The sequence below is a fragment of the Rattus norvegicus genome, chromosome 17, assembly GCF_021556685.1.
Source record: "Rattus norvegicus strain SHRSP/BbbUtx chromosome 17, alternate assembly SHRSP_T2T, whole genome shotgun sequence".
In the NCBI taxonomy this organism is placed as follows: Eukaryota; Metazoa; Chordata; class Mammalia; order Rodentia; family Muridae; genus Rattus; species Rattus norvegicus.
This window is the reverse complement of record NC_141550.1, coordinates 13,374,484-13,662,841: the sequence shown is the minus strand read 5'-3', so window position 1 is coordinate 13,662,841 and position 288,358 is coordinate 13,374,484. Positions and strand designations below refer to the sequence as shown.

The window sequence follows — 288,358 nt, the reverse complement described above, 5'->3', positions numbered from 1 at the left end:
GTTATTCTCATCTAGCTTTCTCTTATCCTATGTAGCTCAGGACCCCTATCTAAGGAATAGTGCTGTTCCCCATCCCTTATGAGATGGGTCTTCCTACATCAATTAACAATCAAGACAATCCCCAACAGACATTCTCCTGGGTGAGTGTGATCTAAATTACTCCTCAGTTGAAAACCAGGTATTCTAGATTGTGGCCAGTAGACATTTAGAAATAACCAGCAGATACCTGGACCAGTGGATCACTGTGTCTACAATATATATATTGTATATGGTTACAATGTTGCTCTCTTTAAACACACCAGAAGGTGTTGGATTCCATTACAGATGGTTGTGAGCCACCATGTGGTTGCTGGGAATTGAACTCAGGACCTCTGGAAGAGCAGTCAGTGCTCTTAACTGCTGAGCCATCTCTCCAGTCCCATGTCATCAATTCTTATATCCCCTTAGTTAATGATGTTAACATTCTTAAGTGTCTGTCTATTTTGGTGAAATATCTCCCATGCCTTTGTCTAGCTCCTGATTGGACTTTTATCCCTTTACCACTCTTTTCTGCTTATTTCTTATTATTTGTTATTTAACAGTTTATGAGTTTAAAACATTAACATTAGACGTCTTTTCACTCATGTAAAGGTCCCTGTAGAACAGTCTGTAAACTGATGCGATCCGATTTATCACTTTTTTCTTCTATAGACTTTACATTGGTATCAAGTTGAAGGACTCTTTGCCTGAACCTGAATCTCAAATATTTCCTCTCTTCTTTCAGTTTTATGATTCACATTTCTACCCAAGTCTATAGTTTTTTGAGTTAATTTCTGTGTGGGCAGGAAGTTCAGTTCAAAGCTTATGCTTTTAGTGTTTTTAGTTATAGATGTCCAGTTGCCGCTAGGACACTTATTGAAGATGTTCTTCTTCATCATTTGAATTGCTTTGATATCCTTATCAAAATCAACTGAGCTTTTTTCAGTACCTGATCACTCTGCATTTCTAGTCCCTGCCTTATCACAAATATAGCTTTAATTTTTCAGTTTTTAAATTATTTTGTATGTGTATGTGTGTGCATGCACATGTGTACCTATGAGCATACACAAGCTCCAAATTATATGTGTAGCTGTCAGAGAAAATTATCATATGGAGTCCAGGGATTGAACTCAGGTCATCAGGCTTGGTGGCAAGCACCTTTACCTGCTAAGCCATCTTGCCTGCCCTCTAGGTTTAGAATAGATCATAATATCACGTCCCATGTTGGGTGCCACTCATAAGTTTAGATTCTTTGAACCTATTTTTAATAAGGGTTCTCAAACTCTTTGATTCCCCTTTTAGCTCATCATCCAAAGGTGAGGGGGTGGTAAATAACTCAAGGGAATGTGAACCTATTTAGAAGTAGTTCCTTAAGCCAATTTCAATCTCAGTTGTCATGATACCAGCAGTCTAGTTCAGTAGTTCAGGATACCAAACATGAATCAGCAGCAGTAGCATGATCCAGCAGAAACCACCAGGCCTCCACCATATCCACACAAGTCATTGGGAGTGACCAGGACCAGTCAGGAAACCAGGAGAAGTCCTCAGCTGTGGCTCTCTCAACAAAGCAAAGATCAGTGAGAACAAAGGCTTGAGACCAACAAACCATTGCAAAGCTAACTATGTAAGCATGCCATTACTGTCCTATTTGTATTCTTTTCAAACATCACATGTCCTTCCACAGGTCTTGCAAAACACCATGTGAGTCGGCTTCACCACATGAGTCTGTGTCTCATGACGTATCCAGAACTTTCCACTTAAATATTATTCCTCCCACTTGATTCTTCATTTTAAGATGTCTTGGGTATTCTTGCATCTGTGGCTTCCAGATATATTTTGTAATATATGGGCAGTGTCTACACAAGTCCTTATAGGAGTTTTGATGTGGACTGCATTAAAACTACTGCCTAATTAAAAAAAAACCTTGAAAAACTTACTGTAATGAATCTTTTTTATGATTTATTTATTTATGTATATGAGTACACTGTTTTTGTCTTCAGACACACCAGAAGAGGGCATCAGATCCCATTACAGATGGTTGTGAGCCACCATGTGGTTGCTGGGAATTGAACTCAGGACCTCTGGAAGAGCGGTCAGTGTTCTTAACCACTGAGCCATCTCTCCAGCCCTGTAATGAATCTTAGACTTGCAACATGATATGTTTCTTCACTGATCTATCTTTTTATTTAGCTCATCAAATTTTAAAAATATTTATTTTCAATTATGTTGGGGGGTTGGTGTTTGAGGGTGCACACATGCAGGTACCCACTGAAGCCCAAAGAGAATACTGGATCCCTTGGAACTGCAGTTACAGGGTGATTGTGAGCCACCTAATGTCTGTTTAAGAATTGAACTCAGGTCTGTCTCTCCATCCCCTAGACTGTGTCTCAGCCTTACATATTTGTGTCTTCCTTCATTTACTCCATTAGCGTTAAAAATTCTCAACATGTATTACTCACATTTCAGTGGATTCAAGTCTAACTATTTCCTTTTCCTGGTGGATAGCAAGTGGTATGTGATCATTTCAATTTGCATGTGTCAGTTTTGGTCTTCAGAAGTTAGATCTGCTTTTGTGTACATATGGCTTGCCCCATAACCTTTCTGAACTAACTTATTTATTCTACAGAGTCTCTAGAATATTCTACTGATATACATATATATATGTATATATATATATATATATATATATATATATATATATATATATATATATATAATTGTTCAACCTCCATTCCTTTCTTTTTCTTGCTTTATCACAGTGGCTAAGACCTCCAGTGCTGTACTGAGTAAAAATGGTGAGAGCAGATACCAAGCCTTGTTTTCAACCTTGAGAGGAAAACATCCAATCTTCTCTCTTAAAGTCTGGTGTGAACTGCATACTCCTTGTGAATCTTATCAAATCAAAGATGCTCTCCCCAATGATCAGTTTGCTAAGTGCTCTTATAACTAATGGGTGTTACAATTAGAGAGTACCTTTTCTGTGTTCAATAGCATGATCTTATGATGTCGTCTTTTTCTTGTTGAGATGGCTGATTATATGGATTGATTTTCAAATCTTGAACAAGCCTTCAGTGCCTGGGATCAATCCCACCTGGCTGTGTTATAGAATTCTTTTCAAATGCCATAGACTTCAGTTGCCTATATTTTGTTGAAATTTTGGTATTCAACCCCACGACGTGGTTTTCTGTAGCTTTCCCTTTTATCTCTGTGTAATTGGTGCTTTTCTTCTCTTGTTTTATTCTCAGGGCACTCCTATTTCCATAAAAGAAGCCTACTGTAGATAGCACCATTTCTAGGCCAAACGGCCAAACGTCCTGAACTGCAAAGGGGAAGAGGTTTTGAACATTTTTGCTGTGTTTTCTATCTGCCAAACATAGATGAGCTGCTGAGCTCTAACTACAGTTGTGGGCATGGACAGCCGGGGTTTATAGGACACCTGCTGCACTATGCCCTGCTCCTCCTGTTCTACCTTACCTTGTGAAACCCTTTCAAATCAACTACCGGGATCCTAGTTAACTTTGTTAAACCCTTGCCCTAGGATTTATTTTACCATTACAGTGGGCTGGTTGCTTTGTTTGCTGGGTGGTGTCATTCCTCATTATGATGGCCCCTGCCCTTCTGTGTTACAGAAGGGAATGGTGGAAATTCACATTAGTGGAGTGGCTCCTATTAGGCAGTGAGGACTGAGGAAAGAATGCTGGAAATGAATTTATAGTGAGCTTTTTTTTTTTTTGTAAAGGAAAGTGTGACTTGAACCAAGGGTACTAGTTCATGCCCGTAATTCCACAGCACAGGAGGCTAAGGTAAGAGGATCTCAAGTCCCAGGCCAGTCTGAGCTATCTAGCAAGACCATTCTTAAAATAGGTGGGGAAGGGGAATCAATCACATTGGACATGAGGAGAGGCAATATGCTCAACACACATGTACAATTAATATACTGCTGTCTATTAATTTCCTCAGAGTTGAAGCATTCCATCCTGGGGAAAGTCTTGTTAAAACTCAAAAGTTGTAAAGGGAGGCTCATTAAGACTCAGGAAGCAAACAATTCAAAAGTCTCAGGAACTCACTGAAACCTATCATATTCACAAGGCCCATCCCTCCCCAAGGTTATAAAGCATTAAGGGCTGCTGAAGAAGGCGGAGACTCTACAGCATGTTCGGTTGCTGCATATCACATAAAGAACTCTAGGGTTCCAGATCTTATCAGTGTCTGCTCTCAGACTTTATCAGTATCAACCATGCTAGGAGTGGGCTTTCAATGACGCAGCTACCTTTAAGTCTTCCATGTTCCCAATAAACCTGATCACTGTCATGGTTTATATATGCTTGGCCCAGGGAGTGGCACTATTAGGAGGTGTGGCCTTGTTGGAGTAGGTGTGTCACTGTGGGCATGGGCTGAAGACCCTCCTCCTAGCTGCCTGGAAGTGATTATTCTCTTAGCAGCCTTCAGATGAAGATGGAGAACTCTCAGCTCTGCCTGCACCAGGCCTGCCTGGACACTGCCATGCTCCCACCTTGATGATAATGGACTGAACCTTTGAACCTGTAAGCCAGTCCCCAACTAAATGTTGTCCTTATAAGACTTGCCTTGGTCATGGTGTCTGTTCACAGCAGTAAAGCCCTAACTAAGACATTCACCAAGGCAGACTTTCGTGTTATCACTACTTTAGTCTGTCACTGGCTCCTTGTCTAAGCCAAGTAGACATTTGTTCATATCTTCCTAGGAATAATGTCACACAACATATACAAAATGAATTTTTTTAATCTGACTTTGAAAATTATATATAATTGCCCCTATAGATCATAACAGATCATGAAGAACCATTCTTGGAAAGAGAGCAGTGGTGTTTTAGAAAAGCTGAAGGCTTCCAGTCAATCAGGTTCAAGAACTAAAACCCAAAGTTATTCTTAAGTCAGGAAAAGTCTCTGGGCTAAAGATAGGTGCTGTGTTCAGTTTTCTCCAGAGAGGCTTCCTCTGGAAATGGAGAGGGAGTGTATCTGGGGGAAAGGGAAGAAAGTAGTGAAAAGGAGTGGAGAAAGGAAAAACTGTGGTTGGAAAGTATTGTATGAGAGAACAATCTAGTTTCAATTTAAATGTGTGTGTATTTAAATGTAAAAATAAAAGACAGATAAAGCCTCTCAAAGTATAATGTGTAGCAACACTGGCCAGAACTGCAACTCCACTGCAGCCTTCACTCTGGGCAAGTTTTAATTTATAGACCAGGACGCAAACAGATGAGAGAATCTCAGATAAGTGGGGACCCCGCCTGTGGACGGAGTGGTAGCTTCGAGAAGGCTAAGGGATAGCATGCCCTCTGCTTTCTGGGAGACTGTCACCGGTGAAGGAGCTCAGTTCTGCAGGCTCCAGAGGGTCAGCTGGGTAGCTGCATTTCCCGTGGGAAATGCAGGGCACAATAGACGGCAATGCACTGCCTCATCACTCAGTCAGGTTGCTTAGGGCCGTGGAAGGAGATCTAACAGAGCCATGCCACCCCCAGATCTCTTAGGCGAATCTCAAGTCTTCTCCGAGATCGCAAGGGAGAGCCAGCATTCAGATGACTGTAGTCACTCTGAAGTAGGAAGTCTTTCCATCCTGAAGGATCTCACCCTGCTTCTTCTGTCCCACAAACCCTCCATCTTACCACCTACTCAGAATTGTGTGTGTGTGTGTGTGTGTGTGTGTGTGCGCGCACACACACACACACACACACACACACTGGTGGCTCTGTTTTGGAAGGCTGTGGAGCCTTCAGAAGTGGAGCTTCTCTGGAGGAAGTACATCACGACGGGTGGACCTTGAGATTTTATAACCTGGCTCCTACCTCCCCTTCCTTCCTAACTACAGACCCGTTGTGACCAGCAAGCCAGCCTCCTGCCTGTTACTGCTAACATATCTTCCCTGTCTCCCCTGCCCCTCATCCTCAAACTGTGAGCCAAAATCAGCCTTCTCCCTTGAAGCTACTTTTTGTGAGGTATTTGGTCACAGCAAAGAGAAATGTGACTACCATGAGACCTTTCCTGATAACCCAGCTCACCGTAGACCTCTTACCGATAATTCACACCTGCTACAGCACGTCTTTTTCTTGCTAAAACTGGTGTGCTTGCCTTGTTCGACTGGATCGGAAGTATATGAAATACACTGATATGGTCCGCTTTGAGCATGGCGTTTAGAGCTCATCAACAAATCATGGATGAGTAAGCAGGTCGCATGAGGCCCCTGTCTTCCCTAGGGAGCAACTGGCAACTGCTTACCTGGGCATTTTTGTTGTTGTTGTTGTTGTTGTTGTTGTTGTTGTTGTTGTTGTTGTTGTATCTTAGAATTTAAAAGTTATAGGCCGTCTGCTACGTGACCGAAACCAAATACCAGTTACAGCCGGAGGAAGATGAAGAGCTTGGGTGAAGACCCCGTCAGACGTTTGAGCAGATAGTACCTCCCCGAAGAACTCAGCCAATGAGAAATTGTGGAGGCGGGGCAAGGAACTGAAGAACTGAGCCAATGAGGAATTGAAGGGGCGGAACAAGAAAATTAGGACTATAAAAACCACGGTCCTGAACCAGATTGGGCCTGCCAGCTTTGCCGTTTGTCTAGGCTACTGCCTAGCTTTGCAAGTTTGCAAAGTAAATTGCCTCACTTGCACTGTTCTGACTCTCTAGGACTCTTAATATAAAGTAGGGATAATTGTTTCCCACAATAAGCGCCATAGAAAATCACCCCGTGCTATTGTTACCACCTACCACATTCTCCATAGGACCAGGGGCATAATTGAGCTATCAAAAAAAAAAAAAAAAAAAAAAAAAAACCTGTTGATCCATTCACTCCGTTCCCCTTTTCTTGTCCGTGAATCCATGTGTTTTAATTAGAGGTGGAAGCACAGGGACGCGTTAGAGGGTTTAGCTTTCTGTTTGGGAAACACTCTGTCTGTGCAGCATTTTAACTTAATAATGGTCTCATGAGGCGCTCATTAAAGCCTGGTCACTTACTGAAACCCTCCTGTGGCGAGCTGCAAGGAAGAAGGGGAAGGGAATTCATGGGTCTGCTAATTATGCTTCCCAATGGAGCACCCCTACGAAGACATGGGGCAGGCGGTGGCACACAGCCTGACAGCTCAGAGAAGGAACCCTGATGAAGGAAGATCAAATAGAGTTCAAAGTGTGCTCTTTGGAGTTATCGTCATTTTTTAATAGTGTGTGTGTGTGTGTGTGTGTGTGTGTGTGTGTGTGCGCGCGTGTGCGCGTGTGTGTGCATGTGTGTGCATGTGTGTATGTATATATGTATGTGTGCATGTGTGTGTGTACACCTGCCATGTATGTGAGTGTAGTCTGTGTGTGTGCTATATACGCAAGTATGCGTGCAGATGACGGTATCTGTGTGATCCTGAAGGCCAGGATCTCACTTACCCTACTCTATGCGCATTTCCCTTAATTGCTTTGAGACAGGGTCCATCACAGAGCCTATGGTTAGGTCAGCAGTCAGCAAACCCAACAGCCCCCTATCTCCATGTCCAACAGCCGTGAAGTTACAAGTGCCCATGGCCATGCCCAGCCTTTTATATGAATTCTGGGTTTCAGACGTGGGCCCTCGTGTTCACACAGCAACCATCATAGGCAGCTGAGCCAATGTCCTGGCCCTTTGAGTTACTTCTTTTTTAAAGAAGTACTTGTTTGTTTGTTTAAGATTTTAGTTAGTTGTAGCCTGGGGATGGTCTCTGTCTGTGTGCCTCTGCATGTGTGTACATGCATGTAAAATAAGAATATTCATAACAACCTGTAAATACAGAGTGGAATATTAACGTCAGCCTCCCTATTCTCTCCGTGGCTTCTCTCCTCCTTCCAGCCCGCCCACCCCCATTCTAGTCTCCTCTTCCCTCAAACTTTTCTCTCGCCCATTCTTCCTTCTCGTCCAATGACAGGCCTCGTTCTGTCTTATACCTGCCTCGAGTGTATGACATCAACCTACATGTGGACGCCCATGGAGGCCAAGGAACATTATATCCCTTGGTGTTGAGGTTACAGAGTTGTGAGCCGCCCATTGTTGAGTTGTTTGTTGGGAATGAACTCAAGTGCTGTCTAAGAGCAGTATGCACTGAGTCAGAGCCATCTCTCCAGCCCCTGGAGTTCACTTCCTAATGCCCAAAAAAGCCCCTTCAGCAACCTCCCAACCAATCATCTTCCACTCCCACGGGCTACTGCAACCTGTCCTCCTGTCCTTCCGTATTACCCTTTGCCCAGGAGAGTCTCGGAAAGTGACAGATGTCACACGAAGTATGGATGGTCCCCTCCGAAACTCAGACTGGATGTCGTTTGATGATCACCCGATTAGGAGGTGTGGCAGGACATAAGGCAGAGCGCTCAGGAGTGGGCCAGAACCGAGTGCAATGACGAGAATATCCTCACCTTCACAGGACTGGCTAGATGGCAAGAGATTACAATACTCTGGAGGACGTCGGCATTGCCTGTGGCCTCTTTTGAACATGCACGCTTTGGCCGCTGCTTCCTACCACCCCAGCGTGGCCTCTCAAGTCTCCAGACTGTGAGCAAAGGTGAACTTTTATTTATAGATTACCCAGTCTCAGGAATTCAAAATAGAGACTACGGCAACTGGTTGACCCCCTTCCCTCTAATCCATGGCTTCCTGCGTCTCTTAACCAGAGCAGGCGTCTAGAACAAAATACTCCCCAGACTAGAGACCACTGTCTTAAGCAGCCAATGTGTGTTCCCCATCGCTACGTACGCCAGAAGCCCATGGTGAAGGTGTCAGTGGAGCCAATATCTGGTGTGGAAATAGCTGTGATATATGGTATAAAGAGATCCAACGAGCTTGCTGGGGTCCTTTCAGGAAGGCACCAGTGTCATTTACACAGTCATGACCTAATTTCCTCTGAAAGCCTCCGCCCCCTTATGCCTTTGCCCTAAGGGCTAAGATTTTCCACATAGGAAGTTTAGAGAACACAAACGCATAACCGTAGCTCACAGCCTCATGTCATGCATGCAAGAGTCCTCTCTAGATTACCATGTCCTGATATACGGGGGTTATTTGATTCATCATGGGTTTTCAAGGACCCTGGGCTAAGCACCCAGTACAATCTTCATATGGGCTGAAATAGCCATGGAAAATACGAGAATAAATAATGTTGTAGAGACCCAGACAAGGAGCTGCCACCTGCTGGCATGAGAGGCCAGAGAATGGAGGTTGTTTATTTGAGCTGAGTCTGGAAAGCTTAGAGGGTATCACTCACATTGGAACAAGATGAGGTGAAAGTTCTCCAAGGGAAGGAGCCTGAGTCAGCACAGAAGGATAATGGGAAAAGAGGTCGTTCTGTGCAGGTGGAGTTCTGGGAGGCGGAGGATAGGAGGTAAGGCTCCGGTTAAACTGAGCCAAACTGAGACGTTGTTCTCATATAAGGAATTCTAATTGAATTCTGTAACCAAGGGGAAAATAAAGAGCTTTTGTTTTAATTAGGGCGATGAGAAGGTAGGCAGGAATTTCAGAAAGATGAATGATGGTGTCGCATCAGCTGGAAGCGATTTTTTAAAACAGGCGTTTCACCTTATTAGACGCGGGGAGAAACATGGATGAAATTTAAGAGCCACTTCAGATCTGGTTCTTCAACTGGAAGCTAGGGAAATTCCCCTAACTGCTGAAAGTTTAGAGACTACTAAGTGGCCTCTTGCACAGGAATGCAGCCAGACTCATGGTGTAGGTTGGGACAAAACTGTGACCTTCATCTGATCACCGCAGACACAGCCCAGCAGCAGAAGTGAGAACGGGAAAGAATTTACTGCTGGTCGCTTAAATGTGCCAAGCACACGGGCAAATGCTTCCAAGAAAAGTAGAAATGTGGCTCCCACAGACCTTCTCTAAGACCATATTGCAATTAGAGCCATTAGGGCCCAACGTGGCTCAGTGGGTAAAGCGAGGATCTGAGTTTTCCAGCACACAAATAAACGACGCTGTGTGCCTGTAACACCGGCACTGGGGAAGCCGAGGCAGGAAGAGTATAGAGTTTGCTGGACATCCAGCCTAGCGGAAACAGTGAGTTACGGGTTAGAGGACCTTCTGAAGGTAAACACCAATAGAAGAAGATACCGGAAATCAACCTCTCTGGCCTCCACATTTACACCCCCCTCCTCCCCGTACGGGAACGAACAGAGAGAGAGACAGAGACAGAGACAGAGAGTGTCAGGCAGGACAGTGAGAGGAAACTTGCACTTTTTGCTTCAAGGATCTGGTTGCTGTGTACACTGAGAAACAATCACACTGTCCTCTATTAAGAAGAATGTCTCCCAAAGCAATTGCTCCCAAGTGCCAAAGCAATTGCTAGCCACGCCCTAAGCAATTGCTAGCCACGCCCCAAAGCAATTACTAGCCACTCCCAGGAGTGTTCTTGGTAACCAAGGCATGAATGAGGACAAAAGCCACGCAGAGAAAGAACATCTGAAGCTTCGTTAGGCAGAAATAACAGTCTTGCGCCCGAGCAGATGTCATGAGCTTCGAGAGGGAAGTGTCTGGGAATGACTCGGAAGTCTCTGATTTGGGAGTGATCTAGTAGTCCTGAGCTGGCACTGAAACTCTGGAACATTCATGGCGAGCTGCTGGTCTTCATTCCATGCTGGGAGATTAAGGACGCTGGGCTCTGATGTCAGTGAAGGGAGGTGGCAGCTGCAGCCACAGCCAGATAGATGAACTTGCAAACAGTGTAGGTGAACTGGCCAGTAGAAGCCTCCTTCTTCTACCCCTGCTATCTGACTGCTACCAAAAGGTGTCACCCCCATTTAGGGAAGAGGTCCCCATTTCAAATAACCTGATCAAGAACATTTCTCCCAAGAGTGCCCAACAGTTTATCTCTTAGTTGAGTCTAGATCCAGTCAAGTGGACTTTCAGACCCTCCTCCTAGCCATGTGGGAGCCATTTTCTCCTGTTTGCCTTCAGAACAAGATGTAGAACTCTCAGCTCCTCCTGTGCTATGCCTGCTTGGATGCTGCCATGTTTCCCACCTTGATGATAATGGGCTGATCCTCAGAACCTGTAAGCCAGCCTCAATTAAATGTTGTCCTTATAAGAGTTGCCTTGGTCACGGTATCTCTTCACAGCAATGCAAACCCTAACTAAGACACTGCCCCTTCCAATGCTAATGCTATGTATATAGACATCCAATCCTGGTTCTTGATGTGGGCTCTGGGGATTTGAACTCAGGTCTTTATGCCTGCACAGCAAGAACTCTTACCTATTGATCTACCTCCCCAGTCCCCTCACTCCATCGATTCTCTTATTCACATTCACATGCAACGGTTGGATTCTCTTCTGTTTCATTTTTGGATTGATTTTGAGTTGTCATCCCTTCCTACCCATCACTGTATTGCTCTGTCAATGTATAAATTAGTTTTCCAGTTCGATGGATACTTAAAAAGCTTTCATTCTAGGGGAGGCTGTGCTGGAGTTGGGGATAAGCTGGCAAATTAGAGCTGCTCCCTGCTTTTTCAGTGCCAAGCTGGGGAGGAGAGGGAATGCCAGGAACATACACTGGCCCCAGAAATGTGGAGTTCAAGAATGGTTCTCCTGGGGGATAGTGTGGAACAACCTGGAAGGTGGATGGGACATGTGTGCATAGGAGCTAGTGCATGGGAAGAGGTTAATAAAGGAGGAGGGGGAGGAAAAGAGGGTAGAAGAGAGAGTGTGTGGTATATCACATGGAAGGAGACAGAATCAGAACACGGGCTCATGGCTGTAGCATGTAGCACAGGGGTGGGCAAGGAGATAGAATTAGAACATTGGCTTCAGGGTTGTAGCATGTCAGAGCATGGCTCATGGCTGTAACATGTCAGAGCATGGGCTCATGGCTGTAACATGTCAGAGCGTGGTCTCATGACTGTAACATGTCAGAGCGTGGTCTCATGGCTGTGGCATGTCAGAGCATGTTCTCATGGCTGTAACATGTCAGAGTATGGTCTCATGGCTGCAACATGTCAGAACATGGTCTCATGGCTGTGGCATGTCATAACATGTTCTCATGGCTGTAACATGTCAGAGCATGGTCTCATGGCTGTGGCATGTCAGAGCATAGTCTCATGGCTATAACATGTCAGAACATGGCTCATGGCTATAACATGTCAGAACATGTTCTCATGGCTGTGGCATGTCATAATATGTTCTCATGGCTGTAACATGTCAGAACATGGTCTCATGACTATGGCATGTCAGAGCATGGTCTCATGGCTCTAACATGTCAGAACATGTTCTCATGGCTATGGCATGTCAGAGCATGTTCTCATGCTCTAACATGTCAGAGCATGGTCTCATGGCTATGGGATATAAAGCAGGAGTGGGTTAATGGGGTTTCAGATCTTTTAACAAAAGGAAAAACACTGGAGCCTTTCCAAAAGACAAGTAAGGCCTAGTACTGTAAAGTCTGATTGGGATGGCCTACCTTAAACCTGGGTCACAGCCTATATAATGACATGGAAAAAGGGAGTACTTGCTCTTTACCTGCTCACCCTCCCTCTCACTGGCAAGTCCATCCCTCCACTGGCATTGGAGCATGCTCCCTCAGGATTCCTGTGCATGCTGAAGACCAACTAAGACATCCAGCCTCGTGGATTGAGCAACTACTGAATTCTTAGAATTTCTGTGGGGAGACAGTCACTGCTGGAATAGTCAGACCACAGCCTGTAAGCCACTTTAATAAATCCATTCATGTGTGTGTCTGTCTGTCTTTCTGTAGCCATATATATATGTATATATCATATATTTCTATATATGTATGTACATATGGATTTTTTGATCTATCAGTTCAATTTTTCTAAATATCTCTTAACTACTAATACACTGGACAAAAGCCCATGCATGACTCAGGAGCTCATAGGCCCTAGCAGGGAACCCACTACTATTGTTCTGCTAAATGGCCACACTGTCAAACTCCCTTGTAAATATTTGTTTACACCCATAGAGTAGCATTGCTCCTGCCCTGGCCAGAGAAACTTCTCTTTATACTGCCCAGCAGTTGTAAACTGACAACACCCATAACTAGTTAAAGTTTTGAGAATAGGTGACTGTCAAGTTCTTGGCCCTATGTGGGACATCTGTATTGCTCCATCCAAGGCCCAGGTAATGTGGGAAGAAATCTTATTAAAGCCAGAAGATGGGGAGCAGTGTTTCCAAGGCTGTCCTCTGGATGTAACGTGGTCACTGAGCACATGACCTCACAGCAGCCATGGGGCTGTTCGCTAGACGGGGTCATCAGCACTCCATCCTGATTACAGAAGGGCTCAGGAAGCCCCAACCCTCCCAGGGGATGCAGGACGACTAACCGTTAATCTTGCTGGAAGAGTCATTTTCTTCACGGGTGTAGCCACTCTTACACTGCCTTTGCTCAAGTGACCCCCATCCATAAGCAAAAACAATTCCACTAGGTGGCCATATTGGAATTCCTTTTTTCCCCTCCTACCTGAGTTAATAGGTCACTGTGCTCGTTACAGGAAGTGTGACTTCATCGAGAAGAACCACAGCTCCACTCTTCGGACAGAGCTGCCAGCTGCTTCTCATACAGAGAAACCCTTAATCGAAACAGTCCTTCCACCTCAGACACCAGCTGGGACCCCCATCGCCGGCCTTAGGCGTCGGGCAGAGTAGCCACCGGTTGCTTCTCTCCTACAGGTGGGCATGGACAGTTGGACGGTAACAGACGTCTCAGAATTCGGGCTCCGTGCCCACATCCAACTCGTTCCACTTTATGATTGTGCTTGCTTTCATTGGGTCAAAAAACACCTGTCAAAAAACTTTATTGAACATTTCATAAGAAGCGCTGTGTGTGTGTGTGTGTGTGTGTGTGTGTGTGTGTGTGTGTGTGTGTGTGTGTTAGTAAATGTGCTTGTGTGTTTGCAGGAGCACAGGACGATGTATGTGTGGAGACCAGAGCTCAACCTTGGGTGTCCTTTTTCAGGCACCATCTAGTCTCCTTTCTCCTTTCTGTTGTTTGTTGTTTGTTTTCATTTGCTGCCCTGGAAATCACCAAGAAGGCTAAACTGTCTGGCCAGCAAGCCTCAGGGATCCAGTGCTTCCCTAACCCTGGAGAGGACAAGCACATGCCACCATGCCTGGCTTTTTTAGAGGGTTCCGGGTCACACTACGGTCTTCGTATTTGCAACAAGAGCTATGTTGCTAACGGAGCCATCTCCACAAGAGCAAATCTTAAAACAAGCAAACTGCATCTATAAAGTATTGGTGTTTATGAATATTTGCAAATTAGAAGGGAAAGACCATGGGGTTTCCATCTTATGTCACACACCCTGACATAGAAGCATGCCTCTCTCCTGGGTGCCTGGGGTGACCTGTCCCACTAACACGTGTGATGCCATGCGTTCTGCTGCTACACTTGATGCCACTCACGTGGCGATGCCAGGCAGGCATGCAGGCTGCTCCCAGTGTCAATAGCCATCAGAGCCTCGAAACTTTCAGGAACCAAGGACTCAGACCTGGGAACAGTGGGCTGGGAAGACAGCACTGTTGGCAAAGGCCTGGGCATGTAAACGTGAGGAGCAGAGATCAATGCCCCAGCATCTGCGTAGAACGAGGGTACGACAGTATGCACCTGCAATTCTACCATTGTGGAGGTGGAGTCAGCAGAATTCCTGGGGCTTCCTGCAGAGTGGCAGAATTGGCAAGCCCCAAGTTCACCGAGAAATCCTGTCTTAAAAATTAAGGGGGAATGCAATTGAGGAAACTCCCTGACATTAACTTCTAGCAGACACTCACGCACTCGGGCGCGCACACCCCTCTAGTCACAGTTCTATGCATGTTAGTCAGATTTCCCTTACTGTGATAAAATACCCAAGAGGTCTTTTAAAGACTTTAAAGGTCTGCTCGACGGTCTCAGAGGCCTCCATAAGTGGTCACTCAGGCCCATCGGTGTGAATGTATGGTGAGGCAATGCATTACAGTTAGTTTGATTTTTAATATTTTTTTTTCTTTAACGGGCATTTTGTGTTTGGGCTGTTGGCAGTGGAAATCGTTAATATTTGCGAAGTACAAAGCAGTAATATTAAAGTTGTTTTCTGCAGGTGCCTCTAGACTGACTGTCAAACAATCACAGGATGAGAGCAGATGGAGTTTCTCAGAATGACCCCAGCAGAGAGCATGGCAGACCTGAGGCCAGGTGAAGGCCAAGTTCCAGGGACTTTGAAAAGCTGAGGCAAAATAAACTTCACACTTGGGACAAGGGCTGGGATGATGCCCAGATAGTGAAATGCTTGTTCACAAACATCTGAGTTTGACCCAGCTCATACCTTAAAATAAAAACTAGGTAAGGTGGCATAGACCCGTAATCTCTGAGGCTAGGGAGACAGAGTCAGGCAGATCCTGAGGCTACTGGCTGGCCACTCTAGCTGCATCAGTGATCTCTAGAGTCAGTTAAAGCCCCTATCTCAAAAAATAAAGTGGAGAGAAACTGAGGGAAACACCTCACATGGATGTGGACACACACACTCACACACAAACACACACAAATACACATATACGCTTACTCATATATAAACACATATATTCACACACACACATACACTCACACATACATACACAAATACACATATACACTCATATTTGCACACGTATGCACATACACACACAAATACACATATACGTTCACTCATATATACACACATATACTCACACATACACCTACATACACTCACATACACAAATATACATATGCACTCATATTTGCACATGTATACTCACACATACACACACACACACACACACACACACACACACACAAGCTTTGGACTGGATACTTTGCTTCTCTACCTCCTCAAAAGACAGAAGGGAATGAAGGCTCTGTGGTACAGGTTTCCTCTTTGGAACAAGAACACATTTCATCAGATGCCCTAGTGTGGCTTCACATCTGAAGTTCTCAGCACTAGAACAAAGAGTTATTTAAACTTTTTTTCTCAGAACACCTTGACTTTGAGGGGTTTCCGATGTGTTAACATGGCTACTGGGTGATCAGGAACCCAGCTCTTGTGGGTACTACAAGGCCCTTTCCCAAACTGTCTCCTTAAAATGCCTTTTCTGCAGACTCGAGGTTTATGGCCAGTTTCTCATACGACCTGAAAATCACAGCTACAAATCCAGATCTCACTGTCTGGCGAACCCTGGAATAGCACAGTGCATCCCTAAAACCGGAATCCTAGGATCCATGTATCCATGGACCTGACAAGCTGCTGCTATCAACTCAGCCATTTTGAACCTGATCTCCGGAAGACGCACCAGCCGCAAGTCGGGAAGGTATGAGCTCCCAGAGAATAGCAGCAGCCATCTCCTGTGGTGACAGGAGGGTCAAGAGGCACCCAACATACCTTCGCTGACTCCCCTAACGGGGTATGAAGACACACTGTGGCCCCAACTATGGGAAGTCAGATTTCCATTCTTCACACACTGCTAGAGGTCAAGTGATCCACAGGAGATGTCCCCTCAACTCCAGCTAGGTTAACACTGTTCATAATTGTTTGAAAACTCAGAAGTGAACATGCAGGAAAGGCTCTCATGAGATAAGGTAGGCACAGGTGAACGTGCTTCACAGGGCTTCTTGTCAATGCTGTTGCTTTAGGGGTGGGGATGGTGAAGGGAAATCAAAGTAGCACAAAATTACTTGGCTTTGCCACTACAGGAAAGCAATGATTACCACAAGCACACTGGAAGGCACGTACAATTCACACATACACAAATGTCAACCATCCTTGCATGCATGCAATTAACCATACTCCATGGTTATTGTCTATCCTAGAGTAAAGTCATCACACACACACACACACACACACACACACACACACACACACACGGTCCATATATATGCTAGAGTATAGTCACACATACAAACATGCATACATACATACATACATGATCAGTATACATGCTAAGAGTACAGTCACACATACATACATATAAGATCAATCAATATACATACATGCTAGAGTATAGTCACACATACATACATACATACATACATATATACATACATGATCAGTATACATGCTAAGAGTACAGTCACACATATCCATGGTGAGCATCCATTCTAGTGCATACACTGTGGTCAGCATCCTCCCACGCAATAGCCGATTCCTGTTCAGAGTCTCCTACCTGAATGATACTCTCTATCCAGCAAGTACCAGAGGTTGTATGTGGTAACATGTTTTGTGTGCACACCTGGCCATTTCTTTCAGCCTTATATATTCACACCTCTCAGTCGTATATTCATAATGATCCCATTATGAATTAAATGATTCCACACTTTCCTCATCCATTTTCATGAGTGTACTAGCCCCTCCTGTTCCTGCTCATCTCTACCGTGCTTTTCCACCCAGCTGGCACTGGCGGCAACCTTGGCACAGCACTCTTCTACCCAGGCGAGTGCACTTCTGAAGGTGCAGTGCCTGTCACAGGCCCATCTTTCCAATTAGGTTAAGTAGAAGCCTCCCAATCGTGACTCCAGCATTTCTATCAGTCCAGCCTCCTGGTTACAGCTTCCAAAGCAGGACAGTGTGGTCAGGAGAAATGAACTGACCATTCGAGCGCAGAGTGAGCTTCCCTGCCTCTTACCAGCCAGCCCAGACTCTGATACATGATAACCCATGCTGAGGCTACAATTCAACACACCTCGTGAGATGGTGACTGCTCTGTCACCAGGGCGCTGCTTAAAGGTTGCTTATCATTCAGCCTTTCAAACACAGGCGTCTGTGGAAAGGTAAACCCGGATGCACAGGCAGGTCTGTTTCATGCAGGACAAAGTGATAGCTTATCATTCAGGGTGACTTGTTTCTTAAGCATGAATGTAAGCAAGACATGCTAGATAATTGGGTATTTCTAGAAATGCGGCTTTTGAATGAGAATGAAGACTTTCCCAATCCAAAATATCATTGGTTTTTCACCGATTGGTTGCAGGGATGGAAGGGAGCATATGTGTGAGTATGCGATACGTGATGTGTTGCACAGGTGAAAACTCTGTGTGTGTGTCTGTGTGTGTGTGTGTCTGTGTGTGTGTGAGTATGTGTGTGTGTGTGAGAGAGAGAGAGAGAGAGAGAGAGAGAGGGAATATATGTATATCTATGTAGTGTGAGGGTTGTATGTTTGTGACATGTGCTATATCTGTATATTTATAATGTGTGGCATTTGTGTATATCTATGCAGTGTGGTGTATGTGGTATGCGCTATCTATGTATTATACAGTGTGTAACATACATATATATGCAATGAAAGGCACATATATATGAGATGTAAACTTTGCATCTGTGTATAGTATATGACATGTGTGTATATCTATAAGTATGATAGTGTGTATGTATATGATATGTAGTATATATATATGTATGTGTATGATATGTGCATATCTTTATACAATGTGTGTATAAAAGTACATATGTAACACAGTGTGTGGTGTGTAAGTGTGGTATGTGGCATTTGTGTATATCTATGATTGTGTGTACAATGTACAGATGTTTACATATATGAAGCATGGTATGTTTGTGTGGTGATCAGTTATAACAACATGTATGTTTGTAAGTATGTAGGGTATGGAGTTGTACTCTCATGTGTGGTGTAGTATGTGTGAGTGTGGTTTGAGTATATCTCTAGACAGTTTGTGTGTGTGTGTGTGTGTGTGTGTGTGTGTGTGTGTGTGTGTAGGATGTAAGGTATATATGTATGGAAAATGTGTGGTGTATGCATATGTATGTACCTTTGCAGTGGGGTATGAGGCATAGGTATGTGGCGAGTGTATTCATTTAATAAATCAACACTTACGTCACACAAGAGAGGACACGTTTTTCCAGACCAAATTAAGAACTTAACATGTCATGAGAATTTCTAAAGCTATCGTTCAAATGTTTTAGGCACTATTTGCATGCAAGCTACATATTACAGGGTAGTCAAACAACTTTCAGAGAAAACATCAACCTTTAAAGTTCAACTCATCTAGAACCAAAACAAAAGCCCAATTAATTTCACTATCTAAGGCATCATGGATGTACTTACAAGGACTTGGCAATGACTATTTTGGATAAACTTTACTCATGGTTACTAAAAAATAAAGCTGGAAGAAAAAGATGTCGTTATAGATGAGTCAAATCAAAATTTAAGAATAAATTTTGGAATAAATCTAGTTTTTAAAAGCCACCCATAAAGATAAATAGAAGATTAATGAATAAAACAGATGACTCACAAACTCCAGATGCCACTAGATTCATAAATCAGAGAAAAATTATTTTAAAAGCATTATTTAAATTTAAAAAAAAAAGACTTTGCTCTGGAAGAAAACCAGTCCCAACACACCAGGAAATAACTCCCTCCTTTTCCTCTTCTAGCCTGGGGAAGTCAGTGGTAGAATTCTAACTGAGCATGTGTGTGGCTCTGGGGTCAATTCCCAATAATAAAATCTCCATGGGTAGCCTGTCATTTTCACCCCAGGAAAGGGTGATGCCACAAACTGATCAGAGGGGTCGGCAACATCCATGAGCTTCCCAGTCTGCCAGCTCCCTGGGTGGCAACCACAGGGTGCACAGCTCTGTGCAAGGACTTCAAGCCTTTCTCCTCAGTTCAATCTTCTTATTTGGGGCCTGCCCTAAATGTGGTCACTTCTCAGCACATCAACCCCTCTCAGCCTTTTAAAATGTGATTCTAAAGAGCCCTTCTTGTGGGGAGCAGGTTGGAGCCAAAGGCTATCCTGATGCAGACCACGGTCTCACAGCCCACAATCATAGTCTCAGCCTCCACCATTCAGTTCCCAAACCAGATTTTAGACCTGCTTATCCACAACTGTTCTTCCTTGCTGGGCTCAGACCAGCTTTCCCTCCTAAAGTTTCCCTGACTGGAACTAAGAAAGAGAAGGAGGAGCTGCCCGAAAGATCCACATGACAGCCACACTTGCGATACAGATGGGCAGCCTCAGAACCACACTCCTTTATCTCCAGTTATCTCCAGGTGACCCTTATATCCACATAGAAAGCAAGCTTTAGATTGATATGTAAGGACACAGTTCATGGCTCTTAATTGTTAGGGTTTCTGTTCTGTTTACCCAGGGCATGGCTTATTGTTCATTCTCTTAATTAAGCAAGTGTCTGGAATACTTAGAGGGGTAAAGTAGTGTTGCCACCAAGACCTAGCTGACACAGTCTAAAGCTGAGCCCTCCAGGGTGCATAAGCCCCACCCTCACGGAACAGCAGGCTCAGGTTGCCGCTAAGTTGGCAGAGTGCTTATCCAGGATGTTGGAAGTCCCAGGTATGATCCCCAGCACCAGGAGATCTCCATGGGCCAGACAGGGCTGTGCACACCTGCGATCTCCATGCAGAGGTGGAGACAGGCGTATCCAAAGTTCAAGGTTGTCATTGGCTGTACAGTAAGTTCAAAGCCAGCCTGGGATACTAAGACCCTGTCTGAGCATGTTGGGGGAGGGGTGTGCTTTTTTTTTTTTTTTTTAATGGAAAGAAAGGGGTAAACCAACAGCAGGCTCAGAGGTGGCAGAAAATATGGCTTAGATGTGCAGTGTGAGCTTGGAATCCTGCTGGTCGGGAACTTTTTTTAGTTTTCAGTTTTTCATCCGTCTTCAGTGTCCGCAGCTGCCCCAGAAATGGTTCGTTTTGTAAACAATCAAAACCACAAAATCCACAATCCCTCCCAAGTAGATGAATTTGAAGTATCTGAGTTATCACTCCCGGATTCGACATCCAGTTGCCACCTATCAGTAAGTATTTCTCATAGATCGTGTGTGATGATGCAGTGTAGGAGTTTTCCAGAAAACTAGAAAATATCCGGGGTTTTCTTTAACTTAGAAAAAGAAGTGTATAGAAAAGAATTGAGCCCTTTCACAAAGGCTAAACCTTCAGGTTTTAGAACCGAGCTCCAGGTTTAAGATGCAGGCTTTTGAAGGTTCCAGAAGGATCCTTCATTCATCAGTGACACCATCAGAGAAACACTAAAGTAAGAGCGTTTTAGTTTTGTGGGTTTTTTTTTTTTTCAATAAAGCAAGTCGGTTTTGAACTCGACATGTCCATGTGGGAAATCTGCTCACGTGTACCAACAGAGGACCACGTGATTAGTTGAAGGAGACATGCACACAAGGACTGCAATTGTCCTTCGGTGTCTAGCTTCCTTTCTGTGTGATCTCGAGCTTCTCTGGAGATGTGGGGACCACCTGTGGGTTTATGTTCATGGGAGCATAAACATTCACAGCTTCTGACAAACAGCCAGGCCAACAGCGACTGGGTCACTATAGTGGGTGTCACTAGCGACTGGTACCTGCCCCTCTGTGTGTAAGTGCCTCTGAGGGACTGCTGTACCCTCTTCCTGGGGACCCAAATACCCTCTGGGTAGACCCAGTCAGCTTTCTGGCCCTGCATATATGGCCACTGACATTGGGATAGCTCAAAACTGTCCCCACAGAGAGATCCCAGGTTAAGAAGGCTGTCTATCTTCCTATGTTGGCCGTGTGGCCTCATCTCACCAGGGCAAAGCCTTCATTAAAGTGATTTTTCTCCCTAAAATTCAAATTTGTCTGGCTGAATCTTCAAACTCCAGATTCACTGACCTACTGTTTGACCACAGGTACAGCTGACACCAAGCCAAATGGTTCTTTTAAAGTATGAGTTTGAGAAATGTCCCTCATTTTGAAAGCAACCCTCTGTTTTCTACCGAATACATACCAGCATCTTGACCCAGCTCTATTTACCTATTTTTAAACGCTTAGCGAAAGCAAGCAGAAGATGCGATTACGAGAGTACCAGAGGTAAAGACTGTATTCCAGTCAAGGTTTAACCCTGAGGTTGTCGGGGGTTAGGTTTTGTTTGCTCACTTGCTTGGCTTTGCTCTTTGGGCCTGGGACATATAATTTAAATGAGCAGTATCCATCCATTCCTGAGACAAACTCAACAGAATGTGTGTGTTTTGCGCTGATTTCTGTACCCCTTGTGAGAGTACAGCAAGAGTAGATGGGATTTGCGCACGGTAGCTGAGAGGACCAACTAAAGGCAGACTGGAGAAGGGGAGCTCCTTGGCCACGTCCCTTACATGTGTTTTATACAGTCAAGGATGATGGACGTTCCTTAGGGAATTTAGTTCCAAGCTACCAAGATACTGAATTTTTGTCTGAAGACATGTCCTATGGAAGTTTTAAATTGGATCTGAAACTACTGCTTACAGACCAGACAATTGTCCCACGGGTTTGTTAACACGGGTGCCTGAGGGAGCTTCTGTTACAACAGAAAAGCAGTGTCCTGAGTGAGTGGGAGCACGATGAAACGAATCCCTGGACACTCTCCTGGCCCTCATCTGGGCCAAGCATGGCTGCGGCTGTGGCTGCTGCAGCTGGTCTGGCTGAGGGAAATGGGCGCTTGGCAGACAGGCTGAGCTGTGCTGAGTACCTCACAGGCCATGGCATACTTGAGAACCGCAGTGATTCTGTCAATTACGTTGGGGATATTATTATTATTATTATTACTATTACTATTATTATTATTATTGTTGTGTTTCGAGAAAAACTCCTTTCCATCAGGTGGGTCCAAGAGCCACAACCTCATTCCCTCTTAGTCCTTTAGCAGATAAGGCTTATGTCACCCTGGAAATGGTCTCAGATGCTCCTCCACTGTTGTAAACCATAACAGTTCAGAACCAAAGAAAATATTTCTGGGTAAGATGCTAGAACCCATCTTAACAAGGAAGCAAGGCAGTGTCTGCCCTGCCCTCTAGAAGCTGGGCGTTCTTGCTCTGGAGGGGAGCTACGGCCCACCCTGCCACCAGGGGAGGACACAGAAGTTGTGACACTAGGACACACATTGCTCATCCTTCACTGGGGAGAAGCCTGCCTGCCAGGTCTGACAAGTGTACCTCTAGTAGGGCCAGGCCACGATCTCAGGGATAGATCCCTAGGGAGGGAGGAACAGTAGCCGGACATCCGAAGAAGCCAGGTGGCCAAAGCGTGCTTCACCAACGGTGCCCTGGGGAAAGCAGGCTCCATGCAAGATGACCAAACAGTTCAACCTTTCCCCCACACTGAGCATTTGTAATTCACTCCTTGCCCTGTCAAGAAAGAGGATGGCTAAGGAGGGCGCATTTCCTCCCATTCAACTGTCGTCTGTGGTCCCTGCACCCTGGGGTTTCAGAGAAGGACATCTGTCCCCAGTCGCCCCGACTGCCCCCTCCCCACCGCACCCCGTCCCCAAGACCTCCGCCTAGCTGTGTGCTCGGGTTACCCACCTTGACCACATAGGTGACTCCCGACCCCAGCACCTGGTCGCTGGCGTGCGGCGCGCCCCGCGGGGGCCTGGGCAACGGCTCGTCGCTGGCCCGGCTCTTCCTGGTGGCGCTCATGCTGGCGGCCGGGGCACGGGACCCGGGGGTCGCGCTGCCACCGTCCGGGGCCGCCAGGCTGGGCGCGCTGCAGCTGCCCGAGAGCCGCGCTCCTGCCCGCTCCCGGGCGGCCGACGACAGGCCACGCAGGCCGGAGCTGGAGAGTTTCAAGTGGGACACCTTGTGGAGCAGGTGGCCCAGGCTGCCGGGCCCATCGTCCGGCGCCTTGCGCAGCGCCTCGCCCGACACCAGGTAGGGGCTCGCCGCGGGCTCCGCCGAGACCTTGCCGCCGCTGCCGCTCACCGACAGGCTGTGGAGAAGGTCATCGACCGATGTCACCGAGTCATTCCTGAAGCGGTTGTACTTGGTGCGTGGAAGCATGCCCCTCCGTGGGCTCGCCGCATCCACCCGGGCGCTGCTGCTGCCGGCCCCGGCGCGGACTGCCGCGCATAGCACACGAGCCGCGGTGCCCCGAGCGGGACTAGGAGCCCGGGTCCCAGGACAGCCTTTTCGGAGAGGGACAGCCGAGGCCGACGATCGAGCCCTTTCACCGTTACAAGGCAGCAGAGCAGCAGCCACGCAGCGCGGGCCCTGGAGACCGCGGGTTGGGGTGGAACCCTTGCCTTGCAAAAGTCATAGTTGCCGCTGATGGAGCGAGCGCCCAGCTGCACGGGGCTGCTCCCAGAAAAAGCGTGACTCACTCTGAGGAGACCCTTCTCAACAAAGGCTCGGTGAGCTCCGCAAATCACTTCCTGTAGCAAAAAGAGAGAGAAGAAAACGACATCCACCCGCTGACAGCAACTAGAGCCAATCAGTTCTCAAATTTCCTTTTTCTACCTTCGCAGATATTTCCTTCCAATCTTTGCCTTTTCACCTACCCCCTCCCCAGCTCGCATTTGTGCCAAAGGTAAAGCCAGTTCCTTCAAATGATCTCTTGAACTTTCTGGAACCCATCAGTCCATGCCAAAGGCTTGTTCTTTCCTTGCTCAGCTCATGTGGATGAAGCCCAGAAGTGTCTGACAGGGATGCGTTAAAATGTGACGAAGGCTTTTAAGAAGTCTTCAGGCGAATCCTGATGAATCCTGATTTGGAAAGTAGCAAGAATTTTTAAGTAGGAAGAAAAAAGAGGGGACCCTTCACCAGCAGATGAATATTTAAGGAAAAAAAAATACTGTCAGTTTCCTGTGGTTTGCTTTTCTTGTTCAGATCAACAGAGCAGCCATGACGAGAATCGGTGGTGGTGCAATTCCTGACTAATTCACGGGGGAAAAAAAACCAAATTTGCACAGGAATTTCTTCTCAGTAGAGCTCAGGGGGTCTTCCCTAATAATTTACAGCAGTCAGCAGCCTTACTCAGCTAGGGTTCGGTTGAAAAATCTACTTCAAAAAAATAAATAAATAAAACAGTGCTTCTCTGCTGAGCGGCAACAGGCTCCAGAAATCCATGCCAAAAAAAAAAAAAAAAAAAAAGAGAGGGCTGCGTTTCGAGCTTTATTCCAACTGAATGTTTTTAAGTCCTGGAAGCATGCCTTAGTAGCACTACCAATCTATTTCAATGTCCCTACAGTTGCTGCTTGCAGCCCTGCAGTCAGGCAGGGGGGAAAAAATGCGGCTGCTCTAACTGCCCATCAAATCCACAGCAAGAATGGCCTCTTCCTTGGGAGTGAGGCCCAGGCTTGCAGTGGCACGCATAGGCCTTCTTCCTGGCGCTTAGGAGAATAGGACACCGACAGCCTCCCCGAGGGTCTATCCAAGATTCTGAGACCCACTGACCCCTTCCTCGGTGGCCTCTGCCAGGTGGCCTCATGCGTTAAGATAGATAACCTTCACCACAGAGAAGTCAATCGCTGTCAAAGTTTCCTGGTAACTTCTGTGCAAGCGAATGCATTTGCCTTCTAGCACACTAGCAGGTCACCCTGAGTCTTCTCACGCCCAGGGCTGATCTCGGGTGGCAGTAAGGTTCCCAGGCTTTCTGGGAGCCCCAGGAACGGAGTTTAGGGAGAGCCAACCATGGCGGTCGTGCAGGTAAGGCCGGTTCCAGAGGACGAAAAAGCGCAGAGCTGCCAGGCCCGCCCAGGCGCAGCAAACGCGTCCCCACCGCTCTCCAACCGCGCGGCAGCCCTAGCCCAGCAGCCACCCCGCACTCTCTTTTCTCCCTTTCCCTAGCTTGCATAGCAACAGCAGATGCGCACCCCACGGACGATTTCGATGGTGATTGGAGTCCCCCTCCAAGCTGAAGCAAGTCAGCCCCACCATTCCCAAACCGTGGTCTTCATTAGAAGCAGACAAAAAAACGACAGAATGTGAATGAGATGCTGTTTGTGTGAATGAAAGGGCCGGCGAGCGAGCCAGCGTTTCTGTGAATGGAGCGGGTCCTTGCAGCCGGTGCCAGGCAATCCCCTGGGCTCAGGCGGCCTCAACCAATGAGAGGCTGCGCCGATGACTCATTCAACAAAGGCTCGCTCAATAGTGGAAGATTCCATTTCAATCAAGGGCGGGATCTTTTATCCAACAGCAGTGTGGGAAAAAAAGAGAGAAAGAAAAAAAAAATAACACCACCCAGATTGATTACAGAAATGCTGGGAGGAAGAGACATGCCGGTATAGAAAGAGGGGGAGAATTAGCTTTATAAGGTGTTGGAGACTGTCGGGTCAGGTCCGGGTGAAGCAGGACCACTCTCTTGGAGGTGAGCTGTACCCAAACTTTCATTCACTGGTTCTTCTACCTCATGGAGCAGCCATGAATGTACCAGCTTTTATTATGAATGCACGCAGAAGACAGAGTCAAAGGCTAGCCTCTTCCCCCTGAAGTCCTTCCTAATTAAGGAATAAAAAAGACCTATGCAAGCTAAGTCTCCAGAGCGGCGGAGAGGATCCCAGAGCAACATCATTTAACCCTTTAGCCATCAGAAGACTTTGGATTCTATTATGAGGCCAACGGAGGGAGCCGAATGAGAAAATATGAATGGCGGTGTAAATTTACATACAATTAGACTCGTTGGTGTTAGATTTTAATATACCAAGAATATAATATACAACAGCTAAAACTGCTGTTAGCTGGAAAATGATATGAATATTTTGGTATACAGGAAAGAGAGAAAAAAATTAAATAGCCCAAGTGCGTCAGATGGAGTTCCACAGCCCCTGCAGGGGAGCTCTGCTCACGTGCTGGTCCCAGGAGAGCCCTTTGTTCGCCCTAGGGAGTCTGGCTGTCGCTTATTTTAGGCACCATTCTCCACAGCCCAAGCATCTGGGGTTGTCAACCCGCAACAAACCGGCACTGGTGAGAAAGGGGATTGATAATTCTAGAAGCCATATCCAAAGTCTGCGCTATGCTGTGGAGATCACATGTTCACTGGACGCTCACGTTGTAGTGTAATCCCGGCCACCTTTCTTTCAGAAGGTGAAAACTTAGTCTGTGTCATTTAGGGGAGGGGCTTCTGGGACACTTGGGACATCAGAGTGGAGAAGCCTCAGTAGTTGGGGGCAACAGACCCATCAGTAAAATGCTTTATCTTGCAAGCAACAGGACCTGAATTTAACAGTCAAAAAACTCACATTAAAAGCAAAAAAAAAATACAAACCAACAAACAAATGGGTTGGCAATCCAGTGTTACATAGGCAGAGACAGGCAGAATCCTGGGGTTCCACAGCCGGCCAACCCAAGCACTCAGCAAATTCTAAGCCAAGAAGAAACCCTACCTCAAAAAAAAAAAAAAAAAAAAAAAAAGGGACCAGCAAGATTGCTGCAGACCTTGATGATCAATCCCCAGGAGCCACACAGTGGATCGAGACACTCATGAAGTTGTCCTCTGACCCCTATACACATGCTCGAACATACATCTAATGAAAAACTATTTTTAAAGAAAATATGGTTGTCATCGGAGGAATGAGAGTGGAGGTTGTTCTCCGTCCTTCATGTGCAGGCATGGCACACTTCCACACAAGTGCACCAGCACAAACACACAACTGCACACACGCCCACACAAAAGGAGAAAGACAGAGAGAGAGAGAGAGAGAGAGAGAGAGAGAGAGAGAGAGATGTTTCCAGTCTCTCACTGTCTTAAGCCCTGAGCCACTTCAGATTCTGTTAACAAGAATCCCATCGCCCATTTCCGTCTCTCAGCTGTACCAGACCAGGGAGCTGAGGTAAATTATCTTTATTCATAGCTCACTTAGTTTATTGGACTGTGTTATTAACCAGGGATGTGGATGGAAACCCTATAACAATGCAAAGAAAGTACCCTGCCGACAGTGAGAATTGCTTACCCTTACCACCTGCAGTTAGGGTCTCCACTGAGAGGAATGCAGGGCAAAGGCCATATTTCACTTTAATCACGTCCTTTCATGGGGTGGAGAGTCTAACCAGGTGAGGTGGGGAGGGAAGGTACTAACTACATGCGAGTGATCCACTTAAGGTTCGGAGCCGTCCATGTAGAGACATCAAGTACAGAGGTTGAAACCTGGATATTCCAAATCCTTTAGATGAGATATATAAAAAGGGTGGGTCAGATATCGGGGAGGAGGTACATGCAGATGATTCCAGCATTTGGATGGTTGAGGCAGGACAATTGAGGGCTCTAGTGGGATGGTCTGCCAGAAATTGTAGGATAAGTATGAAACCCCAGCCCTCTGAGGAACTGTCCTCATGAACAAGCAATGCACACCCACGGCGAGCCCAGCTTACATCCCGTCTTGCATAAAGGTCATTGGGGTTACACAGTGTGTGCCAGGACGACATCTTCTATGTTCATGGCCGCACACAGCCCTGCCCCAGAGAGGTGTGGTGTGTGGTGTCCGGTGAGCCTTCTCCCTGCGGGCAGTGGTCATTCATCATTAGACACCACAGGACGATGCCGCCGGTGGAATGAGAGAGAGAGAAAAAAAAATGGAAAGTTCAGACTTTCCAGAAGATAGAATGGAATTTTTAAAAGATAAGCTATATTACAAAGAGGGGCTACAGAGATGGTCCCTCAAATAGCAAGCCTCTGGATCTTCCTGAGTCTAGTTCATACGCTTCCCTCCCTCCAGGAGGGAGTATTTAAATTAGGAGGACATGACCACACAGTGAGACCCTCTAGGAATTGCAGGCTTCACCACTTTGGGTTGATTTTCCTGGTAGATGTTTATCAGACCATCAAAAATAAACAAATGAAAGTAAGTGGGTTGAGAAGTCAGGGTGGATTTGGGGGCGGGGGTTGAAGGATGCTGTCCTTAGATTCACCTAGTGTCAGGAGAACATTGATACTAAGTCTGTGACACCGTATGACAGTACAGTAATAGCTGAGGGGTTGACAGACAGTAGTCTGTAGTGTACATAACCACTTCCCCGCCGGGAGCCTACAGCCTCCATTGTGTACTTAGTTGTGATTCTAGGCTAGCTTTGCCCTGTTTCCCTCCCTGCAACAGACACTTGCTCTTGGGTGGTGGCTCTGGAAGAAAGAACCATTACGGGTGCAATGTCACCTAATATCCACACCACTTATAGCACACCAGGTTAGTAGACAGAAGCATTTATTCTGTAGATGTGAGTGTGGTATTTCAGGACAGATTAGTTTATATTGTGACATCTGTGTGGCTCACTGACTGCTACATGCACACACACACACACACACACACACACACACACACACACACACACGCCAGATGGGGCTTGCTGCCTTGTTTGCTCAGGGACATGGCAGGGAGAACAGCCTCCAGCTGAGACACTAGTACTCAGGCAAGAAGACCCTGGCACTGCTTTTACAGCGCAGCAAGGCTCTGCCAGGAAACGACAGGAATGAGGCACCTTTGCAGAAGGTTGTTGGGCCCCTCTTGAGATGCTGGTGGCAGATTTTTCTGTCTGCACTGAGCTGCTGTCGGGCCATCTCTGGGCTTGTGGACAGTGTGGTGGGTGTGTTGCTAGGAAACAGCCAATTGAGTGGAGTCCGTGGGAGGCTTTCTACAGAATCATGTGATCCGGGGATGGCCGCACATCCTGTGGTCAGCGGGGCTCTGCCAGGATGATGTGAGAAGTAAGTGGCCAGCTGCTGTGATCATGGTGACTTTGCGGCACCGAACGAGATGGAACTGCACTGGGCATTTTATCAGGGCAGACCTCGGCCCTTCCCGGGTTGTTCAGTGCACCACCCCCTTGAGGCTTTGACCATATTCTGCTCCCTTAAAGTCGCTCTCCGGCCCACCCCTGCTGTTTTAGGAAGTGCTCTGGCATTCACATTTGCAGTTAACCTGAGCCCAGGATGCTCAGGATGTAGCTTCTTGGTGACAGTCTACATACCAGCAAGTGTTGCTTCTGGAAAACTAAGTAGCTATCTTGGGAAATCTCCCTAACTGCATCTAGAGTTAAACTTGAGGAGCCAATCATTTTCTCGGAGTCTGGATGCGTCTATGTGAGCACGGGAATGCAAATCCAGAGATATGGCCCTGGTCTTTGCACTCGAGGGCACTGTGCTCCAGACTCAGACTGGGCCACACACAACAGAACGAGATTCAAAACATGTTTCTGGAAAGCGGGTACTAGGGAAGAAGAATTGTTGTTGAACTATTACATAAGCTCTACACATCTCAACCTTCCTAATACAGCGATCCTTTGATACAGTTTCTAAGGTTGTGGTGATCCCCCCACAAAATTAATTTTTTTTTGCTACTGTTGCGAATTGGGATGTAAATATTTTTCGAGATAGAAGTTTGTCAAAGAGGTCCTGACCCACAGGTTGAGAACGACTGTTCTACATCCCTAGGAAGCTTCAAGAACATTTATATCAGGATAAAACTAAATAACCCAATAAGTTAGATTCTGTGTTGCTTATCAACTCTCTATTAGGAAAACCTTCAGACACACAAAACCGCAGGAACCCCATGTTCCTATAATTAAGCCTTCCACTGGAACTATTTTTGCCAAACCAGCTTCTTGTATCCACCCCCTCCCCCTCCAAAGACTGCTTGTACCTTCAGAAAAGAAAGACAGGCAGCCCAATCTTACAGTCTTAGCTTCCAAAAGTCTGAACCAAATAAACTCATTTTCTTTACAAAGTCCCTAGAATGTCATTATAGCAACAAAAATTGGACTTAACAGTTTGTATTTGAATTTCTTCAGGGAGCTCAGAATTATCCTTTCCCACTTTCCTGTGGAAATGAGGCATCAGAACTGGGTGGGGAGACGGATGGAAAAGTCTTCCAGTCTGACTGAGTCAGTGGTATAAATTTGAATAGATTCACTGTTTTTTTTTTTCCCCAGCAAGATGCTGGGAACTTTCTTCTTTACTTATTTATTTATTTATTTATTTATTTATTTATTTATTTATTGGTTAACATACAAAGGAATGAGTTTCACTGTAACCTGTTCAGACATACACATACACACACACATACACACACACACACACACACACACACACACACACACACACACACACATATACTTTGTCCCGGTTCCCCCAACACATAGCTCCTCTCCTACTCCTGCCAATGTGTCCCCTCTTCCTAAACAGACCCCCTTTGTGTCCCTGTAATATATCCTGCTTCCCTCTCTGGTCCCTTTCCCGCCTTCACCATCCACATCTGTGTAAATACACATCTAAATCTAAGTTATGTGTGCAAGAGGATACAATGCAGTATTAGCCTTTCTGGGTCTGGATTACTATGCCTAGCATAATGACCTCAGCTCCACCCACTGTCCAGTAAATGTCACAGTGTCGTTCTTCGTCACAGATGAGTAACGTTCCGTGCGTGACGTACTTTATCCTTTCGTGGGTTGATGGACATCTAGGTGGCTCCCATGTCTTGACTACTACGAATAGCACAAGTAAACATAGATGTGCAAATAACTGGACCATATAGTAGTGTCTTATTTTTTTTGAAGTTCCTGTACTGACTTCCATAGTGGCTGTAGCAGTTTGCCACCAGCAATGTCTAAGAGATTTTCCTCTCCCGCATCCTTGCCAGTATTTGTTGGCATTTGGCTGGAAAGAGATGGGATTTCAAAGTAATTTCAATTTGCATTTATCTGATGACTAAGGATTTTGAGCACTTTTTCAAATGCTTATTGGCCTTTTTGATCCCTTCCTTCAAGAACATTCTATACATTAGCCCATAATTGATTGGATTTGTGGAGTTTGGAGTATTTAATTTTTTAGAGTTCCTAATATATTTCAGATATCAAACCCCTGCTGAATGAATAGTTAGCCAGGTTTCTCCTCCCATCCTGTGTGCTGCCTGTTCACTCTGCTAATTGTTTCATTTATTGGGGGGTTTCTAATGCAACCCCACTGGTCAATGCTTGGAGTTATTTCCTGTGTTACTGGAGTCCTTTTCAGAACTCCTTTGCCTGTGTCCATGTCTCAGCCTAGCAGTTCAAGAGTGTGGGATCTTACACGAAGAGATTTGATCTGTTTAGAGAGGGGTGAGAGGTATGGATCTAGTTTCATTCTGTCACATGTAGATACCCTGCTTTGTCTTGGTTTGGTTTTCCAACACCATTCGTTAAAGAAGCTGACCTTTGTCCAATGTATATTTTGGACATCTTTGCCAAACACCAGGTGGCTGTATCTGTGTGCATTTATTTCTGGTTCCTTTCTTCTGTTCCACTGATCTGTGTCTATTTTTGTACCACTGCCATGCTGTTTTGTTCCTGTAGCTCTGGGACATAGTTTGGCATAAGGAATTGCAATACCACTGCTTTGCTGTCTCCTTGTTTCATTACAGATTTTGAAAGAAATGCTTTCAGGTTTTCTCCATTTAGAATTTGGGTACAAGTTGGCACTCTTCATTGTGTTGAGGTACATTCCTTCTCTTCCCAGTTTTACCAGGACTTTTATCATTAAAAGATATCAAATTAGGTTATACTATATCAATTCTATTATTGTGATGGTTTGAATATGCCTGGACCCAGGAGTGAAAATTTTAGGAGGTGCGACCTTGTTGGAGTGGGTGTGGCCTTGTTAGAGGAAGTTTGCCACTGTGAAAGTGAGCTTTAAGACCCTCCTCCTCGTAGCTACATTGAGAACCAGTTTTCTCTTGTTTAACCTTCAAAACAGGATGTAGAACTCTCAACTCCTCCAGTGCCGTTCCTGTCTGGATGGTGCCATGTTTCCTACCATGATGATAATGGGCTGAACCTCAGAACCTGTAAGCCAGCCTGTAAATGTTGTTCATTATAAGAGTTGCCTTGGTCATAATGTCTCCTCACAGCAATGAAACCCTAACAAAGACAACTGCCAAGAGCCTTTGTATCTAGTGAGCAATGATATAATCCTCTGTCCTGAAGTCTATGTGCCGTACTATGTTGATTGATTTGCATATATTGAACTATCTTGTATCCCTAAAATGAAACCAACTTAGTCATAGTGTATGACCTTTTCAATGTGTTCTTTCAAAGAAACTCTCTCTCTCTCTCTCTCTCTCTCTCTCTCTCTCTGTGTGTGTGTGTGTGTGTGTGTGTGTGTGTGTGTGTGTGTGTGTGTGTGTGAGAGGGGGGGAGAGAGAGATTTATGTGTTGTTTGTGTGTGAGAGAGAGGTTTGTGTGGTGTGTGTGTGTGTGTGTGTGTGTCTGTGTGTCTGTATCTGTGTCTGTGTCTGTGTCGTCTGTGTCTGTTACATGTGCAGCAGTACCCAAAGGCCAGAAGAGGATATCAGATCCCCTGGAGTTTCAGGTGGTTGTGAGCCACCCAATATGGGTGCTGGGAACTGAGCTAGGGTCCTCTGCAAGAGCAGTAAGTGCTTATAACCACTGACCCATCTCTTCAGATCCTTCATGTGCTCTGGAATTTAGTTCCCAATTATTTTATTGAGAATTCTTCTGTTTACGTTTATTAGAGAAATCGACATGTAGTTTTCCCTTCTGTTTGTTTGTATTTACTCCTGTTTGTGTACACGCATGCATTTGAGCATGCACATTCATATGCATGCCATAGAAACACACACGTGAAGGCCAAGAACAACTTAAGGAAGTCAGCCCCTCACTTTCTAGGGATAGAATCCAAGTGCCCAGGCTTGGTGGCAAGTGCCTTTCCTGCTGGGCCACATTGCTGGCTCCCGTAGTATTCTGTCTTGTTGTGTCCTTACCCAGCTGTGGTATCATGGCACCGCTGGCTGCATGAAGTGAGCTTGGTTGTACGCTTCTTTTTCTATTTAATGGAATATCGCTTCTAGTCCCTCTTTAAAGGCTCAGTAGAATTCGTCAAACCCACGTGAGCCTGGGCGTTTTCATTGGGAGACTCTAGATTACTGCTTCAGTTTTGTGGCTTGCTCTAGATCAGTTTAAGTTGTCTATATCCTAATTTAACATTGGTAGGCCTCAAGTGGGAATGGTCCATTTCTTCTAGGTCTCTTCCATTTCCAGAATCTAAGTCTTCCAAGTGTTTCACTGATGATCTCCTGTTTCCATTGGAATCTACTGGAACATTCCCCCGTCTCACCTATAAACTATTAGCCCAGTTCTTCTCTTTCTTTTGGTTATGATAATTTGGGCTTCATCCATCTCATCTATTTTTTTTCTTCTTTTCTTTTTTTCGGAGCTGGGGACCGAACCCAGGGCCTTGCGCTTGCTAAGCAAGCGCTCTACCACTGAGCTAAATCCCCAACCCTATCTCATCTATTTTTCTAAAGACTCAACTCCCCGACTGATTCTATGTGTTGTTCATCTAGTCTCCATTTCATTAAATCCTACCCTGGTCTTTTTATTTCTTAACTATCCAACAGCTTGGGGCCTCACTGAAACCCAGGCTTCACTATCACATCCTTACAAAATGGCCTCTTATGGTCCCACAGTGCCTGGCCTTAGCAGCTCTCTAAAACCACAGTGGAAGGATCTAAGACCCCCATTGACATTTGCATCCTTCAAGCCAGGCACATTCACCAGCTTGGGATGGATGCTGGCCACCTTGAATCACATTAGCAGCAGAGCTTTAATTCCTTTGCTTTCTGGGAGCAGAAAGAGCCTTGACCTCTCCTCCACAAGTTGGGAGCTCAGCTGAAAACCTTCCCTTCACTCCAGTGCAGAGCCAGCCTCTCCTTAAGGACTCAAATCTCCGTAACAGTCACATCTTCTCGGCTTGTTCTTGGCTGTGACATTAAGTTTCCTAGTGCCTTCTTTCTTCACACTCTCCAGTGTGTATTTCTTTCTTCCCCCACTTGCTCCTTTGACTGTAGCTCCGCATAAGTGATGTCAGTAAGAACCATTCCCCTCAGACTCAACATCATGCAGTCTTGAAATTTCCTCTGCCAGAGAAATTTTCCCATTACTGTTTCATTTACCCTCAGGTAAGTCCTTAGGATATGGGCAGAAGGCAGCCATTTTTTTTTTACCAAACTCACTGCCCATATTAAAACTGTTGTTTCCCTCCCTCTTGATCTGGGTCCCCTGAAGTCCCTATTTGTGGGATGATGTCATACAGGTGAGGCAGGTACAAGATAGAATGAAGCCTGTTATTGGACAAGAAGGAAAGATGGGAGGGTGGAAAGTTTGAGGAAAGAGGACACTGGAACTGAAAGGACAGGAGACTGGAGGAGAAGCCACCGAGAAAACATGGAAGCTGATGTTAAGATTCCACACTATACCTTTACACGTTGTTATAAATGTTCTTAAGGGCTGGATGTGTAAAAGGCTTTGTATGTTTAGGTGGGCAATTATATCTTATCAATGGAATCAGAGGTTATTGGGTTGTGTGTTCTTTCTTGTGGCGATTTGACTTTGGGAGAGTGTGTGGCAGCAGAGACACTGGGCCACCACTGAGTTGGGATGTGTGTTTCTGGCAAAATGTCTACCAGATATCTTGGGGGCACTGTGGTGCCAGATCTAATGGGAAGAAAAGAAAACTCCTTAATATAATTTTACAAAACCTAATACTCCCAGCACTACAGGCTTCTAGGTTCCCACTTAACTGGTCCTAAAAGTTCTGCTTACAGCTGTCAGTCACTTTCCTATCCAAAGTTCCAAAGTCTGCCACATTCTCCAAAACACTGAAACAAGACTACAGTTCTCTTTTTTTCTCCAAGCAAAATGTCAGACCAAAGCTCAGGGATGATTTAAAGCACAGAAAAAGTAATGCCCTTCTCCAACCTTTTGGGGTCTTGGCAAACAAGAACCAAGTGCCTATCGGGGTCACTAAGGTGTGCTGGGGACTGCAGGCTAGAGCAGGAGGCAGGCCTGGGTTCAGACTGGGATGTGGAATTCACACCATCCTTTCTGGGAGGTCTCTTCTACTCCCACCTCCCTCCATAATGGCCTTCCCACCGTGTGTTCGCGAATGGATGTCAGGGTACTCATACTGGGTGACTTCCCCCAGAATTGAGTGTAATAGTTAGCTTTAACTGACAATTAGATCCAACCTAAAATTATCTGGAAAAAGAGATTCAACCAAGAATTGGCTATATTGGGTTAACCTGTGGGCAGGTCTGGGGGAGCAGGGGAGGATTGCCTTAAGTTCATTGGTATGGGGAGACCCAGACTACTTGGGTGGCACCATTTCCTGCAAGGAGGATCCTGAACTGTGTGACTACAGAGAGCCAGCCCAGCATATGCTAGCGGACCAGCGTGTGTATATCCAGTGTCCTCTGTTCTTGACCGTGGGCATGATAGAACAGGCTGTTGGAAGCTCCCCTGCCTTGACCTCCCCACAACGATGGACTATATAACCTGGACTTAGGAGCTCCAACAAATCCTTTTTCATCTAAGTTGCCCTTCGTCAGAGTATTTTTAACACGGGGACAGAAATGAAACTAGAACAGGGTGGGGGATATCTCTTGAGAGTGCCAAGTGGACAATGGTTCGTGTAGCAAGAGGGTAGGCTCAGGAAGGAGGACAAGTACTCAAGTTACAGTACCAATAGGATCTACTTCACGACAATAAATGAAGTTCATTTGTTTGCTTCCTTTAATCATTGTTATACACAGTATTTGAACCAAAGCACAAAATTCTATCAAATTATTTAGAGTTGTATACAGGACATGTGCGCTCTCTCTCTCTCTCTCTCTCTCTCTCTCTCTCTCTCTCTCTCTCTCTGCCTGTCTCTCTCTGTCTCTCTCTGTCTCTGTCTCTCTCTCCTATGCATGGAAAACACTGCAGGATTTTCTTAACTAGACAAATGTTTAAATTCACATGACTCCCTCCATACTAGGAAAAAAAATGCTAATTGGCCACCAAGTACTTGCAAATGTGCTTTAAAAAAAAAAACAACAACATAATACAGGTTTAAAATAGCAAGTTTTTGTGACAAGCCTTCGGGTGCAGGGCTGTCACAAACATGCATTGAAAAAGGAATTTGGAAAACCAGTCATGGTGCATTCATCTCTGGAGCACACGGGAGTGCGACTGTAATTATTTCAATGCTGAGAGAAATTCCTGCAGACTCCTCCTGCCTGCTTCCTCTCAGCAAGTCACAATGTGTTTCCATGGCAACTCTGTTGCTAAGGGGGGGGGGGACCCCATAAGTACATCCATGTGGTGTCTGCAGCCTGGAGAGGGTGTTAGCCTGAGAGGCCTTGTTGGCAGGCAGATTTACATTTCATTGAGGCCTCTTCCTCCATGTATCGCCTTCACTGGAGAGGTCTCTCTCCCTGGGCTAGAGGGAAGGAGTCCCTAGCGTCCACTGCGTGTTGTCCCCTTACCTCAGCGTTAGCTTTACCCGAGAGGCCCTTCATCGGTCTCTTGTGTCTTCAGCACAAGAACCCCAGGACAAACCAGTAACCGCAGTTGCAAACATCACCAGAATGACACACGAGACCCATTTTCGTTGAACATTTATGGATGGCAAGGAGACACCAAACATACGCCGCCGTTGAAACAAATGGCATTTCGAATCATTAATCTGAAAGATTTTAAATAGTAAATGTTTAGAAAGCCCAAAAATGAAGCAAATCAAAATATTTTTGAAGTCTCCCTTTCAATGTCTTTGAAATCATATCCTGGCAAGCAGCTTGTAACATTCCATCAGAAATCCTGATTGTGGTCCAGAACCTTCCACCAAAGCCAACTTTCACTGGCTGTTTTATTTGTTGTTGGTAATTCCTTTAAGTGGCCTGTGTCCAGATTCCTGTGTCTTCCTCTCTGGGATGACACGTTTAGAGAAAGGACCACACTGACACAGTCCCAAGGCAGGTGATCTTGGTGAGGGATAGGGGTGGGGAGTGGGAGGCTACTGCAGGGGAGGAGAGGGAGAATGGAGTGGAGAGCAGAGAATTCTCCGTGAGCAAAATACTTGCTATACAACAACAAAAGTATCTGAGTTTAGCATCCATTTAAAAATCTGGTATGGCAGTCAAGGGACCCGTAACCTTAGCATGGGGAGAAAAACAAACAGACCCCTAAAACTCATCCTACACAGACTCATCACAGCCAAAACAGGGGAGGGTGCTGCCTATCTTGAAAGCATATTACCCTGAACATCATGTTGGCCCTGCCTTCAAATGTCAGACCACTCCCTCATTGACGGGAGGTAACTACAGCATCCAGTTCTGAGCCCACATCCCTATAAAGCCAGTTTCATGTCCCATGGTGCAACTTGAGAAGGCATGTATGACCAGAAGGAATAACTAAACACAGGCGAGCCCAGGCCCCACAGGGGGATGTCAAAGTAAGTGCCAGCATTGGCCTTCATTGGGCCCAGAGTGAACACTGGTTCCTAGGGACTCACTCCTCCCTTCTCTGTTGCTTGGAGACCTGCTATTTCACCCCATGCCCACCAGGACTCTGGAAAGTGCAAAACGGAGCAGACACCTAACATGGCAGGACCTTCTTTCTTGGAGACACCAAGCACCCCAGTTACTCTTCAAACTCCTCACTACAGAATTCCAGAATTCTGAAAGCTCCTTCGATCTTCACAATGGACAGTGAATCTGTATTTGGTAGGGTTGATGATTTCATGGGCCCCCCGCCCTTCTTTTTGGCTAAGTCTTAGCTATTCCTACGTCCTTCCTCAGTGTCAGTCAGACCTCATACAGTCACAAACTGAGGAACAAAGAGGGCAGAAAGAACTACCCAAAGGTTCTCTTTTCATCACCTTGCTCTTCCTTGTTTGCAGAGGAAGAACACTGTCCGTGTGCCACTGTAGAAACCCTGTCCTGTATAACTGCCCCTGCATCGTGTACTATATGTCGTACCTCAGTGCTTAGCACTGGATGCCAGCCCTCAAGCTCAGGCCAACACTGCTAACCTTGAGGGAGGACAGGGACACCTTCCCAGGGAACTATCAAAAGAATGACGCTTCCCCAGGACAGGGTTGCATCTGGCTATGCCCTAACAGAGTGTGAATCCTGGATGAGTAGAGAGGGACCATGTGTCAAACCTGTGTGGGTTTAGGAACCCACTTCCTTCATGACTATGACTTGTCACCAACCCTAGATAAAACTAGGAATAGTGACCACAATTGGAAACCTAAGGGTTCTTTGGAAAGTCAGTTGTGTCAGATGGTGTTTTGCTGGGACAAACACATGTTTTCCTGAAGGAGACACAAGTGAAAGGCTGTCTTGTTAAGGCAGACTCGTGAAGGAACGTTTTGATGAAGCAGATACAGGTGAAAGGATGTTTTGCTAAAGCAAGCATATGAAAGGACATAGGATGAAGGATTCTTCACTATTGACACTCATGCATTGGTCCACCTTATATTGTGTAGTCGAGCTGCCTTTGTGGGGCTCCATAGAGAAAAACGCACAAAAAAAAAAAAACCTTCTGATGGTGTGCTGCAATTTGTTACCATGTCCAAGACCCATGCTGAGGCAAGACCCGTGGAGGACACTTGATGTTTGGTGGGTATAAATAGGACTCCACTGATAGTGACAGAGCCTTGGGGCTTGCTGTTAGAGCTAGCTGTACAAGGCTTGTTGGTCTTAAGTCTTCGCTGATCTTCACTTTGCTGAAAGAGGCAAGAACTTCTCCTGGTGTTCCTGTTGGCCCTGGTCCTACTGCTGACTTGGACCAATACAGTTGAAGCCTGGCTGTTCCTGCTATGCCATGCCATCACTGCTACTATCCTGACACTACTGAATTAGACTGCTGGTGTATCCATGAAGTGTTTGCAAGTGGACCGAGCTGCGGCTCCTGACCTGTGAACTGAACTGCTGATTTCCTGACAATGCAGATGGGAGTTGCTCCAAAGAACCATTTCTAAACAGGTCCATTCCCCTGTATCCTTTCTTTTCCACTACCTCTGGTGTCTGGTGGGCTAGAAGGGAGGTTAAAGCATTTAAGAATCATCATTAAAAGTAGGCTTTGAAAAATTAAACTTATAGTGACCCCTTGCCAGGAACTGGCTATACAGCAAGCGATTTGTGGAGCCCTCTCACACCTGCCTCACAGGATTCCCACAAGCCAGAAAACTGAGGGTGCTCGTCTGACCCTGGCTCACTGAGCTAGGAAGCGACCTAGACGCAAGTCACCTGTTGAGGAGGGGCTGAGAGGTTGGTTCAGGTCCTTGTGGCCCTGATTCTGACTCTGAAATCCAAGGGATTATCATTCCCCCAACTACCTTAAAAGATAAAGGCTTATTATATAGCTCCCTACGTGTTGTATCCCAGGCTGGCCTTGGATATATATCTTCTACCTTAACCTCCTAAGTGCTGGGATTGCAAGCATATGCCACCATACCCAGTGCCTACCATTGTTTTAGCTCCTCATCAGAATAAGATTGGCTCCTAGTCTATGGCCCACACTACAGAGATGCAGTGCTGAGGATGTCAGGGCACCTGGCCCATGCAGGAGACATGCAGATGACACGAGAGCTCAGATAGCTGTTCCACAAATCACTAAGAAGAATCTGTCCAGAGCCACGGCCACCTCCTATGTGCAGAGAGAGTGCATGGTGACCATCATGCTCATACAACACACACACACTTCCATTCCTATGTACCCCCCCACACACATATACAGCATGCACAGTGTAGCATACACACAGACACCTTCTACATACATACGTACTGCACACACACCACATACTCCCACACACACCACACATATACATACATACATACATACATACATACATCACACACACAACTCATATACACCCCTATGCACAAACAGCACAAGCACATATACCACACACACAGCCTGTGTCACACCCTTATACCCCACATATGCTTAAACAAACCACATACATATCACATATACACTGAACACATATATACATACCACACATACACCTACCTAAACTACATAAAGATCATGTGCATATAGAACATGTATACATCACATACATAGCACACACATACCACACATAACAACACATATCCCACACATACTTATAGACCTATGTATACTACATACATACCATGTATCATGTATTCAACACACACATGAATAGACCCCACACATATATACATAAATACATAGCACACATACCACATATGCCCATACACACCCTACACATATCTATACACAACATACATATTACATATACTCTACACATAAAACACACACACTGAGCACATATCATGTACCACACATACCATGTATGCATCACGCGTACACACTGCTGGGTCATTTCTGAGGATCTTCTCTCTGAAAATATGCAGAGTAGGGGAAGCAACAAGACTGTGGAGGAAGTCTCACCCCCAAACACATTTTCAGCGTTTACAGATGGAGTATACCCATTTCCGGTGGGCCGGACTCTAGGAAGGAAATCAGTAGAGAATTAAAGAGTCTACAGAGTTTGTGCATGGTCAAGCCATCATGGGTTTTCTGAAACTACCTGGACCCTTCAGCATGCAGTTCAGGTGTCTGCTCTGGGCAGCCCCAGGATTCTGGTTCCGATCATGTGTGTGCTCATTCTCCATTCTCAGGTGGGGACTACGCTTCCCTCTACAGCAAGCCTGTGGCTCACCAGGCATCTTCCACTTCGGCAGATAGTCCCTTCCTTGTTTATGTAGAAGCTCCCCCAGCACAGGGCTTCTTGCTTTCCCACCTCATGGAAGCTGAGGCACAGCCCTCTCATGAGCCGTCTCATGAAAATTTAAAAAGAAACAAAAACAAAGCTCAAAAAAAAAAAAAAAACCAAAAAAACCAAAGCTCAAAATAAAGGAAAACATTCAAAACCCCAGTGGGGAACCACGTTCGTCACTGCTGCCTCCATTAGGGTCAGAATTGAGAGGACCACACCGTGGAGAGACTTTCGGGAGCTCCAGCCAGCAGAGCCATACCAGGGTGTCAGGGGTCAGCTCGGAGAGCCATTCTGAGAAACCTGCTGGTTTTTAAAGGCTCTTTTGCCTGGGAGAACCCAATACAATGGCCACACATTACTGGGTAATAACTCATGTTTTAAAATGTCCACTGCTAAAATATCATCCTGAGTGAGGTAACCCAATCACAGAAAAACACACATGGTATGCCCTCATTGATAAGTGGCTATTAGCCCAAATGTTTGAGTTACCCTAGATGCACAGAACACATGAAACTCAAGACGGATGACCAAAATGCGAATGCTTCACTCCTTCTTTAAAAGGGGAACAAGAATACCCTTGGGAGGGAATAGGGAGGCAAAAGTTAGAACAGAGACTGAAGGAACACCCATTCAGAGCCTGCCCCACATGTGGCCCATACATATACAGCCACCCAATTAGATAAGACGGATGAAGCAAAGAAGTGCAGGCCGACAGGAGCCAGATGTAGATCGCTCCTGAGAGACACAGCCAGAATACAGCAAATACAGAGGCGAATGCCAGCAGCAAACTACTGAACTGAGAACGGGATCCCCGTTGAAGGAATCAGAGAAAGAACTGAAAGAGCTTGAAGGGGCTCGAGACCCCATATGTACAACGATGCCAACCAACCAGAGCTTCCAGGGACTAAGCCACTACCCAAAGACTATACATGGACTGACCCTGGACTCCAACCTCATAGGTAGCAATGAATAGCCTAGTAAGAGCACCAGTGGAAGGGGAAGCCCTTGTTCCTGCCAAGACTGAACCCCCAGTGAACGTGATTGTTGGGGGGAGAGCGGTAATGGGGGGAGGATGGGGAGGGGAACACCCATATAGAAGGGGAGGGGGAGGGGCTAGGGGGATGTTGGACCGGAAACTGGGAAAGGGAATAACAATCGAAATGTAGATAAGAAATACTCAAGTCAAAAAAAAAAAAAGATTCCAAAACATAAATGCTCCAAAACATAAAATTTGTTGTTCAGTTATATTGTAAAATAGGGAGTAGAACAACAGAAAATGTAGAAAAAAGTCAATGACTTAAAAGTTATCCATTGTGTAGCAGAAAGCATTGCGGGCAATTTTTGTGTATATATTACATAAGTATACTCAAAAGTATAAGTGATACTGGAGATTACATTATTGTATTTCAGAACTAATCTTATTAGTATTATTAATTTTCTCAAATAGTTATTAATATGTATTTATCCTGTAAAAATCAAAGATTACCTTGTCCTAGTAATTTCTATGTTGGACATGCAATATGACATGGAAAAATTATAATAATTCATATGAATATAAACTTTTGATTGATGCTGTATCAAATTGTCATAAAACTGATGGTTTCAAACAAAAAAAAACAAAATGTCCACTGCTGTTGGGGAATTGTTCTAATGCTTTGAATTAATCTGGCCCCCAAAATCTGGAATCTGGGTGTCCAGACACCAAAGGTCCTTGTCCCCAATTTGTTTTTGATCAATCAATAAAGAGCCAACGGCCAATAGCTGGACAGATAGACTGAGGTGGGTCCTTATTTACGCAGGCTAGGAACTGGGAGAGAGAAAGGAGATATTGCCATGATGGGGAAGAAGAAAGGCCAGACCTAAAGGCCTGCTGACATGTGAGAATCAGGGTAAGTGGCCACAGGCCACTTCCCCAGTTGGTCCTGGGGTAGCAGAGAGGAAATCTAGATTTTAAAAGATGTTAACTCGGAGCCTGGAGAGATGGCTCAGCAGTTAAGAGCCCTGGTTGGTTTTCTAGAGGTCCTGAGTTCAATTCCCAGCAACCACTTGGTGACTTACAACCATCTCTAATGGGATCCGATGCCCTTTTCTGGTGTGTCTGAAAACAGCTACAGTGTACTCATATAAATAAAATAAATCTTTAAAATAGAATGATGTTAACTCAGGAGTACCGGGCAAGGGTGTTTTTTAGTGGCAGGAAGAATTAGAAGTGCCCCGACATTAAACTAGTCAAGGCATATTACAATTAACAATTAACGTGTGTGTGTGTGTGTGTGTGTGTGTGTGTGTGTGTGTGTGTGTGTGTGTGTGTTTCATTGATAGCTCTTGGGTGTGGGCACACGAGCGACCTGTCAGGAGCTCAGAGCAATAAACCAATTACCCATACAGACTGCAGCTTCGCTTTCAAAAGAAGATATTTTACACTCACGTTCCCTCACAACCCCTCTCCCCTAAAAACAGCTCAGACCCTAGAAATAAGTTCATGGACAGCCAGAAAAGATTCTAAAAGTGTGTGTTGGGGGGGGTGGTAGATTAAAGCTAACTTACAATCCATTAAAAATGTTTTTAAAAATATCTGACTGTAGAGTTCGGGGATTCAGGGATGGCGTGGCGGGGAGGCCTCTGGGTTTTATTTTTAGCTCTTGCATAGGTCAGCTGCATGCTGAAGAAGTCTGAAGCCAAGAACCAAAGACAGAAGGGAAGGAGGGGAAAGGGGAGGGAAGAAGGGAGGGAGGGAGGGAGGGAGGGAGGGAGGGAGGGAGGGAGGGAGGGAGGGAGGGAATCAGGCAGCTGGATCTAGGATATGAGAAGGAGGAACACACACAACCCAGTTTGAAATTTTGCTATGGTGTTCTGCCCCCCTCAGCAATAAGCAGTAAGTCTCCATTTCTTTGTGGGTTTTTCCTTCCCCAGAAGTGAGTTTCTATTTCTCTGAAATGTAGCCCATGTCTCACACGCAGTGGGTCTCTCTGTACTTGTTATACCACAGATGGCTGAGAAGGCTGAGATGCCCACTTGCACCCCAGCCAATCATGAATGCCACAGACAGATGCAATCCCCACCATAGAAGGGGCCCACAGACAGCTTTAAACCAGTAGAAAAGGGTGGGAAGGGGATCACCAGTAGATGCCTCAAAGCCAAGTATAAATCTGAACTCCTTAATGCAGCTGTTGTCCCTGACTCTAGGGGTCCTTCTCTGCTCAAGAAATCGATAATGGTGTCAATAATCCTTATTTCCACAGTGTAATAAGCTGTTTTCCTATCTTTTAATTTTTTTAATTGGGCAGGGGACGCATCTGCTAGCTGATACTGAAAAGGAGGAAGGGAGGTACAGAGGGAGGGAGGAAAATTTTAGATTGACTAAACATATCACAAGAACAAAATGGACCAAACATTTTTACTCCTCCTCTCTCCATACCAAAGGATGAGGAAATGGAGGTGCCCAGGAACCTTGTGGGGACACATGTGGGGCTCCTGTAACACTGAGTGGCTGAGATCAGTACACACAGGCAGCTTGAGAGCCCCAGTGAGCTCAGACCAGCTCTACAGCCTGGTCACAAGCCATAGGGACAATACCCCATCGGTCAGAACTGACTGACTCTTCCACCAAAGTTAGAATTAACACATGCACAGGGACATCCACTCTAACCCAGAATCCCCAGGCTCCCACAGAGGAGGCGTCTTCTCCTATAGGTGACAGGAGTAGAGGTCACTGTGGAAGCCCAATGGCACAAGCAAACCAGACCAGCACTTCAAGCTTCTGAAAACTGCCCTAGGAACTGAAGCCCATGAAAACTGATCAGACTTAAATACCATGGCTGTTCACTGAAAAGGAGGGCTTGACTAGGCTCAGGAGCAAGGTAAGACCCAAAATGTCTCCACAAAATACAAAAAGAGAAAGAGAAAGAGAAAGAAAGAGAGAGGGAGAGGGAGGGAGGGAGGAAGAGAGAGAGAGAGAGAGAGAGAGAGAGAGAGAGAGAGAGTCAGTCATTGGACAAACCAAGAGCCAATATCAACCACTGTAAATTATCCTGAAACAAAATTTTACAATAGAAAATTTTTGAGTAAGAAATATTAAGTTATAAAAAGAGTCAAAGGTAATTAAATGAAGAATAGGACCCCTTGAAACAATGTTAACTCACCAGTAGGACTCTGTAATAGGTAGAAGAGCGATAACAAGGTAAAAAATCAATGAACATGAAGACAAAGTAACAAAATGTGGTTAGCCCGACTGGCAGAGATAAAACAGACTGGGAAATGAACGCAGAGCTTCAGGCATCTGTTAGGCAGCAACAAAAAGCCTGGCATTACTGTTACCGGAGTCACACTGGAGTAGTATTGAAAAGATGTTCAAAGAACTAATATCCCACAGGCTTCTGAACTTAGCATAAGAGGCTAAAACCCAAATGTGATAACTTTTTTATTAAGATCTAGGAGCTGGGAATATGGTTCAGCAGATATCAACCCTTGTTGATCTTGCAGATGACCCAGGTTCAGTTCCCAGCACCCATATTTGACAGCTGACAAAGGATCTGGTGTCCTTTTCTAGTCTTTGGGCATCTGCACACACAGGCACATACCCACATACAGCCTCTGGTCCAGCTAGTCCAACAATGCCTGCCTACCAATGGAAGGTTCAAGAATCCAGTAGTCGTTCAGTCCATAAGACTGGACGTCTCCGCTGGTCTGCAGTGTCTGTCAGAATCCTGAAGAACTAGGCTCGAATGGCAGCAGAAGAAAGGACTTACTCATGAGACTGGTACCAAGCAAGCAGCAAAAAGAAAGCAAGCTTCCTTCTTCCGTGTTCTTTATATTGACTGCCAGAAGAAGGTATGGTCCAGACTCAAGGTTTATCGTCTCACCTCAAAGATCCAGGTTAGATGTGAATGTCCCAGCTTCAAATGATTTAACTAAGAAAAGCATCCCTCACAGATGTGCCCAATCATTCGGGTTTTAGTTAGCTCCAGATGTAGTCAAGTTGACAACTGAGAATAGCCATGACAAATAGCAAAAGAAATTCAGGCTGTGGAGGTCTCAGAGAGGAATAAGGACTTCATCAAGAACTGGACTTTTGGGTTAGGGATTTAGCTCAGCAGTAGAGTGCTTGCCTGGCAAGTGCAAGGCCCTGGGTTCAGTCCCCAGCTCCAAAAAAAAAAAAACAAAAACAAAAACAAAAACAAAAACAAAAACAAACACAAAGAACTGGGCTTTTAGTGATTAAGGTTTCTACTCCGGTAGAAACCTATTTTGGGCAGCTCCAGCTGCCAATAACTTCATTTTCAGGGAATCCACGCTCTCTTCTTGTCTCCACAACCTATGGCTACTGGCTACCATACAAGTGTGGCATAGCACGCATGCACACACACACACACACACACACACACACACACACACAAAATATGAATAAACAGATAAATAAGTTATTTGATTTTTGAGCAAGGTTAATCTAAAGAAACATAATTTGTTTGGCAGAAGCCTTTTTAAGACAGCATAACAGCCAGACTGTGGCACGGTTGCTGCTTACTGCTCTTAGTTAGATTTACAGTGACAGAAGGCAGGAAATGGAGCAGAAATATGTGGAAAGCGTACAGTTTGTCAAGGAAATGAGCTTAAATCTAGCTACAGACAAAGCTGGTGAGGACAAGACATTTGTAATTATTAAAGAGATTGCTGCAGTTATTAAAGATATCGGCACCATTAGTGAGAATCCACTGCCTTGTCCTGAGATAACAAGATAGATCCTTTGAGGCAAGAAACACCCCCTCACCACTGAGTGCCCCCAAAATCTCTAATTTAAAAGAGAATGACTGAACAAAGAGAACCTTGAGGTACCCTGCTCAAACAGGGACAGCTAGGTAAGTATTTTTCCCAGGATCAGCCTGCAAGGCACACAGAAGCTGTTGTGCAATGGGACCGGGCTATATATTGCACCGGCCGCAGAATCTGCAAAATTTTTAACGTGTAACTAACAACACCAACAAAAATTCTTAGCACTAAATGATTACATTAGAAAATAAGGTCTTGGGCTGGAGAGATGGCTCAGCGGTTAAGAGCACCCTACTGCTCTTCCAGAGGTCATGAGTTCAATTCCCAGCAACCACATGGTGGCTCACAACCATCTGTAAGGAGATCCGATGCCCTCTTCTGGTGTATCTGAAGACAGCTACAGTGTACTTATATATATAATAAATAAAATAAATCTTTAAAAAAACAAAAGAAAAGAAAAGAAGGTCTTACCTACCTCGATTTCCCTCTCAAGAATGACAGAGTTAAAAAGGAAGACCCAAATTATCAACACGGAATGCAGCAGAGGCTCTCTCAACAGATTCCCCCACCCATTAAGAGACAAATATGACCGTACTATAAACAACTTTCAATTCATATGCGCAGTAGATAAAATACGCCCATTCCTCAAACCCACCAACAATGTGAATAGAGGTAACAGGGCAAACATAACTGATGAATCTACAGCCATTGGAATTTGAATTGGTAGTTAAGAAGCTTGCAGAAAAGAACTCGACAAAGTATGTTTTCACTGAAGCAATCACTCACTAAATTAACTTTCATGCTTCACATATTCATCCAGGAAACTGAAGAGGGTGAAATGGTTTCTAATTCTAATGTCCTGAGACCAAAACTAAACAAAAACAGTACAGAAAACTGCACCCAACTTCTCTCACCTTATAAATAGCCCCTTAATAAAATATTCTGTTGGATCCTGTCAAAAGAATATCTTGTGAATATATTGTATGGGTGCATCGCCTGTCAGTTAAAACGCCTATGGCTTATGGTTTAGGCGAGAGGTAGAAGTGGGACATCGGGAAGGAGAAAGGCTTCTGGGAGAAAGTCAGGTGGGGATTTACCAGGAAAATGGACACACAGTACCTGAACACAAGTAACCAGCCATGTGGCAAAATGTAGGTTAAAATAAGCAAGTTATCTTAAGTTATGATTCTAGTCGGAGAAGAGACTAGCTATACGGGTATTTGTAAATATATTTTTGAGTCTGAGTCTTATTCTCAGAGCACGGGGCTAGGAGGAAGAACCAGGACTTAACTTCAGCAGGCTCCAGCAATGTGTGAAAAGAACTGTATAACAGGATCTAGTAGAATTTAACAGGAATGCAAGGCTGTGTCAGTATCTGAAAAGCAACTTAACCTACCGTATCAACAGGCTAAAGAAGAGAAACACATGGGTTAAACCTCACATTCATTATTAACATCTTTTATTCATTCTTTATTCAATTTTATACATGTATAAAATTGTATAACATATGTATACATATTTATATTTATAAGACACATATAAATAATGTGTCTTGATCTTATCTACCTACCTCCTACTCCCTCAGGCACCCCAAATCTTTCATGGTGTGTGTGTGTGTGTGTATGTGTGTGTGTGTCTGTGTCTGTGTATCTGTGTGTGCATGTGTGTGTGCATGTGTGTGTATATGTGTATGTATGTGCATATATGTGTGTGTGCATGTGTGTATGTATGTGTATGTAGGTATGTGTGCATGTGTATACGTATGTGTATGTAGGTATGTGTGTATGTGTATGTGAGTATGTGTACATGTATGTGTGTATGTGTATATGTGTGTGCATGTGTGTATATGTGTCCATGTGTGTATATGTGTGTATGTGTATGTGTTTATGTGTGTGTATGTGTATGTGTGTGCATATGTGTATTTATATGTGTGTGTGTGTGTCCCACTGACATGTCCAATCAGTGCAACCTACTGGGATGTTGACTAACCCAGAAACTCCCACAGCTGCTGGGAGTTCATGAGTTGAAACAGCCCTGTGACTTGCATAATTTGGAGTTGTATAGCTTTCATCTTTATCCTTCAGGTCTTATACTCTTCCCAACCCCTCTTCCCAGTTTTCCCCTGAGCCTGTCCTAGAGGGTGGTACAGATGTCCCACTTACGGCTGATGGCTCACCAGTTCTTGTTCTAGCTGCAGGCCTCTCGGCATTAAGTGCTGAGTGCTAAGGAGAGGAATTTCCTTGGCCGTGGCTGAGAATAGTACCAATGTATGGACACTTTGACATCATGTTTGTTCCTCCCTAGAACCTGTAACCTCCTGAGCTTCTGACCAGGTCCACATGACAAATTCAAGCCTGGATTCCCCCCCTGTGGCACAGGCACCAAATCCAGGCAGACAGTGGTTGATTACCTCTGTAACCTTTAGAGCCACTATTCTACCGTGGGCACAGCTTTCCTGGTAGGCTGATATTGTAACACGCAGATAAACCTAATTCCTTAATATATTGTCTGGTTTTTAACACTGTAATTTCATGTTCAATTTTAAGAAATATTTGTGTTTTATTTTATTTCTTCTTATCCAGGCAAACGGACTAACCTCGGGATTACAATGAGAAAAAATTTTTGAGTATAAATAATTCAAAAGCTATTTATAGCACTAAATTCTAACACTGTTTACATTAGGCAGACATTTTAAAATACATTCTGAACACCACTCTATTTTTAAATTGTTGAAAGGGGTTTCACCAGCCACCTCATTAAATGAGAAATAATAAACTTGAGAATGTAAAACAGTTTAAATTGTTGCAAGCCATTTGGACTCTTCTCTCCTGCTAATAGCACCGCTGTGGCTTCCGTAAAGGATAAACTCAACGATTGTTCAGTCTCATCGCTACACTGAGCTTCCTCATTGTTCAGTCTCATCGCTACACTGAGCTTCCTCATTGTTCAGTCTCATCGCTACACTGAGCTTCCTCAGTTCAGGCCTCGGCCTGTGTGGGTCTGTCTGCTTCTCCACCCCACTTGCCTTAAAATCCCAGCACTGTGAGGCTCTAGACACCACAGGGGCCAACTCTGAATTGCCCCAGCCCCACCCTCCAAGCCCTCTTCAGCAGGAGCCTAAAATTCTTTTGTAATTCAGTAAGATAAGAGCCTGGGCAACGACTTTGATCCCACTGGCTCCAAGTCCTGAGACCCTCTCTCTTTACCACCAACACTCCCTCCTCCCGGTGGTTTAACTGGTTATTTTTGAAAATGGAGCTAAACCCCCGCCTAACTCAGGAGTTAGGACTGTGGCATCCTCCCTTGTGCACTTGGCGGGCACCGCAGAGGCGAGGGTGGGAGCGTGTAGGTGGGTGCTGGAGGCACGCGTGGGTGCTGCCAGTGCGTGGGTGATATAGGGATAAGTGGGTGCTGCAGGCGCACGTGGGTGTTGCTGGCCCGTGGCTGTTGTAGGGGTGTGAGTGTTGCTGGCTCTCATGGCTGCTGCTGGAAAGAGGCTGCTATAGAGGCGTGGGTGCAGACGCGGCAGATCAAGAGTCCCAACCCAAGAGACGGAGGCAGTGTGCTTCCTGTCCCAACGCATAAAACCCCTGGAGCCCTTGGAAACGCTCCTAGTACTGCCTGTGAGGTTCACGGTTCCAAACAGGAAAGGAAATGTTACTGAAGCCACAGAGCAAGGGTGGGGCTGGGGGGAGGGGCAAGGGGAGGACTGAGATCGGGATGTAAAGTGAATAAATAAATTAATGGGAAAAGAAAAAAATAGGCTTTAAAAAAAACAAAAACTATGGCACAGGGAAACTCCCAGAGCCGCTCCACAGAACTCCCAGGCCAACCCAGCAAATCCCCTATCCAGCCATTAAAGCACCCAGCAGTTCCTGTCCCCCATCGCCCTCACCCAAGAAAGAAGACAAATGGACTTCTTAGAGGTGAAAAGATGAGACCAGGCCACACAGCCCTGACGCATCCATGGCTGAGGTGGGACCCGCCCACGCCCCTTTCAACAGCCCACATTATGCCTGGTTCGTTTACTCAATTAGGATTAAGCAAACTGCAATTACTGAGTAAAACACACCCAGCACAGCAGCTCACTGCCTAGAGGATGCCTATCCCCAGCGGAAAGACAGAGGTCATCGTGACCCGTGAGCTTCAAGAACCCGTGCGGTCTCCATCACCTAATGCTCTCCTCTGGATCCCACACATGCCCGAGCACCGAATACACCGAATCCTCTGCTCCTTCGAAGTCACTTCTACTTAAGTTCCTGTTCCGTGAGCCCCTGAGACAGTGACATTGCAACATTGTCCCAGGAAGCTCTATAACCAAGAGTTTCTTTTGCTGCTCTCGTTTTGTTTAGGTTGGCTGCTGCTGCTGTTGTCGTTGTCGTTGTTGTCATCGTCGTTGTTGTTGTTGTTGTTTTCAAGAGGATGGGGTAGTGGTGTGGTAAGGCAGGGTCTCAGCCCAGGTTAGCCTCCTATTTCCTGAGTAACCGAGGCTGGCCTGAACTTCTGATCTTCCAGCCTCTACCTCCCAAAGTCTGGGATTACGGAGAATGGACCACACCTATCATTTTTATCCACATTAGGTACCTGATACACTTACACAGACAAGAGCGCAGCCTTTCCAGCAGTATTGTGGTACACGATTGTGTGGAGACCGAGAAAAAAGAAAGGCCTTCTTGGGAGCTGGAGAGATGGCTAAGCGGCTAAATGACTGTTCTTCCAGAGGTCCTGAGTTCAATTCCCAGCAACCACACGGTGGCTCACAACCATCTGTAATGGGATCTGATGCCCTCTTCCGGTGTGTGTCTGAAGACAGCTACAGTGTACTCATATACATAAAACAAATAGATAAATTTTTTTAAAAGCTTTCTATTTTTTCTTTTAATATTCTGAACATCCCAAAGTTAAAAATTAGATCCTAGGGGAATAGGGACAAGCCAGAAGGGGGAGGGGGAGCATCTCCCCTAAAGTCAATCCCTGCCCCACTCCCCTGTATTTCATCCACACCATTGCAACCTGATACCTCATCCCACGCACACAACTTGATCCCTCATCCTCCCTGTATTAGTTACTTGCCTGCCTGTGGCCAAGCACCTTGACAAAGCAACTTGAAGGAGGAAAGGTTCTGGCTTAAGGTTTCTGTGATAAAATACAATGGCCAAAAGCAACTTGGGAGGAAAGAGTTTATTTCAGCTTACAACTCTCGGGGCACACTCTGCCACTGAGGGAAGTCAGGGCAGTACACTTCCGGGAGGCTGCAAGTCTAAGAGCACAGCACTGGCTCTGGCAAAGGACGCAGCTTCATGGTAGCATAGCATATCGCATCGTGGTACAGTGAAATCACGTGATCAGATGCGATCAAGGAAGGGCCAGTCTTGCTCTTTCATAACTCTCTCTAGAGAACTAGCCAGGGTCCCACAAAAATCACAGCAGTTCTTTGACAGCGACGGCAGAATCATTTCCTGCTAGACTCCACCTCTTCCACGTTCCGGCCCCTTCAGCCAACACACTAAGGACCAAGCTTCCAGCACAGGAACCCCTGCGGCGGGAACCAAAACAGCGCGTGCGTGAAGTCATTTGTCAAGTGACTATTGGAGGAGTAAGTGGGGGGGAGCTGAAGGGACCGCATCAAAGGAGTACAGAGGGAAGGGAGGCTGGGCTCCGTACTGTAACTTCAAACATCAATGGCGAAGGTGAGAATCTGTTGCCCAGAGCAGATATGGTGGTGGAGCCCTGGGTGGGGGTGGGGGATTCTGTGAATAGAAAGTGTCTAAGAGGAAATAGCAGGGGAACCTAGTTCTGGCTAAAGCCACTAACGGGATTCTTGCTGGAGGCAGACGCTGGTGACTGGACATTACCAAGGGGTGGAATATGGGGGATGAGGCAGTCTCTCTCTTGATGCTGAAGCTACATGTGTGTTTCAGAGAAACCAAGAGGTCAAAGGTTTGCCGGCGAAGAGGCCTCCCAAGAGCATGGCCAGTGTGGCCGGTGAGGGGCTCTGACGAAGGATAGGTCTTGGGAAAGGATATTTTCTCTTTAATTTCCTGATTTTCCCGTTGCTGTATTAATGGGTCACCTCATTGGTCTCTTTCTCTCAGGACTGGCTGACCCCTTCCTTGGGACTAGCGGGAAGCGTTATCAAAGTCTCCCTGGTGATGAGTCAGACGACAGCGAAAACAACTCAACCACAGATTTGCAGCCCCAGTTCTCACCCTGTAGGTCGGCTTGGGGTCAATTCCTCAAAGTTGTCCACAGGTCTTACCTCTCCCAATCCAGTACTCCTTTGATGCCCAGGGTTGACGGAGCGCTAATTAGTTTCTTTCCAGGAGATACCTGAACCCCAGAATGCATGTGCGCGCGCACACACACACACACACACACACACACACACACACACACGTGTACACACACACACACAGCGAAGTGCTGGCATTCTAACACACCCAACTTCTCTCAGATTATAGCTCGAAATAGCTGGAATCATCTCTCTGTGACGCAGCAAAGAAGAGCTTCAAAACCAACCTGGTTTTGACAGATTCCATCAGGGAAAAAGAAAGCCCTCGTCAGTCTTCACTTCGTGTGAGCAGTTACCTCTGCTTTAAATGCTCCTCCTCGTTGGGAAGCTGCTTCATCCCATTCCTGCCATCAAATTCTGGCTCTCATTCTCCCAGATTAGACCTATTCTGAATCTGCTTCCTGTTTTCAGAATAAAGGGGGGTGGGGAAAGGAGTCTGTAAGGCAATGAGGCTGCCAACAGGGAGTCTAAATCCCACCAGAGATGCCTTTAGAGAAGCACAGCGGGTAGGGTTGGGAGGTGCAGGCCAAACAACCGGAGTTCAGGCCCCAGAACGCATACTGAGTGAGGCGGGTGTGACGTCATCTCCTTGCGATCCCAGTAGGGCAGCAGACACAGTTAGACACCCAGGGCTCGCCAGCCAGTCTGCCTAGCTCGATTGCTGAGGACCAGGTCCCACTGGAAGATCCTGTCTCAAAAGCACAAGGGGATGGCTCCTGGGGAATGACACTGTAGGAGGAGGAATCAATAGCCCCTATTGGTAATAAGCAGGAAGAAGTTTACTAGGCCACTGTTGCGGAACCACAGAGGCTGAGGGATTCCACACTGGGCAGGCTAGAAAGCTAGAGAGGCCCATAGCAGCTCAGTCCAAGAAGCTGGGAGCTTTTAGACACACCTCCGAGACACAAGCAGGCGCTTGATGCTGCCTTGGGAGCTTGGGGTTTGATAAGCAGCAGAACCTGGAAATCTGGTGCCCAAGGATATCAGCTAAGAAAAATGCACCATGCCAAGAGGTAGAGGGAAGGCAGGCTGACATCAAAACTAGTGACCATATACCCTTCTCTGAAAGCTTAATGGTGGGGCCATACCTCATAAGAAGGGGACTGGGCCCTGGGTTCGGTCCCCAGCTCCGAAAAAAAGAACCAAAAAAAAAAAAAAAAAGAAGAAGAAGGGGACTGGGTAGACTCCCTGAGGAGATGTTGGAACTGAAATCTGTAAGCTGTGAGGATGGGAAAAAGAGCTAGTGTTTCTGGGGGATAGAGCAGGACGTACAGAGGCCCTGGGAAGAACTGAAACATCCCGCTGTGGCTGAGGAGAAAGAAGACAGCAGCATGGTCACGTGCCTATGAGAGACCAGAGATAGACCAAAGCGGGTGCAAGGTGCCCGTCAGGAGACAGGTGCCCAGATTAATATTAGTGCTGTGTAGCCCAGGCTATGAACCCAGAAGTGAGAGAAGGGATGGATTCCCGGGGGGGGTCACGGTTTAAGAAGGGGAACTTGTGGTTGAGACAGGTCAAGGGTGACACACCGGTGTCTCATTTGTCTCACTGGGCAAGTTGCTATGCTTTATGTTAGCTGGAGGACCCAGGGGACCCTCAGAGAAGAGTGGGTGCTTTGGATTCTGGATGCAGAAAGGTAAAGACTCTGTTAAGTAACAGGAGAAGGGGGTCAGAGGACTCCATCACTGTGAGAGACTCCTTCCTAAGAGGGAAGCTAATTGCTTCTGACCCGTTCTTCCCATCCGAGAGAGTGTCTTAAGACGGCCAGAGAACAGCATGCATGTTAATACGCTGCAAAGGTCGGGCTTGGGTAAGCCATCGTGAATTATAACAAACATGACTGCCAGAAGGTAGCCCTGGTCTAGTCTCTCCACCCCACTACCCCGTTTCCCACATCCTATCGACAAAGCAATCAGAATAGTAAACACAACTTTTTACTGCACACTACACCCTGCCCGGTACTCTAAGTGCTAACTTTAAGTAATCCAGCTTGGATTAAAGTCACCTTTGAATCTCCTTCCCTGAGACCCAGAGCACAGGAGTCCACCCGGCTTGCTTCTGTCAGTAAGACCCCAGTAAGTTACGCTTCACAGTCCTGAATGCCTAGGTCTGCTTGCCTCCCGTGAGTCTCAGTGCACTTTGAGATGGATCTTATATGGTGGGTCTGGGTTTCCCCAGAACACCAGGCACCAGGTACGTGAAATATGAGTCTCAGTACTGACACTTGTTTTTATTTAAGATTTATTATACATACATACATACACATATATATAATATATTATATATAATATATTATATATATACTGTAGCTGTCTTCAAACACACAAGAAGAGGGCATTATATCCCATTACAGATGGTTGTGAGCCACCATATGGTTGCTGGGATTTGAACTCAGGACCTCTGGAAGAGTATCACTGCTCTTAACCATTGAGCCATCTCTCTAGCCCACTACTGACACTTGTAACTGTGATAGTAACCGTGTTCTTCTATGACACCCTGTGTGTGTGTACATGTGTGTTTGCATGCATGGTGTGTGTGTGTATGTCTGGGCACGCGTGTGCACGCGTGTGTGTGCATGGGTGGTGTGTGTGTATGCATGGGCAGTTTGTATGTGTGTATGGTCGGTGTGTATGTGCACAGGTGGAGTGTGTGCATGCATGAATGTGTGTATGTGTGAATGGGTGGGGTGTGTGTGTAGGCATGTATGTGTGTATTTGTGAATGGGTGGGATGTGTATGCATGGCTATTGTATGTATATATGTATGTGTGAATGAGTGAGGTGTGTGTGCATGACTGATCTGTATATATATATATATATGTGTATGTGTGAATGGGTAGGGTTTGTTTCTGTGTGTGTGTGTGTGTGTGTGTGTGTGTGTATGACTGGTGTGTGTGTGCATGGGCTGTGTGCATCTGTGTGTACATGAGTGGTGTGTGTGTGTGAGTGCTTGTGAATGTGTACATGTGTGCATGGGCACACACATAGCCCAGAGGTCAATCTCCGGTATGGTTCCTCCAGATCCGTCTATCTTGTTTGATTAAAAACAGGGTCTCTCACGGTCCTGGACATTTTCAATTAGGTAAAGGTGGCCGGTCAGCAAGTCCCAGCAATCTACCTGTTCCACCACATGCTGGTCTTACAAGTCTGCACCACTACATCTGCCCTTTAACATAGGTTCTGAGGATCAAAGCCAGGTCCCCATGCATTAAGACAAGGTATTACCAACGAAGTCACCCCAACCATTCCCCAGTCCTGCAGCACACCAGTTAGAGTTAGGATCCCCCTGCAAATGGCAAGCAAACTTCAAGAAGTTTCCACTCACTCTGGATAGAAGTGAATTTTTCTCACCAAGCCCAGAAGCTTGAGCAGCACCCATGTCCCAGAAACCAAACAGGAGACATAAACAAGAAGGTAGCCAGAGTGCAGGCTATTGGAGCGTAGGGAAGGTCCCAAGAAAGGGAAAGAGGTAGAGATGACAGTGCATGACTGTAGTTCCAGCCCTCAGGGAAGCTGAGACAGGAAGACCACAAGGACGAGGCCAGCCTGGGGTATAGTGACATCCTGTCTCAAAACAACAAAACATTGGTTAGGGAGATGGCACATGACCTCCAGGTTATGTGTGTGTACACATGCGTATGTACACACAAACCATTGGTTAGTGCTTGTTGCTTAAGTTTGAGGACCTGACTTTGAGTCCCAGGAGCCACATTAAAAAAAGAAAAGAAGAGAAGAGAAGAGAAAAGAAAAGAAAAAACTGCTGGATGGGCATGGTGGTATCCAGGAAGATTGAGACAGAGGATCCCACGGACTTGATGCTCAGCCAATCTAGTCCAATCAGGAAGCTCTAGGTTCAGTGAGAGACTCTACCTCAAAAGAAAAGGCCAGGAATGGTGACATGCTCCTTTAATCCCAGCACTTGGGAGGCAGAGGACAGTGGATCTCTGTGAGTTTGAGGCCAGCCTCGTCTCCATAGAGAGTTAGTTCCAGGACAGCCAGGGCTATAAAATAGAAAGACCCTGTGATAAAAAGCAATAAATTAATTGTTTAAGGTGGAGAGCGAAAGAAGACACCAGATGTTGACTACTGACCTTCATGCACATGCACGGACACCACATACATGTGCACAAACAGAAATACATATACGAGTATATAGTATACAACACAGAGAGAGGAAGAGGGGGGAGAGAGAGGGAGAGAGAGGGGGAGGGGAAGAAAGAGAGAGAGAGAGAGAGAGAGAGAGAGAGAGAGAGAGAGAGAGGTAAAATACCCTGGTGTGCACTGTGACTTCAGCCACATGAGTACACACAGCTGCAAACACAGGGAAACACAGTTCTCCGTCTGCATGGCCACTAAACACGAATTGCACACAGCAAACAGTGTGGGTGATAATGGATTATTGACCTTCCCTCTCCCCTCATAACTTCTGAATATTCCAAGTTCTCCACCGAAAGTAGCAATTCAGATCCTAGCGGTGACTTAATCTCCTTCAACTGACTTCAACATTTCGAGGTTCCCATGGTTCATCAGCACTCCCAGCGAATTCTAAATCAATCCCTCCGCTCCGTCTATGCCTCTCCAACATTCCCTAAGTTTAAAAATATTACTGACTAAAATAAAGCATATTGTACACTAAACGTTGGTACTGAATTTGCTAATTTTTATGAGATATATATCAATTAAGAATGTTTAACACAATAATTAACACACCGCCATACTGTTGGCAGTGAGTCGGTGTAATTCTTCATGGCAGGACTTCTTGAAATGCATCTATTTTAGCTCGAGCTCTGCTCCCTGTTTCTACACCAATGAGGCGCTCTCCCCTCAGTCACTCCATCTGCTCACTGGAATTTTGTTTTCAGAAACCATGGCAACACGTGTTTTGCCATAACACTGAGTGAACAGATTCGTTCCAGTTTCTCTGGGCAGCCTGAAGCCTTCTGCAAAACACAAAAGCAATATATATATATATATATATATATATATATATATATATATATATATATATATATATATATATATATATATGGGAAAAAGTAACCGTAAGGAAATCACAGACGTTCTGTGATCGACCCGTTTCTTCAAACAGCACCTAGCAGGTCTCTATCAAGTATGCGCTTGGAGCCTTTGGTGGTGTGAGTTCATTCTGCTGTGTGCACTCTCAGTATCGGAACATAATTATAGTCTGTCTGTGAGGAGGGAGGTCCTGTCTCCTGCTGCTATACCCTTCAGAGCCACCTGCCTCTCTATCCCCTCCTCCCTCATCTACCTCAAGTCTCTTCACAAGGGGTGTGGCAGGCTTAGAAGTACCTGCTCTGAAGGGCTGGTGTGTGTATGTGTGTGTGTGTGTGTGTGTGTGTGTGTGTGTGTGTGTGTTGGTGTGTTTGTTTATGAGTGTGTGTCTGTGTGTGTGTCTGTGTGTGTGTGATCATTGACACATTGACGTAAACAGTTCTCTTGTTTCTTCTTTGAGTGTTTGTTTCTGGTACTGCCCATGTATTTCAGAACATGCATCATCCCATCCCATTCATTCTCTCTCTCTCTCTCTCTCTCTCTCTCTCTCTCTCTCTCTCTCTCTCTCTGTGTGTGTGTGTGTGTGTGTGTCCCCGCACGCGCACATATGTGTATACAGGTGTGTGTAAAGGCTAGAGGTTAATGCCAAGGCACTGTCCTTTTGTGTGTACATGAGGTGCACATGGTGTGTCCACACTCAGGTGGCACAAGTGTTTTCGAGTGTGCATGCACGTGTATGTGCCAGGGTGAGGAAACCAGAGACTGACATCTAATATCATCCTCCATCCCTCTTCACCTTCTGCACTGAGACGTGGCTTTCATTTAAACCCAAATCACCAATTTGGCTAATTTAGCTGTCCAGCTTGTCCCAGGGATGCCCTGTCTCTGCCCTGTGAGTGCCAAGGTTACAGATGGACCACCGTGTTGATGTGTGTTACTCAGCATCCAATCTCCAGGCTTCACGCTTATGCAACAAGTGGCTTGCCGCTGAACATGGCCCAACTCCTACAGTATCCCATCCTAATTATTCATCCTCGCCAATATCAGTACACTGGCCATCTCGACTCCCTACCACATCCCAACACCACAATGGCACTGTGCATGTCCCTTCCTCCGTCTGTGCGGGTCTCAGAGAAAAAAGTCGCCAGCAGCTTTCTCTACAGTCATCCGCATCGGTCAGAGTCCTAGCAGAAAGAGGATGACATCTTCCTCCATAGTAACTCGAAGAGTTTAATACAGAGGTTCTGCAAGAGTGGCTCTGTTAACCCTAGAGGCTGGCACAGTTCTCTGGGGCTGATGGCATGGCAGCTGTGACAGCCCTGGACCCTCATTCAAGGGGAGGGGTCTTAGAAAGAATCACTCTGCAGCAGCTGGATCCCCTCCCCCCTGCCTCCCACTCCCATAGGGAGAATCTAAGCGAAGGAGACCACTGGCAGAATAAGGAGGTGGGGACCTCAGAATGGTGTTGGTACTGCCATGTTCTGTGTCTCAGGGGTCATTCAGCTCCCCTCAAATCTCAACACACACACAGTCAAGAGGGCTTCTAGGTGGTTATGGCCACCATGAAGAAGAATACCGAGAGGGAGAGTTTTAGAATAATAATATGTCCAAAGCAGAGTTGGTTAAAAGAAATAATCAGACTGTGTTAGTGTTCGGAAGTTCCAGGCAGCTGTCATTGTAAAAGGTGCCACAGACTGAGATTTAACATCCGAAGGCATTGCCAAGTGCAATCACAGTCTGTGAATGAGTCAACCTCACAATCTCATCTGTGTAAAGTCTGTGTGTTGTAGTGCTCGTGCAGGAGTCTGCGGGTGTGTGAGTGTGAGTATGTGGGTCAGGCTGTGTAGGTGTGGGTGTGCACGCGTGTGTGGGAGGTGTGTGTGTGTGTGACCCAAGCGATGAGTGAGCTTGGGAGACGTGTGTGTGCTGTGTGGTTGAGAGTGTGAGCGGGGCAAACATGGGGTGTGTGAGTGTTGAATGTGGGGTATGAATGTGTGCAGTGTGAGAGTGTTAGGGTTCGTGTGGAAAGGGCAGACTGTGAGGGATTCTGGGAGCATGGGGAGTTTTAAGTTCTCCAGTCTAGTGCCTTGGTCAGAGAGCCAAGAGAAGAGCTGAGAAATTTCGCGCTTGACACATTGTCAGGTGGATCCTAGAGTTAAATAGGCTCCAAGCCCAGGCCCTTTCCATTGGTTATCTACAATGGCCCTGCTGTGCCGCTGCTGTTTATGAATTCTTCAGTGCGGAAGTGATGCAAGATGGAAGCCAGGCCCCTCAGAAACAGCATCCGCTAGAAGGAAGAGAACACTGAACCAAGAGGAAGAGTTTTTAAAAAAGAAAAAAGAAAGTCACGGGTGAGATGGGACTCACACTGGTACCTGACCCGTGACAATAACAGTGAGTACGAGTGGAAGGCAAGCCTCAAATACCTATGTGGCAGACGTCAAGAAAGGTGTCAGCTCAAGCGGAAAGCAGAGGGAGGGATGAGGCCAAAGGATGCACCAGAAGGGATGGACGTGTCCAGAAAATCCAAGCGACTAGGTATAGGCAATGTGCTAAGGCTGAAAGGATAAAAGATGAGGGGAGCGTGGCTGGAAATCAGAGACAAACTTCCCCTGGCTTGAGTCCTTGCTCTCGGAGCCCATGGTTCACAAAAATCCAAGTGGCTCCATGGAGACCCCGTACCAGCTCCGGGAGAGCCAGCGGCACAGCCAATGAGGTGAACCCAATTTGCATCCTGTCCAGTCAGCATCACAGGAGACAGGAAACAGAGACGATTGAGCTCTGCCCAGTGCCATACTTGGTTTCCGTTTTTGAAGTAAAAGGAGAAATTACTCCTACAAGTTTAAGATGTCTCTATGTGTGGCAAGCTCCAGGCCATGTAGCAAGACCCGGTCTCAGAAGACCATAAAGGAAAAAAACGTTGAGCTGCATGTGGTGTTGCCCACCTATAATTCCAGTACTCAGGAGGCTGAGGCAGAAGGATTACTAATTTGAGGCCAGATGAGATACAAAGCAAGACTGTCACAAAAGAATAGTAACTAATAATAATAACAACAGAATTGTTATAATCATGATTTTTAATAAGGAGTCCCAATAGTTCAGTGGCCTCAACCCTTGGCTGAGTCTACAAAACAGCCTACTAAAACAGCAGTACTCAGGCTAAGGTAAGGCTATGTTAGAGCATCTACCTGCCACACACCAGACCCAAACCCAGGCCTGCAGAAAAAAAAAAAGTCTTTTTCAGAGTGGATGGCTCAGAGAGCAAGCGTGAAGATGGGAGTTCAGATCCCCAGAACCCACATAAAAACTAGGAATGTATGACCCACTCACATACAAACGGCACACATGACATACACACACTAATAATTAATAATAATAATTAATAATCGTAGGGACTGGGAAAATGGCTCAGACGTTAAGATCACTTGTCTTGTGGAGAACAGGAGCTAGGCTCCCAGCACCTATTATGAGAGCTCACAACCATCTGTGACTCCAGCTCCAGAGGATTTGGTGCCCTCTTGTGGCCTCCTTGTGTAATGCACATACAAGCTGCAAAGACGTACATGAAAGCGTACGTACACGCTTCATGTACACACGAAATAGAAACTAATCTAACGATAATAACATCAATAATAAATCTATTGTGAAAGAAAAGGGGATGGGGCCACAACACTGAATTTGGTGATGATTCCCTAAGTATGAAAGAAAACTGCTACATGCAAAAGAAAAGCCGATTCTTACCGAACGGTTCCATGAACCGAGTGACAATGTATCTCAAAATGGGCTAGAGCGTTTGTTTCCTTTGTATCTGAGAAGGGATACATTGAAAACTCCTGCAAAGCGCTCCCACAGCTCAACCTCAGCCGCGCAATTAAAATAGGGAAGGTCTTCTCAGACGCCTCTACAAAAGCGATCGATCCGCACATGGAATACAGTTAGCATCACTAACAATCAGGGATGCACCGGCCAAAACCGCTTAAGGTAATACCTCCTACCCACAAGAATGGTCAAGATCGGCACAAAAGCAAAAGGCTAAGTGTTAGCGGGGATGCAGAGAAAGGTGAGCCACTGTGAAAAACGGCATGGCAGCTCCTCGAAATGTCTTTCATCCCAGCACTCAGAAGGCAGAGGCAGCAGATTTCTGAGTTTGAGGTTACCCTAATCTACAGATCAAATTCCAGAAAAATCAGGGCTATACACACTGGGTTGTTTTTTTTTCCCTTCTATCTTGAAAAACAAAAATAACAATAACAAAACACACACATACATTACTTTTTGCAAATAATTAATTTCTGTTTACTTTGTTTTGTTTGAGACAAGGTCTCTCTGTATAGCCTTGGTTCTCTGGAATCCACTATGTAAACCAGGCTGGCCTCAAACTCATGGAGATCCACCTGCCTCTACCTCCTGAGTGCTGAGATTAAGGGCGTATGCCACCGCCACCCAGCCGTTGTGACTAATTTAATCTCACTTCTGGCTATAAACCCAGAACTGCTGAAATCAGGACTTCCAAGATAGTCCCACACCATATACACAGCCAATCAGGACTTACAAGATAGTCCCACACCATATACACAGCCAATCAGGACTTACAAGATAGTCCCACACCCGTATACACTGCCACACTGCTTGCCACCGCCTGCTGGCGGAAGGACCCCAGTGCCCATTGGTAAAGGAATGAGCCAACAAAATGAGGAACCTCCAGGAAACGGGACGTTATTCAGCCTTTAAGAGTAGGCTGGAGGCTGGAGTTGGTTAGCGTACTGGCCGAACATGCAGGCCCTGGGTTCAATACCCAGCACTGCATGAAGCCAGGAAGGGTGCATACTCCTGTAATCCCAACACTTGGGAGGGAGAGGCAGGAAGAGCAGAGGTTCAAGCCCATATCTTGGGAATTTGAGGCTAGCTTGGGATACAGAAGACTCTGTATTAACAAAAAAATTAATAATAATAATAATAATAATAAATTAAATAAAATGGCTGCCGGGAAATTGGAGAGTTATTAGGTCAGCAGAAGAAGGCAATATTCTGGAGGTGGATGTGGACGGAAGCTATGAAAGACAAGAGTGTATTTAGTGCACTGAGCTTCTACAAATGCTCAAAGGTTGGTTGTCAGCTATGTTTATTCTACACATTAAATAGATAAATAAATAAATAGAGACGATAACATTTGCGAGCCTTCCAGTGCCTGGTTCTGGCTGCATCTCTGCGCTGACTTCCCGGTCCATGAAGTAGCCACGTCTCTAGTTGGTTTCTCCTGCTTTCTGCTCGGGTAATTCTAAGACTCATAGAGATTGCAGGCTCTGGACAACGGGGTGCCATCTCACCTCTGAAATGAGGTGATTCCTGATGAAAAACAAGTTAGGACACAGAGAGAAGGGTAGCAGCTTCAAAGTTCTCCCCGGTATTGGGTGTCTGTTCTGTTCCCTAGTAGATAAAACAACAGGTTTATTTACAGTGGGTTGATTGAATTAAGGATGTAAAACGGAATATAAGCTGGGATTTTAGAAAAAAATGTTTTCCCTGAAAACTATAGACTATAATGTTATAGTAACTGAGAGACTAAGCCGGGAAAACATTTTAGCACATCTGCAAGTTGGCACCACCTGAACCCTTCTTGGTAACCATGGTAACCCCTGGTATGTGGGTAAAAATGAAACAAAGGCATTAACTTTTAATGCTTTTGTAGCTAGTTTAATCAGTCTCTGCCTGAGCCTCAGACATTTCTGCCAAAAGAAAAAAAAAATTAAAAAAGTGATTCAGAGCATTTAACTGAGGACCCTATAAATTAAAAAAAAAATAACAACAAACAACAAAAACATGGAAGCTATGAATAATCAAAACTAATATGTTTCAACCAATTGTATGGAGTCTGAAGTTTCTTAGGGAGGCCTGGCTCCTTGTAGGACACACATGAGGAGTCTATAAACAAGAGCCCATGGGGTGTTGTGTAATGAATTAAAGCTGTGCCTCTACCTTGAAATTGTTGAAATCTAACCAATACTGTGGGCTATTGGCTTTTTAAGAGAGAAAGAGACTTCTTTCTTTTTGTTTTTTTAATGTGTGAGGGTGTTTTGTCTGCCTGCTCGTCTGTGCACACATGCATGCAGTTCCTGGGGAGGCCAAAGAGGACATGAGGTCCCCCTGGGAATGGAGTTACAGGTGGTTGTGAGCCACTGTGTGGATATCAGATATCATGCAAGACTGGCCAGTGTTCTCAACTGCTGAGCCCTCTCGCTCAAAAGAAAAAAAAAATTGTTATTAAAACAAGACAAAAAAAACCTCACTTCCCAATGGCTTCTATCCCTAAAAGCCATTGCTTTGAGATGTACTAGACAGCTCTACCACTGAACACCGTCCTAGTTCCCAAACTGGGCACAAAGAGCACGCATCAGTGCTATTCTTCCCCTTTGATTAATTGTATATCTGCATTAAATACCTTTCACGGCTGAGATTTATTCCAGATGAAACTTTAGTTTAGAAGGACAACTAGTTCCCTGTTCCAACAACGGGGGTTGAGCTGATGGAGCAGGAGAGAATACGTTCTTGTTCTTAGGGCTGATTCTCAGACCGACCCTGCCCCCATGAAGGCTTGCTAAAACACCTACTGCCGGGAGTCGCCATGGACTTCCTGATCCAGGAGATCTGGGCATCCCTAGAGCCTCGTGACTTCGCCGATGATGATACTGGCGCTGCTCCAGGGAACATGATTCTGGAGCCTGTGCCCCGAGCCGTTCCCTTCCACTGCCTTCTGCTTTGCGGTCTTTGCCCGCCCTACTGTTTCCTCACGTTGGGTCACACTGATTAGATGCTCCACTGGGCTAGCTTCTATTTTCCAAGAAAAGTGTGCCTTCGAGGTTTATTTTGAGGTTGTATATATTTAACCTGCGCCACGCCATATGTCGATGGGTGTATGATATACATTCTGAAACAATTGCCTGTCGTCACATGCATTGCTTCATGTGGTGGCTGTTTCTTTGTCTGTGGTAAGAACATCTAAGATGGCCTCCCTCGGCCAAGTTCAAATGCACAGCCCAGCGGAGCCAGCTACACACAGACAACTGGACATTAGGTATCCAGGAGGCACTCATCTTGCATAGCTGAAACTATGACCACCTTCAGTCTAGCCTCAACCCTCCTCCACCAAGCTCCCACTCCACTCTCTGCCTTCTTGACCCCAAATACATTTTTGACTGCTGTATAACCAAGGACATGTGTCTTTATCTGTGTCTGGCTCATTTCACTTAGCACAGTGCTCTCCACGCTTAGCCATGGCTTCAGACATGGACTAGTTCTCCATTTTCAAGGCTGAGTAATATTCCAGGGGCTATTTTCTCAGGCAGTCATCGACTGGCACACACAAGTCTATACACCAGCTACACGAATAACACTGTGAGTGAACACAGGTCGCAGGGATCAGATCCCCAAATTTATTTTCTTGGGACTTTCTGGGTGGCATAGCAATTCCTTTTTTCACTTTGTAAGGGCTCTTCATACTCTTTTCTATAATGGTACAATGGTGCGGAAAGTTGTTTCCTCACCAACATTTGGTACCTGCCATGGTTTGACCCCACCAGGCCTTAGATCCTCTGCTGCCTGCAGAAGAAAGAAATCTCAGTAGACACCTTTCCTAAGGTATTAGGATAACCACCAGTGTTATTTACTCTGTGTGCTTCCTGATTGGTGTGTGTCGAGACACCTTTGTCCTCCAGAGACGTGGTCCTTTCTTTCAGCCATGGCGATGGTCCTTCTAAGATGCTGTTGAACCATTGGTTGGCATTTTGTTGTGGATTTTTGCATGCGTGTTCTTTGGCTTTCTTTTACTGTAGCATCTTTGTCTAACTTTAGTATCTGGATAATGCTGGCCTTACAAAATTTGGAAACGTTTCTGTCCTTCAGCTTTCAAAGAGTCTAAGAACTGAAACGGCCTCTTCCGATGTTCGTTGGACTGACCAGGGCAGTCTCTTGCCCCGGGCTGCTCTCCGTTAAGGAGGATCTGGATGAGTAACTCAATCTCGTTACTCATTTCGGTCTATTAATAATTTTTTATTGTTTTAGCATTCAGTTTGATAGGTTGTATTTCTGGGAATTTATATACCTTGTGTTTATTATCTAATTTGTTGGTTCATAACTGTAGAAGTGCTTTATGATGGTCGGTGGCGTTTTATTTTTTGTTTTAATGGTTGTTTATAATCTTATCCATGTGTGTCCTTCCTCTCCCACGCCTTCAATCTCAACCTCTTTTTTAAATGTTTGTCAATTTTATCTATTCAAAAAATTAACTTGGGGCTGAAGAGATGGATCAGCCATTCAGAATGTCACTGCTCTTACAGAGGACAGGAATGTGGTCCCCAGCACTCTCACCAGGCAACGCACACCCATCTGTAACTCCATTTCTAGGGGATCTGACAGCCTTTTCTGGCCTCCACAAGCAGCCCTACACATGTGCACAAATGCATACACGCAAATGTAACAAACATACACACACACATTCGCATGCACATGCAAACATAAACATGCATAAATACACATTTTTTTAAATGAACTCAAGTCTGGCACTAAGACTCCTCCTGCCTTTGATTCCAGCACTTGGGAGGCTGGAGAACTGTCATGAGTTCAAGGCCAACCAGGGCTATATAGTAAGTTCCAGGCTAACATAAGCTACAGATAAGATTGTCTCTAAAAACAACTCAGTCATGTTTTTCTTTCCTATTACCTTTTTAGTCTCTAATTCCTTTATTTTTGTTCTGGTCTTTCTTTCTGTGTGATAGCCTAAGGTTTACTTCATTTTGATTTTCTGGTTATGTCATATGTAAAGCCAGGTTATTTATTCCAGAAGTTTCCTTTTTTTCTTAGTATAGGCAGATGTCACTGGTAATTCCCCCTCTCTGAAGTTGCAGTCTTTACACTGTGGTTTCATTTTTGCTCACCTAATACTATTTTTTATTTCCTTCCCGAGTTCTATGCTTAGGATGCTCAGGAATCTGTTGCCCACCCTTGAGGGTCTCCCTCCTGATGGTGATCTCAAGTTTCTATTTTGAGCAGAAAAGTCATGATATGTATTCAATCTTCCATTGTTCTTATGTTTGTTGAAACAGTGTCTCACTCTGTAGCCCAGGATGACCTAGAATGCATTGCATAGCCCAGGCTGACTTGTAACAACCCTTCTGCACTGTCCCCCTCCCAAGTGTTGGGACTGCCAGTTACCAGCATTCAATCTTCTTGAATTTGTTACCAAAAACAATTGTTTTAGCTTATAATCTGTCCTATGGCTTGCATCTGAGCTGTGCATCTGAGAAGGATACACATTTTGCTCCTGTTGAGCAAAATCTCTGTGTGTCTGGTCGGGTGGTCTGAGTGTTACAGTGTTGTTCAAGTTCTTACTGATTTTTTTTCCTCAATGATGTATCCATTTTGAAAGTGAGGTGTTAAAGACTACTAATGGACGCAGTGTTATGTGTGCTCCTTCCATTCTGCTGATCCTTTGTACATGCTTTGTACATTTCTACATTTCTACATTTGTACATTTCTGTGCGGTCATGGTGAGTGCATATGCCTGTACTCTTGTCTCCTCCCCAAGTTGGCCATGGTGAAATGGCCGCTGTGTCCTGTGGTGGTTTTTGACTTAAAGTCTACTTTGCATAATCCCCTTTCTGCCTCTGCACCTCCATTCATGATTAATAATCTTCCTCTCCTCTTCCTCCTCCTCTCCCTTCTCCTCCTCCTCCTCCTCCTCCTTTTTCTTCCTCCCTTTCTTCTGTGTGTGTGCTGGTATGGTTTGATGTCCTTCTCTTTCTCTTTTGTGTATCCATGATGGTTTTCTTTTGTTTACCATGAGGTTTAAACACAGCATCGCCAAACTAACAATGCTGTTTAGCCTGATAATTCAATTTCAATTACATATAAAAATTCTACATTTTGGGCTGGAGGGACGGCTCAGTGGTTAAGAGCACTGACTACTCTTCCAGAGGTCCTGAGTTCAGATCCCAACAACCACACGATGGCTCACAACCATCTGTAATGAGATCCGATGCCCTCTTCTGGTGTGTCTGAAGACAGCTACAGTGTACTTATATATAATGAATAAAAAAATCTTTTTAAAAGATTCTACATTTTACTTTTCTTGCTACAGTTTATTGATGTGACAATTTAAATTTTTTTATGTAATGTGTCTAGGTTTTTGTTTTATCCTAATTTTTTTATTGAGACAAGATTATGATATACGATCCACGTTGGTCTCAGACTCAGTGTGTCCTTGCCTCAGCTTCCAGACATCAGCCCTGAGTGGTCATTATCTTTACCTCCCTGTAGCTGTTTGCCTATGTTATTATTAAAGTCCTCATGGTGTTAGGATAGTCGGAATTTGTCTATGTGGTCACCTTTATGGGGCGTTTTATACGTCCATATTTTTTCATATTTACGTATTGCATGCTACAGATTATCATCCTTCATGTCAGCTTGAAGAGCTCCCTTTTGCGCTCTGGGTGACTGTGCTTGTGACTCAGTTCCATCATCGACTCAGGCAAGCGCTTATCTCTCCTTCACTTCAGCTACAGTGTGCGTGTCCATCCAGGAGCAGGGGGTGCTGGAGGCCTTGGTTTGGATTTGGGGATCTGTTTGCACGTTTGTTTTTAAATTTTCCTGTATTAATTATGTGTATATGTGTCTCTCTGTGTGTGTACACATGACTGTAAGTGCATATGTGTATTGTGTGTATGTATTATTATGTGTTATGTTATTATGTAATACATGTCTGTATGGGGAATATGCACGTGATCATAAATGTATACATGTTGTGTGCATTATATATTGTTATTATGTGTATATACTTGTTTGGGTGTGTGTACATTACTATAAATGTATATGTGCTGTGTGCATTATGTATTGTTATTATGTGTATATGTGTCTGTTTGAATGTGTGTACGTGACTATAAATGCATATGTGTGTGTTATGTATTATTATGTATCATGTTATTATGTGTATATGTGTCTGTGTGTGGGTGTATGCATGTGAGTATAAGTGTTAAAGATGACAGACAGATCCACTGGACCTGTAGTCACAAACCACTGTGAACTGCACAAAAATGGTTGCTGGGAAGTGAACTCAGGTCCTCTGCAAGAGCAGCCTGTGTTCTTAATAACTGAGTTACCGGAATTGGGAATTTAGCTCAGTGGTAGAGCGCTTGCCTAGCAAGCGCAAGGCCCTGGGTTCAGTCCCCAGCTCTGAAAAAAAGAAAAAAAAAAAAACTGAGTTACCTGCCCTGGCCCTGGTGTATTTGTTTGTTTGTTTGTTTGTTTGTTTCGTTTGTTTGCTTTTTCTCATTGATTACAGTATTCCACTCTTTCCTTGTATAGGATTTCTGCTCAGAAATCTGCTGATAGCCTTGTGAAGGTTCTGACGAGTGTGGGGAGAATCTTTTCTCCTGGTAATTTCTAAATTCTGTCTGACTTTTAATAATTTGATAATTATATATCTTAATGTAGTCTGATTTTTAAAAGCTTTGAATTCACAAGCTTCTCAATAGTTGGGGACTTATCATTTTGAAGCTGTTATTTCTTCAAGCAAGTTTTCTTCAGATCTCTCTTTCTCTTTTCCTTGTGGAACTCCCAGAATGTCCATGCTGGCCCACACTGGGAAGTCTCAGAAATCCTATCATCTCCCTTTACTGGTTTTTTTTTTTATATTTATTTTATTTATATAAGTACACTGTCGCTGTCCTCAGACACACCAGAAGAGGGCATCAGATCCCATTACAGATGGTTGCGAGCCACCATGTGGTTGCTGGGAATTGAACTCGGGACCTCTGGAAGAGCAGTCAGTGCTCGTAACCACTGAGCCATCTCTCCAGCACCCTCCCCCACCCCCTTTACTCTTTTTTTTTTTTTTCCGGAGCTGGGGACCGAACCCAGGGCCTTGCGCTTGCTAGGCAAGCGCTCTACCACTGAGCTAAATCCCCAACCCCGCCTTTACTCTTTTTCATTCTGGCTTTTTTTTTTTTTCACTGACTAAAGGGATAACTTCAAGTGGCCTTTTTCAAGATTACAGAATCATTTTCCTGCTTAATCAAACCTGCTGTTGGAACTCTTACCACACTTCTAAACTTCTGACATTCCTCAGCCCCAACAGTTCTAATTCTTTTTACCTCTTTGTTGAACTTCACATTTTGTCCATGGTGTGGTTTCACCATGTCCTCCGTGTGTTCCCTTACAACTCACTGACGTTTCTGACTTTCCATGTTCTTGAAGCCTTGTGTGGCTTGCTACCTTAACATCTGGAAAAGCAGACATGTCCAGTTATTACTGAACGGCTTTGAGAGAGACAGATTTCCACTAGCCATCTGAGCTAGGGATTCTGGGAGTCCCCCTGGTCTTTTCTGTGGCTTTATCTCTTTGGTTTACAGTTGGGAAATGTTTTGGAAATGTAGGCCTCATCTGAGTCTCATAAAGCTAAGCCAAGGTCTGAGTTGTTCTCTGAGACAGTGCCCGGAGTGCCCAAGTTTAACAGCCTGCTCCCAGCTCTGCAGGGTTCAGCTGGTTGCCTGAGTAGGCCTGGGGCAATATACAGAAGCTTATGCACACTGTGTTGAATACTTCGCTCCTCTCAGTGATGCAATGTCTGACAGAGCAATGGGAGGGAGAGTTTATTCTGCTCACAGGTTGATCCATCCTGCTGTGGAGATATGAGAGGCAGGGGTGCGAGGCAGCTGGTCGCACGGCAGCCACAGTCGGGAAGCAGAGAGGAAAATTATTTTCTCACTTTCTCTTCTTTTAAGTCTAAAAATCCTAGCCCACAAGATGATGCCACACTCACTTGGGGTGGGTCTTACCTCATCTAGAAAAGACGCACCCAGCGGCTAGCCTAACCGAGTCCCTCATGAGCACGCCCAGAAGGTAATCTTCTATGTGATACTAGATCCCTTCAGGTTGAATATCGGCATTAGTTTATGGGAGAACACTAGATATTTCGGTGCGTGCAGAGTTCCCGGGGGCACAGCTAGACTTCGAGCAGGAGCATCTGCAATGGTACAGTCGAGGAGGTGTGTGCCTGAGCCTCTCGACAGAGCTTCCAGGGTATCTGTCTGGAAGGCCAATCACCCTTTGTTGGGTTCCATGACCCAGTCACTATGAGCCCCACCCCTTTTTCCTGTTCCTAGCCAGCCCCAGTCCCACCCCACCCCCAGCCCACCCCCAGCCCAGCTTTTGGCAAAAACAAGAGCCAGGTCTGTTGGGCTCCCACGTGACTAGGAAACCAGGCATTCATTATGTTCCTGTTTTCCCTCGTGAGAGAAGTCATGGCTGGAGGAGGCTCCTGTCACTGAGTTCCGCAGATGGGGACAGGCCTACGATACAGTGCACCTGCTTGTTCTACTCTCCCTGATAGGCTTGTTCTTCTTCCTTACTCTAATGAGGTATTGGAGGCTCTCTGCTGAGCTCCCGGCCTCCCACAAAGGCACCCATATGCATGGGCGGTTGCCAAACTCAGTGTGTCTGTGGGATGGGAAGGGCTACGGTCTCCTGCTGTGCCCATGTTGGCAGCGTCTCCGTGTGTTGGTTTCTGAGTCACGAGATGAATGGCTACTTTTTACTTGTGCCTTAATATTCTTTAATGCTTATTGTTTTCGTTTTAAATCCCATGCATACATACATAATTTACAGGATCCAATTGTTAAAACGTCAGACAGGGAGGTTTTTCTTAGTGGGGAGTGGAGGTACGTGCCTAGGAACCCAGCACTTTAACCACTAAGGCAGGAGGATCATAAGTTCAAGACCAACCTGAGACACACTGACAATCCCGGCTAGTTTGGGTTAGAATGAGACTGAATCTCAAACACAAGAAAGCAAAACACAATTCCCTTTCTTTTTACCCAGGAAACTAAAGACTTTATACTTATCCTGAAATATCACACACACACACACACACACACACACACACATCTAAGTGAACAGACATTCTGATAGCTGAAGCTCCTTGGATTAGCATCTTACCAAGCCACTGGAATTCTGGAATGCATCTAATTATAATGTACCAACAAGCCAAAGTTTTTGTAAACTGTTAGATGTTGATATGAAACGTGCATAATTCAGTGTTTTAATAGTACTTATTCCTAGGAAGGACACACAATTTCCTGGTATCTTGAATGATACAATGTGACAAAGGTACCTTCTTTTTTTTTTTTTTTTCAAAGATTTATTCATTTATTATATGTAAGTACACTGTAGCTGTCTTCAGATACCAGAAGAGGGCATCAGATCTCTTTACAGATGGTTGTGAGCCACCATGTGGTTGCTGGGAATTGAACTCAGGACCTCTGGAAGAGCAGTCGGGTGCTCTCAAGCGCTGAGCCATCTCTCCAGCCCACAAAGGTACCTTCTTATTTTTCTATTTTTCTGCCTGTTTTATGTTTGCAGGGGTTTGTTTGTTTTGGGTCTTTGGGCTTTCTGGTTTTGGGGGTCTCCTGGTGTTGTTTTGTTTTATTTTGCTGCTTTAAAAGCTGTCAGACAAGCCAACATGCAGGCTAACCTGTCGTGATTCTCCCCTTCCTGTCCGGCAGATTCTGGTTATTTTCTGCCACCCCAGCGTCCTTCAGTGATACTGGGGCTGGCTCCACCCTGCACGAATCTTGTGAGCCTACGGCTACGCACTTGGTAGGCTGGAATCTGACGCAGAGAGGGAATACTACCACTGGGGGTTAGTCCATGCTTCAGAGGAAGGAGGGAGGGGAGAGGGGAAAGGAAGGGAGGGAGAGGGAGGAGGAGGAGGGAAAGCTGGGTCATCCTAGTTTGCAAAGTGGGCAGCTGATCAACATCAGGAGCAGTGCACCCTCTTGTGGCTACATTCGGGACTGCAGAAGATGGGTGGCTACAGATCAATATTTCATCCCGAATACTTACTTCTTTTTATATATAAGGCTTTAGGGTAGTGTTGGTGTTTCTACTGTTAAATGTCACCTGACTGACTAGGTTTTACTCAAAGGATCCAAGGAACATGGTTTAAATAGCATTACTGAGGACTCTTACAAAAACGGTATTTATTTTTAAGACTGGATTATCTGTAGTATGCTGTGGCCACATCAAAGGAAACAGCATGACCCAGGGTCATCTGTGTCCTTCATGGGCCCAGTGGGGCCACAGAGGAACAAAAGCCGCTTGGCTCTGCATATTAAGTCAAATGGCACGAAGTCTCCATTCTGTTTTACACAGTCGATAGCTTCTTATTGTCTCAGAACCCAAGCCCTTCGCCAAGCACCCAGTCCTGACAACCCGGCTTACATTCTTCCTTCCCTGATGCCCCTTGCTGGTACCCAGGTGACAATTCAAAGGCCACACTGCAGCAGAACCTCTGTTTCCTGTGGAGGTTAATCTTGTCAAGACGACAGGATCTAAAATCACTAAGGAAACAAGCCCCGAGCAGATCTGTAGGGAGGTTTCCAGACTGGGTTAACTGAGGTGGGAAGGCTCAGTATGAACATGGGCAGCGCCACCTGATAGGCTGAGCTAGCGCTCTCTCTCCCTCCCTCCCCCCCCTCCCCCTCCCTTCCTCCTTCCCTGTCCCTTTCTCCCTCCCTCCTTCCCTCCCTTCCTCCATCCTCCCTATCCCCTCTCTCCTTCCTGACTGTGGACACAATGTGACCAGCCATGGCTCCTACCATGGCAACTTCTCTTGTGAACCAAAATAAATTCTTCCTTCCTTAAGCTGCCTGGGTCAGGCATTTTGTTACAAGGGTAAAGTGAGATCACTAACACACCAGGCAGCTGCTCTAAACCAGCATCCCACGCCCACCTGCCCATTGAGTTCACGCAGAGAGGAGCGAGAGAAGATGAGAGGGAAGCCAGACTCACTCTGTAACATCACACCCTGCAGGAGAGTTATCCATGCCCAGCAGAGCAAGAGCTCACACAGAAAGGAACCCAGTGGACTGGAGGTGGCTCAGCAGTTAAGAACACCAACTCCTCTGGATGAGCGTCTGAGTTCAGTTCCCAGCACCCACCTTAGGTCACTGACCACCACTATAACTCCCACCTCCAGGGACTCTGACACCCTCTTTTGGCCTCTACAGGGACCTTCACTGGTATGCACACCCCACACACACACACACACACAAACACACAAACACCCCCCACACACACACACATAATTAAAAATACTTTTTTAAAGAAGGAGGAAGAAGAAGAAAAGAAAGACATGCATCAACCTGTTCACCCAGTGATGGGTAATCGTCTTTGTCCACTGGACTTAATTTAGAATCACCCAGGAGACTGAAGCACGCCTGTGGATGGGCCCATGAGGGTGTTTCAGAGAGGATCAAGTGTGGGGAAAGGTTCACATTACCCGACTCAAAGGCTGGGGCCATGGATGGAATAAAAGAGAAAAAAGAAGAAAGTGAACTGAGTACAGAATGTGTGTGTGTGCTCCCTGAACCATCCAGATGTGAAGATGAAGTTTTCACTTCCATCAAACGGAACTCTCCTGCTGTCCCCTCCCCACAACTAAGGCACCCAAATACCATGACCCCCTCCCCAAAGGAACCTTTTCTTCCTCCCTTAAGCTGCTTCTTGCCAGGTGTTTGGCCACCCATAAGAAAAGAAACTAGTTCGACTCCCCACAACTCAAATTTCTCCTACTAACCCTCACCTTCAACAGGATTCCAATCAAGGCAGTAGGTTGAATCATCATTAACGTTTACGTATTGTCTGGAATTATCTTCTGGGATGATTTTGAAGAAGAGACTTAAAGTTGTAGATCATTCTTGTCTGTCTGGGAGGATAAATACAAAACCAGAACTCACAGAATAGACCTGTCTTGGCACATACATTTGTATTTGCAACACAGTGTTTTAAAGGATTATGCCTTTAATCCTAGCACTCTGGAGAGACAGGTAGACCTCTGTAAGTTCAAGTCTAGCCAGGACTACAGAGAGATCTCACCTAAGCACATTGGTTTTTGTTTTTGTTTTGTTTTTTGTTTGTTTCTATATTTTTAAGAAAGAACGCGATTGCAGTGCTTCACAGGTAATGTTTTCGATTCCAAATGTCATTGCAGACATAATGACACATACCCACACACATGATTAATCGCTGGTAGGGCTAGAGACTTCCTTCATAAGTCACTTGAATTTCTAAAAATAAGTTTGTGTCCTTTTTAGCTTCCTGATTTTTTTTTTAAAAAATGAACTTTTCTTGCTCTATTTTCAAAAGACAATTTTTGTGTTTGTTTTTTGTTTGGTTTGGTTCGGTTTGGGTTTTGTTTACTGTTTACTTGTTTTGTTTTTTAGCATTTCTGTTTCCCGTTGAAACTGGAGGGAAACCATCCTCAAGAGAAGCCACTCTGCATAGCAGTGACTGCTGCTTGTGCACATTATGCTGGCTTCTCATATATTGTTTTAGCCACTGGGCCATCTCTCCAGCCCCTCCACAGGTTTGTGTGTGTGTGTGTGTGTGTGTGTGTGTGTGTGTGTGTGTGTGTGTGTGTGTGTATGGTTTTATTTGGTTACAGTATGGTGGGGCTTGGTTTGGGGGAGGGGGTATTTTGTTCTTTTGAGTTGGGGGGATGTTGTTATATTGGGGTTTTGTTTATTTTTTTTTTTTGAGGAAAAAAACATAAAGTTGGGTAGGTAGAGAGTAGGAGAGGATCTGAAAATGTTGTGCCAGGAAGTGTTTGTGATCCCCAAAACACCACCAAGGAGCCATTTCAGATGTAATAGCATTAGGGTCTGTTTATTACAAGCTCAGGTTTGGGCTGTCCTCCAACCCAACCCTGACACCGCAGGACGGGAAGGCAGAGCAGCCTCGAACCCTCAGCAGGACAAGATTTTATAGGAAAATAGGAGCGTGTGAGGGGGTGAGGGAGAGCGTGTCTAGTCTGGCAAGCAAGTAATAGAATGACTCTAAGCCAGCAGGTGGGCGAGCAAGACAATTGCAAACGATCTGAAAGTTCATCTGAAACAACCAGACTAATCATTGATTAACTGTTGCCAGGAAGTAGCTAGGGGGCGACTCTGGCCAAGGACAAGCCCTGGGGTCCTTCCTGGTACATGGGTACAGCTTAGGTTCTGCTGCAGGTCAAGTTCTCAGCCTTTTTTTTTTCTTTTGTTTAAAATGGAGGCAGATCTCAAGATGGAATAGGTTTGGCCTCTCAGAAGAACTTAGAGGAGGGGAAATATGATCAAAATACTTTTAATTTAAAATGTTTTAAATTTAAAAATTAAAAATAAAGATAGATAGGCTTTAGATAATTGCAAACCTTATATATAATAAAACTTTGAAAATAGTATACATATATTTAACAATAACTTCAATGAACTAAAAAGAGAGGGGAGGGAGGCAGGGAAGGAGAGAAGGAGAAAGAGAGACTAGCTCTGGGAGTGGGGTTATGCCTCTCCCATTCAGACCCAAGCATATTTCATACAAAGTGTCCCCCAAGGACTCCCCCCCAACTCTGTGACAGAGAACAGCAAAACAGCCTGAAAATTCAAAGTGCACCCTTGAGAAAGCTGGAAGGTGAACCGCTTCCAACAGAAGTGGCCATCGTTTATCCCACGATGTAAAAGAGCCTACGGTGGAAAACAACACAGCCAAGGAGTGAAAGCTCCATTGGGAACTCTAAGAGTCTGCCTCAGCTCCCCCACTCAGTGCCTGCTGGGTGTTGTGAGCACCCGGCTTGATGATGTCATCCTTATTTGCAACTTGATGATGTCATCCTTATTTGCAACTTGATGATGTCATCCTTATTTGTTCTTTTACTTGGGAGTCCCACCCTAGAAATCACTCAACCATGGGGACTCTGGGACTATGTTGGGAACTCCAGCTGGCTACCTTTAGAGTCCCAAGGTGACTTCTGTGGGCTGTGAATGCCTGATTTGATGATGTGTTGCTATCTGTCTGTCTGTCTGTCTATCTATTTACCTATTCAGCCATCCATCAGTCATCTACCATTTGCCTTTTTTTTTTTTATTTTACTTTGGCTTGCTATATACTTTAAAAAAAAAAATCTGTGATTCACAACCAGACATTTGGCTGTTGTAGATCATTCTCCAGACTAAAAGCTTGTAAACTAGAAGGTAAAGTAGTCATTAGCCTGCTTCTATCGGAATGCAAGGGATTCAACATTTTGAAAGACATACTCTAAGTCTCTACTTAGTGAAATTAAATGCAACCACAAGGTCTTGGCCGTCATCCTCCATGAGGAGGGCGTGTGTTCTGTAAGTGTTGCTGAAGTGTTGGAGAGCAGCCAACCCTTCTGCCATGCCTGACACCGCTGTCACAGACACGGAAGCCAAGGACAGTGATGGCAATGAATTTTGTCACCTTGCTTCCTCCCTTGATTCGTTTTTTCTTTTCGTTTTGTGGAACGAGCCTAGGTCTGAAACTCTGGCCGTCATGGTTTTTGGTCTGAGAAATTCCATTCAAACTGACCTTACTTGGAAGATAGTTTCCCCTTCTATATTGTCCATCAGAGCCACCTCCATTTCTCTTTTTAAAGTGTCAGTTGATCATGGGGCTCTCCTCCTGGAGCCCTCTTCTGAGAAGGGCCCGGACAACATCTGCCCCACTGATTCTTTTTTTTTTTTTCCCTCCGGAGCTGGGGACCGAACCCAGGGCCTTGCGCTTGCTAGGCAAGCGCTCTACCACTGAGCTAAATCCCCAACCCCAGCCCCACTGATTCGAACATGTCTTACTCCCCTCCTTTTGCCCCCAGGGTTTGTTGCGCTCCTGACTTCCTAATTTGCCATAGCAGTGGCCAGGCTCATGTCGGGGCTACAAGTAGTGAACTCTAGAGGTAGCCTTGTTGAATGTGGATGGCTACCCATCTGCCAGTACACAGATGGGCAGAGCTATGGCCATGGAGCACACAGGTTTAAAAAAGATGTTTTCCTCAGAACAAAGTGCTAGGGTTATAGGGGAATTCACTGTTAAGACTGACAGTGGGCCACAAGACTGAAAGCTCTTAAGGGGCCTAGTTCAGGGATTCCTTTTACGGGGTTCAATAGAAGGAGAATGTCTCAGGGTTTCTGTTGCTGGGATGAAACACCACAACGAAACACTACTTTGGTAGAAAAGGGTTTATTTGGCTACCTCTGCCACATCACAGTCTGTTTCAAAGAAATCAGAGCAGAAACTCAAACAGGGCAGGAACCTGAAGGCAAGAGCTGCTGCAGAGGCCAGAGAGAAGTGCTGCTTACTGGCTCTCTCCTTATGGCTCTTCAGCTTGCTTTCTTATGGAATCCACGATGGGGTGGAACCTCCCACACCAATCACTAATTAAGAAAATGTCCTACAGGCTTGTCTACAGCATCATTTTTATGGAAACCTTTTCTTGGTTGAGATTCCCTCCTCTAAACTCTAGTTTGTGTCAGGTTGACAAAAAACTAGACAGCACAGAGGGCTGGTTACTAAGAGGAGGAGTCAAGACGGAGGGCTGGTTACTAAGGGGAGAAGCCAGCACAGAAAGCCGGTTACTAAGGGGAGGAGTCAGGACAGAGGGCTGGTTACTAAGCGGAGGAGCCAGCACAGAGGGTGGTTACTAAGGGGAGGAGCCAGCACAGGGGTTGGTTACTAAGGGAGGAGCCAGCACAGAATGCCAGGCTACTAAATCAGGTAATTTAAGTGGTTCTGTGGTTTGTTTGGTTTTTTTTTGGAGCTGGGGACCGAACCCAGGGCCTTGTGCTTGCTAGGCAAGCGCTCTACCACTGAGCTAAATCCCCAACCCCAGTTCTGTGTTTTGAATGATAGATTGGGTCACATATTTCAATTGTTTCTTATTGTTCATGTCGCTACCCATAATGCACCTGAGTTTAATCATATGCATACCCAATTATGCATAGGCATAAGACAGCAAATATAGGTTTCTCCTTAAAACGTTACTAAAGGACAGTTTTTGCATTACAGTGCATGCACCCCAAACAGTTCCAGTCAGATTGGCCCATCTTTTCTTCATGTCTCTCTATATTAAGGGATTTATTGTGAATACCTACAGTCTGTAGTCCAACAACGGCCAACTGTGGATTGGAAATCTAAGAATCTAGTAGTTGTTCAGGTTCATGAGGCTACTTGTTTCAACTGGTCTTCTGTAAAAGTAGATTCCAGCACATGTGCTGGCAGGTAAGTGCAAGCAGTTAAAGAGTGAATCTTCCTTTTTCCAATGTCCTTATAAGGCCTCCAGCAGAAGGTGTGGCCCAGATTAAAGGTGTGTGCCACCACACCTGGATCTGTGACTTGTTTTGATCCAGGCTGACCTTGAGCTCAGAGATTCCCTGAGTCTCTGGGATTAAAGGTGTGTACTATCTTCCCTTGGCCTAAATTTTTCATGGCCACTATGCCTCAGGATCTCCAAGTCAATATCCAGGTCAGAACTTGTGTCTTCCAGCCTCGAGATCTGGATCACAGGTGAGCCCTCCAATTCTGGATTGTAGTTCGTTCCAGATATAGTCAAGTTGACAACCAGGAATAGCCACCACAATCCACCCCTTGTGAACTTGATACAAATCATATCTCATGTCCAAATGAAACAATAACCAGGTCATAAATATGCCTGACCTAATATAACTTACAATAGCAAACACATTGTAAATTTAAAATAGGTCAATGTCCCTATCTATACAAATGTGTTCTTGATAAAATAAAACAGAAGCATTCATATTACTTTATAATCCTCATTTCTGCAATGGGTCACGTGGCCTTAGATGGTATTTATAACTACCTTCCTCTACTACCCATTCTGTATTTCCTCCACCCTTTTCGAACACCTCAGCAGGTCTTGGTTCTTTTCCTGGACTCCCATAACTTCATTCCTGATTGCCATCCTAATTGGATTGAACAGTTGTAGTTTCCCATTGACTTTAATCACAGGACATGGTCATACTAAGACACGCCCTAAGGGATCTCCTGCACTCCAGACATAATCCTTCTTACCTCCATTGTGGAGAGGCAATCCAATTGTCCCATGGTAATCTGGATCTATCACCCTTCCTAACACTGTTATTGCTTTCCTGGACTGTTGGTTTAAGGGCATTAGAAGCCCAAAATAACCAAGGAGAAGTCGGAACTTCCAGTTCAAAGGAATATGTGTTGTGGCTCCTGGTAGGAGCACACCGTCTCTGTAACCAAAATTTCTAGCCCAGCAGAACTTAGGGTTGTGGGGACAGAAAGCAAAAATTTTTCTAGAGGGTCACTAGAAGTGATAGTGAGTGGAACTATTCCCCTTTCCACCCCTTGATTCCTGGACCCATGGATCCTGGCTATGGGAGAAACTGTACCATATATCAGATACTGATTCAAACCATATACTGCCTTCTGAAGAACGCTGCCCCAGCCCTCCATGCCACTGCCACCTAACTGATGCTGTAACTGTGTCTTCAAAAGGCCATTCAATCTTTCTGTCAGGCCAGCTGCTTCTGGATGGTGAGGAAATGGCAAGACCAGTGGATTCCATGATCATGGGTCCACTGCTACACTTCTCTGTGAAGTGAGTTCCTTGGTCAAAAACAATACTGTAGAATAACATGATGGTGGATAAGGCATTCTGTAAGTCCATGGAACTGGTAGAACCATTACATGCAGGAAAGGCAAATCTATAACCAGAATAAGTATCTACTCCAATAAGAACAAAACATTGTCCTTTCCATGAAGGAAGTGGGCCAATGTTGTAAACCTGCCACCAGGTTGCTGGCTGGTCACCTCAAGGAATGGTGCCATATCTGGGGCTCAGTGTTGGGTCTCTGTTATTGGCAGATCTGGCATTGATCAGCAGCTATAGCCAGGTCAGCCTTGGTGAGTAGAAGTCCATGTTGTTGAGCCTAAGCATAACCTCCATCTCGGCCACCATGACTGGTTTGTTCGTGTGCCCATTGAGCAATGACAGGGTTGGCTGGGGAAATAGGCTGACTGTCCACAGAACGGGTCATCTTATCCACTTGATTATTGAACTCCTCCTCAGCTGAAGTCACATTTTGGTGAGCATTTACATGGGTCACAAATATCTTCGAATTCTTTGCCTATTTGGAGAGATTTATCCACATACTTCTTCCCCAGATGTCTTTCTCATCAATTTTCCAATCCTGATCTTTCCAAGTCCCTGACCATCCAGCCAATCCATTTGATACATCCAGGTCAGTGAACAATTGTACATCTGGCCATTTCTTCTTCAAAACAAACTGCAATACAATGTGTACTGCCTGAAGCTCTGCCCACTGCAAAGATTTCCCTTCACCAGTATCTTTCAGGATTGTCCCAAAAAGGGGTTGTAATGCTGCAGCTGTCAACCTCTGGGTAGTGCTTTCATAATGTGCAGAACAGTCAGTAAAACATGTCTTCGTTTTCTCTTCAGTCAGCCAATTGTCAGAAACCTTTATTGGACAAGCTAATAACTAGCAGGTGATCTTCTTGAGATGGACTGCCTCAGATTATAATGATCCGTGACAGATTTGCTTCTATAGACAAGACCCAGAAAAATCATTAGGGAAAATTCCTACTAGCAATACGCTTTTTCTGTTATTATTAAACATATACAATTACTAGGTATTAACTCACCCTTTTGAGCAGATCTCTGCAGACCAACAAAGATGTACTACTGCCTTGTAGAGCTGGTATATAGACAAATAGACGATTTCTTGATTCTTAATTGTGATCCTATAAGAGTTTCTAAAGTTACATCAGTATTTATTTAGCTCTTTTATAGTGGGACTGCTATCAGGTCTGTTCTGATAGTCAAAACTGCAATGAGAACTTTGCCAGTCTCCCAGGTGTCACCAGTTAATTGCTTCTCGATAGTAACCAGACTTTCTACTCCTCAGAGCACCTTCCAAGAGGTTGTAAAACTATTATTAACCAGAGGTCATAAAAAGGGAACTAATGATATATTCTAAGTGCTAGGACAGAAGATAAAATATTAACTGGATTTATCTATACAAAACTTTACTAATAACAGTTATGGTTTTAACTCTCTTTTTTTTTTAAGATTCATTTATTTTATGTATGTCACTGTCTTCAGTAACCCCAGAAGAGAGCATCAGATGCCCATTATAGATGGTTGTGAGCCACTATGTGGTCACTGGAAATTGAACTGAGGACCTCTTCAAGAGTAGTCAGTACTCTTAACTGATGAGTCATCTCTCCAGCCCAGTTTTTAGCTGTGGCAGGTGATGAATGTTTACCCAGATAATTACTCCTAATGGTGTGCATGTAAACATTCTCTGTTGTAAGCTTCTATTCAATTTATTATTTGAATTTATGTGTAAACTTGTGATAAACTTTTTACCATGTGATCATGTATTCTGAAAGTTGCATAAGTGCTGAGGACAAAGAACCAGACTGAGCTGAGGAGAACTCTTTAGACAGAACTGAAATTTTTTTTAAGTCAGGACACAAGAGAACTTTTTAGACAGAACTGAACTCAAGAAGAACTCAAAAGTAAAGGCTCAGCATTGGGAGGAAAGACATTGAGAGTAAGGGCATTATTGTGACATCAGAGCAGGAAGAGAGAGCAAGATTAGAAGGAGAACGCAGAGTGAAATAACTTAGACTATAGGTAACATGGAATACTAAGAGAGCGATGTGCAGAATGCAGGGGGAAAGAGGAAAAAAGAAGCTGTAGAGAGAGCAGAAGGAGCAGGCAGCCTTCTCCTTACCATGGGACAGAACAGGTCCTTTCTTAATAACAAGGCAGGCTTAGTGTTATTAAAAAGAACAAAGCTTTTATTTTACAATCTTGGGTTTAGTTAATAAAAAGGTAGAAGCTTTTTCTTTCTCTATGTGATAAAGATTGGAGCTCACTTTTCATCCAGAATGAGTTAGTTCTTTCTGCACTGGTGCTTGGTCTTTTGCTCCAAATGCATTTAGCTGTATTCATAAGTATGGATGTGCACGTGTGTGTGTGTGTGTGTGTGTGTGTGTGTGTGTGTGTGTGTGTGTGTAAGTATGTAATTGTGAGAATGTATACAAGCAGAACCCAACTGGTTTAAATGGAAATTTATATATATGCAGGCATGAATCTGTATATGAATTTATGTGTTTATGCCTATTTGGCTTACGTGAAAATTTTTCCTTCTACAAGCATTACTCTCTTCTCCTGGTTCAATAGAAGTTTATTGTTCCAAACTTACCCGTGGCCTGACAAGCAAAAGACATCTGGACAAAAGGAAAAGGGATGTAGCAATTAATCCTTTACTTAATCTCCTGCTGTTTTAGAATGAGGTGCTAGAAGCCAGAGACTGCAGTTTCTGGCCTCAGAGGAACAAAGAAGGTGAGTGAGTTACAGCAGCCAGGTAACTTAGACATAAGTACATCAGCTACGGTAACATAGTAACTTAGACTTAGATTAGTGAACTTTTAATTATCATACAGCAACCCTAAATATCTCCTAAAACAAAAGTCTTTCCGTCCGCTGATACTCTTCACCTTTTGCTGCCTCAAAGGAGAACTGACAAGAAATAAGACCCTGCCAGACAGGGCTGCCCCCCGCACCCCGCCACCCCACTCCCGCCCGCCACAGCCAATCATAGGGAACGGGAACACCCCAAAAGGCATACTAAATTGTCTCCTATGTTTTCCTGCTTCACAAATCTTAGCTGGGGGATAAGTTAGCCCACGAGGGTTGGAATTCAAGCCAGTGTTTCTAACCCTCATACAAGCTATACTCAGATTCACCCAGGATGTTACCCGGGGAGCACGACAGGAGTGGGGAATACCCTAACCCACCCGATTATTTCTTAAAGACTGGTGAGCAGCTGAGAGGGATGCCTCCTTCACTCCAGAGACACTTCATTTCTTATTTGCCCCCATAGGAAAGTTAGCTGGACTCCCTGCTATGGTATACCCTCAAGGATTGGAGTAAGTCCCATCCTAAAAAAAGATGAGAGGCAGACTGATGGAGGCCTTGAGAAAATTAAGGTTGTCTCAACTGGTTCCTAGCTCCTGTTCCTATCTGTCTCCCTGTCTCTCTGTCTCTGCTTCTTTTGCTTTTCTTCCACTTGAGACTTTATATAGCCCTGACTGGCCAGAAACTTGTAGACAGGGCAGGCCTCAAACTCAACAGAATTTACCCACCTCCCAATATTGGGATTAAAAGCATGCACCACAATGCCTAACTTTCTATATGACTTTAAAAGGGGTCTATGCTAGTAATTCTAAAAGGCCAATAGCTAACATTTTACATCTTTATCATAATTTTTAACTCGCAATTGTGTCATTATGAGAACTGTCTCCGCTGCCTTTGTTCTCCTCCCCCTCCCCCCAAGTAAAAGAAAAAAAAATCAAAACAGGTTTTTCAAGTTTCTTATCTTGTTCTATTTAAACCTGAAAGGAGGGAGTGGAGGATTATTTTAGAACAAGTTGTTTCCTGCTTAGCCTGCTTTGAATCTTATCAGGTTAAGGTTTGTCTTAGTGAGACCTAGAGTTGCTACTTTGTTTTTATAGCTCAGCGGTAGAGCACTTGCCTAGCAAGCGCAAGGCCCTGGGTTCGGTCCCCAGCTCCGGAAAAAAAAGAAAAAAGAAAAAAAAAGAAAAAGAAAAAAAGAATCAAGTTTTGGGAAGTGTTTTGGATGAGGGATTGTATCACGTTGTCGGGGAGGAAACCAGCAGATCAACAGTTCAATTTAAACCCAAAAGACAGATGTCATTAATTAGGACCCCAGATACCCCCTAATGAAATGGTTAGTGCTGGGGTTGGGGATTTAGCTCAGTGGTAGAGCGCTTGCCTAGGAAGCACAAGGCCCTGGGTTCGGTCCCCAGCTCCGGAAAAAAAAAAAAATGGTTAGTGCTGGACTGGAGAGATGGCTCAGCAGTTAAGAGCACTGACTGCTCTTCCAGAGGTCCTGAGTTCAATTCCCAGCAACCACATGGTGGCTCACAACCACCTGTAATGGGATCTGATGCCCTCTTCTGGTGTGTCTGAAGACAGCTACAGTGGACTTATAATAAATAAATAAATAAATAAATCTTAAAAAAAAAAAAAAAGAAATGGTTAGTGCTGAAAGCCTTAAAGAACAGCTGTTCTCAACCTTTGGGTCATGACCCTTTTGGGGTGCAACAACCATTTTACAGGACCCATACCAGATCTCCTGCATAGCAGATATTTATAATTCGATTCATAAGGGCAGCAAAATCACACTGATGAGGTAGCTACAAAAATAATTGTATGTCTCGGAGTCACCACAGCATGAGGAACTGTATTACAGGTTTGCAGCACTGGGAAGGTTGAGAACCACTGGCTTAGAAGACCCGTTCTAGTGGAAGTAAGTTAGGTTATAGGATGTGTCAGATTGGACGCCAAGTTCCCACCAATGGGGTAAATCTCAGTCACCTCCAACATCAGGTTTAAAGAAGACAGGAGTCATGTCCCCACCCCACCCCACCCCCGTTCCATGTGCTTGCTACCCTTGTTTAGGTTCTGCCGAATCTTTACAAAAAAAAAAAAAAAAAAAGATTTGCCTTGCTAAGCTACTTCTGCTTCCCTTGTGTGTTCCTTTGTAGGGCACAGATGACTCATCGTTCATTTCTAAGACTTCAGTCTGTGTAAGTAATAGTCAAAAACCTTTACGATCCTTTTGAGTCTAAAGTTAAAATGAAATAGGGCATTGGGTTGTTCATGGTATCAAAAGAGAAAGCTGGAGTTGGGTATGGTGGTGCACACCTTTAATCCAAGCACTCCGGAAAGCAGAGGACTGGAGATCTCTACACATTCAAGGCCAGCATAGTCTGGTCTACATCGTGTGTTTTAGGCCGGTCAAAGCTACCTGTCTTTAAAGTAGACAATAGCAACAACAAAAGGCTAGACTTCAGCAGAAACAAGGCGGCATAAGGATCTTGTGGAAGGAAACCCTGTGGTTTTCATTCTTTGGAACGTGTCTTTGCATGGCTTTGGCTTGGCTTTCTTTCCTTCAGCCCTTTGTCACTGACTTGTTCTTGGGTCAAGGTGAGCTCGCCAAGGAAGGATACTGGCCATGCACAAAAACAAAGGCAGCCATGGCGGAACCAACACTGGGTGAAAAGAAAAGGCAATCGGAAACTCGAGAGAGAATATGCAAATGTCATAGGGAAGGGAGGAGTTGGGTCGGCTAGCTTCTTTCCTGTCCATGTGACACATACTACGGAGGGAAAGGGGGAACCTCATCTGAAAAAACATTCTCCTTCAGACCTGACTGTAAAACATTAGTCGTGGATGTGGGTTCCATAAGAAAGCAAACTGAGCAAGCCGTGAGGAGCAAGCCAATAAGCAGCGCCCCTCTATAGCCTCTGCATCAGTGCCTGCCACTAGGCTCCTGCCCTGTTTGAGTTCCTGTCCTGACTTCCTTCAATGGTGAACAGCAATGTGGAAGTGTAAGCCAAATAAACCCTCTCCTCCCCAACTTGCGTTTGGTCATGGTGTTTTATCGAAGTAATAGGAACCATAAGACAGTGGTCCTTAGTGAAACTCTGAGAAGACCTCGGACAAACACTTCATATAACGCGCACTTAAGATAGTGCTTTGGGGGTTGGGAATTTAGCTCAGTGGTAGAGCGCTTGTCTAGCAAGCGCAAGGCCCTGAGTTCGGTCCCCAGCTCTGAAAAAAAGAAAAAAGAAAAAAAAAAAAAGATAATGCTTTGGCTGGAAAGCGCTGGGCCCTTACTGGAGCCCACAGGTAACCAAAAGCAAACTGAAAGCCTGGCACCAGTCCTTACTCTGCGCCTGTCTTCTCTCCCTTGCTTCACCTGCTGCAGGGAGGTAAATTCCGCAGTGTCTTTCTAGAAACTAGTGATAGCTATGACGGTTAACCCTGATTGTCAACTTGGTAGGACCTAAGTTCACTATGGAGACAAAACTCTGAGCGTGTCCATGAAATATTATCTAGATTAATAATCTAGGCTAGTTGAGGTGGGCAGGCCCATCCTAACGATGGTGTGAATAAAACAAGATGCAGCCACGCTCCAGCATTCATTCCTCTCCCCATCCCCCTTGCCCTTCTCTCCCTGCTTCCCGACTGTGGCTGCACTGTGTCCTGCTGCCTTCAGCTCCTGCTGCCCTGCCTTCCCCACTATGGGAGATGGTACCCTGGAGCCGTCAGTTCAAACCCTTCCCTCGGTAATAATAAAATAACTAGGTATGGTGATGCGTGTCTATAATCCCAGCACTTGAGAGTCTGCAAAAAGCTCCCATGTTTCAGGCCACCTAAAAGTGGTAAGCTTCAGTACAGAAAATCCTGCCTCTGTAAGGAAGACCATGAGATTGCAATCAGAAAGCATTCCATGTCAAGAACCCCTGTCTGGGTTTCTTTTTTAATTACTTTTTTATGTGCATCAGTGTTTTGACTGCATCTATGTTTGTGTGAGGGTTCAGATCCCCTGGAACAGGAGTTACATTTTGTGAGTCACCAAGTGGTTGCTGGGAATTGAACCCAGGTCCTCTGGAAGAGTAGTCAGTGCTCTTAACTGCTGAGCCATCTCTCTGGCACCATAAACAAAAGTTTGGAAGCGCAGTTGACACTCCCTGTCAGTCAGAGTCATAGTATTCTTCCAACATTCCCTTGGGCTCTTGCTGAAGGGTTGTATGTGTGAGGCTTCCAGTGTGGGGCCCAGGAAGTCTCAATGTAAGGAGTGGGAGAAGGGAGGCTAAGAGTCACTTTATTTCTTAATTCGTACCTGATGTCACTTAAAATTGTATTGAGTTTATTTATTTTATGAGTATTTTACTTGAATGTAGATGTGTGCACCAGTGTGTGCTTGCTGCCTGGGGAGAGAGCGTTGGATTCTCTGACATTGGAGCTCTGGAAGGTTTGTCATGAACCACCATGTGAATACTAGAAACCAAGCCTGGGTCCTGTGCAAGAGACCTTAAACACTGAGCTGTCTCTCCAGCCCCAAATCACTTTTTACATTTTTAATTTATGTGGGATTTATCAGAAAGGCTTAGAGGCTGGATAGTACAACAACAGATGTATTATCTCCTGGTGGAAAGGCTGGTAGTTGTGCTGTACGTAAAACTGGGCATCTTTTGGGGGGGCTGGTGGGGGCAGCTTCGAGACAACTTTCCTATGTGTATCCCTGAGTGCCCTGGAGCTGCTCTGAAGATCAGGCTGGCCTCGTACTCAGAGATCCGCTGCCTCTGCTAGGATTAAAAGCATGGGCAACCATTACCCAGCTGGGAATGAATATTTCAGCAGTGCTAATCTGGTGCTGGAGTCCTGAGGAGTTCATAGAGAGCTGCTGACCTTTGATCTGTGTTGGAATCCTGAAAAAGTAAGTTCTAATTACCAGGGAAGGACTGCCTCAGCAGCAGGGTAGAGGGACCAGGCAGTGAGAGTGAGGGCAAACAGGCAGATAGCAACATTACTTCTTTTTTTTTCCAAGGCTGCCATCAGAAGGTGTGGTACCCTCGAGTTGTGATTTGATGATGCTTTCTGCTTTGCACACACCGCTTCTGGCATCCGATCTCCAAGACGACCAGAATGGTGACAGAACATTGCTAGTTCTGTCATTTGCCCCTGGCTCCTTCGGCAGCTGCAGAACAAAGTGACAGTTATGAGGACAAACCTTTCTAGATACGACTGCTTACGTCAATGAGATGAGTTCCCGGAAAAGCCTAGGAAACCACGGGTGGTCAGGGGTGTACAAACTACTTCCCCTGAACACCTACCAGAATCAGAACTGGCTCAAACTAGCTCGAACCAGACCCTGGGGTCAATCTCAAGTCCCTCCCCACACCCACCACACACACTCAAACCTTCAGACAGAAAAAAAAAATGACGCTGATGTTGAAGAGTCTACAAGTTTAACTGGGCTGATGGCTGGCTAGAATTTGGTGAATTGTGCAGAGTTGTAAGATTGCCGATCCAGGGCTAAATTATCCTGGAGTAACTTTAGTCCCTTTAATAGCTATTCATTACCTATCTCCTTCCGTCTTCAGCTTCTGGGGTGCTGGTACCTCTATAACTCTTTGGGAAGTACTTTTTCAGAGAAGTATTTAATTCAGCATACAAAATCATGGGTTTCATTTTGGTATCCTCAGTGTGCAGAGTGAACTTTGCTCCTTACTTCCCCATTACTGTTTTATACACCTAAGTCCTCCTCCTCATCATCATCTTCTTCCTCCTTCCCCACTCCTCTTCCTCCTTCTCCCTCCTCCTCCTCTTTTGCCTCCTCCAACTCCTTCTCCTCCTTCTCCTTCCCCCTCCTCCTCCTTCCCTTCCTCTTCTTCTTCCTCCTCTTCCTCCTTTCCCCCTCCTCCTTCAACTCCTCCTTCCCCCTCCTCCTCATTCCCTTCCTCTTCTTCCTCCTTCCCCTTCTCTTCCTCCTCCTTCAACTCCTCCTCCTTCCCCCCTCTTCCTCCTTCCCTTCCTCCTCCCTCAAATAGTTTCCTGTTTACCTTCATATCATACACGTGTGTGCATACCTTGTAGAGACATCTAGAGTCCACCTAAGAGAATCTATGGCTATGTATCTTACAAGACTGCCTCACTTTAATGTGCTGGTCTCTAGTTCCAAATGACATACATTCATTACTTATAAATAAAATTTCCCTCCATCTCTCTAGTATATGACAGACACGTAGTCTAATTCCATTTCTTGGCTGTTGTGAATGGCGCCACTGGAATGTGTGGGTTTCTCTGCCATACGCTAAATTAGTCCTTCAGGTGTATAGCAGCAGGATTCGGCTGGATCATAAAACAGCTCTATGTTTAGATTTTTAGGAACTACCATATTGATTTTCCTAGAGGCTACACTATATTACTAGTGTCTGTGTGCATTACCCTGGCAAACCATGCCCCCATTTGGCTAGCATCCATTACTTCAACTTTTTCTCATAGGAATGAAATAAGGCTCAAGGTAGTTTTGATTTGCCCACATTCATAGCAGGCCTTGCCCAGTTAATCCTCTAGAAAAACACCTCACAGGCACACCCAATGTTCTTCCATATGCCCAGGGTTTCTAACCTAGTCAAGTTGACCCCTGGAATTAACCACTGCGTTTCGCCACAAAGATCTCGCTGTTGGGTTATCAACGGCAGCAGTGTTGAAATCTTTTTCCCCATCACAGCGCACAAGATGTGATCATATTTGCACAAGACAATAACAGGTATCTCAGTACTCTTCCAGCTTTAAAGTGGACATGTGGAAGACGGTCTGTGTGTTGGCCATGGGTCATCTGAAGCGTCTGTAAAGCTGGCTAGAGGAAGGGAAGAGCATGATGAGGGGGAAAGTCTGGTTAAAGTCCGAGCTCTTGGGAGGTAGTTGGTTAGGTGGCAATAAAAAATAACTTTAGCTTCCCCACTTTATGCTTCATTTAGAAGAAGCCTTTGGACAGGTAACCAGGTGGATTCAGAGATGTAATGAGATCCTTAGCACGTCCCAAACTCGGGAGCTTTTAGAGGGATTAGGCCAGATCACTTAAATGGCTGAGCTAATTAATCACAACGCTGGGGAGGCAGAGACAGGTGAGTCTAATCTGAGAGAGCTTCAGGATAAGCCATGGCCCCGTCTCAACAAAACTAAAAACAAAAATTACTTCTGAGCTATATACTGACATAACGCCAACATCAATTATACCTTTAAGCAAGTTGGTCTGAATACTAAAAAAGGAGGGCATACATGACAGTTCGTTTTATGAGGCCCACACACCAGAGAAGAGGAAAGCACAAAAGCAAACAAGTCAGTCTGATGTGGCATGAATTTATCTAAGTAGAACCCAATGCTCATTTTAAAATTTCATCTTGTCAAGTGTCTCAAGATTGTAGAACAGTCCTGCTTTTAGTTTTAATTATTTTTAGTGAATATAAGCAAGTAACAAGTTTAAAACACAGGTAAAAAAATATGATGGCCCATCATTTTGTACAACTAATATTCCATATACCAAAAGCAACAGCAGTGAATTTAATGACAAGGAGCTAATCTAACACACACTAATAAACAGAAGGTACAAAAACTACTGCTTACAGCTCACACAGAAAGAGCTTTAATTCTCTTTATTTGTATTTATCTATTGGGAGGGGGTGTGTGCTATGGCGTGAGGGAAGGGCAGAGGCTAACTTCGTGGGGGTAATTATCTCCTTTCACCGTTTATGTCCTCTGGGCTGGGCTCGGGTTGTCATTGTAGTAGCAAACTCCCTAACCTACTGAGTGTGGTGTGTGTGTGTGTGTGTGTGTGTGTGTGTGTGTGTGTGGTGTGTATGTATGCTACTGGTGTTATATAGCAGCCAAAGGAGAATGCTGAGTGTCTTGCTCTATTTTTCTTGGCCTTATTCTCTTGAGACAGGGTCTCTCTACGAATCTGGTACTAGACTGTAGGCAAACAAGTACAAGCAATCCTCCTGTCTCCACTCCTCCCTCCCTCTACAGTGCTGGGGTTACAATCCTGCGTGGCTGGACCAGCTCTTTACTTGAGCGATGGGTATTTGAACTCACGGGGATGGGCTGTTGCTTCATTTCTCTCAGTCTGTACTGTGTTCGAGGCAACTGGCACTAATCAGAAGAAACTAGTCTTCCCTCCGCTGGTATGCTCCCTAGGGCTAGCCTCAGACATCAGATATCCCTGAGACTATCCTACTGGGTAAAGGCAGTAATACCTACATGTAGCTCTTCAAGGGCATGTTTTTGCTACCTAGCCTGTACACTTGGAACTTCTCTTTTAGGGATCTGTTGCTGTGGTGGATATCAAGGACACAGGGACACAGGAAGAGGCTCCTGAGAGGGACTGAGGATATACTCTCTACAATGGCAGGTTGAATTTCCTGCTGTTGACAAGCTAATAGAAAAAGTTTGACTACTTCTAATATTTCTTTGTAAGAATTATGTTAGTATCTTTCTTTATGGATATACTTTCCCCCTTCTAACTTCTGAGTAGTATTTTTTTGATTGATTGATTTATTATATATAAGTACACGGTAGCTGTCTTCAGACACACCAGAAGAGGGCATCAGATCCCATTACAGATGGTTGTGAGTCACCATGTGGTTGCTGGGATTTGAACTTGGGGACCTCAGGAGGAGTAGTCAGTGCTCTTAATCACTGAGCCATCTCTCCAGCCCAACTTCTGGGTAGTATTAATCAATGCTTGGTAGGTAGACTTACTGAGTTTGAATTATATGTATGTGAATCTTATTATTTTTCTGCATCTATTAGAATGCTTTCTGCTTTACAGTACTTATGTGGTAAATTACACAGTTAAATTGTTAAATATAAGTTTTCAGTCCCTGATATTTAGCATACAATTTGGCATATGGTTTTAGCATATAATTCAAGATCTCTTAAGTGATAATGGGGTATTTGTGGGGGAGGGTGTATAAATATGAGTTCAAGGCCAAACTGGACTTCATAGTGAAATTCTGATCAAAAAGGAAATAAGGAAAAAAAGGTATGAGGGGGCTATAAGGGAGGGAATGGATGAAACATGATTAGCAAAACATTATTTACTAAATGTGCGTAATTGGTACAGAGGAATGGATCGCACTGCTCTATATATGAAAAATACCTCATTTGTTTCTTGAGATCACAATCTCACTATGTAACTTTAGGGGACTGGTACCATGTGAGATCTAAAGGATTCTAGCAATAGAGACTTGGGAAAGAAGGGTACTTTCTCTAGATCCGCTATTCTCAATCTGCTAGACTCCCATAGGAGCTGCATATCAGATATTTACAATTCTTAACAGTAGCAAAATTAAATTATAGTTATGAAGCAGGAACAAAGTAACTAGCATGAGGAACTGCATCAAAGAGCTGCAGCATTAAGGTTGAGAACCAGTGCTTAGATAGTAATTAAAGATCTTTCAGAACCAAACACTCATCTCAGAATATTTGTGTTATAAAATGTATGCTTACATCCTCCTATTTACGTGTTGAAATTTTAATCCCACATCTGATCTCACGGGATAATGTTGGTAGGCAATTAGCACCTTTTTATTTTAGTGCTAAAAATAACCTTTAAGTTGCGCAAGAAGTCAGAAGATGTGTTCTTTTTAACTGAGGGTCAACCTGTCGTTAAATGACAGCAGGCACCTGGTTATCCAACTCCATAAAAAGTAAAATTGCAGTAATATGGCTACCTATCTTACTGACTTTCGTGTTTATTATTTTAGCCAGGGTCACACTTTGTAACCCTACCACCTGTTAAAAGCTGAACAGTAGTGGTGCATCCCCGTTTAATCCCAGCACTTGGGAGGCAGAGGCAGGAGTTCGAGTCCAGCCTGGTCTACACAGAGAAAGTAGGTCTTGAAAAACCAAAAGGAGAGAAGGGGAAGGGGTGTTGACCTGGCCATGGAGTGCGGGGACTAAAAGCGTGGCCCAGCTACCATGGGTTAGTTTGTTATCCCAACAGCTACACCAGAGCAATTCACTGAGAGGTCGCCCCGCTCTTTAAGCTCCGCATTGCGCTGCAACAAATCGCCTAAAACTGAACAGAAAAATGACACATGCTGGTTGTAGAAGATGATTGTTATTTGTAACCTGCTTCACCAAACCACTACTTAAAACACCCTGGCAACTTTCTTTCACATGAGCACATTTTTACGCTGGAACTAGACCGCACCCAAACGTAATTAGCGTTGTTACAAGTAGCGGCGTAGGGAACCTTACGCTCCGGAACTCTCCGCAGCTGGGCTTTCCCTGCCCGGGTCATGGGACTAGGTAAGCGGCCGTGTCTGCGGAGGAGGCTCGAAGCGGCTCACATAGTCCGGCGCGCCAGGCAGGGAAAGAAAAGGTGACTTTCCCCAGTACGCCCGCTAACCACAAAACCGCAGCCGCCTTGTTCCGCGCCAGTGGTGCTCCGCCCCCCAAAACCCGGGATTCCTCACCTCGTGTCCTGCCACCACCCAACGGCTCTGCCCCCAGGTCCGTTCTAAACCACTGCGCACGCGCTGTGAGGCACACAACGACTTGGCTCCGCCCTTTCGATATAGCTAGGGATCGCCGGGCGCTCCTCGCTGTAGGGCTAGCCAATCCTTACTCCCGCCCTCGCAATCCTGCAACAGGCTCCTGATTGGTTACCTGTCCTCGAGGTCTGAGCGGAGCGTGATTGGTCAGTGGTTTCGTCCAATCGGCGGCCGGCTGTCGGATTCAAATCCAGAGCGTTGGGCCTGCGGTCGTTGGCCTCATTCGAGTCGTTGCCCCGGCCTTAGGCGGACGTGGAGCTCCTTGTGCCCCGTTTCCTTGTCCCGGTTTTTTCCTTCGCACGCCAGCAGGATGGCCCACAAGCAGATCTACTACTCAGACAAGTACTTCGACGAGCACTACGAGTACCGGTGAGCAGCGCCCGCGGAGACGGGCCACGAAGGGAGGGCAGACCCGCTCGCTGGTCGGGGCAGACCCGGTGGTCGGGGCTCGACATCCCTCTGAGTCCTCAGACCGTCCGGGCAGCCGCGCTTCGGGTCGGGTTGCGGGGCTCTCAGGAGCTGGGGAGTCATTAGGTGATTGTGCAGCGTCTGGGCTGAGAGCTCACGACGGCACACCGCACTGGCCGGGACTGGCCTGGAGGGGAAGTCCCTGGAAAAGCACCCGGGGATTACCCTGAGTCTGCCGGGTAACTGCTACAGACGCAGTAACTCGGGATGCAATAACTAAAGGGCTTTAAGACCAAATTTGGAAACTGGAGATTGCCCTGGGAAGGATTGGGGGATGAGGGAGTTACCCTACCTTCAATTGCTAGTGAATATTGGCCATGTTTGGGGCTTTTGAGGAAGTTTTGAGTTTTAAACCTTGAGATGGGCTGGAAGGTAGTACCTTCGTTAACATAATTAGCAAATGGGACTGTGGGAAGGGAGGATTACAGCTAACTTGTATCCTTGCTGACTTGGGGTGTGGTTTCAAAGGCCTTACCGCCCCTGGGTGGTTCTGGGTTGGGATTAGAGCGTTGCATTCTGGGACACGGTCTAGGAATCTAGGTGGGTAAAACCTGTTCCTCCCTTGGGCAAATAGTGACCTTGTTTTCTGTTTGCTGCCCTTTTAGGTTAGTGTCCAGCATGCTGTTTGAGGAATAAGACACTTTTTTAAGAGAGTGGATTCACCGCCCCACCCCCATTCTCTCAAGCCGCTAGTATAGAAGTCTTCACAGCCAGAAAACTTTCTCCGGGCTGTTTTACGATGCATTAATGCTATGAACTTGAATGTTTTTAAGTAGAAAATCTTGTGGGTTTTTTTATTTAAAAATTTAGATATATAATCTTTACTAATAATTACAAACTTCACAATGGAAACCATGTGATAAATTGACATGATATTTGGTGGTTATAGTAACTCAGAGCCCAGTTTGGGAATATCCAGTAATTACCGAAAGTAAATTTCCCTTCTAAATTAGGCAAATAATTACTTGGGTGGAAATGTTTAGCATATGGGGTTATATACATTTCTTTAGGGCGTTGCCAGACTGAGATGGTTTTTAAACTTGGGGTGTATAAGTTTGGGTGTTGTGTGTGGAAGCAATTGCTGGTCTGTCCTAAGTAATTTATTCCGATATAAATTAGGAGCTAGTCTACCCACTGCTATATTTGTAATGGAATCCAGAGCTCACGAGATTTTATTTTGTAACATTAAGTGTTTTTAAAGCTTGCTATTCTGCCACAGTTGCTGAAATGATGGGTGTGTCACCACACCTGCCTTGAGCTTAATTGACCAACCTTTACAAAAGATGAGGAATTAGAGAGGTACTCTTGAGAGGGACTGTGTACTGGTGATACGACACAGGTATAAGTCTAGGATGGTTTATATTGTAGACCTACAGTGTGTTGGATATATTTCAAAACAGTGGTTTTTGTCAAGGGGTGGTTACTAGGAACAGTAGATATTACCCCTTCTCTAATATCATGGGAGTACTTTTTTATTGGCATTTTTGAGGGGGTCTCTATAGCCCTGGGTTTTATGGAACTCCACGTTCGAAGAGATCCAGCTTTGTCTGCTTTTGTAGTCCTGGGAGGTACCTGTGTGGCATCATGCCCAGCTTGGGAGCCTGTCTTTACAGAAAAAATGGGGGTTTGAGTGCTTTTATAAAGTAGTCATATATAGATAGCACTTTTTGTATTCCAACCAAAACTTTGGTCTTGGGAATAGTGTTCTTTGTACATGATCAGTAATAGACACGTAAAATCATAAACATTATAATTGACCCCTGGTAAAGTGCAGCCTTTTACATGATTTATGTAGAAGATACTTGAGGTGCCTTGTATCTAAATGCCTTGTAGGGACAGTGCTGTTATCAGTGGAAATATAAGGTCATGGGGTATAAAGTTGGAAGTTGATGAAGCACTGAAGGGTCTCTGAGTTCAGAGAAAATCCCAAAAATAGGTAACCCAAGGTGTCCTGAAACTTGACAATCCTTCCTGCCTCCACTATGATCTATAGCCAGCAACAAAGCAGTAGCAATAACAAGAACACTGAGCAGTATTTCAAGACTGAGTGGTGTGGGTGGGCAAGAATATTTATATAGGCGCCTAGAAATAGCGGTGCTGGGGTGTAGTAACCTTGTGTGGTAAAGTTAATTTAAGGATTATTTGTACTCAAATTATAAGCCACGGCTTAAAATCTATGTTCTGGACAGTTTAGTGCTTATGGTGGTTTCTGGGTGGCACTGTAGCAATTCCAAATATTCAGAGCTGAATTTGCATCTCCATCGTCTCACAGACTTTACTTCACCAGAAATTGGTAATTGCTAATTGGAAATTTATAACCAGAAAGGGTAAAATAAGGCTGGCATTTAGAAATACTTTGTGGTGACAATGCTTTATGTAGGCAAGGTTACAAATCTGCCTATACATATATGTATGGAAATTGTGTGTTTTGGCCCTGAATCAAGGCCAGCAGTTTACTGAAGCTGTTGGTTTCAAGCGGGAGCCTACAGAACTGTCTTTCTATGGTCTGTTGGCCATTTGAGAAATTTGTAAATCTAATGGTCAATTCATTAGAAAGAAACATCTATCTGGATGTTGTACCCAGTTTGTATAATTGTAGCCCTTGGGAGCCTAAGGCAAAAAGATAGTTTGAGGGCAGCTTGCATGGCAGCATAATAGGGGTGAGGGGAGTCACAAAGAAACAACTGAGTCACTAGTGATAGAGGTGGATAGAAATGCCTGGTATTTTTAGATGCTCAATTTCTTCACAAGCTCAGCAGCTAAGAACACTGACTGTTCTTCTAGAGGTCCTGAGTTCAATTCCCAGCAACCACATGGTGGCTCACAACCATCTATAATGGGATCTGATGCCCTCTTCTGGTGTTTCTGAAGATAGCAACAGTGTACTCACAATAAGAGGCATCAGGTCTCATTACAGATGATTATGAGCCACCATGTGGTTGGTGGGAATTGAACTCAGGACCTCTGGAAGAGCAGTCAGTGCTCTTAACAGCTGAGCCATATCCCCAGCCCCTCATAAGTCTTAATGAGAGTCCAAGGTTTCTGTATAATACTTATACAGCTTAATTTAGCTTTTGTTGGGTCTGTTACTAAGAAGAAAAGATTAGTGTGGGTTTTCCACAGAAAAGGAAAAATTGTTCATAATGCCTTGATACTAAATACTTATAGTGCTTCCCTAAAGTTCTGGAAATGCACTAGTCACTTACTGGGAAACTAAAAGTCTGCATAAAGTTCCAAAGGCATAGTTTTGCTTTTAATTTTGAAGCATGAAGGAAAACTGGAATATATATACAAGAAAACTCGGGCATAATCTTGCTTTTTGAGTATACTTTCAGTGCTTAAATATTCTACCTATGTCCTGTAGACCAAGAGTTGCTTCATGACCAACGGCAACTATAGGAGAGGTTAAGATATATAATAATGTGCCCAACTTAGATTTAAGATTCTATTCCTGGAAGATTACTCAATAGCAAATACTCTGCTAGAAATTTACCCCTTCAGAATAAAATGCGTTTCATTTTTGTGCAGCTTACTATTGGCCTAATACTTATTGGCCAAAGTATAGGCTATAAGGAGTACCCAAGATTGATGCAGATATTATTGGAATCTATAGTTGCTTTAGAGAATTGAGTTTGTTGAGGACAAAACCCTTCAAATTTTAAGTTATCACAAAGGTACCTGTATAAGTGGTGATGGTAAGAAAGATGGCACTAATCTTCCGCTGACTATCCTAACAGGCATGTCATGTTACCCAGAGAACTTTCTAAACAAGTACCCAAAACTCATCTGATGTCCGAAGAGGAGTGGAGGAGACTTGGTGTTCAACAGAGTCTAGGATGGGTTCATTACATGATCCATGAGCCAGGTAAGTTTTGCTATAAAGGGAAGTAATGTTTTTCTACCTGTAAAAGTGACTTTTTTTTCCATCATAAAACAAGTGATTAAATCTTATACATATATAGCAATTGACTCTACCATTTTATAGTTGTAAAACAGCATTGTTAAACTGAAGCATGAATTATAACTTTCTTGGGATTATGGCACATACATTTAAGAGTTCAAAAATTGAAGAGTGGAGGAAATATAGATGGCTGGCCATCCTCTCACTGAATAGGGAAGTATTAGGTGGACTTTGAAAGTCTTTACAGTCCAGGTTTGACTGAAAACAACCCTTTCTTAGCTAACTGCAGGGATTACGGGCACACACCACCACACCTTGCTTTCTGGTGGGCTTGTTTTGTGTGCTCAGATTGAACCTTTGTGTTTGCTAGGCAAATATATATAAAATGTGTATGGTACCAACTTTGTGGGTTTTGTTGTGAATTAGCCTGAGATCCAGTAGCTGACTTGAATTAGCTATCCTTTTTCCAAAGAGATTACTTTTCACTGGAAATGACTTTGCAAGTAGAAACTAATTTCCGAAGTAGATCAAAGATTAAAATAGTGGAGCAATGCTACTATAAGAGTTTGTCTGCATTTAGTGTTTATTATATTGACAGTTCATTTTAAACACTCCAAATAGTGACAGGTTGTTTTGACATGAAACTTAATAATAAATATTTCCTTTCCACAGAACCGCATATTCTTCTCTTTAGACGGCCTCTTCCAAAAGAACAACAAAAATGAAGTACAGCTGGGATCATCTAATAATCTTTTTCAAATTTAATGTATATGTGTATATAAGGTAGTATTCAGTGAATACTTGAAAAATGTACAAATCTTTCATCCATACCTGTGCATGAGCTGTATTCTTCACAGCAACAGAGCTCGGTTAAATGCAACTGCAAGTAGGGTTATTTTAAGTTGTTAAAGATAAATTTTCTTGTAGTTTTTTTCTTAATATAAATGCCTGTTTTACTTTACCTGTTTTGTTAAATAAAGTTTGTATATTGCATTTATCACTGTTGTTGAAAATTAATTCGACTTGATATCTTCCATTATTTTTACCCCTGGAGAAAATAAAACATAGTTGAAAATGAAATATTAAGCTCCAAATGATGGGTTACTGGCGAGAGGAAATCTAGAGGCAAAGTAGAGTTTACAGCTTTATTGCCAGTTGATTTCCCACATAACTTTGGATTCTGCAAGTGAACAGAAAAACCCAACTCCTTGATGGTGTCTACAAAAACTAGTGGTTTCTGTGAAAAGTATTCTAGAAGTTCAGAAGCATTGAAAAGCCACTTGTATGCATCTTAATTTTGTTTGTGTGGGTACAAAGAAATTAAGTACACGTTAGTGGATAGCCATGAAAAAATGAGTGGCCATTAACAGGACTGTAGTTAGACATTAACAGGAGTGATTTCTCATTGAACACAGTGAACCCTACTGAGCCACAGCCTTCCGTGTGTGGGATACACTAAATCTATAGGGCATAACTAAACAAGAACTGGCACTGCCTGGGTGTCTTGCTTGAAATAAGGAGCTAGTGTTCAATCACAAACCTACAGTGACTCAAAGGCGTGTTTGCAAATGCCCCACGTTGCAGGCGACCTTTTTCTGTCCTTAGATATGTCTCCACAGTTCTGGATTCTTAGTTTCTTTCTGGAATTGTGTTTTGCGGGCGCTTCCTGTTCTCCATACTCTAGCATAAGTCTCAACTAAACACATTCGACAACTCTTATGGTTTCTCATTCACCTGATATGACATACTACCTTCCACACTGCCGGATGTTCCTTGAAGTTCGCCACTGACTAGGTCTGCAGGCCCCATTCTATCTAGAAGTCTCCCTCTCATAGCATCAGGGAGCCTACCTTAGGGCGCTCAGAGAGCCTGGCCACTCCTAGTGTCACATCACGAGGCTCGGCCCACGTAAGCAGAGCTTAGCCGCACCCTTACCGGCCTGCCAGAAGCCACCTGCAAAAGCTGTAGTTGTACTAGACTATCACGTGCGGCCCCGTAGGCCTGCAACGCCGAGCACTTCCGGCAGAGGCCTCCGTCGCCTTTCGGTGACGTACGTCCTGGCGCCGCCGCGCAGGAAGGCGGAAACGCCGAGTCGTTGGTTAGGCGCGCCGCAGGTTTTACGGCGCGGGCTCTTCCGTGGCCGCCATGGCGTCGGAGCGGCCGCGGGAGCCCGAAGGCGAGGTAAGGGGCGGGCTGCGGGTCTAGGCACACGCGCGGGACCTCCAGGCCTGAGGTTCGGGGGTGGGGCGGCTTGACCCTCCCACGGTTCGGCCAGCGAAGTGATGCCACAGAGGCCACCTACCGCCTCCGGCTCCTCAGACCCGCTTCCGCGCCTTGCGTGACCACTAGATGGCGCGCCGGCCGTCACAGAAATCAACTTTAAATTGGCCAAACACGATGATAAAGTTGTCAGAAAAAATCATACTCCGTATTGCAATACAAACCTTTATTTTGAGTTCCAAGACACCATGGCTGTGCGGTGAATTTTCTCATAAAGATTCTGTGTGGCTTACTAAGTACAATATTTGGTGCTTCTTGTTGAGCAATTAGCTGTAAATGTCAGCAATGTGGTTTAGACAACATCTTTGAGGATTCTCTGGGTATATTTTGGTTATACTAGGTTCCTTAATTATCTCATCTATAAAGATGAGAGAGGTAAAAACTGTCTCCAAGTTTAAATCCTCAGAAACATTCCGAGCTGTGGTTGTTACATAACAAGATTGGATTTTCCTTAGACTTTAATTCATTATCCTTTTTCACTTGTAAGGTTCAGGAACCTCTTTTTTTTTCTCTCTTAATAATAAAAAAGCATCAGGGAGATATTGTTGCTAAACAAATTTTGTCTTTGTACTTTTTTATTTATTTATTTATTTATTTATTTATTTATTTTGGTTCTTTTTTTCGGAGCTGGGGACCGAACCCAGGGCCTTGCGCTTCCTAGGTAAGCGCTCTACCACTGAGCTAAATCCCCAGCCCCTTTGTACTTTTTTAATCAGCATCAGGCCTATTAGAATGGAGCACCTTTCTTTTGGGTTTGGTTTGTCTGCATTTGTTTGTCTGAATCTCAAGAGTGATAAAGCCCACCCCTACCCCTTCTTCCTCAGGATAGCATCAAGTTGTCAGCTGATGTCAAACCATTTGTCCCTAAGTTTGCTGGGCTCAATGTGGCGTGGTCAGAGTCCTCAGAAGCTTGTGTCTTCCCAGGCTGTGCAGCCACTTACTATCCATTCGTACAGGAGTCACCAGCGGCTGAGTATGTATTTTCTAAATGCCTTGCCTTGTGTAAAGGGTTTATTTCCTGGAGATTGTGGTAATTAGACCCTCACATACCCTGAAACATATATGACATCTTGCAGAACGTCTTCCAGGTGAGGAAAGGAGGCTCTTCAGCCAGCAAAGATCTGGGCCTGTAGCCTAACTGTATTCTATGCTAGGAATTCATCCAAGAAAGGGCAGAGGCTACAGTACTTAGTACAGTTGCAGGGTTCATTTGTTTACACTTGATTCCGTGTCATACATGTAAGGACTGAGGATACCCCTGAGCAGCAGCGGAGTGCTTCTTTGTCACTTGTCAGGCCCTGGGCTTGATCTCCAGAGCCACCAAAGCAAAACTGAACCAAACAAACTCATATTTGTGTTGGAAAAAGCAATGACAAGAAGGAAGGATAAAGGGGCAGGGAACAGAGGAAGATCAGATAGGTAACATGCCAGGCTGGGCAGCTGAGCAAGACCCCATCTCGATCGAGCTTACAGAGCTCGATGGTAAAGCTATTTCTGTCATACACAAAGCCTCAGGGTCAATCCCTAGCCTACTGAGTAATTTATTAAAGTGCCCATCTTTTATGGCTCCTGACCTCTGCAGTGTGCAGTATCCTCTTTGTACTTTCCAGCACACTGCGGGATATGGTAGAGGGTGGGACCCTGAGGTCCTGGAGGAAGGCGGTGTGTGCAGGCTGTAGTGTAGTTCCCTAGCCTTGCGGAATGGCCTTTCGGCTACTGTGTGTGAGTTGCTGAGACACTGTCAGGTAGACCAGTGGTACAAACTGCTGGGATGTGCACTTGCTGTGCTGCCACTGCATACAAGCTTACTTTTTATGGGTACACTGTCCCTGTCTTCAGACACACCAGAAGATGGCATCAGATCCCATTACAGATGGTTGTGAGCCACCATGTGGTTGCTGGGAATTAAACTCAGGACCTCTGGAAGAGCTCTTAACCCCTGAGTCATCTCGCCAGTCCCCAGTGCTTTTAACCCCTGAGTCGTCTCGCCAGTCCCCGGCCTTGTGCATTTTATAAAAGCTGTCTACCAACGAGCTCTGTTATCCAGCCCTAGTTCATTAGTTTTAAGCAAAAGGTCGGCAGCATTCTTTGCAGGGAGAGGAGGAGGTTCTATTTGGCCGTATGTATGTATGTATGTATGTATGTATGTATGTATGTATGTGCGTGTGTGCATGTGTGCATGCATGCACATGTGTGTGGTTCGTGTGGTAAATGCACACGTGCACATGATGAATGTGCACATATATGTACTTGCGTGCAGACGCCTGAGGCTGATATCGAGCCGTTCCTCTATTCTTGTTTATTCTTTGGGTCTCACTGCACCTCAGGTTCCTCAGTCAGCTAGAATGGAGGCCTGTGAGCTTCAAGGACCTGCACTCCCCCTCTCGGGGCTGGCTTCCCAGGAGCACACTGCCATGCACTGCTTTTCACAGGCTCTGGAGCCCAAACTCAGCCTTGTGCTTGTGGGGCAGACACTTTACTAACTGAGCTAGCTCTCCATCCCTCATTTCATTGTCGATAGGAGAGTTCCCAATGTGAAGTAAATGACTCTTTAAACAATACTAAAAAGTTTAAATTAGCATCATAAAAATAATCAATGTCCTTGATTTGTGTTATGAAATCTGCAACTGAAATTTATGCTTTTTAGACAAAAAATGTATCCTGAAGACATGGCTTTTGGAGCCCCTGCCTTTCCAGCACAGTACGTGTCTTCTGAGATAGCACTGCATCCTTTTGCCTATCCCACTTACGCCCTCGAGTCCACACAGAGTGTTTGCTCAGTGCCAACCCTGCAGTACGATTACAGCCAAGCACAGTGTCACCCAGGCTTTCGGCCAGCAAAGCCCCGAAATGAGCACGCATGCCCTCCTCAGGAAGCAAAGTGTGTATTTAAGGTGAGAAAATGCTGTGGGTTTGCGGGTCCTCATGTTACTCATGTGACTGTTCACAGTGTCAGAAGTTAGTGTGTTCTGTGATATCTGAGTATTGCTTACCTTTTTGTGAGAGCCCTTTTACAAATGGTTTGCTCTATTCTTAAATGTTTGAGTTTGGAATAATTATTGGTTTGCTGTGTTAAAGTTTCATTATCCATGTGGTAGTAGTTTTCTTATTTCATAGTTTTTTGGTTTTTTTTTTTTTTTTTTAAATCTCTCCTGCAGAAAAAATCCTCTGATGAGAGAAGAGCATGGGAAGAGCAAAAGTCAAGCAACAGAAGGGCTGATGGTGCAGTGCCCTGTGAGGCGAGACCAGCCAGAGGGTCATGCCACCTGAAATCTGGTAAAGCCGACAGACTCTGGTATAATGCCGTTCTATCCCACTCTCCCCAAACACTAACATTCCTGTGGGCTCGCTCCTCATGATTGCTCCTAGAAGTGTACTGGGAGCCTGGCCTAGCTGAGGCCATCAGACTTGCTGTGGTTTCCACACACCGTATTGTTTCTCTCAGGCAATAGTGGGGGTGGGGATGGGTTGTTAAAGTGTAGTGTGTGTTGTCTTGTATATGCAGAGGCTCCTTAGCCTGTTAGGACCTCAAGCTTTAACCATAGTCTTTATACTGAGTGTGTCCATGCTCATTCCTGAACTTGCTTCTCTTCGTTCTGAGGGGACACTTTAAGTAGCAGAAAGATTTAAGTAAAGTTAAAATCTCATGCTAAATGGCACCAGACCTGGGCACTCTGGTTACTGGAAACTACACATACCATCTCCCAGCTTAAAAGTTTCTGTTCCCGGGCTGGAGAGATGGCTCAGCGGTTAAGAGCAACGACTGCTCTTCCACACGTCCTGAGTTCAATTCCCAGCAACCACATGGTGGCTCACAACCACCTGTAAAGATATCCAATGCTCTCTTCTGGTGTGTCTGAAGACAGCTACAGTGTACTCATATATAATAATAAATAAAAAAAATCTAAAAAAAAAAAAAAAAAGTTTCTGTTCCCACTTGGCTGAAAGCCAGGGGCTATCTGGTTGGTACCTATGTTGGTTTTAGTTTCGAGACCAGGTCTTACTATAAAGAGCAGACTGGCCTTGAATTTTCAGGCCTCCTCCCTCAGCCTCCTATGTTCTAGGATCATTGATGTATGTAGCGGTATGCTTAGGAAAAGATATTTCTAAGATCTCTTATGCCCTGGAGTCTTTACACAGTGTTTGCTGAGCTGTGTTCCCAGTGGAATCTGTTGTTCTGTAAATTATTTACTAATACTGTTTGAACTCAGATACAACTATTTCTTTCCTTTTTGAGTGATTTGTTTTTATTTTATGTGCGCTGATATTTTTCCTGATTGCGTATCTGGGTGAAGGTGTCAGATATCCTGGAGTTAGAGGCAGCCATGAGCTCCCATGTGGGTGCTGGGAATTGAGCCGGGTCCTCTGTGAGAGCAGCCAGGCCAGCTCCCATCTCTCCAGCCCCACGGCTATTTCTTTAATGATCTACAGCGTTTGCTCTGTTTTGTTGTTGCTCTTGTTAGTTTTGTTTTGAGAAAGGTTCTTACTGTGTTGCTCTTGTTGTCCTGGAACTTACTTTGTAGACCCGGTCAGCCTTGAACTCACAGATATTTTTTGCTCCCGACTCCTAAATGGACAAAAGGTGTGCGCTAGAACACCCAGCTTACAGCGTTGTGTGTGTGTTTAACTGGGGCTATGGACTCACATGTGTAACTCTGTCATACGGTTTGAGAAATTTTTGTATTCTCATGCGCTCTACTCGTGACCCCCTTGGCACATGAAAGTGAAGATTTTAGTGATAGACGTACTAACTTTGGCCTTAGAACTATATGAGGCTCCATGGAACTGCAGTCACTTCACTGCCATGGCCTAAAGTATGGGAAAGACTGAAAGCTGCGTACAGCAGCCTCCATCCGCTCTGCTCTTATAGATGGAAAGGGGAAGTTGATTACTCAAAGGAAATCTGTGAGGCTCCCCTGAAGTTTGCCCAGCTGAGATGTGTGTGATTAAGATGGCCAGCTTTGCATTCAGGCTTGGCTATTTTCACCAGCTTCAGGTTATTCCAGAAATGTCCGTTCTGGTGGCTGCCTGTCATCATCTGTATCTAGTGCTGCTATAAACACAGTGAGCAGTAGGAGCGAGCTGTCAAGAGCAGCCAGCTGCAACACTCATTTCTCTCAAGTTCACGTTTGAGTGCTAATGAGCAAGGCATATCCTGACTTCTGCCCCACCTTTGATTCTCTAATTACAGATGGTTATCACAAGCGGCCTGATCGGAAGTCCAGGATCCTTACAAAAAGTGCATCTACCTCTAAACCCGAATTTGAATTTAGCAGGTTGGACTTTCCTGAACTGCAGAGTCCAAAGAACAGTAATCTGCCAGAGACACAGAAGCAGCCCAGGTGGGGGCCTCTTGGCCCTGCTGCCAGTAACATGTCTCTCCTGGGAGAAGCGGGCAAGCCAGTTGCAGATATGGTAGAGGTGAGTAGAAGGTTATCTGTGTTTTCGCTGTCTGCACATGCTTTTGTGTTGTATCACTTTAAACCTGTTAAAAACTACTGTGGGCTATGAAGACCAACTACACTGCTAGGGAAAAGGTCCTGGGCAGAGGCCTTGGCTTTGCACCTAGCCAGCCTGATGATAAGACAGTGGTACCATCCAGTGCTGCTGTCTTGAAGAGAACTGTCTGATGTGCTTCTTTTTTTTTTTTTTTTTTTTTGTTCTTTTTTTTTCCGGAGCTGGGGACCGAACCCAGGGCCTTGCGCTTCCTAGGTAAGCGCTCTACCACTGAGCTGCCACGCACCCATTCCCTCTCCCCTTTATCAGGGAGGGATTTCCCCTTCCTGCTTTCGGCATTCTTTTGGGCACCTTTTGCAAACGTCTGAAGGCTCTCCGCTGACTGGTACATGAGAAAATAGGCCATTCTGGCATTTCCTATGTATTCTCAGTGTTCTGTCAGGTGTGCACAGTAAGGGAGATCACTGACTGTGTCGAGTCATAGTTCACCTAGTAGATGTGTGCCTGCCTCCAGGGCTTCTACTGAATTCCCAAGTGGCTGTTCCATGCTTCTGTAAGCACCCCAAAGTAGTGCGGGCGGGGTCCTATGCCAGCTGGGACAGAGTAATGGGAAGGGACTAACCTCTATGTCAAGATGACCTGTACATAGAGTGTTACATATCTTAAGCATGTAATGAAGTTCTTCTCTTAATGAAAGAAGATTTACACAGATTGCTCTACTATCTTGAGTTAAAATGAGGGCCTTTTAATCTTCAAAATCCTCTTTTTTTTTTTTTATATCACTAATATTTGTAAATGTCAGGAAAAACTTTTTTTAAAATAATTGTCTGAAATACCATGAAGCACTGTGCTGGCACTTACGTTTTTAAGGATTTATTTCAAATTGTGTATATGTGTTTGTGTGTATGCATGTGGATGAACAGAACGGTGCATACACGAGTGCAGATGCATCAGATCCCCAGGAGTTGGAGTTACGTGTAGTTGTGAGTTTCCTGTGTGGGTGCTGGGAACTCAGGATTTCTGATTTATGCTATACATAATTTAACTGCTGAGCCGTCTCCTCAGCTGTGCACTTAATTGGTTTTAAAATAGACTGCACAGTGTGGGAGCTGTGGAGCTGGCTCAGTGGGCAGAGGCTTACCGTGCCAGAGTGAGGACTTTAGCATGATTGCCCAGATCAGTGAACAGGCCAGACACAGCCCATGTCTACAACCCTAGGGCTCTCGTCGGGAGATGGGGTGCAGAGACAGTCACCTAAAGCTTGGGCCAGCCAGCCGGGGGCAGGTTCCCAATGATGATCGAGCAAGGAACCCTATATATCTCAAAGCCTGAGGTTGTCCTCTGACCTCCACACATGCACAATGCCGTAGCCTCACCAACACACTAACAAGATTTTCTAGAATCTTCTAAATAATGATAATACACAGTAGAAGTAGAAGAGAGTTCCCTCAGTCAGGAAGTATGCATTTATGTTCTTAGTGTTTTACACCCTTCGGGATTTTCTTCCATTTAAGTACTTTTGGACAACAATTTTGGCATTTGGATCTGTCCTATTGCTGTTGGTCTTTGTGAGCTTGGCAGTGCGCCATAGGCAAAGCACAGGCGTTTACTGTGGTGTGTGGCTCGGGATAAGGCTGAGCTGTAGCCCAGTCCTAGGCTGCACTTTAAAAATTGTAACATAGGTTCCTGAAATAATAAAATGGCAAGCAGATAAATTTGTAAAGTCTGTGAAACTAAAAATCATTTAAACTTAAAAATAAAGGCTAGAGCAATGGCTCAGTGGTTTAGAGCACTGGCTGCCTTTTTAAGAGGACGTGGGTTCAATTCCCATCACCCACATGGCATCTCACAACCATCTGTAACTCCAGTTCTAGGAAATGCAGAGCTCTCTCTTGACTTCTGTAGGCACTAGGTGTGCAGATGGTTCACAGACATACATGCAGACAAATTACTCATACACATAAATTCTCTTAATCATTTAAAATCTATTATCTGCTTAACACGTACAAATTAAGCATTTCCATTTGCTTACGCCGGTGTTGCAGTCACTCAGGTGTTTGGATGTCCTTGCATTCTGCACCACACACCGTTACATGCCCCAGTCAGTAGATGATGAGCCCACTTCATGGGAGGGACGTGCATTGCTTGACTTTGTGGATGTTGCATTTTGATTTGATGGATTCTTGTGTATTTTGGTATGTGAACATTTATTAGGACCATTGAGTTTTAGGGTTTTTTGCTGTTTGTCTGTTTGTTTTGTTAGACAAGGTCTACTGTGTAGTTTGGCTGTCCTGGAACTCGCTGTGTAGACCTGGCAAACTTGCAAATCCACCTGCCTCTGCTCCTGAGTGCTGGGAGGAAAGCCCTTTGCCACCACATCTGCCTGGACTGTTGAATTTTTTGAATTGTAGAAGTGTAGGGATACTTGTAGCTGTCCTTGGCTACTGTGTGGGATCTTCTTTCTTCCGTCCTTCTCCATCACTTTTCTTCTACCCTTTCAACCCCCTAACACTAGATAGGAGAGAAGGGGGTAGAGGGCAAAGGAAAGAGTTCCCTGAATAAGTGAGGGATTGGAAAGGGGGAGACATTATCATTAGACTGCTGATTAGGGCATCAAGTTCCTCAGTGGTAGTTTGATATTGTTTCTGCTTTGCATATGACGACTACTTAACTACCCATGACCAACAACGACCAACCAAAAACCCAAGAACAACCTATCACACGTCTCAGGGCCCTAGCATTTATACACCCTCTTCAGAAGTCCAGACATCACACAATCACAGGAACCATATGCAGCTTGCAAACTCTATCCACCAAAGCACGAGGCAAATCCTAGTCAGCTGCTATGCAGCTGAAGCAGCCTCATCCTCACACCTGTGGTGCACACTGAAGCAGCCTCATCCCCACACCTGGGGTGAAAACAAAACACATTCCCATATTTCTGTTAAAGAAACCAAACTTATCACTATAGATACTGCCCTGAAAAGTTGTATATGGGGTATGGGGGGTGTATAATTTGTTTATTTGGTTTTTCACATTTGTGTATGTGTGAGAGTAAGTGTGGGCAAACACCACCAAATGCCACACTTAGACACTGAGCCATTACCGCCTCTGCTGTTGATGGCATAGACAAGCTGCATGTTAAAGTAGTATGATCCTATTATTGGGACCTATATGAAATTAATGCACAGTGCTTACATTACAGGCAGAGAAGTTGAAAGGTGCTTCCTAAGCTGTAGACAATAGGAGGAAAGTTGGCTAAAAAAAAAAAAAAAAAAAAAAAGCTCACTTTTTCTGCTGTGAACTTAGATATTTGGAATTGTTTCTTTGGTTTTTTTGAGACAGGGTTCCTCTGTGTAGCTTTGCCTCTCTTAGAACTCCCTCTGTAGTCCAGGTTGGCCTCCGACTCAGATTTCCTCCTGAGTGCTGGGCTTAGAGACTTGTACCACCACACCTGCCTGAGAGTCGGAATTTTTTTTTTTTTTTTTTAAGATTTATTTATTTATTATATATAAGTACACTGTAGCTGTCTTCAGATACACCAGAAGAGGGTGTCAGATCTCTTTACAGATGGTTGTGAGCCACCATGTGGTTGCTGGGAATTGAACTCATGACCTCTGGAAGAGCAGTCGGGTGCTCTTAACCGCTGAGCCATCTCTCCAGCCCCGAGAGTCGGAATTTTTAATTAGGATGTTTTTATAGATTTTAAGAATTCAGGGAAAGCTGGCTTTTGTTTTTTGGGTTTTTTTGTTTTTTTTGTTTTTTGTTTTTTGTTTTTTGTTTTTTGTTTTTTTGTTTTGTTTTTAATTTAATGACTTCTTTCTGTTTGAAGTAGGGAGCAGATAGCAGTTGCCCTGCCCGCTCCTAGCTTCCATGCCAGCCCACCTGGCTGTGTTACATTGGCATGACTCTTACCCCTGGCATTCCTACCTGCCACCTGTGTCACTCCGGTGGGCAGACAGAGAATGATGTCTCCATCATTATGTCATGGAAAGGAGAGTCACTGCCATGAAGATCTGTGTTCCACCTGTGTTCTGTCCCCTGCACCTGCAGCCTCTGATCATCTGTCTTCTGGAACATTGTAGAGCTGGACTCGCATGTTCTGAAGCTGCTTTCACTTGATCACATGCACTGCTCTGTTTTCATGTTTGTCAGCTCAGCTGTAGGCCGTCACCTTTTCTTCACAGTGGTCTCATGTGAGCCTCCTCAGCACTGCGTGAGCGTCCTGATGCTCTGCACCCCACACCAGATTGTCACTTTTGTGTAATTTGACCATTCTGAAATGTGTATGATCTGTATTGTTTTAAATGGCTTTTCCCTCATGATATCGGTTGGGTTCCTTTTAGGGTAAAATGGTGAAGACGGATCACACTGATGGAGCTGTGACTAACAATGCCGCTACCAGTTCCCCCTCGTGTACACGAGGTAAGAGTGACCACCAAATACTGTTTGCTAAGCATAGTCAACACCAGTGTGCTGAAATACCGTTTGTTTTGGAGCTGCCTTAAAGTGGCTAATGAGTTTTGAGAAAGTAGCATCAGTGTTATATAAGACTTAGGAGCCCATCACTGTCCTTGGCTGTGTAAAATGACGGTCAGAGCCCTAGAACGTCTATATATCTAAGTGATAACTTGAATTTTGCATTATTCAAAGTTAGACCGAGTTCTAAAACAAATACTACTTTATGGCCAGGCCTATGATCCCAGCATTTGGGAGTCTAAGGCAAAAGTTGCCCCAAGTTTAAGGACAGCCTGGTCTTCATATAGTTCTGGGATAACCTAGTCTTCACAGTGAGATTCTGTCTCATAAAACAACAGGTTCTCAACTTAAGAATTAATAAGTAGGGGCTGGGGATTTAGCTCAGTGGTAGAGCGCTTACCTAGGAAGTGCAAGGCCCTGGGTTCGGTCCCCAGCTCCGAAAAAAAGAACCAAAAAAAAAAAAAAAAAAAAAAGAATTAATAAGTACATTGCATTTTAAACACAATTTATTTTTATAAAAAAAAAAAAAAAAACCCAACCTCTTCCATAGTTAAAAGACTATTTCTAGAGTAACCTTGGCTTACAAGTATTTTGTAGCATGTAGCTATGTGGGGTGCTTTGTCATTTAGCTCTCCCACTGTTACTGCTTTGCAGTCTTCAGATCACCCTGGAGTATGCTCCTTAGCGTGAGGAATAAGGGCGACTACTGGCCTGCTCTCCTCCTGCCAGGAAAATGGCTGTAATTTGGTGGGCTTTCAGGAGCCCCAGGAAGCCAGGTATTCAGAAGGTGTTGAGGGGATTCTAGTTCCAAGATGGTCACAGAAGCTTATCCTAGCAGATAGTGCAAACCAGTCCTCGGTATGTGGGCTCTGTGTTCTTGTGTTTAGTATGGTGCACCCAGGACAGTTCTTCACTGCCAGGCTGTCTCAGAAGCTCTGCAGTGTGGGGCAGGCAGCTGACAGGATTTGTCACCTCTGACTTGATGGATGGCCTTTCGTGTGGTTTACTGTAGAACTTCATGAGCATCTGAGGAGTAGCTTTGTGCTTACACTGTGTTGTAAGGAAGTAAGTTGCCAGTCACTGTGACAGCAAAGGTCTACAGATCCTTGACTTCCATTAAAAACACAGGGCAGAGTTAGACTCAAAGTGGATCTTCACTCTTTAATCTTGTGTTTGCCACATGGATATTGTGTGGGTTGTTGTTTGACGGAAACTTATTTGCCTGTCCATCTTTGTCCTCCAAATTAAGAAACTTAGGCAAATAATTGACATAAGAATTGAAGGGGAAGTGACTGAGCATGCATTCTTCTAAAAGAAAAATGAGTAGAGTCGATACTGTAGTTCTGGGGTAGTGTTAGACAGTGGATACTGTAGTTCTGAGGTGTGTTAGACAGTGGATACTGTAGTTCTGAGGTGTGTTAGACAGTGGATACTTTAGTGTTAGACAGTCAATGGATACTGTAGTTCTGGGATAATGTTAATCAGTTGGATACTGTAGTTCTGGGATAGAGTTAGGCACTCAGTCAGTGGATACTGTAGTGTTAGATAGTCTGTGGATAATGTAGTTCTAGGGATGTTTTAGACAGCTGGTTGGTAGATACTGTAGTCTCCCAAGGTGGTATTCTAGATACTGTCTTTGTGTTTGGTTTGGTTCAGTTTGGTTTCTCAAGACAAGGATACTTTGTATACCCTTGGCTTTTCTGGAACTAATTGTAGACCAGACTGGCCTGAAACTCACAGAGATCTACCTGCCTCCATCTCCCAAGTGCTGGGATTAAAGGCTTATGCCACCACCACCACCATCACCACCTGTTGTGGTAAATAATTAATCTCAATGGTGGGGGGGTTCTATCCTGCCTTTAGTTATTCAATTGCCATATAAAAGATGCACAACTTTTATATTTATAATAAGCCTAAATCAACACTAAAGCTGGCCAGATATCTACCCTCTAAACTATTATGTCTATTTCTTTATCAATAACCCCAAGTTAGAACTTGCTCCATCTGCGTTGCTCTTAATTACAGTTGGCCAACCCTTGTAGCCATGGTTTTATGATGCACTTACCTACCCCATGGCATCTCTCCTCTCTCCACTTTCTCTCTTCCTCCTCATGGTTCACCTCTGACCCCAAGCCCAGGAACCAAAAAACCCCACCTATCTTCTGCCCAGATATTATAGACTACAGTTTTATTGTCTTCATGCAGATTCTTGAATTCCTGGGAACAATATTGCGATCAAAGGCATAAATACAACTTGAGGGCCAGTATTTAACATTACAATATATAGGAAAAGACCAAACTCAACAATTTCTTTTTTAGTCCAATAAAAGGTTCTTTTTTTTAATCAGATATAATTTAATACAATTATTTATTAAAACAGTTTTTCTCTGTAGCTTAGACTGACCTGGATTTGTTTTGTAGAATGAGACTGGCCTCGAACCTACCTACCTCTGCCTTTGTCTCCCAAGTATTGAGAATCAAAGGCATGAATTTATTTAGGATCTATGTATCCCTGCTTTTAAAAAAAAATTAATAGCCTTCTCTATATTCAGCTTAATTCAGTTCCTTTCCATATACTGTGTAAGCATATTCCCAATCTGTTGGGACCTTTCATGGTTTGGGTGTGTGACATATACAAGGTTGAGGCGTAGCCAGTTCTACCATGGCAGCTCATGCTCTAGAGACTGGTGGCTCATGCCAACCTGACGCTTATTTTCAAGTTAGCGCTCATGAGTTCTTCCCTGGGAGTGCCACATTCCAAGGAGACAGGCTGTCTGCTCAGTGTAGCTTGAAATTCTACCCCAGGTTAGCTCTCATGATGTCATTTTTATTATGCTGTGAATGATAAAATATTATCACAGGGTACATGTTTGAGTAATCAGAGAACTCTGGCTTACTGTTGAGATTGTTCAGTAATTATGGTTATTTTTAAGCAGAGTTGTCTTGGACACCAATGGGTTATATTGTTCGGCAGACAGTGTCTTCAGACTCAGCAGCAGCGACTGAAACTGTTAATTCCATCATAAACCTAAAGAAGACTACGTCATCAGCTGATGCTAAAAACGTTAGCGTGACATCTGAGGCGTTATCTTCAGATCCTTCCTTCAGCAGGGAAAAGCGTGTTCATCCTGGTCCAAAGGTATGCATCACTAGGTCAAGGGCAAGTCTGAGTGTAGTGGCACAAACTAATTCAGCACTTGGCAGGCTGAGACAGGAGGATTGTAAATTCAAGGTTAGCCTGGGCCACACAGTGAATCCTTAAAAATAATTAAGATGGTTACATGTCATGGGCTGGGAAAGAATGGGCAGTTAGTGCTTAATGGTGACAGACTTAGAAAGCTCTGGAGTTACCTGGTAACGTTAATGTGATGTGTGCACAGATGTAATGCCACTGACCTGTGCACTTCAGCATGTTGGATGGTGGTTTATGTTCCATGTGGTGTACCACGGTAGGAAAAGGGTCAGCGAGGCTTGCCTTGATGACTGAATACACAGATCTGCTGGAGCCCCAGCTGGCAAGGACTCAGGAAGTCCTGCAGTCACCTGAGACCAACCAGCCTGAGCGTTTGGTACTTGAGCCTTGACAAAGGGACAGGATGTCAGTCAGGAAATGAGAGAGCTCGTCTGTGTGACAGTAGGTGTCTTATAAGACTGCAGCTGGGCTGCGGGTTTAGATTTTTATTTCCTGAGACAGAGACAGAGAGCGTCCTCATCCCTGTGCATGCTAGTGCTCTGCCACAGAAGGACTCAAAGCTCGGTGAAGGAGCGATGCTCCTCTGACCTTCTGCCCCGATACCTGTTAGATGCATCTTTTTCCCTCAGACCTTTCGGATGCACTTAAATAACTGTGCAGTGCTAAAGTAATGGCAGTAAATAATTGAATGTCAGACTTTGATCACATGATACTAATTTTAGTTTACCTGTCACAAGATAGGATTTCAGAGTAGATTTTTCCTTCCTTAAATTTATGCAGTTTTTTAAGGAGTCGTTTTGTTTTGTTTTGAGGTAAGAGTCACACATGGCAGTTCAGGGTGGCCTAGAACTCACATCAGTCTATTTTATGTATAGGAGTACACTGTCACTGTCTTCAGACACACCAAAGGAGGGCATCAGATCTCATTTCAGACGGTTGTGAGCCACCATGTGGTTGCTGAGAATTGAACTCAGGACCAGTGGAAGAGCACTGAGCCATCTCTCCAGCCCATCAGTCTTTTTTCTTTTCTTTTTTTTTTCTCTTCTTTTGGCCTTCACCTGAGTATAGGAGGCAGAGGAGCCTTCTGTCTGGTGACTGCTTGTAGCTTCCGGTTGCCATCCAAGCCAGTTTCCTAATACATGGTGAGGGATCTGTCCTGTAAATTAACAGATTTCTATCTATCTATTATCTATTTATTTATGGAAGGGTTTGCTTTGTCTCAGAATTTGGGTACATCTGATGGCAGGACAGATAGGTGGCTAGTCATGTATCCTCAGTGAGGAAACACACAAGAGTGAACTGTTCGAGAATATTCAAAATAATCGTTGTGCACACCGATCGTCCCCACACTTAGGAGGCAGAGGCAGTCAGATGATCTTGAGGATAGCCAGAGTTACAGTGAGACCTTGCCTCAAAAGAAAGAAAGGAACCAAACAAAAAGTATTTTAGAAAAATCGTAATATAAGTTAGACACCATGCTTGACAAACACGACAGCTGATACAACCTCTTGAGAGGCAGAACCAGTGGGCTAAATACCTGGTCCAGGTCTGCATGGCCAGAGGCCTAGTTGGGGTGCTTCGCATCCAACAGCTAGGACAGCTGTGCTTTGAATGATGCACTTTCTTCTCTGTTGTCAGCCAGTCTTCCTGTGCAAATGGCAAGTGTTACTGTGAGAGTCTGGTCATCTCAATGTCATTCCATACATTTTTGAATTCTTTTAGATTTCACTTATTTTTTCAGTTTGGTCTTGGGATTGAACCTGGGCCCAGGCCCTTGTGTGTAGTTCGTCATTTCCACCCCTCGGAGAAGCTAGCAATAAATTATTGTATACCATACTGCAGGCTCCAAAAACATAAATAAGTTAAGAAGAGGTTTTGTTGTTTTTCAGAGTGTATTGACTGGTTTTGTGTCAGTTTGACAAAAGCTGGAGTTATCACAGAGAAAGGAGCCTCCCTTGAGGAAAGGCCTCCGTGAGATCCAGCTGTAAGGCATTTTCTCAATTACTGATCAAGGGGGGAGGACCCAGCCCATTGTGGGTGGTGCCGTCCCTGGGCTGGTGGTCCTGGGTTCTATAAGAAAGCAAACTGAGCAAGCCAGGGGAAGCAAGCCAGTAAGCAACATCCCTCCATGGCCTCTGCATCAGCTCCTGCCTCCAAGTTCCTGCCCTGTGTGAGTTCCTGTCCTGATGTCCTTTGGTGATGAACAGCAATGTGGAGGTGTAGGCTGAATAAACCCTTTCCTCCCCAACTTGCTTCTGGGTCATGATGTTTGTGTAGGAATAGAAACCCTGACTAAGACAAACCAGTGTAGTGGGGTATATTCCTGTGACAACCTGATCATGTTGGGGGAGGACTGTGGAAGGACTTTGGAACTTTGGGCTAGAAAAGCTATTGGGATGTTAAGAGCTCCTGTAGGAGCTTGGAAGATAATGTTGAGAACAGTGCAAACAATGGAGGCCTGGCTTGTGAAATTTCAGAGGGAAGATTAAAAGACTCTTATCAGGGCGGTTGCTGTTTTGATTGTGAAGATTCGGTGGTTTTGGTTAGCTGGGGCTGAAGAATCAGCTGTGATTAACAAGATAACAGAACTACTAAAGCAAAACCTTTGCGTTACTGGAACTCTTGATGCTTGTTAGCTGGAACTAAGAAATTAGTGGTGATTAAGAAGAGACCAGCATCGGGGTTGGGGATTTAGCTCAGTGGTAGAGCGCTTGCCTAGGAAGCGCAAGGCCCTGGGTTCGGTCCCCAGCTCCGAAAAAAAGAACAAAAAAAAAAAAAAAAAGAAGAGACCAGCATCACTGAGGTAAAATCTTCTGGAAAGCATTTTCTGAGAGCACAAAGAGGAGGCTGTGTTCCAGAGAAAGCCAAGGTTGTACCTTGTGCTGTGGCTGGACTTGGTAATGTGTAAGAGTCACCCAGATGGTACTGGTTTTGAAGGCAGGAAGGGGTCATGAAGAGCAGCTGAGGCTGGGCACTGTGAGAGGCCATGGAAGGCCATTGGTGAAGGTGCAGCCTCAGTTGCAGTTGATGGCCCAGGACTGAAGGGGTCATGCAAAGGAGTTGAAGCCTGGCACCATGAAGAGAGCCTAGGAGTGGCTATTGGCGAAGCCCAGTTGCAGCAGAAGACAGCAGAGTTTTGGAGATGCCAGTGCCATGGGATGACCATCAAGAACAGCAGCAGCAGTGGAGTACAGGCAGCTGGAGCCAAAAGACAAGGTGTGTGCTACCAAGGGCAGAGCTGGAGAAGGATCCAAGCCCTTGGAGGAGCCTAGAAGATCATGAATGGATTCCAGACATAGGACAGTTAAGAGTTTGAGTGTGATTTTGATTGTGGCTGTACCCGGATATTTTTCCTCTTGAAGGAAAAAAGTATTTTACTAGAGCCCGTGGTTGAGATACTTTGAATTGTAAAAAGACTTTGAGTTTTAAAAGAGATTGGATATTTTAAAGGGATTGAAATTTTAATATATAAGATTTGTAAAGACTGTGGGGCTTTTAAAGTTATTTATATTTTGAGGATGAATAAGAAAGTAAGGGTTGAAGCTTAATAGCTATGTGTTTGTGTGTCAAGTTGACAAGGGGTCAATTGTACTGGCTGGTTTTGTGTCAACTTGACACAAGCTGGAATTATCACAGAGAAAGGAGCCTTAGTTGAGGAAATGCCTCCAGGAAATCCAGCTGTAAGACATTTTCTCAACTGGTGATCAAGGGAGGACGACCCAGCCATTGTGGGTGGTGCCGTCCCTGGGCTGGTAGTCCTGGGTTCTATAAGAAAGCAGGCTGAGCAAGCCAGGGAAGAAAGCCAGTAAGTAACATAACATGCGTGGTGGTGTTCAGGAATAGAAACCCTTAGTAAGACACTGGGTTTCAGTTTACATTTGTGTCCTCCCTCCTTTGTGACCAGGGAGTCAGCCCAGGGCTTGCTTGGCACACACACTGTCCCCAAGTTACAGCCCAGACCTTTATGTAACTGAACAAGCAAACCACAATTGGCATTTTTAAAGTCCTTTAAAATCTGGACTTTTTAACTTAAATGTACCAGGCAGGCCTTTCAAGTTAGGAAGGTTGCTCATTCTTTCTATTGGCTCTCAAACATTTTACTCCTGACAGAACTCTGTTGGGATAGAGCAGTTCCAAAACCATAAAGCATCCCAGTGCTGATAGACTCAGTCCTATGGGAAAGGATGAAAGGACGAATGTGTGCAGATACAGGACACAGCGTAGTTGTCAGTGCTCCCAGAGAAAGCCCAGAAAGTCATCCAATAGATGGAGGGGTAGCCTAGAAATGAGTTGGGTCAGACAGAAGGACCAGTCCATGCATAAGTCATAAGTAAGTAAGTAAAGCCTACAGCCAGGGCGTATCAGCCTCAGGTGAGAACCACAGGTTTAGGAGCCTGTGAAGTAAGTGGTGGTCAGCCAGCAGGTCAGGGTGGGGTTTGTTCAGAGGCTCCTTGGAGGCCCATGCAAATGAGGAGAACCTGCCTGTTGCTGGCAGGAACAGCACACATGGATGTGAGCAGCTCTGTGACAGACAGTGTGACCTTCTGAAGGTGCTCAACTCAGTCATGTCCAAGTCCAGAGGCTCCAGAAAACACTTGGCGGTTTTAATTTTGTTCTGACACAGGTCAAAGAGTCTATTAAATACTGTAATATCTCACAGTCTTTTTTTTTTAGGATTTCTTTTTTGTGTATATGAGTTTTTTTTATCTGTATGTATACCTGCATGCCAGAAGGAGGGATCAGATCCCATTAAAGATGGTTGTGAGCCATCATCCAGTTGCTGAGAATTGAACTCAGGACCTCTGGAAAGAGCAGCTTATGTTGAACCATATCTCCAGCCCTTTTTTTGTGTTTTTATCTAGGCCAAAGCATCACAAGGAAGTGAACTTGAACAAAACGAAAGCTCCAAAAAGAATAAGAAAAAGAAAGAAAAGTCTAAATCAAGTTATGAAGTCCTGCCGGTTCAGGAGCCACCGAGGATTGAAGTATGTGTGTTTACTCATGAGCTTTGTGTGGCAAAAGTGTGGGGCTTTCCAGACATGGAAGATCTGTGATGCTCTCTGTAGCAAACCTTCTCATGCTGCTAAGGAATGTAACATCCCCAGCATGTTAGTGCACGCCTGTGCTCTCGGCAGTGGGGAGGCAGGGGCAAGAGGATTGGGGCTTGGAAGTCATCCTTCGCTCATCAGAGTTTGAAGGTAGAGGATAGTCAGGGCTACTTGAGAACTGTCAACAACAGAACACACACACTGTCCTCCCCTTTCCTTCTGTCCCCAGGCTACCTTGTATGGGCTCTGGGTAAACTTCCGAGCAGGCGGACGCTGGAGAGAACTGGCTAGAGTTTAACATAACAGCCGCTCTTCCGTGCTGCTCATTCCCCCATTCTGCTCTGCAGTGTGTTCTCACTTTTCAGTGCCAGCTTTCACAGGGCTGCCTTTTCTTGTCAAGTATCTTGTGAAAATCTTGACTATTAAAGAGAAATGTAGAACTCTAGGTTTCTTGTAGACCCCAGGGAGAAGAATTCCATGTAATAACTTCGAGAACTATTCATTGTTGTCCTAAGATTCCTGTAGTCATGTTCACATGCGCTAAAAAACCAGCCTGGGTTTTGACTCTTCTTCACACTGACCTGTTTATCTTTCTCACACTTCCATACCAGACTTGGGAGTCTTGCTGTTTGTATAGGCATAAGTCTCCCAGAGGAACTGCCCAGGACACTCCCATAGAAGTAGAAAGGTCATTCCCAGGAGTCTTGGAACATTCCAGAATAGTAGTTAGGTGTAGGGCAAAGTGTCATGGTTAGGCCAGTGAACTGGTCTTGCTTCTGCCTTTCAAGTCCCATGTGACTTTGCTGCAAGGTACCCAAAATGCTGACAAAAATTCCAACAAAATGATATAAGATAATTTTAAATGATTTAAAACTGTTTTAGCAGGCTTATTGCCTTTGTCTGTTTATCACTCTGTTTGGCATAAATCCCAGAATATTTACCTCTGCTGATTGTGGCTTTCTAGGTTTCTCTGTTGAATAACATGAGTGTTTTAAAGAACAAGATTTTTTTTTCTTTTCTTTTTTTTTTCGGAGCTGGGGACCGAACCCAGGGCCTTGCGCTTGCTAGGCAAGCGCTCTACCACTGAGCTAAATCCCCAGCCCCCAAGAACAAGATTTTTGATAAACTCCTAATAAGGGAGGTGGGTTCTGGGGACTCCTGCAGGACCTAGGTCCTAGGCAGCAATTCCTCTCAATCTGGACAGGATTGTTAGAACTGTGATCTTAAAATGTGTTCCAAGAGTTACTAGTTAAAGCTAAAACTTCCATGGTAGCATTTTGAAGATGTTGTGTCATATCACCTTTGAGAATGTTTGTAGATCTTACTAGAAAAAGGTTTGAGTCAGGGAAAGCCTGTGTGCAGCTGCTCATCACCCATGTAGGAAGTTGACCATCTGCTTTCTCTCCTCAGGATGCTGAGGAATTCCCCAACCTGTCAGTTGCATCTGAAAGAAGACACAGAGGGGAATCACCAAAACTTCAGAGTAAACAGCAGGCGCAGGTCAGTTTAAGATTCCGACCTCTGGTACTTTTGGTGTAACTGTCCTGGTGCACAAGCTAGAGAGGCTGCTCTCCATGTGTCTTTGCGTAGGGATTTCTTTTGCTATATTTTTCCAGGGAGAACTACTAAGTCACTATTAAACTGAAGCAATTTGTCCCTTTTGTCATTAGACCTGGTAACTTGTCAGGAGGGGGACAGACTGCCTAGAACTAAAGAGTGGAGAGCACTCTTCCATCCAGCCCTGGCAGCACTGAGCCAAGGGAAGCCATAGCTCTAACCAGAAAAACATGTAGTTCAGGGTTTTTATTTGTGTGTGGGTGAAAGGGTTGGGGAAAGGGGTGTTTGTTTGTTTGAGACAAGCTCACACTCAAGCTCTAGCTGGCCTTGAAATTGAAACTGTCCTTGTGCCTCAACCTCTCATGGTTGGGGCTACAGGACAGTGCCTCCATTCCTGTCTTCAAAGACCCCTATAGGCAAAGACTTCATGGAAAATCACAGTGGAGAAACAGATAGAAATGGAAAGGAATAACCAACCACATTAATGAGGGCAGATAATGTGAATTTTTAATTGCTTGACTTAATAAAAAAACCAAAGAAATTTTTGTAGTTTTTTGATCTGTTCATTTTATTTTCTTTTTTTTTTTTAATTATTTATTTATTTATATGAGTACACTGTAGCTGTCTTCAGACACACCAGAAGAGGGCATCAGATCCCATTACAGATGGTTGTGAGCCACCATGTGGTTGCTGGGAATTGAACTCAGGACCTCTGGAAGAGCAGTCGGTGCTCTTAACCACTGAGCCAACTCTCCAGCCCTCATTTTATTTTCTTATTTTTGCAAAATGTATATCTTGGTGTATAAAATACAGTATTAGGAGTGAACTTGTAAATTGTACTTTGTAGAATGACTTTAAAACGGGTGGAAAGAAGAGCCAGGTTCCGGTGCAGCTGGACCTGGGGGGCATGTTGGCAGCACTGGAGAAGCAGCAGCACGCCCCGCACGCCAAGCCATCCTCCAGACCCGTCGTGTTCTCAGGTGGGCACCTCAGCAAGGGCTCAGAACTGCTCCCCAGAGACTGTTCTCTAAATATTTCCTTCCTCGTGAACATTACTTATCACCACCTCAGAGGGTGCTGGAATTAACATGGACATGGACAATGAAGGAGAGTAGAAAACTCCAGAAATTAATCTGAACATTTGTGTCAGGTGATTATTGATTATCAGGAGTACCAAGTCCATTAGAAAACAGAACAGTCTCTTCAGAAAGATGCTGGGCTAATGCGGTGCAGGAGAGCAGAGTCTACTCACCCATAGATGGAAACAAACTCAGATGAATCAGTAGGGTCTATATAGGGAGTTCTAAGCCAGCCAGGGCAGCATGTTGAGAGTCCTGTCTCAAAAAATCTAAAATATATTTAAATATGATCTATAAGACCTTAATAATTGGATTCCAGAATGGCCAGGGCTATACAGAGAAACCCTCTTGAAATACCAAAACAAAAAGAATCAAGAACTATCTTATTTAAGGTTAAGAGGTGTCCCCACTTCTCCTACTGTGGGTTCTAGGGCTGGAACTCATTTTGTCAGGCTTGCAGGGCAAGTGCTCCTACTGGCTGACCATTTGCTGGCCTAGCTACCTCTTAGAGGAGGTTGAAATTCTGTGACAGAAAATCTCCTTGTAAGGTGCTATTTTCTTAGGGCCTTTGCTGTATTTCGCATGGGTGCATCTCCCTTTTTTTTTTTTTTTTTTTTTTTTTTTTTGAGCTGGGGACCGAACCCAGGGCTTTGCACTTCCTAGGTAAGCGCTCTACCACTGAGCTAAATCCCCAGCCCCGTGCATCTCCCTTTTATGGGTGGATGGAGTAATGTCTATGTTCTATTGCTGGTAAGAGACACTGACCAAGTCAAGTCATAACAGTATTTAATTGGGGCCCCCTTACAGTTTTAGAGGGTTAATATGGGCTAATCCTCTAAATGATCATGGGGAAGCAGACATAGCACGGTGCTGGAGCAGTGGCTGATAGCTTGACATCCTGTTCCACAGGCAGCAGGCAGAAAGAGACATGGATCTGTCATGGGCTTTTGAAACCTCAGGCCCGCCCCAGTGACATGTTCTTCAGAAAGGCCACACTTCCTAATCCTTCCTAAACAGTTTTCATTAGCTGGGGGCAAACATTCAAATATATAAATCTGTGGGAGCCATTCTCATTCAAACTACCACAGACACCACTCTGGATAGGGTATAGTCAGTACAAATGGAGCTCTCCTGTGCCAGGTCTGCAGATGTGCAAGTATATCATGTGCATGCATGGAGGCCAGAAGAGGGTATTGGGTAGTCTCCATCACTCTGTCCTGTCCATTCCTTTTGCTTCTCCTAGAACCTGGGGGCTCTTCCCTTCTCAGCTAGGCTGGAAACTATCAAGCCTCAGTAATCTCTCTGATCCTCTTAGATATGTGATTATGGGTGTGCACAGGACATCTGTTTTGGTACATGGGTGCTGGGATCCTTATGACTACAGAGCAAGCATTCAGATGAGGAACTAACCCTCCAGCCCCTTTGGTTTGTTGATGTGAAGTTTATATAAGTTTAACTTTTTTCAGCTGTACAATTTAGAGGTCCAGATGAGGGGCTGGATTCTGTGGGGCCATTAGGTGCCAGGCAAGCAGGCAGGTGTAAATAGGAGCCGTCTAGCCATGTCTGTCCCCAACAGCATATGAGAATAAGGCTCTGTAGATGCAAGCTGCTGTGCTGTAGACTGAGGAGCAGCCTAGAAGTACTGTCGATTGTCTGGACAAGTTGTGTGAGCGACTCAGGATTACATAAGTGAGATCAGGTGGACGAAACACTTGTTACTTTAACATGGCACTCCATAAGGGAGTGGCCAAGACATGCTTAGACAAATTCTGAGAGTTCTTGGAACAAGGTAGTAGGGGTTTGTTGGTTATCATTCCTTTTTCTTTGGTATTTTAGAAATCATAAAATCATCTATGGGAATCAAGGGAACTGACAGGAGCAGGGATGGGCAAGAAAAAGGAATGGTGAGGAAAAAGACACTCAGCATATGAGAGAGCCATGTTCAAAGGCTTTAAACATGAAGGGGTAGAGTGCAGTGTTGCCTTGAAACAGCACTGTGGTAGGAAGTGGGGTAGAGGGAAGAAGTTAAACTCCAGTGTTCAGTAGTCATTATAGTTACTGATTGGAGGAATTGTTCCCAGCTGCCATGGTGGGATTCAAAGCATGGTTTTGTCCAGCAAAACTCAAGAATCAACTAGAAGCATGATTTACATTTTATAAGAGCCATGTAATATAACTAGACAAATGTTACTAAGGAAGCAGTAAGCAACTTGTACAGAGGTAGTACCAACTGAGTTTCCCAGGAACCAATGGCAGTAAACACAAGACCAACCTCAAAACAACCCAAATCAAGCAGTGTGGTCCTTGAAGTTTTAGACTCTACCAAACTCTGACTAGAGGATAGACCTTCCCAAAGTGATTGTATGCAAAGAGTAAATATCATTTGGAATCCATGCCTATGACAAAGGTCAGTAAGGTCATGGATCAGAGAGTGCATGGGAAACTCCTACAGATCCTCGGCCTTCTCTGAGCTGGCCAGGGCCTCTGGGCAGGGACCATGTGGCATCCCACTGTGTTTCAGTTGGAGCAGTGCCAGTCCTTTCCAAGGATGCCTCCTCAGGTGAGAGGGGTCGCCGCTCTAGTCAGGTGAAGACCCCACACAACCCCCTGGACTCCAGTGCCCCCCTAATGAAGAAGGGGAAGCAGAGGGAGATACCTAAGGCCAAGAAGCCCACCTCACTGAAGAAGGTATGTGGACTGTTTCCATGGAAGCAAGACACTAGATGGACTTTGTAGATTTGCCTGCTACTCTCAGCCCCTTTGTCTTTTCAGTTGTTCTGAGAAATGAAACCAGGGCATTGCTTATGTGGGCAAGCATTCTACCATTGAGCTATAGCCCAAGCCCACACCTTAAATGTGTCCATTTAAGGATTATATTACAAGCCAATGTTGCAGCAAATTGGGTCAGTTTTTTCTGGCCAATAATCTTTTACCCTCATAACAAGAAGTAGGTGTGAGGGAAAGATAACGTTCTTCTTGTTCCTGTGTGGCAGTATAGACACCAGACATAGGGGAGTTGCATTTTCCTTCTTCACATATGATGCTTCTCCCTGGTGCTCTGCCAGTGACTCTGAAGGTTTCTCTGCACACTTTCTGTTCACCAGTTGGCCCTACCATGTATGCTCTGTGTCCATTTAAATGTCCGGTGGGTGACTCTTTTTTTTTTTTTTTTTCGGAGCTGGGGACCGAACCCAGGGCCTTGTGCTTGCTAGGCAAGCGCTCTACCACTGAGCTAAATTCCCAGCCCCCCGGTGGGTGACTCTTGTTACACACAACTGGCCTCTGAGTCTTGTGTTTCCAGAGAGAGCTGTGTTGCTCATGTCAGATGTGGCATGGAGGGGCAAGTCATCCAGAGGCATGACATGTGCACTGGGCAAACTGACTGGGGCCTTTCTTGACAGAGCTTATCTATTAGGTGCAAGTATGTAGGGTGTTTTCATTGTTTTCGTTTTGTTCTGTTCTGGTTTGGTTTTTTGTTTTTGTTTTTGTTTGTTTTTGTTTTTAGATAATTTTGAAAGAACGGCAAGAGAGAATGCAGCAGCGACTCCAAGAAAGTGCTGTGAGCCCGACTGTGGCCAGTGATGACTCACAGGATGTGGAGAGTGGTGTTACTAACCAAATCCCCAGCCCGGACAACCCCACAGGTATGCCTCTCTTGAGTGTGTGTGCGTGCATTGCCTGCAATCTTTCAGGTGGGAGCTACTGTGAGAATGGTGAGCTGTGGTAGAAACTGGGACTCTGCCAGCCCCACATGGACCTTGTGGTAAAATGCAAGTCAACATGGCGCCTGGAGGATATGGTTTCCACAATGTAGCATTACAGAGGAGCCCCTTCCCGAGGTTTGGTTTTGGGGTGATGCTGGAACTTCCAACCACATGGCTATTTACCAAGTGTGTCATAAAAATTAATGTATGTGGATTTTTCAGAAGCCTTTCTATGGAGTTGTGAGTGCAGAGAGAGTACACAGTGCAGATGTGTGAGGCTGAAGGACCTCGGCTTGAGCGAACGCCCAGTGACCCTCTCCAGGGGAGGCCTCTGTGCCGTGTGCCACTCTGACTCCACCTCCTTTTCTGGCCTGTGGAGCAGTACGTGTTTTCAGTACTGTGTGGTATTGGGTGTAAGCGTGCCCGGTGTGGAAGGACAGCAGGGGAGTTAGCAGACAGGAGTCTGCCCTTCCGTGTGGTTGGCGTCTCTAGGAAACCATAAGTTCTTCTGGAGAGGCGGGCTGCTGCAGCCCCTGCCACACATCCCAGGTGCTCTGCCATGCTCAGCTGTGCGTGCGGATAAGCCTTGTCGGTATTCCCACCCTCGTCCCAGGGTGATGTCTCTGTGCTCTTGTGATGTTACCGTGCTTTCACTCTGATGCTCTGTGGAAGTAACTGGTGGAGACGCCGAGCTCTGACTGACTCCCTCTGGTCACGTGGCTCCACATGGCTGCAGTCCAGCACGCACATATGTTTGTGTTGGTTGTTTTGGTTTTGGTTTTTGTTGAGATTTTGGTTTTTTTCTGAGGTTGCTAGCTTTAAACTGACTGTAGCCTAGGCCATGGCAGTCCTCCTGCCTCAGCCTCCTGTGCTGCTAACCCAGGGTTTTTTGTTGTTTGAAGCAGGGTCTCGCTTGTAGCCCTGCTAGCTTGGAGTTCAGTATATAGACAGGATATAGTCAGCCCTGAACAGAGACCACCGCCTCAGCTTCTGAGTGCTGGGATTAAAAGCGTGCTCCACTGTGCTTAGCAACTAACCTTGCTTTTTAAATTTTCCTAATATGATATTCTTTAGAGTCCAAATGTAAAAGGTAGATTTTGGCACTGAACTACAGATTTAATGGTAACTTTTCTGTATTTTACAATGAAAATGAGACATGGGAAGGGGAGGGAGCATTAGGAAAGACGAAAAAACTACCCCAGCAGTCCCTGACGGCCTTTCTGCCTCCTCCAAAGCTGCAGTGCGTCTCCTCCCCGGGCTGTGCAAGTTGGATTGCTGGTGTGTCACTGGCACCGAGACTGTCCGCTCTGCAGGCCCTTCTCTGCATATAAAGCCCTGCAGAGATGCACAGTGATTTTCCCCCTTTCTGAAGGTCCAGAGAAGACAGAAGAACCCGTGTCTTCTACACCTGTGGTTGAGGGTGAGTCAGAAGAGCCAGCTGGCACAGAGTTCCAGAGGGACCCAGAGGCTTGCCAGCCTGCCCCTGACAGTGCCACCTTCCCCAAGATCCACAGCCGGAGGTTCCGGGAGTGAGTGAGCACTGGCTGCTAGGGCTGGGCGGGGGCTGGCTCTGACTTCCCCCCTGTTGGGGACAACAGCATAGGCTGTAGTGTCTGGTGCAGTGTGTTTTAATCCTGTGCTTGAAATCAACCAGGTAGCTAGTTATGCAGTGGGGGTAGATAGGATCCTATTCCTGTATCTGCTGGTTCTGTGTCCTATGGTTCTATGCTGTGGGTAATGATTGAAGAGGAGTTTGTAGTCCGTTTTTAAACTTGGGATAGGGTGAAGTGGCAGTGGTAATAACTGGGTCCTCCAGTTTCAGTGTCACAGCACTTTCTTTTTCCCTCCTGTTTTTCCTCTTTTCTTCTTTCCTTCCTTTTTTATGTATTTTTCTTTTTGGAGACAGACTTACTATGTGACCCAAGCTAGCCTTGGCCTTGAACTCACTCTCCTGGTTTCTCCGCCTCTGAACACTGGAGTTACAGGTGTGGCCTACCATATCTGGCTTCAGTTTAGTCCCCCCAGGAATGAATCAGTCCTCAGTGCCCATGCCTCCTTGTTCACAGGGCTCCTCAGGGCAGCCTGTCCAGGAGCCTGTGTTCAGAGCAGGGTGACACACAGAGGAGAAGCCAGATAGGACCTGTACCCTTCCTTGTAGTGGAGGAAGTTGCATAGACCTGGTGAGTGCTGGTGTCTCTATGGCTTTTGTCTGATGCTCTCTGCATTCCCTGTCCCTGGGGTTCCTTTCAGCTACTGCAGCCAGATGCTTAGTAAAGAAGTCGATGCTTGTGTCACGGGTCTCCTCAAGGAACTGGTGCGCTTCCAAGACCGGATGTACCAGAAGGATCCTGTCAAGGCCAAGACAAAACGCCGGCTTGTGCTGGGGCTGAGGGAGGTCCTGAAACACCTGAAGCTCAGGAAGCTGAAGTGTATCATCATCTCTCCCAACTGTGAGAAGACACAGTCTAAAGGTGACAGCCCTGCAGCACACCACAGCACACAGGCTATTGTGCCAGTGCCCAGTATTCTGCCTCACAGTCAGCCATGCACATGGTCAGCAGGCACGTTGGCAGCTTGCTTTCGGTTCTAACAGAATTCAGTTTCTAATGTGCTATCAACTGAGCCCTACCTAACACTAACTCTAGCCCTCCTGACCAAGGGTGGGACGAGCCTGCTGTGCAGGTTGTAGCTCCAGAGCCAGTGAGGTTGCTCAAGCCCTTGCAGGGGCTTTAGTCCTGTGGGCAAACTTGTTCAGTCTGGTCAGCTCCTCTGCTCACTCACTGCTAATGTGGGTTTGTCAGTACTCTACAGTTGGTCTGGCTTGGTAGAAGGCTGTTTGAGGTAATAGTGAACTTGTCTGCCCTCTCATCATGACTCAGGGAGGATTTCCTGTTCATGTTGTGTCCTGGGTTCCATGGTGGACGCAGTCCTTAGGACGAGTGCCATCACCACACACCCTCTTCATCCAGTTATCACTGCAAACGAGGGGAATATCTTGGAACATGTGAGCCATCTCCCCACCCTATTCCATTCTCCTGTGCATAACCTTCAACTCTGCCAAAGTCACACTTTGAGGTCACAGGTTCACACCCTGGGACCGAGTCCTGGGCCATGATCTCCAGGTGCCATTTTACATCCCAAACCTAGAGGTTTCCTCATGGGCCTGAGGCACCCAGACCTTGTAGCAGCAACAGCTAGACCCTCCTCCATGTGCAACCCAGCAGCTCACCTCTGCTGGCCCTATTCTGCCCCACCATTAATACCAGCCAGGACATGGCAGGGATCTAGTGACCTACCAGGCTGTCTGTGTGTCTGGTAGTGCCGTACAGTAGAAACTAAACTGAGTGGTTGCACAAGGCTTGTTCATGGGAAAGGCAAGCCTGGGCTTCCTGCCCTCTGGAGACCTCAGCAGTTGACCCTTAGACAAACCTTGGAGTACTTCTCCCACAGCTCCAAGGAAGTGGCTTGCCTACCACTTCCAGGTAGAGCCGAGTCATATGCCCCCTGGGAAGCGTTTTCTGTCTTCCTGCTTGTGAAGCAGATTTAGCTGTTAGCTCTACCTCTCAGCCTTCCTGCTGTCAGAGTATGTGGAGCATGGTCCATGCATGCCTGGCCCTGCCTTGTCAGAGGGCTGTTAGGAGAGCTGGGTGTCTGTGTGTCTGGAGTTTCCTGAGGTGAAGGCTGTAGAGCATGGAGGCGTGAGTCTGGGAGCCCAGGACCACACTTGCAGCTGTCCAGGTAGAGCTGACTGCACAGGGCAGTCTGCACAGCATGTTTCTTTTCCCCTTCCCTGCCTCACACTGTTTGGTAGGAAGCTTTTTAAAGTTCCAGATTAGTGTCCAGTGAACATTTGATCTCTTTAGATCAGCCTGTGCCAAGAGCGAGGGGTCAAGGATTCAAGGTCAGTGTGCAGTTGACATTTAGACCCTTGTGTTAAGTGTGTGAAAGAGCAAGGGTCAAGGTGTCCTGTTCATTAGCATGTTGGTGGTATTCTGAAAATTGTTTGAGCTTTATTCCTGTGGTCTTCTGTTTCCGAGGTAAATAGGTGATTTGTTCATTCCTTCTTGCTGTTGTTGGAGCACAGAGGTGTGTGCCCCAGCACCCTGACTCCCTCTGCTGAGAGTCATCCTCAGGTGCTGTGGGCGCCCAGTGACCAGGTCTGTCACCTGTGCTAGGTGCTCCTTCAACTCCTCCCTATGCTAGCCTTGCTGGTACCTCATCAAAGCAGGCACAAGGATCCAGTCCAAGCCAGGCACCTGGGCCTGCACAGTGTGGTGGGCGTCCTAGCCTATCTGAGCCTCTAGTTTTCATTCTGTAAGTGGGGACTTAGCATTTGTCTTTTAAGATGTTGGAAATGCTACAGAGCTGATATATGTGAAGCAGTTGGTCAGTGGCCTGTTACAGAATGGTGCTAACTCTTCATTTCCCTCAGTGCAGTGGGAACTGTGCAGTCTGCCTTATAGAATTGATTCTTCCTGGTGGAATTTGGTATGGGCAGTTGACCTTATTGTGATACTAAGTGGGCTGTGTTGCATCAACCTGTGTCCTGTGGACCTGTCTTTGACCAGGTGGACTGGACGACACACTGCACACCATCATCGATTGCGCCTGTGAGCAGAACATCCCCTTTGTGTTTGCACTCAACCGCAAGGCACTGGGGCGGAGTCTGAATAAAGCAGTTCCTGTCAGCATTGTAGGGATCTTCAGTTACGATGGGGCCCAGGTGAGTTGGCCCGGGCCTCTTAGCTCCTTGTCTGTGGAAAAGAAGTTGGGGTCACAGCCTGTGATTTAAACTTACCAACAGGCAGGCCAACTCTGTTAGGTTCACCCGAAGGGGAGTCTGTCCCAAAGCAGAACCTTCTCAGAAAGCAGTCACCTCTGTCCTCCCTGCACTGAGTAACTGAGTAAAGGTCCGAAATTTGACTCTAGGTTTATTGCCAATAGAGAGGCACCATGGGCCTTAACATTTGTTCGGGCTTCTCACCTGGCAATGCCTGTGGGAAGAGACCCCACAACCTGTGTCACCTCTGCCTTGCTGTGGAGGGTGCCATCCTACAATGTACTCTCTTCTGCTCAAGGACCAGTTCCACAAGATGGTTGAGCTGACCATGGCAGCCCGTCAGGCATACAAGACCATGTTGGAGACGATGCGGCAGGAGCAGGCAGGAGAACCTGGGCCTCAGACCCCTCCCAGCCCACCCATGCAGGACCCCATCCAGTCCACCGACGAAGGCACCCTAGCTTCCACTGGAGAAGAGCCACACTATAGTGAGTGCTGTGGGGAGGGGACCTCAGGAGGGTAGGAGAGCAGCATGGCACTGGTGCCTTAGGACTAGCTGCAGTAGGCCATGACAGTCCACACAGGACTGAGGCCATCACTCATGCCCATCACCTCTGAGGTCTTAGACTTTGAGGTGGCTTACGGGCAACTATACCTAAGACGTAGGGAGGGCAAAGGAATTCTCTCAGGTCCATTGTCCACTGAGATGTGCTCTTTGGGGCTGTGATTGATCCTGGTCATTAGGGGAGAGCCAGCCTAGCCGATGGAGAGAATGAATAGAGCTGACCAGATACCTAGACAGAGCGACCATCTGTAACTCTTTCCTGCCTCTGAAGGAGTTTTGTGACCCATTAATGTCTGTCACTTGGGCTCTCTTCCTGTTTCAGTTGAGATTTGGAGAAAGCATCTGGAAGCGTACAGTCAGCATGCCCTGGAGCTGGAAGACTCACTGGAGGCATCAACCTCTCAGATGATGAACTTGAATTTATAAGAAGAGTTCTTGCCTGTGTGTCTGTGTTTTGGGTAAGGATGGGGAGGTAGGAAAAAGACTTCCTTCTCAGTTCTGTACTGACCTGGTGTATTTATGTGACTGTTGAGTTGGAAATGCACTGGCCTACGGGCAAAGGAAGCACCAGGTGTGGCACCGTTCATCATCCGTCAGATGGACAGACACCCAGACACTCCCGTGGGCACCCTTCCCAAGAGCCTGGTGATTCAGCTTTGGTTCTCTCTGCACTGGATCTGGAAAATGCTAGAGAATGTGGTCCTGGGTACTGTGGCTGCCTAGGAACCACTATCCACAGCACCACTGGGGATGGTGGAACAGGAGCTGTGCTCCAGGGACAGTAGAGGGCCCTCCTTAGGGATGGAGCCCTGCCACTTTGTGCTGCCAAGGATTTGCTAAGATGAGCCTCAGAAAAAAATTAGTTTCTAACATGACTTTTTGACATAAATTAATGCTTTTAGTTTTTATTTTCCAAAGAAGCAGTATATATCAAATTTGTAGTTTTCAGTTTGGTATCTACAAATCTTTTTACTGAACAGAGGATAAATGTGGTTTCTGTCTTGGAGGACAGAGCTTACTTGCGTGTTTCCCTGCAAGCAAGAGGGCTTATTTGTTAGAATAAAGAGTGATTATTTAATTTCATCCCAGACTATTGTGATCTTAGGTGAGTGGTGTCGGTCTTAATGGTTGTTACCACTGGAGTTCCATACTGACTTGTTCTTCTCTTGCACTGCTGTGGTCTGACAGACCCAGTCTTCCTGCCCAGCTCTGCAACCAGGGACTACCGGGTCCTTAGACCTGTGTCAGGAATGAGTCTCACTGTCTGTCTGCCAAGCGAATGTGCTGGCCCTAGGAACCATTGTCTGAACTCATCTGGGGAGCGAGCGAGTGGCCTGTGCTGAGAAAGGGGAAGACTGGGTCAGAAAGGGCTGCCGAGTGGCCTGCCACACCCAACTTGTGGCCAGTTCTCACCCCTTATTGACCCTGACAGTGTCAGCCTGGGAAATGGATTTGGTGGAATAGGTCAACAGGACAGCCTTTCTTTTCAACCATTCATGTCAGTAGGCCATAAGTTGGTTATAGCAAGTTTAGACATAAATTTATAGGGATCTTTTAAGGAACTCTGTCAGCTACATTCAGCAGCAAGAATTCTGAAATTTGATAGGACCAAAAAAAAAAACAAAACAAACTGGTTGGAACTGACTCGTGATTTGAGGACTTCCTGCTCAGAAGTGCCTCATCTGTGGTACGATGCTAATCCAGGCTCCTGGCCCATACAGGAGTCCTGGGGTGCCCTGGTTGTGCCGTCACTGTTGGCACTCCCGTGAGGCCAGTGCTTTGGTTGGAGTCAGTTAGGCTCCCCTTGGCCCCCACTGTGCCAGGGGTGCCCAGGAATGAGCACCAGACTGAGCACAAGGGCAGGTGCCCACTTTTGTTGCAGCTGAACAGGGAATCTTACTAAATCTACTTCTGCCTGATCATCCCCTGCCACCTCAGTGTATGACTGCTTTGTGTCAGACAGGTCCTGACATATCCAGTCTTCATGGAAAATACAGGACGCATTGACAAGGCAAGGGACAGGGCAGCTTGTTGTGGTTGAAGCCGTAACCAGTGGAAAGAGTTTACAAGGAAATTGTCACAGGGTGTGAGGCGCTGCAAGCATGGTCAGGGTGCATTGGTCAGGTGAACAGGTGCTGGGCAGTGTTTAGACAAGAAGACAGCACACATGACCATCAGGGTCCCTACCAGATCTGCAGCTAACCCCATACCTGGAAGCTCACCTGATTCATTGTCCCAGAAACAAGGGACATTGCAGGCTGAGCAAGGCAGTGTCTCCAGGTATCATAGAAGGGCGTGGCTTTGTTATGAACAGAGTTTTAGGTTTTATGATTGACAAGAAGAGACATGTCTGCCAAGATTAAAGGCTCAGCAGGTCTTGGGCCACACCTCCCCAGGTCACACACACCCACAAGCTTCAAAGACCGACTGTAACATAGACCTAAAGACATGCTAACTCAGCACTGGAAAACAGTTTAATACGGCACCAGGAGATTTGCATAATTGACCTGTTTGGCTTTTCTACCTCAGAAGCGGAGCGCTGACAGGGTGAACAGGTGGGAAGCACTGTGCTTTGGAAAATAGCCTTGGGTTCTGAGATAAGCAAAGAGCAACTTCATCATCACTCAAGGTTTAAGGCAAAATATCCTCATGTGGAGTCTCAGCTCTCCTATCCCAGTAGATCAACCTGTTCCTGGGTGGCCACATCAGCAGAACCGGAGCGAGGTTAGCTGTGCTGACCCTGGGGGAGGAGCAGGAGTGCATGAAGTCCTGGGAAGAATGCAGGGTGGCTGCCATCGGGTTAGCCTTCACGGACTGCTCTGTCATCTGCTGGGGGTGGGGTGGGGGGAGCCTCCTAAACAGCTCAGCTCCCTGTCTGCCAGGCAGGCTTAGCTTTCTGCTACATGTTAGGAGGTCTTGCTCTCTGTCTCAGGCCTGTGCAGTTCAAGCCTTGCGATTCCCAGCCTCTAGAAGGGACACTCAGGCTGTGGCAAACGCTGTATGGAGCCAGCCAAGACACAGAAGCTTGGCGCTGTGGGTGCTGTGCCTTCACCACGTACATCTGCAGCTGCTGCCAACGAGGTCACGTGGGATCCACTGAGCGCTGTCTCAGGCGGCTAGAAGGTATCCTTGCTGCAGCTTTCCTGAGAAACAAACACCAGGTGGTTTTGAGTTCTGGGCCTAGTAGACTAGCCCCAAGCCCCGGGGGCTTAAAGTATCCAGCTTTCTCCAAGGATTCAAAAGCAGCACTGTGGGCTCTAGCTTCAAACAAGTGTTCTGTGAGCCCCTGCTGACTAGGCAGGCTCCTGCCTTCAGAAAGGGGTTGTGGGCAATGACTAAGATGATTGGCATCTCCTGGTGTCAAAGGCGACCTTGGAGGGAGATCTGTCTGGGCTCTGATGAGAGAGGGGACTAGCAGTGCTCACTGACAGCCTGGCAGTTATCTAACCACATACTCAGGCTTTCCCAAGGTTCGAACTCCTGCTTGTGTGTGGCAGCTCATCCCAGGGTAAATCCTGGCGGAAGGGCAGCACACTGACTTGAGCCTGTGTGAGGGCACCCTTCCTGAGGAAGCTTCTCTTCCACAAGCTTAGAGGTAGTGACAACCCACCTCTCCATGGTCTTCCACAGCAGCTAGTCTCCTGCTCCCATGAAAACAGTGAGTTCCAGGAGACCTGCCAGGGACTAGGGCAGCCTTAGGACCTAGAACAAAGCTCCTGGCCTGGGCATGACCTAAAACGTGTTTTGTTCTCCTCTTACACCACTGTTGTATCTGATAGCCTCAGTAACAGCGCAGAATTCCCACAGGGCAATAGAGAAGGAGAACTTGTCTACAGGCTGAGAGGAAGTCAGAGGAGCCCACTGGCAAAATAGCGGTTACCTGCGGAAGCTCCCTGGTGGCCATGTACATACCCATGCCTTCCTCCAGCCCTGCATCAGCCGGTCATGCTCCCCAGCCACCAGGCGCCATGCAGCAAGCTCCTGGTTCCACTTTTCCTGCTGTAGTGCCTCTGGAAGACAAGCAGAAGCAAGGTCACAGCTTTGCAGCCCCCAGGTTGCTACTGGTGCACACTGTCCATCAGGACCACACTGTAGGCTGTGTGGGTGGGTGAGTCCCAGTTCTGCTCTGGCAGCCTGTCCCCCTGGGGGAATCCCTCAGTAGCCTGAAGGGGCCACAGCAGAGCTCTGGGGAGCTGTGGAGTTTACATTTCATTACTAGTTGGTTATTTTTGAGACAGTTTGGCCCTGTTGATCTAGTTGGCCTTGAACTCATTCTGTAGCCCACTGCCCACTGTCATTTTTTAGATGGCAAAGGCCCTATTCCCATAGCTGTGACAGGTGACAGAGACCCCCACTTTGCTGGTGAGCCTTTGGGCCCTTCAGTAAGGGCAGGTATGGAAGCTCAAATGTCAGCATAGCTCTTACTAACTTGGTAGGATTTTAGGATGCCAACATGGCTATGGGTTTGGGGGTTGGGGGAGATTTCCCTCACCTCTCATTCTTCATGGTCCCCTAAGTGTGCTTTCTCTTGGATTCTGAAAACAACCCAACTGCATGCAAGGGTGAGATAACATCGTGTCCTTGAACTGCTGCTTATGCCAACGTCAGAAATAGTCCCATGAACATGAACCCACCCAGTGTGAAGGCTCCAGTTCATTCAGTGTCATGGCAACCCCTACTTGAAGCTCAGACCTGCTAGCCAAAGGGAAGGGGGAGAAGCCAGTTCTTCCAGCGATCCTTGGGAACCCTGCACACTGATTCTGACAGCACAAGTGAGCAGGGTGGGCCTCTCCCCGTGATTGTCAAGGTGATTTTGTAGCTGTTGCTAGTGCTGCCCTAACTCCAGGTGAGAATGTGAAAGCCACAGGCCCCTCTGATAACTGATTCATCCTGATTGCCAAGTATCAGGCCATTGCTCAGATGTGGATGGTGAATTGTTTTCTCTAGAACCCACTAAAGGACAGTGGAGGAACTTTTTACTGTGTGTGTGTAAAACCATGAAGAGAGTACTAGAGGAAGCTGCCAGGGGACCTGCAACATGGGAAGCTTTGAGACACAGCTGCTGTCCCAAGACAGCTTCACAGCAAGGCTGTGGTACAGCACCTGAGTCCTCTAGATATGGGGAGTGGGAGGAGTAACACGGTCACGTGTGTACAGCTTCAAAGACTGCCCTACCAGTGACAACTTTCCCTCTGCCTTAGTGTAGAACAAAAGGTCTCTGGATTGGGTACACAGCAGACAGTTCAAGTGGACATTCAACACTGAAAGGAGGAAGCCCTGCCCTCTTTCAACCCAACTAAGCCTTGCAGTGCCCTGTTAAGCTATTCTAAGTCTGGGTTACTGCTAGGTTTTGATGCCGAGTCCCAGCTCTGCGGAGACAAACCTTGCATTTTGTAAGAGCCAAGAGAAGGCGGGGATTGTAGCTCACACGGAGAAGAGCTGAGCCCCAGCCTGTCCCATCAGCACCGTGCACAACATGTGCAGGGGCCTCAGTTCTGACTCAGAACCCCTGTAGTTCTGACTCAGAACCCCTGTAGTTCTGACCACTGGCTTCCCAGTGAGCCCCAAGCCATGCCGATGCTACTTGGTCCAGATCCCATGCTTTGAAAAGGGCAACTTGGAGAGAAGAAAATTTTGGAGAATGAGGACTGTTCCTATTCTGTAAAGCAAAGAGAAGATTTGCAGCAGCAAGCCAGCAAAATGCAATAAAGCCAAAAACTCCATTTCTAAAAGAACCAATAGTTTGGAAGGTAAGGATGAAAAAATGCATGAGGAACTAGAAAGGTTAAGAGATGATAGGAAAGAAAACATCGCCTTACGGAAGCAGCTCAATTCTCACAGCTTGGAAAAGATCCTGAACAGTAGGTGGAGAACAGTGAACACAGTCAAGAAAATGCCCCTGAACAGGCGGGCAAGGGCACTCAGTTAATGTGCCAGTGGGAAAGTGTACAAAGACCAAGCCATTTTGAATTATCCCTGCTTGAGAAAAGAAGCTTCCAGAGAAAATTTAAAAAGGCCTCAAGTGACAGATACATAGTGAGACTCTCAAAAAAGTGGGGGAATGTCTCAGGTAAAGGGCCCAGCACCAGCAAACTGGGCCCTCAGGTGCCAGAGTGGTGTCAGGAAGTCTGGGTACTCAACCAAACTAACACTCAAGGGATACAAGCTTTCAAAAGGTTTGCTTCCATACACATGCCTCAAGACATTGTATAAAAACCAGCCACTCAATAAAAGAACACCCAGGAAGTCAGACCCTTGGTCCAACATGAAGACAGAACTCTGCTCCCCAAGTGACAAGCGACCCCAATCAGGTATGCTGCATCCTGTCCCAGCACGCGGGAATCTGAGGTGGGAGCTTCACAGGAAAGCCAGTTAGGCTGCAGCATGAGCGACTGCTTCAAAACAGCCATCCAAAAGTGGCACCTTGGCTCTGAGAGACAGCTGAGGTTGTGATAACAAGCCAGGGTGTTTGGTAACTGAGTGTCCTGCAACTGGGAATCAGCAGAGGTACACCACATGGGAAGTGGAACAGGGAAGGGGTGTGTGTACCCGTGCACGCACAGTGGAGGTCAGATCAATCCCAGATGTAATTTCCCAGGAGCCATCCCCCATGTTTGGTGAGACAAGGTCTGCCTGTGTCTTGGGGCCTGCTGTCTGGGCTAGGCTATCAGGCCAGTGAGCCCAGGGATCTGCCTGCTTCTACCTCCCTCGCAATAGGAATACAGCCATGTACCATCACACCCAGACTTTACTGTTACATTCTTCTATTGAAAGTGCACACCCGGGGTTGGGGATTTAGCTCAGTGGTAGAGCACTTGCCTAGCAAGCACAAGGCCCTAGGTTCGGTCCCCAGCTCCGGAAAAAAAAAAAAGAAAAGAAAAAGTGCACACCCATGTTCACCTGTGCGTGGAAATCAGAACAACTTGGTGTCAGTTCTCTGTTTCTACTACATGGGTCTCGGATCCAACTAGGTCACTCACTTGGCTTTACTAATTGAGCCTCACAAACTCTGTACTCAGTTTACTTGGGCTCTGGGAATCAAATGCATCCGGCACAGTAAGCACTTCATCAGTAGCCTCCTCTTCCCAGCCTCTTGTAGTAACATAAATTAGGTCGCCATATAGGAAGGTGGGAGGCAAGCAGTATACAGTATGTGTGCGGTGTAAGTGGTCTGTACATGTAATCACATGACATCCACAGTATGTGTGTGTGTATATATGCAGGCATACATACATACGGCATATATACGGCTGTGTGTGGGTGTTTGTAGTGCCTGTGTGCTCATGTGTACATCAGTCTACTATATAACAGTGAAAAGCTAAGTCTCCCCCAGCACAAGGCAAATAGGTTACTCCTCAAACTGAAGCTACACGTCAGTGTCTTTAGACTGTCTACACAGTGACAACCGGCCCTAGGAGGGTCGCTGCTGGCATGGATTGCACTTACCATGTCTCATCACAGTGACGTGAACCTTTGAGGTCTGGTTCCCTGCTGAGGAGAGGACAGAGCAGCTGTATTCCGTGGTTTCTTGGATGGTGTCCCGAAGCCAGCTGAGGGCATGGGCCCTGCCATCAGGCAGCGCATGGGTCTGCATAGGTACACATGTCTCCAGGACACGCCTGTTCTTCTCCCAGATGAAGCGGATGTCTGCTGGACCTGTGGGCACATGGACTCTCTCCACATCTCTACCCGAGACTCAAGGGAGGTGCCTGAAGGAAGGGCCATCCTGGTCCCAAATAGATGAGCAGTGACACAGGACAGCTTCCAGCTCTGTACCAGGTCTCTCCTGGAAGGGCTAAACCACAAAGTGCCACACCCACCCTTAGACCTCACCTCCTCTTAGGCCTCTTGATGCCAGGCGCCTTGAGTCAGAACACACTTGAATGTCCTGTGCCTTTGAGAACACAAGACCTCAACCCCTGGTTCCTTGTTGCACTGTACACCCCTTACCCAGTGAAGTACCCAGCAAGTATCCGGAGGCGTGGTACACATTCTGAGGGTATATTTGATCCCTGGCTCCACCCTCCAAATGCCAGGATTCCATGTGTGTATTACTTCACCATGCCCAGTTCTTAGAGGTTTTTTTGTTTTTTGTTTTTACAGTAATTACTGAAAAGATAAAGACAATAGCCAAGTGTGGTGGCATATACCTTTAATCCCAACACTCAGGAGGCAGAGGCAAGAGGATTTCTGTGAGGATTTCTGTGCATAGTGTGGCTCTGTCTTAAAAAAAAAAAAATAGATGAAGACTAAGGCCACCTGTTTCCACCACACTATTCACACTAATTCCACTACATCCCATTCAAGGGGGCCCTGTGGGGGACCTCAACTTGTCTGACACACAGGGTCCTGGCAAGTGGGTAAAGCAGGGGCATCCAACAGAAGAGAGAGATTCTGTGACCCAAACTAGAAGAGCGAACCTCAGATCCTTAATTCCTTATAGGGTGTCTGGGGGGTTTTCATTTCTAGGGAATTGTAAAGAAAGGTTGAGTTCTGGTCACAGTGCCAAAACCAGTTGTGATGGCAACAGGTCACCACCCTGTTAGCGCTGACTTATGAGTATGTGTAGTCTGGATCTCAGACTTCATCCTAGAGCCACAGCGCTTCAGGCCACGCTAGGACAGGCTGCACTCCATCCAGGAAGAAGGCAAAACAAAGCAGCTAAACTCCCTGCTTCACTCCCTGGCCCTACCTGGGATTTGACTGAAGATGGCCCAATGGTGGTTTAAACCAGCCTAGTGGTGCTATGCTACATTTCGTCTGCTACTGTGGCCAGGTATGTGATATACCAAGCTGAGCTGGGTAGGCCAGGACCCTCCAGCCAGGGACTGACGGACGGACAGACAGACACACACACCTGCCTGGGTCCAGTTGAGCACCCCACTAGCATGAACAAGGGCATCTCTTGCTGAGGGTGCTGGTTCTTGACGGTGCCTACATTTCCTTCAACCTCCCTCCTCCTGATGAGCTGAGGTCACCTGACCTAACGTGGCAAAAGCACATCGAATCCCCAAGGGCAGCCCCTGCTTGACCAGAACACCTCATGAGGATGGGTCTTTAGGTTCCCTTGATGCCAGCCCAGCCAGGAATGGAAGGCTGGTTTGATGAGCGACACTCAATCAGGGGAGAAAGGAGCTAGCAATCTCCACCAGGGGCTCAAACACTGAGCAGGAAAAAACAAAACAAACAAAAAAAAAACAAACAAAAAACCCAACAACCAAAGGAGAACCTGGAACTCTTAAGAATCACCTGGCATTGTCCCCAGCTGTGAGGCCAGAGTGTGTGGGTGGCCAAGGGTGGGAAAACTTACCCTGGGGAAGGAATGGTGCTAGGCAGGGAGTTTGGACCTCTTAATCACGGGTTGGAGATATATTTTTTTCTTTTTAAGAAAGGATCTCAGTGTAGCCCAAGCTAGCCTTATCTTTTTTTTTTTTAAGAATTGTTTATTTATTATACATAAGTACACTGTAGCTGTTTTCAGACACCAGAGGAGGGCATCAGATCTCATTACAGACGGTTGTGAGCCACCATGTGGTTGCTGGGAATTGAACTCAGGACCTCTGGAAGAGCAGTCAGTGCTCTTAACCGCTGAGCCATCTCTCCCGCCCCCTAGCCTTATCTTTATGTAGCGAAGGATGACCTTGAGATTGTGATCCCCATGCCTTCACCTTCCACATGCCGGGGTCATAGGCCTGCACCCCTGAACAAGTTGACAAAGTATTGAGGATCTAACCTAGGGCTTCGTGCAGTCTAGGTGATCATTATACAAACAGGATCCCAGCCCCTCAGACTGGACTTTTGGAGAGATTTTTAGTTCATTACTTTAGTCATGAAGTCTCCTCACTTCACCAACCTTGGCATCTGTCCATCTTCATCTGGTCCCCTCATCAATTACTTGTGTTGTCACAAGCTTTCCTCTCAAGCTGGACCAAGTACACCCACAACCGGACAATCCCAGGGATGAATCCAAGGCAGTAATGCAACTAGAGGGCCACAGGCTGTTTCTGTTAGTCACAACTAGGAAATGTCCGGGGGGGGGGGGGCACACAAGTGGTAGAAAGCCACTACAGTGGCTACAGTGACACTACAGTGACAGTCACAACACTCAGAGAAAAACTGATTTCAAAAAAGACGAAATGGAAAGCATGTAGTACACAGTGTTTGGCAGGGCTCCAGAGGGTTAACAGAATGTAGGGTGTGCTAGGGTGTGCCCATATATGTGGGGGTTGAAGGTTGATGTCAATCAAGTGTCTTCCTCTATTGCTTGTCACTAGAAATAGAAGCAGGGTCTCAACTAAACCATGATCTCATTGGATCAGCTAAACTGGCTCCATGATCTCCCTTTCCCACCTCTGGAGCACTGGGATTATAGGTGGTCTATTGGAACTGCCTGCCAGACATGAGGTGCATGCTGGGACCAAACGTCCGGTCCCCATGCCTCACAGCAAGTGCTTTGCCCACTGAAATACCTCCGCAGCCTGGGGATTGGCTTTATTTTGTGTGTATGGTGTTTTGCTGGCATGTTATCAATGTACCACAAACATGGAGTGCCTGAGGAGGCAGCATTGGATCCACTGGAACTGGAGCTCAGTCAGTGTGAGCCACCATGTGGGTGCTGGGAATCAAACCCATGTCCTTTCCAAAACCAAATGCTCTTAATCACTGCTGCACCCTCTCTCCAGCCCCTTGAATTTTTAATTTATGTTTCCAAGATCTTATTAATAAAAAATACAAATGTTACTTTTATAATTAAAAAAGCCATTGAGAAGGACTGAGCTGGGTGTGGTGAAGCACACCTGTCTTATAGGCCCAGTACTCAGGAGGCAGAGACGGAGGGTTGACCATAAGTTCAAGGCCAACCTGAGATAGATAGATATATATGCCCTAATTCCAGGCTAGCCAGGGATCCATTCTAAGGTTCTGTCTCTAAACAGATAAATAAATTTTAAAAATTAAAAAGCAAACGTCCTCAAGGCCAGGAGTGTGTCAGTCTCTGACGGACATTCCAAAGGTGCTCCAGAAGCATCCGTGGCTACCCATCTGGCTGCAGACCAACAGACAAGACCTGTAGACTTAAAATGAAATTCTACAATTTGCTTTCTACTCAAGTGTTTTCAATTCTGGCCACTGACACCTCCATGTACTTACAAGCATCCACGAACACACCTACATGCGTACGCATGCACATCCGAGTACAGATGTCCATCAACTGGGGAGCACAATGGGAGTCATCTCTTAGTATGTTCAGGGCCTCAGTTCTAGATCCCTGAGGACATCGAAAGATATGTTTGCAGAAAACCTACATGTACCTCCTCCTGAAGACTTTGAATCATTTCTAGATTTTTTAGAATACCTAATACTACGCAGACACTACTTAAATAGTTGTGAAACAGTTTGACTAGGGAACAATGGCACGATGGAGCCTGTATAGGTCCAGGACAGGTGTAGCTTTGTGGATTTGGATTCCTAGCGGGTAGGATCCTGGGTGTTAGCTGCAGATCTTAGGGCCAAGCACTTCCTTCTGCATAGTACTCAGTGCCTTCTCATGGAACCATATTGCATTAGCCATTCCTCTGCAGGCGAGCATCAACCTACAATCCAAGTGGAAGAACTTATGCTTGAGGTGTTACAACCAAAGAATGAACGTGGGACACTAACTCCAGTCGCGAACACAGAGGACTGGAGGAAGTCTCATCACCAAACCCTCCGGCAGGGAATCTACTTGGCTTGAGTTGGAGCCAATCCCCAAATCCCATGAACAGGAACCTTCAACTGCAAAGCTCCTGAGAGATCAAGTTTGTGGTGCGAGGTAGAAACATGTAGGCCACACTGGCCACAAACCCCACACCACAGTGCCTGTAAAGTTAAAAGTGCCACAACTGTCAGCCATGAAAGAGGTGAAGAGGTACTTACTCTCTGTTGGTTCTTTAACTATCCAGTTCCTTCTGATTGCGGGAATCAAAGAGAGGGAAAAGGAGCGTTAAAAGCAGTGGGCAGTGCCACCCCTCAGTGCTGTGCCCTCTGGCACTGGGTGGTGGCCCCAGAACTGGACCTAGGTGTCACAGCTGCCCAGGCATATCCCACCCACAGGGTTCCCAGAGTTCTTTCCACGTCCCAGTTAGGAGTTCACTGAAGCTAACAGTTGTTTCTGTCTTGTGCTGCCGGCCTCGAATATCTTCATGTGACATTGTCCATTTGACAGGATCTAAAGTCATCTAGGAGATGTGTCCTTAGGCATGCCTGGGAAGTTGGCCGAGGTGGCACACACCTTTAATCCCACCATTCAGGAAGTAGAGTCAGGAGGGATTCTGGGAAGTGGAACATAGTTCCAAGCTGGCCAAGGCTACACAGTGATGCCCCGCCCTGGGGTAGGGGTGTCAAACCATAAGCTGATCACCAACTTGCACCATTGCTCCCTGACTACAGGAGCATGCTTCTGCTGCGTTCCTCGTGGACTCATACTGTGAACCACAATTAAAACCTCCCCTTAAGTTGCCTTGTCAGGTATTTGGCCACTAACTTCACACACACACACACACACACACACACACACACACACACACACACACACACACAGGTTCTTCCCGACATCAAGTCAATGGCTACTAATAGTCCCAGGAAGGATTCTGACCCACCTCTTCCCATGGGCTGGGCACTTCCCAAAAGCCTGCACTCTGACCCCAAGGGCTCTTTCAAAGCTTGCCTCAGCCTCAGGGTCCTACTCTGCCATTCCGTTTCACCCAAGAGAGATTAGCAGTCTAGAACCAGGCAGAACTTTAAGCATAATTTTTTCCCCTAGGAGCTTCTCTCATACTGGAGCCTCAGATCATGAGCTTCCCCAGCAGCGGTCACATGCCATTAGTCCAGCCTGCTGCTAGCCCACATGGCATCTCATTTGGCCCTTGCCAGCCTGGAATTTAGATCAAGTACAAGCGTCTGTTACCTGTGAGGGGAGGCTTAAGCTTGAAGCCCTCTCCCTGTCCCTGTTCCCAGACACCTCATCATGCAGGTAATGGGGACTGCACCCAGTGGTCTTGAGAGATGATGATTTAGCCACCAATGGCTTCCTCGGGCTGCGGAATGAAGTGAGCCCTCAGAATGAGGAAGCTGGGCTCTGGACTCTGGGGAACCAAAGATACTGCCTGCTCAAGGACGTGTCTGATGCCCTTGGCTGGCCGACATCTCGTCTGCGTTAAGGATGGACCAGTCAACTGAAGCAGCAGGCAGCCTAGACCTCACGGCATACTCCAGGAAACGTTACAAGGCATCCAGCCTGAGTCTCACGATAAGGGTCATGTGATCTCTAACACTCCCACCCCCTGAAAGTCCAGAACCAGGAAAAGGCCCAGTGGCTGAGGATGCTCTTAAAGGTCATGGATATGGGAAACCATTTTCTGTGCCCTTGCCCTCCTTGAGAAAGGGAGGTACCAAGGACTCTACTTTCTCCAGCCCCACCCACCTAGGCATCCAGAGAGGCCTCCATGAGTGTTCATCAGCAAGTGGGAGAGAGGGGCCCCAAAAATCTCTGTGAGCCCAGAGCCTGAAGCTGCCCAGACCCGAGGAGGCCCCGGAGAGGAAGCAGCTTTCATAGTTCCCACCACCCCATTTCCTCAGCTCTCTTAAGGGGCCCCAAATCCATACCCGAAACGAGCCAACTGAGGGGACTGGGGAATGTACGGGTGCTTGGCCTGGAACCTCGCTTGGCAAAGGCAATTTGCTTATGCTGTGAGTAAAGAACCTCAACCAAGCGTCTTACATTTGTAAGGTTTGCATGCACATGGTACTGAGTGGTACATTTATGGTGTAGCCTGTGTGACTTGTGTAGGTATTTGGCGTAGGTAAGATGTGGTGTTGCTGTGTGCTATGTGGTGTGTGTGTGTGTGTGTGTGCCATTTGTTAAGTGTGCTGTGTGATACATATGGGGTTTGTGTGATGTGTGTAGTGTTTAGGGACTGAGTATATAGTGTATACATGTATTGTAATATGGTCCATGTGGTACACATAGGAAGCATGTATGTTAGGATGTGGTATGGGTGGTGTATGATGTGTCATGGTGTGTGTGGGGTGTGGCATGTAAGATGTGATGTATGTGGCGTGTGGCGTGTGGTACTGGGTGTTATGTGTGAAGTGTGGTATATGTGTCATGTGTGCAGAGGGTAGTTGTATGTGTGGTGTTGGGAGGTATGTGTGATGTGTACGTGGTGTGTGTAGTGGAGATCATGAGGGGGTTATGTGTGGTGCCTGGTTTATTTGCGTGTGTGGTACTGCATATGTGGGGTGTGATGTAGTGTATGTGATGTGGTGTGTGGGGCATGGCCTATGTGTGATGATGTGTAGTGTGGTGTGCGCTGTATACATGCTAACCCATGGCAGCCGGAGAGAATAATTGTGAACCTACCAGTGATGTCAGGACCCCTGGGAAGCACCTTCAGTTAAGGTCAGACAGTGCAGCGGCTCCAGTCCCCACGCACCTGGCCGGGTGTGCCAGGACCTCAGTGCTGGCCTGCAGACTCGGGCACAAAGACTTAAGGAAGGCAGTGCCTGAGATTCTGCTGCTTTTCCTGGCACTAAAAGAGAGTTCCTGCAATCTCTAGGCTGTGGGCAGCCTGACTTTCCCCGGAGCCATGCTTGGGGCAGCTCTTGTGTCTCCTGATGCTACATGCCCTGGTCCTCTCACTTGGGTATGCAGAGAGCAGGGTGTCTGAACTGCCTCATACATACCCTGTGAAAACAGTCATCCAACCCAGATGACATAGAGGCCCTGGGTGGGAGCCGGAGTGGGCAAACCAGTCCCAAGTAAAAGCCTTGCTGTCTACTTGACCTCTCATCAACCCTCTGGAGGGGTGAGACTCCCCAAGATAGCTCAGTGTCACCAGCAGAGCCAGAGTGGGCACCAGGACACACACCAAGGAACTGAAGAGTCCCTGTTCACCCTCTCTTTAAGTCTCGTGTTCTAAAAACAGCTTGCTAGGCCTTTAATCAGTCAGCCCCAAGCCACTTACGGCAATCATACAAACAGCTGTTTTAGGAGAAAGAAAAATCCAGGTCAAGGCTCCCAACTTGTCCTGCCTTGCCCTGCTATGCCCCACCCCAGGCATGTAGGATGGACTGTGGTTTGGTTAGGAGAGCCAACTATGGTCTCACCTGGGACAGCTGCCTTTGCCTCCTTAGCAGAGACATGAGACTTCAGACAGAACTTACAGGGAGTTTAGTTCAAAGCCACAGGGCCAGCAGAGGCCCCTACAGGTCCACACCACCAAAGGCTGCCCAGACATAACCAGCAGTGCACATCACCAAGCCTTTCCTTAAGGTGCCGTACTATGGTGGAGGGCAGGACAGAAAGAAAGGCCAGATGTGGTCAAATGTTTGTGGAAAAAAAGACAAGAGAAAAGAGGGCAAGAGAGGGGATTTGGTCCCACGCCAGCTCAAGACACAGACTGTGTATGTGTGTGTGTGTGTGTGTGTGTGTGTGTGTGTGTGTGTGTGTGCACACTTGTGTGTAGATGCATGCAAAGGCAGACACTGTATATGTGTGCACTTGTGTGTACATGCATACAAAGGCAGACACTGTATATGTGTGCACTTGTGTGTACATGCATGCAAAAGCCTGAGGCTATCAGAATCATAGAGACAGGGTCTGTCAATCAAACCCAGAGCACTGCTAAATGGCTAGTCTTGCTGGCCAGCATGCTCTGGGGATCCAATCTCCACTTTCTAAGGTTTGAATTACCAAGCCTACCCAGGACTTCATGGGGTTTAGGGATGAGAACCCCATCCTTACACTCTTACAGCAAGTACTTTAATCACTGTCTCCCCAGCCTGTGCTCAATCCATTCTGAGGGGCTGGGAAAGGAAGATACTCCTCCCACTTCAGTTCCCACTCACACGCTGTGTACTTCTGGTCACCACAGTCCCCAGCCATGGCTCCTCAGGCCCTGGCTTCCAGTGTTCCCTTAGGTCATGAAGAAGTTCAAAGAACACATCTCCTGCCTCCCACGGTACCTCTCATGAGTGTCAGGGTACCTAGCACTGCAGGCAAGGGTAGACGAAGGTTGTGCAGGCTCAGAGGCTTGGCAAGGGTGAGTTCCGTTTTATTTCGCTACCACCCATGCTGGTATCACCCCTAGGCTCTCCATCGCCTTAGCAAAAAACTCCCTGCTTCAAATTCCCCCATGCTGAAATGCCTGATGTTGTACTTTCTGTGCATTTAACAACGATGTCTTATCTTCCTTAAGGAAAGCCCAGTCATTCACTCTCTCCCACAGCAGAGGACCCGTGCCTGTGAAAGAAAGCCTGGCTAATAGTACCGGAGACCTGAAAACACTCCCCCAAATGTGATGGCTTACCCCTTAAAAGACATGGGATTTTCTCTCGACTGCCTGAGGCTAAAAGACTCGAGAAAGGGCTGGAGAGATGGCTCAGCAGTTGAGAGCCCTGCTTTCCCTTGCAGAGGACCCAGGTTCCGCCCTCAGCATCTACACCAGGTGATGTACAACCACGTGTGACTGGCTTCAGGGCATCTCTTCTGCACCTTTACGCACTCACATCGGTGAACACAGGCATAAATAATTAAATGGTTCATCTTAAAATATGAAGGACAGACAGGTGTCTACATGAAGGCCTGGTCCACAGCACGAGACCAGGGGACCACCGGGCACGGTGACACACACCAGGAGACCCAGAAACTTGGGGAGGGAGGCTGAAACTCAGGTGTCCAGGGGCAGCAGCCTGGGTACCCAACTCAGAAAGGCAATCAGTGGCATGTATTCACTGGTGACACGTCATGGTACACAGGTCCACAGCAACCTCTGTCCACCCTCCACAGCCTTCCCGGGGTCACCAGCTGCCAACGGCATGTTGCAGTCACAGCAGAGAACTTAGGCCCCTGGGATCCTGGAGCTAATTTAACCAAACACAGAGCACAGTTCTCCATGGCTTTGATAATACAAAAGCAATTTTAAGATGAACCGGATTTGTTCTTCCTTGAAATCAACTCTATTCCTCACTTCTGTACAAAGGCCAAAAGCCCACGGGTAAAGATGGGGGCTCTGGGCATCTCTCAGACACACCAGAAGAGGGCATCACATCTTATTACAGATGGTTGTGAGCCGTCACGAGGTTGCTGGGATTTGAACTCGGGACCTCTGAAGAGCAGTCAGTGCTCTTATTCACTGACCCATCTCTCTAGCCCCTCTGGGCATCTTTCAAGAGTACATGTCCTTATGTAGTATTTCTATAGCATAGGGAGAAAGCCCCCACCTTATGGGTTTTATGCCTTATTTATGAATTTACTTATGCCACGACTGGCACCTTGTACTTTGCTAATCATGCATTCTACCACTGGATATATCCCTATTCCTACTTTATAATTCCAAGACAGGGTCTGGCTAAATTGCCCAGGCTGGCCTTGAATTCCCTCCATAACCCAGGTTAGAAAGTTGTGCTCTCACCTGGCTCTCTCCTGTCCTGTACTCCAGTTTTCTGACATACAACAGTGCCCATGCTACATCTATAGTTGCTTCTACAGCACAGCAGCCTACAAGCTCAGAAGATCCAACACCTGTACCTTTATGGCAAGATGCTGGCCCCTGCAGTAACTCTAGCAACAGCCTCACGCTGTTGACAGTTTATCCCGGAATCCATGGGGCTGAAAGCACGGACAACTGAACCTGTTAAGGGCAGAGCGAGGAGACAGCCATGGACACTCAGGCCCTCAACTCACTCACCTGTGGCCTGGCAGAAGAGGTAGAAGGTCCCCAGCGCCTGCACCCGCTGTGCCTGGTCACTCAAGAAGGGTGGCAGCAAGGCGACCTGCTTACGGCTGTTGGGCCCTGAGGCCAAGGCCGGCCAAGGGCTTCTGGGAGAAGATGAGTCAGGGCCCAGACAGGACAGAGAGGAGCCAGGAGGAGGGAAGGACTTAGGAGATGAGGCTGTGAGACAGAGGACAGAAAAGAAGGCACTGAGGAAGAAGTCATCAGAACCATTCCCACGAAGGAGAAGGTAAAGCAAGAAACTGGACGCATGAGATGAGAAAAGACAAGATCCCAGGACCACTCCCCCAGCCAGGGCCATCACAGAGGACAGCAGGACCCACACAGCCTCTACTTAGGCAAGGCTGCGCCCAGTCAACGATAAAGCTTCTGGTTTATTTGGGTACTTTTTCAAATATGTACAGTTCCAAGTAGAAAAATAAAAACAAAGTAAATCTTATAAACACAAATGTTTACACCGAATGGCAGGACCAGGTCACGCTGAAGATGAGTGTCTACACGACAAGGGGGGGGATCCAGAGTCCGTCACCCTCTACATGGAATGAGTGTCGTTTCATACACAGGAAGTGAGAAACAAATGTCAAGATTCGTACCACCCGTTCACATCCTGAAAGACACCGGCAGGAGTCAGGCTGCAGCGGCAGCCGCCCACACGGGACGTTGCGGCCACCGTCCGAGGCCGGGAGCCCAACTAGCCAGCCCATTTCTGTCTTTTGTGGACAGTCAAGGTGGAAGTCCAAGGGCAGAGGTGCGAGATGGAAGCCAGCAGAGACAGGATGTAATCCTCATGAAGACGCCACCCATCGGGACAGGAGGTGCCGAGAAGCAGCAGGGCCGTGGCGTCTAAGCCCTCCTCCCCTCACAGGACCAGCTCAACTGCCACCCACAGCCACTGGGCCACCCGAAGCCACTGGGCCATCTGCCCTCACTCAAAACGCACCTCGTAGATGATGTACGGCAGGAAAAAGAGAAAAACAAAAAAACAAAACAAAAACAAAACAAAAGCTCATAAAGAAAATCCTTCGAAATGAGTAAGATTAATAAAACAAAACAAAAAAAAAAAAAAACCCACCAAAAGGAAAGGGTGAGTGTGTGAGCTCAAGAGACAGTTTTAGGCCTACGTTCCGAACAGCAGGAAAGAAATTAGCAAAAATCACGTCTATCCCTGAGAATCTTAAGCAACAGAGGCATATTTTATCTCAATATGTAACCAAAAAAAAAAAAATCTAGAAAATGTTCTTCTTCTCATGAATATCAAAACATCTCCTCTGGTAACTTAAAAAAAAAAAAATGACCTAAGACATCAACACAGTAGGAGCGCAAATCCTAAAAAAAATAACGAAGTGAAAGAAAAACGTCCGTGCCACCCGGATGGCAGGAGATTAAGTTACCAATCTGATAAACCAAAAAGGTCATTTCCAATCTGGAATTAAATTATCTCTCAGTGGCTGCTTCGAGGAGCGGAAGAGGAAGGGGTGGTTCTTCTCAGCCCACGGAGGTGGCCATCTCTCCCCCAGGACACAAAGGGCTCAGGTGTGTAGTAAGCGCTCCAACAACTGCCGGGACTTGAGGCTTGAATAGATACTTGTTTCCCAAAAGGACAAAGGGGACAAGTCACAGGCTCAACCCAAGAGAGAAAGGGACAAAAGACTGAGGCTGGTGCACAGTGACAAGACTCGGCTACTGAATAGGTTCAACACAACACTCTCCACGAAGACGGAGGGGCACGGGCTGGGACACACTGGCCTCAGTCCCCGTCGGCATCCGAGTCTGCAAACTTGAGTTCACACTTGACATCAAACGGTTTGTCCCTGGCGGAGAGCTCGTCGATACGTTGCGAGTCCTCTCGATCGGTGGGGACCTTGCTGGTGATAGTGTCCTGCTCGGTTTCATAGCCGGTATCCAAGGCTGGCTTGGGCTGGTCGCCGTTCTGCTGCGAGAAGCTCCCAGGTTCTACCAGCGTCTCCTTCACACTCTGCTCCAGGTCAGAGAACTCTGACTTAGGTTTTTTCTTTGCGAGCAGCAGGGCTGAGCGGAACTTTAAGCACTGTCCGGGCAGGTAGCCCTTGTAGCAGTTGTAGGAAAAGAGGCAGAGGAAGAGGACAAAGAGGAAGAGGAGGAGAGACATGAGCAGGCGGTTGTCACTGGACTTGAGATACACTGTCTTCTCCGAGTGGAGCTGTGGGACCGTGTTGATGACCATTTTTGGTTCACAGGATGTGCCGGTGGAGGAGGACTTGGGAGGTAGGGTGGCAGCCCTGGGGGAGGTTGCCCACAGAGCCGGGGTAGGGGGAGAGGACCCCTGGGTAGACGCCACAGGCATTTTGGATGTGATCCTACTACCTTCTGTCTGAGCAGTCTGTGAGGTAGGTGATGGGGGGATCCGAGCTACCATTTTCACTTCCAGGATGTGCTTGGCGAGCAGCTGGGAGACCGTTTTATTCCTGACCCTTTCCTCTGACAGGCACTGGTACACACCGCTGTCTCCGTCTGACAGGTTAAAGATGAGCAGGTGCTTCCTGCCCACAAAGCCATACTTGGGACTCACAGCCTTCAACTCGCCGTTCTGGAACTTCCACACCACCCGGGCCAGGTTGGACTTTTGGAAACACTTGAGTTCTGCTGTGCCGCCGTGCTTGAAAAAATGCTGATGGAAACTTTCTTTACTCTTATCTGGAACATCAAAATAAATGTGCTCACCGTCACACACGTCCACCTGATCGCTCAACTGCTTTCAAAAAACAGGTTAATACCCACGGGACGGCGGCACGAGACGTCTGCCCACTGGAGGCCAGGTGCCATCTTCAGGACCATGGTAAAGACATCCGTGACCCTACAGCAGCTCCAACCCCACCACAGTGAACAAACTGGTGACAGCTCAGAGAAATTCTAGTCTCACCCTGGCCCTGGAGAGAACTCAGCAGACTGAGGGACTGGGCATTCTCAGCAGCCCCACCTACACCCAGTCAGCTGACAAACACTTCTGCTAATGGATGAAGCAGGCCAGCTAGCAACCAGGGACAGCTATTCCCTGACAGCTAGCCATCAGCAAGGTTGCCCCCTCCCCCAAGAGGACACCAGAACTAATCACAACTGTGTCTGTTGTCTGAAATACGGGAGATGGGAAACGCTTTGGGTTTGGGAATATTTGCACGTAGAAAACAAGACGACTATCTTTGGAAGGGGGCCGAAGTCTCAACATGAATTCTTTGTCATTTGTGTCACCTTACACAGAGAGCCTGAAAGCAATCTGATGCCAAGTGTGTGTTTATATAGAAAGAGGCCAGAAATCTACCAAGTGTCACCCTCAGGTAGCAGTTTTCCCCACCTCCACCCCACTTTGTCTTTTTCTGGTACTTGTCTAGCCAACTAGGCTGTGTGAGGCCAGCAGCTCCAGGGACCCACCTGCCTCACCCTCGTTAGGGCTGGGATCACAAGCATGGACCACCAATGCCCAGTTGTTACATGGGTTCTGGGGATCGAACTCAGATCCTACCAATGGAGCTGTCTCCCTAGCGTCAAGATACTACTTTCTAGGGTAAGACTTTGCTCCTCGAAGCATGACACTGATCCCCACTGTTCCTGAGTGCTGTTTTTAGGTTAGGGCTATCAAACCATACCCAAGGACTCCTTCCTTCTCAATTCCTAGCAGGCTCGGGTTTTGTCTACGGGGCCCCGCTAAGCGGAACAGAAGAACTTGGTGTGGGACAGGGCATGCTTTCCCGTGAACCAATATACCCCGTGTGGCTGTGAGCCCTCTTTCTGTAACCAAAGGGACAGAGAAAGACCACAGGTCCACCAGGTCTGCTGCGTGACACTTGACTTCTGTCTGGAGAGGAGGAAGACGAGTCCTACAGGGATACCGGACACCGCGGAACTGACGCCCCAGGAACTTTGCCAACCCAAGGGCGGAAACAAAGGAGATCCACTCACCCAGGCACGAGGACGTGTCGCCACTCATGTCCTGAATCCAGCCCCTAAAAGACAGCGCACATTACTCTCTAGCCTGTGCACCGGGCACACGCACATAGTCTTAACCATACTCATACCTGCTAGAGCCCTCTGCCTGGTGCAAGGTAACACAGGCCTTGATGGCTGGGCTCCAGGCGCAGTAGGGGTCCCGTGCTAGCACACAGTCTTCACAGCTACTGTGCTTTCCGCAGAAGGCCAGGGGAGCTTGGACCACTCCTGAGTTGGAGCCAGCATAGACAAACTTCCTCCCCTGTGCATGAGAGACAGACGGCAGGTGTAAGGAGGACATGGGCACTGGGAAGTCCCGAGACTGGGAAGACATTGCGTTCAAGTACTGCAGGGAGGAAAAGACTCCCTGGCTCAGAACAGGCCACAAGGCCTGACTACCAAGACCTAAACGACAGTGTCCTGAAATTAGTTTTCATTGTCACCTTGACACGCTTGCGGGGCAGAGAACTGCGGCTGAGGAATTGCCTACATCAGATCAACCCAGGACCTGTCCGTGGGGCATTTTCTTATTTGCTAGGTAATGGTAGGTGGGTTCAGCCTGCTGTGGGTGATGGCTCCCAGATAGTCCTAGACTTTGTAAAACAGTAGCTAAGCAGGAGCCAGGAGGGCTGGCCAATAAGCCATTTTCCTCCATGGTCTCTGGTCCTGCCCTGGCTTCCCTCAACGACAGACTACAACCTGGATGTTTGAGCCGAAACAGACGTTTTCCTCTCCAAGCTGCTTTTGGTCAGAGTGGTTTATCATGGCAACAGAAAAAAAAGCACACTAAGACAGAAATCTCGTATGGAAATATAGGGTGTCCTGTACCCCAGGAGGGTTCAAACACCACCCAAGGAATTGCAGATCTGATGCCACCCTTCCATATCTGGGGCTAGACCTGTGGCGGGGCGTACTGCAGTCCCTCCCGAAGTAGCTTCTCTTTCGAGAAAAGACAACTCTGTTCCTGTTTCTGCCCAACTGAAACGTGTCCTCCCGGAGGGCGGAGGGAGGCTCACAAGACTCTCAGTAAAGGAAATCTAGGAAGCCTGACAAGTAATAAGATTCACAAGCTCCCGCTCCGTCAGGGCTATATAAGCAATACACAAGTGCTGTCAGAGACGAGGCTCTGTCCTGCCGAGCTGCCTACCAGTCGTGCAGGGAGTTCCTTCGCTGCAGCTTTTGTGAATGTCACTTATGCTGGGGTAGGCTGTCCATGCAGCTGCCTCTGAGTCACCCACGGGCTTGTAAATCAACCCTCCCTCTTCCTCTGTAGCTAACTCCCCCATAACTCACTGGCTCGCTGAGCTGGACTGGTCTGTCCTCAGTGCCCTGCCTGGGGTAAAGAGACTTTCATTTGTGTCTTGAGAAAACCCATGTAACAGACCTCTTCAGCTGCTTCCCACTCCTAATTTGACATCCCCCACTGCTCTCCTGGACTCTCTGTAGGTGACGCAGCACTGCAGCTGGAAGCCACAGGGCAGAGCCTTTAAATGCCAGCCTTGTCTTGTGACAGACAGTAGGTACCTGTGCTAAGGACACTTCCTTATCATTCATCTCTGAATCCGGCAGGCCAATGTGACCACGTCTATCAACGTCGTGCAAAGAACAAACGGAAGGCCATCAAGCTTAACCCAGCAAGAGACACTGCCGTTTGATTTCCCATTTGCCTGCATTTGTGAGCACAGAGCCGCAAAAATAGGCCATTCCCTCCACACACATACCACCCCCACCACCGTGTGTAACCACACAGAGCTTAGCACATACAAGGCTCTGACTTCCAGGACAGGAGCGTACCATGTGGTTGCAAGGCCAAGGTCAGCACCGTACCTGGCGCTGGCAGGAGGCCAGCACACGGGTGAGACTGATGGGCCCTGGGTATCTGCCGTGGCCATCTACCTAAAGAGAACTGAACAGCAGACATGGAGCCCACAGATGTGCAGTCCACAGGGAAAGGTAACACCAGGCCACAGAGTTCAGCAGTGTCCCAGAGGCAGGCATCAGAGACACTTGAAGCCATAAGTGTGTCCCTGGACCCATCTGTTCAGTGGGTTACAGCACAGTCCTAGCAAGGAGAGGGGAGCACCTCTGGCCAGCAGCTATGAAGCAGGGCAGGTGGCCGCTGATCCTGCTCCTAGTTGTCCCTGGGTTCAGTGCTGCTCAAAGCCCGTCCTTAGCACCCAGGAGGCTCACATGCTCACAGTCACATTAATGAGAAGCTTACACACAGAGAGACCACCTTATGAGGATCACACAGTGACGCCCAGGGTCACATGGCAGCATAGCATAATCAGGACTGGGAGACAGCCCACATTCTGAATCTCACTGTTCTATCCTAGACGTAAAATGTGGTGTCCAGGCCTTCCCAAGGCCAGTGGATAAGAAACAAGTTCCAGCCAGTGAACCAAACCCAGCCCCTGGGCCTTTTCTATAGACTCCACCACCTAAAGGACTTTTGTGTATCACTTGACTTTTGCAATGGGGTTTCACTTAGTTCAGGTTTGCCTTGATTTTGTGATGTGGCTAAGACTAGCCTTGAACTCTTGATCTTCCATGTTCTAAGGTCTGAAACTATAGGTATGAAGAACCACTGTGCTCCATTCAGGGGTTTAAAAAATATTTAATTAGTTAATTTGCTGTTGTTGTTGTTGTTGTTTGAAGACAGGGTCTCCCTACATCGTTCTGGCTGGCCTGGAACACACTATGAAGACCAGGCTGGCCTTGAACTCACAGAGATCTACCTGTCTCTGCCTCCCGAGTGCCAGGATCAAAGGTGTGCACTACCACTACCTGGCTGAAGCTTCTTATGAAAACCTCAGGTGACGCAGAGCTTGGCTTCAAGGGTTCAAGGGCAGGTTTGGTCATCTATGTGTTTCCATGGCTTTGTGGGAGCCACAGTGCAGAGCCAAGCGACCATGACTGAGGCCTCTGCAAAGGCAGCTGGATACACAGGATGGTGTGGCAATGGGAGCTCTAGAGGGTGACCTGCTATTTCTCCTTAAAAATGAGTGTCCTGTCCCAGCAGCACAGTCTGCATTCTTTCAAGTTCACGGCACAAAGACATTTTCCCAGGTTAGTGACCTCCTAAAAGCTCTAGGGGCTTAGCACATCAACCTCCCTGGCTCTACCGTCCTCCTCCCAGGCCTCAGATCCCATGGAAGACTGCTGAGAGTCTAAAGGTCAGCTCACCCGGGCCAGGAAGACCAGAGGCTGCCAAGCCTTGAGAGACCATCCTATCTAGTCCTAGTCACAGAGAAGCTCCCGAGGGAGACAAGCGCCTGGACCTGCCCCTCAGACCACATTACCTTCTTTGATGATAGCAGCAGAGACAGGACCGGTTCGAAGTCCTGGAAGAGTTGGGTCTCCTCAACCACGTGTACCTCTTTTGCAAGGATGACAGCTTTATGCAGAGCGCCCCGGTCTGCAAGGTCAAAACACAGGTGAGCAAGGAGGTCCTAGAGGGAAATGCCAAGGGCGCCACCTTGGTTAGTTTTAAGTGACAACTTAGTGCGACCTGGAATCGTCTGGAAAGAGCCTCCACTGAGGAATGGCCTAGATCTGTTTGGTCTGCTGAAAGGTCTGTGGAGGACTGTCTTGATTGTCGACGGACGTGGGAAGGCCTGGCCCACTGTGGAAGGCACCATCCCGTGGACAATGTTAAGTGAAGAGAGCTGGCTAGCTAGGCAGAGGTATCCCAGCAAGCGACACAGCAAGCGGACAACGAGGGTCCATTCATTTCTCTGTGCTCTAGACTACAAATATGACGTGACTCGCTGCTTAAGTTCCTGCCCTGACTCCCTCAAAATGACAGACGATACCCAACATAAAAGGCAAATAAACCCTCTTCCCCTAGGTGTGCTTCTGTCGGGGCGTTTTAATTTTGCCCGGCAACAGAAATGAAACCAGCAGAGACTCCAGCCTTGAAGGCGACCACTCACGCTCAAAGTCACCCCCTCAATGGGGCGCTCACTCAAAAGAGGACAGCTCTGTCCCATGGTGGAGTCCAATGACCTTCATCAACAGGATCACACCCTGACACCTGAGCCACACTCGGTGTAAGGTGGCTGTTGCACTCCACTGGGGAGGTTAGGGCCCAGCCAGGCAAGCGAGGGCAAAGTGTTCAAGCCACCTGGGAAGCTCTAAGGGTAGCCCCTGGGGCTCTAGCATCTGCCAAGCTCCAGCTCTCCATCACCATCCCAGAAGACTTGTCCGAGATTTGTGCTTCCAAAGGCAGTTAAGGGCGGGACGGACCCTGGCTCCCAGAAGGGAGCAGTCTCAGAAGGGGGTGGAGTCTCGGTAGTGGGTGGAGTCTCAGTAGGGGTGGAGTCTCAGAAAGGGGTGGAGTCTCAGAAGGGGGTGGAGTCTCAGTAGGGGTGGAGTCTCCCACTACCAATTCGGAAATACCAGGCCACCCCACTGGTCCCAGGACAACAGGGACTATTTAACTCCACTCCAGCCCAGGTATGGTGTGGAGCCTGCATTAGTAACCAGCCCCTGAGGTGCCTGATAGTCACGGAGATTCAGAATTCCAGATGCTGTGATGCCTCAGAAACTTCTTCTCCTGTCACAAGCCTTCCTGCACCTGGAGAGACCAGCTCTTACCCACAAATGACTAAGCGAATTTCCCAATCTCACCCGGGAACCCACCTGTGCTGAGGAACATGACGTCGTAGAAGGTCCCATCCAGGGCCTGGGTCCTGTCTACCACTATCTGGGTGTAGTTGACATCTTTTTTGATCAGTTTCGGCCTGTTGTCTATTGGCGTCACCGAGTCGTCCATCAAAGGGTGGTCTTTGACAAACTGCAGCGTTTTGTCTGGGAGATTCAAGGAGCTGGTGTAGTTGGCTGCCCGGGCCTCACTGTCGATACACTGTGGGGTAAAAGCACCGTGGAGACACACCCACTTAGCATCAACGGAGCACAGAAGAAGAGCCCTGAAGGGCCCCAGTCACACTTCTCCCAAGACTAACAGGCGAAGGTGGCTTCCCCAGAAACAAAGAGCTGTATTTTTAAATCACAGTCACGTGACATACTTGTCTCAGGGTCGGTGAAGGAAATTAGTAGTCAATGAAAACACTCAGCAAACTTCTCAAATTAAAAAGCATGCATTTAGCAGCTTTTCTGTGAGAAGAGAGCTCGAGAAGAAAGTGTGCCAAAGGAAGCTTGTTAAATATTGTTTTACACACACACACACACACACACACACACACACATACACACACACACACACACACACACACACACACACACACACACAGAGCCAAATTCTACCTAGGTAGCACGAAAGAAAACAAGGTTGGAAAGATTTTTTTTGTTTTGTCCCAGCCCCCTCTCTCCATGTTTCATTGAACACAGCGCGCAGGTAAGAATAACCAGGGGTCAAGGCTAGACACCCACAGAGAGGTCTGACCTGGGAGAGCCTCAAGAGCCAGACAGGGTGCTATCCAAACGCCACCCTGCCCCATGCCCACTCACAGTGTGGCAACAACGTTCAGCAACCCTAGAAATTTCTTTACAAATTTACTGTCTCTAGGAGGAAAGAATATGGTTCCTATTATCCAGCTGACAGGCAGGCTCAGGAGACGGCCTAGGCTATGCTGACAAACAGGTTTTCTCTGCGGGAAACAGAAAATGAAGCAAGCCGGCCATTGTGCAATGCCCGTTTCTCAAAAGAGCCCGGTGGTACGCTTTCTCGTCCGGGCAGCAGGCAGTGAGACCTGTTACCCAACACAGAAGAAATGAGAAAAGAATAGCTTCACTCTTCACCCTAGGCCCAACAGCCACTCAGCCCGGCGCCCAGATTCCTGTTGCCATGCAACCTGCTGCTAGGAGGCTCTGGGACCTGTGTGGTTTCATGCGTGGGGCCTTGAGATCCAGAGAAAAGATGAGCCCTCCCCAGATCCTGACACCCTGCTTACCGCTCCAGGCCGGGGAGTGGGCACTGGGCCATTGTAGCGTACCCACTTGGTGTGAGACTGCTCCACTGTGGCACTCTGCATGTACTTTCCTCGGGAGAAGACGGCCTCCACCGTGGACAGCGTGTAGGCACAGACCGCTGACAGACCCACGTTGTTCCTGTGGAGGGGAATTCGTGAGCGCGTCAGGAGGGCAGGGGGTCATCGGCGTGAACAGGCCCCAAGTGCCAAGGGAGCTAACTCACAGCTGTGGGGTGAAGACCGCATAGAACACAGGTTCCTTGAGGCCCGGGGCCCTCAGCACAAACACATCTTGAAGAATGTTGAAGACCAGGCCACTGTCTGGCCTGGAGCAGATCAGTCTGGCCTTTAGGAAGGAGGTCCACTTTTTTTGCAAAGTCCGCAGGCCGCCCTGGTCGCCCTGGAATTCCAGAGACAGTACACAGTAGAGGCAGCACAGATGGCCAACCACAGAAGCAGGCGTCATATGTCCCCAGCCACCAGCCCAGCCCAAGACTGCTGCAGACAAGCTATGTCACCAAAGCAAACTTCCATGTGGGCCAGGGTCACAGAACGAGAAAAGAGCCAGGCACATTCAGTGACAACCAAAACAACCACATCTGTGTCACCCCAACGTGCCACTGGCTTTGGCTCCTGCAGCCTTCCCAGCTGTGACCCAGGGAGGAGCACACGGGAGATAAGCATATGATGGGTGGCCTCGTTCCCACCACAGACCTCAGCCCTACAGACCATTCTGGGCAAACATCTGAGTGTCCACTAAGAGCTCCTTTCCTGCCCTCTCTGCCTCCTCGATTCCAGACAAAGCTCTAGAGCCCTGAGTCTTTTCAGTGAGTCGACAACGGAGACAACGGAAACAATTACCAACTGCACCCAACCGTGAGCTGGAAAGAAATAAGCCAGCTCCCGTGTGAGTGGTCTTGGTTTCCTGCAATTTCAGTTACCCTGTGACTAGTCATACTGAAAATACCACAAATGCTCACCTTGGTTCTTTTTTCCCCTTTGAGTTTCCTTCCTTTTGTGTGTGTGTGTGTGTGTGTGTGTGTGTGTGTGTGTGTGTGTGTGTGTGTGTGTGTGTGTATGGTGCACTTCTACATGAGTGTTCGTGTCTCAGTGGGTATGGAGGCCAGAAGTTGATGTCAGGTCCCATCCACCTTATTCTTTGAGGCAAAGTCTCACAGTCAAACTCAGAGCTTGCCAACGAGGAGAGTCCCACTAGCAGGTTGGCTCCAGTGAGACCCTATCTCCACTTTTCTAAGTCAGAATTACAGGGGGTTCACTCAGCATCTATAGGTTCTGGAGATTTGAACTCTGTTCCTCTTGCTTTCATGGCGAGCACTTTAACCACTAAGCCATCTTCCCGATCCTACTCCGGGAGTCAAGAGAAACCGTTCACACACATCTCTTATCTTTTATCACTTGTCACTGTTGAGTCTCTTACTGTGCCTCAACTATCCATGAAACTTTACCACCGGGGTCTCTACCCATAGGATAAGGCTGCGATTCCAGAGGGAGGAGTCTTGGAGAGGCAGCATCCACGGCAGGAGTGTGAGTGGGGACAGGGGAGGCAGCACCCACCTTGCACACCCTGGCAACTCGCGGGATCATCAACTTGAAGACGAACTCGTACTCCACGGACACCTCCGTAAAGAAGAAGTAGACCTTGTCATCCTCAGCCTCTGTACCATCTGGGCTCTTGTGGATCACGTCAGCAAAGACGAAGCTAGGCTCTGTGGAGTGGCATCAGGATCGTTTCCGTACACGGAGCCACCGTGCCACCCCTCTACCTGCTCCCCATGGTACCACAGGCTAGCAAGCGCAGCCTTAGCACCTGGCGGCTTCCCTTCTAGGACATCTATAGAGTGTGTGTCACACGGGAACTCCAGGCCCAGATGATGCCTGCCACCCTTCTCAGCTTCACCAAGGTAGCCACAGAGAAAGCCAGGTGAGGCCTCCCTGCTGGCGAGTGGTCTGGGAAACCAGAGTATCTGCTGATTTAAACAAGGGACAAACCGGCCAGTGTCAGCCACTGGAAGGATGCCGAGATTCTGACTCCTGGGGAGCCCCAAGGAGAAACTGGCTGTCTCATATCTCAGACCCCAGGGTCTGACTCCACATCAAAGGGCTTAAAAAAAAAAAAAATGCCAGTATCACTGGCCAGCATCCCCATGAAAAGACACCCGACAAAAGGCCCCCATCATCTACACCCTGAAGTCAGACTGAAGATCTTGTTTGGCAGTAAAGAAACATTTCAACACCTCCTGACCAGACCCCGGAGGCTCCACATCTAAGATCACACCCCAGACTCGGTATCTACATTCTCCACTTCCCATCACAGCCTCGTTTTATTAAAGGCTCCCAAACTGTACTTTTGGGGGTGGGGATGGGGTAGACTGGGGTACGACAGTACCAGATTTAAACAATGCTGTCTGTTAGCAGTGAGCGAGACAGCTACTCTGGTGTGGGCCTCGGGCAATTCCAAAGGGTTCCTTCCCACTGCCTAGGATCTGACATGAGCCCCCATCCCCCGTGGTTCGGGGACAGCCAGAGGAACGATAAAATGGTAGGCTGGCAGCACCCACTTCTTACCGTTTAGCCAAGGGATGGCGTACTCTGTCCTCAGGGGACTGTGGGAAGAGTTTCGAGAGATGATGGGTTCGCTGCCCAAGAAATTATATGAAGTCCCAGAGTAGAGCTCTCCCCCTGCGGTGGTAAAGAGGGAATCAAGAAGGGGATCCAGTCAGAGCTTTTCTGCCTGTGGTGGAGACCGGGGACAACTGTTTAACACAAGTTCTGACATTAGCCCAGGCTGGCCCGTAAGCAAGCCTCATGCTTCCACCTCCACCGGGCTATCACACCCCTACCAGGCTGCCATAATTCATTTATTCCTTGCTGGGAAGGGGGCCTCCCCGTCTTCTGCGATACGAATTTCTGCTCCCTACTTCAGCGCCTTTCACCAGAACAGTCACAGTCACCAAATTTAACTGTGTTTTTCCAGGTTAACCGGTAATAGCTAGTCACAAATGAGAATTCCCCGCAGTCAGTATCGAGACAGCAGACAGACACTCCTCAGTGTCTGACACCCCAGAAAGCCATCCTAAGTAAAAAGCACTGTAGGTCGAAAAAGATGTGTAAGGCCCCTACACTGCCAGGTAGCGTGGTCCAACCTCACCTGCTTTATTTATTTTATCCCTTTTTTAAAGATTTATTTTTTAATTGCATATTTTTATTTACATTTTAAATGTTAACCCATTTCCTGGCTTCCCCTCCAGAGACCCGCTATCCCATCCCCCACCCACCACTTCTGTGAGGGTGCTCCCTCACTCACCCACACACTCCCTCCCACCTCCCTGCCCTGACATTCCCCTACGCTGGGGCATCGAGCCTTGACAGGACCAAGGGCCTCTCCTCCCACTGATGCCCGACAAGGCCCCTCCTCTGCTATATGTGTGGATGGAGCCCTAGGTCCATTCCTGTGTTCTCTTGGGATGGTGGTTTTGTCTCTGGGAGCTCTGGGAGTCTGGTTGGTTGATACTGTGTTCTTCTGATGGGGGTAGCAAACCCCTTCAGCTACTTCAGTCCTTTCTCTAACTCCTCCACTGGGGACCCTGCCTCACCTACTTTAGTACACTCAGAATACACACTTTAGCCTAGGACTGCACAGAAGTGTCACTCACGACGCCTGTATTATAATATAGTACCTAGGGGGCTGGAGAGATGGCTCAGCGGTTAAGAGCACTGACTGCTCTTCCAGAGGTCCTGAGTTCAATTCCCAGCAACCACATGGTGGCTCACAACCATCTGTAATGAGATCTGATGCCCTCTTCTGGTGTGTCTGAAAACAGCTACAGTGTACTCATAAATAAAATAAAATTTTTTTAAAAGTTTATAATATAGTACTGAATACCTCAAAGCTCACTAGATATTATACACTGACAGTGAAGCCTGAACCGTCATCCCAGTGTAAACTGTCTGTACAACAGCGTGTTACCCCCCCCCCCCCAGCCTCAGATGGACCACAGCAGGAGGCACGCAGCCAGGGAGCATCCAGCTGGTGAGCACAACAACTGACAGAAGCACTCGATGCCTCAGTGGGGCCTGAGTTTCCCGCTGAATGATAAACTCAAAAGCTCTCCCTGAGGAGTCTATGCCGTGTGCCGCTCACCTTCTCTGAAGGGAGCTCGGGGTCAAAAGGAAGCCAAGGAAGGCGGCACTGAGGAGGGAAGAGCTGAGAAGCCCAGGTGGCAACATCACAAGCCACCATAAACTCAAGAGCTTGAAGGAGCCTCAGACGCAGGACTCACCGACCATGACGGATGTGTAGCTATGGGCGGGGTCGAAGGGGCATCTTCCTTTGCCATCTTCGCTTTTCCCCAGAAACTTGAAAGAGGTCAAGTTCTACGACGGAATAAAAAGAAAACATCTAACCTCTCGGTGCTGAGGACCTGTCCCTGAACCATTTAAAGGTACAGACCCCTTCGTCTGAGAAGACCAGAGTGTGAACAAGGGGGGTCTGACCCATGTGGGCCCCACCCTGGGATCACGGACACCTGAAGGACATACACCTCGTGTGTGTGTGTGTGTGTGTGTGTGTGTGTGTGTGTGTGTGTGTGTGTGTGTGTGTGTGTGTATCAGAGTCTGGGATAGCCAGGATCAGTCATACCTGCTCAACTACACCACTCACACAATACGCTACACCAACCAAACGGAAACAAACCACACCATCCTCACCCCCGTTCTTCCAGCAGCAGCAGCTCCTAGAGGATCCATTCTTACTATCGAGCTCACTACAACACAGGCCATGTTGGGATCAGGCTGGGCCCTGCTCTAAGCCGCCCCATACCGTCTCCAGGCTGTACCTTGCTTTAGGAGAATCCACTTTGCCAGTGGCCTTTGATTCCACTTTGAGGGAAAGGACAAGTAGGCCCCGGGTGGACCTGCAAACCATCTGCCATGCACCGTCCACCCAAAACAGATGGATAAACAATTTACTCCTGGGAGCAGAAAGGGGAGCCACCTGATGAATTCACCCAAGCTGAGAGCGTTAGGACACATGGTTGCATTAAATATGCCTGGGACACCAGGCCCAAGAATTAACAGATCTAGGTTGTAACTTCCTCACCTGGTCCCCTAAAGTGATGGACACCCATCACTTTGACAGACAACCCCAATACGAAACTATCAGCTGATGCCGGTTTGTATACCTGGACATCCTTCTGCCTCGGAAGACTCTAGCTTCCGGCTTCTTGGAGGCTTCTAGCTCTCTAACGCTTGACTGCAGCGGCTCTCTCCCAGCACTGGCCTGACTAGAAATCAATACAGACTCTCTGAGCCCAGGTAACCCCCAAGCATCATTAGCTTGTATTCGTTCTATAACTATATACATGGCATACACAAATATTTGCTCTGAGCTGTGTAGCTATGACAATTAACACTATTAAGATTCAGAGAAGAGCAGGGAATGGTGGCCCAAGCCTTAAATTCCAACACTTGGGAGGCAGAGGCAGGCAGATCTCTGAGTTTGAGGCCAGCCTTGTCTACAAAGTAAGTTCTAGGGCAGCCAGGGCTAGGCAGAGAAATCTGGTCTCAAACAAATAAAAGACTGGAAAAAAGAATCTGACTTTGCCTCAGCCAGATCACCAAGGTATGCAGGACTAAAGTCATAAACTTATATTACTAAAACTGCTAAACCTTGTAGATTTATTGTTATTGAATACGTTTTGGCACTGGGGGAGGACACAAACATGTTTGGTGTCCATGTTTCTGGCAACACAATCTTGGGATAACTTCTTTCTACCAGACAAGGAAACCTATTTCACATGTCTAGCTTTCTACTGCTGTGGTAAATGCCATGCCTAGAGGAGGGAAGGGTTTACTTCAGCTCACAGTTTACAATCCCCCAATCAGGGAAGCCAGGAACTCAAGGCAGCAGTCTAGAGTCAGGAACTGAAGCAGAGCCCATGGAGGAATGCTGCTTACTGGCTCGACCCTCATGACTTGCTCGGCCTGCTTTTTTATACACCCCACAGTGGGCTGGGTGCTCCCACGTCAACCACTAATATGAAATGCCCTAGAGGCTTGCCTACAGACCCATCGCATGGAGGTTTTCGCTCAACTGTTTCCTCTTCTCAGAGAAGTCTAGCTTCTGTCAAGCTGACAAAAATAAAACAGAACAAGACACCGACACCATACAAGGAGAAACAGATCCATCCAGACATTAATACATAATGAATCAGAGCGTTCTCATATGGGGAAACATGAGACAGTTCACCAGCAAGTGACAAACTGTGAGGGCAATGCCCACAAAACGATGAAGAATTTCCATTTTCCACTTCTGGATACACAAGAGGCACACAGACACATGTGGAAGAATACAGCAGGCCAAAGCCTTAAAGAGACAGGAGCCAGCCACAGGACAGCCTATCAGAACTCCAGGATCGCTGAGAATATGCAAGTAGACCATCAACACACACTGCACATACTGGAGAGGCCGGGGAGCAGGGCTGCCCACCAGTCAGGAGCTTCCAGCTCTGCCAGAGACTGCTGGCTGGAAACCACAGGCCAGCAAAAACAATAAAGGTCACCAGTCAGGTTAGGAAGTGTGAGCTGAGGTGACAGTGTGACCCACTTGATAAGACCCATCTGTCGTCACACCTCCCAGGGATGCCCTGAGGGTACTGGGGCTGTGCCCTGCTCTAAGCTACTGGACTGGGAGGAGGGGGGACATGGCAATCACTGTGTTTTCTTAGCTGCAATGATAACATCAGCTGTGCAGGAAAATGTCCCCATTCTTAGGAGAGATACTCGTAAAGGCCTATGGGAACCACAAGCCATACTCTATCAAGTACACAGAGACACACACACACACACACACACACACACACACATACACAGAAGCACACAAGCAATTTTGGTTACATCCCAGAATACAGTTAGTTTAGCCAGGTAAATCTGTGCAGTAGCTCCCTCCCCATACATCTATACAAACATTCAGTTCTCAATTCTCTCTCGATTATTTTTTCTTTTGAGCTCTATCTTGTAACCTAGGCTGACCTCATACTCAGGAGCCTTCCCAAAGCGCTGAGGATTTCTGGTAGCCTCACCATACCTAGCTGCCTAAGTGAATTCCTAGTGAGTCTGTTTTGTCTAGTTACACCCCCAACTCAGGTGCGTGCGTGTGTGCGTGCGTGTGTCCGTGAGTGTGTCCGTGAGTGTCTTTACATGTGTGTGCGTGCATGCGTGTGTGTATGTACACGTTTCTGTGTGTGTGTCTGTGTGTGTGTGTGTGTCTGTGTGTGTCTGTGTATGTGTGTTCACACGCACACGTATGTTTCTGCAGGTGTGCCTGGCTGTTTATAGGCCAGCTCTACCTCCCCAACTCTGCCTTCTGTCTCACTGAGGTGGCCTTCTATACTTTTCCTTAAGCTGCTTTTTATCAGTATTTGGTCACGGCAAGGGCAAAGTAAGCGACTTGTATGGGTAAGCTTTCTTGTGCTGCTCGAGCTCACAGAGAAAATGGCTCTGGCGGCAGGGTTGCCCCTCCATTTCAGACCCAAGCAGGTTTTCAGTGTCCTCCCAGGCCCCTGACTCTGTGACAGAGAGAACAGCAAACAGCCCAAGAGTAAAAACAGCGTGCCCTTGAGAGCGGCTAGGAGGTGAATCGTCTGCAAGGAGCTTACTGTTACTTAATCTCGCAATATCAAAGTGTCTACAGTGGAAAGGGGTGGAGAGGAGGCCAGCCGTGGGAGCCCGGTCACGGAGAGGTGGCTTCAGCTGACTGCCTCAACTTCCCCAGTTAGTTCCTGATGGATGCAGGACGCTCCTGATGTGACGGCATCTCTCTGCTGCTGTTTGTTCTTTTACTTAAAACCCTTACCCGGAGTGGCTGGGAACCCCAACCAGCTCCCTTAACGAGACTACTTCCTTGACTTCCGCAGGATGTTTTGAGCATCCAATTTGGTGTTTTGGTATACGGCTACTGCAGATCATCCTACAGGCCTCACAGAACACTGGTCAGGAGGAACGGGGCTATGGTTGCTGTAGGAAGTCAGTCCAACTGTACAGTTCTTAGTCCTCGTGCTTTGCAGAAAGAGCGGGAGAGGCTGGCTCTGCTTTAGTCCCTAGCGAGGCTGAAGGTGAGCACGTAGGAAAGGAATATGCTGTGACCTTACCAGGTGGTCACAGGTGGGCTGGAACGCATTGGTCCCACACACGTAGAGGGAAGTGCTGCTAAGCGGCTGCAGCACTCGGATGTAGTTAAGGCACTCCGTCTGCAAGGGAAACACACACACCATTAACAGGCACCCACCAAAGAATCCGAGTGTCCACGTCGTAAAGGCCAGGCATCCATTGCCCGGTTCTCTCCTCTGCTCAGACTGGTCTGTCTATGCCTACAGAAGGGGCACACTGCACCGTGAGCCAGGCTCTGCAACGTGAACTCTATCTCTGAGGTCCACGGGCAGAACAGGTGCCAGGAATGACTTTAGCTCTGTCCCTAATAGATGGTCAGCCTGTCTCTGGCGACCAAACAAAGCCAAGACCAAACCAGAGCTGACCCTCAAATTGTACCGGGGAACCCACTACAAATGGCCATGTAGTTACCCTAGCTGAACACACACCGTTCATTTCTGATGGCCATCTCACCAAAACAGACTGTTGTACAGGCTCCTTCGGCCTTCCTGGGGACCCCACCCTATACTCTTGTCGCCAGCACGGAACTAGAAATAGCGACTAGCAGGGTCTAAGAGAGAGAGGCTGGACCCAAGGGGACGGCCAAGTGTGCATCCCTGAGGGCCCGGTGGGAAAACAAAGATGACAATTTGGAACCTACGTGCTATTTTAAGAGAGCAGTGCTTAGAGTGCATGGGCTATAGCCTGAAATGATCTCAAACTGGAAAAGGATTTTTGTTGTTGTTGTTGTTGTTGTTATTGTCTGTCCCCCCCAACAACTGTTTTCAAATGGACGGGGTATCATTCACAGGAGGGCTCCCTACCAAGTTCACTGTGGGTCCCCACGTGCGCGCTGTGGTGTAAAGCATCCGCTCACTGGCTACACAGACTGCCTGCAGCAGTCATCCCATCATAACGCCTGCCTGCCTGCCTCAGATCCCCAGTTAACACCCCAATTAGAGACCAGCAGGGGCGGTGAAAAGTGCTTAGTGAGCATTCGGCCAAGAAAGTTTAACTTAGAAAAAACAAACTGTGAGCGGCTGTTTGAATCTTTGTTTTTGAAATCAGCTAAGAACTGACAAACTCTGCCATCGCTGAGCCACCGAGATCGTTATCAGTGACAACCTGGCTCTTGTGATCTAAAAACATTTGTGATCTTAAAAAAAAAAAAAAAAAAAAAAAAAAACACCTGGGACATTTGTGGGGCACCAGGTGGGCACAAGAGGGTACCCAGAGCTCCTGAGAAAAGGGATACAAGGCTCAGTCTCCCGGAGTGGGCACACGGATATCCGAAAACAAAATTCAAAAACAAAACAAAAACAGAACAAACCAAATAAAACAACAAAACAAAACAAAACCAAGCAACAACAACACACCGTTCATTTCTGATGCCCATCAAATCCCTGAAACCTCTTAGGCCTCACACGGCTGGTGCACATGTGTGAGAGGCCCAGAAACACAGAGGGGAGGCCAATTTCACACCAGGTCCTAGCGGGCAGCAGAAACTACAGGACGTATCCTGTAGTCACAATGCCAGGCCATTTGAACAGGCTTCTCCAGAGCTGAGGAGACAGAGCACTGGCCCGAGAGCATCCATCCTGACGCCGGGGCTCAGGGAGAGCTGCCACAGGACCGAGCCCACCAGAATCACGTGACACCAGGTGGGCATGCAGAAAGAAGTCACAGTACTGGGAAAGATCCAAATAACTTCGAAATGTGCGTGTGCGTGTGCGCGGGCGAGCTCTTTGTGCTCACCTGCTTTGATTTCCCCTTCTCTGCGCACTTGGATTTTTTGTCTTCAGAGACCTTCCAGTATACCTGTGAGGGGGGAACATGTCAGAGCCGGTTCACTGCAGCCCCACTGGGAAAGGAACTGCTATAAAACAGACAACAGAAGGCACCCCACAGCTCAGGGCACACTGGTTTGCAGCCAGAAGAAAGCCAGACTAGGAAGACAAGACGTTCAGGGAGCGGGTAGGGGCTGAGATCTCAGAGTCATCCCTAGGGCTTCCTCATGTTCTGTGACCATCATCCCTAAACCAGCAGGGATAACACAGCCCTGAGCTTGTGACAAAACAGCAGAGGGCAGGAGAGACAGGCGGCTCAGTGGGTGCTTGCCAGTTAGCACGAGGACCTCAATTTGAGCCCCACAACTCATGTGAAAAGGTCAGCTGTGGCACTGGACATTGGGGAGGCAGAGACAGGAGGATCCTTGTGGCTTGCTGGCTGCCAGCCTATTTGACAAGCTCCAGAGACCAAGAGACCACGTCTCAAAAAAAAAAAAATTAAATAAAAGTAGACAGCACCAAAGGAAAGACGCCCAAGGTTGTCATCCTATGATCCCTGACTCCATATAATAAAAGTATAACCAATTAAATCCTATCCAAAATCGGGGGCTTTCATCTGTTATTTTGCATTTCTATCACATTTTTACTATGTGTAGATGTGGACGTGTGAGTGTGCACAAGGGAGGTGCAAGGACAGCTTGTGGGAGTTATCTGTGTGTGTGTGTGTGTGTGTGTGTATGCGTGTGTGTGTGTGTGATATGTGGTGTGTATGTGTGTGTGGTATAGTGTGTATATGTGGTGTGTATGTGTGTGTGGCATGATGTGTATGTGTGTGTGTGTGTGGTATGTGGAGGTGAGTGGGTAGTATGTGGTATGTATGTGTGTGTGTGTATGTGTGTGTGGTATGTGTGTGTATGTGTGTGGTGTGTGTGTATATGTGTGTGGTGTGTGTGTGTGGTGTGTGGTATGTGTGTATGTGTGGGGTGTGTGTGGTATGTGTGTATGTGTGTGTATGTGTGTGTGTGGGGTGTGTGTCTGTCTGTGTGTGTGTGGTATGTGGTGTGTGTTGGGAGGAGCGGGGATTGAACTCAGATCATCAGGCTTTGTGGCACATGTCTTTACCTGTTGAGCCATCCCTTCAGACCCTTCTCGACCTAATTTTTCTCCTGACAGTTTGACACATGCACAGAATGAATTTTAGTCATTTTCAGCCTCAGTTACTCTCTCCTCCTTTTAAAGGTGACCAGATAGCATACTACTCAACACAGCTCTGACATAGCATAGAAAGAGCCTAGCTGAGCTTCCTGGTGGAGGTCGAGCCAGACCTGTGCAGACTGGGAATGGGGGGGGGGGGGGAAGGGCGTGGGGAGATGGGGGACAGCAAGGCAGCCCCACCCACAGGGCTATGGCTGGGAAGTTGCAGGACCTACCTCATGTTGCTTCTCAGAGATGTCCAGCGCATTCACTGCAAAGACAGCTTCCCGGGCACCCACATACAGAGTGTCTTTGTCTTCACTCATCAGCAAGGAAGAGTAGTTAAAGATGCCTGGCTCGTGAAACTTCACCAGACCTACCTCTGTGGGCAGCAAAGCGGGGAGGGGGAAACCCAGGAGTCACCCTGAGCCTGTACGCACCCGGTCCCACCTCACTGTCAGAACCAGACTTGTCCTAGGGACCGCATGATGCTGCTAAACATGGAGCAGAGCTCAGGACCCCCAGGTAATCTCAATGCAGCCACCAAGTGCAAGAGAGGAGCTAGCCCATGGCTGGGGCCCTGAGGCTGGCAGGCATCCCTAGGCTATACCCCGATCTCCTTTTCTGTCTCCCAGGTCCTGTGGAGTTCCAGACCCCTCACACCAGGCTTCCAGCACATCACAGACACTTGATTCGGTGGCTTGAATATGCAAGGCCCAGGAAGTGGCACTATTAGGAGGCGTGGCCTTTTTGGAGGAAGTTTGTCACTGTGGCTGTGGGCTTTAAAACCCTCATCCTAGCTGCCTGGAAGCCAGTATTCTGCTAGCAGCCTTCAGATGAAGATGTAGAACTCTCAGCTCCTCCTGCACCATGACTGTCTGGATGCTGCCGTGCTCCTGCCTTGATGATGATGGACTGAACCTCTGAACCTGTAAGCCAGCACCAATGAAACGCTGTCCTTACAAGAGTTGCCTTGGTCATGGTATCTGCTCACAGCAGTGGAAACCCTTACTAAGGCACCTGGTCTACACTCTACCTCTTTAATGTGTTTTTAACCCTCCACTTTAGGTTTAGAAAGATATAATGATTTAGAACTTCCAAAGAAAAGTCAAGATGGGAGAACACATGTCTCTCCAAAACAATCTCTAGTCATTACCAGTGATTTCCAGAGACAAACGACACTTTTTTTTTTTGAACCTGCAACAGTTTAGGAACACGGTACCACGGGAAGGAAATAACGATACTAGTTGTCTAAGACAGGGTCTCGCTATGTGGCCCAGGCTGGCCTGGAACTCACGGCCCTCCTGCCTCTACATCTTGAGTGTGGAGGTTCCTGCTGTGATGCTGAGCTCCGCATTACGCTGGCATCAGTGAGTTCTGAACTTGCCTATGAGTATGAATCCCGAGTGTCCAGGTGGCTTTGAGGTGGGCATTCTTACTGCCCTTTACTTCCTGGACTCCATCCTCACACTGCTCCCTCCCTGGATCGTGGAACAGCCAGTGCCCACCCCACCCCACCCCACCCCAATCCTGGAGCCCTCTCTGAGGCTGTGGTAATCTCAGAAGTGCAGCTCAAGTGCCGGGCATGTAGTCAGCATCCAGTGAGCTAGGAGCTGCTGACGTCACATATCCTAACTCAAGTTTGGCACCTGCTGTGGGGCCTGAAGCAGCCACCAGGGCTTCCTCCTCACACAGTATCCTCCTGACATCTCAGCAGCTTAAACCTGCCCTGACAGACACCCCCCCCCTACACACACACACACAACATCTAAAGCAGGGACCCCCACACTCTCCAGAGCTGCGGGCACTTACGGCTTTCACACTCACCTCCGTGCTCCCAGGTGATCCGAGGCACAGGGGCGAATGCCACCGCGGTCCTCCACACAGCCACCAGGGCCAAGAACAGCCCCCTGACGGGGGCACACATCTTCATGGGCAGGGGCCACCGAGGCCTTCAGCAACAGACACACATGAATGGCAGTGGGCTGCTGTGGTGTAGCAGCAGGAACCTCTCAGAGCCCCAGAGCTGGGGCCAGCAGCACAGACTGGAGCCCATAGGGAGTGGGGTTCTTGAGTCCCCACATGTCAGGTTAGCAAAGGCCACTTTTACAACCTCATGCCAAAGGCGTTGTTCCCTTCCGACCTGCAAGAGAAGGAAATGACGAGACGGTAGGTCACGGCAGCTTCAGAAGGCTCTCAGTCCCCTCCATCCCTTCCTACGGCCTATCCTGTCTGAACCTGCCCGCTGAGGGACATGGAAGGCATCCAGGACTTGTGGGGCTGCCAGCCAGCCAGATCCTGTAGAGAGACAACAAGGCTAAAACACACCAATATGGAAATAACTGGCTAGAGGGACAGCCAGGTGCTTGGTGACATGCCACAAGTGAAAGGAATAATATAGGTCTCAGTTTCCCTGGAGGGCTCTCTTCCCAATTTCTGACACGCTAACCCAGGAAAATTATCAAACATCAGAGGATTGCAGGACAGGGCGCGTGCCTGAGAATGCATGTAAGAATGTACATGCATGGGTAGACACACACAAGTGCGTGTAGCCATACACAAATGCACACATGTACATACATACATATATACATACATACATACACACATATGTAATATAAGCACACACTAACCTTCATACCCATGAAAACATGCCCTCAGGGCCTCAGTTTGCAGGAGTAGCTAGCCACAACAAAGGACCCAGCTAGCCCAGGAGGCAACCCGAGCTCTTCCTGTCTCACCAGGAAGACGTTAATTACCATGGAAACACTAGCAATTAACTCTGATTTGTCCAAACAAGAAACAGAAGACCAGACCAGGCTTGGCTGTCTGATGGAATTGTGGCCATGGGTCTCTTGGGCCTTTGTCCCTGTCCTCACCTGCCCCCGTCAAGCCTGAGGCCCAGCACACACCAGGATCCCAGGATGCAGAGCTCAGCGCTGAATCACACCAGCTGCCCTGATACACAGATAGGCCTCACCTTTGGGTGTGGTTACTGGGAGCTGACAGGGCACAACAGTCTCCAGATGTGGACCCAATGCTGGCACAGCATCTACCCACCTGCCAGGCCTCCCCTGCCCCACCCTTCCTCCCACAGAGGGCAGGGCCAGCTGTTCTTGCATCTCCACTCAGGGCCCTATCCTTTCCTGTCTTCAAGTGCAGTCCTGACAGGCTGTCTGGCTGCTATCCCAATGGATCTTGGAAGCTTCTTAAAGAGCCCAAGCCCCTCCATCCTTCAAAGAGTGGAATATTCTAGGCCAGTGCAGCTGACCGTTTTCCTTAACTATTGCTATAGCTGAAAAGCAGGTACAGGTGACATGCAAAGAGGTGACTCCAGTTATAGGCAATGGTTTAACAAGGGTAGGTCTGGTCCCTGTCCTACCCTGGAAATTCACAGCAGCCAAGCACAAGGGGTGACTCCTACCCGGATCCAACCAGAAAGCAGGAAGCCAAGAACTGAGGCAGTGACGGGGAAACAGACAGCAGTGACCCAGACAATTATGAACTCTGGGTTTTGCTGAGCAAGTTCATGGTGCACCCTGCCACGTAAGAGCCATGAGAATCCTCTTAAAGCCATGGTCACCAACTCCCTCCAACACTGAGCATCCACAGTGCTAAGGAAAGCCAGGACAGCAATGTCACCCTGATCTTAAGCATCCCCTGGGTACAGAGCCACTGGTGACACAGGCCTAAGCCCAGAAGACCCTGGGCTTGGCAGAAACTGAAGATGACTGGAACAAGGGAGCTGTGACAGGCAGGAGGCCCTCTGATTTGGGTGCACGCGGTTCCAGCTGTAAGGATCAGGTAGCATGGGATGGATGCTTCTTCCCTCCTCAGATCGCCCTGATGGAAGCAGAGGATGGGGAGAACAGAGAAGGCTGAACACCAGGCAAGGTCGCCAGCCAAGGTCGTGCAGGTAGGGGAGTCGCATTCCGCTGTGCAGCCCGCTTGAACATTTTTAATAAAACATCCCTTCAGGGCTGGGTAGATATCTCCGCTGGTGGAATGTTTGCTTCTAACGCTCAGAGCCCTGAGCTCAGTTCCCAGAACTTCATAAATCCTGGCACAGAGATACACCAGCAGGTGGAGGCAGAAGAAAGAGAAGTTCAGAGTTATCCTTAGCTACATAGTTTGAGGCCAGACTGGGCTACAGAAATAAAATTTAAAAATACAAAGCAGAAAGAAGGCCGTTCTTCCAAAATTAATTTGGTGGCAGTGCAGGCCTTTAATCATAAAACAGAGGGAGCTCTGTGAGTTCACTGCCAGTTTAGTCTACATATGAGTCCAGGCCAGCTAGGGCCACAACTGAAACTGTGTCTCAAATAGACAAACAAGCAGGCGTACCAGATGTGGCGGTGTACACCTTTAATCCCAGATCTCTGGGGAAGAGGCAGGCAGGTTTCTATCTACATAGTGAGTCCCAGGCCTGCCCCGGTTACACAGTGAGGTCCTGGCTCAAAATTTAATTATTTATTTTGTTAATTAACTAAAATTAATTAACAACAAACTAATTAATTAATTAAGTCCTGGTAAAGAAGTGGGGCATGGCCAAGTAAGACACCAAGAAAGAAGAGTCCAGAACCAGGGGCTAACAGACCAAAAGGGCTTTGGCCAACACCAGACCCAACACAGTGCCCTGAACCTGTGAGCTGGCAGACGCACAAAGCCGCTAGTCAGGATGCCCCACCATAAGGTGAAAGGGCAGGGGGTGGTTCACAGACTCGGTGACCCACGTAGCTGAGAAATACAGGAATGTACATGCTGGGCAGGGTGTAGAAGGGCTACCCCGAAAGTCCATCTTCAGCAGCAACAACACAGAACCCTAACCTCTTCCTTCTCAGAACTGTGAGTGTCACCAGACACACCCATCCCCAAGACCCAGGATGAAATGCTACACACTCCCTCAGCTCCCTCACTTAGCCAAACACGTGGATGGGAGACCAAGGAAGGCACCGGACACTAGAAGCACGTTCACCCACCCAGCCTGGCCCCCTCCTGCCTCCGTGGCTTCTTGCTTCATTCTAGGTCACAAGACCTTGAGCTTTCTTCCTTCAGTGGGCAGACTGCCCCGTTCGACACATTTGTAGGCTACCCCGCTTCTAGCCAAAGAAATCTAAGTGGGAACTACGCGGAAACCATCCCACGAACTAGGCTAACTGTGATAATAAAAACACTAGCAGTCTGACCCTAAGCTCATCTCGATGTTGCGATCTGAAACGCAGACCAGAAGTCTGGAGGTCTAACAGCCCTTCGGTGAACATAAAAGAGTAAGGGTCTCTTCTATCCGCTGCAAAGTGGAAAGCCTCAGAGGCTGGGCCCTGAGCAACGGGGCTAAGAAGCTGGGCCAGCCTCCTCCCTCAGTCTAAGAGTGAATGACCCAACACATTCAAAATGGAGCAATTAGAGCCCCAGGGGAAGAGAGGATGGCCCATAGTGGAAATGTCATCAGAATGTGCTATCCTGGCCCAGTGTGTAGCCTCAGTCACTAAAGGGGATGAGGGTTTGGGGGAGGGGATGGTATACATTTACTAGGAGGGTAGGGTGGGAGGGTGGAGTTGCAAGACAAGGGGCCTCAGCTTGTGCCTGGAGTGAAAAAGTCAGGATACAAGGCTAAAACAATTCTTTAAGGAAAACAGTTTTTTAAAGATTTATTTATTTATTATATGTAAGTATACTGTAGCTGTCTTCAGACACATCAGAAGAGAGCAGGTCTCATTACAGATGGTTGTGAGCCACCATGTGGTTGCTGGGATTTGAACTCAGGACCTCTGGAAGAGCAGTCAGTGCTCTCAACCGCTGAGCCATCTCTCCAGCCCAGTGTCGTCTGACTGGGGTTGCCCTCAGATAGAAGGTATAAAATGCACCAGTTGGGGCTGGAGAGATGGCTCAGAGGTTAAGAGCAATTGTGGCTCTTGTAGATGGAAAACCTGCCTTCCTTCTCACAGCACCCACACGGCAGCTCACAACCATCTGAAACTCCAGTTCCAGGGGATCCCATGCCACCTCTGGCCTTCAGTGGTAGCCAGCAAACTTCTCTGCCAGTCTGGACTAAAAGTAGGAACTGTGGGGTTCACTGGGGCCCCGGGCTGAAGCACAGAACAAGCTCCGCCATGCTGTGCTCACTTCAGCTATGGGTTCCTGCCCTGCAGACCCAACCCCATCATCCAGAGTACAGTAATTTCATGGGCAGACACTAGAGGGCAATAGACTTGCCTACACCCTGCTACTCTTTAAAACAGGCCCCTGGGGACAGCAAGAGGCCAGAGAGGGAGAACTGAGAAGCAGAGGGAAGGGGGAGAAGACTGTTAGGCTTTGACTTCTTTTTCTCTTTTTCCTTTTTTTCTCTACACAACTCGCTGTTTGGTGTAATTTAAAACTCACTTTAAACAATGCGGCTGCCACACCCACACAGACAGGCTGCCACAGTGCCTTCCAGGAACGCTCCACAGGCATCCTCGAATGCCAAGTTCAGGACCTCACTCTCAGTGTTTAAATTTAAACAAAGGGATCCAACACCCTTCCCCCAGGGGAAGCTCAGGTCTCCCTGTGACAGCTGAGGCCCTCCAGAAGAGGGCCTGACATCCATTAGAGACAGGGTCATGAAGGCCCCATTACTACACTAAGAGGCAAGACTGCCTACTCTAAACCCAGGAAAAAGAGCTGAGGCCCCTCCCTGCAGCCTGTCAGAGGGCAGCTCTTCCCCTCCAGCAAATCTTGGAAATCTCAGCAGGGGCTGCAACTGAAAACAGGACCAACCCCAGCCAGGGCACCGTCAAAGAGTTGTGAGTACCCAGCTCAGGTCTGAGAATGCTAATGGCCTTAAGGGCCCTGTGTATGCTTGTGTTGAGTGTGCACACACACACACATTGTCCACACGGAGCTGTGTGCATCTGTGTCAGCGTATCAACCAGCGACACCACCCATGCACATGTGTGTGCACAGATGCCATGTGTGTCTATATGTATATGTACATGGGCACACCTGCAAAATGCTGAGTTAAATGTTATCTCTGTATGTAACAGCATAAATGCATGCATTCACATGTGCATACATACCTATGTATCTGCAGGTGTGTGCAAACACACAGGTCTACATGTTTGTGTGTGCGTGCATCTGCAGATATGCACCTAGATATCTCTCTCTCTCTCTCTCTCTCTCTCTCTCTCTCTCTTTCCCTCCCTCCCTCTCTCCCTCTGTGTGTGTGTGTGTGTGTGTGTGTGTGTGTGTGTGTGTGTGTACTGTGTCTTAGACTTAAGGCTCCTCTCTGGGACCTGACAGCGGGGACAGATCACAGAAGTGATACCATCAGGTGCTCACAAGACAAGATGCTACACAGACTTTCAGGTACCCTCCTGAGCACCATGGGTGGCAAATACCACTGGGGATCTTGAGTAGATGTGGATGTGATAAGGCAGACTATTCCCTGGACTCCAGATCCCTGAAGATACAGGCCACAGGGGCCTGCTCCACCTACTTCCAAGCTGCTCCTCGGCTCAGACAGGAGGTGGAACTGGCTGCTACAAGATGGAAAATAGTCCAGCCACACCTTCCCTCCCTTCTGGGTGTGGCCTTCCAACCACTCCCTGCCAGCCATTAGCGGGGTATCCCACACCTGTGATGCTGGCACAGGTAATGCTATCAACCAGCCTGACCACAGAATTACAGAGGCCCTGTCCCCTGAGAGGTCCAGGAGCTCCTGAGTGGCTGCCTGACACCAAGCTATTGTTCCAGCTACGGCGTTCCCAGGCCTCAGAGCGTGTCCCCAGAGCTAAGGAACATACTCTACTGTAGTTACACTGGCCAAGGACAGCTAGCGGGAGCAGCTGGGCCTCACCATCCAGGTCAACATTCAATCTCAAGCCACCTCACGGGCGCAGGCATCACTCAGATGGTCTCTTACCTCAGCTCATGGCCCTAAAGCACTGGGTGGGTGCCATGCTGGGTGGGAAGCCAGCCTGTGAGGCAAGGCACAGGGGAGTGATGGTCACAGAGCCTACTGAATGGCAGTGGGAACAGGACGGCACTAAGGAGGCAGAGAGAGAGCTGGGTGTGAAGTGGGGTTCCATGGAGGGCCAGCGGGCAGCCACCAGCAGACCTGGGCAAAGGCATGCCATTGGTACGATGGAGCTTAAATCCTGTCACGCCATCTCTTTCTATGGGTTTGTGATATGAGGGTGTCATTCACTCCTCTTCCAGCCCCACCGACTCATTTGAAGAAGCACACCAATCCTGGCCCCCAACTAGTTCTTACTATCCATCAGGACTCTGAATATTGGCCCTGGATCCCAGGGACCATGTAGCCCTGTACTGAGAGTGGCTGGCCAGGGGTAAGATGTTAGCCCTCTGGTCCTGGGTAACCTTCAGCTGCTACCTTGAGAATTACTAGGACACTCTAAATTTCTATGTGGAGTCCTGAACCCCAAAGTAATGGTGATAGGGGGTAGGTAGGGTCTTTTTGAGGCTCTGAGGCCATGAGGGCAGCCCTCCTAAGGATGCTCCACAGAAACTCCCTTTCCCTTCCCACCGGACAGGACATAATAAAAGCACCAAGAACAGCCAGGAGTGAGCCTTCCCTAGACACGGACTCTTGCCGTAGCTCCATCCTACAATGCGACCTGCAGAACTGAGACAGCTGTATTGCTTATAACCAGAGAGTCGGTTAATATCGAAACCAGGTCCAGGAAGCTAGTACCACAGACACCAGGAGCTGGTACTTACCCAGGAGGCGGCTGACAATGGCGATGTGCATCAGTGCCCAAAGAGAGTGAGGAAATTTCCATTACCGACGTTAACCACCATGCCCCTCATTTGCATTCTCAACTTTCCTTTATCGTAAAAGGTTTCCTAACTGCTGAGTTGGCTCTGTGGTGCCCAGCTCCTCTAAAGAACTGTAAAATCAAACACCACATAGTGTTCCCGGGTCTCCATCAGTCAGTGCTGGTGCAGTTGGAGGACAAGGGATTTGGGGCAGGGAAGGGAATAGAAACCCTGCCACAGAGAAGCTCTCTGGCTCCCTGGTGGCTCCAGCCTGCAGCCCGAGGAACTGTGAGGAGAAATTCCCCACTGTGTTTGCCACTGGAGCGGGACAGGAGGTGCACCTACACACCAAGCAGTCAGCGACCCGGGTGGGTGAGCCTGGGCCATCTCATGCCCGTTGCATCCCTCCACAGCGTTCCAGGGAAGGTATAGAGCCCAGGAGTGAGCTATGGCCCACAATGTGGAGAGCAGTGTTGACCTACACAGAGACAAGCAGAGAGTGTCCCGGGGGGCTGGTATTCAGGTGGACAGGGCTCCTACTATTTAATGTGGCTCTGGGCGCACGAAACTGCCTGCACTTTCAAATTCCGCAAATCCAAGGAACCTGGGAAACATCTGACCAACAGAATTGAAAGACAGATGGTCAAACAGGAAGGGGGATGGGGAACAAGCTAATGCTCAGAACCCCAAGGCCAACTGCAGACTTCCTCAGGAATAATGAGGTCTCAGTCTCGGGCCACTGAGATGACTCAGCCACTCTGCCCCACAAGCCTGAGGACTTGGGGCACAATCTGTGGTACCCACGGTAGAGAGAGAAAACCAACTCTGAAAGTTATCCTCTGATCTCCACAGGTACGCCAGGGCATGCACGTGCCTGGACTCACACGTAAAAGGCTCGTGCCCAAACTGTACCCAGATAGCCATGAAAACTGAATGTGTGTAACAAAGCTCGCACACCCCCAGTAGGGCCTCCCTCCTTACCCCAGCCTTGCCCAGCGGCTGTCTCTGTGAGAGGAAGGAGAGCTGCTACTTTGTATCACTGCACACCCAGGAAGAGGAGAATGAGGGAAGACAAGTCTTATACACTAATTCTGGTTATTTCTCTTAGCTTTGCCCGATTAAAATGCACCCCAAATCTGGGGTAGAGAGCCAGCTCTCAAGAGCCACTCCTCATGGCAGGAAGATGCAGTATGGTTGCTGTGGCCCTCACCAACTTTGTGAGAGGAAATGCTGGTCATCATATAGAGATACACACAGAGGGGCACTAGTGACACAGGACACACAATCACAAACACACAGTCAAGCACGGTCATGCAGGAGACATATGCACATAGTCAAGCTCATCCCACAGACGTGGAGCCACGAACACACAGGGACACACACACACAGGCATAGGGATACAGGCGCGCGCACGCGCACACACACACACACGTCCACACACACGGACACACACATGGACACATGGTATTCCCACACCCCTAAAGAGAAGAGCAAGAACACACGGGATGTACACAGGGCCATCACACCATTAGCAGCCATCACTCAGGAGGGATGGGAATTGGAGGAGAACATGGAGACAGGGAAGGGAAGGCCAACCAGGAAATCTCACTGTCTAGCATCAAAGCCGGATGCTACCCTGAGGCTCCAATGAACCCACGGGAACAAGATACCCGACAGTCCACCAGATCCAATGGAGGCTTCTAGAAGGTATCACTTGCCAACCTGGACATACAAATCATACGTGAAATGAGTTACCTGTGCCGTGTTGAGTCTCTGGGGTTTGTTCCTGGCACCTCTAGAAGGGAAGCTTCAGGAAGACATCTCTGAAAGGAATGAGAGACAGAGAGTCAAGGCCGTGGGTCTTTCACCCCTACAGGAAGCTTGGCTTCCAGACAGACACTAAATACAAATTCCTTCCACCTTCTTATACTTATGGCCCCAAGCCAATGACTTTTCTACCTGGTTCCTTCAGGGCTAGTATGCTGCAAAGGAAGTGAGGTGCTGGGGAACCCGCAAAAGGGAAGAACAGCCTGGGTCAGCTGGTGCTCACCTCACCGCGCACACCACAACCAACCACTTCTTTCTTTCTTTTTCCTTCTCCTCTAAAAAAAAACCAACCAAACAAATGCTAGGGGGGTGGTGCAGAGAGGTTCCGCTACTGGCTGTTCTTCCAGAGGACACGAGTTCAATTCCCAGCGCTCACATGGTGGCTCGCAAGTGTCTATAGTTCAAGTTCTGGGAGATCTGACAACCTCACATCGACATGTATACAGGCAAAACACCAATTCCCTTTATTTTATTTTAAAATAAAATAAAATTTAAAAAAAACTAATTTTGGTCAGGCTGTTGCTATATAGCCCATACTAGCTTCAAACTCAATATTCTCCTGCCTCAGCCTCCCCAGTGCTGAGATTTCAGGTGTGTGTCACCATACCCAGCCACACCAGCCACTTTTGAGTAACTTAGGGCATGACTGTGCAAACTGACCCATCGCAGAGAGCAGAGCCCATGCATTAGAAAAAGGGTCACCTAGCAAGCGCAAGGCCCTGGGTTCGATCCCCAGCTCCGGAAAAAAAAAAAAAGAAAAGAAAAAGGGTCACCAGGCTCAGTTAAGAAAACTTGCCCGGCACGCGAAAGGCCCTGGGATCTACCCCCAGCACCGCATAAACCGCACGGTGGTGTGATCCTGTAATCCCGGCACTCCATCAATAACTCAAGATCATCTGTGGCTGCAGAGTAGTGAATTCGAGGCCAGCCTGGACTACCTAAGAACCAAAACCAAGTATAACCTAGCCATGTTACTCTTTTCAGATTTTTAAAAGCTCAAGTAAGACTTTATTTATTACTTTATTTATGTGTACGTGCAGGCACACTCACATTACAGCATGCATGGAAGTCCAAGGATGGATAACTTGTAGGAGTTGGTTCTCTCCCACCGTGTGGGACCCCGGGATCCAATTCAGGTCCCTGAGGTGGGCAGCGAGCCCCTTTCACTGGCTGAGTCAGTTCGTCAGTCCTAATTTCAGATCTGTGTCCCTTTTCCCCCTCCCAAGGAAAACCCACAGACGACATATCCACAAGAAGCAATGGCTCGCCCCCGTGTGTCTCGGTTGATTTTAGGTAGATCTGAGACAGATCGCAAGGCTGGCTCACACTGGGTCAGCAGCCCGCCTCTGAGCCTCAGCCCCTTCCTTATCCCTCGTGGTAGTTTTAAAGCTAAACAGAAACAAGAACCCGCCGTGGGGTAGGGCCAGGCGTCTGCACGCATCCTTCAGCATCTGGGACAGAGCCCTCCAAACAGGTTCCATGAACCCAGTGACCCCATGCCGCCAGTGGCAGAGGGATAACCATTGCTGTGGGCAGCTGGAGGCTGAGTGTTGGAGGGAGAAGCTTCGGGAGCAGGCCAGACTGAGCCCAGCCCCACGTCTCCTTCTGCATGCTGAATCACATGCCATCTCCAATGGGAGTCTGCAAATGACACAAGGTGACTTACTCAAAGGGTCTCTCCTGGGGTTAGAACAGAGAACAGTTTAGGGGGATAAAGGGAGGGACTGACATGGCAGGGAAAGATTTGGACAGCAATGCGAAGGCTCAGAATTATGAAATGGAAAGACTCCCTTCAGAGAGGCATTCTGCATGCTGGTCACTTCATGAATGAAGGAACAGCCAGGGCTGACAGTGTGGTCCGGGTTTCTGCATCCCTGTGATACCGAATGGCTCTGACACTTGGACTCACTGTCTGTACCCACTTCCTGCCCACCAAGGATCCAGTGCCCTGGATACTGACCCCAGTCAGCTCCAAATTCAAGTCACAACCGGCTTCTGGCTGCAGCAGCCACCCAGACCCTGAGTCTACAGCTTGTAGTCACCACTCGCTCAGACCGTTTTCTTCTGCTTCCTCAACACAAAACCACACAAGTTATAATTAGTCTCTCACCCCGGCCACCCTACCCATGGAATCCCCCTGCGTGGGTTTAGGATGGCACCTTAGCCTCCTCCTTAACCAAGCGCCTGCTGTGGCTTGCAGAAGGAAAGAACACATTCATCATACGAGAGCTTTCCATTCTCAGAAGCCAGAAGCCTCCTTTCCTCTCACCTCTAGGACAGCAGCTCGGGTGGCCCCACATGCCCAGCAGTAACTGGATCAAAGGGCCCCATGGTCAAACACTACCGGCTCAAAGTCTGGCGCCTCCGAGCCGGGTGGTCTTAAGGAAGTTGCTGGGCCTCTCTGGGCCATTTTCTTCCTTCCGAAAACGGGAGCTGAGAAATAGCACTGCTTCACCTCGAGGTTTGAGATTCTGAGGCTGATCTGTGTGAAGGGCTTAATCCTGAGCGTTGCACCCAGTGAAGAGCTAGCTGGTGAGTGTTAAGCTGGCAACCTTGCTGCTGGTGAAATGTAGCCTGTCACAAAGGCCTCCCTGAGATGGCTTAGCCGCACACAAGGAGAGCCAAGCATAGCTGCATTTACTTTAAGCGAGCCTGGAGCACTTTAACGGTCTGGCTGGGGCTCAGGCTGTGTGTGGCTCAGGGGCTGGAATGGCTGACTAGCATGTGAGAAGTCTAAGATGCGACACCCACACTGTTTAAAACTGGTTTTTTGGTGGTAGCTTCATGCTCATAATCCTAGCTGTTGAGGCTAAGGCAAGCAGGGCAGAGTTCAAGGTTATCCTCGGCTACATAGCAAATTCAAGGCTAGCCAAGGCCTCATGTATAAGACATTTGGCTCAGTAGCTCTTCCCTACATCCAACAAGGATTTTGAACCACTAAATCCCGCAGCGACCATTGGCCTGCACAGCACATATTAAAGTCCAGAACATCTATCACACTCAGTGGTAAGCATGGGCTGGACACTGTACAGTAAGACACGGAATAGCAGAATGGAACAGAAGCCCAGCATCCCTGCCTGGCCTCCACAGGGAAGGCAGCAGAAGAGCAAGGCAGCAGCTCTATGGCCTGGGGTCCTTCTGCCCTGCTGCTCTCAAACCCAGTTCATGCATAGGTGATGGATGAGCATACACAGCCAGAGAGGGCAGGGCCATGGCCAACTGGGATTTGTTTTCTAAGTCCCCAAACCGCAAAATGCTACCCTAGCAGATTCCTTTCATCTCTAGCAATTCCTCAGAAACGCGCAGCAAAATTACAAGGCCGGGCCAGCTCGACGAGGGTCATAATCAAGATTCACCAGACAGAGCCCAGGGTCAGTGAGCGGTTATCTCCTCACTCCTTTCTGAGGCCGTAGTACAGTCCCTGGGAGGGGCTGCCTGCTCTCCATACGGCCTAGCAAGTCCAAGCTCCCTAGTTTGCCTCATCAGGGTTTCCAGTCTGTCTAACTGCCAACTGCCAACTATCGGTTGTCATACTGCGTGGGTCACCCTGACTATTAACAGATCCCTGCCTTCCTCCAGAAACCCCCAAACCATACTTCAGCAACTTCAATGAATCTTAAGGTTCTGTTAGCTTTTCTGTTAGCTTTTCTTTTCAACTTTTCTTTTCAACTTTTCTTTCTTTCTTTTTTTTTTCTTTTTTTTCTTTTTTTCGGAGCTGGGGACTGAACCCAGAGCCCTGCGCTTCCTAAGCAAGCGCTCTACCGCTGAGCTAAATCCCCAACCCCCTTTCTTTTTTTTTAAAGCTAGGCTTTACTGTGGCATCAGGCCTGGCCTCTAACTCCTAAACATAAGCGGTCCCTGCCTCAGTCTTAGTGTGAAACATTGTCTCGACTTCTTGTTTTTAATTTGTGGGTTGTTTTTTTTTTTCAAGACAGGGTTTCTCTGTGGAGCCCTGGCTGGCCTAGAACTCCAGAGATCCACCTGCCTCTGCTTCCTGGCTGCTGGGATTACAGACCTGTTCCACCAATGTCCAACTCCGTGTCTCTGCTTCTTAACCACAGTGGACCCCAAGTCGCCAATGTTTTTCATTGACGCTCAGCATGTAGTCACCGTGGATGGGTAGACTGAACACCAAAGGGTGAGCCATGAGATGAACCTGCTACCTCACATATGGCTGTGAGAGGAAGAGGCAGGCACTGTGAAGGTGCTGGGGTTTCGTTTGCAACAAGACAGTTATGGTGCAACTGTTGCCGCAGATTTTTTTTTCCCCAGCCAGAATCTCTACAAACTTCTGGTCTCCAAATACCAAAATGGCCCTAGGGCAAGATGTAACAGGCTATCATGATGACTCAGCAAGTATGGGTGCCTGCTGTCAAGTCCTTAGACATGAGTGTCCTGGCACACAGCTTGTACACGCATGTGCACAGGAGTACATACACACAGAATGCTCTAGAGCCTGGCTTGCTGTAATCTGTAAATTATAAACTATCTTTTCTTAGTCAAGGTTTCTATTCCTGCACAAACATCATGACCAAGAAGCAAGTTGGGGAGGAAAGGGTTTATTCAGCTTACACTTCCACATCGCTGTTCATCACCAAAGGAAGTCAGGACTGGAACTCAAGCAGGCCAGGAAGCAGGAGCTGATGCAGAGGCCATGGAGGGATGTTACTTCCTGGCTTGCTCAGCTTGCTCTCTTATAGAACCCAAGACCATCAGCCCAGGGATGGCACCATCCACAATGGGCTGGGGTCCTCCACTCTTGATCATTAATTGAGAAAATGCCATACAGCTGGGTCTCATGGAGGCATTTCCTCAAGGGAGCAAGGCATTTCCTTTCTCAGTGAGAACTCCAGCTTGAGTCAAGTTGTGCCATAAAACGAGCCAGTGCATATCTCCAAACTGACTTTACCCAGTGTCTCAAGTCACTCACGGGTGCTTTTTCTTCTTGACTTCCTCCTCTAGGGCCATGGCTCTCAACCTTCCTAATACTGTGGTGACCCCACCACCACCATAAAATTATTTCGTCGCTACTTCGTAACTATAACTATCTGATATACCGTATATCTGACCCCCAAAGGGGGAGACCCACAGGTTGAGAACCGCTGCTCTAGCATGACACAGGCATCCGGAAACAACTTTAAATGAGTCCATAACCTGGAGTGGCCTCGCATCTGTTACACACACCCAAAATCACTTGAGGAGGCAGGAAACGATCCATAAAGATGGCTCCCATCAGAACTGCATCCACTGTGTCCCTGAGGCAGCGGGCAGGACCCAAGAGCTGATCTTTCAGCAGGAAATGGTACCTGGGAGGATTCACTATCATTAGACTAAGGGAAGCCCAGAAATCAGACTGTTCTGCATACTGCAAGCAGGGGAAGGAGCAAGTGGGGCCTTACTGACCAGCTAACGAGAGCCACTCTGCGCCCAGCAGCCTAGATCTCCATAGGAAGGGCACCAGGGCCTACAGGTCTGGGTTGACTTAAAACCCTGGCCCTGAGTACCTGTTGAGTCCCATGAACCTCCAAAGAGACTGTCCTGCTAGCAGTCAGGCATGCCAGAGTGGGTGAGAGGTCTCTTGTTTTGTGCTGTGTCAATTCCTACATGATTCAGGTTGTGAAACACGGTGGGTCAGCCACAGGAAACATGGGAGAGCTGGTGAGTCACTGTCACCAGACAGGAAAGCACCTGCAGAGGGCTACAGCCACTGCTGCATCTCTTGGGGCCACTGGAAGGAGATGGGCTCACCCCTAGTACAGGGAAAGAATGCTGGGTGGATATTCAGGACTGCCTCATGCCAAGCCTAGAGCATCAAACCTTAGAATCCCCATCACCCGGAAAAGCCAAGCTTCTAGAACATTCTTTCACCGAGATAATGCAGGTTGCAAATACAAAGGGACAGGTGGTCCTGCAGCCTCATCCATTCCTGCCCCAAGGCAATGATTTGTCCTCAAGTGAGCTCAGTGCCCACTCCAGAGGCCTGAGACACTCCAGGTCCTTCCATGCCAATGACTATGATAAGGTATCCTAGTGAAAGAAGATACCTCACATGTATCTGCCAGGCCCATTCCATCTTCTCCCATATCCACAGACAGAGGAGGGCAAGTAGCAGACATAAGGCCCCAAATGATGCAGACCAGGGGCAGCTGTTCAAGAGGAAGAGGCTCCACTCTTACAACTGACTGTTAGGTATCCATGTGTTTGAAGGCACAGAAAGTCAGGGCTTGGGGAGGTAGCTCGGTGGGTTAAGTACTTGCCTTCCAAACCTGAGGACTTACGTTCAATCCACAGAGCCCATGTGAAAGCCCACAGGTGGTGGTTTAACAGTAGACCCTCGCATGGGCCTCAAGGGCTCCCGTACTTGCACACCATATCTGGACATGGGAACATGAACTCACACAAAGGCACAGGAAGAAACCGCTGGGTCTGGGCTAAGCATGCACACCACTTGTCCTTACGCCTTCCACTACTGGCTCAGCGTACGCTGCGTTCACACCAGCAACCCAAGAAGATGAAGTCAAAGTGGGAGTGTGTGGGTTCCACACAGATGCTTAATTCTCTGGAGTAGCCTGATCATGGTGGGCTTCCCTGTCTCAAGGCCAACAACTAGAAGTGGTCTCCACAAATAAAAGGTGGGAGAGCCACAAAAGCCATGAGTTGGACAGCCTTCGGGGAGGGGCAAGGGAGTGACAAGACACAGGTTTGGGAAACAGGTCAGTCATGGGAAGGGGGTTTCAGCACAGGGAGTGAGCGCATCACAAAATTTCGTAAGGAGAGGAAGTTTTGTAGCAACATTGCCCCAACCCGCAAGCCCTACCCAGCCCTACCCAGCCCATCCATTGGCTATACTCAGCCTCATCTTAACCTCCACTAACATACAAGGAGCCTGTGTAGCCTCTGGACCCAGCCGTACAGTCCCCTGTGCAGAGGACTCCAGAGGAGAGCGGGGAGCTGGGGCCTGAGAGCTATGCCTTGCAATCCCTCAAGTTCAAGGAGATGCCAGCTTGGAGATATTTATCTCTAAGGTGGCTTCAAAGCAAAACTAATCTCTTAGCATACGCTCACCCATCAGGAAAGGCTAAGCAAATAACAGGGGCAGGGTGTGCAACGCAAGCATTAAGCCAAGGCATGCCAGCCACTCTTGGCAAGTACAGACAAACACAATACAGCACTAAATGCAAAACAATAGGAGAGCACTTAAATGCAGGGCTACTCGATATAATCACAGTCCCGAGGGTGAAGCCTGGAGGCTGGGCCAGGCAGCTCCACACGGACCCACACCTGGAGAGGTAGGTAGCAGTTCCTGCTTTCAAGGTACATGAGGGTCTCACACAGGCAGCCCCTAGGCTGATCAGGGTGTGGTTACTTGCACACAAGCGGAATGACCAGTGTTCAGTTCTGGAAGGTGGGCTTTTAAAGGCACTTTAAGCATCCTCTTAGCACTCTTCTGGGTCTTTTACATATGTGGCTGGGGTCTCCTGTCAATACTGACCTTAGTTCCAAGGGCACTGTTTCCAGCCACAGCCGCTTCCCACCTTGGCATCCTCTCTTCTGATGCACCTTGCCTCAGTATCCCCAAAAGGCATTCCTGACACCTGTAGAGATTCGGCCTCATCTTGTAGAGAGCCGTGCCCTCAAAACTCCAGAGCCCGGTGCACACTGAGGTCCACCCCACAGGCAGTTTAGCACCTTGGGCCCCTGCCTGTTATCTTTTGTGCTGTTCAGCTCTGACCTGTGCCTCCATCATCCTCATGCCTGTGCTCCAAAACTCATTATCTCCCATTACACAGAGTCACAGTTAGACCAAGTGTACCAGCTGCAACCTGGGCCTAGCTTAGCTTCCATTACCCGGTAGTGCCGGCCACCACAGGGTTGCAGTAAAGTTACTGAAATGGAATACTGCTGGCGGCTTAATTCACCTGCTGATCCTCAGGTGGCCCAGGAGAGAAATAAATGTGGCCCAATAAAAATCCATTAAGTTTCCTACTTGGGAGGCAGAGACAGGCAGATCTCTGTGAGTTTGAGGCCAGCCTGGTTTACAAAGTGAGTTCTAGGCCAGCTAAGGCGCCACAGTGAGACCCTGTCTCAAAACAAACAAAAAGAGCTGGAGAGATGGCTCAGCAGTTAAGAGCACTGACTGCTCTCCCAGAGGTCTTGAGTTCAAATCCCAGCAACCACATGGTGGCTCACAACCATCTGTAAGGAGATCTGATGCCCTCTTCTGGTGTGTCTGAAGACAGCAACAGTGTACTTATTTATAATAAATAAATCTTAAAAAAAAAAAACAAACAAACAAAAAACCCTATAGGCTCACTTAGAGTTTACTAGGCCATGTGGTTCTTGGGTGTAAGTTCTATATATGACAACACTAGGTAAAAATGTCAACAGTCTAGACATGCCTGAAGGGGAAGCAATTTAAAAACCAACTCTCCGGGGCTGGGGATTTAGCTCAGTGGTAGAGCGCTTACCTAGGAAGCGCAAGGCCCTGGGTTCGGTCCCCAGCTCCGAAAAAAAGAACCAAAAAAAAAAAAAAAAAAAAAAACCAACTCTCCAACTGGAAAAGAGAGCTCAGTGGCTAAAAGTGCCCACTGATCCTGCAGGGGAGTCCCCCGCGCACGCACAGAGAGAGAGAGAGAGAGAGAGAGAGAGAGAGAGAGAGAGAGAGACAGAGAGACAGAGAGACAGAGAGACAGAGAGAGACAGAGACAGAGAGAGAGAGAGAGAGAGAGAGAGAGAGAGGTCTTTAAAAAAAACAAAAAGGGGGGCTGGAGAGATGGCTCAGCGGTTAAGAGCACCCGACTGCTCTTCCAGAGGTCATGAGTTCAATTCCCAGCAACCACATGGTGGCTCACAACCATCTGTAAAGAGATCCAATGCCCTCTTCTGGTGTATCTGAAGACAGCTACAGTGTACTTACATATAATAAATAAATAAATCTTAAAAAAAAAAAAAAAAAAAAAGGTCAACTCTCCTTAGGAGGACACTAGGGCACACCCCCACCCCCACCCTGAACCAATTTAAGACAGGAAGAGGCTGTCTTTGGGGCTCAAGGGAATCCAGGCTCAAGGGTATTAAATCTCCCAGTGGCATCTGCTCACCCAGAAATCTATCTCTAGAAAGGAAAAGTGAAAGAAGCAGAGAAAAGGTCAGAGAGATACACAGCCAGCCTGTGGCAGCTAGAGCCAGGCGAAGTGGCTCAGTATGACCCGTGTGCAACTGGGGAGCAGAGATGCCCTCTTGTGCTGACAGAGGCCCAGGAGATCTACATCCCAAACCCAGGGAGTGACCTCTCAAGGCGGCAAAGGCCCATGAGCATCTCTCCAGCACTGACAGCCACTGCCAACCCCTGCCTGGTCACCTGCCTTCACCTGTGACCTCTGCTCTGACTTAGGTCAGTCTCCGTCTTAGTCAGCGTTTCTGTTCCTGCACAAACATCATGACTAAGAAGCAAGCTGGGGAGGAAAGGGTTTATTCAGCTTCCACATTGCTGTTCACCACCAAAGGAAGTCAGGACAGGAACTCAAGCAGGTCAGGAAGCAGGAGCTGGTGCAGAGGCCATGGAGGGATGTTACTTACTGGCTTGCTTCCCCTGGCTTGCTCAGCTTGCTTTCTTGTAGAACCCAGGACCACCAGCCCAGGGATAGCACCACCCACAATGGGCTGGGTCCTCCCCCCTTGATCACTAATTGAGAAAATGCCTTACAGCTGGATCTCATGGAGGCATTTCCTCAAAGGAGGCTCCTTTCTCTGTGATAACTCCAGCTTGTGTCAAGTTGACACACAAAGCCAGACAGGACAGCCTCTCTCCTTCAGAAATGTTCAAGTTGGCAGATCTCCACTTAGCATGGACCTTCAGTCCATGGCTACTCAGGGGCTGAAGTGGAAGGATCGCCTGAGCCTGTGAGTTCTAGGGCCAGTCTAGGCAACACAGTAAGATCCCATCTCAGCCAAAAGAAAAATGGGGTCTTAGAGAGGCAGCTCTGTGGGTGGGGTGCTTGCTTAGCGTGCACTTAGTCCTGAGTTCAACCCCAGCCTGCACTGTATAAACCAGACATAGTGCTGTTCACCTGTAATCTTAGCACTCGAGGTGGACACAGGAGGAGCAAGAGTGACGGGCGGCCTATGCTACAAGGAGTCCCTGCCTCACAGAAAGGAAAAGAAGGGATCACACACTACCTAAGACCATTCACGAAAGAAAGGATTCACTGGCCAGGACGACAGAACACAAGTGGACCTGAAACCTCACATTATCACACGGGCAACGATGCTCAAACTCCTGCAAACATCTAAGCCCCGGGCGCAGCCCAGGTGTGGTGGTTTGAGAATGAGGAATGAGAATGGCTCCCACAGGCTTGGATATTTGAGTGTTTGGTCTGGCCCCTGGCTGGTGAAACTCTTTTGGGAATGATTATGAAGTATGGCCTTGTTGGAGGCAGGTGTGTTGCTGGGGTGGGCTTTGAGGTTTCAAAATTCCACTCCATTCGGTCCCCAGCTCCGAAAAAAAGAAAAAAAATTCCACTCCAGGCCCCAGTCTTGCTCTCTCTGACTCCAATGTTTGGATAAGATGTAAGCTGTCATCTAGTGCTGCTGCGCTTGCCACCCTGACAATCATGGGCTCTAACCCTCTCTTCGCAGCATCAGAACAGTAACTAAGACAGAAGCCTTCTTTTAAGCACTAGTGAGATGTTTCCAGAGCCAGTGGTAGACAGAGAACTGACACAGAGGTAGCCGGGAGAAGCCAGGAGGCCACAGAAGTTGAAGCAACAGAATCACTTTGGGCTTGAGACTAGTCTACAAGACTCATGTTTGCCAGCCCAGAGTGTGAGCGTGTACGGCAATGACACTCTGAAAAGAGGACCAGGGAATCACATTCCTGTCTGTCTCCCGAATCTATGGCACCTTAAGTACCCTGTACCTGAAACCGTTGCCACCCAGAGAACGCAGAAGGACAGCCAGGCGAGTAAGCGTCACATAAGCTCTCCTTGCCGGCTGGTGCCACTTCCTGGACGCACCCAACAGAAGCACTAGGATGATGTTTAGTTTTAAGCTCTGTTCTTGCTGACCTCTCTGTTCTGCAGGCCCAGGGCCTGTGGCTGCCTGCATAGCTCTAAGCTCATAGTAGACTCAAACAAAGAGAACACATCCCAGACAGGTCCCTGGGGCCGAGGTAGTGAGGAACAAAGACGAGCCTATTTTGTGACTGACCAATATGGCTTACCTTTTGGTTCGTTTTTGTCTTGCCTTGTTTGAGACGGGGTGGTAAGGGGGTGGGGGAGGAGGGGAAGAGTCTTACTCTGTTGCCCAAAACAACCCTGAACTACTGGGCTCAAATGATTCTCCTGCTTTAGCTCCTTGGACAGCTGAAATTCTGATACCTTCCAGCCTAGCCACATCTGTTTGTGCCCATCCCTCACAGGAATTTCCCTTTGGGAATACGACGGCCTGGTATTGCCCACCATACTCCCTTACCTAGCCGCTCCTTCCCAGGAGTAAAGGACCTCTAAGCCACCTTTCTTGCCCCTTAAATCTCACCTACCCTCGACAGGCCTGCATCTGCCCAGCCCCTCTGTGCTGTCTCCATCTAAGGCCTGCAGGAGCTGTGGTGCCCAGAGCTACTGGAAGCTCCTGCTGGCCCAATGGCAGCAGATGAGCATGCTTATGCCCTATGGACACCACACTGGCAGGGGCAGAGTTCCTGCATCCCTGCTCCTGTGATGGCAGGGCCATCACAGCCCTTGCCTGTCTCTCAATGGCACAGATGCTCTCTCCCTGAGGACTGTATCATCTTATGGAACACTGATGTCTCCCTGGGACGCTGCTGAAACCGACCCAACCCCACCGGTTTGAAACAACATGGATACATTACAAAGAGCTGCAGAGGGCAGGCTGAAAGCGCAGGGCTGCCCAGGCTCCTAGATGTACCACCAAGCTTCTCCCAGGTCTGTAGGTTTCCCTCACCACGGATCGTACTTCACTACCAGCAAGTGGGATCCCAGTGTCCCAGGCCCAAGCAGGGCTCTGTCACCAGGACCCCTGAGATCTGAGGGCCAGTGAGGACTTTGCCTGGTCCCGGTGGAAATGAATATATATCGTAAGGACATCTGTGCCTTTGGTGATCAGGCTACTGAAACAATGGACCCCAGGAATCTCAGGTTGAGAGAAGGACAAGCCAGAGGAAATCTTTCCCGGGAAGAAATCTCATACAGTTCCATAACTCGTCAGAAGACCTTGCTGAAGAGACTAGAGCTGAAACAATGACTGGCCATCAATGGCTGGGACCACCACCATGTGTGACCTGGACTGCTTAGCTGTGTGGACCCTCAGGGCCCTGAAGATGACCCCAGGTGTGTACGTGGTGGGGGTGAGCCACCGGTGGCCCTGGTGTGTATGGTGGTCTGGTGTGCACGGGTGGGGGTGAGCCGCTGCTCCTTTTGTTGTCCTCCCCCCCCCCACCCCCAGGGTGATCACACTGAATACATCTCCCTTTTCTGCTTTTCACCACTGTCTACTTTTTAAACTGGCTTACTGAGGACAGCGGGTTGTGTCCGGCATGCTGGGACTGCTAGGCCTGGCTCTGACATCAATTTTCATTGGTACAGGTACTGTTTATCCCACGCCACGAAGAACAGGAGATGAGGCTGCTGGGTACTAACCCTCCCCTCCCACATTTCTAGGTCACTGTTACACAAGTCACACCCCCACCCCTGCCCTCTTTTGTCTCGTCTTTCTTGGTGATTTACCACCACTTATTTAAATGGCCTGACTTCTCTTCTGTCCGGGTGCCAAATACACATGGAGATATTAAAGTCAGCCAGCTTGTCTCCTCTCCACGGACTGGTCTCTTATCAGTTTACTTCACAGGCCCCAGGGGAACAGGGCCTGAAAAGTGGGGGGAGGGCTCTCCCATACCTCCCCCTCCCCCACCCACCCTCTGCATTAACCCTGATTACATTCCGGGTCACCTGAATTATCAGGGACAGTCTCTCCACCTCAAGGCCAGATACCAGATCATGATAGCTTCTGCTAGGCCCCTTACCATGTCACCTAACAGTCGCAGGCTCTGATGCGGATGTCTTGAGGGGCATTATTCAGTGCCCTGCAGATCCCCAGAATAGCACATCTGTCACTAAAAATCCAAAACTGAGAGAAGGGGTTGGAGTCCTGGTAACAGAGGAGATGCTTATCCCCCACCCCTCTCTTCGTTCACAAAAATTAGAATGTTTGACAGTCCAGCAGGAGCCGGCTTTAAGCTGAAAAAAACCTGTGTCCAACATCCATCGAAGGAATGGACCCCAGGAAGGAAGTCCGCAGGGCCCAGAACAGGTAGGAATTTCCCACTTGCCATCCCATAAAACTGACACTCTTTTCTTTCATAAATGGGATTCACTGAGGCAGACGGCTAACCCTGTTTTCCTGGGCCAAACTTTAAAAAGACCTCTCTCTATTTCTCACACATGCAGAGCCTAGCTTCTGATTGTTAAATACATTTATTAGCTGGGAGAGAGTATGGAGAGAGGCCAGGAAGGAAGGAGGACCCAGGAGATGAGGGGAAAAAGACCTTAAGGGAGAAGGGAGGGAAATGAACATGTGACTTGGAAGCAGAAGGGGGAATATTGGGGGGCTGGGGTACATCAGGAGGCAGAGAGACTAAGGTATGAATGACAAGAATCAACCAAACTCAGCTCCAAAAAAAAAAAAAAAAAAAAAGAATACAATAAAGGAACATGCTACTTTATAAACTCATTAGAAAGACAAGTAAGTAAATAAAGCTGTCTGTTAGCACCTAACTTACAATCAGCCCCACCGGCTGGTTTGCTCGGTGGAACGGAGCCATGTTAGCTGCCCCTGACCCTACTGTGGGAAAGCTCTCTCACGGCTCAGTCTGCAGAGCTCCTGAGTTTTGTCTCTTGGTTTCTAGACATTATAAAGCCGGCCAGGGCTTCTTTCTAGGTTAACCAATTAGGATTAACTGTAAATTAATCCTATCTTCTGATTCCTTTGGCATTCAGCGTTAACGAGGCTACGGATCATGGCTCCCAATGTCCATCCATACATCCACGGACTCCCTGTGGCCCAGTGTGGGAGAACAGAAGGACAGGGGCTTGAGGTCCTGTTTCGAGGGCAGCTGCCAGCCTTCAGGAAGATACCCACTAGGGTGGGTATAGCGTGTTTGCTGCTGTTTCAGGTGAAGCCTGTTCCTGATGGGAAGCGTTGGGTTGGTATTTTAATAAGGGGACATCCATAGGACCCCTGCCCGAATCAGCTGCCCGAGCCAGCTGTGTTCAACAGGGTCGCTGGAGGACAGGAACCCCACGGAGTCCAGTAGAGAAAAAGGGCAGGTCTAGCTAAGAACGTGAGCAACTGTGGACTGAGTGAGAGCCTCAGGACCCTGAAGAACACGAGAAGTCGCAGAAAAACAGTCGGACCAAAAGCCTCTGACTTTAGAAATGTCCCCACCCCACTCTCCCCAGAAACCCCCATTCTTGGGAAGTCTCTGAGCTCTGCTTCCAGAGTTGCTGTTCTGGGAGCCCCAGGGCAGACAGGACCCAATTTGGTCCTGACTTGTCATTTAAGGCCCTTCTCTGTCCCCATGTCTGTCAGGCCTCTGAGTTACACACACACACACACACACACACACACACACACACACACACACACCATCAGAGCCCGCTGTTTTTTACCGACCCCAATGACATGAGGCCACCCCGGCTGTGCTGTCCTACACAGCAGCCATATCTGTGTTCTTCGGAAGCAAAAACCAGGGCCTTCTTCCTTCTCTGGGTTGTGGGGCCAGGCAAGTCCCTGCCAGGGCCACACCCACCGGCAGCAAGCCAGCCGCTCTAGGCCACCACTCCCGCCACGCAGAGTTGTCTCTGAGACAGAAACCTGAGATAAATGACTTCAAACAACAAAGAGAATGTGACCTGGGCCAGCCTCAGTGCTTGGATGCCAACCAGCTACCCAGGCCAGATAGCATGGACCCATCAGCTCTGTAGCTGAACCATGCCCACTGCCTTCAAGGTACAAGACAGCCACATGCTTAGACCAACCCTAGCCCCCCTCTACCTCACAGCCTTTTCCTCCATTCCTGGGGTCCAGCCATCTGCACTCCTGGAAGGCACACTGTCAGAACATCCCACTTAGCCCTGAGCCACCCGCAAAGGAGAGAAAGAACACCTGGCCCCATTACCAGCCCTGCAGACCTTTCCGCAGCTGGGCTCCCAGACCTGCTCTGGCCACTGTGCTCCTGGTTCCTTCCTTGCACCCCGGCCCTCAAGTCCAGTCGCTCTACCTTCAAGTGGGGCCTCTGCCCGGCTGAGATGTCTGTCTTGACCATAGAGTCGGGGTATAGTCTGGGATGGGGTGAAGGGGGGATGTGCTGTAGGGGGCCGAGTCCACTCTTGCTACAACAAGGCACCCTTCAACTGGGAGACAAGGCTCTGTGGTGAGCATTCTCTGCAGGTCGTGGGACAAGCCTGTCCCCATTCTCTGCCCTCTAAATAGCAGGGCTGTTCTACAATGTGGGCCTGATTGTTTTCCTACATGGGCTGATTCAGGGACCTGGGGCAAGCTATGCAAGGAGAAAGGCTGCCTTGGAGGCTGGGGGTTTAGACCTGAGGAGAGGAGACCACCCTGCCCAGTACCCACACTACGCAGGCCGCTGCCCACCAGGCACAGCCAAGGGCCACCTTCTTGACCCAGAGGACACAGTTTTAACAATCACCCGAAGCCTCAGAGCTTCCCCGACCCCTAGCCATTGGAGTGTGGGACTGAGGAAACACTCCAGAGAAGTCCACGGAGCAAAATATTTCTTCTGAAATTAGTGACTTAACATAAAACAAACAAACAAACAAACAAACCAGCCTCAAAGGCTTTTCCTTACTAGCACAGGGGGCCATGTTTCCCTACACCTGCAAGTATCACTCAAATGCCCGAGTATGCAGAACTCCTGTTTCGGAAGGTGCTGGGTCAGCAAACAGCAAAGGGTTGGGCAGCCAACCCAGACCCCGCAATACAATGCATCAATCTGTTTGCCGTAAAAAGCAAGAGTGAGTGTCTAATTTCAAAATTATGTGTGTCTTCCCCCAAGTAAAACAAAACCTAAAGAGAAAAAAAAGGGCTAGCGAGGAATCCGCTGTGGGAGCAGTGGCCAAACGAAACCCGGCTGGCCCGAGATCAAGCTCACCATATTTCGGCGCCACGCACGTGCATGAACTCATCCTGTTTGGTCCAAAAGCACGACACATAATGGATCTTACATCGGTGTGTGGCTCCTTCAGTCACCCTCATCAGAGACACAGATGCTGCCACTAGCTAGCTGGCAGGCCTGGACACTGGAGGCCAGGCTGCTCTGTGGCTCAGCCAAAACGGGTCACGCATAACTAACAAACAGGTCAGCGTCCTCCCTCAGAACCCACCATGCCCTGGGAGCTATCAGGCTGTGTCACCTCCATTCACACCCACCAAGGACAAACCTGTGGTTGTGTTGGTTTCTCATCCCAGGTCAGGGGACCCATCTGGCTCCCCAGTGAACTGGAGAGGAAAAGTTAAGCACCATTCCGCATACACTGAACCCACTATTTAGGTACGGTTAAATGCTACTAGAGTTCTGAGTTCTGTGTTGGGCTCTCCCCCAGCCTGTATTGCAAGCATCCTTCCGACGAGGTCTGGAACTGATCAAAATTGCTAGGAGTAGGCAGCTGGCAGGTGGTAAACAGGGAACCACGGGCCCGAGAAACAGCTAGGTTACCCCCGTCATGTCAGGCAGGCCACTCTGGATACTTTCAAATCACCCCGAAGACCCTCCAGCAGCTGCAGAGGACCGCTGTAACCGCGGCTGAAAACGTAGCCTGTCCTGGCCATAACCATCCCAGACCAGCCTGGGAACGCAGCACTCCCAAGTATCACAGGCCTGAACAATGCATCGGTTAGCGAGCAGATGTTCTCACTTGGACCAGAGAGGGCACACCTATTGCTGGGGCAAATACAATCTTCCATTTGTATGAAGGGTTGTGTCAACAATGGCACAAACACCCTTGCCACACACAGACACACACACACACATCTAGGCCATGTAACCAGGCTGACTGGCTCACTTTTCAAGTTAGTCAGGAGACCCCCTTCCTGTGCTGTCCTCTGATGTCTTCATAACCGTAGCCCCAGTGGAAGTCTCCCTCCAGTGGCTTTGCCTACTTCAGTTTCTTATCCTAGGCTGAGGGGGCTGAGCGGGTAACACCAAGTGGAGACGATAGAGCAGCAATAGCTGTGGCCGTGGCGATGCTACCAGCAGCAGCCACCCACAGAGCCAAGAAGGGAGCAGAAGGGATGGGGAGATGGCTCTGCGTGAAGGTTTACATATCCTCAGGACCCGCATACAGTAGGGCACAGCAATGTGTGCCTGTAACCCCAGAACGCCTACAGTGAGATGGGAGGCAGACACAGGTTAATGCCTAGAAATCACTGACGAGCTAGCCTCCGGTACACAGAAACAAACAATAGACACCCTGTCTCGAACAAGTTGAAAGGTGAGACAAGGCACAAGGCCTCTACATACATGACATGGCACGCACACACACCTACTTGTATGCATAAATACATCCTCTCTCACTGTCTCTCTGTCTCTCTGTCTCTCTGTCTCTCAATCTCTCTCTCTCTCTCTCTCTCTCTCTCTCTCTCTCTCTCTCTCTCTCTCTGTAGGGTTAATGGCCAGTGACTAAGAAGATGAAGGATGGTAAAGTAATGAAGTTGGTTTGAGACATGGTCTCACTGCTTGGTTCTGCCTGACAAGGACCTCTATGGTAGATTAGGCTGGCCTCAAACTCAGAGATCACCTGGCTCTAACTCCTGAGTGTGTGGTGGGATAAAGATGTGCGCTTCCACACCCAGCCTGGAGAGAGCTGCACAGAGCCAACGATGAAGGAATATAGGCCTTGGTCACAGAGTTACAAGAGCTACCAAGTCCTAGAGACAGCCTAGGCTTCATTCAGAGTTATGACACTGGCTGCCAGTAGGAGCCACAGGTCCCACCACTCAAGGCACAGGGAATGTAACACTAGCTTGCACGGTCGGTGCTGTCATACACTGCTGCCAAGAGCTAAGGGTTACACTATCTGCCCAGTGCCAGCACTGGCAGCTAAAACCTAGAGTAATGTGCTTGCTTACAACCTGACCACCTTTGACCACGCACCTCGGGCCACCCGAGTCGGGAGCAAAAAGCTCCTAGTTCTCAGACTCAAACACTTGAGATCTTAGACTGTCAATCCATCAACTACTCAGAATTTCTGAGAACACAACACCACGACCACCCCCCCACCCCCACCCCCATGAATGACTGGTAACCTCCCTCTATCATCCCCCTGTGTCTTGCTCTGCACAAGTCTCTCCAGATATTTCTCTCCACTCTTCCTCAGTATATGCCTAAAATCCAGCTCCGACCAACACAATCAGGGACTCAGGAGATGCTCGTTTGATAGGAGACTTTGCTGTACAAGCAAGAAGACCAAAGTTGGGGTCACCAGCATGTAAAAGAGTCAAGCAGGTGACATATACATATAACTCCAGACCTCGGGGCACGAAGACAATGGATCTGAGGAATTCGCTGGCCAGTCAGTCTAGGCAAAATCAGCTTTTAGCTCCCATGTGTATAGATTCCCTGTGCACGTGCAAACATGCACACAAACACACACACACACACACACATACACACACACACACACACACACACACACACACACACGTGTAATAAAAAGATAAACAATAGAACATCACCGGCTATCTTCAGATTAAAATCTCAGCTCTGTACCTTATAGCAGTACAGCTGGCTGCCTAATCTGTCTCCCATGAAAGGTGAGCCCCGACACAAGGCTGTACTCTGGCCTCTACATACATAACATGGCATGCACACACGTACCCACTTGGATGTATAAATACACACACCTGTTTGTCAACTCTCCCTTGGTCTGGCCTTCTGCTTATAAAGCTACCAGGCCGTCTGGAAAAATGATCTGAAAACAAGGAGTCTCCCATGCCAGCTCCCCAGTATCACTGAGTGCAGAACCTTCTCACGCACCCTGGTCCCTGCTGCTGTCGGGCAGTACACCCGACACCAGCAGGGGACCAGAGCTAGCCACATGGAAGCAAGCAGGGGATGAGACATGGAAAGACATCTTGGGGTATGAGATGAGTGCCTGGGTGTGCCAGGAGGCAGTCGGTCCTACTTGGATGCCGGAGGTGAGCTTGGACAGAGGCCTGGAGTGGATCCTGAGTTGAGACCTGAGCCAGCAGGGGTCAGCCAGCCCACAGTTACTCTGAGTTCTCTATTCTAGTAGTGTTTCCCCCAGTGACAAAGTAGTGTGGAGATTTGCTCGCCGTGTGCAAGCTCCCAAAAGTTGTCTCGGCTGACCAGCAACCTGCTGTCCTGGCCACTCACAACAGCACAGCCTTCTAAGAACAACGGCCACCTCCCAAGGCAAACTGCTTCCTCAGCACCCAGTCAGCACCTGTAAGCCTCAACCCTTACCTGTCCAACCGCCCCACATGCCACCATGCTGAAAGAAATACCTTAAACCCAATCAGCCTATCAGTGGACGGGCCCCTCTGCCTCCGCTCACACGCAGGACTCAGTAGGGAGTGTTCCCCTTCAGGCCAGCGGTCAAGCTGCACTTCTGCACAGCAGACAACATTGACGATGGCTTTGCAGGGCCGGGCCTCTGGGCATGACGGATGACGGTAAAGGCCAGGCCTAGGCTTAGGTGTATGTCAGGTCATATCCAAGTGACAGGTCAATGTTCCCAAGAACAGGAAAGAGAGGGCAGAGGACCCATTCCCCTCCTAGCAGCTCCTCCCTCAGGGCTTCAACCCCAGCTCCTACCCGGCCCCAGAAGAGCACTGGACAAACACTGGCTTCTTTTAGGACTGGGGCTGCCTGGTGCCTGGCTGCTCAACCGATTGCCTCGCTCTCATTTCTTCTCCCAACACCAGCTCAATCACTTTGCTTCGGATCTATTAAATGTCATGAATAGGGGAGGGAGCAGTCGCAGTGGACGACAGGCAGGTGGCTGGAGGAAGGGTCGTGTGTCGCTTCTTCTGTACAGCGGCCATGAGGCCAGTCACAGCAGAGGCACAGGGATGCTTAAGACCGAACTGATAGCCCCTCTCAGCCCTGCCCCCAGCCACCTCTAAAGGCTTCTCCAGGTGCCATTATATATTTACCACACCAGCATCCCACACGGCATGGTGTGTGGGGATCAACACCCAACAAGTCTGTGAGGGAGGCTATGTGTCCCTCCCAGCCATGATACCCAGTGTCCTCTCTTGCCAGGGGTCAGGCTGCACACACTCTCAGAACTAAAAAACTTTGCTGTCCAACCCCCCACTACCGCTGCCCTCATGTCAAGGCCAGTAGGTACAGCAGTAGGAGGGGCTTGGACAGCCAAGGAGGCCAAGCAAGGGAGGGGCTACAGCACCTTAGCCCAGCCTCGATGGCTTTCCTGTCCTGACTCAATTAAAGAAACTCTGCAAGGTGTAGGTGGAGCTGGTCCCTTATGTCCCAAGAGCACAGAAAGAAGGAGGAAACCAAGAGACAGCAAAGTGTCCCAGAGCTGAGATGCTCAGCAGGAAGGGAGGGGAGTCAGAAAGTCATTAAAGAAACTGAGTGTGGCTGGGGCCAACTTCCCCACCTACGGTTCAGGGGAAGCTTGAGCAGACAGTCTTTCAATAGACCCCACCAAGCAGCGAAGGCTTAACCCCACAAAAACACAAGACACGGATGCAGAAGTCATTTCCTCTACCCCCAGGAAGCTGCTTCCCCCCAGACCAAGACTCACAGTCTAGAAGGCCCACCTGCAGCCCTCTGGGCCCCCTGGGAAACTCCCCACCACTTCCTGGGGAGACCTGCCAGGTAACAGTTGGAGCGTGACCCCACTCCTGCCCCAGGGCAAAGCCCACAAATTGAGAAGCCCTGGAAAGAGAAGGGAGTCTGTGTTCCAGGCTGTGGAAAAGCCAAAAGAAAAGTGTATGTAGGAATGCCCTGACACCCACTGGACTCACAGTCTTCTTAGAACATCCAGACACTCTGGCCATCTGCCCCCAAGCCCTGACCCCCTCTGTCTACCTGGTCCTTAGACCTGGCTGTCATCAACTTTTCTCACTGACCTTGAGGCAATGCCACAGCTGCTGTCTCTGCAGAATGCTGGGTGTTGGGAAGATGCTGCTCATCCCCGCATAGGAGAGCCAGGGTCCAGCAACATCACTGCCACCATAAAGCAGCCAGGCCAGCAGCTGCTGACTGAGAAGGACACGCCTGCCTGGGACCAGCAAATGGTTAGATAGATCCCACCCAGTGACACTGTGGCCAACCTCATCCCACACCTACCTAGGAGATGGGGGGGGGGGGCTGTTAGTCCTGTGTGGGGTCAGGCACCTGCAACACTCCACACCTCCACCCACAGCTCGGGTGCGGCCGGGTCACATACAGGGAAACGCAGGCCTGAACTCATTATGCTCCCAGCAGGGGTGGGGCCTGGCAAACTCAGCCACACAGAGAGTTTTTCAGAAGCCATGGGGCACAGCCACCCAAGCGGCAGGCAGAAGGACCCAGGCCTGGAAGTTGCAGGTCAGGCACACAAACCTAGGACACGGTCACACACATCCTAACACATGGATATGGCACAGAACAACTCCCCACGGTTGGTATACACGCTCCACCTCATCTAAGCACTCAGCCATCCTGGACAGAGCCAGACCAATGACACCTAAAGGAAACCCAGGAGGAGGGCAAGTCCCCAACATAGATGCTGTCACCTATGGCCATGCCCACCACAGGCTGTTTTCCAGTTAGCGCCCACAGCCTCACACTCTGACTTCACTCATTTCACAGTTGGTTTTTTGCAGTTCCTGTTTGTTTCTTGAAACGGGATCGCATCGAGCCCAACCTGGCCTCAAACCAACATGTAACTAAAACTGACTGGGAACTACCGAGTCTCCTGAGATTACAGGTGTGTCCGCTCATGCCTATTTATGCGGTGCTGGAGATCAAATCCAGGGCTTCCTGCATGCCAGGTAAGCAAGCATTCCTCTGACTGAGCTACACCCTCAGTTCTAGTTTTAAAGGCTTCTAGAAGTCACTGGTAACAAAGAAAGTAAACACGCGAGCTCTCCTTTCTCGCTGGTCTTCCTGGCAAAGCCCCTTCAGTACAGATACTATGTATCCTCTACAGAGGGAGCACGTGGCATCCCACACCCATTAGAGGGAATCTCTCTGTGCTGTGCTAAGATAACACGTGCAGAGGACAGAGAGGGGACTCCTTCACCACTGTCAGCATACTCCATAGAACTGTCACCAAAGTGACTCAGGATGGGAAAAGGCCACCAGGCGAGCAGTGGAATGCCCTCTTATGAAGAACATACAAGACCACTGAGCTGACATTCAAATCGTGGATCAAAACCAAACATGAACGGTTGTTGCCTCGTGCCAGCACACCGCAAGGACCCAAGACTGGACTCCTCCTTCCCTCTAAAATGCCTTTTAGGGCCATAGATGGCTTTGTGGGTAAAGACATTGTCTACCACCAAGCCTGACAACCTGAGCTCAACCCCACACCATAGAAGCAGAGAGAACTGAGCCCAGCAAGTTGTCCTTTGACCTCCACTTGAGCCACAGTGCACATGTGTGTACACACACACACACACACACACTATATATATATATATATATATATATATATATATATATATATATATATATATAAAGAAAAAAGCTCTTTTAATAATTTTTGGTCACACCCCCACATATGTGTTCCAATTCACTGTTGGAAACCTTCCCTTAAACATCTTAATCCATGCTGTGCAATTCAAACTCACAGAATAAAACTCCCGCACAGCCACTGTATCTTAGCACCGACACCACAGACCTTAAGAGCAAAGAAAAAGACCTGAACACATATGTACAGGTTTCCCGGTCTGACAAATGAGACTCCATTAAAAGCAGCCAGCAAAAGCCAGAATTGGGAAGCAGCCAGAGAGGTTCAGCGGGGAAAGGCATCAGAACGGGGCTCCATCTCGAGAATGAGTCCATGTGTAGGAGGGAACGGACTCTCTCAGGCTGCCCTCTGATCTCCACAGATGCGCCTTGAGGCGTGTACCCCCACTCCCCACCTCCACACATGGAATAAATAAATGGGAAAAAAAAGTTAAGAATTGGGAATCGGTGTTTTAAAGATCTCAAACGCTCGGCCCCTGCCAATGGGCAAAGGGATCAGACCACCCGGCAGAAGTGGTAACAGAGAACACAGCCAAAGAGTCACAGAGGCTGGAACAGCTCACCGGGGCTCAGGGACAGGCAGTATGACCATGGCGACAACAGAACTCCAGCAGGCATTCGCCACTGCGGAGGCAGGGAACCGGGAACGGGATCCACTACCAAGATCCTTTCAGAAACTAGGCCAGCAAGTTCTACCAGAGCCACACACCCTGTGACCCAGAAGTGCCCCACCCTGAGGCCAAGGCCTCTGAATGACAGCTCTGAGGCAGCTGGGGTATCAGTGGAAGCGCTGTTATCCAGACTTCCTGTTTTCCTGTGGCTGCTCTCACCAATTACTAAAGCCCAGAGGCTTAAAACAACAGGAACTGACTCTCCCATTTCTCTAGAGGATAGAAGTCTCATGTCAATGTCACTGGGCCAAGGTCAAGGGCACTGTTAGACCCCACTCCCTCCACAGACCCCCAAGAATTACATCCAGGCTCTCCATTGGTGCAGTGGCTACAAAGAGTCCTAGCTTATGGGGCTCTTGGTACCCCAGGTTCTTCCGAGAGCAGAATTGATGTGGCCTCTGAGACTAAGAAGGCTTCGATCGGGGCTGGAGAGATGGCTCAGTGGTTAAGAGCTCCGACTGCTCTTCCAGAGGTCCTGAGTTCAAATCCCAGCAACCACATGGTGGCTCACAACCATCTGTAATGAGATCTGATGCCCTCTTCTGGTGTGTCTGAAGACAGCTACAGTGTACTTATATATAATAAATAAATCTTTAAAAAGAAAAAAAAGAAGGCTTCGATCTACAATCTGCAACTGGAAACCTCTTAGATCATAACCAGCTGGAAATAACCAGCAGGTATTTCCTTCCTACTAATCACCACCAAGGGAAGGCCTTCTGTCTGAGTCCTTAGGTCTCATCAGAGCCCCCATCAAAGCCTGGAGAGATGGCTCAGTGAGTAAAGTGATTGCTGTGCCACCATGAGGACCTGGGCTTGAGCCCCCAGAACCCAAATAAAGCCAAATACAGTAGCATTCATCTGTAACCCCAGTTCCAGTCTCCCAGGGAGATGGGAGGTGGATACAGGAGCCCCAAAAGATCATGGGTCACTAAGTCTAGCACACAAAAAGGAGACAAGCAAACAAGTAAATGAGACCCTGTTTCATTAAGGTGAAAGGGGAAGACTGACCTACCCCACAGACCTCCACAAGCATGTATGGCACAACCAGGTCCTGGCGCATATGCGCAAGCACACACACACACATGCACACACGCACACACATGTTAAGGAGGAAAAAAAAATCAGAATACCTTCCAGACATTCAGAGCAATGTCTGATGGGACATTAGGCACCACAGGGCCCAGGCAGGTTGGGATAAAACCCATTCTGGCAGCCCACTGCTCCCGGGTCTCCCTCATTCCACAGAGTCTTCTCTTCTCAACATCTTGACTCCCCTGGCTGTCTGCCTGCCCCAACCCCCACCCCGGGTGCCTGTTGCTGCATTTGGATACTCCCTGATAAGCCCCAATGAGCTCTCCATTAAAAGACCTTTAGTCTGCTCACACTCCTAGGAGCTATTCACACAAGACCGCATTAACGAGGTGCCCGGGGCAGCACCTGACATCCCTAGGAGAGTCACAGAATCTGCAGAAAGCCGTCAAGAGCAAAGCAGCACACATCGGCTAAGCCTGGGTCTCAGAGTCTGGTGTGCCTCTCATACGTACTGGGGCCTGCCCTACCCCACCTGCATGATTCACACACTCAGGCCTCCCAGGTTCTCGGGGGAAGAGAAGATATCAGTCTACAGTGCTCTCAGGGGTCTGTGTTAGCTGCACGAATGAGCAGTCCCCCCAGTTCAGTCAAACATGCACCATCTAGGATCATGATGGCTGAGACTTCTAAACACGAGGCAGCCTGGGGAGGAGGAAGACTGCAGACACAGGTTATCCAGAGTGGGCTCCTCGTCCAATTCCCAACCCATATGTCCAGCTCAAAGGACACTCCGAAGGGCTCAGCTACAGGGTATCCCTGTGGGACCAGCTCTGCCTATGAACACGGCCTATGTTCTAATAGCCCTTCCTTCTCCCACTTGACCTCAGCAATCCCACCTGTCTTCCCCAGCAGTTTAGCACTTGCTGTTCCGCTCAGGCCCCCATGCCAGGGTGCAGTAGGCTTCAGAGAATTCTTCCTCAGCTGAGTGGATAGAAACAGCTGAGAAGGGCCAGCCTCCTTGCAGCAGACCACCTAAGGGCCCACAGTTCCACCTGCCCTCTGGGAACCAGCATCCACACGCCACAGAGCGAAAGGCAGAAAACTGGGAGACCCAGGCTTGTAGCTGGGAACTCAACGGTGCATCTAGAAATCACCTCGAGGCCCGTTTCATGGGCTCCGCTCATGTGCGTGACAGCATCACCACATGCAGGCTGTCCACAGGGGAGAAGGAGCCCTTTGTAGGATATAAATAGCCTGACCAGATGTGGGAGTGCCTGAGGTCTTTTCCTAGAGTTGTGCAGCTGCATGGGCATCAGCCCCCTCCACTCAGGCTACTCAAAGCAAGTCACATGGTATGGGGGGGTATTTATGAGGTGGCTCCCCTCCCACAAAGGCATGGGCTCACACAAACATGACACACAGGCTGAGTAAGCCACCACTGCATTCAGGACACAACCATGATGTGGAATGTGGAGTGCTCTGTCTGCATGTATGCCTGCATGCCACCTACATGCCACTTACATGCCAGAGAGGGCATCAGATCCCTTTATAAACGGTCTTGAGCCACCATGCCGTTGCTGGGAATTGAACTCAGGACCTCTGGAAGAGCAAATTTAAACTCAAGGCATTCACAGCATTCCAGATCCACACTGCTCGACAAACACAGTACATGGCACGTGTGCGTACATGGATGCACGCACGCATGCATGCACAGCAGACAACACACACCACTGATTGCATGGATGGCCAGGACAGCAGAGTAAATACTTTCTCATAATCTATCTCATTTAATCCAGTACACAAATATGCACAATACAGCCTTCTGACATGCACTCAACACACTTCAGAAAGGGGCACTGTGCAATGCCTTCTGGGTGCTGGATCTTCAAAGCAGGCTTTGGTTTTCAACAGCCACACTCCTGTACCTGGGCCAGGCATAGTACTCATTTGTGACTGGGTGGTACGGGGACTAAGCACAGGAGAGCAATATGTCCCATATGGGGCTGCTAATATAAATGTTTGGCTCCAAGGATGCTTCCAGTCACTAGAAATAGATACTTTGCTGTGACCAAGGCCAAGTCCCAGGTCTGGGCTGGCCCCTCTGTGCTTGAAGAGGCTGGACAGTGCTAAATTGCATATCTCCTGTCAGTTCAGGACACTGGAGGACCTGCCATTTCTTACATTTCTCATGCAACGCCCGCTGGTGATATACACTGTGGTCCTAGCATCTGGCTGATGTCCCAGAGGTGAGAGTTCTGTATACTAATGGGTCTCGGAGCCTTTGGCTCTGTACCTACTAGACCCTTGATGCCCGGGGTGGGTGGGGATGGGGGTGGGGGGGACTGGGCATTATTCAGGTCATAGCCTCACAGGACTGCACCCACAGGACCAGAGAGACCCTCCCACGAAACAGACAGAAGTACTCGTCTCCCATTTTACCGGCCTTTAATTAAATCTACAGCGGCCCTGCTCTAAGCTTTTATTTTACACACTTACTAAAAATAAGGCGTCCCTCCTATATAAAAGTTGTCAGTCCCAAGGCACTTGAGCACACTGGAGAGTAGCACACTTAGTACTTGGCCACACTTAGGGGTAGGTACAGTCAGCTAAGCCTACTCCAGGGCTGGGCACACTGGAGCAGTGCTGCGGCATGCACACAATGGGCTCAGAAAGGCCTCATGGCTGGGGCTGAGATATCATAGACGGCTCAGAGGTTAGGAGTACTTCTTGCTCTTGTAGAGAACTGGGACCCAGTTCTCGGCACCCCCAGCAGGCTGTCCACAGCACCTTCATGCATGGAGCATACACACATACAAACACGCACACACACACATAAATATAATAAACACATCTTTAAAAAAAAAAAAGCAAAACATCTGTAATGAGATGGTTGTAAGCCACCACGTGGTTGCTGGGATTTGAACTCAGGACCTCTGGAAGAGCACTCAGTGCTCTTAACCCCTGAGCCATCTCTCCAGTCCAAAGACAGAATTTTAAAGCTTGGGCGGCTTCAAGTGCACTCAGACTCGAACCTCTTTACCTCCCATACTCTGTGTGTCCCCTTACCACGCACACGGGGAAGATCAAGGCGCTAAGAACAGAACTGCAGGTGAGATACAGCTTTGCCACCAAGCGAGGCCTGTCCCTAATCCTGACATCTGCCCTGTCCTATGCTCAGTATTCCCCAAAAGACCCAAAGGACACCCAAGCACCCCCAAACCATGCTTGTTAGCCAGGTCCCACAGAACCTTCTGGCTGCTGCCTTCCCTGCCTGGACACACCAGCTTCTCCCAGAGGCCACTCTTGGATTCTTGGCTAGATTTCCACCATGGCGTCATAGAGACGGGCCCCCAGGGGCAACAGTAAGGACAATGCCTGCTTTGTCCCCACTCTGAGGACCCACTAAAGGCAAAGCTGCTCGTTTGGGCCTCTTCACGATGGGAAAGATCCTGAAAATTTGTTTTAGTTTCCACCTCGATGCAAACCCTACAAAATACAGCTCAGTATCCCCAAGTATTTCCTTTCTAAGCAGCCTTTTATATGCAAACTACAGCAGTCCCCCTTATCCTTGGGAGCTGCCCTTCAAGACCTCTGCGGGGTGACAGACAACACGGAGGGTGCTCCGTGCTTTTCCAAGCACACAGAAACCTAGGACAGAGCTCCTTTCTTAAAATTAGACACACTGAGATCGCAAGAACGGTTCGTGACAGCGCTGGACGGCAGAGAGCTGTGCAAGTGTGAGCCCTCTCTCCTGCTCCCAAACGCTTTATTGTACCGTGCCCTTTCTCCTTGCTGACTCTGGGGAACAAACATGCACACAGTCCAACAGCAGAGAAGAACATGACTGCATCCGTGATGTGAAAGTCGAGGCTTGGGCAACCTCTGAGCCAGCAGCTAAAGTCCTGTGCTAACGGCAGGCCAACCCAATGGGGCTTCTAGACAAGATTCAGACACTTGAGGGATGACGGGCTTGGAGACAAAAACCACGCTGAAAAAGCCCACTGAATGCAGATGTGTTCCTACAAACCATCAGTCAGAGCCTCTGGGAGTGATGGGAGATGGATGTCGCAGTGGCTGAGAGGAGATCACAGACAAAGCTGGAGATACCCCTGAGAAAATGGCTGAATATGTTCCCTTCACTGTATAGTGCCTCGCCTGTGACAAGAGTACCAATACCCTCCTCCTGGAGCTACAGAGATTCGGTAGAATAGCTGCTGCACTTGCAGCAGGGCCCATATACCACAGCCTTCCTGAGGCTCAGACAAACCCAGAGGGCCTCTGCTTTCCATCACCCTGAACACACAAGTGTAGTGACCATGAAGGGCTGGTATGTCACCCTCCCGGCCCCAACCTGACCTGCCACCTTCATAGACTTCCCTACTACAGGGTCATGCAGTAGCTGGGAACACAGGAGAGAAGCAAGGAAGCTCCCACAGGAGAGAGACAGGCTACCTTCAAAGACCCAGTACATGCTCCTGAACACAGAACCCCCAGGGGATTTTTTAGGGAGACCAGAAAGGACAATCCATGCCAGGACTCAACCCCAGCTCCCTCCTGTCTTGCCCAGGAAGTCGGAAGTTGGTGCTGACTCAGGTGTTTTGATGGTTAACTCTTCATTGTCAACCGACTGGATTCTGAGTCACACGGAAGCATGCGTTGGTGAGTGTGTCTGTGAGGGTGTTTCCAAAGAGGTTCAGCTGAGGCCTGAAGACCTGTCCTGAATATGGGTTGTTCTATCCCATGCCGTGGGGTTCCAGGTTGAATAAAGAGATGGCAAGCTGACTAGCAACATTGTTTCCCTCAGCTTCCTGACTATAGATATGACTAGATCCTGCTGCTGCTGCCCACCTGCCATGACCAGCGAATGAACCCTTCCTTCCTTTAAGTTGCTATTGTTGGAAATTGCACAACAGAAAAGTGAGGCATTCATCACCTGAACCGGCTTTACCCAGAAGCCCTTTGCTGGCAGCCTTTCTCCCTCCATCCATACGGGACCTTCAATGCCCCATTCCTCACCCAGACAGAGCTATGAGACAAGAATGCCTAGGTCTACACGGACAGACTTTTCCTGGTTCTCTAATCACACCACAGGGCCAGGTATAGAACAGAACCAACTGCTGACTCATGGGGCCACCTCCCAAGGGAATCTTCCTTGGCGGCAGATTTAGTTACTCACCTAGGGATTAGTGTCGTCAGACATGCCGGTATCCAGAACTTGGCTGTGTTTCCGAGGTATTAGCAGGATCTGAAACAAGAATTGGAAAGGGGGAATGAGCAGAACCAAAGTGAGTCAGACACGCACACACCAACATATGCACATGAGACTCCATTAGAGTACTGCCCAAGACAGCATTCTGCCAAAACGGCCAGCACATCAGCATGTCTGCTAGCTGAGCCATACAGGACAACCCCACCAGCAACGGGAAGGGTGGTGGCCCTGTCTGCCCCTCCCTGACTTATTTTCTCTGGTAGAGCCAGGAATTAGAGCAGAGGGTCCCCAGCACAAACTAAGAAAATCGGAGAGGGGCAGGAGATGATCCTAGACTTTGAAAGATAATCCAGTCCTGACTTTAAAACAATGGCATTTTGAGGCTGGTGAGATGGCTCAGTGGTTAGAGCACCAACTGCTCTTCCAGAGGTCCTGAGTTCAAATCCCAGCAACCACATGGTGGCTCACAACCATCTGTAATGGGATCCGATGCCCTCTTCTGGTGTGTCTAGAGACAGTGACGTTGTACTCTTATACATTAAATAATTAAGTAAGTACATATATACATACATTCATACATACATACATACATACATACATACAAAATGGCATTTTAGGGCCAATGAGATGACTCGGTGAGTAAAGGTGCTTGCCCCCCAGACATGACATCCTGAGTTTGATTCCTGGTGCACACTTACAAGCAAACATTCAAAAAGCTTTTAAAAAGGACGATATGTTAGCACATTTCTAATGCATCCCCTCAACTAGAACCACAGGCTAAGAAATGTGGTGTTAGCACACAGTCAACCATGTTAAGCAGAAGAGAGGGAAGGAAGGAAGCAAGAGTGCTCAAACTCGTGGGTTTTTTTTTGTTGTTGTTGTTGTTGTTGTTGTTTTTTTAATCAAAGCAGAAAAGGTTTTACTCTGCAACACACAAAAGGAGGCATAGAAAGAGCAGAAAGTGCCAGGGCCACCTTTCCCAAGGTCCCCTGGAACACCCAGAGTCCCCAACCAGAGCTTAAAACTGCAGAGCCTCAGAGATGGTGAAGGTTTGGTGTCATTAATGACACAAGGAATAAACAAGATGTCAGTGCCTCTTCTAGGTGGGCAGGGATCTCAAGTGACCCATCACCAGGGCCAGTCATGGGGATGACCCCAGGAACTCCCTACACAGTCGGAAAAAGGACTGGCCTGACACTGGAAAGTTCCTGCCATATATCTTGGTACTGTTGGAAGAGTACCTCCCAGATCCTTGTGTTGAAATTTGGAAGCCTCACTGTTCCAGTATTAAGAGGGTGACACTCAACCTCGATTCCTGTGTTGCTGGTATTAGAGGTGGGGCTTTTGTAAGGTAATTAGATGAGGTCATGAGGATTTGGCCTCCAAGATGACATATTAGTAACTTTAAGGAAGAGGAAGAGACCCAAGATCCACATGCTTGGTCTGTCTCATCGTGCGATGCCCTTGCCATGATACCCCACTTCAAAAGGTGCTCAACGGATGCTAGCACCGTGCCCCTGGACATCCTAACTTCAAACTGTAAGCCAGATTAAAGCACCCCTCTTCACAAATTACCCAGTTCACGCAACAGAAAAAGGACCAAGACCCCTTCCCACTCAGACACAAAGACACAGCAAAGGGCATTCTCTTCATCACACCAAAGCGAGGGAAACAGCCTCCAGGACCGTCGGCGGGTGACCAGAGTGAGGGACAGTTTATCCAAATGTCCGTGTCCTGGGCAGCTGTAAGGAAGAAGGCAGTCACCCTGTGTGGAGGTGGAACAGCCCAAGACAGAATAGGGCTGGACAGCGATGGCCACTCTGGGCTCCAGCTTCAGGAATGCCTGACTGGAGTGTGTGGATGAGTGTCAGGAGACAGTCAGGTAAGCAGCCACAGGCTCTCAACACTGCAGTTAGGTCAGTGACAGTCAAAAGACAACTTGGTCACCTCTTGGCTAGTGACATTTTACCTTATACTTCAGTAGATACATGCCACAGTCCACTAAAAGGGAGCAGTCAAACTGTACACATGCATGCATATATATCACACTACATGCACTCATGCTCCAAATGCACACACCCACAGACATTGCCAGAGGCCCTTCTCCCAGAAGCCCTACCCAGCCACCAGCTCTGAGATACGCATTCTTAGCCACTGCCATTTCATGGAGACCCCAGGAGCCTCAGCCAGTGGTTTTCACAAAGAGAAACTGCCACGGGTGAATGAAAAACCAGACCTTTGGGCCCCAGTAGGAACCCTGGTCCTACAGAGCTGAGGGGAGCCCAGGGAAGTACATTTGTAATGGATCCCAGGTCTGCTGCAGGGGCCTCTGGGGCCACTCCTAAGGAGCTGTTCTTCTGGGGAGAAGCATCCAGTGTAAAGTTCAGCGGCTCTGCTGAAAAGCACTTTGTGTTTCTTATAAAAGAAGGAAATTCCACGAGAGATGCTCTGCTAGAAACTCAAGAACGTCAATGGAAGAGTCCTGTTACTAACAACCCCAAGAGTTGCTGGTACCCACGAGCGCTCCAGCTCAAGCCTCCTGTGGCTTGAAGTACTCTTCCCCTGGTAGGAGTCTCTCAGTTACTGGCCAGCTCAGAGGACACTGCTGAAAGCAGGGATGGGGTCCACCAGCAGGAAGGCCTGGCAAAGTGTCAGGACCATCTGGGTGAATGGACAGTCCAGGCCAGCAGGCCTCCAACACTGTACCCTGACTCTGAAGAACTGCAGATGACAATGGTGACCACACTGGCTTCACATAAGCCCTGAGCTCCTGGAGTACCCATGCTGGGTTCCAGAAAGGACACTGCAAAGAAACCCCTTCCAGACACCAGGATTCATGATGCCAATCTACCCAGACAAGGCCAAGCACAGTGGCCTCCAGACCTGGCTTGGTACCCCCAGGTAAGTTGTCACTTAACCAGACCCTGGGGACCAAACCTTAAGCTTCCCTCCATTCTTAGGTTCCCCTGGTTCCCAAGTCACTTCTGGGACACTCTTGCTACACATTCACCCCTATACCACATCTAGCCTTTCCCTACAGTCTGTGCCCTTCAGAACCCCCTACCCTCCCACTGGTGTAACCCTGGGGATACTGGGTCCTCATGGCCAAAGGGTGGACTGGGCTTTACATCCCCTGACGAAGTCTTCCTAATAAGGCCCCACTTGGTTTTTATTTTTGCTTTATATTCTTGTTGGGGTAGATGACGCCCAGCCTCTTGAGCATGCTAAACAGGCCATCTGCCACCAAGCTGAATATTCAAGGCCTTGCTTTTTTATTTGAATCTGTACAAATCAAAAAATACACGAGTTCCAAAAGGCGTTATATAGCAACATGATCATACAACTAAGCAGAAGCAAGAACCACCCAGCACTTTAGGCTAGCACATCGCCATAGCAGACTGCCAGACTGAATCTCTAATAGGTCTTATCCACCCTTGGAAGAATACCACGTTGGTGGAAACTGGGGGTGGCCTAGACATCATGAGTATCGCAAGACACTAGGGCACTGAAGCCAAAGGGTTTTCTGAATGACAAAGTAATAATTGAACAGACTCCAGAAGGCTGTTCCTAGCAACTCATTAAACTGATTTGGTTAGAAGGGATGTTCTGGGGGTTTCAATACTTCCCAAGCTGCAGAGCACAGTGCCAGAATTGTCCCCACCCATCATACCATTATGTTACGGGAACTTCTTCTCAGTAACAAAAAGCTACAGGAAGTCAAGGGGCATTGGGATGGATTTCCAATGGATACTTGGAATTTCCAATGGATACATGGCTCTTCCCATGGTGGACACAGATTGGCTCTTCCCATGGGAGGCCACCGGTTACCTTTCCATTGCCCTGGAGCCATTTGCACATCCACAGAGGACAGTCACTGTTGACGTCAGGGGTGTGTGACTTACGGAGTGGCACACAGGAGCCCCTCTTAACACCAATTTAAAGGTTACTTATTCCGAAATCTGACACTAGAAGAAAGGAAGGGACATAATCCTGAGGTTAGGGCACAGGGGATGACTTGGGGAGAAGCCATGAATGGGAGTTGGGAGTAGCCCTGAATTTCTGGGGTGGGGGTGGGGCAAGAGAAAGAAGAGTAGAGCACTAACCAGGCCCATGATTGCAAGAACCCAAGACCGGAGAATCTCAGCAGATGTTCTCTTGGTCCGAGCCTGACTTTTAAGAATGCACCACATGGGGGTTGGGGATTTAGCTCAGTGGTAGAGCGCTTGCCTAGGAAGCGCAAGGCCCTGGGGTCCCCAGCTCCGGGGGGGGGGGGGGGGGGGGGGGGGGGGGCGGGGAGCACCACTTGGCTGTGAGGCTCACCAGCCCGTGCATAGTGTCAGGGGCTCGCCCCAATGGGCCAGACATCTAAAAAGAACAGGAAGGTCAAAACCATTTCCTGGCTCTGGGGCTGAGGAGATGGCTCAGCTGATAAGGCGCTTGTCTTGCAAACATGAGGACCTGAGCCTAAGCCCTCGGAACCCATGTGAAAACCTGGAAATGTGTTGTGTGCTTTTAATCCCAGCACTACAGAGTCAGGGTCATCCTGGGGGCTCAATGATGAATCAGCAAATTCCAGGCCAGTGGGAAATCTTTACAAAAATAATCTAGGAGGCATCTGAGGAATAAGTCAAGGCTATGATGTGGCCTCCATGTACACAAATGCACTGTGTGCAGGCATTTGTGTACACACACACACACACACACACACACACACGCACGCACATGCACATGTTCTAAGTAAAAAACAAACAAAAAACAAAACAAAACAACAACCAAAAAAAAAAAAACTAGGGGAAAAAATCACCTGAGTTCATTCACCTCACTGAGTTCATTTTCATTCCTGTAGATCTGGATTCTCTTCAGGGCTGACAAACCACCTCTAAAAGCCTGGGGCAGGGAAATGGGATGGAGCTGCCCAGGGCCTTCTTTTCCCGGAGCTACCACAAGGCAGCAGGAAGACCCAGTGTGTTGGCCTGACATTACACCTCCAACAGCGTCTGCTAGATGTATGCACATGTTCAGACACGCCAATACTCAAGGATCACACGAGCCATGGACACAGCTGCCCTCACAGGTGTGCAAGTTCCCAGGAGCCCATTCGGCAGTCGCCATGCTTAGAACACATGCTGTGCGGCAGTAAGGTGGCAATCAACCTGGTAGCACCAGCCCTGCTCCAGGGCATGTCTTGTCCTCAAGTCCTTTCCCACTGCCCTCCTCTGCTGTCAGTACCCAGCATGCAATATTTACAAATATGGCCAGAATGAGGGCTGGACATCCACCGGTACAGCCTGAGCCCAAGGATAAAGCAGAGGCCCTTGCAGAACCTTCTTGGAAGATGCTGCTTCACTCCTGTTACTATGTAACCAGGGGTTTTTAAATTCAAAGCTCCAGGGGGCAGACCCTGGAAGGGCTTTTGTTACTCTTTCCAGAGCCACCAGAGGTGAGCAGAAACTAAAGTGTCACCAGCCCCCTGGAGGGAAACACAATTAACTTCCTAGCTCTTAGCTTCCACATGAAGGTTAGCTGGGGTTCTCCTGGTTGTTGGGCCTGGAGTTTCCATAAGCAGAACCCCTAGCAGCACTTTTCTGGAACAGGACCATCTCTGCCTCTTCCTGGTACCAAGTACGGCCCTAAGCACATGGCCCCAGTACCACCTGGCTCTAACCAACTGCCCAACACTCCAGAACCAAGATGATTTGGTGAAACCCACACAGTCCAGAAAGAGAAAACACAGTATCTGATCGCTCAGCATCCCCGGAGCTCCTAGTTCCTCAGTGCCCACAATTCAGACACATGTGGACCTCTGAACCTATGGGTTCCACATACATTCAGAAAATTTAGTTCTGTGCACATTCAGTCTTCACCCTTTGTCATTGTCCCTATTCCTTACATCCACTGACAGGGCACATCTATCATCTTGGAACTGTGAGACATGTAAAGCTGGCTGATGATCATGAGGATGCTCACCGCTGTGTACAAACACCACGCACTTATAGAAAAACCCCTTGCATCTATGAATTCTGGCCATCTGTGGAGGGTTCTAGAACCCATCCTGTCCCCTTAGTCACAGACGGACAACTGTACACACCCAAGCAAGTCACATAATGGAGGAGTTGGTTTTTATGTCCTTTTCCCCACTTCAGTGTCTGTCTCAAGGCACAGGGCACACACACACACACACACACACACACACACACACACACACACACACTATGCAAGTGAATGTTTGTTCATATAGAAGTCCAAGGTTATGTCGAGAATCATCCTCAATCACCCTCACTGAGGCAAGGTCTCACAATCAAGCCCAGAGCACATCAATACAGCACTCTGCCTAACCAGCTTGCTTTTAGGGATCCGTGTCTCCGCCTTCCATGAGTGGAACTACAGGCAAGTCACCATCCCATTGGGAATTTACATCCTGGGGTCCCAAACCCAGATCCTCACATTTGCACAGCAAGAACTTTAGCCTCCAACTCCCCATTTCTTCAATGTCTCGGTCATTGTTACTTTAACACAAAATGTCTGGATACAACATATATAACTGGGCTGGAGAGATGGTTCAATGGTTAAGAGTGCTGACTCCTCTTCCAGAGGTCTGGAGTTCAATTCCCAGCAACCACATGGTGGCTCACAACCATCTGTAATGAGATCTGATGTGCTCTTCTGGTGTGTCTGAAGACAAATACAGTATACTCATATACATTAAATAAATAAATCTTTAAAAAATATATACATAACTATACTCTGAGGTTAGTCTGAACTATTGAGACTCTGTCTCCACAAACAAAAGCAATGAATTACTTTATGAGAGGAGGAAAGACACAGTTCTTAGAAACCCTTGTCTGCATACGACCGCAGTGGAGGTTAGGCTCTGAACACTGCCAATCTAGCTACCATGAGCTGTCAAGCACCTGGGACAGGGCTGTAGCTCATGCCCTCTGCCATGTCCTCACCTAAGCAGACTGCTGATAGATCCCATGTCACCCACTAGCACAGCCACGCTGATACAAAGTGGCAGCAGACAGCTGCAGAAGGCTGAAGGCAGCCCAAGGCTCAACAGCAGGCACAGAAGCCGCTCTTGGGACAACAGAGGCCACAACAGTGTGTTCAGCCTGCTTGTTCCACAACTCACCACTACTTCAAGTTGGTGCTCGACTGTAGCCTGGGGTCCCTACAGCCCCTGCTTCCCTCTCTGTGACGCCACTTTCCAAATCATCTGTATTTTCAAAAACTTTCCCTCTTTCTCAAAGAGATACTTTATATCCATGTATGCCAGCCATGTTCCCAAGAACCCGCAGACATTAGAAGAAACATCAGATCCACTGGGATTGGAGCCACAGGCTGCCATTTGGATGTTGGGAACAGAACTCCAGTCCTCTACAAGAGCAGTCAGTGAGCTTAATCACAGAGCCATCCCTCCAGACCCAACCTTCTTTCTATTTCTTAAAAGTCATTCTGTCAGAAAGCCCAGCATGACACAGATTTTTTAATCAAATGAAGCAAAATTACTTGCCTGAGGAATTACTAAAAAGAAAGGGGAGGAGGTACTTTTCCCTCACCTAAGATGCTCTAACGATTCAGGGCAGGAACCAAAATCTACATCCTCCATCATCCAAACAGGACAAACGGGGACAATGACAATGTGCCCTACAGAAGGGCTCAGTCAATCATCTTCAACCCCACTTAGCAGAAGCAAAGGACAGGGATGCTGTAGAGGCAGCCTAAGAAGTCTCACCCTCAGGACCTCCCGGACTAACACTCCAGGAAAAGAATTTCACAAAGTCAACACGTTTATTAACCAGACATGAGGCGTAGTACACTGAGGGCTGCTGCTTAGAAAGCCATACTTTGCAATGGTTTTACACACACACACACACACACACACACACACACACACACACACACACACACACACAGAGATTATACTTATATTTACATATGATATATATACATATATATATATATATATATATATAAATTTTGTGGCTAAGAATCTAATTTACAACCAGATTTAAGGTTTATGTTGTTTTTTTTTTTTAAGATTTATTCATTTATTATATATAAGTACACTGTAGCTGTCTTCAGATACACCAGAAGAGGGCACTGGATCTCCTTACAGATGGTTGTGAGCCACCATGTGGTTGCTGGGAATTGAACTCAGGACCTCTGGAAGAGTAGTCGGGTGCTCTTAACCGCTGAGCCATCTCTCCAGCCCTAAAGTTTTCTTCTTCTTTTTTTTTTTTTTCTTTTTTTCGGAGCTGGGGACCGAACCCAGGACCTTGCGGTTGCTAGGCAAGTGCTCTACCACTGAGCACTCCAACCCGGTTTATGTTGTTTTTACAAAAATCATTTTATTGGGGGCAGAGGTGTGCTACCCCTGGCAAATGCAAGCATTGTGGCCGGCGTAAGCACAGCTGTCTTGTTTTCTAAGACAGACTGGGCTCACACTCACTGTGCAGTTGAAGGTGATTGAGAACTCCCTGGTCCTTGTGTCTTCCCCTCCAGAGTCCTGGGATTGCAGATGTGTACCACCCGCCCATTTTACACAGCACTGGGGGGATTAAACCCAGCGCCCTGTGCCTGTTAGGCAAGGACTCCAGCTACTGAGCCTTCTTCTCAGCCCTCTTGGCTAGCTGTTTTAACATCCTTGTTTGAGATGTCGTTAAAAAGACAAGCATCATATTTGTAGGTAACTTTGTTTTTTTGGTTTTTGTTTTGTTTTCTTGTTTTTTTTTTTTTTCCCTTTTCAATCTTAGATCCAGCTTCTAACTCCCAGCCAGATTCTGAAGAATAAGCCTTCCTTCCACGGCCCTATGATTTTCCATCTTCCTCTCCTGCCTCACTCCATTTGGCAGGCTTGTCTGGGCTTTGCACGCAAGCCAACAAGCAGCTTTTACAGAACAGCAATGAATCTGTCCCTTGGACCGGTCACCCGGAGAACCCTCAGAAGAGTGACAAGCTCAACCACTCTCTCGCCTACAAGTTTCCTCTCCGTGTGGAACGAAGCCAATTCAGCAATCCTCTGGGACTGCTCCCAGGTAGCAAGCTGGCCTTTCTGGAGACATGCAGATGCGCAGGATGCGCAGGTCACTGGGGTGCTCGTGTGTTAATTGGCTAGTCCTGGCACCACCTGCTGCCAGGGCTGCAGAGCCTGGGTGCTCGCCTCAACACACCCCACTAGCTAGTCCCTGGAGAGGAGACAGTGGAAACCGACCCCTGGGCATGAGGCAAGGGATGAGTACACTAGTTCTAAAACCCACAACACGTGAACAAATGTCCAACTCCCACCATCCACAAAAGAAAAGGAGTCACCACCACAGACCCCACAGACGCTAACAGAAAAACAACCTTCAAACAACCATAAACGTGAAGTACCTGGTTTAAAAAAAAAAAACCCAAATTCACCCGAGATGATAGACAGCCTCATCAATGATGTAAAAAGGAAATAACTGAAGACGGAATGAAACCCCCCCCCAGAGAAAGACATCGGAAAGGCCCCCAACAATTTGATTGAAAAAGTCTACCATATACACTAAGAAAGAAGTGACTATCAACAATTGTATATAATCTGTTCTAGACAATGGGAAGGGGAAACAACAAGTCTGATGTTACCTTGACAGCAAAACAATCACTTCCGGGGTATTAGCCTCAGAAGCAAAGGAAGACAAGAATAAAATGACTCCACCTATTTGGCTGGCGTGTCTTAAAATTTTATTTGGGGGTGGGGGGGGTGGCTGTGAATGTCACTAGAACAAAATGCTTTGGTATCCTTGGAAATAAATTTATATGGATAAACTGTGATAAAAATCTTGTATCACAAATGGATCTTCTCTAATTAAAAAATGTGCATGTACGTATGTGTGTATGGTATATGCACCTGTGTATGTGTGTACTCATGCCCACAGGTACATGCGTGAGAATACAGGTCAGCATCAGGTGTCTCCCTCTATAGAGGGAGGATTTATTACTGAGGAGGGCTCTCATCTGCCATGGCTCCCGTGCGGAGGTCTCTCCCTTTACTTTCTGGGGCAGAGCCTCTCTGGTTGTTTCTCTCCCACTATGCACTCGAAGCAACCTACCACCAATCCTCCTGTCTCCATAATCATCTGCCATAGAAGTGCTGGGGTTACAGATGTGTGTGTTCTCAGAATGGAACTCAGCCCTTGAGACTTGCACGGCCCACAATTTTACCCACCGAGCCATCTCACCTGCGTCCATATTTATCTACCCATTTATTTTTGTTTCGTTGCTGTCTGTTTTTAGACAGGATCTCTCGTCAGTTGGCTGGATAAATTAGCCAGTGAGGCACCCCTCAAATCTTTCTGTCTCCACAACCAGGCTGCCACACCTGGCTCTTGGGTATCGAGGATTCGAACTCGAGGCCATATGTGCTTATGCAGCCCAAATAGCAAGCTCTGGGTTCAGTAAGTGACCGGGCTTCAAATCATTCCCAGGCCTCCATATGTGCACATGTACCCTCAGACACAGACATACACACACACACACACACACACACACACGCACATGCACACGCACACACATCTGCACACATGAGCATATACACAAGCATGCTATACCAAAAGAAAAAAATTTACAAAATTGTATATAGATTAAAAAAATCAACTGAAAATTTCATAGACATATATGAAACGGCCAAGTCATAATAAAGAAGAGGCAGTCAAGGGAGTTCAAAACAGTCAAAAAATTTGAAGCAGTTCCTGACGACCCTCTGTAGAGATCATGTGCTCCAGACCAGAGGGCAGAGTCTATGTTTGCTCCATGCATGACTGAGGTCCAAAGGCAATGCAGAGCCTGGATCCTGTAATTACTGGGAAAACAGAGACCTCGGGACAAACCATCCACTCCTTTGGAATTTCAAGGAATCATGCCTTTTACCTCCCAGAGAGAAAGGCAATGGGAATGTGATACAACACATCCTGGGCCCTGGGTGTGCAGCTCACATTCTTGGCCACACAACAGCCCTGTCACCTGAAACGTAATCTTACAGTTTCACTTACCTACTACCATCAATCACAGTCCAAAAATATCCACAGGACTTGTTCTAAGTTTGTAACTGTACAATGTCCTTTGTAGCGCGCACGTGTGCGCACCACACACACACACACATACACACACACACACACACACACACACTCATCACCTTGCCCCATCCTGATGGGCTATGCATCCTCTTGCCCACTGAAGCCACCATGTCTACATTATCCACTCAGCAGCTGTCTCCGTTATCAGCCTGACCACCTGAGCGTCTCAGGGATCGTGCTCCAGTAACCCCTATTCTATTTAATAATGACTCTACAGCACAGGAGAGTGCGTTGTAGGAATTCGGATGTCCAGAGAGAAGCCCCGGGAAGTGCTTCTTTTAAGAGGAAGGGTGTGTATTTTCAACCTAAAGGAAGGAATAAGATATGTGAAGACTGCCCAGATCTACTGGACAGTTATATTTTCTTTTTTTTTTTTTTTTTTTGGTTCTTTTTTTCGGAGCTGGGGACCGAACCCAGGGCCTTGCGCTTCCTAGGTAAGCGCTCTACCACTGAGCTAAATCCCCAACCCCGACAGTTATATTTTCAATAGTGTGTGTACGTGCCTGCATATGTGTGCGTGTGTGTGTGTGTGTGTGCGTGCATGTGTGTGCGTGAGAGAGAGAGAGGGAGAGGGAGAGAGAAGAAAGAGGGAGAAAGAAAAAGAGAGAAAGAAAGAGAGAGAGAGAGATTATGAGTTTTAAAACATATGCACCTGTATTAGAGCCCTTTTCAATGAAAGAGTCATCCTCGGTAGCCTATGCAGGCCCAGAAATTACAATCCTCCCATCCATCTTCCTATCTCATCCTCCCATCCATCCTCCCATCCATCCTGCCATCTCACCCTCCCATCCATCCTCCCATCCATCCTCCCATCCATCCTCCCATCCATCCTCCCATCTCATCCTCCCATCCATCCTCCCATCCATCCTCCCATCTCATCCTCCCATCTCACCCTCCCATCCATCCTCCCATCTCACCCTCCCATCTCACCCTCCCATCCATCCTCCCATCCATCCTCCCATCTCACACTCCCATCCATCCTCCCATCCATCCTCCCATCCATCCTCCCATCTCACACTCCCATCCATCCTCCCATCTCATCCTCCCATCCATCCTCCCATCCATCCTCCCATCCATCCTCCCATCCATCCTCCCATCCATCCTCCCATCTCACACTCCCATCTCACACTCCCATCCATCCTCCCATCTCATCCTCCCATCTCACACTCCCATTCATCCTCCCATCTCATCCTCCCATCCATCCTCCCATCCATCCTCCCATCCATCCTCCCATCCATCCTCCCATCCATCCTCCCATCTCACACTCCCATCTCACACTCCCATCCATCCTCCCATCTCATCCTCCCATCTCACACTCCCATTCATCCTCCCATCTCATCCTCCCATCCATCCTCCCATCTCACACTCCCATCCATCCTCCCATCTCATCCTCCCATCCATCCTCCCATCCATCCTCCTATCTCACACTCCCATCCATCCTCCCATCCATCCTCCCATCCATCCTCCCATCTCACACTCCCATCCATCCTCCCATCTCATCCTCCCATCCATCCTCCCATCCATCCTCCCATCCATCCTCCCATCCATCCTCCCATCTCATCCTCCCATCCATCCTCCCATCCATCCTCCCATCTCACACTCCCATCCATCCTCCCATCTCATCCTCCCATCTCACACTCCCATTCATCCTCCCATCTCATCCTCCCATCCATCCTCCCATCCATCCTCCCATCTCACACTCCCATCCATCCTCCCATCTCATCCTCCCATCCATCCTCCCATCCATCCTCCCATCTCACACTCCCATCCATCCTCCCATCTCATCCTCCCATCCATCCTCCCATCCATCCTCCCATCTCACACTCCCATCTCACACTCCCATCCATCCTCCCATCCATCCTCCCATCTCACACTCCCATTCATCCTCCCATCCATCCTCCCATCCATCCTCCCATCTCACACTCCCATCTCACACTCCCATCCATCCTCCCATCCATCCTCCCATCTCACACTCCCATTCATCCTCCCATCTCATCCTCCCATCCATCCTCCCATCCATCCTCCCATCTCACACTCCCATCCATCCTCCCATCTCATCCTCCCATCCATCCTCCCATCCATCCTCCCATCTCACACTCCCATCCATCCTCCCATCTCATCCTCCCATCCATCCTCCCATCTCATCCTCCCATCTCACACTCCCATCTCACACTCCCATCCATCCTCCCATCCATCCTCCCATCCATCCTCCCAAACATCATCCCACCTCACACTCCCATCCATCCTCCCATCTCATCCTCCCATCCATCCTCCCATCTCATCCTCCCATCTCACACTCCCATCTCACACTCCCATTCATCCTCCCATCCATCCTCCCATCTCACACTCCCATCCATCCTCCCATCAGTCCATCCATCCTCCCATCCATCCTCCCACCCATCCTCCCATCCATCCTCCCATCCATCCTCCCATCTCACACTCCCATCCATCCTCCCATCTCATCCTCCCATCCATCCTCCCATCTCACACTCCCATCCATCTTCCCATCTCATCCTCCCATCCATCCTCCCATCCATCCTCCCATCTCATCCTCCCATCTCACCCTCCCATCCATCCTCCCATCTCACCCTCCCATCTCACACTCCCATCCATCCTCCCATCCATCCTCCCACCCATCCTTCCACCTCACACTCCCTAGTCACTGGTATTGCAGTTGTGGAGCACAGATGAGCTTGTTGTCAAACTGACTGTGCCTGATTCACACTTCAATCTGTTGCAGGTACACATGCACTACAAACAAACAAGCTGTGGGGTACACAGCTAGGTACACCAGTGGATCTTCAGCCACACCCCTGCTGTAAGTGGAGGCACTGTGTCTTGAGCTGCTGCTGACCATGGCTTTAAAAAGAAATGAATGCAGAGACTTTCAGTTACAAACGACAGATCCTAAGGGCGATAAGGGGGCTTAAAGTTTGTGACACATGCGTGAGGTCTGGCGATCGGATCCCCAGAGTTCATGTTAATGCTGGGTAGGCCCAGTTGTAATTCTAGCTTCAAAAGGCACAGATGAGATCCCCAGACAGAGTTTGGTTGAGACACCCTGCTTCAACAGGGAGGTGAAAGAGAATTCTAGAATGATTCCTGAAGCAACCTCGGGCCAGATACTCTTACTCAGGTTCTTCCTGGGTACAGCCCAGAAAAGAGGCGAAGCAAAAACATACATACATACATACATACATACATACATACATACATACATACATACATACATACAGGAGCTTCATACCCACATCCACAGAATTACTTAGGCTTCTACAGGGATGAGGAAATGGCCTCTGTCCCAATGGCTCCAGCCACATTGGTGTCACATGGGCACGAGGTTCTGTACACAAGAGTCCCCTCCTCCCTGCTACCCTGTGCCTCGCTGGTTTCCAAGAAACCTCACTGCAATGATGTCCGGATGAAACCACAGCTTCTAGACACCTGGTGTCAATAAACCCTGGGGATAAACTCGAAGCCCTAAACATCAGTGCATGTCAGCCCTCAGGAACCTTCGCTTCTACTGCGTGTCTGAGGTTGGGTTGAGAAATCACTTGCGTTTTAATCCAAATAAGAGCATCTGCAAGATTACACAGGCCATGTAAACATCAACAGATCTGCTCCTCCCTACTCCTGGTCTCCAGCTATCTTTCTCTGTAGATAGCAATGCAAGAACCCCGCTGTTTCAAGCTACTGTTCTTTTTTCAAGATCAGACACACTGAAGCTGCCCCTGGAAACCAAGGAGCTTCAGAAACCATGCATGGCCTTCTTAAATGGCTACATCCTAGTCCAGGGCAAAGGTCCAGGCATGTATATGATCAAGCCATGGCCCTCAGGCCTCTCCTGACCCTTGAAGAACAGGAAATGGTGAGACAGGATTGTCCCCTAACTGCCACATACTTGTGGGTAAATCAAGGTGAGAAGCCAAACTGGGGTTAAATCTAGCAAGTCTGGTTTCAAGTCTGAGGTCGCTTCCTGCCTTTCAAAGTACAAGTTGGTAATTCCAAGAACAGCGGCTCTTGCTTCAGGACCTGAGCCTGTGAATGGTTCCATCACACCAACACCGCGCTGTCACTGAGGAAACCCACCGGGTTAAGATCCCCAGTGGCTCTGCCAGATTCTCAGAACCTTCAGGCAGAAGATGGGCTAAGCCACAAACCTAAACCAACTCCAGGCTACCCAGAAAGGCCTGGCTTCCTGAGAAATGGTTAGGTTGGGGATTTACTGGCTTTGCTTCCCCTGACTTGCTCAGCTTGCTCTCTTATAGAACCCAGGACCACCAGCCCAGGGATGGCACCACCCACAACGGGCTAGACCTTCCCCCTTGATCACTAGTTGAGAAAATGCCTTACAGCTGGGTCTCATGGAGGCATTTCCTCGAGGCTCCTTTCTCTGTGATAACTCCAGCTTGACACACAAAACCAGCCAGTACACTCGGGAAGGACGCAGGACATGGGCTGACTCCAGTCTACCAGCAAATGCCTGGTGTTGAGAGCCACCTGTTCACAGTCCTGGTACAGAGCCCCCAAACCTCCCCCTCTCCACTCTGATAGCACTGAGTCCTCCCAGCAAGTCCCCAAGACCAGCTCCTCCCACTCACTGGCTCATTATCATCTAATTACTCTTTCCCCAACTCAGGTCCAAAGGGAAAGGAGACAGAGGAAGCCCCTCCTCCATCAGTCCTGCCACCCTCCTCCATTAGTCCTGCCACCCTCCTCCATCAGTCCTGCCACCCTCCTCCATCAGTCCTGGCACTCTCCCTGCACCTCCCTGCACTCAGCCCTCTGTTCTCCTGGCAGCTCCTCTCCAAGCCTCTTGCAGATGCCAGCACACCAGGCTCTCTGTGTTTCAAGGGGATTATTTATGGTTGGATGAACTCGCCAGTATAAAGGTCAGATAAGAGCATGCCAGGGAGCAAGAGGCTAACTTCAGCAGCTCACAACAGGAGGAAAGACCGCAACTTACAGAAACATTTTTCCCCGGCAAAAGGAAACAGAACAGCTCAGCTCAGTGCCTCTCTGCTAAAGGGTGTGTGTAGCCCTGGCATGCTGGTCAGAAAAATGAAGCCGTGTCTGGAGAAGGACAAAAGGATTCACTTAAAGTGGCAGTGAAGGAGTTACTCATTACCAGAGGCAGTTATTGGCCCCTGAACGTAACAGCAGCTGCTAGACAGGCATGAAGCACCAGGGAAATGAACGGTCAGGCATAAGGCTCAGCCTACAAGAGCTCCAGTGGGTGAACCCACCAAGCAGCCAGCCAGCAACCTTCCTCTATGCCTTGCCGGCCCCAGGTGACTTATGGGGATGAATATCGAGCTCTACCTGCCAGGCTTCCTGAGCAGGCCAACTTCCTGTTCTTGTCTTATTTGATTAAACTCCCTACATGACCTGGGCAGGACATCTACCTGTACCTTACAGCCTGCCCAAGCCACCATGACTCTGGATCCCTTTGGAATAGAACTTGCCTATGTAGGGAAGTTCCCACGAGCAGAGAGGACAATGCCCCAGGAGAGGAAATGGCTGGAAACTATCTGGGAATATCCACAGAATGTGGCTGGGACAGCCAGTGTGACCAGGGACAAGACAGCTGAACAGCTGACTCCCAGAGGAACTCAGACACAATCTGCGGTATCACGATGAATGCCCCTGCATCTTCTATCACTCCAGGTAGGCGAGCGGCGCCAGAGAACAGCAAGGGTGGATTTTTAGCTCTGGGCCAAGAACAGACTTCTAGAAAATGAACTCATCGAGCCTCCTAATGAACAGAGTCTGCTAAATGTAGGCGGGAGTCCAGAGTGTAGACTTTGGTTTCTGCACACATGCATGCATATGCACACACTGGCCCACAAACACGCACACGTGTGTGCACACGTGGGAGCCGGTGTCCACACACATACACACTGAATGATGCACAAGCATGTACACTCACGCTCACAAACACACACAGGCACAGGAATACCCACCCCACCACAGAAGCTACTTCGGGAGGCTCTGCCATTCCCAGGAGCCACCCCATATCGTGGCTAAGCCAACATCCCTCAGCAGTGCCTGAAGAGCAAAATGCACCAAGAAAAACAGCCAGGGAAGTAGCAGATTGGACAGACACCCACCAAGAGCCAACAGATGCGGGGTGCGCGCAACACGTCCTCTGAAGGCTGGGTGCTGCCGTCCAGTGTGACACAGGACCTATGTAAGCTGCAGAAACCACCACAGCAGGAGCAGGAATCTGGGGACACGTGTGTGCATGTGCGTCAGTCAGGAGCAGGCACACGCCTGAAAATGGTAGCAGAAAGGGGGGAAAATGTCAGAAAAGCAAGCTGTTCGTGGCAAGGACCCAGATCAGAGAGGAAGCTCTTTGCTTTCTTTCTCCCTTTTCTAAACACTAAAAAACACCATAAAAATAAAGGAAAGGTGACTCAATGCCTCTTGCTTCCTGTTCACACTGGATTCCACGAGGACTCTGCAGAGACACCCCCCCTCCCATCAACAGAGAGAAAAGCCAACCTCGGTTTTTATATATATATTTTATTTTTGTTTCCACGGTTTTCCACTCCGACAAGAGGAGCTACGGTTTCCATTTTCCTGCAGATAAAACTCCGCTGGAAAGAATCCCAAAGCCCGTGCTAGGCCCTGTTCCCACGTCCCAGGTCACCCACCTGAAGTCCAGCCCAAGAAAGGCCCACGATCACGAGTGAGTGTGACCTTACCAAAAGATCTTTACCAAAAGACCTTTGTGCCTCTGTGAAATATCTCAAAGTGGGACATTTGGGTGGGTCTTAAGTGTCCTTATTATATCCAAAAAAAAAAGACACAGAAAAGGTGACCATACGATAAGGCAAAGAAGGCAGCGATACCTGAGGCCGTGCGACAATGGCAGAGAGGACAGTTCTATGCCCTGCTCACACCTTACCCTTATAACAGCAATGACCGATCATCTGACCCTTCAGTTGGGAGTGTTCTGTCAGGGTGGTCACAGGAGACTCTTAAAGGAAACGGACCACTCACTGCCTTTGAGGTCAGTGTCCACACGCAGCACGATGTGAAAATTAGCCACCTTCCCTGCAGCCTGCAGAGCGTCTTCTGTGTGCTCACACGCCATACCTCCTGCCCAGCATCTGTGCACAGCACCTCCCTCTCCCTCTCCCCAGGGAGCCGCTGCCTCTACCCTGGTCTCAGTCACGAAGGCCTACAAGTGACTGAGACATGTCACTACACTCGGCCCTCTGTGACGAGAGCACAAACAGCTCATTTCTGCTTCAGACCCCAAGAGCCCCCATGTGAGATGGTTAGTGTGGTCCGCTTGACCAAACAGAGGACACAGACGTCTGTGTGCGACTGTGGGGGAGCATTTGATTACACTAGATAAATGAATAAGACCATCTTAATGGGGCTAGGAGTGCGCCCCTGGACTGTCTAAAACGGAGACAGTGAGCTGAGCACTAACAAGCATTCATCACTCTCTGTTCTGATTGTGGCTATGATGTCACCAGCTGTTTGAAGCACCCCTCATCCCAAATGTATCACCATAACGAACTCTACCTTGAAATGTAAGCTAAAATAAACCCATTCAAGTTGCTTTTTAAAAAGAAGATTTATGGGCTGGGGATTTAGCTCAGTGGTAGAGCGCTTGCCTAGCAAACGCAAGGCCCTGGTTTCCTCAGCTCTGAAAAAAAAAGAAAAAAAAAAAAAGAAAGAAAAGGAAAAAGAAAGAAAGAAAAAAGATTTATTTTACTTATGAGTACACCGTAGCTGTCTTCAGACATACCAGAAGAGGGCCTCAGATCCCTTTACAGATGGTTGTGAGCCACCATGTGGTTGCTGGGAATTGAACTCAGGAGAGGAGAGGCTGAGGACCGGCCACACCCAGACACTTCAGGTAGAGGTTAACCATAAGGACAAGGTCTTGACTATGAAATCTGCCCTTCACGTCAGCTCTGAACAAGCAGTGGGCTGGAGAGATGGCTCGGTTGGTAAACCGCTTGAAGCTCAAGCATGAGGGCCTAGTCCAGGTGTCCCAGCACCATGTGAAAAGCCAGATGCGGTGCCCGTAACCCCCACTGTGCCTGAAAGACAGGCTCCCCCCAGCATCGCAGCTCACCTCTGTGAGGATGTATCCCTTCCACTTAGTACCCAGAGGAAAAGCCACTGCAAACGCCTAGTGTGACACAGAGCCACGCTCTGTGTCCTGAGGCAACAAAGAGGTCCTCAGCCCACTGCATAGGGGGAGGATGACACCAGTGAGCACAGCGCACCAGGCTGGTGAATTGAAAGCCTCTTTTCTTCCATCTTTAGCAGCGATAACGTAAGCGTGAGAAAAACGCTTCAGAATAGTCCAGACGCAAATGATGCTGGCAGAAACACCCTAGTGATACCACAGTTACTCAGAGATGGGGTCTCCGCTGGCTCTCCCCTGAAATAGTGGAGAGCATACACCCAAGCCCTCTGTGCACCATCATTCCTCCCCTCACGTGTGTGTATGTGTTTGTGCATATGTGTATGTGTGTGTGCAAGCACGTACATGTGCGTGTACCAGGGAGAAAGAGGATTTAAAGGTCAACTCAGGTGTCCTTCCTCAGTCTCCTCCATCTTTTAATTAATTAAAAAAATTATTCTGCCTTTTGTTTGTTATTTGTGACGAGGAAATGGTTCAGAAGTCAGTTCTCTCCTCCCACCATGTGGGTTCTAGAGATGGAACGCAGGTCCCTGGGCCTGGTAATTAAGTACCTTTACCAGCTAAGCCATCACAATGGCCAGATCCTTCAGACTGTGTTTTGAGACAAAGTTTCTCACTGGGAGCTGGGACTCGTCTACTAGGCTAGGCACCTGGCCAGCGAGCACCAGGGCCACCAGCATCCATGGCTCCTCCAGGGTATCTTACTATGTAGGTTCTAGAGATCACACTCAAGTCTTCTGGTTCACACTGAGTACCTCCCCAGCCGGAGTCCCCCGCCATTTCCACAGTGAGATGTCTGGGCTGCGCCTTCCAAGCTCTCTGCAGAAATGACTCTGCTCATTTGACACAACAGTCTCTTCCGGCTGAAATAAAATCCACGTCCGCTGCCCCACGGAGTCACGAGCTGTTACTTTGTATAATCTGTGTTACTTTGTATATAAACGAGAATCTGTGACTCCCCACAGGGTCTTCCGAGATGGGTATCTACTTTAAAGATTGACTCTGGCCACCTCCCTGGTTGGGCCCAGCTGTGGGGAAAGCAAGCCAGGCTGACAGCGCCCTGGGGATAGATGATCTTTTCCTTGCCAGACATGACAGACAAGCTAGGGGCTCACAGAAGCGGGAGGAGGGAGCTGGTGATTTCTCCAGATTCCACACTTGAAACCCAAGCCGCTGGCTGCCCTCTGCCTTCAAACACAAGCAGAGATCCAATTCCGCCTGCTCAGAGCTCTGGCGTGACCCAGTTTCTGGAGCCTGATCCAAGCACAAGTCTGCAACAGCTCCCATTCTGCTGCAAGCTCTGGGTGTCTGAAGAACCCGAGGGCCTAAGGATAAGCCAGATGTGGAGAAAACCAGGTGAAGGAGCTTGGTCATTGTCGTGGTTTGAGTATGCTTGGCCAAGGGAGTGGCACAATTTAGAGGTGTGGCCTTGTTGGAGTAGGTGTGTCACTGTAGGTGTGGGTTTTAAGACCCTCATCCTAACTGTCTGAAAGTCAGTCTTCCACTAGCAGCCTTCAGATGATGATGTAGAACTCTGCCAGCACCATGCCTGTCTGGATGCTGCCATGCTCCCGCCTTGATGACAATGGACTGAACCTTTGAGCCTGATTAAAGGACGGAACTCAATTAAATATTATCCTTACAAGACGTGCCTTGGTCATGGTGTCTGTTCACAGCAGTTAACCCCTAACTAAGACAGTCATAGTGAGATACCATAGAAATCAGAGACCTGTCCCCAGGGGATGCATGCTAACTCCATGCAGGACCTGTCCACATGCCACACTGAGGCAGTGTTTTTCAACACAGGATGAAAACTTTTTTTTAAGTAAAATGCAATGGAGGGGTCTGGGGAAGCGGTTGGGAACGTGCTTGCTTTGTAAACACAAGGACCTAAGTGCCATCCCCAGAACCCATGTCACAAAAATCTGGGCACGGTGTCATGTGCTTGTAAACCTAGCACTGGGGAGGTGTACCCAGATGGACCCCTCAGGCTTGCTGGCCGGTCAATCTGGTCTAATCTTGTGCATAGGGCCTGAGCATCCTAGTGAAAACCTCAGTCTCTCTCCCTCCTGGCTGAGGGACCCCAAGCGTAAGGTCTTTTGCTGTAAAGGGTGGGGCAGAGCTAGGCCAGGTTGAGGGGTACAGTGGGGATCCCATAGAATGGGCAAAAAGCCCTGGGCATGTGACACACAAAAGCCATCATGAACCACAGGACCATTCTTACCTAATGCCCACTTCTGATCCTACACTTACAAGTCAGGGCTCAGAAACAGTCTTTTTAAAAAGAAATTATGTATGTATGTATGTATGTATGTATGTATGCATGCATGTATGTATATATTTGTGTGTGTGCATGCACAAGTGTGTACACACACATGCAAGCACATGCATGAGCTCCGGTATTGTGTGCTCCACAATGACCATGTGGAGGTCAAGGGATGTCAGGAGTCAATTCTCTATCCACCTTGGGGTCCAGGGATGGAACTCGGGTCATCACATCTGCATGGCAAGGGCATTTACACTGAGCTATCCCGCTGGCCCTTTCTACACATGGATCCGATCACCTCCGTTACTGCTAAGGTAAGTGTAGGAGTGGCAACACGCCTCAGTCCATGCCACAAACTGTCAGCTGTGCTCACCTGACACCCTGGAAACCTCTGTAAGGACAGAAAACCAGCCATGGCTGCCAGCATTACGGTAGGATCTAACTTCAAACATGCCCAAGAAGGCATGGAATTCTGGGACTCGGGTGATGATTCCATGCCGGTAAGCATTTACTGAAACTCCCAGAATGGAACTTTCACAGGGTGGAAGGTACTATACTTAGGTTTTACCACAATAAATCATCTAAATGATCAGAACCAAACCTAGCAGAAACAGGCAATCTTAGGAGCAAGAAATCAATTTCATTATTAAAAGCCTCACCAAGAAGAAAACCTCAGACTCTGGTGGCTTCGCTGTTACTACATCGATACTTTGAAGAGGAAAAAAAAATTATATTGAGACCACAAAAACATTTGCCCCATAAAGAATGCTACAAATCTTAAACCCAGCAATATAGAACTCTCTCTTAACTGTGGTTCTGGTTCCACAGTTTCAGTTATGCACACAATAAGAGTCTAGAAATAGAAAATGGAAAATTCCAGAATAAATGGCTCATCACCACTATATGGTAGACTGCTCTTGGAGCAGAGGCCGAATTCCTTTGTGCACCGTATCCACACTGTATACAGCATCCTCCTGCTGGCCCCTTTGCAGTTGCTTCTGCTATCGACTAACTACTACCGCTGCCCATGCCTTTACTCAGGAATGGTCCTCACCAGCAGGGATGTGCCAAAACTCACGGCCATCCCCCTGCCTCAGTTTCTTGGATGCTGCGGTTACAGGTGTGGTCTGCATCCAACGGAGAGTGTTCCTTTTACATGAAAAGTACAATAAGCCACCTCGAGAAAGGCAAGGATCACGTTCTCGTAACTGTCAATTCGGCGCGGTGCTAAGATTGGGTAGGTTCTATTATTAATTTTGTTAATCTCTGCACCTAATGTAGGAAACCTTCTTCACAGTTATGTACATTAAAAAGTAGACTTATAGACATGTACTACGATAATTCCAGACACTTATGGAATCCTAAAATTGTATATAGGGATACTACAATATCTAAAAAAGAGTAGGTAATCCAAATACCAGGCCTGTAACTCGAGCCACTTGGGAGGGTCAAAGGCTCAAAACCAACAGTTCAAGCAACGTAGGAAGACCCTGTCTCTAAAGAAATGACTAGAAAGAAGGCCAGACATTAGGGTGATGTTATAATGCCTGCCAAGCAGGTAGAAGTTCCTAGGTTCAAACTCAGGACAGACTGACCCATGGGTGAGTCTGTAAAAATTTGTCTTGATTACTAATTGACATGAGAGGGCCTGCGGACAGCAGCATTTCCTCCGTAGGTGGTCCTGGGCTGCATATAACTGAGCACACCCGCACACCGGCACACCGGCACACCAGCTGCTGCTTCAGTTCCTCCCCTGACTCTTCCTCCAAAAGACTATAACCTGGAAGTGGAAGCCAAACAATCCCTGACCTCCCCAAGGAGGCTGAGGGTCATGTGACACCAATACACTTCAACGCTAACAGCTCAGCCTACAACATCCCACTAACGCCATACTTAACAATAAATGAAATGTCCACCTGAGTCCTCCCTGAAGGTTCCAGACAGCAACATACAAGGTACAGGGGCAGGGGTGGAGGGGAATGGCCAGTGGTTAAGGACCACCTGCAGAGAGGCCCTGGATTCCCAGGCAGCTCACGACCACCTGTAACTGCAGGCCTAGGGGTTCCAATGTGCTCCCTTGGCCTCTGAGGGACTGAGAGGAGGGAAAACACACATTAACATCACGTCGAGAAGCAATAAACTGAAGTCAGGCAGAGGTGTACACATATAACCCTGGCGTTCGGGGGATAGAGACAGCAGGACCAGGAGCTCTCAGTCATCCTCAGCTACCAAGTGAGTTCAAAGCCAGCTTGGGCTACACGAGAGCCTTCCATAATAAGAAAAAACAAATTAGTGAGTTGGACTTGAAAGTATAAGATGGGGTTGGGGATTTGGCTCAGTGGTAGAGTGCTTGCCTAGCAAGCGCAAGGCCCTGGGTTTGGTCCCTAGCTCCGAAAAAAAAAAAAAAAAGAAGAAAAAAAAAAAAAAAGAAAGTATAAGACAACAACAACAACAAAAACATCCGCCCTTTGAAAGATATCGCTAGTAAAATAAAAACGCAAAGATGGGGAAACACTTACAATACAAATACCTGACAAATGAGACAAATGGATCAGTTTAAATCTCAGCACTCAGATGTCTGTGGGTTCGAGGCCAGCCTGGTCTATAGAGTGAGTTCCAGGACAGCCGGGGCTACACAGAGAAAGTGGGCCTCAAAAAACAAACAAACAAAAAAGTGAACGATAAAGCTAAGCAGATACTCTCAAAGGAAGGAAACACGGGTATTAAGGGGAGACTCACAACTAGAATCTGCCCCCATTCCTTACTGTAACATCCCACTAGAGTAACTTAGAGTTAGATTGACAACAGTAAGTGTTAGCAAGCCAAGTAAACACATGGAAATGGCTGTATCTCCTGTCACACAACTGTCACTAAAAATGCTACCAGATTCTTCAAAAAAGCCACACACGAGCACACACAGACACACACCACAAAACCCTGAGATTCCTCCCCTAAGGAAGTGTCCCAGACTATAGGAAAAAATACACAACCCCAGTAGGATTCGTCTAAGAATGCCCAGGGTACTTCTGTATATTATTACTGTGGCCAAATATACTTAGGGAGCTGGAGAGGTGGCTTTAGCGGGTAAGAGTGCTTGCTCCGCAAATCTGAGAGGCCTGGACCTTGAAATGGGAAAAGCTGGGCACCGCTACAGGCCCCTGTAACCCTGGTTTGAGGGTTGTAGACAGGGGAATCCTGAGAACTTGCTGTTCAGCCAGCTAACCAAAATGGTGGGCTTCTGGTTTAGTGACAGACTCGGTCTCAAGGCAAGAATGCAAAGAGAAACACAGGAAAGCATCCTCTCCTGGCTTCCACAGAAGCATGCAGAGGGGCATACACCATGCACTGCGCACGCGCGCGCACACACACACACACACACACACACGCGCACACACACACACACACACACACTCACTGGCATACACACACCCCTTATCCTGAATGCATCACGATATTATACAACCATCATTAGCTGACACGTTTTATCACCCAGCATACAGAATTGGGGTGGAGGTGGGGGTTGGGGAGGGCAACAATCCACTGCACTAAAAAACAAAGGAGAACTAGAAGCCCCATAAAATAAAGCAGTCACATCCCTTCCCTCTCCGGACCCCGGGTGACTGAGGAAGTTTCTGGTCCTGTGGCTGGGCCTGTACTGACCTTTTGTAAACAAGAATCTTGAGTCACATTGTCTTCTTAGCTGTGACTACTTTTACTTAGCCCAGTATTTCAAGGTTCTTCTGTATTGTAACATGTATCAGTGTTCCTTTCTACATGTATCAGTGTTCCAGTCCTTTCTATGGCTGACTAATATTCCATGGGTACACATAGCACATCTGGCTTGCCCACTTCATCCTCTGATGGACAGGCGAGCTGTTTCCACATCTGCTACCGTGGGTACGGTGCTATAAACTGTACAGAGCTTTCGTCTAGTCCCCACATCCGATTCTTTTAAGTAGGAGCATCAAGTGAAATTGCTGGATCACAAGGAATTTGGATCTGCGTTTAACTTTCCGAGACACTTCCAGACTGTTTCTCTAAACACCATCTTACCTGACCCCCAACCACACCCCAGTCTTCCACTTTCTCCAAGTCCTCACCAGCAGGGGCTCTCTCCCAACCCTTTTTTATCAAAGCCACTCTAATGCAGTGGGAGATGGCTTGTATCCCACAGGGGTCTTGGCTTGTAGCTTTCTGTGACTAATGACACCACTGTTTGTCTATGTGCTTCTCTTCGAAGGTTATCTGCCCTTCTGTTATAAAGTTTTAACCCCTTAGCAGGACACAATCCAAACATCTCCCAAGAGATGAGCAAACTAACCACAGTACAGCCCCCTTCAGCATTAAAGTCCCACGCACTAACACTCAAGAGTCACATGGGCCTCCGGAGGCCCTGTGCAGAGGTAAAGCAGAGATACACAATCGGGATCAACAGAGCAGCACGGACTGCCTCTTTTGCTCTCTGAAGGTTCGGTTTCCAGTCAATTACAGTCCAAAAATACTGAATAGAAAATGCCAGAAATAAATAATTCATAAGGTTTAAATTACACACAATTCCACCCCACCGGCGCTGTCAGCCTTCCTTTTCTCCAGAGTATCCACACAGTGTATCCCACTTGCCTCCTGGTTACTAACAGTCATCCGTTCCCAGGTCAACTCCATACCACAGGACTACTGAGCTACCCCTTACTTTAGTTAAAAATGGCTCCAAACGCCACAGTAAGGACGTTGGCAATGCAATAAGATGCTTCCACACAACAAGCTGCACTACAATTTGCACGCATGAACGCACTTTCACTAACTTATACAAACACACACACACACTCACACACACTCACACACACACTCACACACACACACACTCACACACACACCTCATTCACAGGCTTCTACTTCTACCCTGTCCACCTGATACCCCCACACAACTATCGCAGACTTCCACACTGACTCCGTGACTTACTCCCGCGTATCTGTACATACATGTTTGTATGACATGAAGACAGTCAGGCCCCACGCCCACATTCCCACTAACTTCAGCACACTGCTTTAGGCTCTTAGAGGGCTGTGTCCCCTAGTAAGGAGGTGTCTGATCCTAGTCCATGAGATTCCCCACCACCACCACTGCCTACTCAACATACGGGCAGCATCCTCGAAGACACAACTGTGCAGTCTGCATACACATAGGAGACCGCTTCCACTCGTAAGTGCCCACTTGTGTGTAAACCGGACCACACTGCACCGAAGGAGGAAGTTTCAAGTAAACCCTTACTCAGCTGCTGCTTCAGGTAAGCAATCGGAATGGCCCTCGACTGTTAGCTTTTAATTATGGAGTGCTTTCAATGGTACACAACAGACACCAGCAAAGAGGGACGAGCACAGAGACGCTCACCCAGACCACTCCCCGATCTGACACAGATTCCCAAGCACCCTTTAGTGTCCTGTGCATTCACGGTAACAACCACCACATGGTGGTCGTAAAGAGGGCCCTCGTACCACTGTTCATATAGCAAATGTCTGTCTCACAGCCTAGCTCTGGCAGAGACTCCTGTTAGAGGTGTTGGGGATGCCTGCCATCTCCGAGCGCCTCCTAGAAGCCATTCAGAGAAAACATGCAACCTGGGTTCTCATGGGCAGTATGTGAGAGTTTAAACCAAATTATAAGCCACACACACACAAGAAGTAGGGTGGGGCTACTGTCCAGGCCAGGGTCGGCAACAGATGTGCCATGGTGTGGCATCCCAGGTAAGTGCATAAGGGACTCAGGGAGGAGCACAGGTGGGAAGCAAGTGCCCAAGAGCAAAACTGCCACACCTGGCTCTTCCTCCAAATCCTCGGTGTCCGTTGTCGGGGAGGCCCAGCAGCTCAGCCCTCGACAGACAAGGTAATTCCTATCTCTTAACAAATTGTCACTCCTTTCTACATTTCCTCCAGTAACCCCTTGACAGCCCAGGTTAACCCATACCTCCTAAGAGACTGCCACTTCTTTCTGCATGTCCTCCAGGCAAGAAAACTGCCCTGTGGTCCATGTGCGTAAGACCTCGTCTCACCAGCCTAGCTCTGGGGCCACACCCTGAGTCACCCAGGGACAGCCACGTCTTCAAATGAGATTGCAGAGATGGGCTGCTCATACTGCAGCTGCCAAGCTTGGGGTGGCTCTTAGCCAAGAGAACCAAAAGGACCCTCCCCCTCAGCCTGGGTAAATCTCACCGGTACCTCTCACCAGTACCTCTCACCATCTAGTGGTCCTTCTGGGATTGTCACCATTGGAGAGAAGTAAACTGGGTATACCGGCCCACACCTGTAATTCCAGCCTTCAGGCGGCTGATATAGGAAGTCAGAGAGCAACCTGGTATACACAGCAAGACTCCATCTAAAGTAGGGAGGGAGGAAGGGGGGGAGGGAGGGAGGAAGGGGGGGAGGGAGGGAGGGAGGGGGATCTGCCCCCTGCTGGCAACATCTAGCAGGTGCTTTTCACCAAGACCACCTTGGCATGGGCATAGCTTATGCTATGGCTCTCTGGGAGCTGGGAGCCAAGGGAACAGGGAGCCTGAGAGAATCAGAGGAGGACCTTTTTCAAGTCCTCTAAACCCAGCAAATCCTAAACAGGAGGGAACAGTTTGCTTTAAATGACTACAACGAGGAAATCGCAAATTCTCTTCTAGGATATTGCAGTTAACCCAGGTATAGTGAGGAGGCCCTGGAGGGCCCGGCTCAAGCCCAGGATCTCTGACTCTAGGCTCACCCCAAACATAATCGAATCAAGATAAAGGGAACTGTCCCCCCTCCTCAGCCTTCCTAGCCCTCCCGGGCAGGCTTCCTTCAGAAGCACCTCAAATGGCTAAAGAAAACCATTGATCTTTGAGATGCATTATTGATTGTGCTGTCCATTAGCACACATTCCCATAGCACTGGCCCACCACACACCATGCCTGGGGTGGGGAAGGCCTCCTTGGACACCATCCATAAAGGCCAACCTAGAGGAGCAACTGTCCACAAGTGGATGATGTCACCAGACACACCACCCTGGCCCCAGACCCACTGGATCACTAAGGTGGCATGGTCCATACCATGAGCCTCAACCCTCAGTCCAGGGCAGACAACCACTTTCCAAAACTCCAGCCACTGGGGAGGAGTCTCTGTAAGGCAGAGTGTGAGACAGCCGGAAGTCATTGGAGTCTGTAGACAGAGGGACTTCGTGGCTCCATCTCAGAGGACAGACAGACTTAAACAAGCTCATCATCGGAAGGCAGCCTCTGACTCTTGCTCTGGCTCCAGATCTCACATCAGGCAAAAATGGCGGAGCCACAACTGGTACAGACCACGTGTTTTAATTTTTTTTTGGTTTACTTGCTGTGTGGACCAGCCACCTGAGTCTTAAGGTCAGGGAGGACAAGCTCTGCCCATACGGACATCCCCACTCACCATGCTATCCATTCTGCTTCTCAACAGACCATCGCTCTGACGTGATGAACACAGACAGCAACGGTCAAAATGACAATCAGGCCATTATAACCGCTACCGGGATCTACCCCCCACCTCTGTCCAAGGCTGCCTGCTTCTGGGACACTGTAAACATTCCCAAACAACCCTGCCTGGGCAGCCAAGAGACAAGCCGGACGCCAGGGGCGCATATGAAGTGACAGGCCGCTGGTGTCACTTCACCCTCCTGGGATGAAAACTTCCGTTCGGTAGCGCCTGGTAGACCTACAGCAGGGTCAGATGGCTGGCTACAGGCCCTGAGTCCAGTGAGAGGTTGGCCACCCACGGGCCTGGGCTGTGCTCAACACAGTGAGGGTTTGCAAAACAAAAGCAGGGCAAGTTCATTGTGGCAAATGCCCCCCAATGTAGGGGCAGGCCTTACACCACATGCTTCATTTGAAGCAAGACTCCACATTCGCCCACAGAGAGACGAAACGGAACAGAAAGAGAGGACGGAGCTACGTGCTCAGCTCTGTTTTGGTTTTTGGTTGTTGTTTTTTTCTCCCAAGCCATAACTGGCTGAGCCCCAACAGAACCAGCCCCCTGCAAATCATCGGGCGCCAGCAACAGGTGCAGCTCCAGCTAAAGCTTGTGGTTCCGGGCGGTTCTAGAATAACGCAGCCCGAATCTTCCAGGAAGCCACGGCCTTGAAGCGCCCACTGCCCGGCCGTGGCGACCTTACCGCGGCCGCCCCTCGAGCCGCACCTGTCTGAGTGCACCGCGCCACATCCGGTGCACCCGAGCCAAGGCCTGGGAGACCGAAATAGAAGCCGGTTAGGCCGGGGCTGGGAGCCTGGCAAGGGGCACCGGGCCTGACCTGGCGGGCGCGGCCCAAGAAGCCAGCACCCCGGGGTCCCAGCGCGCAGGGCCTGGCCAGCAAAGTCGCGATCCGCTACGGGTCCCGCGTCCCTGCTCCAGCCACCTGCCTGCCAGGGCCGGGCGAGAGCTAGGAAGGGGAGGCCCGGGAGGGATCCGGGCTGGGGTGGAACTGCAGAGAGGGTCTGGGAAACGTGGTGGAAATGGAGAAGGGGGCTGAGGGATCCGAGTTGGACTCAGAAAGGATCCGAAGGATCCCGGTGCAAATGCAGAGGGAGTCTGGGGGCATCCAGGTGGGAATGCAGACCGGGTCCTAGCGGTGTGGGAGGATCTGGGGAGGAAGCTCGGAGAGGGATCCTGGGAGCCCCGATAGGGTCACAGGAGAGGCTCCCACAGGGTCCCTGGGTTTGCCGCGGGGGCTCGCCGCGGCCCGCGCACCTGCCCAGCCCCGCGCGCGCTCCTCCCGCGCCGGCCCAGTCGCTTACCTGGAGCGTGCGTCCGACTCGCGGCGGCTCTCGGCGGGGACCGGCCAGGCCAGCTCCGCGCCAAGAATGGCGGCGGCGTTGGTGGCAGCGACGACAGAGGCGGACGGCGCCAGGAGGTTGAGCCGGGGAGGCCGGGAGACGCGGAGATGCTGCGGCGCGACAGGGCGCGGAGGCCGGCGTGGGGAAGGAGGGCGCGGGGCGAGCGCACAGGCCCCACCCCCTCTCCCTCCCTTCCCGCCTCCTCCCCTCCCCCTCCCGTCTCTTCCCTCCCTTCGCCCCTCCCCCTTCCTCCTCCTCCCTCCTCTCACCCCCAACCTCTCTCCCTTCTTCCCTGCCCTCCCGCGCCCCGCCTGTCTTCACCTACCCTAGTTTTTTTCCTCTGCTCCCCTCTGTTCCCTCTCTCCCTCCCTATCTACCTTCCACCACGTCTTCCTCTTTCCCCCAACTCCCTCGTCCTCCTTTTCTCCTCTCTTTCTCTCTCTCTCTCTTTCTCTCTCTCTCTCTCTCTCTCTCTCTCTCCCTCCTTCCCTCCCTCACCCCCCTCCTTTCCTTCCTTCCTTTCACCCCTCACCCTGCCCCACACCAGGCCAGGAGGTCCTGACCCAGGGGCTCTTAACTACCCAAGACTGCCCTTCCAGGTCCCCAAAGTCTCCTGCACCTCAGACTCTGGGACCACCAATGTTGACACCAGAGATGCTGGGCTCTTGGCTTTGTGATCTATGATAGACCCTTTGGGGTTCTCCATGCAAGGTGTGGGTGGTTCCTCTGTGGTACATTGACTTTGCTAAAAGTTTCTCCACTTCCTATGGACCAAGGGTTCCTGTATACCAGTGAGATACATTTCTAACTAATTCTGGGCCTTCAGAAGTTGGTACAGAGGGTAGGCATATAGCCAGGTCCTTAACATGTTTTCTGACGTTGGTGTCCCAGAACCTACAATAAAAAACCCCAAACGGTTGTGCTTTCTTGTAATCCCAGGGTTGAGGCAGAGAATATTGGTGGATTCCCCAGATGGAGTTCACTGGCCAGTCAGTCTACCTCACCTAGTCCGGAGTCAGTCTTGGATTTCAGTAAGGGACCCTGTCTTCTAAAACTAAGTGGACAACACCTGGGTTGATCTCGTGACACATGACACACACACACACACACACACACACACACACACAGAGTGCAGCTACTGGCCATGTTCTGTTCTGCCCTTGAAGGGAGAAGTGACCCTTTGTTCACTAGTACCTAGCCAGGTGGGAAGTCCTGCCCAGAGACACAGTGCCCCCTAAGAGGAAACCTAGGTCCTAAATGAGCCTGCCAGAGGGACCTAGAAATGGATCAAGACCAGTCTGCAGGCAGGGCCACAGCTTCCTGAATTGCAGAAGGCCCTTAGGGGATGCTGGGAAGGAAAACAGCTGATGGCAGTTAACCGGAGTGAGCCCTTCCTAAAGGATGGAAGGCCCTAGAAGGCTCAAGAAGCCTCTGCAGGATAGGTCTGCCTGTCAGTGCTGGCTCAAATTGCAGAACAGGCTTACTAAAGGCCAAGACAGTAGAACCAACCAGAGGATTGTCGGTTGTCTTCTCTTTAGGGCAGTGTTTCTCAACATGTGGATTGAGAACCTTTCGGAGGGGATTCAAACAACTTTCACAGGGGTCAGTTAAGACCATTGGAAAACACAGCTGTTTACATTAAAATTTGTAACAGTAGCAAAATTATAGTTACCAAGTAGCAACAAAAATAATTTTACGGTTGGGGGAGGCCACCACACCATGAGGAACCGTATCACAGGGTCACAGCATAAGGAAGGTTGAAAACCACTGCTCTAGGGGCCTCATGACTTGCCTTGAACCTAGAATCTGACAAAGCTCAGCTTGCGGCTTGCTTCCGAGTTGACCTCGGGCCTCAGCTCTGTAATGAGCTCCATCTGTGAGAGAAACAGGTGAGCGGTCTTGGCCTATCCTGCTCTCTGCGCCAGCACTGACAGGTAGATCTATCCTGCAGAAGCTTCCAGGACCAGAGAACAGTGGGTAAAGCTTGTTGAGCCGTGTACCCCAGTTCAGTGATGGTGACCTTCACAAAGAAAAAGAGAGGATCCCTCTCCAAACTCCCTTCCGATTCTGTGCGTTGGTCCACCACTGTCTTTGTCTCATGGGGACCACAGTGCCCCAGGAACAGGTTAGTCCTAGTCCTATTTAACAGCATCCTGTGTCCCCAGGAAGGAAGATACACCTAGGATGTAGACACCTAAGTGCAGAGACAAAAGAGACTCTCAGTTATTCTTCACAGGAGAGGAGCATCTAGAATATTGCTCCCTTGCTTGGGTGGCTGGCAGCATCCTGGGGATAGGGGTGGGGGCAGTAGAGACATTAGAAGCCTTCAGCCTGGAAAATCCCCGTGTACAGCACACGGCAGTGGGATCCACGTACCTGCAGACGGCCTAGAGCTTGATCCCTGAGGGATCATGAACAGCAGAACCGGACATAGAGGTGCAAATTAAAGGTGAAAGCAGTTTCTCCCATTGAGAGAGAGCCTGAGTGATCTCTGTGCTGACTGCCCCCGTGGGAGCCTGCCTCAGACAGACTGTCTGGGTGGGAGAGAACATGCTGGAGGAGACTGCAGCCGAAAGGTCATCAATAACGGAGAGACCTCTGCTGGCTTTTAGGCCCAGGACAGAGGCAACCCAGAGCTCAGCAGAGACTGTGGCATGGCTGTCCTGGGGCCCAGAGTTCTAGGCTCAACTCAAAGGAAATGGGCAAGGAAAAAAGAACCATCCTCTCCAGCAAGCCCAGCCGGTAGTTCGGTCTGTATTCAATGGTCCCCTTTGATGGCCTGGGACCCCAATTCTAGCCTGTCTTTTTATTGCTGTTAGCATTCTGGGGCTTTTTTGTTTGTTTGTTTGTTTTTCTTTTCTTTTTTTCAGAGCTGGGGACCGAACCCAGGGCCTTGCGCTTGCTAGGCAAGCGCTCTACCACTGAGCTAAATCCCCAATCCCTGTTTTTTTGTTTTTAAGATTTTATTTTATGCATATGCATGTTTTGCTTGCATGTATATCTGTCCAACACGTGCATGTACTGCCTGTAGAGACTAACAGACTGTTAGGCTTCCTGGACCCAGAGTTACAGGTGCTTATGCGTGTTCTCCACAGAGGCTGGGAACCAAACCCTTTGCGAGAGCAGCAAGTGCTTACCCACTGAGCCATCTCTCCAGCCAGCGTTGTATCATTGTTTTAAATAGATGTTCATGATCACGAAATGAACCCAAGGCTGCCTCCACACCGACCAGCTTACGCTCCCCTCTGACTAACTTCAAGCACGCTGTTTGCCCAGAAACACTGAGTTCTTAAACATTTATATAGTTTTCTACATCCTTCTATGAGAACGTTGGCTTCCTCTCTGTCCAGCTGAGCAAGTTAACTCCAGAGATAAGATTTGAATCTCACAGGAGAAAAACTCCCAAGTGTGGTACCTTCAGGTGCACATACTGGACGTGGCTTTGGATCATCCCCTGAGCAGATATGCAGAGCCCTGGGCTTCTAGGCCTCTGCATCACAGTGTGAAGTAGGAGGTATTCAAGGCTGGCTGGAGGCTGTATCAGCCATCCAAGTGGGGGCAGCATTCCCAGCCCAGGAGAGCAGGTCCGCACGGTTGTTTCACTGAACAGGGACATGCCTACCTCCGCCCCGCCCCCGCAGTGGTTGACATCTGCCTCAGGAAATATGAGATGTTTATGTTGGGAGGTGGTCGTGTGGGTGTGGGTGCATGTGGATACCTATGTATGGTGGCCAGGGGACAACCTTGAGTGTCATTCCTCAGACACCATCCATCGTTATTTTGTTGTTGTTTGAGATAGGGTCTCTTACTGGCTTGTAGCTTTCAGAGTAGGCCAGACTAGCGGGCTAGCGGGCTAGCGGGCTAGCAGGCTAGCTGGCTGATGAACCCCAAAGAGCCCCAAGGAATCCACCTGTCTCTACGTCCACAGCCTGGGAATATAACCACACCAGTTTGGTTATTGATTTTTTTTATTTTGTTTTGTGTTTGTTTGTTTGTTTGTTTGTTTGTTTAAAGATTTGTTTATTCTATATAAGTACACTGTAGCTGTCTTCAGACACACCAGAAGAGGGCATCAGGTCCCATTACAGGTGGTTGTGAGCCACCATGTGGTTGCTGGGATTTGAACTCCAGACCTCTGGAAGAGCAATCAGTGCTCTTAACCACTGAGCCATCTCTCCAGCCCTGGTTTATTGTTTTTAACATGGATTCTAGGGATAGAACTCTGATTTCTCTGCTTCTAACAGAAGCACCGTCTCCCTGGTCCCCAGGAGATCTCTTCCAAAAGTGATGTTCAGCGTGAGACAGTATGCAAGATTATTTTACCTCCAAGGTAGCTGCCACCCACATCTCGTCTGTGTCTCTTCCCGCACAACCTCAGGATCCTCCTTTCCTAAAGAGCCTCCCCAAAGTGCCCAACATCCCTGGGTACTCTCTGAGGCCTCCGGATGCCCCCGGTACCTTCCTGGGCCCCTCCTCCTCCCCGTAAGCCATGAAGGACTCCTCCCTAAATGGTGCCTGGGAATCTTAGAGCTGCCCTGACAGCAGAGTGTAAGGAGGACCTGCTGAGCTGCTTGTTTGTTGATGGCACTGTTGTTTTCCACTCCCTGCATCTCAGCTGTCGAGCCAGAGGACTAAGTTGGCTTCAGGCCTATAATCTAGCCCTCAGCACGCTCTTGCTGTAGTACTTCCCACGTCCCTGAGCACACAGCACCGTTCTAGAGCTGTGTCCTTGTCAGCTTCCAAAGAGGCTGTGCCTTGTTCCAGTGCAACCACAGGAGGACTGACTCAGTGACTCCCGAGAAGGCAAGGCGGCGACAGGAGAGGAGGCTCCCTCACCCAGACCCACCTCAGCGTTACCATCGCCCTCTTCTGAGCTTCAAGGTGAAGCTGCCACCAGCTGCCAGAGCCCTGGGACGGCCCCCACCCCCATCTATTGTCTGATACCTGTTGTCACTTCCTCCCAACATACCCAGCAGAGCTAAGTGTCCCCCAGCTCTCCTCAGCAGCTAGGGTGTCACCCCAATGTCTCTCACCACCAGTTGGAGCTTCCACTAAAATCGCTTCAGGGTGTTTTCCTCTCTTCTCTGAGCTATGGGTAGAGTTTCTCCCCACTGGTAACATAGACATCCAAAGGCTCGAGGGAAACCAGTTATCCAAACGTTGCTAAGTGTGGCCTCTTCGCTTCTTCAGAGCGGCAGGACCAGAAAGTCGGTGTTCTGAGGTCACGATAATCTACCCACTATTCTAGGCCTGGCGGATGGCAACCGACATATGGAACCACTATGATTTCTGCTGGCTGACATTAAACATGGTCCTAGGGAGAAAGTCTTCCTCTCAGTTACAGGCGAGAGGAGGTAAATTCAATTTGTGAACCTATCTGCTTATTCTTTGACAATTCCATATACATTCTCAGTCACTCCTGCCACTGCCTCCCGCCTCCTGTTCCTCCTAGACAGCTCCCACCTTCACACACACTCACACTTAAACACACACACACAAGCCGAGTCCAGTGATTACCACCAGCTGGGATTTTGACTGGCCTTGTTGCCTTAGTTTCGTACAGGTCCTGTGCAGACCACTAGACCCACAGTCACTTCAGGATCAAAATGGCCACGTCTCCTGCAGAAAACACCCTTCCAGGGCTCTCATCAGGGCTCCTCCGGCTCTTATATTCTTTCTGCACCCTCTCCTACCACATTCCCTCAGTCTTGAGGGAGGGTGCTTAGGTTTTTTTGGGTTTCTTCTTGTTGTTGTTGGCTTGCTGGAGATATACTTCAGGGTCTCAAATGCAGATACAGAGCCACACCTCAGTTTCTTTTTTCTAAAGGAGGTGGCAGGAGGTGAGGAAGGGGGTCTTTGACCTCCCACTTCTCACATAATACTTGTACGGCTTTTCCTTCAAACAGGAATCTTGGCCATAGGCAAGGGTCATTTTGCTGCATCTACTGACATCCAAAATCTCCCAGATGCAGTTAGATCACCACTGTTAGGGACTCTTCCTCTCTCTCTCTCTCTGACTCTCTCTCCTCTTCCTCTAGTCCGCTCTGGTTCTGTTTAGAGGCTGATGTCCTTCTGTCCTGCTCAAGCCCACTGGCACCCAAGTCCAACACGTTGACCACTTGGGCTTTTTCAGAGTTACGAGACTCTCGATGTGAGGAAAGCGTGGCTAGTCCTCACTCAAGGGTGAGTGTGTAACCAGCTAGAAAGTCACTGTAGCCACCCCGTCCCCTCACCCTCCTCCCACCCCCCACCCCGTCACTGTTATAGAAGAAGCAGAAACATACTCACAGATCAGAATGTCTGAAACTAAGCAGCTTGTGCCTATAAAAGCTCAGCACTTGGGAAGCTGAGGTAGGAGAGTCACCATGAGTTCAAGGCCAGCCTGGGCTACAGATGGAGACCAGGTCTCCAAAAAAAAAAAAAAAAAAAAAAAAAAAAAGGTTAGATTAAAATTTCAACTCCCAGCATTGTCAAGCATGTGGAGCAGCTCAGACTCATCTTTGCTTTGTGTGTAGAATGATGTAGCGCTCTGGGAAGCCACCATCAACACTTCTAGAGCTCACAGTGGGTCTGCCTTCTCACATCCTCCGAAAACCACTGCCCTGCGAGAGAGCGCAGGAAAGCACGTCTGCGAGGAAAAGGTTATAAAAATAAAGATTGGAGTGTCTGACTCTCAATCGCTCAACAGAGGGCCTGCTCCAGGCTCCAGAGTTTGATTGTTATAGAAAAATATCAAAAATCCTGCCAGGGGGCTAGAGCGGTATCTTGACTGTTAAGAGTGCTCACTGCTCTTTCTGACATATCGGGTGGTTCATACCCACCCGTAACTTTGGTTCCAGGGCTATGCCACCTTCTGAACTGCAAGAATATGTACACATACCCCCCCCTCCCCACACACAGAATAAAAGATAAAAAAAACCTTTGAGATGGTTGGGTGATAGTGCAGTCAGAGAAGTGAAAGTTCAATCCCCCAAAGCCCATGTATAAGAAGAACAAAAATTAAAAACAGGGTTGTAATCCCAGGGCTGTGGGGGTGTTTGGGGCTTGACAGCCAGTCATCCTAGTCCACTTGGCAACTTCCAGTTCTGTGACAGAGCCTGTCTCAAAAACTGAGGCAGATGGTACCTGGTGAATTGTCCTCTTGGCTTCCACCGGCTGTGTGCACACATTCGCATGTGTACACACACACACACACACACACACACACACACACACTCACACACACACACACACACACGCACGCATGCATGGTTGGAAGATGCTGCCCCAGGCTGACCTCTGTCGCCAGCAATACAAAGGCTGCAGTTGTCCAGTACAGACGACGTGTGTAGGGTCATGCTGCCTCGTGTGGTTACAGGGCCATTTGAAGAGGACATCTCTTTGAAGAGGAATGTGGAAGGCTTCAGTGTCTTCCCCACAGTCTATGGCTTCTCTCCTATCTGTGACTCACGTGGGGGCTGGGCAGTCTCCCCTGCCAGAACCCACAAGCTCTACCAGCCCTCTGTGCTTGACAGCCAGCTGCTCTTCAATCACGACTCTTCACACATGTGATCAGATCCAGCAGAGAAAATGAATGCTTTCAATGAAAGCCCCACATGCCAGGCTGGGGAGGTGGCTCCATCCATAAGGCACTGGTGCTACAAGCATATGGGCCTAAGTTCAATCTTCGGAAGCCATGTAAAAAGCTAAGAGTGGGGGGGGGGTGCATGCCATATTAGAGGAACAGAACAGAATAGAATGAATATATAACTATCTATAAATCATATATGTATTTTATATATATATTTGTGTATTTATGTATGTATATGTGTTTACTTATATAAGTATTATTTATTGTATATGTATTTATAGAAAATTATGTGTACATATGTATATTTTATATATGGTATATACATGCACACACACGCCCGCGCGCGCACACACACACACATGATCTATCAGAGTGGTTTACAGGATGTGGTCCAGCTAGTCCAATCATGGCTGTCTACCATCAGAAAGTCCAAGAGTTCAGTAGAAGTTCACCGAATGAGGCAGGATGTCTCGGTTGGTCTTCAGTATATACCGGAATCCCAAAGAAGTAGTCGCTAATGCCAGTGAAGGAATGGAGTTGCCAGTGAAGGATCAAGCAGACAAAGAGGGGGCAAAAGCTACTTTCTTCCATGTCCTTTACGGAGGTTACCACAGGAAATTGTGGCCCAGATTAAAGGCGGATCTTCCAGCCCCCAAAGACTCAGATAAAAGATGGACCTTCCCTTTTCAAATGAGTTCGTTAAGAAAAACCCTTCGCATCTGGATCCAGGCTCTTAGGTTTTAGTTAATTCCAGGGGTACTCAGGTTGATGAGAGTAACAGCCATCACATGTTTATAATCCCAGTCCCGGGATGTCAGAGACAGGCAGATCCCAGAGGCACACAGCCAGCTACTGTAGTCTAATTATTGAGTTGCAGGTCAGTGAGAGACCCTGTCTCAAAAGAATGGTGGCTGCTTCTGGGTTCTGGTGGGACCCACTGGGACACTTAGTCTCACCGGGAACTTCAAAGCTATGTGACTGCATGTGTCTGGAGGCTAGAGGTCACCCAGGGCTTTGATTCTCAGGTACCTTGGCTTTTTTTGAGCCAGGGTCTCTCACTGGCCTGGAGTTCACTGAGTAGGCAAACTTGGCTGACAGACTAGCAAGTCCTGGGGACCTACTTGTCTCCACTGTTTTAGTACTGGGAATTGAAGTGCTCTATTGTGCCCAGATATTTTAGTTAATTAACTTATTTATTTTACATAAGTTCTGGGGATTGATCCTCTTGCTTACCGTAGGCATGTTATCAACTGAAGTATCTCTCCGGGGTTCCGAGATTTTAAAATACGAATTTCTCAGCATGTTTTCTTGGTTTCCCTGTGTTCTTCAGGCATGACATAGATGGCCGTGCTCCTGTTGCGTTGTAATTATATTAATTAAACACCCCTAATACTACTTAATGACTAAAGGCGTGTTCCTGCCAGGTGAAACTGGAGGTCTGTTTATTTGATTGTAAACCTCAGTCATACTCTAACAAGATGGCTCTCAGGCTCCAAGCTGGGACAAGCCAGGAGTGGCAGCCTCTTTTTGTCCTTGCTCTTCCCATGTCACAGCCCTGAGTGGGTGATCTCAGCTCCTCCCTTCTCCCTGGCTCTCTTAGGGCCACAAGCACCTCACCCAAGGGCTTTCCTGTGAATCATTGAGAGTGTTCAGCTTTGTGAGGTGTTCATAAGCGTTCGTTCCTGTGATTAAACACTTGAGATAGTCAGCTTATAAGGACAGAAGGTTTTCTTGTTAGTTAGTTTGTTGCTCATGGTTTTAGAGACTTTAGTCCACGGCAGCACAGTATCTCATAGTGGTAATGCTAGGTGCAGGAAGCCTGTTTACCTCATAGAAGCAAAAAGCAGAGAGAAGGAGAGAGGTGGGGGGAGGGGTTCAGACCACATTCCCTATGTCTTAGTTTCTTTTCTGCTGCTGCTGCTGCTGCTGTGATAAGATAACATGACCAAGGCAGCTTATAGAAGAAGGAGTTTGTTAAGGGCTTACAGTTCGGAGAGTGAATTCATGGCTATCATGGTGGGGGATCGTGGCAGCCAGCCGGTAGATGTGACATGGAGAAACAGCTGAAAGCTTGTGTCTTCATCCACACATGGGATGGGAGTGGGAGAGAAGGAGAAGCAGAGTCCTGACGAAAAATAGAGTGGGCTTTTTAACACTTCAAAGTCCACCCCTGGAGATACACTGACACACCTCCTCCAATAAAGCCACACCTTCTAATCCTTCCAAAACAGGTCCGCCAGGCTCACTATATGAGCCTATAGGGGCTATTCTCATTCACATCAGCACACCTAATGACGTCACTTCCTCTCACTACCTCACTTCCTAGTCGCATCATAGATTGGGATCAGGTTTTTAGGATATGGACTTTCAGGGAATAGTCAAAATCCAAACTATAAGGAGTCATGTGCAGGCCACCAGGGCACTTACCTTACTGTAGCCTCCTCACGGTCACCACTGACACCCCTGTATTACAAGTGAGCCCCTACCAGGGCCATGCTGCAAACTACATACTATATTTCATTGTTTAAAAGTCACCATGCTGAATGGACGGTGACTAGAGCAAAGGACTTCTGAGGGACAAAGGTTTCCAGCACAGAGGGGCCCCTCTACTGCCCCTGCCTCTGCCTGCCCTGCCTGTCCCCATCATGGCAGTACAGTCAGACATTTATCATCTGCTTAGTGCTCTGTTGCTGTGACTGTGTGTGTGTGTGACTGTGTGTGTGTGTGTGTGATTTGTGTGTGTCTGTGAATATGTGTGTGTTTGTGTGTGTAAGGATGTGCTTGTATGTGTGTGGATCTGTGTGTGTGTGAATATGTGTCTATGGGGGGATCTCTGTGTGTGTCTGTGTGTGTGTCATCTATGTGTGTGACAGTGTGTGCATGTGTGTATGATCTGTGTGTGTGTATGTATGTGTCTGTGTGTATGGGAGGGTCTGTGTATATATGTGTGTGTATGTGGGTCTGTGTGTGTGTATCTCTATGTGTGTCTGGGGGTGGCTCTCTCTGTCTGTGTGTATGTATGTTTGCTCTGTGAGCGCACCTATGCTAGTTTTACTTTAACTCGACACAAGCTAAAGCCATCTGTGAAGAAGGAGCCTCAGTTGAGGAAACGCCTCTATAAGGCAAGGCTGGAGGCAAGCCTGTGGGCCATTTTCTTAGTTAGTGATTGATGGGAGGGGGGAGAGCCAAGCCCACAGTGGTGGTCGGCATTCCTAGGCTGGGTTCTACAAGCAAGCAGGCTGAGTAAGCCATGAGGAGCAAGCCAGTAAGCAGCGCCCCTCCACGGCTTCTACATCAGTTCCTGCCTCCAGGTTCCTGCCCTGTGTGAGTTCCTGTCCCCACTTCCTTTGGTGACGAACAGCAATGTGGAAGTTTAAGTTGAGTAAACCCTTTCCTCCCCAACTAGCTTTTGGTCATGGTGTTTCACAGCAGCAATAGAAACTGTAAGACTGTACCCACGAGGCCCATGTAGAGGACAGAGACCAACACCAAGTGAGCAAAACCCCAGGCTCCCCCAGTCTCCGCCCCTGACCCCCAGTCGAGGGTCACATATCCAGCCACCACATCCGGTTTTTACACAAGGGCTGGGAATCCAAAATCAGGTCCCCGTGTTTGTCCAGCAAGCACGTCACCCATTTTTCCAACCCTCTAGATCTTTTCATTTACACAGAGCCTCTCACTGGACCTGAGTCAGTGACTCAGCTACCTGGCTGACTAGCAAGCCCCAGGGGTCCTCCAGCCTTGGCCCTCCCTCCCCACACAGAGCAGGGTGTTATAGACGCACGTTGCCTTGAGTTACTTTCTTCATGGGCGCTGGGAATCTGAACTCCTTCTCATGCTTGTTTCTTAGACGCTCCACTGAGCCCTCTCCCCGGCCTCAGGGTTTGCTGTTTTGGTACTGTCTGCTCTGGCTGAGTATGGCTTCTTCTAATTATTGTTCATCGGGTCTATTTCTTGGCGTTATGTCACAATCAGATGGTTATTTTCCCCCCATCTGTTGCCACAATCTGTCCAATCCATCACTTGAAAGAGCTCACAGGAAATTGTCTCATCCAGAGAGATGCTGAAAGGCTTCATCTACGCTCAGTGGCCAGGGTTTGGGTCTACAGAGCTGCACAGGGGAATCTTCTTATAAAATACCGACATCGGGGGAAAAAATGCTGTTTTCCTCCAGTGCCCACGCTAGGGAACACAGAAACACTGGCGAGACATGGGGCGCTGGGGTAAACCCCGACACCCTCGAAATGTTCTTTTTCCATAGCACAGCAATCTTTGATAAATGACCTCCAGCCACAGACTTTCTTTTCAACCGCAAATGCTCTTAGCTCAGAAGGAAAATCAGAGCTGGGTGGCGAGCTGTTTGTATTATGTTTGAAAGGCTACAAAACCACACTCAGCAGCAGGGGGAGAGAAAGGCTCTATTTTCAAGTCATTCCACACAAGCTGAGCGGCTCCCATTAGGAGCACATCCTGTGTGCAAAGAGCTGCAGTTCTTCTTCAAGGAAAGAGGTCTCTGAAGAGACCACAGCCAGGTGCTAATGGCATTAGGGTGGAGGGGCAGCCAACCGGGAAGCTTCTCTGGCACATAACCAGGAGACTGAAGCAAAGTGGGTAAGTGACCCTAGTAAAGCTTTGAGTGTGTGTGTGTGTGTGTGTGTGTGTGTGTGTGTGTGCGTGTGTGTGCGTGTGTGTGTGTGTGTGTGTGTGTGTGTGCATGTGGAGGTCAGAGATCAACCTCGGTGCTAGCCATTTTTCAGGTGCTAGTCACATTCTTTTTGCTCAGCCATTTGGCTATGCTGCTACCCAGCAAAGTCTGGGGATTCTCCTGTCTCCACATCCCCAGTGCTGATATGACAAGTGCGTGTCATGACACACTGGCTTTTCATGAGGTATCCAAACTTCAGGTATTCATGCCTGTGAGGTAAGCACTTCACCGGCTAAGCTACCTCTCCCGCCCCAAGATGTTAACGTACTGTACTGGGATGTAATGTGCCATTAGCCATCTTGATTTTGTTTGCTTTGGTTGGAGGAATGACTGACATGCAGCCATACATGTTTATAGGGTCTCGTGTAATCTATTGATTAATGAAATTTGCATGATAGTCAAGTCAGGGTACACAGCACATTCATTACCCTAAACATTTATTACTTCGTTGTGATGGAAACATTAAAATATCTTCTGTCTGGGGATGGGGGAATGGCTGAGCAGTTAGGAGCGTATACTGTCCTTGCACAGGTTCTTTTTTTTTTTTTTTTTTTTTTTTTGGAGCTGGGGACCGAACCCAGGGCCTTGTGCTTGCTAGGCAAGCGCTCTACCGCTGAGCTACTTGCGCAGGTTCTTAATTAAGTTGCCAGCACACTCATCGTGTGGCTCACGACTACCCAGAACTCTGGCCCTGGAGATCTCTGACACCTCCGTTCTCCTAGGGCAGCAGCGGCGCCTATGTGTGACCCTGTTTCCTGTCTCCACATCCCCAATGCTGATACGACAAGTATGTGTGTGTGTGTGTGTGTGTGTGTGTGTGTGTGTGCGCGCGCACTGACTCGCACACACAGAGTAAAGAAATAAAATAAATATTTAAAAATGCTTCTTTTCTGTTTAGAAATATGAACTTCGTTGTTGAAGACAGTCACTCCATCTTGTTATGTATCTATTGGGGGCAGGGGAGGAGGGGAGCGTGCAGGGGGCTTTTGAGGTGGGTCTTACAATGTGGTCTGAGCGGGCCTTGAACTCCCAGTTCTCCTGCTGAGCCTTCTGAGTGCAGAGATGGCAGGCGTGTGCCACCACACCTGGCCTAAGCTGTTTTTGTTTTTGTTTGTTTGTTTGTTTGCTTTAACAGATGTAACTCCATCCGACAGACAGAGAAGGCAGCAAAAGGCTTCATTGGAATGAAGCGTCATCATGACGGAGGGGAGAGGCCCTTGCTTAAATGCATTTCCTAGGAAAGTCAGAGCAGGTCTTCATCATAGACTCGGTCGCTCCTGGCCCTCACTGAGAGCCCTGTCCACAAGCCGTGCCTTCCCATTGGCTCCCATCCTCAAGGTTCAGAGGGTCTCTGGGATGCTGTTGCACTGGATGAAGGGGTACAGGTCCCCTCACAAGGTGTGCCATGTGTAACTTAGAACTCAGGGAGGAGGAGTCCATTCTTTGAGGCCTTGAGCTCAGATCATCAGCCTTAGCCGCAGGCTCCCTTTTGCTGAGCCATCTCGATGGCCCTGTTTCAGAGTCTTACAGTTTTAATTTTCCTATGGTGCTTGTGCTTTCGTCGGGTGGGGCGGGACCGTTGCCGCCTGTGTCAGCTTGTGGCCTTTCCATCTTCCTCTCTCCCACCCTTTAGTCATCCATTAGCCTATGCTGCTCATAAAATGACTGTGTGGATGAAGGATTGTTACGATTTGGATTTTGTCCCCAAAGGCCTTTCCGATCCCTGGGTACCTAGTGTTGTGGATTGGTTCTAATGCTGCTTGTGTTACTTCAGCTCCCCAAATTACCAGGAACCCACATGTCTGTACATGTCAGCTGGTTCTGATTGGCGAACAAAGTTGCCAGTGGCCAATCAATGGCTGTGCAAGGATGTGCAAGGAGACAGAGGCCGTGCTTTAGACACCCCCCCCCCCCCCCGGGCAAGGCAACCCAGGGAAGAAGGATCAGGCTTGAGAGCTCCAAGAAGAGACTGCCAACAGGTTAGAGTCAGGGATCGTGGCCGAGGAGGGCTGCAGGCCTGGGCATGGGGCAGCCAGGATGGAATATAGGTTTTACTAAGTAATAATTCAGGGATATCGGAGGGGAGGGTGTGCTAGCAACATAAGGGAATGAAGTAGCCCAGCCATCGAGCTGTTTAAAGCATATTAAAATAGAAGACTGCGCATGGGGCTGGGGATTTAGCTCAGTGGTAGAGCGCTTACCTAGGAAGCGCAAGGCCCTGGGTTCGGTCCCCAGCTCCGGAAAAAAAGAACCAAAAAAAAAAAAAAAAAAAAAAAGACTGCGCATGAGTGCATGCGTGTGCGTGCGTGCATGCGTGTGCATGCGTGTGCGTGCATGTGCGTGCGTATGTGCGTGCGTGCGTGCGTGCGTGCGTGTGTGTGTGTGTGTGTGTGTGTGTGTGTGTGTGTGTGTCTTCCATTCCAGAATCTACAACACTGGGGCAGTAATGAGAAACCCACGCTGCTGCTGCTGCCTCTGGGAGAATAGAGCGGATTAATCTACTACAGCTACCCCTAGAATGCCAAGGCCTTTGGGAGGAACCGCCCCTCGCTGAAGGCCCCACTCGAACACATGCTTCTTATCAGAGGGCTTATCTTCAAATCTCTTCATCCAGTATCTTCTTCCTACACATACAAGAGCATATGTGTATCCCTGATGCAGACCTGTCACCATGGCAACAGTCACTCATCTAGATACCCGAGGTCCACCAAAGACCATCAGCCTTACTGCCTTTGGGAAGACGCCTGGGAGGGAAGCCTGAGAAAGAGCCAGAGTGAGAGGGCAGGGACTTCCTCCAGGCCACCAAGGGAAAGACAGGCAGGCAGCAAAATGCCCCTCCCCCCACACACACACACAGAGAACCAGTGGGAGGAGTAGTCTGACTCCGGTCGGTCGTCAGAAGACACCGCCTTGAAATTTGGTCCTCCGTGGCATTTTGAGATGCAGTGGTACCTTTAAGAGGTGGAGCTTGGTTGAAGGTGTCAGCAGGCTGGCTTTGTAACCGCAAGAACCCTGGCAGGAAGATACTCTGTGGAGCCAGCTCTTCTGACCGCCTACCAATGTATAAACTCTTGCCTCTTAGAAATGTGTGGTCCTGGCACTGGCCTCAGTGACTGGAGCAGCAGTGAATGCCTGTCATCTGTCACACGATCTGAGGAGGAGGGTCCGTCTCAGGCACTATGCATGAGCTGCGACCTGGCCTTCCACCTGCTGGGCCGCTGGGCCCCTGGACCCCAGAGTAGAAGTGCTAGACCATGTCAGCATTTTCCGTTTCTTTTATCTAAACAAATATGCAAACCTCACCCCGTGCTAGCAGCAACTGTGCGCACCCACTTTGTGCCCAAACACCCCACGATGGGAAGTCAGTTCTAACTACACCCACTCTCACGCTGAGGCAGATGGTTTTCCAAGACTCCCGAGGAGAGCCCGTGGAATGAGGGACTCTACTGGCCTTTTCACAGGTGAGGGGAAGCCAGAAGCTCTTAGCTGCAGAAGCCATCGCTATCAACTAGATGTACAGAAGTCATGGGGAGGGGAGGGACCTTGGGGGAGTACTCTCCCTAACTCCAAACACACCTCCAGTGACAAGAGCAAGCAAATGGAAGGAGGTACTGACCCTCCACATCACTGATAGGTCCTTGTCACTCTGCTGGTTGGTTTGGTTGCAACCAGTGCTTTTGAGAGAACTCTTCACAGAGCACATTGAGCTCCCCGTCCCTTGAAAGGCCCTGTGTCTATTTTATGTGCAGGACAGACACACACACACACACACTATCTGCATACTTAGAACACAGGCAGTCCCGACTAGCCATGGTGCAACTCCAAGATTTGTTTGAGACAAGATCTCATGTGTCCCAGGCTAGACTCAAATTCCATATGTAGCCAAGGCTAACCTTGAACTTCTCATCTTCCTGACTCCATCTCCTGGTTGACCATCACAGGTGTGTACCACTGTAGCTGGTATATGTGGTGCTGGGGATAGAACCCAGTGCTCTTTGTACGCTAAGGAAGTGCTCTATGGACAGAGCTACACCCTCAACCCAGATGCCTGGGTTTCTAATTTTAGTTAATGGTGCTAATGGTACCTATGTAACCTTTCTGAATTTCACTTCAATATCCATAAGTTACATGGGCTACTCAGTGCTTTATTTTAGAATAGACTCGTATTAGATGATGTTTTGCAGTGGTAGGAGAATGTAAGTGTTCCAGGTGCATTTTGGGAAGGCAGAAGAAGGCCTGGGGATGTAGCTCAGTGGTGGGGTGCTAGCCTCTGTCAATGTCAATTAAAAAAAGGACGCTCACCACAAGGGGGATAGGAGGCAGCGTTTACAGAGCCAACTATGAGTGAATGTGACCTAAGAGAACATATTTGGCTTACCCCAAATTCCACATGCCAACATGGTAACAGTTTGGCGAAGTTTTCATAGTAAGAGAACAAAGAAAAGTCATAAGTCTTTTTACAGACCTTGGTGGGGACGTCAGATAGGCGTGTTCAAGCTAAGTCGGGAGATGTCTGCCATTATAGATCTCAGACACTCTCAGACATTCTCAGCCTCCAGAACTAAGTGTCTCTTTTGTATACTCCAAAGGCTTTACCTAATGGTCACAGAGATGCTAACATATACAGGGCAGGGCAATAGATGGCTATTAAAGTGTCTAAAGATGGGGCTGGAGAGATGGCTCAGCGGAAAAGAGCATTGGCTGCTCTTAACCTGAGTTCAATTCCCAGAGACCACACGGTGGCTCACAACCATCTGTAATGGGATCCGATGCCCCTTTCCTGGTGTGTCTGAAGGCAGCGACATAATCTGGCTCTGGACATGTCACATTCTAAACTCTCCACAACCACTGACGTCCTCATCAGCTAATCCTTCTTGTGGAAGGCTCAGTAGAAGATGCTATCCTGGGCTGGAGAGATGGTTCAGTGGTTAAGAGCACTGACTGCTCTTCTAGAGGTCCTGAGTTCAAATCCCAGCAACCACATGGTGGCTCACAACCATCTGTAATGGGATCTGATGCTCTCTTCTGGTGCGTCTGAAAACAGTGGCAGTGTACTCATGTACATAAAATAAATAAATCTTTAAAAAAAAGGGGGGGGGGCTGAAGAGATGGCTCAGAGGTTAAGAGCACTGACTACTCTTCCAAAGGTCCTGAGTTCAATTCCCAGCAACCACATGGTGGCTCACAACCATCTATAATCAAGTCTGGTGCCCTCTTCTGGCCTGCAGGCACATACACTCAGGCAGAAAGCTGTATGATGTATATATACATAATAAATAAATAAATATATGTTAAAAAAAAAAGAAAGGAAGATGCTGTTCTACCCAGAAACAGTTTTTTCCACACGAGCATGCATAAGGCTCTTGCCTCAGTCTATAACATCACATTAAAGAAAGGGGCCAGGCAGAGCTGGGCCACCAAGACCAGTAGGACACGGGTAGCAAACTCATTTTCACCGTATGATGCTTTTGTGTACAGCGTTCACTAGGACATAGCCGTGGGAAACAGAGGAACATATGTGAACACATACTCACAGATGTACGGACGTTGAAAGCTTTTCCTCACGGTACATCCAGACAGCAAGCTGCCCCACTGGGGTAATTATCCTGTTTCTAAGCAACCAGGCACAGGTCACTGTGCAGCTCCCCACTATCCTTCAGAAGCAAGTTCCTTAGAGGTCTCCTCCAGATCCCTGGCTGAGGACAGCTGGGGTCCCATAGAAGTTGAGAGGCTGCAAGCCAGGCTGTGCAGGGGACCTGGGAGGCCGGTTCACTGTAAAGGCTGACCAGGAGAGCTTGGCTTGGGTCTCTGGTCACCTGTTTGCTCGGATCCCCCATGGAATGGAAGACTTGCACTGTCAGGAAATGTATTAAAATTGTCTAGGAGGAAAGGGGCAATTAATGGGAGGGGTGGGAAAGGAGAAGAGGGGGGCAGAACTGGGGGGGTGTTGGAATACACTGCACATTCAATATGAATGTTCTAGTTTTCTTTCTGCTGTTGTGCTAAAACACTTTGCCCAAAAGCATCATGGGAGAGAAAGGGTTTCGATTGGCTTAGAGTTCTAGGCCACGGTCTATCGTTGAAAGAACTCAAGCGGGATCGTGAAGGTAGGCTTGCTTTGTCCTCACAGCATTGCCTCTGACCTGGAACTCACATCGCAGACAAGAGGTAGAGTGGAACTGTGGAGAGGCCTCTTACTTGTTGGCTCTGTGGCCGGCTTACATCTGTTTGGCTTCCTTGGAAGTTCCGGATCATCCATGTAAAGAATGATACCAGACAGTATGCGGGATCCTCCCGCATCGGTGAACGATCGGTCGAGACAATTCCTTCCCAGACACGCCCACAAGCCTATCTGACCCGACCGATTCCTCGGTTGAGACATCTTTCTTAGATAACGCTAGGCTGGGTCACTGGCAGTGAATGCTAACTAAGACATACATGTACGTGAGAAGAAAATTAAACCAACAAAACCAAACTTCCTGTAGACCGGGGACAACGGTGTATGCCTGTATCCCAACACTTGGCAGGCCCAAACCAGGCTGCCTCAAGCTTCAGGCTAGCCCAGTCCATTCTGTGAGTTCTGAGCCAGCCAAAGCTACATAGTAAGAATCTGTCTTGGGCTGGAGAGGTGGCTCAGTGGTTAAGAGCACTGGCTGCTCTTCCAGAGGTCCTGAGTTCAATTCCCAGCCACCACATGGTGGCTCACAGCCATCTGTCATGGGATCTGATGCCCTCTCCTGATGTGTCTGAAGACATCTACAGTGTATCCACATACGTAAGATAAATAAAATCTTTTTTTTTTTTTAAAGAATCTGTCTCAAAGAGCCAAAAGAGCAACAGCAAAAGGGAAAATAATTTCCTATGGCAAATGATTCTTAACAACTTTCTTCTACAGAGGACAGGATTGGGCCAGGAGGTTCTGTGACAAGGAATAGTTCTGAGAGTCCTCGAGCCATCTCACATGGTGGCTGGGAGCCACCCAGGAGTCCAGGCTGCATGAGAGAAAGGCGTCAGTCGACAGACAAGTGGCCCTCTGTATACGCAGACTCTGATTCCCAGATTCAACCGCTGAAGACCTTGTTCTGCGTGTTCAGTCTGCGCTACACCCAGGTGTCTGTACTGAGCTGAGCATGTGCCAACTCTCCCAGTAAAAGACCTACACGCATGCTCACTGGTGTCATAAGCAGATGAGAGAGGATTTAAAGGACCCAGGAGGGTACGTGTAAGTTCTATGTAAACTCCGTGCTGCTTGATGTGAGAAACTTGCGCATGCGCAGAAAGGACCCCCTCTTCCCACTGGGGGATACAAAGGACTGACTGTGGGGAGCCAAGTTTAGCCCAGTTCATCTCTGGGCTATAGTTTTCCCCCTGAGGGGACCACTTAGGCAGTGGTCTGGTCAGACCAGAGTGGCTTTATCACCCCCAGGAGGTGACTCTGTCTCTGGTCACATGCATGTGGGCGGAGCAGAGTCTCACAGTGTTGGACTAATTGCTGCATCCTGCCTATTATCCCACCCGTCACAGCACGGACACCTGCCCAGGGCCATCCATGCGTGTCCCGAGCACAGTTCCTTGTTCATTTCCTGGTGGATTTCATCTGACCTTCATTTCCAGGAACTGCACAGGACGAGACAACCCTGCCCTTTGTCTTCTGTTGGAGGCAGCCCCATTTCTCTTATGGCTACAGACTCTGTGTGCGTGCATGCGTGCATGCGTGCGTGTGTGATATCAGCGTCTGGAGTCTGTCCCCACCTACCCAGCCTGACAAGACTATAAAGTATACGTGGGCGTATACTTTTATCTCCCAGTTGTCATGACAACTGTCAAAATGGTAATGACAGGATGCGGTCTGAGGCAGGGTATGCCCCAACCTGCCTTCTTTCCAATTGATGTGCTTGTGGCGTGGTCCTCAGAGGGTGGATTTGAGGAGGCCGTTACTATTATTTGGGTGAGTGTCTTCCCGTGTGTTAAAGGCTCATGGGTTGAAGGCATGTCTTCCGGGGCAGTAGAAATTTCCCCATGGTAGAACCTTTAAGAGGAGAGCCTAGTGGGAAGTGTCCAGGATCCTTGTGGACATACCCTCAAAAGGGATGGAGGGGCCCAGCCTCTGGCTTCCTTATCCATTCCAGGCCACGAGGTGAGCAGCTTTTCTGTATCCCATGTCTATCATGAGACCTGCTGTCTACCTCAGGCCCGAGCAGTGGTGTCCATTGATCCTGAAACAGGACATCCAAAACTATGCCCACAAACGCACCTTTATAAGAAAAATTCATCACACGTTTTGTTACAGTGATGACGGACTGGCCGATGTCATGCTGGCGGTGGAAAGGGTCTCTGTGCCGCAAGAGCCCCTGCCGTGGAGTGGTGACAGTGACACTTGGAGTCTATTTTTTTCCCCCCACGAAATGGGGGGAGGCGATGAAGCTGCCGCACGGCAGGTCGCCAGTCGAGAGATGGAACTGATGTTACCAGGGTTTGCAGTACATCATCTGTGAGAGGCAGCCTGGGGGTAATGAGAATTGTGAAGAGGAGAAAACTGAGAATTTGCCTCAGAGGACGGGGTCAGCCTTGGAAATGACTCGATCGGGGAGTTTCCAACAGCATGCCGCACCCATCATACTTCTTCACTCTGGATCTACCTATAAAGTGCGCTCTCTCTAAGCCAGCTGGGTCTGGATTTCCCCCTTAGGATCTCTCTGCATGTGCGCATATGGAGGACCAAGGGGATGTCAGCAATCGTCCCCCACCAGTCTTTCATCTTATTCTTTGAAGCAGGGTTTCTCAATCAAACCCAGACTTCACTGATATGGCTAGTCTTACTGAGCAGCTTATTCTGGGGTCTCCTGTCTCCACCTTCTGAGGTCAGAATTAAGGTTGGGCCACCATGCCCACTTGACCCCCACATGAGAGTTCTGGGGGTCCATACCTTGATATTCACACTCGAGCAGCAAGCACATTAATAGTTGAGCCGTTTTCCCTGCCTCTCTTTCATTTATTTCTTTTGAAAAAAGACTTAATTTTACATGTGTGTATGTGTGTGCATATATATAAATGTATGTACATGTGTGTATGTATGTATATATGTATGTATGTACGTATGTGTGTATGTATATATGTATGTGTGTACATGCCTGCAGCAGCCAGAACATCATTGGATCCCCTGGAGCCATTATTACAGAAGACTGTGATCATCCCATACAGCCATACAGATGCTGGGAACCAACCTTGGGTCCTGGGAAGAACAACAAATGCCTTAGCTGCCAAGCCATCCTCCTCCAGTCTCTCTCTCTCTCTCTCTCTCTCTCTCTCTCTCTCTCTCTCTCTCTCTGAGTCTTACCTAGTGCCTTAATTAGGGTTTTAAAGAAGAGACACCGTGACCAAGGCAACTCTTACAAGGACAACATTTCATTGGGGCTGGCTTACAGGGGCTCCCATCAAGGCAGGAACATGGCAGCATCCAGGCAGGCATGGTGCAGGAGGAGCTAGAGTTCTACATCCTCATCTGAAGGCTGCTAGCCAAATACTGGCTTCCGGGGAAGCTAGGATGAGGGTCTTAAAGCCCACATCCACAGAGACACACCTCCTCCAAGGCCACACCTCCAAAGAGTGCCACTCCTTGGGCCAAGCATAAGCAAACCATCACACCCAGTCTAGTCTTAAACATCCTGGCTCAAGCGCTCCTTCTGCCTCAGCCTCTAATGTAGCTGGGACAACAGGGTACCTACTCACAGTCCTCGACTTCTGTATTTTCTACACCTAGCTACATGTAATGTTTTGCTTTCTTCTCCGTCCTCTAATAATTTCCAGCGCTCTATTTCCTTGCCTTGCCTAGTTCTCCTAAGTGAAGGTCTTCTGACTTTAAAGTACCGTGTTTATCAGTTAGAAACTAAATGCCCAGAAAATAACGAGTCACTCATGAGCTCCCACTGGCTCCAATGGGAGACCCAGACACAACAGTGCTCCTTGTTCTCATGGGATGGAAAGGAGGTCCTCTGCCCTGTGTCAAGAGATGTCTGCTACGACAGTGACACGGGAGGATGGCATCCAGGTGAAGAACTCCAGGCAAGGATTTATGGGATATTGAGGCAAAAGGACCAGCCTTTCTGAAAACAAGCTCCCAGAAGGAGGAAGAGGAAGAGGAAGAGGAGGAGGAAGAGGAGGAGGAGGAGGAGGAGGAGGAGGAGGAGGAGGAGGAGTAGTAGTAGTAGTAGTAGTAGTAGTAGTAGTAGTAGTAGTAGTAGCAGTAGTCAAGGAGAAGTCATCTTAAGTCCAAGGGTAGTTCTGAGTCTGGTCCTGTCTGGTAACTTGGACCATCTGTAGAGAAGCTATCATATAGGCAGGTTGCCAGGCAGGAGGCAGTTGAAGGCTTGGTGGGAACAGCCATTTTCCAGAGCAGAAAGGGCCGCCTCTTGGCCTTGCTAGGCACAGTGTTTTGAGACTGTAATCGGTGACATCCCCAACACAGCTAACAGATACTGCTTTGCACAGAGTAGGACAGAGCTATGATTCAGACTCTCCCGCTTCGCCTCCTGTCCTCAAGGCAAGAGAGCAGCCCAGGGGCTCCTGCGGTAAACACGTAACATGTGTGTGCACACCCAGGATAACACACATGCGGCTGAGCCATGCATAATAATAAGTCTTTCCAGATGGCTGCTCTAGGCCAGATTTTCCTAAGATGGCATTCGTCACATTGACGGGGGTGGGGTGTGTGGGTTGGGAATACAATTTCTGCTCTTTCTAAATGAACATAAGCACGTTTCTATGCCGTGATGTCATTTACATGACTGAAGGAAAGATAATTCCGGCACATATATCTACCTGGTCTTTGAAATAGAAGCAAACCAATCCACAATCAAAAGGGGCTTGCAAGCCAAGGGCAGAGAAAGTATTCTGTGTGGCTGCCTGTTTTTTGTTTTTTTCGGAGCTAGGGACCGAACCCAGGGCCTTGCGCTTGCTAGGCAAGTGCTCTACCACTGAGCTAAATCCCCAACCCCGTGGCTGCCTGTTTTTGTACTTGAACCTCAAGTTCCACAGGTGACAGGAAAGCAAGCTATGGAAACCATGGGGTTTTTTGTTTTTGTTTTTGTTTTTAATACCATGAGACTTGCTTGGTGAAATTTAGCCCAGCGTGAGCACCGGGCCCTCTCAGAAGCAGCTATAGGGATTTGATAAGAACAGCCATGTGCCTGCATTAGACTCTGTCTGCCGAGAGCCATGGATGCTGGGTCACTGTATGCTGCTGTTTCAGGGCCTTGCTGCTGCTGCTTCTGGACTTGACCACGACAGTAGTGTCCCCTTTCCACTTTATGGGACCCTTTTCCTCCTTTCCTTCCCTTTTTCTGTGACTATATACTGGTGGTGTGTGAGTGTGTGTGTGTGTGTGTGTGTGTGTGTGTGTGTGTGAGTGTGTGTGTGTGTGTGTATCTGTCATCTAGAGAACAACTTAGGAGCTATCTACTTTGGTTTTTGAGCTGGGTTTCTGTGTGTGTGTGTGTGTGTGTGTGTGTGTGTGCGCTCGCGTGTGTATCTGTCTGTCTGTAGGCTAGAAAATAACTCAGGGTCTACCTACTTTGTTTTATGAGCTGGGTTTCCCACTGACTCCGGGCCTCACTGATTAGGCTGTCTGTCTGTCTGTCTGTCCCCTCCAGCACTGGCATTGCTGGGCATACCACCACATCTGTTTTTTGTTTTGTTTGGTTTGGTAGCTGCTGGACCTCATGCTTGCAAGGTAAGTACTTTACTGACTAAATGCTCCGCCCAGCCCCATTCAAGACCATCTCCTGAACACAGAACTCATTTCTTTTTAGAGGAAATTAAGTCATTTGCAAAACATCACAAAATCTTCGCAGTGTACACTTGACCAAGAGGCAATACAGAGAACGCCCCAGGTTTGAGTTTTGGTGTACCTCTTTCAAACTGTAGCTAGGCAGGGCCCTTAATGCCCTGGTATCTGACCTGTGGGCATGCACATGACTGTGCAGACCAGAAACAACTCAATCAAAACCTCCCTGAGGCTAAGGCCAGGCAGATGATGTGACTGGACCCGAAGGATGTGTGACAAGGAGGGCACAAATCCTCCCTGGGGATTCCTAACTACCCGCCCTATTGCTAGCCTAAGCCTCACAGGCCCCAGCTCACAGCAAGACTGTGCCAGTCTCTGCCAGATCCACGTGACAACTGTTGAGCCAGGTGTCAGGTTGGCCACACTGCTCAGAGGGAAACTTTCCCTAACCTCTGAGGCGCCAGCTTTGACAGGTTAAAATGGGGACAGTCGAGGGGCAGGGAGGCTTGCGATCCTCTAGTCCACTTCCCATTGCGTTAAGTTCTATAGATGCAGCATGTCTTCCTGCTGTCCAGCCTGTCATGCGCAGAGAGGACCATGGACTGTAGGGTGAATCGGGCTGTCGATTTTTCTCTACATCAGGTAATAAATAACACCATCCTAGACAAGGGGGCTTTGTGACTGCTCCAGATACCAAGCTTCGTGGGAGGCTGTGATGTTGGGGGGAACATGACCCTCAAGGACTGGGAACCAGGAACCGCAGGAGGCTGGCAATGCTCAGCTGTGAGGGATGGGACTTCCAGCAGGAAGATATGCTAAGGGGCGGGGCGAGAGCAGGGGGCGGGGCGGGAGCGGGTGGGTGGGTCCGATCTCAGGCCTCTCACAGTATGGAGGAGTTGGTGCTGAGGCAGAAAGTCCCAAGCATGTGTGTGCAGCCAGGCTCTGGAAGTCTACACCACAGCCATTATTTATACAAAGTATACGCTTGAAGGAATGATTCATTGTTTATCATTTGTACTATATTTAAAACAAATAGCTTCTGGGGCCGGGGCTGGGGCGCCAGTGATAGAGTACTTGCAATGCATAACACTAACAATGTGGAAACAGGGCCAGAGGGGCACAGGAGGACCAGAAGCTCAAAGTCATACTTAGCTACATAGCTGGTTTATAGCTAGCTTGGGCTACATGAGACGTGAGACCTTCTCTTTTTATAAAAAAAAAAAAGGCTCTGATTCTAGTGGGGGAGGGTCAGGTACTGGTTTGAACTGTCCCAGGCAGGAGAATTAGCAGAGCAGAAAAATTACAAAATACAGTTGTCAAGAACATCACGAAGCTGACAGGCAGATGAAGAATCACCAAGCCAAGGTCAGAAAATAGAGCCTGTGAACCTGGGACATGCCTGGAACTACTGATGCTCTGGTGTCCTAGCGACTCCCTGAGGAGGTGCCCTGAATTCATTCAAGTCTAATGACCTAGAGATGTAGCCTGTGAGCGAGCAGCCTGCCATCCCTTTAATCACACAAGACAAAATTCCCTGCTCTTATGGGCCAGGCAAGTTCCAGAACATCTGTGTGGATCACAGGTCTCAGGTCACTTGCCGCAGACAGACAGAGAGACAACAGACAGACAGATAGACAGACAGACAGAGAGCTGCCTGCCCGTCTTCATTCCCCTCCAGGAGATTTTCTGACTTTGAAGTTTGATTTTTTTTGGATTGCTGGGTATTGATTCTGCTTCCTGTTAAGGGTGCCTCCTGCTTTGTCAGGGTTTCACTTGGAACCTGGGCATCTTCGCTTGCATTTCTGTAGACACATCTTGTGAACATACAGATGTTAGACAGCTGAGGATCAGTCACTCTAGCAATTTCTTATAGTCTACACATTCCTTACCTCCCTTGGGCTTGACAGAGTCCCTGAGGAAGGGGGTCCTCTTCCTTTTGAAGATGAGTTCAGTCTGGTAATGTGTAGGAAGAGACCTTGTCCTGGCATCCTCCCACACCCTTACCTTTTCAATTTTGTTTAGGCTTTAATGGCTTCTGGTGCTAAACTTCTTATGTAGTTGAAAATGACCTTCGACCCCAACTGATCCTCTAGCCTCCACCTCCTACTCAAGTCAACTCATAAAGAAGGGAAGCTGTGGGGTTGGGGATTTAGCTCAGTGGTAGAGCGCTTGCCTAGCAAGCGCAAGGCCCTGGGTTCGGTCCCCAGCTCCGAAAAAAAAGAAAAAAGAAAAAAAAAAAAAAAAAAAGAAGGTAAGCTTCTGCTTGTGCTGTTTGTGATGGGATCTGTGTGGTGCTGCTGCTGTTAGTGATCACCTGGGTGTGTGAGCCCGACCTGTGAAGCCTGCCCAGGTCTGTGGTGTAAACTCTCCCACTTGGTCCAAGCTGCACAGTGCAGTTGATACTGGGTGATGCCGGGCTATTATCCCTATTATCCAGAACACGTGTGCAATAGAAATAAGTGTGGCCCAAGTCGTAGATATGGGAAAGTAAGTGGGGGGAAAGTGGATTTAAAGAGATCTGTTTCTAATTATGTGTATGTGCTTGTGTGTGTGTGTGTGTGTGTGTGTGTGTGTGTGCATGTGAGTGTAGGTCCCTGCAGAGTCCAGAAGAGGGCGCCAGATCTCCTGACCAGAAATTATGGATGGGTGTGCACCGACCAACATGGATGCTCAGTAACTCCGGTCCTCAGCAAGAGGCAGTGCTCTTAACCTCTGAGCCATCTCTCTAGCCCCAATAGGTTTTTGAAAGTTTATTCCCTCCCTCCTTCCCTCCTTCTCTCCCTGTTTCTGTCTCATCAAGTAGCCCAGGCCAATCTAAAGCTGTTTCTTGCTGTGTTTCAGATGTGTGCTACCGTGCCTATTACCTTTGTTCTTTAGTTTCTTATCATATATATTGATCACGTTTATAAGTGGGGCGAAGCATGCATGCCATAGCACATGTGTGGAGGTCAGAGGACAATTTTTGGGAGTGGATTCTCTCCTTCTTCCATGCAGGTCTCAGGGATCGAACTCAGGTTGTCAGTTTGGCAGCAAGCACCTTTACCCATTGAGCCATCTTCTATCCCCCACATTTGTTCTCTTCTATTTTATGTGTATGGGTGTTTTGCCTGCATATATTTCCATGTGCTACATGTGTGTCTGGTGCCCCAGAAGACCAGAAAGGGGCATGGGAACAGAAGTTACAGATGACTGTAAGCTGCCATGTGGTTGCTGGGAATTGAACCCGGGTCCTCTGGAAGAGCAGCAAGTGTTCTGAACTGCTGATCCATTTCTCTAGCCCCAACTTACATTTGTTCATAATGTAATTTATTTAATTTTAAGTTTACATAACTCGATGCTTGGTAATAATTGCGTTTAATGATCAGCTTATGAAATTCCTGATAATTTGATAACTGTATCTCTAATGCATGCTGGCTCCAGTACCCTGTGGAATCGGATGCTCAAAGGAGCCACAGACCAGACAGTCATTGAATGCTCCACCATTGCATTTCTCGGAATTTACATCCGGATGAATTCTGCTGCAATACACGAACTGGGGGGCGCAGGGGAGACGGCTCAGGGGGCAAAGTGCTTTTCATGCATGTGTGAGGACCTGAGTCTGGATTTCCAGAATCTCTGTAAAAGCCCAGCATAGTGGCATTTGTGTGTGTAACCTCAGCAAGGAGAAGGTAGAGGCAGGAGGATTCAGGGGGCTGGTAGGCTAACAGAATTGGTGAGATCTGGGTTCGGTGAGAGACCTTGTCTCAAAACACACAAGGCAGAGAAGCTAGGAGATAAGTTAAGAGCACTGGTTGCTCTTCCAGATGGCCCGGGTTTGATTCCTAACACCCACATGGCTTACGACCATCAGTAACTCCAGTTCAGGGATTTGATATCATCTTCTGGCCTCTATGGGCACTACACACATATGATGACCAGATATACATGCTCCCAAAACATCCACATACATAAAAAAAAAAGAATTTAAAAAAATAAGGTGGATAACATACTGGAAGACCTTTCTGGTCTCCATATGTGCCTGCATGGGCAGCCACACCTATACACCATATATACACACCTACATATGCACACTCACAACACGCACATGTATACACACACATACACGTATACACACATGTGTGCACGCAGATGCACAAACACACACATATACATACATACACAAACATGCACATGTACATAAACACATACACAGACACACATATATATATACATATATGTAAATATATACACACACAAATACACATATCACACATACATAAGAACTCACGGGTTCACACAAACACACATGCACCAACCTCCCTCGTCCCTCACATGGCTGTCCAACTGGGCTCTGTACCTCAGGGTCCTTGCCTGGGAAAGCACAGCTAAACAGGAGTCTTTCGGGCTTCCTGAGCTTCAGGTATTAACTGCAACCTCTGTCTCAGAAGCTGCAATGGTTTCTCTGGGTAGGGGAATGAAACTGTAGTCCCGGGAGGGAAGGGAGAGAGAGATTAAAACCAGAGATCAGAATTGGAGTAGAGATCCAGACAAAAGCAATCAAGACCCAGCATCATTGTGGGTAAACATTTACCTGCTACACAGGGACGAGTCTGGGAGGGAGAACCGGCCTGCTGTTTAACGGGCTTCAAACCAAGGAGCTGACAGCTTTGTTTTACGATTTTAATGAGCTGTTTAGGGGAGTTTCAGATTCTAGAGACGTCCTGTTATACCTGAAACATCTCCCATTCACCAGCTGGGAATGTGGGCATCCTTAGAGACTCTTCTGTATGTTCCCAGACCAGTAAGAATCACCCCCTATGCGACTCTTCCGTAGGAACATGTGACCTATGCATCTATGCCTCCTGAAAGGGAATCCAGGACAGACCAAAGTCCAAGCTGGGGCTTCTAACAGGAAAATGGGCTCGGGGCTACTTACAGGAACAGAAATGGTTCAGAAGCTGGAGCAACTCTGAGATCCCATCTCACAGAAGCTACAGCCCTGGTGCTCTCTGCCCAAGGGGCAGCTCCACAGGACAAGGAGAACCTCCTTCTGGCAGCCCAGGCAGAACCTACCCCCCCCACTCCCCATCCCCCACTCCCATCCCCCATCCCCATTCCCATCCCCCATCCCCATTCCCCCACCCCCTCCTCCATCCCCTCACCCCATCCCCCACCCCCTCACCTCATCCCTCATCCCCTCACCCACCACCCCTTCATCCCCACCCCCACCCCCCACCCCTCTCCTTCCCCCCTCCCCCCTCCCATCAACTGCTTTTCAGGTTCCCCGGACATGTGAAATTTATTTACTTTCTGAATCTCATGAACCTCCCACTTCACCCTCGGGGGAATTTTTAGCTAGGAGGAAGTTAATAAACAACACACCTCTTTCTTCCCACTCTGGGGAAAATGTACCTTTCAGGTTTCCCCTGAGTCAGTCAGGGGGTGGGGACAGGGGAAGGCAAAGATGGAGAGGTTCTGAGGAAGCCTCAGTTGGGAGCATCACTTCCTGGAGAGACTACTTAAAGCAAGTCAGAGTGCCCGAAGCAAGGGGATCCCAGGGAAACTTCCCAGGGAAGTTCTTCCCAGGGAAACATTTCCCTGAAGCTCTTCCCACAGTTTTCCTTTGGCCCTTATGACCTTTGACTTTTCCTTCTATTGCTCTGGAGGAGGCCAGCGAACAGGGCTGCTGCTGTTGCTCTGCCTGAAGTGCATTAGAAGAGTTGTTTACACTACAGACAGACAGACAGACAACAGTGTGGAGCGGGTGTCTCTGAGATGTCAAGTCCCAGCACCAGAAGCATTCAGGGTGGCAGAGAACATCTGAAGGGAGGAGTGGCCCACACAGCAGAGGTGGGTTATGGGTTTAGAGCTCTCTGAGGATGGGCGGTTTCACATCAGCTTAGATCCAGACTCTTTGATTCCTGGGCAGGGGACAGGAAAGGGGCGTGGAGCAGGCCAGCAGTGCCCGCTTTGATGTGAAGTCACTTCCCGGGTGGGAGACCCTGTGGCTTAGAAGGCCGTTAGCTAGAGACTCACAATGTTTTCAGTAGGGTGGCTGTGGAGGTTTGTGAAAGAGGGCGAGCTGGGGGCATTGCTCCCTAAGCAGCAGCTGGAGTCTAACACTGCATTCTTACTGCTAGGAGGCTCATGATTGTCTGTAACTCCAGCTCCGGGAGATGGGATGCCCTCTTCTGGCCTCTGTAGGAACCTATACTCATATCCTCCTACTCCCCCAAATCCCCACCATCACATACATAGACACGTAGACATACGGACACACACATACAGATACATACACACACACACACACACACACACACACACACATATAGACACACACACATAAATACATAGACACACAGACACACATATAGACACACACATAGACACACAGACATAAATACATAGACACACAGACACACACAGAGACACACACATAGACACACAGACACACATAGACACACACACACACAAGCATACAGACACACACATATAGACACACACACATGAACACACAGACACACATATAGACATACACATATAGACACACACATAGACACACAGACATAAATACATAGACACACAGACATACATAGATGCACAAACACAGACACACATAGACACACAAACAGATACACAGACACACAGATACACAGACACACAGATACACACACGCACACACACAAATAACAAAAAGACCACATCAGATAACCCAGGCCTGGGGAATCTGTCACACACACCAGCCTTACCAAGTACAAAAGCTCTCACTCGCCTGAATTCTCCAGAGTACGTCACCTGACACTGTAGTGCCAGTGGTCCAGTGATCTATTCACATCAAGGGCAAAGCCCCCGACTTAGCTCATCGTGGTCTGTACTTCTGGTACGGCCTACTGAAGTTCTGTCCACCTTATTCATCTAGACCTGCCCCTACATCTTGCTCCCACGATCCTGTGGTCCTACAAATGGCCTCCGTGGTCCCATGCCTAAAATCTGCAGCTCCACTTGACGCTGAAGCCCACCAAACCCTCAACTCTGTAGCCAGCCTCACCACGCAGTCACTCTCTTTGCCTTCCTAAGCCTCCAGCTAGGCCTCTGTGAACCTCTTCGGCTCTGCCTCGGTCTCTTTAGCCCCTTAGAAGACAGACACTCCAAACTACACAAATGCATATAGATAGACATGCACGGTTACCTATATTCATGGTGTGACGTACAACGTGTGATTGGGGAGTTAATATCATTCAGGAAGGTCACAATGAAGGAACCAGGTCTGCAGAGATGGCTCTGTAAGGAGAGCTTGCTGCTCAACCACTGAGACCCGACCTCTGATCCCAGCTCACTGACTCCTGTAACTAACTCCAAAGGATCCGACACCCTCTTCTGGCTTCCGCCGACTCCAGCACGGCCACGCAGTGCGTATACTCAGAGGACACTGACACACATGCGCATAGGTGAAAAATATTTTAAATTAGTTCGTAAAACGAAAGAAGCTGTGTTTGTAAACACCAGCTATCCATCTGGACGTGAGCCCAACGCGGCTTCTCTCCTCATTCAAGGTGGGGTTCTGTGGGGACTTTGTATGACTTTGACCACAGCTTTGGAGCAATGGCAGCTGCGGCGGCGGGTCGGGGGCGGTTGTTAAGTGGGACATGAGTCTGCTCTGGAGGACCAGAAGCCAGAAGGCCTCTCTAGATGCAGAAGTTCGGTATGCCTGGATGTTCATCTGAAAGCTCTTTCATTTCTCCTCAGAGCCCTAGGCTCCCTCCTCCTCAGTGTCCTTGAAAACACAGCCTTTTGCCGCCCGCCCGTGAGGAATGGAATTTTTCATTGTGTCATTTCTCTTCCTCAGACAACTTACCACCTGACTGCAAGACTCAAAGGCTCCAGAGCTCCCAGGGTCAGGAGACTGTCCTTGGGGCGTTAGCTTAAGACAGTGTCTCCGGCCATTGCTTCTGGCTCAGCCTGACGTCTCTTCTGGGGACACACTTCCGCTGTCTCACTGTAGACTGCAGAGGGTGGGAAGGGGCCGTCACAGGCAGGGTGATTCAGCAAACAAAGTGTGCTGGTTTCCCTGGAGGTCCCTGTGGAACCCTAGCAGACAGGCTTAACAACCGTTAACAACAGGTTTCACACTGAAGTGGCCCATTGCAGTAGACGAGACACGAGGGATGTTTTCTTCTGTGCCCTCCTGTGAGTGGGAATGGGGATTTGAAGGAAGGATTTCATTAAGTTTGTACAACCTGTAACTTCTTCTCTAAAAAACAGCAACAACAAACAAACAAACAACAACGACGACAACAGAAAACCCTTGTGATTTGGGTGTGACCTTCTTCCAGGCTCCTGCACTTGCCCCTGACTCTGCCCTCAGCGGCTCTGTTGGGATGCTGGGGACCTTTAGGAAGTGGTTTTCAACCCTCCTAACTCTATGAGCCCTCAATACAGTTCCTCACACTGCGGTGACCCCAACCTGAAGCTTACTGTCAGGGCTGCTTTATAACTGTAATTTGGCTACTGCTGTGAGCTGTAATGAGGATATCCGACATGTAGGTTGTCCGAGGACACCTCAGCAAAAGGCTGTTTAACCACCAAAGGGGTTGTGACCCACAGGTTGAGAACCACTGCTGTAGGGGTTGGGGATTTAGCTCAGTGGTAGAGCGCTTGCCAACAAGCACAAGGCCCTGAGTTCGGTCCCCAGCTCTGAAAAAAAGAAAAAAAAAAAAAAAAAAAAAAAAAAGAGAGAACCACTGCTTTAGGAGGTTGGAGTTTCACTGGAGGAAATGTGTCTCTGGAGGTGGGCCTTGAGGTTTTACAGCCTGTCCCTGTCTGCTTTCTGCTTCTTCTTCTTCTTTTTTTTGGAGCTGGGGACCAAACCCAGGGCCTTGCGCTTGCTAGGCAAGCGCTCTATCACTGAGCTAAATCCCCAACCCCCTGCTTTCTGCTTCTTAACCAGGATCCCAATATGCACCACATCCTCGTGCTCCTGCTGACCTGTCTCCACCATGATGGGTTCTATCCTCCCCTCCTCCTTCTTCCTTCTCCCCTCTTCTTTGTGTGTGTGTGTGTGTGTGTGTGTGTGTGTGTGTGCTTTTTGCTTTTGTTTTTTTTTTTTACCCCCAAGGCAGGGTTTCTCTGTAGTCCTGGCTGTCTTGAAACTCAGTCTATAGATTAGGCTGACCTCAAACCCAGAGGTCCTCAAACACTCCTGCCTCTGCCTTCCAAGTTCTAGAATTTTAAAGGTGGGCACCACCACACACTCCCTGGCCCATCCCTTCCTTCTTAACTATGAGGCAAAAGAAACCTTTCCTGCTGTGAGTAGCTTCTTCTCAGGTTTTGGGGACAGCAAGGGGGAAGAACTGTTGGGCATGAAGGCACACCCCTGCAATCCCAGCATTTAGAAGGCTCAGGCAGGAGGATCCCCGTGAGTTCGAGGCCAGCCTGGGCCACAGAGTAAGACCCTTAAACAGAACAAACCCAATTTTCGAGGCACGGTCTCTTGCTGGGACCTGGGGCCCACCCACTCAGCTAGATTGGCTGGCTGCTGAGTCCAGGGGTTCTCCTCCACCTCCCTAGTACAAGAATTCCAAGGGTGTACTACGGCGTGTGGGTTTTACATGCATTCTGGGGACCCAGTGAACAAGCTGGGTATAGACTCGTTGCAGACTCCTACATACTATCACGTGAATGTGCCTCAGAATGGAAATGTTGGGAACAGAAAGCAAGTAACACAATGATGTGTTCTAGGGCTGGAGAGATGGCTCAGCAATTAAGAGCACTGACTGTTCTTCCAGAGGTCCTGAGTTCAAATCCCAGCAACCACATGGTAACTCACAACCATCTGTAATGGGATCTGATGCTCTCTTCTGGCCTGCAGGTATACATGCAGGCAGAACACCATCTACATTAATAATAATAATAATAATAATAATAATAATAATAATAATATGCTTTATAGGATGCAAAGCACAGAAAGCACACAACATTGAGAGGTGCAGAGGCCATGCACAGCAGCATGGCAGTAAAAAGATACATTTCACCACATTAACTTCTAAGGGTAACCCTTTAGAGTGTGACTGGGACTAGTTTAAGACAAACTGAGGAAGCAAGGCATCTGGGTTCATTCATCTTTGCCTCTGAACCTCATTCAGTCCATCCTGATGATCTCCTTCCTGCTTTGAGGTAGGGGTCGGGTGCACTCTTTTTTTTTTTTTTTTTTTTGGTTCTTTTTTTCCGGAGCTGGGGACCGAACCCAGGGCCTTGCGCTTCCTAGGTAAGCGCTCTACCACTGAGCTAAATCCCCAGCCCCTCAGGTGCACTCTTATTGCTGCTGTTAGGAGCAAAATTTTTCCCATTACATTATAACAATGCTTTTTTTTTTAATTCAACAAGCTTCTGGATTGCAAAAAGCACTCAAGATAATTAACACCAAAAAAAAGAAACTGCTTTCATTCATTGTCCCACAGCACAACGGCACCTTCCTCTACTTGATACATTGTAGCAAACAAGCATTGCTTCCGTGTCAGACAAACACAATTTTGAGCAGACATGTTCACAATCATGGACAAAGTTCCCTTTCAGAAAGCTAATTTTTCCAGCTAAACGCATGGGACAATGAGGTGACCAATGGAGTGGTTAACGAAATTCAACCAAGTCGGAAGAACTTGGTAAGCAAGGAGATGCGGAGTCTTCTATCTCAGTACATATGAGAATGGCCAAGATCAATTTCTGCACACTGTCACTCTGAGGCTGCGTGGTAATGGGCACCCTTGGAACCCAGCACGGCCATAGCTGTCACTTGCTGGAGACCGCCTTGCCACCCTACACACGTTATGAACATGATCTCGCCCAATCTCAAGCAATTGAGAGATCATTATCTCTGTCTCAGAGGTAGGCAAAAGGGATTGGCAACCAAAACATGGTGGAACTGATGTTCCAACTACCGAACACCACCTGCTATGTGGGCCAAGGGTTAGGGGCTGGCTCTGCACTAGATGTCTAACGATGTTTTTCTTTTAATGTTATACTTTATTTATTATCTTTTAGGTGGGTGCTCCTATGTTATGCTGTGTTCAGAGGACAATCTGCTGGAGTCACTTCCCTTCTTTCACGATGTGGGTCCCAGGAATGCACCTCAGGTTATCGTGCATGGTAGCCGGTTCTCTTACCATCGAGCTGCCTCGCCAGCCCTATTCTAAAAAATTTAAGGTTAAGATTACGATAATTCTTTACTACTTTAAAACGCATGTTACACCACCATATTTTCCCACAATTCATTTATTTCCTCCTTCTAAATAATTACTGTTATATAACCTGTTTCTAATCTTTGCATGTACTGGTTAAGACTTCCCTAAGATAACACATTATCTGGGCAGTAGGTTAACTATTGTTTGTTTTTAATTAAAATGAGGATATGGCGTGGTGAGATGGTTGAGCTGGTAGAACACTTGTGTGTAATCCTGACAACCTGAGTTCTGTCCCTGGAGCCAACAAGACAACAGGACAGAATTGACTCCTGTGTACTGCTTGTGGTATCTGCACACCCCGTGAGTGCATACAAGCAAGCCTAGAACACTAATAACTTAAAATGAGGATATCCTTAAATAAAATGCCGTCTTCGCTTTTTATCAACACCAGAACAATAGATATTAAATGCTACAAAGTTACTTTTCGTCTTCAAGTGATTTTTTTTCTTTTTTCTTTTTTTTTCGGAGCTGGGGACCGAACCCAGGGCCTTGCGCTTGCTAGGCAAGTGCTCTACCACTGAGCTAAATCCCCAACCCTGATTTTTTTTTTTTTTTAAATAGGGTGTTTCTCAATAGCCCAGGCTGGCCTCAGACTTGCATCAGATCTCCTGTCCCAGCCTCCAGAGTCCTGGGATTGCAAGGATGAGACACCACTCTTGAGAGGTGGGTGAAAGTTTACTCGTTTGTGTTAAAGAACGCCTTTAGCATCTTTATGTAGTAATCACGTCATGGGTGGGTGAGTCTTGCTTGCAGGGATCAGGTAGAATGGTCTTGTCAATGATCGATTTGACCACTAGAGGGTGCTGTAGACCCACATTTATTCCGTTTTGGCACCATTAAGTGTGCTTCATTGTTCAAGTACAAACCCATTGAATTCAATGTGTTTCTCAATGCACTGCCCCCACCGGGCTTTTAGTGAGTAGCCCTAACCTAGGAGTGTATCTAAAGTTTTATTTTCTCCATTTGATTTGGGGGGAAAAGTTTTGACAATTTCGATCAAGAGTCACTGAAACCCAGGTATCATCACATCTGTTATATTTCTCCCCCTGCTCTGTCTCTCAGGCCCCTGTCTTCCTTCCCTTCATTCCTTTTCCCATCCCTACCTGCTGTGCACACCCATGTATGTAAGCAGAGGCCAGAGTTGTCATGTTCTCTCACGTAAACCAGTGCTCGCTGACTTAGCTTAGCTAGCTGGCTGGAATGCTCCCTGGACCCTCTTGCCTCTACTCCCAGAACATAGCACCTGCTGTGTTTTATAAAGATATAAGGGTTGGGGATTTGGCTCAGTGGTAGAGCGCTTGCCTAGCAAGCGCAAGGCCCTGGGTTCGGTCCCCAGCTCCGAAAAAAGAAAAAAAAAAAAAAAGATACAAGGAATATGAGGGACCAGCCACACGAAGGAATAGAATAGTATAGTATAGAGTTTATTCAGGGCATGGGGAGGGGAGTTTGAGAAGATAGGAGAGAGAGAGAGAGAGAGAGAGAGAGAGGCCATGAGCACATGGAGAAGGGGGTGGGAGGGGAGTGGGAAGAGGGTAAGGGAGCAGGAGCAAGAGGAGAGAGTAGGTAGGAGCAAGAGAAGAGAGGGGGGGGAGGGGAGGGGGGCAAGTAGCCCCTTTTATAGTGAGTCAGGCACACCGGGCTGTTGCCAGGTAACTGAGGGGTGGAGCCTAGACGAAATGCCTGACCTTTCACCCAGGTTTTAGAGATTAATCTTGGGTCCTCATGCTTTGGTGACAAGTACTTTACTTACTGGGCCATCTCCCTGGCCCAATGAAGGTTCTTATAACAAGGGGTGGTAAGGGTTGGCAAAACACCTGTAGGATTCTGTTAGATTCTGCAGTCAGAACGTCAGGATCATCAGGATCCATGGATCATTTCCTAGCTGCTGTGAGTCTCAGTTTCTCCGCTGGTCAAACGTGGAGGCAGTGGGAGTGCCATGTCACCGGTCCTTATTAGAACTAAGTGATCCTATCTAGAGGCGCTCCGCAGATGTTCAGCCTTGTCTGAGCTCAAGTGTGTGGGAATGAACTCTAGCTGCTAGAGGAGCAGAGTGGGGCGTGGCACTCACTGCTCCTGTGCGCCCCCGCCCCTTGGGCCCCCCAGCAGTCAGGTCTGTCCGATGCAGCCCGCTATGTGACTCAGGCCTTATACTTAGTGACCAGCGGGTACTACTCCCAGGTCCACTGAGAGAGATGGAGCCAAGCCACTCTTCCTGGTCAGGCAGGAGGCAGTATCCAGAGCTGGTGGCTGTGTCCTGCTTCCGTTGGGAGAGCTTTGATTGTGGGGCTAGGATGGGAATAAAGACGAGTGGAGGGGATGAGGAACTGGCTCAGTACTTGCGTGAAAATAGGAGGGAGGCTAAGTTCACATCCCATGTAAAATGCTGGGGTGGCGGCGTGAGCCTAAAACCCCAGCCATGGGAAATGGAGGAGGGAGAGCCATTAGGCACACATGCCAGCCAGTCTGGCCAGGTTGGTGAGATCCATGGTCAGCAAGAGACCTTGACTCAAAAAACAAGGTACAGAGCAAACGAGGAAGGTAGCCGACATCAGCTCTGGCCTCTACGGGTACGTGCGCACACCGCGCATGCGCGCACAAACACGCATGCGCGCACATGTGTCTTTCTGACTTTCCATCAGTTGTCGGAGTTTCCTCCTGTTGCTGTGACAAGAGACCCAGGCCGAAAGCAACTCGGAAAAAAGGGACTTATTTTAGATCACATTTCCAGGTTATCGTCCATCAGTACAGGAAAATCACAACAGCAGGGGCTTGAGGCAGCTGGTCAGTCACACCCACAGTGCAGAGCAGAAAAGAAATGAATGCACACACACTTGTTTGCTTGTCGGCCTGCTTGTGCTTAGCTTGAGGGCTCCATTCTTACACTACCTAGGGAATGGTGCCACCCACAGGAGACTGGGTATTCCTACAGCAATTAATTTAATGAAGACTCCCCTCCCCCTCACAAGCTCACACACACACACACACACACACACACACACACACACACACACACACACGCGCGCTCACAGGCCAACCCACTTTAACAAGCGCTCATTGAGAGACTTTCCTCCCAGATGGATTCTGGGTGGTATCCAATTAGCAATTAAAGTTAAGCATCACAGTGTAATTTACAAGTTTTACAGAGATTACTGGGAATATGGAATTTATATCTGACTGTTGTCTCTTCTGTGTATGTTGTGATTGCTCTGTGCAAACACCCCAAATCCCAACCTGGTGGGTATTCTATCACCTCATGGCCCCATTTGCTAACCTAGATTGGATCCTGGGAGCTGTCCTCAGTAAGCTGGTGGCTGAGCAGAAAGTGTAGGACAGGCGGGCGGGGTCTGTCCCTTCTTAGCCTTTTGTTCTGTTTTTTGCCTTGATAAACAGGTAGGTGTGGCTAGCCTCCTGTGTCTGTGGGTTTCCAGCCCACCTCTGTACTTCCTAACACACTCTTGGAATTTTGAGCTTGTGGTTTTGTGAGGAATTTTGTCTGTGTATATTCAGACCAAACTCATGGGGGAACCCCGAATCCCACACCTCCAAAAGGAACCATCTGCTTTCAGTGGGGAAAGGAACCCCTTCTCTCTATCAAAGCCTTGTAGATTTAAGAAACCACTAAGGATGTTCAAGATGGGCCTTTGTGTTTAACTTGCATAGACCCTACAATGCCCACCCCTAACTAATAGATCTGAGGGAGTGATCCTGAGGTAGCACCTGTGCGGTGTGAGGGGTGGGAGGACATCAGACAACCATGAAGCAGGCAGCTGGCCTCAGCCTTAAATTATTGCCTCTTTGTGGCCTGAGTGGCTGCTACAAAAGCAGGTGGCCGAGGGGGGGGGTGCTGCCAGGGGTCACTCGCATTACATCAGCATAGGTCATCCCCATTTGCAGCAATAAAAGTTCCCTCAGAGCATGCGTCCCAGGAAGGTCGCTTGGCTGGGGCCATCTGCCTGCCCTGTGGGCTTGCTCCTCCCCCTGGCCCTACATTCATTCTGGCCCTGCTGGGTGCTGGCTGCCTGCCTGGCTGGCAGCCCATCTGCTCATACTGATTTTGTGACCCTGACCCCAGTCACAGTCCCTAAATGACTCATGCTATGTGTGGGGCCCTCGCGAGGGTGACAGCCAGGCACAAGGGATGAAGGAAGCAGAAATGGGGGCCCAGCATGAGGGGAGCTCCCAATTACTTGCCACACAAGCTTGTCTGTGCCCCCGTCCTGCCCCCTGAGTCTGGTTGGGTCAGAACCCAGGGAGGGAGTCACTTCTGATATGTCTGTTCTATGTGGTTGTGAGGGAAGTTCCATCCTGGCAGTCATGGGGCACACCCATGAAAGTGCCCTGGGATCTCCCAACTCTGCATGTCTATTCCCTCCAGTGTTAGGTGAGGATACAGCTTGGGGCGGCCTGTGACATCGTCAGCATGCTCTGAGCTTGCAGTTTCTTTCTCTCTGTATGTTCTTGTATGTATGGGAGCATATGTGTATGCATGGGAGCATGCATGCTTGTGGAAGCTAGAGAACAAATTAAATGTTCTTTGGGCATGCTGCTGCTGCTGCTCCTCCTCCTCCTCCTTCTCCTCCTCCTCCTCTTCTTCTTCCTCCTCTTCCTCCTCTTTCGTCTCTGCAGGGACATCTGTCTGTACTGCTGGTACACTGAGACTCTCCCTGCAGACTCCAGCCAGAGTCTGATGCACTGTGAGCTTCAGGGAGATGGTGTGTACCTGTCTGCTGCCATGAAAAATGCCATGCAGAACAATGGGCAGAGAGCAGTTTCACGTCTAGAGAAACCCTGGCAGACCACCCTGACTGGAGCTTCGGAGGTGGGGGGCAGTAGGGGTGGGGTGGAGTGGTGGGGGTGGATCAGTGAGGTAGGAGGCACCAAAGACATCATTGCCCCGTGATTCCACTTGAGATTTGATTCCTGAGTTTATCTGTGGGGTTGTGGGGATGTGGGGGGCAGACACATCCATACCCCGTGTGAGCCTGGGTAGACCGGGAAGGGCACAGGACATCCACTAGAGGGACAGTGTTATTACTCAGCTTTCTGTCACTGTGACAAAATTCCTGGAATAAAAAAATCATCTTAAAAGCCACAACAGTTATTTTGGCTTCTGGGTTCAGGTTTCAGCCGTGCTCTGGTGGCTGTAGCAGCTTGTGGGACCAAAGCCACTTAACTCTTGGATGCTGCAAAGCAAAGGGATAGACGGGAAAATGTAAAGGTCCCAGTGGTCCTTTCCAGGGTGTCTTAGTCAGGGCTCTCACAGAACTTACGGAATGTCTCTGTGTTGAGGGAATTTCTTATGATGACTTACAGTCTGTAGTCCAACGGACCCACCAATGGGCAGCTGTGGATGGGGAATCCAAGAATCTAGTAGTCACCCAGTCCCACGAGGCTACTCGTTTCAGCTGGTTTTCTGGAGAAGTAGGTTCCAACAGATGTGCCAGCAAGTAAATGCAAGCCGGTGGAGAAGAGACAATCTTCCTTCTTCCAATGTCCTTATGTAGGCCTCCTGCAGAAGGTTTGGCTTAGATTAAAGGTGTGTACCCCCATGCCTGGATCTGGGACTTGCTTTTCCCCAGGCTGACCTTGAACTCACAGATCTCCTTGCCCCAGTCTCCTGGGATTAAAGGTGTGCCTGGGCCTAAGCTTTTCATGGTCACTATGCCTCAAGATCTCCAGGCCAACATTCAGGTCGGAAACTTGTGTCTTCCAGCCTCAAGATCTGGTGATCTGGATCACAGGTGAGGCCTCCAATTCTGGGTTGTAGTTCGTTCCAGATACAGTCAAGGTGACAGCCAGTAGTAGTCACTACACAGGGCATGCTCAATGACCTAACTTCCTCCTACCAGGTCCTACATCCTGCAGACTCTGCTACCACAGACAACACACCAAGCTGGTGATTAAACTTTAAACTAGGAGAGGACACCAATGGCCCAAACCAGCAGAGTTTGCAGTACCGTAGGCCCCCAGCCCTTACAGGGATGGAGATTTCTAAAACTGGAAGTGCTACAGTAGGGCGCTAGAGAGTGGTTCCAGAATCGAGAATAAATTGTGTTGATCCTGAGTGTGCCCTGTGGTTCTGAACCCGGAAATCCTTGGGACGCTTCACAGCATACCGACGTACAGCAACGACGCAATAAGATTCGGTGCCAGCACCATTTCGACGGGAATCTCCCGAGTGCGATTATCTTAGGCTAGCTTGTAGACTTCCAAGGATGTTCTGCGATTGAGAAGAGGCATGGGGTTGGGGATTTAGCTCAGTGGTAGAGCGCTTGCCTAGCAAGGGCAAGGCCCTGGGTTCGGTCTTCGGCTCCGAAAAAAAAAAAAAAAAAAAGAAAAAAAAAAAAAGAAAAGAAGAGGTGTGGATATGCTTCTCAATGGGGTAGACAAGGAAAAAATATGTTTGAGGGTGAACTCCAGGACAGCAAGCATGAAACAGAAGAAGTTGGATTCGGGGTGCGAGGACCATCTTACTGCTCACAGCCCCGTGGGACCCCCTTCCCCCCCAGGTGACATGGTGGTGGGGCACAGTGGGAACCATGCAGCAAATGCTTTATGTTTGAGATGTTGCCTGTCTCTCCCTTCCTTGTCTCGTGCCCCGAGCTACAGACTAGGCTCTGAGACCACGGTTAGTCAGATGAGACCTTAGGAATGTTGCAACCTGGTGGAGACCTGTGCAGAGTTCAGGGATCCATTCAGGCTGGAGACCTAGCCCAGGCCTAGAGTGTGTGGCCAGCTTCTCAGAGGGTCTGCACTCAACCCTCCTCACCACCTCCAAATCTAAGCCACCTCCAACCCTGCCATCACCGTGGATCAGAGAGTGCGGGCACACCGAAGGGCTCTACAGCAGTCTGCCCCCTCATGCCTGCTTGGATTCGGAGGTGGCCATGGCCTTAATGAGTCTCACAGTTCCCCATGTCTACCACTGCCCAATGGTGATGCTCCTTGAGTGGCCTCAAATCCTAAACCTGTTCCGTACTGACAGGGTTCCTCACAAGCCACTGTGCCTGCCAACCGTGATTCCTGCTAGCCGGTCACTCCCAGTCACAGCCCTTACTCTTATGTCTGCCTCATTTTCACATCCCTCCTGAAGATGCTTCTGTTTCAAGATGTGTGAGTGCAGGGGTCACATCCTGCAATGTATAAACAGAGGTCAAAAAACCAACCACGGGTGGCTGTCCTTGCCTCAACTTTGACAAGGTTTCTTGTTTGCCACTGCATCAGGCTCGCTGCCCGCCATTTCCAGGGACCCCCTTCTTTCCATCCCGTCTCACAATGTGGGTTTTGGGGATCCAAATTTAGTTCCTTACACTTGTGTGGTTTGCCCACTGAGCAGTCTCTCCAGCCCTGTCATGCCCCCTGCCACACTCCCTGTCCTCGCTTTATGACCTATATGTTACACTCATACCCACACTGGCTCACATATATCAATGTTAAGCACTGGGCTCTGCATGTGAAAGAGGGCCTCTAACTTCTGCCTTTCTGAGTGTGGATTACCTATTTAAATTAATAGTTTTCAGACCCAACCCCTTTCTTGCTCATCTTTTTTTCTTTGTGGCTGAATAAAATTCCATCGTGTATATGTACCACATTTTCGTTATCTGAGGTGAGGGAGAAGGGATGGGAGGGGAGGAGTAAAGGTTACATTTGAGGATGTCTTAAGAAAACCTGATACTTTGTATGCTCGTTTTAAAAGTGTTTTTAAAAGCATGAGAGGAGAAGGAAGACTATGGGGGAGAGGAACCCACTGGAGAGGTCAGAAGACAAGGCAGGCTAGTCTCATGAACGCAAACAAGAAACCCTGTCAGAGTAGAAGGCAAGGAGAGCCACTGGCGGTTGCCTTTTGACGTCTACTTATGCACTGAAGATGTGACACCTGCACTCACACACATTGTTAGCATTTCATCTAGGCTCCGCCCCAGTTACCTGGCAACAGCCAGGTGTGTCTGACTCATTATGAAAGGGGCTGCCTGCCCCCTCCCCTCTCTCTCTTGCTCTCTTGCCCCTGCTCTCCCTTCTCATCACTCCCCTTCCCCTCTCTCTCCACATGCTCATGGCTGGCCTCTACTCCTTTACTCTGCCTTTCTCTGTCTCTACTACCCTCTCTCAACTTCCCTCCCCATGCCCTGAATAAACTCTATTCTATACAATACCATTGTGTGGCTGGTTCCTCAGAGGGAAGGGATGCCTTAGCGTGGGCGTGCAGAAGCGCCCTTTCCCCCACACCTGACTGCACATCCACCAAACATATTCCTTCTCTCTTTAGTTTTGTAAAACACAACGCATATAACACGTACACCTAAAACTAAAAAAGAAAACATTACAATGAAACCGATCGTCCTGTACAAACAGTACGAGCTAATGTTTCTCTTTTCTCTCTCTCTCTTTTTTTTTTTTTTTGGAGCTGGGAACCGAACCCAGGGCCTTGCGCTTGCTAGGCAAGCGCTCTACCACTGAGCTAATCCCCAACCCCTGAGCTAATGTTTCAAAAGCGTAGATGTTGATCCCATAGGGTAGGCAAGACTGAAGTCCTTCTGCCTTTCTGCTGAGCTCCAAAGGGAAACTGAGGTTGCTAAGTTCTGGGTTGCACTAGCAGCAGAGGTGCATGGGTCCCTCCTTTGTAGGTAAAGGACTCTGGGCAGCTCTTAGCACCATGGGCAAGGTAAGAAGGATAAAAAGAAGGAAGTCTATGGAGGACAGGCTCTCACAGAGGAGAGATTGGAAGACAAGGTAGAATGGGGAGGGGTGAGGCTGGTGGGGCAGGGACTCATTAACCTATGAGCTCTAGATCTATCTATGGCCATGCTGTTCCAACTGACCAGGCTGTTTATGAAAGATTCTCCAAGGCTCGGATTGTGTCTCCGAGGACAAGGCCTTGTAGGTATGTCCGATGTAACATTTCTGTGAGTTTGCAGGAAATGACTGCTGAACAACCGAAGCCCACAGAAGACTTGGAACATTGCTAATCTTATCAGGAAAACAGGGAGCACCAGCCACTTGGGTTTTTTCTAGATTTTTTTTCCCCACTGGTCCCAGGCTAGCTAGCTACAGGGCAAACAGCTAGGATCCCATCTCCATCACTAGCTGGGTGATATTGGGTACTCCCCTGTTGCACAGAACCCTGAAGAAGCATCCTCCAGGCCCAACCTGCTCTACCTTTAAAAAGGATGTCTGTTTTTGTAACGTTTGCCTATGCCCAAGTGTGCATGCTCACGCCGTATGCTGGAGGAAGACACAGAGAGAAGCCGAGTGCCTTGTCCCATTGCTTGATGTCTTATTCCCTTGAGATGAGGTTTCTCACTGAACCAGACGCTTGTTGTTTCAGCTAGACTGGCTGGCCAGTGCACTTCCAGAGTCCTATCTCTGTTTGCCATGACACTGAGGTTACTGGCACACACAGCCATGCCAGTGTGAATGCTAGGGATTCGAACTCAGGTCCTCATGCGTGCATGGCAGGAGTGTTTGCCCACTGAGCCATCTGTCTACCTTCTTAGGGTTACTAGTTGCCGCAGAAAATGGCAGATCCCATTGGCTACTAAGGGACCGCGCTGCACAAAAGAAATTTCAGAGGGGCCGACATTCTATGGGTGTAATACTCACTGTGACCACAAGAGGTCACCCTACAACCACATCCTGGACAGACCCTCTAGGTTTGGGGCGATTAAGGAAAGATGATATTTTCAAAAATTTCAGGTACATGATGATCTTGTCCTTGGTGAGCTAAACAGTTTGTTCTAAGCCTAAAGGATCTTTGAAAACGCTAATGTGGAGAATTCCATCTCTTCCGAATGAATAATGAGCAGAAACACAGTCAGAGGAGGGGGCGTTCAGAACACGGCTTCTTAACCTCCTGGCTGGGCTACCACTATGGAGTTAATTAACCTCTCTGTGCCAGTTTATTTATAGAATGACCTGGTCACTATGAAATTTAAGTGGTGCTTACATCAGCAGCGCCTGGAGCAGAGTAAGCCCCATGGAAAAAAAACGTGTGATTAAATAAAATAGTTAATAGTGGTAATACTAATTTGCTCAAAAGTTATTAATTCTTGTGTCACATGAATAACATCTAACAATAAAGAGGCACTCACAAGTTCCAAAACAGGTTGGATATATTTAAGTCGTGCAGTCTTAGAACCCTCACGAGTATTATGCAGACAGAACAGAGAGGACAGAAGTTTTGTTCGTATGAGACAGGGTATCCTGTCTAGATCCAGCCATATAGCCAAGAGTGACCTTGAACGTCTGCCTCTGCCTCCCAAATCCTGGGCAGACAGGTCTGTACCACCTTGCCAGGCCTTCAGGGAGGATTCATTCCTGTCTAGAAAGTAGGCATTTCCGGGGCTGGGGATTTAGCTCAGTAGTAGAGCGCTTACCTAGGAAGCGCAAGGCCCTGGGTTCGGTCCCCAGCTCCGAAAAAAAGAACCAAAAAAAAAAAAAAAAAAAAAGGAAAGTAGGCATTTCCATTCAAAGGGAGTGGTGTGTGCAATATTTTGCGTGAAGTCCTGTTGAGCTCTGTTTAACGGCAAGCTGTATGCCAGGGTCCTGACTCTTGGCTGGACGTCCTGCACATTGTATGAGTTCAGAGGGGCTTCTCAAGTCAGCCTCTCCTTTTATATGACAGACTTCTGCCAACCAGGGGACACACGCAGCCATGCCATGTCCCTCGAACAGTCTAGGAAGCAGGGGTCTGGCCCCGAGGTTACCAGACCCGAGGTTTTATTTGCATCACGGGGAATCAAGCTGAGGGGTGCTCAACTGCAGTGCAGCCAAAGATGAGCAATGGCGAACCATTTCACCACTTAGAGAGGTGGCTACTGTACATGGCTACTGTTTCCGTTCTCACGAGTGCATGCAAGTAGCAGCCACGGGCCCTCGAGACTTTACAAAACGAGAATCACACAGCTGCTTTCTTATGGTTCCCGAGGTTCCTCTCACGCCTCTTACGTACGGTCTAGGCATTGTCTTGCCAGGCGCATCTATAAATGCTTTTCTTCGGGGGAGCTTCGTAAAAGTGGACTCAGTAGGTCCACACGTGAGAGCACTTACTTTCAATCAGGCTCTGGACTGGGGTTTAGCTTGCCCGCCACAAGCTCGCTTGGTCAGTTAACTCACAGCAAAGAACAAAAACAGTACGGAAAAAACAAGCTTAACTCCAAACTCCAAAACTGGGAGCTCTGTTTCCACGCTAGGTCAGGGTGAATAAGCACCGAGCCGAACCCAGCTTTGGGTCTCGGTTGTCTGTGTGTGCACCTGCTTGTGCATGTGTGAGCACACGTGTAGCTTCGTATATGCACAGGTTTGCACGTGGAAGCAAACACAGCCTTAGGTGTCGTTCCTCAGAAGCCATGCAGCTTGGTTCTTTTGAGACAGAGTCCTTCACTGGTCTAGATCCCACTGATTCAGCTAGGGTGGCTTGCCAGCGACCCCTCCCCCACCCCATCCTAACCCAATCCTCCCACCCCCAGCCCCCCGACGTCGACATCCCAGCCCCTTTTTCTACATGGCTTCTGGGGACTGGACTAAGCTCTTGGAGCATGTATAGCAAGTGCTTTACCAACAAAGCTATGGAGCTATCCTCCCAGCCCCTGCACCTTGAAGTTTTGCTCGCCAGCCTGGTGGGAGAGCTCCTGTGTTTTTCTTAGCTTTATCTTTGTGGCTTGGGTTTGCTGTGACTCTGTCATTATTCGGAGCCGCTGTTCCTGTGTGTCACCTTCTACTCCCAGAACAGAATGTTAACCAAATGCCCATGGGGCTGGCAGGGCTGACATGTGTGACTTAGGTGTGACTAGGACACCAGGAAGATGGCCGCCACCAGTTCTTTCCCACCTCTCCCAGCAAGCCAGACCTGACTGTGAGTCGTGAGTGGTGGACACTGACCGTGTAACAGACTCATCTCTAGCTTGCATGGGATTCCCGGAGCCACGTTAGAGGATCTCCCCAGGAGCGGAACTTTTCTGAGGGAAGGCTGAGGGTCTCCTTCCACCTCTGATTTCCAGACACAGGCCTCAGACCCCAAGTTCGGTGGACACTCCAGCCCAGGGGTGTATTCTATCTCTTTGCCTCTGTCTCTCCCCCTCTCCTGCCCCCTGCAGCTGCTCCAGTTTTCTCCTGCAGCTGAGCCTGCCTTCTTTCCTGATCTCTAATTGAAAAAGAATGGTTCTCTCTTCCTCCTCTCCACCTCCCTCCTCCCTGCAGCTGCCAAGGATTTACAGCTTGCCTGTCATGTTGGGGTTTTTCCCCCCTCTCAAAATCTAATTAAGTAACAACCAGAGCCCCCACTTCCCCCTCAAAAAAGAGAAAAAAGAAAGAAAAATAACAGAAGAGCATTCCTCGGAAGTGAACGAAAGACAAAGATGGTTGGTGCGTGTAGGGCAAAGTTCAGTTCCTAAGTGAGGAGCCCAAGGCTCCGAGGCTCCGAGGCTCCGAGGCTCCGAGGCTCCGAGGCTCCGAGGCTCCGAGGCTCCGAGGCTCCGAGGCTCTGGCACATAGCTGACCAGGAAGACGGGACACCTGTGGCTTGGGGAGGGGGCGTTTCCACTAGGGTGCAGAGTTCTGCGCTCCAGCGTAGGGCTGCGGCTGACTGTTGCCACAAATCCTTACTGTTGAAAGGGGAGGTAGGAATCCCAGAATGATTCGCAAACCTTTGGTGACAGCCGGGGCTCTGCCTTCACTCCTGTCACAACCAAGACCAATCGCACCTTCCAGAGAGCTCTCACCACGGACGTCCGGCTTGCCGAGAAAGCCTTTTCTTTTTGTTTCCTGTTTCCTGCCTCAGCTGTCCAGTGAAATGCCCCCACCTGTAGTTCAGTATTTCACCCCGGGAAGGGGGCGGGCGTGTGGCTCTGAGGAAGGGGCTGGGGTGGAAAGGGCCGATGGGTTTGCTGCCACTGCTGGGGTCTAGGTCTTGCATAAAGATGTTATTCCTTCTTAAAACATTTACCGTGGTCATAGGTCACATAGGTCACGGTTCTACTGTTTTATCATTAGCTGATCTTGGGGGAACACTCTTCTGGAAACAACCAAAGACATGGCCT

At 48.0% G+C, this 288,358-nt stretch overlaps 4 protein-coding genes, 1 long non-coding RNA gene and 1 other non-coding gene across 58 annotated transcripts in view; 3 read left to right on the top strand and 3 right to left on the bottom strand.

The window, feature by feature from the left end:
• The window catches only part of Shc3 (SHC adaptor protein 3), a 120,765-nt gene extending 97,040 nt beyond the window's left edge, over positions 1 to 23,725 (bottom strand). Inside the window, 1 exon segment of the mRNA NM_001105743.1 lies at positions 23,252 to 23,725. Within this exon segment, the coding sequence (NP_001099213.1) occupies positions 23,252 to 23,725 (474 nt within the window).
• A 54,602-nt stretch (positions 23,726 to 78,327) lies between these two features.
• On the bottom strand, positions 78,328 to 94,661 carry LOC148000009 (uncharacterized). Of its 8 annotated transcripts, none has more exons than XR_015641489.1 (5): positions 93,772 to 94,082; positions 90,183 to 90,414; positions 88,504 to 88,749; positions 81,809 to 81,907; positions 78,328 to 81,708 (listed from the first exon to the last, which is right to left on the bottom strand). It is a non-coding gene; the product is annotated as an uncharacterized LOC148000009 (long non-coding RNA). The 8 variants fall into 8 exon arrangements; XR_015641488.1 differs by having other exon boundaries at positions 93,819 to 94,082; XR_015641486.1 differs by having other exon boundaries at positions 94,037 to 94,082.
• Positions 94,317 to 99,476, top strand: Cks2 (CDC28 protein kinase regulatory subunit 2). The gene is made up of 3 exons (NM_001126083.1): positions 94,317 to 94,483; positions 98,320 to 98,447; positions 99,156 to 99,476. Exons 1-3 carry the CDS (start codon positions 94,425 to 94,427, stop codon positions 99,206 to 99,208), a joined length of 240 nt encoding a protein of 79 aa, NP_001119555.1. The 5' UTR covers positions 94,317 to 94,424; the 3' UTR covers positions 99,209 to 99,476.
• On the top strand, positions 97,011 to 97,147 carry LOC120097978 (small nucleolar RNA SNORA2/SNORA34 family). The gene has a single exon (XR_015642057.1). It is a non-coding gene; the product is annotated as a small nucleolar RNA SNORA2/SNORA34 family (small nucleolar RNA).
• Positions 99,477 to 100,563: 1,087 nt separating the features above from the next.
• On the top strand, positions 100,564 to 131,708 carry Secisbp2 (SECIS binding protein 2). 15 transcript variants are annotated; one of them, XR_015640996.1, is made up of 17 exons: positions 100,564 to 100,664; positions 101,588 to 101,736; positions 103,411 to 103,657; positions 103,922 to 104,039; positions 105,955 to 106,184; positions 110,567 to 110,645; positions 113,636 to 113,838; positions 118,755 to 118,877; positions 120,351 to 120,440; positions 121,345 to 121,477; positions 124,098 to 124,264; positions 125,082 to 125,220; positions 126,653 to 126,700; positions 127,531 to 127,751; positions 129,849 to 130,003; positions 130,359 to 130,548; positions 130,948 to 131,708. XR_015640996.1 is itself a non-coding variant. In XM_087591575.1 (17 exons), exons 6-17 carry the CDS (start codon positions 110,613 to 110,615, stop codon positions 131,049 to 131,051), a joined length of 1,677 nt encoding a protein of 558 aa, XP_087447701.1. In that variant the 5' UTR covers positions 100,564 to 100,664; positions 101,588 to 101,736; positions 103,411 to 103,657; positions 103,922 to 104,039; positions 105,955 to 106,184; positions 110,567 to 110,612; the 3' UTR covers positions 131,052 to 131,708.
• A 1,373-nt stretch (positions 131,709 to 133,081) lies between these two features.
• Sema4d (semaphorin 4D) lies at positions 133,082 to 240,202 on the bottom strand. Of its 32 annotated transcripts, none has more exons than XR_015640757.1 (22): positions 240,013 to 240,202; positions 209,659 to 209,727; positions 179,949 to 180,016; positions 171,264 to 171,579; positions 169,673 to 169,818; positions 168,211 to 168,273; positions 166,458 to 166,556; positions 162,591 to 162,684; positions 160,876 to 160,989; positions 159,865 to 160,016; positions 158,514 to 158,689; positions 158,272 to 158,428; positions 157,001 to 157,223; positions 155,659 to 155,774; positions 152,446 to 152,618; positions 152,330 to 152,373; positions 148,990 to 151,069; positions 148,352 to 148,555; positions 142,539 to 142,570; positions 138,072 to 138,281; positions 134,538 to 134,635; positions 133,082 to 133,768 (listed from the first exon to the last, which is right to left on the bottom strand). XR_015640757.1 is itself a non-coding variant. In XM_087590394.1 (21 exons), exons 4-21 carry the CDS (start codon positions 171,367 to 171,369, stop codon positions 133,742 to 133,744), a joined length of 2,532 nt encoding a protein of 843 aa, XP_087446520.1. In that variant the 5' UTR covers positions 171,370 to 171,579; positions 179,949 to 180,016; positions 209,659 to 209,727; positions 240,013 to 240,202; the 3' UTR covers positions 133,082 to 133,741.
• Between the last annotated feature and the right edge of the window lie 48,156 nt (positions 240,203 to 288,358).

Excerpts from the sequence above, each read along its gene's own strand:
- Secisbp2 (XM_087591568.1), top strand. The coding sequence starts at position 100,629 with ATGGCGTCGGAGCGGCCGCGGGAGCCCGAAGGCGAG. Across the intron at positions 110,646-113,632 it reads TTCCCCCTCGTGTACACGAG|CAGAGTTGTCTTGGACACCA; the intron begins GTAAGAGTGACC and ends GTTATTTTTAAG. Across the intron at positions 127,752-129,848 it reads TGAGAAGACACAGTCTAAAG|GTGGACTGGACGACACACTG; the intron begins GTGACAGCCCTG and ends GTCTTTGACCAG.
- Cks2 (NM_001126083.1), top strand. The coding sequence starts at position 94,425 with ATGGCCCACAAGCAGATCTACTACTCAGACAAGTACTTCGACGAGCAC. Across the intron at positions 94,484-98,319 it reads GACGAGCACTACGAGTACCG|GCATGTCATGTTACCCAGAG; the intron begins GTGAGCAGCGCC and ends CTATCCTAACAG. Across the intron at positions 98,448-99,155 it reads TTACATGATCCATGAGCCAG|AACCGCATATTCTTCTCTTT; the intron begins GTAAGTTTTGCT and ends TCCTTTCCACAG.
- Sema4d (XM_087590386.1), bottom strand. The coding sequence starts at position 171,369 with ATGAAGATGTGTGCCCCCGTCAGGGGGCTGTTCTTGGCCCTGGTGGCT. Across the intron at positions 162,685-166,457 it reads AGCCCACCTGTGACCACCTG|AACTTGACCTCTTTCAAGTT; the intron begins GTAAGGTCACAG and ends ATTCCGTCGTAG. Across the intron at positions 160,990-162,590 it reads CTACACATCCGTCATGGTCG|GGGGAGAGCTCTACTCTGGG; the intron begins GTGAGTCCTGCG and ends TTACCACCGCAG.